This window comes from Callithrix jacchus, chromosome 1, assembly GCF_049354715.1.
Source record: "Callithrix jacchus isolate 240 chromosome 1, calJac240_pri, whole genome shotgun sequence".
Lineage (NCBI taxonomy): Eukaryota > Metazoa > Chordata > Mammalia > Primates > Cebidae > Callithrix > Callithrix jacchus.
Window position 1 is genome coordinate 87,687,212 of NC_133502.1, and position 257,769 is coordinate 87,944,980.

The 257,769-nt window shown below is 40.9% G+C and overlaps 2 protein-coding genes across 3 annotated transcripts; one reads left to right on the plus strand and one right to left on the minus strand.

Annotated features, from left to right (window-relative positions):
* The first annotated feature begins 24,272 nt into the window (after positions 1–24,272).
* TMEM252 (transmembrane protein 252) lies at positions 24,273–30,147 on the plus strand. Its single transcript, XM_002742890.6, has 2 exons — positions 24,273–24,615; positions 27,615–30,147. The coding sequence occupies exons 1-2, from the start codon at positions 24,338–24,340 to the stop codon at positions 27,847–27,849; spliced, it is 513 nt and encodes a 170-aa protein (XP_002742936.1). The 5' UTR covers positions 24,273–24,337; the 3' UTR covers positions 27,850–30,147.
* A 5,264-nt stretch (positions 30,148–35,411) lies between these two features.
* Positions 35,412–221,651, minus strand: PGM5 (phosphoglucomutase 5). 2 transcript variants are annotated; one of them, XM_035301748.3, is made up of 11 exons: positions 220,888–221,651; positions 201,893–202,055; positions 195,331–195,477; positions 192,366–192,491; positions 188,267–188,457; positions 187,513–187,667; positions 115,510–115,625; positions 93,102–93,237; positions 88,258–88,441; positions 71,871–72,005; positions 35,412–36,887 (listed from the first exon to the last, which is right to left on the minus strand). In XM_035301748.3, the coding sequence occupies exons 1-11, from the start codon at positions 221,146–221,148 to the stop codon at positions 36,798–36,800; spliced, it is 1,704 nt and encodes a 567-aa protein (XP_035157639.2). In that variant the 5' UTR covers positions 221,149–221,651; the 3' UTR covers positions 35,412–36,797. The 2 variants fall into 2 exon arrangements, with proteins under 2 accessions (XP_035157639.2, XP_035157641.2); XM_035301750.3 differs by lacking the exon at positions 35,412–36,887 and adding an exon at positions 51,966–62,857.
* Positions 221,652–257,769: the final 36,118 nt, after the last annotated feature.

Sequence of the window (257,769 nt, forward strand, 5' to 3'; positions counted from 1 at the left end):
AAAATGTTTGCAGTTTACCCATCTGACAAAGGGCTGATACCCAGAATTTACATAGAACTCAAACAGATTTACAGGAAAAAAACAAACAAGCCCATCCAAAAATGGGCAAAGGATATGAACAGACACTTTACAAAAGAAAACATACATGAGGCCAACAAACATATGAAAAAATGCTCATCATCACTGGTCATTAGAGAGATGCAAATCAAAACCACACTGAGATACCATCTCACACCAGTTAGAATGGCGATCATTAAAAAATCTGGAGACAACATATGCTGGAGAGGATGTGGAGAAATAGGAACACTTTTACACTGTTGGTGGGAGTGTAAATTAGTTCAACCATTGTGGAAGACAGTGTGGCGATTCCTCAAGGCCTTAGAAATAGAAATTCCATTTGACTCAGCAATCCCATTACTGGGTATATATCCAAAGGACTATAAATCGTTCTACTATAAGGACACATGCACACGAATGTTCATTGCAGCACTGTTTACAATAGCAAAGACCTGGAACCAACCCAAATGCCCATCGATGATAGACTGGACTGGGAAAATGTGGCACATGTACACCATGGAATATTATGCAGCCATCAAAAATGATGAGTTCATATCCTTTGTAGGGACATGGATGAATCTGGAGAACATCATTCTCAGCAAACTGACACATGAACAGAAAATGTAATACCACATATTCTCACTTATAGGTGGGTGAGGTAAAAGGAGAACACATGGACATGGGGAAGGGGATACTACACACTGGGGTCTACTGGGGGAAATAGGGGAGGGACAGTGGGGTGGGGAAGCTGGGGAGGGATAGCCTGGGGAGAAATGTCAAATGTGGGTGAAGGGGAGGAAAGCAGCAAAACACACTGCCATGTGTGTACCTATGCAACTATCTTGCACGTTCTGCACATGTACCCCAAAATCTAAAATGCAATTAAAAAAAAAAAAAGTCTGAGGAGAGAGAAAAAATAGGATCTTATCTTTTTACATAGAAAAATAAATTTCCCAGAAAAAAAAAAGTAGGCGTCTTTGTGGGATTGGGCTGTAATTTGTTTTCTTAATATATTAAGACCCAGAGGTGGGAAGGAAGAAAGCCAGGTTCATCCAATGAAGAGGTTGCAGAGCCATGAAGAGAGAGAACATGGCCAAACTGATCAGGCACCCAGCCTGGCTTCCTGAAAATAGCCTCACCAAAACAAGTGACCTCACCTGTGTCCCGGCCACCCTCTCTCTTCTCTCTCTCCTTGCTTGTCTTCCAGCTACGTCTCTTTCCCATTCTTAGTTGTCCACATTATGTGTCATGGACCACCATAGAATTACCCATCTTTACAGAGGGTACCCCTCTATGTCAGACTCCACATCTTGGGTTGCTTGACTTGAGTTGCTAAAATAAGAATCAGAATGTTCTTATTCTTTGCTCTCTGTGAGCCAAGCCCTGGCCACCAGAAAAGCCCTGGTTGCCCTAAAGAACTTGGAGTTGGCCAGACACAGTAACTCACGCCTATAATCCCAGCACTTTGGGAGGCCAAAGCAGGTGGATCACTGGAGGCCAGAGTTTAAGACCAGCCTGGCCAACATGGTGAAATCCCATCTCTACTAAAAATACAAAAAACATTAGCTGGGCATGGTGACACATGCCTGTAACTTCAACTACTCAGGAGGCTGAGGCAGGAGAATTGCCTGAACCCAGGAGGCAGAGGTTGCAGTGAGCCGAGATCGCTCCATTGCACTCCAGCCTGGGTAACAAGAGCAAAACTCCGTCTCAAAAAAAAAAAAAGAAAGAAATAGAATACGTGAAAGACTTTAAGTTCCTTATAGTAACAAACACAATTGATTACTAAAAAGCAAAGACTGCGTAATGACTATACAACACAGTAAAATTTCCCCGCAAACTCTGCAATCTTACCGAACAGTATGAAGCTAGGCATAACCTTTACCAGTAAATCTACATTAGAAGTCTGATGTCCCTGGTTGTTGCTGCTTCAACAGCCAGTCTTTCCTAGAGGCATACAAGGACTGAATTCATGCATTTGCATAAGAACAAGGCCGGTTAACGCTTGTGTAGTGCTGACTGTGTTCTAGGTACTGCTTTACGCCTTTGTGATAGGTCAACATGGTTAATCCTCACAACCACCTTGGGAGGTAAATACCATCTTTATCCAGGGGAAACTGAGGCATGGAGATGTTCAGAAATGTTATACGAGGTCATACTTTCACATTATTTGCCCAGCCAAGTACCACCTTGGCTATTCGGTACTTAGTTATTTTTTTTAGAACTTGAGTCCATTTTTTGTTTTTTGTTTGTTTTTGTTGGAGTATTACTCTGTCTTCCAGGCTGGAATGCAGTGGTACAATCGTAGCTCACTGCAAGCCTTGACCACCCAGGCTCAGGTCATTCTCCCACTTCAGCCTCTCAAGTAGGTGGGACTGCAGGTGTGTGCCACCACACCTGGATACTTTTTGTATTTTTTGTAGAGATGGGGTTTTGCCATGTTGCCTAGGCTGGTCTCAAACTATTGAGCTCGAGTGATCCACCTACTTTGGCTTCCCAAAGTGCTGGGATTACAGGCATGAGCCACTGAACCCAGCTGACTGAGTTTTTAGCTTAAGTTTATTTTAAAATGGAACATCATGTCTCTAATGTAAATGGAAAGTCAGTATCGCTGGTCATAAATAGGAGATAACTATGAAACGGATACAACTAATGAAAAACAATGATATAAATTCTAGCTTGAGGCCGGGCGTGGTGGCTCAAGCTGGTAATGTCAACACTTTGGGAGGCTGAGGCAGGAGGATCGCTGGAGCTCAGGAGTTTGAGATCAGCCTGGGTGACATAGTGAGACCTCATCTCTACAAAAAGTTAAACAGTAGCCCGATGTGACAGTACATGCCTATAGTCCTAGCTACTCAGGAGGCTGAGGCAGGAGGATTGCTGGAGCTCAGGAGGTTGAGGCTGAGATGAGCTGTGATCCTGCCACTGTCCAGAAGCCTGGGAGGCAGGAAAAGACCCTATCTTAAAAAATACACACACACACACACACACACACACGCATGCAACTTGGCTCTCTTTTTGTTAAGAGGAAGGGAGGAAGCGCAGCAGTGGAGAAGGGCTAGTGTTGTAGGGGTGTTAAAAAATATCAAAACCAAAATATACATACAAAACAAAGAAAAGAAACAAAACAAAATAAGAATATCTATTAATACCAGCGTAAGACTTTCTCCTTAATGTAATCACAACGAACGAGAGGTTTCCAAATCTGTTTTTGTCTTTTCCTTGCTCTGTGTCATCTAACTGCCCCAAACCTCATCTCAGTTTTCTATCTGAAAATGCAAACAACTTCAGAGGTTCAGCTATAACACATACCCGTAGCCCGGCATACAGTAAGTGCTCAGTAACTCATTACGATTAATGGTCATTTTGTGGGGGCAGACAAAATATATGCTGGGTATCTTAGCTCTGTGTTTTGTATCTGGGCTTTCACTTGTACTTGTTTTGTTCTAGAACACCAACAGAGGAGAAGGGGGCAGCAGTGACAATACACATTCAGCCGTGACAACAGTGACAAGGCAAAGATGCTTTTAGGGCTGTTGATGTAAGAAATCTGGTCATCTTCTGGGAGGCATTAGAGGCCTATAATCCATGTTTCCATGATCTGGACCCCAAGATCTTAATTTACAAAATGAGTACTGGCTTCAGTGTTATCTATTAATTGGCTAAAATGTTTGTAGCCTTTCTTAAAAACAAAAAACAAAAAACAAAACAGAAAAACATGACTTTCTTGCCAAGCTCTGATTACTTCCATATTCCAAGAAAAAAAATCCATACAAAGGGAAAATAATCACACTTGGAGCTTTGGTCTCTCTCAAGAGAATTTTTATTCCATGAGACAGCACTTGCTGAGCTACATGCTGTGGAAAGTGACTGGCTTCTGCAGTGCAGCGTCTCGAAAGGGGAAAGGAAGGAGGGTGGAAACAACACAGGAGGCTGAGTGATAGGTCAAAAACCCAGCACTGAGTGGTGCAACACAATGCCAAGCCCCCAAACTTCCCTCAGCAAGGAGGCTGGGTGGGGTGCCTATGGATTGCTCAAGAAGACAGGAGGAGGAGTCAGTCAGTACTGGTAGGAAAAAACACCATGAAGTTATGTTAGCTGTGATAAAAGTTTTGAGCATGAATTCCTGTGTTCATACTGATTCCTGGAACCGTTCTCAAAAGTAATTTCGGTGCTTTTTAGGGTAGCAGTTTTTTGCAATTTTTTTTTCCCAAGGGTAACTAACAAGGGCCTGGTTGGAAAGGTTGATGAGTGACAGAGCAGCCAGGTGGAGACCTAGTGAACTCAAGGACACGTGAGTGCCTTTCTCAAAAGGCAGCTCATGTGCAGCTCCTATCAGTTATTACCATGCAGGCACGTGGCTGCAGAATTGCTGACCGGCTTGGTGATGAAGCAACTGTCTACTCTCCTAACATGCTGCGGGGTGACGCTGGGGCTTTCTTGCTAGATTCTGCCAACAGGGGGCACCAGAGAGAGAGAGACCGGGTGGCAGGCGTTGTGGGAGAAGGGACTTACACCTTCCTATGTGCTTGCCGGATCCACCAGCATTGCCCCAGCACTTACTTTCTCCCTGGAAGCAACAGCTGGGAGTGTAAAGCTTTCCTTTACACTCCCAGAACCAGACTTATTGTACCACCTCGAAAGTATCAGCCACTGCCAGGGGGCGGCCTCGTTCCCCTCAAAGACCTGAATCTGAACTTCACATTTTCACTGAGAACCTCACCCCACTGAATGTAACTACCTTGTACAAGAATAAGCACCTTCTCAAGGATGAGTCAGTGGCCAACGGCTGGCTGATGCAGGGAAGGAAAGGCTGCGCCCCTCGCTTCAATTTAGGACATCTCTGGAGGACTGTCCAGCTCCAGGACTCTCTGCAGAATTGGTTAAGGCCTCTGGGCGTTAGCCCCTTTGTAGGTTAGCTTCTCCCCTTACTCAGTTCTGCCTTCTTCACTCCTTACTGACGCAGCTCCCTAAAGCACTCCCAGTCAACTCTGCATGCCATTCTCTGTCTTGGAAGCTGTTTCCAGGGAACCCGATCTAAGCCAAGGCTGCTTTAGTATGATGTACAATGCATTGCTCTCACACATGAAATATGTAAAGAAAAAGAAACACTGTCAAGTTCACCAAAACATACTCAACTGGAAAGAGGGGGGAATGGAAGTAAAGGCAACGTGAAGAGCAAGGGAGAATGCCTGGGAGAGTCTACAAGGTATATTAAATGGAGGTGACGCAAACAGCACCTAGAAGCAGAGTGGTCACTAAGAGCAGAATGACTTCCTTGGAGCTTCTCTATGAACTTCAGCATGTGTCATTCCCCAAAGCCAAGAAGACACAGCAGTCATCTCAGCCTTTTCTGGCACCCAAAGGCCTAAATGGAGACAGCAGGGGAAATACTGCCAGGGACTTTATTTGAATGCAACTTGAACTTGCTCCACCAGCTCCCCCCATGGCCTAATAGGGGAATGAGTGCCTTTTCCATCTGCATCTGGTCTCTGGCATGGGACAATACCAGCATGGTCTGTGCTCCCTTACTATTGAGTAGCTCTAGGTGACAAGGGATAAAGGTGCTTCCAGAGTGCTAGCTCATGGCAGAGAGGCCACATTTCATCTCTGACACCTACCCAGGCTAGCTAGGAAAGAGGGCCAGCTACAGCAGGAAGGAGCCTGTATTTCCATTCTCAACCACATTGGTTGGTGTAGAAGAGAAGATGAATGCAGGCTGAGGTCTGACATTTGTCATTTCTATAGGACACAGCATGTGAACCTCCACGCCTGTCCCAAGGTAACTCTTTTGGGAACATGAAATTGCTTTTTTATTAAAGTATAACATGTCCCTTTCCCTGCAACTCACCCACGCTTGTGTGCTCAGCAGGCCGGTGAACACAAGCCAGAATTACGTCAAAACGGTGGCAGTTGGGAGGCAGGGGTCAACCATACTGTAATATTTAACTATGTTACTTAAAAGCAACCAGAGAAAATGCATTTTAACTTTCAACTTCAAAGAGAAGCCAAGGCCAAGGGGATTATTGTAATATCTCTCCCTGGGGACATATTGAAGAATGATGTTTGAAGGATATGAAAAACAAGTGAGGCCTCTGTTATCAGAAACCAGCAGCCTTGTTATCTCCTACCTGTTCATGGGCCTGGCATTGGCCTGAAAGAGGAAGAGAGACACAAATAACAAAGAAGTGTAAGAACAGATCACACTATTCTAGGTGTCACTAAGTGACATCTATGAATATATATTCTGATGAACAATGATACAGTCAAGTCAGATTGAGGGTGAACTATGTTAGGGATTGGATTTGCCAGGACATGACTATCAGATGGGTGGTAAGATCAGACCCCTAGTGAACACATATGCTTCTGTTAGACACGTGAACTTCATAGTCATATGGACTGCTAAATAGGTCCAGAATATTTCAAATGGCAACAGTCCACTTTTAGGCAATCAGGTATCCTTTTAAAGATAAAAAAAATTGCAATTGGGCCGGGCGCGGTGGCTCAAGCCTGTAATCTCAGCACTTTGGGAGGCCGAGGCGGGTGGATCACGAGGTCAAGAGATCGAGACCATCCTGGTCAACATGGTGAAACCCCGTCTTTACTAAAAATACAAAAAAATTAGCTGGGCGTGGTGGCACGTGCCTGTAATCCCAGCTACTCGGGGGGCTGAGGCAGGAGAATTGCCTGAACCTAGGAGGCGGAGGTTGCGGTGAGCTGAGATTGCACCATTGCACTCCAGCTGGGGTAACAAGAGCAAAACTCCGTCTCAGGAAAAAAAAAAAAAAATTGCAATTGGTCACTGTGATTATTTAAAGAAGTATCTTTGACACAGCTTCCTTCATCTGTCTAGTCAATAAATAACAACTGTGCCATCGTTGCTAAGTACCAGATCCTGGGCGTAGAGCTGCGAGTGCCCAGCTGAAGAGAGGAGACAGAGTCCTCTCCTCAACAGGACTTGCAGTGTCATATGGAATTGAGATTTAGAACAAATAAATACTTATAACTGTTTTGTGTGTTATTCTAGGAGGACTAAATTTTATATAGGACCCAAGGAGGACCTAGTAACAGCCTTCTGAGACTTCAATGAATACGGGTGAGTTGGCTACATGGAGAGATGAGGATAGAAGAGAGTTCTAGAAAGAAAAGCACCTCTAAAGTCCCAGGCATGAGAGTGTGTGGCACATAAGAAAAGCTGAGAGCAGCCCCAGACAGGAAGCAGTGAGGGATAAGCAAGGGAGACTGTCAGGGACCTCTACAAAGGGCTTTCCATGGCAGGTTTTTCTAAATAGATTTTTTGAGACAGGATCTGGCTCCATCGCCCAGGATGAAGTGCAGTGGCGTGATCTCAGCTCACTGTAACCTCTGCCTCTGGGGCTTAAGTGATCCTTCCATCTCAGCCTCCCAAAAAGTTGAAACTACAGGCACACCACGACGCCTGGCTAATTTTTGAATTTTTGGTAGAAACAAGATTTTGCCAGTTACCTGGGCTGGTCTTGAACTCTGGACTCAAGTGATCCTCCCATCTAAGCCTCCCAAAGTGCTAGGATTGCAGGCATGAGCCACTGCGCCCAATCCCATGACAGGTTATTGTATTTAAGTAGGTAAGTGACATGGCTAATAGATCCCTCTGTCTGCAGAGGGAAGAAAGGATTGAAAAGAAAGAAGAGATGACATGGGGAGGCGAGTTAGGAAGAGAATGTCCTTGTCCAGAAGCGGGATGACAGTGGCTTGGATCAGGATGGTTTGTGTAGTGGAGAGGGGTAAAAGGTATCTCAAAATTACCTTTGGAAAGGTGAATGGGAATGAAATAAATAGCATTTCGAGATGGAGAATGTTGGGTGTAAAGAAGAGAGAAGGAACAAGAATGACTCCCAGGGTTCCAGTTTCCCTAGTTGGGTTAGATGGTAGTGTCCTTTCCTCATGCAAGAAACACAGAGGGAGGAGGAGGTTTGGAATGGGCAGTGGCGTGAGGATGGAGGCAGGCTCGAAAGGGATGATGGTGAGTCTGGTTTTGATTTTGAATTGCTCTGAGCTTTCTGAGTGGACATGTTGAGTAGGCAGTTGAGGACATGGGCTCAGAACTGACACAGATAGATATAGAAGATATACAGATATAGACAGAAGTAGAGGCAGAGAGATTTGAAAGTAGTAAAAATAACTGAGATCACAGGTACCTGTGGCTCTCCAGCTTTTTTGATGGGTATCTACAATATAAAATGTGTTTTGCATTATACATGCATACTCCATAAATGAAGGTTGGCCTAAACTAATCTTACTGTCACCATATGTGATGTTTAATCATATGCTATTCTTTCTCCTAATACTAGTGACAACCTTCCACATTGACTTAATGACCTATGAATGAGCTGCTACCCATAGTTTGAAAGGTCTAATTTAGAGACTGCAGAATAAGAAGGGGAACAAAACAGCCCTGAGGAAGTGCACTGTGTAGGGGTCAACTGAAGAAGGTGGTGCCTGAAAGTAGATAGCAGGGATCCAAGGGAGAGTTAAGCAGAAAGAATCCAGGGACCAGCAAAGTCTCTCCTTACATTTGTAAGATGAATACAGCAGCTCTGAGGTTTGCCAAGTAACTTCCAAAGAGAGGAAGCAGTAAGTCTCTACCTTGGGCTCCAGGAGACCAAGGAAGCTCTTCCTAAAAGCTCCCACCACCTTCCCTTCTGCTTCACTCACCAAGATTGGTCACACAGCTAGGTCCAAGCCAGTAACTGGCAAAGGGAGTAGAATGACCACCTGGCTCAGGCTGATTAAAGTCCTCACTCTGTGGAGCTGGGAAGGGGTGACATTTCCTGCACACAGGGCAGGGTGAATACCTGAACATTAATGCTCTCATAACAAGAAGGGGTTAGCTCCCTTGGGAAGGGGAAGCTGTTACCTGTACTCCCAGCTACTTCAAGTGTGGCCTCTTAGAGAGCAGCAGTGTCAGTATCACCTGGAAACTTGTCAAAGATGCAGAATTTCCAGTTCTACCTCCATCCTGCTGAATCAGTGTCTGCACTTTCTGACATTCCCCAAGTGATCCATGTGGCCACATGTGAGAAGTCCCCGCCTAGACAGCAGGAGGGCCCACAGTGGCTGCTGTGTTGACTCAGGTTGCCCTGCTCTTTGTGCATTCCTTAACCCACTTCTACTTCCATCACAAATCCCACAGCATCACACATGCTTTGCAAGGTTTTGCTCCATTAACAATTCCTGTTTCACGTTCCACAGGAGGCAGAACAGGGTCTTTGTGTAAAGGCAGCAACCTTCCAGCTGTGACTAGCCCAAGCTGTCAGCATTGTTCTTTCAATTACCCTGTCCCTGGGAGTCATGAAATTCTAGCCCAGGGCTGACAATGTCACTTGGCTGCTGAAAAGTTCTGTACTTAACAACTCTAGGTGGGGCTTGGGGGGTTTGTTGGCTTGTTTTTAATTTTTTTTATTTTTCAGTATAGCTCTTTTACTGAGTATTGCACACTCTAGATTAGGAATTCCGCACACAGGGACTGCGAGGCAACCCTCACCGAAAGAAAGGTCCCAGAAAATATGAGGTATTGAAGCAAGCTTGCATGCAGCCAGTTATCTCCAGTGTTTGAGGCTCTGAAGCTTTAAGAGACATGCAGAGAGCCTAGAAAATTTTCACAGAAGACCAGTATGCTTAGAGAATGGGAGGACCAAACCTAAGAGGGTATGTTAAAATAATTCATATACCTTAGGCTAAAGAAAGGAAGAAAGAGAAGTAATTAAACATGTAGAATTAGATAGCATTTTACTGAGGCATCACCCGACCAGTTCTATTTAGTGATATTTGCTGTTTCTTTAAAAAAATCAGTTGTGCATACTCAGAATTTGATAAATGATGAAACATATAATGCCTTCCTTGACTTTCTTCCTACCCATACATTCATTCATATTTATTGATTACCTGGTAGGTACCAGACACTCTGTTATGACAATCTTGTTATTTCACTCTACTTAGCATGAGAACGTATTCTTCTAAATACGTCAAGATGGAAACATTAATCAATTTGAGACAACATTCCTGATATAGTTCTAAAATGTAGCTATTTATAAAGGGCACTGTTACCTTGTGTGGCATTCAGACTTTGATTGTCTGTCCCTGATGACTTTTCAGTCTCTTATTTCATTCCTAGTCTCATTTGCCTGCCCGCTGTCCCCTCAGTCTACTCGCCTTTGCCTTTAACTCACCAGACCCTTTCATGCAGTTCCCTTAGTTTCAGTACCATTCTCCCTAAAATACCTTTTGATGCTGTAAAACCCTTCAGGCTTTAAGAGTGCATCTGTAGTGTTCTCTGCAAAGCCTTCTGGAATCTCACCATTTTAAATGAATCATTCTTTTCTCTGCCTTCCATGAATATGATGTTTCTACTACAGTTTTGCCCGTGTCTGCTTTGCATTATGGTTGCTTGTTTGCAAGGCTCATGGTAAGTTTTCAAAGGACAAAGAGTATATCTTATTCTTTGTGTTCCCTTCAGCACTTAGTTACATTCCTGGTGAGGTAGAATTAATGGTATCCACCAAATATTTCTAGCTATTTGAATCTTCTGGGCCTATAGTAGATTTACACTTCTTGGTCCCCTATGGTTGGTTGGGGACATGTGGCCAGTTACTGTTAAGGAGTTATAACAAAGTGATGTGTGAACCCTCTGGGACAAAATTTTAATTGTCAATGCAAGACCCTTCATTGTCATCTATTCTCTTGGCTATCGTGACTATTCGTGTTCAGGAAAATAGCTACTCCCTCAGCTGAGTCCTAAAGTGAAGATAAGGTCCACTTACAGCAAAGCTTCAGCTGAACCATGATGGACTCTGTGAGGAAACAAGAAAGAAATTTTTCTTATTTAAACCATGAAGATCTGAGGTTGTTTGCTAAAAGCAAATCCTAGCTGATTCTGATTGATACACTTGTAAATGACAGGTGTTTAATACTGTGAGTCTAAAATATTTTGCAAATCCATAAGCAGTAGCAATTAGTAATTTTATCATAAATTGTAAATGTATTAAGTAAAATTGCAAATGTTAAAATCAGCTGTTCAGAGAGGCATCGTGATGTAAGATGAAGAGTGTAGGACATAGAGCCAGTAGGGATGGGTTTGTAACATGGCTCTAAATGACCTTGAAGAGGGTCACTGATACTCTCAGGACTCAGCATCCTTCAGTCTTGAAGGGAACTTACCTACCTTGCAATATTGGTGTGAGAATTAAAGATAGCAAAAGTAAAATTGCCTGGTCCATGGTCGTACTTGATACATAATTATTATGATTGTTTTAGGTGTATTTTTCATATTGGACCATGTGAAAAGTGAGAAACATGAGAAACTGTACAAAGTTCAGTTTAAACCAAGATATTCCCTGCTATTGTGTCCTATAGATCAGCAGCAATTTTTTCACTCTTTCCTTCTTCTATCCATTTTTCAGGAAATAAATCAATGTGGGCCCCTACTGATTTTTAAAAATTAATGAACTACTATATATGTATATGAAGATGTAATAACAAATGTCTAAGTCTCATTCAGAGAAAGAAATACTGTAATGAATTATTCAATTTATTCTTGGGCTAGACATCAGTGACTCATATTAAATAAACAAATGCATTAAAAAAAGAAGGGAAGGGAGGGAGGAAGGAAAGAAGGAAGGGAGGGAGGGAGAAAGAGAGGGTGGGAGAAGGGAAGGGAGGAAGGATGGGAGGGAGGGAGGGAGGGAGGATTGACTCACTATTTGTTTTTAAGTTTTTGTGGCTAGAAAATGGGAATTTTCTGTTTTTGAGTCACTCAATTATATTTGTAAAAATTTTTTTAAAAATTTGAGCTTGATGATAAATCTTTAATGTTTTGCCTTCTTATTTTGATTTCCAACACTTGTTCAAGGCAGTGAACTATTTATCCCAAAACACTTAAACAAAGGTTTCTAGCCATCTAATGCCACAATCCCGTAAGAGTTTATAGTTACTGCTACGGATATTCACGACTTGATTATACTCCTGGCTGTGAGGAGTCCTTACTTCAGTCCCTCAACATAAACAGAGTATGACTCATCCTTCTGAGGCAGTAAATAGCAACTTGGGTAGATCAGCACCATCTTTATACTTCTTAGAATACCTTTAACTTAGAAATACATCCCCTAAGAAATATTTTATACACATTGTGACATGTGCTGAAAGAAACTTTGTATTCCAAAGATAGGTTCTTGCTTCTAGGGCTCTAATAAGGGGGAGGAAAATCTCAACAACCATATTTTCCAATTCAACTAAGGATTCTGCTTCTGTAATAGCAACACAAAGGGAGAGTGGAAATACAATCAAAAGACAGGAATGAGCAGATGTAGTCCTCCCCTATTTCCAGTTCAAACTTACTCCCCTTTTCCCCATCCATCCCCTCACTAAGTATCTGCTTTGGTCCACACATATTCAACTGAAAAAAAAAATCAGGTTGAATCAGGAAGACTTATAGAACTACTACATGCCACACATTTCAATGTGTCTTAAAGATCTACCATGCTGACATTTCTCTCTTCTCAAGGTCCTTATTATTTAGTGTGGAAGACATAAAAGAAAATGAGTAATTATACTCCAGTATGATAAACAGTGATGGCTCATTCAAAATGTAATCATTGAAAATAGTGTTTTCAAAAAACACATGTTGTTATAGTAAAAAAACAAAATCCAAAATTACATATACAACGTGATCCTAATTTTGTAAACAATATCCACTCATATCCTCATACACTCAGAAAAGAAATGGGGGGTCTAGTTGGCAGACTGAGCACATCGGTCTACTTTTCCTGCCTCTTCATTCCACTAAAATGCCAAACAAGAAAAGTTACAATCAAAGATCAGAAATTCCTAAGATTTCGTGGAATACGGCCCAAAGACAGAATTGACTGACAGAGAAATCAAAGCAGAAAAAAGAGCAGAAAGAGGTACTGCAAAGGTCAGGGCTGTTTTGTGCACTAATGTTCTAGAGGAATTTCAAGCTCAAGGTTAACTCGAACAGTGCAGGGAGGGGCCTTGTCAATAGTTATCTGATATGGGCCAGGCATGGTCACTCATGCCTGTAATATCAGCACTTTAGGAGGCTGAGGTGAAAGGATCACTTGAGTTCAGAAGTTCAAGACCAGCCTGGGAAACATGACGAAACCCTGTCTCTATTATAAACACACACACACTCAAAAACTAGCTGGGTGTGGTGATGTGTGCCTGTGGTCCCAGCTACTTGGGAGGCTGAGGCACAAGGATTGCTTGAGCCTGGGGAAGTCGGGGCTGCAGTAAGCTGTGATCATGCCACTGCACTCCAGCCTGGGTGACAGAGCAAGACCCTGTCTCAAGAAAAATGAAAAATAAAATTGAAAGATTGTATTATAAATTGCCTAACCTGTTATGATCTTCCCATCACTCTCACGTGCTGCATTTCTGGCAAGAGTTGTGTTTGCTCTCTGATTAAAGCCTCAGTAACTGCTTTAAACACTAACCTGGGGAGTCTCCTATCAGAAGGGCTGACTCTGGACAGAGAAACAGCAGAGTTGAGTAACTCTATGTATATAGCAAGGCGTGGCAGGAGGAGTGGTGAGAAGAAAATGAAATCATGACCTTCTTCTGATGCAAGAAGTTCCCAGACCTCTTACTTATGCTGGGGAGAGAAATGCCCCACATCAACCTGACCTACCTGCACACACGCCAGCTTCTACCACAACACTTTAGAGGATGATGGCTCCCCATCAGAACTTACATTCACTGGGAAGACTGTCACACCCACAAAATAGAAAAAGAAGTAATCAGATTTCTGGATTATTGAAAATACAATCACTGTTACTTTAGAAATCGGACTGAATATCCAAATGGATGCAAATGAGTATTAAATTAGTGAGCTGGAGTTTCCGGCCTGACTCTTCCAGGACACACTGCAAAGAGATAAAGAGAGTTCCAGAAGCCCCTACATCTACCTAAAGGGTTTGTAAAGAGGGGAACTCTGTCCAGGTTGGAATGCAGTGGAAGACTTGACCTCCCTCAGCACCTCGAGTACCTGGGACTACAAGCATACCACCAGGCCTGGCTGATTTTTGTATCTTTTTATAGAGCTGGGGTTTTGCCATGCCCCAGGCTGGTCTCAATCTCTTGGGCTCAAGTGATCTGCCGGCTTCGGCCTCCCACAATGCTAGGATTATAATACCCCATATTCTTAGTATCCATAAGACTACTGAATGCATATTAGTATTTATTTGTAGATTTTGTTTTTGTTTTGTTTTACACTAGAATCCTTCCCACTAAGTGAAAATACTACAATTTAAATTTACTTAGAATAATTTTGTTTATGGCAAACAATCAAACCGATAAGAAGTTAGGTTCATTTGTTCCCTTTTTTAAAGAAAAGTTTTAAGAATCGCTTTGCTTTTTAGTTTCAATTTAATTTGTTTTTTTATTATGTAAAACATGTATACAGTTCCAGCGTTAAAACTATATTAAAGACACATTCAGATAAGTCTGTCTTCCAACCGTATTCTTCCTGTCCTGTTCCCTCCCTCCTCTAAAGGTAACCATTTTAAAAATTAATTTTGTTTGATACCCTCATTGTTTCTTTTTGAAAATACTGACATATGTGCATACATATTTGTATCCCCTGCTTTTTTAATGCTATAAACTTTGTTATTTGCTTTATCTTTTATTTGCTTTATCTTATCAGTATACCCTAAAGATTATCTCAGTAATAGAGAGATATTACTCATTCCTTTTTACAACTGAATAGCATTCTGAGATGTGAATGTACCTTAGTTTATTTAGCTGGGCGCTTATTCATGACCATTTGAGTGTTTCCAGTCTTATGTAATTACAAACAATGCTGCTGCAATAAGTAAATCTGCACATTTAAAATTTTGTAATGTTGCCAATGTATCTTTGGAATATACTTCCAGAAATGTGATTTCTGGGTCAGAAAGAAAAATGCAAATGTAAGTTTGCTAGCTGTCATATTCCCGTCTGCAGTATATGAGTGCCTTTACCCTGCAGCCTTGCCAGCAGGGTGTGTTGTCAAACTGAGATTTTTGCTGATCCGATAGGTGAGAAATTGGATTTTAGTACTTTCCTTATTTTTTTTATTTTTTTGAGATGGAGTTTCGCTCTTGTTTACCCAGGCTGGAGTGCAATGGTGCGATCTCGGCTCACTGCAACCTCTGCCTCCTGGGTTCAGGCAATTCTCCTGCCTCAGCCTCCTGAGTAGCTGCGATTACAGGCATGTGCCACCATGCCCAGATAATTTTTTGTATTTTTAGTAGAGATGGCGTTTCACCATGTTGACCAGGATGGTCTCGATCTCTTGACCTCGTGATCCACCTGCCTGGGCTTCCCAAAGTGCTGGGATTACAGGCGTGAGCCATAGTACTTTCCTTATTATAAGTGAGGTTGAACATATTTTAATTGTTTAAGGACTATTTCCAGTTTCTTTTAAAATCACTTATACATTTACATATTTTGCTCATTTTTATGTTAAGTGAAATTACTTATTATTTGGAAATGACTGACAATGAGAGCATAGCGTATAAAAATGTGTGTGATTTGTGTCAGAAGGACACAAGTGAGTGGCCCTAATTTATTAGAAAACACATTTGGAGATAAATTAAGCATTCGACAGAAGATATTACAAAAACGATGACAAAACAGTCATTAAAAATAGACTAATGCCCTCTTACAGATTAAAGCAAAAACTGGTGAATCATAAAACTAATAGAATTGTGTAAAAAGGCCTCCTGATTTACTGAGGATACTACCCCAAAATGACAAAAAAATTGAAAGTAGACTAGAGGCATTATTGATAACATCAGAAAATTACGAAATACAAACTTATAAAACAAAATAAAGTCTTTTTAAAAAAACCTGAATAATAATAAAACCAAATCCTGGCTCTTAGATCAATACATGAACAAATAGTTTTGAAAAATCTAATGAAATAGCTTTGGCTAGTCTCTAAAAAAAAAAAAAGGAATAAAGAAACAAATAGCAATGTTAAGAATTGGAAAGGTGATATATCTAGAAAGTCAGGTGAGACTTTAAAATTATAATTGAATACTGCATATAATAACTACATATCATAAGTGAATGTCGTGTGTGTGTGTGTGTGTGTGAACAAAATTGGTAGGCATATAAGTGGAATGTTTTTTAGGAAATTGTAAATTACAAAAATTGGCTTCAGAAGAAGAGATAACCTTAAAATCTTTAGGAGAATTTGTAAAACTAATTGAAGTTTACCATAAAGAAATGATGTCAAGGACATCCCCACTTCTGTCCAGGAAGTAGAAAGCCTGAAAGAGCATTACTCTCATCTAACAACCAGAAAACTCTGATAATCTACAAAATCATAAAGTTTCTTGAATCCATCAGAGAGCTGAGGTCGCAGAGCAACTGAATAGCCTCAATCTAGGAAAGACAGGAACCTCCCATAGAAGCCGGGACACAAGCCCTGGCTCTCCTATGGCATGACCCAGGAAGAAGAGACACCAATGTTATAAGAGACAGTAAGAAGAATTCAGCTGAATTTTTAACAAATTGTTAGATGCCAAATGTGGCTAATGTCACTGGTAGCTGTTGACATGAGGAGGGTTCGCACCCACTTCTGGACTCTTCTCCAGTGGCTCTCCACCCAGCCGCTGAAGGAAAGCCCCAGCTGGAGTCTGCTAAGCTGCTAGAGTGGGGAGGCAGCAAACCCTCTTTCTCCCAGGGCACAGGTGAAAGCCATGTGGCTGGGAAAAGTGAAAAAAAAAAAGCCTTCTGTATAGGATCAGGGATCCATCCAGAGGTCAGATTGTTAGAGGATACTAATGCTGGAGAAAGCGTAGGTTTACTGAGAAAGACCCCATCCCCAACACCAGAATCTTAAGGCCTGCATAAGGCTAAGGTGGATCAAGACAACAGAGAAATCACACACCCCCACCCCACCACCCAGCTAGCAAGTACCAGGTAACAAGCATAGTCTACTGCTGAGGGAATAGGCAAGAGTGTAAAGACCACCTCCCAACAGGTGTGAGTACTCAGTGAAGGTCTAAAGTTGAGGACGGAGGAGGAACACTGAGAAAAACCTTTCAGTAAGCCATCCCTCACCCCAAGCATCAGTTAATGCCAGAGGAATCTGAAGCCAGTAATGCACTGAAAGGAACCATAATGAAACAAAACTCAAACTCAGCTCAAATCTTGACTAGATTCACTCACCTCCCTACACTGATAGGTGAGGAATGGCAGAGTGGTGCCCATGTTAAAATATGGGATATCTACTATTTATCGCAGTCTCTACTGCCCTGCACACAGTACCTAGCAGTCCACAAAAAATTACAGGAAAAAAAAAATCTAGGGGGAAAAAAGGTCTTGGACCCAGTGGTTTTATAAGTGAGATTTATAATGATTTCTACTAAATCTTTGAGCAACACATATTTTGCTAACAAGGTATTCAAGAGTATTAAAACTTGGAAGTGGAAAAAAGGGAAATGGAATATTACAGAGAATTTCATAAAGTGGGCACAGAACCTGCTTTATATTTACAAGTCCCTGCCCATCATGCCAGGCGGTGTCACTGCAGGCAGGCAGATTCTGCCCTGGCTTGAGGCTTCTGCTCTGGTTCAAAGTGGCCACAGAATTGTGGTCTTCTTTCAGTTTTCCAAAGATCCCCAAAGAAATTAAACTGGCTCTGGCTTATTTTTGGATTAAGTTGAGCTCTCTAGAACAAAATTTATCTTCCTGCTTGGCCAGTAGGACCAAATTTCCTCACCACCACTTTATTTACAGAATTACACTGCTGTCCCATGAGCATATTCTGCCAATTAGATTTTTTAAAACATTGCTGGAAAATATGATTTGTCTTGATTACTAAGTTTCTCCCTCCCCACCCCCCACAACCCTCAACAAATTTTGCACTCTAGGTGAGTGCCCCATGGCTCCTCCTAGTCCTGCTCTCCACAGAGTCCCCAGGCCGGAAGACCCACTAGGTTCCACCCAGGGTGAGTGGGGGCCTCACGTGCTGCTCTGACACAAGCTTACCTTACTGTGCCATTCACTTTTTGAGAAGCTACTCTTTGCCAATGAAAAAAAAAACACCTTCATGTAAATCTTCTCCTGAGTGGTAGAAAGGGAGAGGTGGGGGGAAGTTTCAAAAGCAAAGAAAACAAGAATGGGAAAGAAGAGGAAGTGGCCAGTGCTCAGTGAACCCGCAAGTGTGAAAGGCTAATCCAGAAATCACTCAGTAGTCACCACCATGAAATCAGGCAGGGCTAACATCTCTCGCTACTCATATGCACACCTTCCCTACCTCCCACAAAGCCTCACTTCCTAAACCAAAGTGACCTTCTGAAATCTGGTCAGTCTGCCTCAGCTCTTGGCCCCATGCCCCTCCTATGTAACAGCTTCTACACCCCATTAGTTTCCTTCCAAAGTCCCCACTGACTTCTCATTCACAGCAATGCTCTTCCTGTTTTCAAGACAAGGGTATTGGCCCAGGTGTCCGGTAAACAGAAACTAGGGTGCATAGGGCTGTGAGAAGTTCCAAGGCATTTGTGTATTACACAGGAGAGTTTGAAAGAAGGGTGAGGTTCTGGGGCCTCTGACGTGCACGGTAAGGTACTCAGTGTTCAGAACAATTCTCATGGGTCCGTCGTGTTCAAAAGAACAGTGTTGAAAGAGTGATTATGGTTTAAGATAGTTTGGCTGTCAACCAAATAACATGTTGCTTACTGCCAAGTCAGACACTTCTGCTGATTGGTGAATTTTTAAGATGAAGAATAATAAGCAAATAGACTAGTTTAAAAGCAAGGTGTCATTTTCTTGGTGGATCTCTTGAGAAGGAAATGGAAACAGTGATGGGATGGGGGACTTTCGTTTGGCCTCCACTGGGTCCCAGAACTTCCCTGTCTAGAGGTGTGAACCATACTCCTCCAGCGTATCCATTTTCCCATCAGTTCCATACTGTCTGTGAACTTTGCTGAATCTTCAATCTCTCTCTCCCACAGTGAGTCCCCAGCTTTATTATTATATTATTGAGATGGAGTCTCACTGTCTCCCAGGCTGGAGTGCAGTGGAGTGATCTCAGCTCACTGCAGCCTCTGGCCCCCTGAGCTCAAGTGATTCTCCTGCCTCAGCCTCCCAGGTACCTGGGATTACAGGCGCCCACCACTATGCCTGGCTAATTTTTATATTTTAGTAGAGATGGGCTTTCACCTTGTTGGCTGGGCTAGTTTTGAACATCTGACCTCAAATGATCCTCCCACCTCAGCCTCCCAAAGTGCTGGGATTATAGGCTTGAGCCACCATGCTCGACCTGTGTCCCCAATTTTAAATGGCCCCTTGTTCTCATAATCAGTGCTGAGTAGTGGCAAGGAGGAGAAAATGGGAAAGTTGGGATGAGAGAGAAGGCAGATCTAGAAGATAGAACACAGCTCAGGTGAAGGGCCAAAGTTCTCCTGAAATGATTCTTTAAGGCGACTTCTCCGTGTTCAACTGCCTCTTTATTACATTCTTTTTATTTTGCCCCAGCCCAGAAAATATGGCCTAATTTTCTCTTCTGTTATCACAACTGCTTTTCTGCTCAGGATTCTTCTACCCCTTCAAGATGGCTGAAGAACGAGATGCTTTCTCTCCATATCTGTACTATTTCACTGTGAGTAAAACAAGTGTACATCTACTTTCTTTTTTTTCCAAAAATGTTATTAATAATAGTGATTGTGGGGAAAGAGGGCATACTACAACATAGATAAGAGGGAAACTACAAGCAATAAGAATTGTTTAAAATAAAAAGTCATTGATTTTAGTGATTCTTGGCCATTTTTGAGTCACAAAAGGGGAATGATGCTTATACAGCAGTGATTCATGTGGTTTAGAACTGAAGCAGAAAGATGACATTCATGTGGCCAATGATCATAAGAGAAAAAGCTCAACATCACTGATCATTAGAGAAATGCAAATCAGAACCACACTAAGATACTATCTAACACCAGTCAGAATGGCTATTGTTAAAAAGTAAAAAAATAACAGATGCTGGCAAGGCTGTGGAGAAAAAGGAATGTTTATACACTGTTGGTGGGAGTATAAATTCGTTTAGCCATTGTGGAAGACACTGTGGTGATTCCTCAAAGACCTGAAGACAGAAATGCCATTCAGCCCAGCAATCCCATTACTGGATATATTCCCAAGGGAATATAAATCATTCTATCATAAAGACACATGCACAAGTATGTTCATTGCAGTACTATTCACAATAGCAAAGACATAGAATCAACCTAAATGTCCATCAATAATAGACTAGATAAAGAAAATATGGTACATATACACCATGGAATACTGTGGAGCCATAAGAAAGAACCAGATCATGTTCTTTGCACAGATATGGATGGAGCTGGAGGCCATTATCATCAAACTAACCCAAGAAGAGAAAATGTATTCACTGCGTGTTCTCACTTATAAGTGGGAGCTAAATGATCAAAACACATGGGCCCAAAGAAGGGAAGAACAGACATTGTGTCCTATTGGAGGGTAGAGGGTGGGAGGAGGGAGATGATCAGGAAAGATAACTAATGGGTACAAGGCTTAATACCTGGGTGATGAAATCACCTGTGTAACAAACCCCCGTGACACAGGTTTACTTATATAACAACTCTGCACATGTACCTCTGAACTTAAAAGTTTAAAAAGTGAGCACACACCCCTCATACAGATATATTTTAATATATAATCTTCATATATATGACTACACTCATAGCACATATTACAAAGCACACACAAAAAAGATCAAGTACTTTGAGAAAGTAAGAAAGTATGCACAGCAATGACAACCTTCATACTAACTCTTCATAATAGCACATGATAGCCTAGCATCTTTCGCTTACAGTATGATGTTGGTTTTGTATTATTACTGTAAAGGACAGTGGTGGCTCATATTTGCAGACTAGAACTGTCTCAAGATGCTATGATGCTCAATTGTGTTAACGAGAGTTCATAATCAATTAACCTAAGCTTGATGATGGTAACTGAATTTCCAGGTATACAAATCACCTTGAGAGTGAAGTGAAGTTCCCGGAAACTACACTGATCTCTGCTTGTATCTGCGGAATGGCATATTATTTGAAAATGCGAGGGAACACATCTTTTCAGCCTAATTTTTCTTATAATTAAAATTACCATTTTAGCATTGGTAATTTCTTACCAGTCAGTAGTTTTAATTACTCACAATAAAGTTTTACGAGAGGCAAAAACAGAAACTGAAGCAGAGTGACAGTTAAAAAACCATAATTATTTGGTAATGTATATTTAATAATAAACATAAACTTACAAAATAACCTCAACTTCATCAATACTTCTCTTTTGCCTTTTAAATGTTTGTTTATTTACAGGTGTACAGATGTAGGAGGTACAAGTGCAGTTTTTTACACAGATAGACTGTATGGTGTTCATTAGTAATTCTTAGTCATTTTTAAGGAGAAATATGGTTCCCTGTGATACTTCATATTTCCATATGGATTTTTTTCCTTTTCTCATCTGCTCCCACATATGCTACAAATGTTCCCAGCCCTTTCCCCTTGATGCCCAAAATAAATTCCTCAAATACCCTGAGCCCAGGAACTATTTTAAATTTCATATACATTTTATGTAAAGGAACTGCGTCCTTCCATCACTGCGCCACTTCCTGGATTTTGCTCTACCCTACCTAATTTCTCACCAAAACACACCACCACCACTACCACCAAAACACTGCTGTGCAATGACAGGAGCCTCCTCAAAGGGCACTGGAGGGAAAGGAACTGTCTGGCAAACTATAAGGCACTGGTTCTAGTGTACTTTCTTGGCATGGAGGAGAAAAATTATAAAAGCACTTATTTGCTCATATGTTCATGTGATCACAGGAATGAGGCCTGACCTGTCATAATCCCCAGCCTAATTTCTGCCTCGACTTTTGTCTAAAACAGAGAAGCCCAACTGGGCAGTTCCCACTGAGAGCACTCTTCCTCCGTAACCTGATTCTTAGCATTATCCTGGGTTTCTAGCATCTACCTGTTCTTGGGACCCAACTCCTAGTGCAGACCTTTCAGCTGGGAGTCCTGGGTCTTCCACAGCTTTTTGGAATTACAACAGCAATGATAATAATAATATTGGCAGTGTGGTTATGGATAACCTTCATAGGACACTCTCTCTGTGCCAGGTACTATCATAAATACTTAACATCAATTGTCTCCTCTGATTTCAAATTCCTGAGAGAATATTTCTAGTTATCTACTGCTGCCTAAAAAATTGCCACAAAACTTAGCATATTTTAAAAATACACTTTTTTTAAACTTTTGACCTCTTTTATTTGTTAAAAGAGGCACATCCATATTCATGAAATGATTTGATCATAATGCATTCGTTGATTATGCCTCTTGCCATCTTGTGGCATCTAGGCTCCTGGCTGAAACATTTTTATCTAACATTTCTATGGGTCAGGAATCCGAGTATGACTTACTGTGGTCTTCTACTTCAGGGTCACTCAGTCAAGGTGACTTTTGGGAGTAGAGTTATCTCAAGACTCAGCGGGATGAGGAATTTGATTCCAAGCTCATGTGGTCAGTGACAGGATGCAGTTCCTCATGGGCTGATGGACTAAGGGCCTCAGTTCTTCACTGACTGTTGGCCAGAACCTGTCCTCAATTTCTTGGCTCATGAGCCTTTCCAGCATGGCAGCTTCCTTCTTCAAAGGGTGCAAGCCGAGAGGGCAATAGAATCTGTTAAAAGATGGAAACCACAATCTTTTGTAACCTAATCATGGAAGTAACTTCCTATCTGTCACCTTTATCATATGCTATTGATTAGAATCAAGTCACTAGGTCCAGCCTACCCTCAGGGGAGAGGATTACTTACACAAGGACATGAATATCAGAGGTGGGATCCTTAGGGATCATCTTAGCAATCTTCTATCTCAAGACACGTTGGGGAAGGAGGGAATAAGAGCTGTTTTAATATTACAAAGACAATATCAAGACTAGAAGATAAGGTAGTCAAAATTGAAGCTAATAAAGGTAAGGGCTGAGGGTTGGAATGGAGAAGTACCTTACACAGTTTTTGATCTATAGTGTCTTTCTCGCTAACATCCATGTCTCCCAGCCCTAACATGAAGGTAGAGCTCAGGATATGGTGGGTATGAGACTAAAGGCTACATGAGGGATTACTAGAACATGGCACAAAAACTGCTTCTTTTCTTGGGAAAGTAAATGGAAAATAATGCTAATGGAGTAGTGGAGAGGAGCTGAAGATAAGCTATCTGAGCAAAAGCGACCCAGGGTTTCTATGGGGAGGAGAGTTTTGGCAGGGACATGCCACAGTATCAAATAAAATAGGGCAGAGCCAGGGCATAAACCAAATCTGAAATAAGCTATCCACAATCAAAGACAGTCAGGGTAAAGAAAACAAATTCCAGCCAGAAAACAGAAGGCTGGTTCTGGAAAGATTTTTTGAGGCAGTGCTACATAGAGCAGAGGTGAGGAGGAGAGGACAGGGAACATTTTTAGCAGCATCTTCTAAAACGAATTCTATTTCATATGTACTTTATGAAAGGGGAAAAGATTGCAGGAATTTCAGAGCCCAGAAATCCCCCAAATTCCCAAAGCTCTATTATAATCCTTCTCTCTGGCACTCTCCTCCCCCTCCCACTGAAGCTCTTCATCTTGTCAGCAGAGCAAGAATCACGGAGTTCACATTCTGAACTTTTGTCTTGGAAATTTTCCAGTATCATAGTGTGGGGGCAATAAGTGGGGATTCGTTGAGGGAGGCAAGACAAACAATGTGAACAACCTTGAAGAAATGCCTTTTTAGTACAGAGAAAGAGAGAAGGAATCAGGAAGGGATTCCTTACCAAACCACAAAGGAGATAGTTTCTTCAAGGAACGCTGACTTCTCCAGCTTTTAGTGAGGAATTGCTCTCTGTGGTGATTAAGAGACCAGTGCCTTTTAATCAAAGGAGAGCCATACATTCAAATAACTGGGAACAGCTGAGTATCCCACCCAACTCTGAAGAGCAAAACAAGAGCTACAAGAACCCGCTCTTTCCTGCAGTATACCATACTGTTTTTTGGCTTATGATCCAAGGATATTACAGTTACTTTCAATGGTTAATGAATAGCTTCTAAGTGCCTGCTTCATTTAATTGTCCAAAGGCCAGTGGGTTCCAGAGCGTATAAAGCTGCAAGCTGGCTAATGAGCTCATTCTCTTGGAGCAAGCCGGGAAGCAGAGGAGTGGCAGCGGGTGCTGGGTTCCTAAGGTGCAAGGATGCAGAACAGAAGTGGCCTCCTTCTCTGTGTGCTTGCCCTCCTGATGGGTTTCCTGATGGTCTGCCTGGGGGCCTTCTTCATTTCCAGGAGCTCCACATTCAGCTGTCAGGAGAGCCTGATTGTGGCCTATTTGCTCCTGCCTCTGGGGTTTGTGATCCTTCTGAGTGGAATTTTCTGGAGCAACTACCGCCAGGTGACTGAAAGCAAAGAAGTGTTCAGGCATGTGCTGGGACAACACCTGGCTCATGGGGCCCTGCCCCTGGCCACCGTGGACAGGTACGTGCTGACAGGCAGAGAGACCAAGGAGAGCTGAGTCAGGCTGATTTTTATAAGATCCGAGTAATTTCTGGTCCTAGTATGGAGTGCTTACATGTCCCCTGGGTTGTCTGTCTAGAACCAAAGCTTTATTGTCAGGGAATTACTCTGATGTTGTTATTAGGAAGAATGGCGCCATCTTGGGGGAAAACCATGATGCAGGGGCAACTCATCTCAGAGAAATCCTACCACCACCCTCAGTTCAAACCCACCTAAGCCAATTCAGAAACCCAGGCTCTTTCGTTATATCTTGGCAGCTGTCACTCATTAGTGCCAGGTGATAATTACTTCCATAACCTGGCTCTAAGGTTCTAAGGAAAGTAAGTCCCAGACAAAATTCTGTCACACAACAAATGAGCAAGCAGGCATAAATTGAGTCCTGGTACCTCTGTGAGCTCAGAGAAGTCCCAGTTTACTGTGCTTTTAGGTGTTGTGATCTCACCTTACATAAAACATTCCTTCAGGTGATAATAGTCTAGAGGTAAGATTCATTCCATCTCACCACCTCGCACATTAGGCTAGTTGTCATCAAAAACAAAAACAAAAACAAAAACAAACCAGCAAGTGTTGGTGAGGATGTCAAGAAACTGGAACCCTGTGTATTGCTGGTGGGAATGTTAAAATGGTGCAACCACTGTGGAAAACAGTGTGGAGATTCCTCTATACATTAAATATAGAATTATCATTTGATCCAGCAATTCTACATTCTGAGTTTATACACAAAAGAACTGAAAGCAGGGACTCAAGTGGATGCTTGTACACCAATGCTTGTAGCGACATTATTCACAATAGCCCAAAGGTGGAGACAGCCCGAATGTCTATCAACGGGTGAGCAGCTAAACAAAATGTGGTATATACATGCAATGGAATACTAACCTTAAAAAGAAAGGAAATCCTGGTTCATGCTACCACTTGGATGAACTTGAAAACATTATGCTACGTGAAAGAAGTCAGTCACAAAGGGCAAATCTTGTACGATTCCACTTATATGAGTACTTAGTCAAATTCATAGACACAGAAAGTAGAACAGTGGTCCCAGGGGCTGGTGGAAGGAGAGACTGGGGACTTACTGTTTAATGAGTAGAGAGTTTTAAGGTAATGGTTGTAGAGCAATATGAGTGTACTTAATGCCACTGAACTATACACTTAAAGACAGTAAATTTTAGGTTATACATATTTTATAAGAAGAAAAACAAGATTCAGTTAATCTTGTAGTCAGTTATCAGGCCATAAGAAACCTCCTAATTCTTGGCTAAACACAGGACCATTTAGGGATAAAACCCTAGGCATCATTCTTAAGATACAGGCTATAAGACTATAAATTATTTTGCCCTCTTCATGCAAGAGCAGAAAGTACCTAAAATATTTTAGCAACTCCATCTATTTTGAATATAAGTAATCTTACCCATGAGGGTCCACTTTTGACATGCTTTATGATAATCAATGAGATAAGAATTATGATAACCAAAACTTATTTCCAATGTTATTATACTAACCATCAGAGTTTCTGGATTTGATTAAAAATTAAGATAAATGAAGTGATTATAGAAGATACCTCTAGAGTGATTATTTCATTTTTGTATAAATGTTAGAGGACTACCTCAAGAGTGTGATTTCCTGATAAATGTAACTGATTGCCTTTTGGATATAGTTTAAATCGACTAACACATGCATAATGTTTGGAAGTAAATTATGGACATTATTACACCCCCATTTTACTGCCTCTTCCTACTGCATGTAACTAGATGCTCATTCCATACTAGTAAGTCAGCCTGGGAAGTCACATTTCTCCAAAGCATTTGCGCTCAAAATGGATACCCACGTTGAGATACCAAAGCCAATGGGTCTCTAGTGATGGAATTCAGGCGTCTGGGAATATGGATGGCAGTTGAAGGAGGGTGGGGCTGAGCGAGGTAGTTGGGATTTAGGGAAGGAAACAGTCGTCCTGGAGCCTTTTAAATCACAGCTCACCTTTCTGTGTAAAATGCCTTTACACATGTGCCCCATGACTCAGCCTTGGCTATTCTGAGTGAAGGCTGAGATTTATGCCTTACAGTAGACAGCTTCAGCTATTGGCTTTGGGCCTGGTAACATTTGGAATGGAGTTGTGGCTACAAATGGCAGGCCCTGTTCTGTTGTGGTTACATATCATAAACACTCCCTGTAGGTGCTGGAAGGAGTCGATCTATAAATACACAACTCAACCAAGCTCACCAGTCTCTCTTCCTCCCCTCTCCCTGTCTCCCAATCTCATTCATGATGGAGAAGCCAGAGGATTTAGCAATTAGCAATTCTGTGCAAGATGACCAATGAGTATATCAGCCCCCAAATGAATGGCTGCATTAGCCTGTTGGCATAGAAAGGGCTGCACCTGAAATCTGCATTAAGTTGTCAGTCGATATCATTGAGAAATGAGTATGCTTGTATGTTTTTTTGAAATTAGCTACTGAGTCTTGAAAGGGTGTTAGGATAGAGTCATGGCATCTGGTATAGTTCAGGGATCAGCACATAGTTGGTTTTCATTCATGATTTTGTTGGCTGTGATGATAAGAGAAAGTGAGGGCAATTGAAGGAATGATATCATGTGAGAATGGGAACAAGGATGGACTAAGTAACAGATAGAGAGAAGTTTCCAATCCAAAGCCCCATATCCTCTACTGTTGACCAGGATCTCACACTGAATGGCCCTGTTTCTATAAGTGAATGAGCAATAGAGAAGGAATAGCTTGGAATAACCGACTGGGAAAAAAACACGACTAGAAGCACACATCCTGTGGCTGATAAAAAAGCAGCACATTTTTAAAAAACTGGTGATGCCAGAAAGAAGTACATCTGTTTCTAAAATCCATGTTTCTTAACAGTTTAGCTTTGCACAATTTGAGCTGAGAGAGGCAGCCGTCTGCCTCTTTGGCATTAATGCCTAAATAACGCATGCCTGTTTGTGCTGTTTTGTTCCACAGGCCAGACTTTTACCCTCCTGCCTATGAAGAGAGCCTTGAGGGGGAAAAGCAGAGCTGTCCTGCAGAGAGAGAGGCCTCTGGCAATCCTCCACCTCCATATACAGAGACAGGCCTGGAATTCCAGGATGGAAATTACTCCTACCCAGAGGCCCCACCATCTTATAGAGAGTCCATAGCTGGCCTGGTGGTGACAGCAACTTCAGAGGATGCCCAGAGACGAGACCAAGAGTGCTGAGGCAAAGGAAGCTCTCCAGCACTCATGACGCCGCCACTGTGGGGAGCAGCTACTGATAACAAAGGCAAACCGGGGACTGTGGGAGGAAAAGCCATATCAGGAACCCCTCATGAGGGCTTGCAGAGGACATGACAGCCCTGAATTCCAGATGTAATTGGCCATGCCAGGGCAGGGCAGGCCAGGGGCCCTGGAAGGGTGTGGCCGACACCAAGCAGACATTTCAGAGGATTCACACTACTCCTAACCCCGGTAGGCCTTGGGCCCCCAAAGGTGTTACTCTGAGAGCTCTGCTTACAGAGAATCTTTCTGCTCTCACTCAATTTCCCTCCCATCACCTCAGCTCTAGACAGGGAGGAATAGATGCTGGCTGTCAGGACAGCCACATGCCTTCCTGTACTATATCACCTAATAATCTCAAAGGGAAGGTTTGTTGTTTAATTTATTGATTGTTCAGCCTTTCGTTTTGTTAGCTTGTTTCCTAGTTACCTCCAGCTGACTCCGGAGCGAGGCAGTACTTCACATCCTGGGATATACATCCTTGGAGCCCATGAATGTTATTTTGTATTATTTTATTTCCATGCTATGTATTTTTTTCTATCTAAAAGGAAAATGAATGTAATATTTGCCTTCAAGATGGTTCAAACACAAAATGTTAAATGAGTTGTTTTTTAAAAGAGGTCCTTATAAGCAGACATGATAAGATTGCTTCTAGACCCAAATGGAAATGACAGAATACTTATTCATCATGGAATTCTGGGGTGTAGGGTGGAACTTGTACTGGCCATAGATGGTATTAATATACCATTTTATATAAATCTTATAAAGTTTAAAAATATTTATATGTAATTCAAAGAATCCTCATATAAATCTCTAGAATGTAAAACATAAGAAATTCTAATGGTATTTGTTCATCATTAACAGGAAACTTCTTGTGTCTCAAGATATAGACCTTGACTTTTAGACTCGGGACATGTATTTTTAAATCCACTTGTTTCTCCTCAACTTTATTAGATTTTATTGTTTTGTTTTTTAAATACAAGAGGACAAGTCTGGTGGCAGGGTGGTAGAAAGAGATGCAGCTTTTGAACTTGGGCCAAGAATCTTCATCTCTCCAGGCCTCAGTTTTCTTCTCTGTCAACTGAGGCATTCATGCTAGCTTCATCGGTGTAGAATGCCTGTTATATGGCAGGCTGTGTGTCATGAGCTTTTCATGAGTGTTATTTAGCCCTCAATCTATCTTTAAGAGATAGGAACTATGATGATTCCCATTTTACAGATGTATAAAACTGAGATTTTGAGAAGTTAAGAAACTTTCCCAATAACACAGTGACTCCTAGGAGGATGAAGAAGGCTTCCCTACAGGGACATGGGAGGACCTACTTACTTCACACTTTTGAGCTCAGTAGCCCTGTCTTCTTTCCTTCTAGGGAACAGTTTGGATTTCTTTCTCCCTTCAGAAAATGGCCTCTAACAGGTAGTGGAGCCCCAGGATTGCTGCAATATCTTAAAGCCCTTGGAGCAACAGCAGAGTTTGCTTTAGGGTCAATTGGCTTCTTTTAAAGTGTGTAAAATGTCCACGAGGTTTTCTGCCTAGAAACTGGTCCCTCGCCTCATATGTAGTTTCCTTCTGATCGTTATATGAATGATGAAGAATAATTCCCAATGGAGACAGACCTCGGTGAATAGGAACAGGAAGGGCTTTAGACAGTTGGTGAGAAGGATGTAGATCATTCAAAGAGGAAGAGGGTAATCAAGATGGGGTGGGGCCTCCTCCCTGGCCTCCTCTTCTCCATCATTGCTGAGTACATAGATTAAGTATATCCTGACAAATGCATAAGAAGCCTCATAAAAGGAAATCTTTGTCCATGAAACATGAATTTGGGAATCTGTTATTTGAATCCTTCGTATTGAGGGCATAAAGATATGAAGGTCACTCATGGTTGTCCAATAAGGAAGTGATCATTTATTAGTAATGCAATTTATTATTCCTCTCTTGTCATCTCTTTCTGTCCCTCTACGAAGACAGTTACCATGAAATTCTCCCTGGTGGTCTGAGCACATTCATTGACTTGAACTAACACCATCATTGGTGTTTGTTTGCATTCGTAATATGTAGTTTTTCCAACTACTGATAGTCAAGTGAAACAAATGTTGATTTTGGTTTACATAAGAAATGGTTTTAATCATTTTACTGCAATAAATTTTGTACTTAAATTTCCCTTTTGTCATTTTTGTTTTGCATTAGAAAAAAATCAATAAAAGACCATAAGTCAAGTTTTATTTTCTATGTTAAACTAACACAGTGTCAGGATGAGTTGATCTTTCTGCAAACCCAAACATTACCGGACTCTGTTGATCTGGAAAACAACCTGGGTGTATCTAGTTATTTGTTGATTTTTTTTTAAGCATATGTACTCTGAATCATGTGTCAAGAACATGGGTAGAACACAAAGCAAATTCTACATTCGAGAGACCCAGCAAGGAAAATCCACTGGACCAATCAGACAAAAGTATCCTATTGTGGTTCATAATAATATATTAATCATCCCTTAGGGAAATAGAAACTGCCTCTGCTCTTCCTTCTCAAGTTTATGATAAAATTAATGGTAATGAATTGTTAACCACAATTCCATGAATGACAGGTAGAGCACTTGGAGCATGGGAAAGTGAAAAGAGAAAAATCTCCACTATAAAGAGTCTTTGCTCATTCTCTTCTCTCAGTTGTGGATGGTAAGTACACATGTCAGTGGGGAAGGGAAGTTCTCAGGGTTGAAGGCCCTCCAGTATTATAATCACATAACATCCCTCTGAGCTGAAAGAGTAGCCCTTACCATCACTCCAGAAGGTGAAAATAAGATCAGTTATCCTCAATTAGAAAATAAAGTCTACTGCATCTTTTGCATATCTGAGATGTACTGTGTTCATTTTTGACCCTCCATGTGGAACTTCACCAATGCTTTTATTGACACTCCTATCATTTAAGAGTCTATTTAAATATACTGTCTTTGCTGAGGCATTGCTCTAGCTCACCTACACTGCAGGGTACATATTAGGTGCAAATAGGCATGGAAAGATAATAAAGACATGGACTTATAATCTCTATCTTCTCCATATTCTATAAAGTTCCTTGACAACCTAGACCAACTCACATACCAAGTGGGCTATCAACTGTATGAGCTATTTCTCCTAAAAGGGACTCAGCTGGTCGGAGCAGAACAGGCATTCTGCTAAGCTCTGCTGCTTCAGATAATCTCTTGCTGTTTCTAACTGTCAAAGGGCCAAAGACTGATTTACTGGCAGTTACATTATTTCCAAAGGCACACAGTTTCTCAGACCCTTCTATACTCAGGGATGGGAAACTCCTCAAGACATGTGGAGCTCAAGACATTTCAGCATCCATGTGTTTTGAGAGTAGCCAGTGTGTGATCCAGCAATGGAATGGAGTCACACAGTTGTGTCATTATCAGCTCCTGCAGGTGCTTTTCAAATTCCCCACACCTATCTGGATGTCAAAGTAAACCCATGCCATACACTGATCCATGGAACTGTGCATCAAGCTGAGACTTCTGTGCAGAAAGCTTGCATGTCATGTGCAAGCCCTTCAGCCTATGTCATGCAGCATGATTTGTCCCACAAATACTGTGGATGTATGCTGCACTTAGATCAGTAAGAGTTGATAAATGATCACATTTTAATAATGACTGCCTATCCATTTTCAAGGACATTTAATAAACTCAAGAATCCTGGGTGATGCAAAACAAGTTTTTGTTCTGGGGGACTGGCTGACACCTGGCAGAATGTTTAGTGTTGGGATTTACTCAGGGTGGCTGGCAAAACGTTAGGCAAATATTAGGGAAAGTTATAAGATTATAGTCTCAAACCTTTTGGAAGGCTGAACAGTTTTAATGGAATGGGCTGAAGGCAGCCAGTTTATTACATTAGAATTTTAAGTCATAAGGTAAGATTAGAATAATAATAAAGCTTCCTCAGTTAAGTCTGTTTACCCCACATCCCTTTGTCTCTACTCTGTTTACTCATGTAAACTTTGTGCTGGATAGTCCTCTCAGGGGGAGGTCGAAGGGGAATTACCCATTAATGGTGTTTGCTCTAGGCCCCAGAACCAAGACCTTTTATCACTCTTAAAACCACTCCTTTTTCGTATGTTTTTATATAAAAAACTGCTCATGATCACTGGTCATTAGAGAAATGCAAATCAAAACCACATTGAGATACCATCTCACAGCAATTAGAATGGAGATCGTTAAAAAATCTGGAGACAACAGATGCTGGAGATGATGTGAAGAAATAGGCCAGGCGCGGTGGTTCACGCCTGTAATCCCAGCACTTTCGGAAGCTGAGGCGGGTGAATCACGAGGTCAAGAGATCGAGACCATCCTGGTCAATGTGGTGAAACCCCGTCTCTACTAAAAATACAAAAAATTAGCTGGGCATGGTGGCATGTGCCTGTAATCCCAGCTACTCAGGAGGCTGAGGCAGGAGAATTGCCTGAACCCAGGAGGCGGAGGTTGCAGTGAGCCGAGATCGTACCATTGCACTCCAGCCTGGGTAACAAGAGTGAAACTCTGTCTCAAAAAAAAAAAAAAGTGAAGAAATATGAACACTTTTACATTGTTGGTGGGAGCGTAAATTCATTCAACCATTGTGGAAGACAGTGTGGCAATTCCTCAAGGACCTGGAAATAGAAATACCATTTGAGCCAGCAATCCCATTACTGGGTATATACCCAAAGGATTATAAATCATTGTATTATAAAGATACATGCACACGTATGCTCATTGCAGCACTGTTTACAACAGCAAAGACTTGGAACCAACCCACATGCCCATCAGTGATAGACTGGATAAAGAAAATGTAGCACATATACACCATGGAATACTATGTAGCCATAAAAAAGGATGAGTTCATGTCCTTTGCAGGGACATGGATAATGCTGGAAACCATTATTCTCAGCAAACAGACACAAGAACAGAAAACCAAACACTGCATGTTCTCACTCATAAGTGGGTGCTGAACAACAAGAACACATGAACACAGGGAGGGGAACATCATACACCAGGGCCTGTTGGGGGTGGGGGGTGTTGGGGATTTTAGCAGGAGGTGGGAGGATTGGGGAGGGATAGCATTAGGAGAAATACCTAACGTAGATGACGGGGGAATGGATGCAGCCAACCACCACGGCATGTGTATACCTATGTAACAATTCTGTACAATCTGTACATGTACCCCAGAACTTAGAGTATAATAAAAACACTTTTTTAAACACTCTTTTAACCATGTTAATTATCCCCAAGCATGTTGACTTAGAACCGCTGTTATTAAATCTATACTGAATAAATGTGAGGAAGAACAAGGAATAGTGGTCAGTTAGCTGCAATCGCCCTCTGAGAGCAGCTGACGACCATCTCTAGCCCACTCGGATTCCCTGTATTCTAGTGTGTGTGAGTGCATTCATTCATCCAGACGTTAAGTCAGGGTCTGCAGGACAGACATCTGCAGGTGGTGATCAATGTTTCAGGTGTTGACCCCAACAAAATCAATGTCACAGTAGTGACCCCGATGTGACCAACATCTCAGGTGGTGACTCAACATGATCAAGGTCTCAGGTGGTGACCCCAATGTGACACTTGTCACAAGTTAGCATGTCTGGTTCCCTAGTACTGCCACTAAATGCCTCTCTGGAAAATACACACACATTTCCCAACATCCACCCTGGGTAGGTGGTGATCCTGCCCTGGTTGAAAACTAGCAAGTGATATATAGTGTTGCTTGCCATTTTTCTGCAGGCACATGGTGTAGTGAGGGAACCCCTCTGTAACAGCAGATCACCAGAGTTACCCTGACAGTTGCCACTCTACCCATAGTTTCCTCTAAGATTGATTCTTGTGGTTCCCATGGAATTTTGGACCTTTAAAGTCATTTACTTTATTTTTTTGAGATGGAATCTTACACTGTTACCTGGGATGGAGTGCAATGGCATGATTTCAGCTCACTGTAACCTCCGCCTCCTGGGTTCGCTCAATTCTCCCCAAGTAGCTGGGATTACAGGTGCATACCACCACAGCCGGCTAATTTTTTGTATTTTTCCTCAAACTCCTCACCTCAAGTGATCCACCCACCTCAGCCTCCTCAGCCTCCCAAAGTGCTCAGATGACAAGTGTGAGCTACTACACCTGGACTAGAGCTTCATCTTTAAGAACATAAAGAACATTGTATAAGGAAGAGTGACTTCCTGCCTCTCATGTTTCCTGAGAATTGGGCAAGAGGACATACACATGTAGTTCAGCAAGAGGAGTTTGGAATTCATGTAAGGCTAAAATAGTATCTTGGCAACGTGAATCATAGCAAGTTCCAGAGAGTAACTGTGTCCTAGAGCCACAAAGGATCTTCCCTTGACAACATAACTGAACAAAACTCTGTAAAAATAGGCAGCTATGCAGCTGCCTCTTCCAGTGGCTGGGCCCAAGGCTTTGCTCTGCCTGACATTCACAACCCTGTGCCTGCTTCAACCCCATGCGTGCAAGCCAACTCCTCAGGAGACCCCAAGCAAGTCTCCTCTCCAGCCATCCTAACCCTCACCTCCTAGTCTGTCTTCTGACTTCACTCATCCTTGATGAAATGATATAAATGCTTATAAATCCCAAGAAACTCTGCTCTTAGAGAAACCACTCTTGTGCCACCATCTCTGAGTCTATTGCCCCTCTCTGTGTATTCCCACAGCACATTATTTATGCCTCTCTTGTAACATTTTTGTCTACCTGATTATTTGTGTATGTTTGTCGTAGCCTCCTATTCCCAAATTATAAACTCATAAGATCAGGAATAATGTTTTATCCATTACCCTGCCCCATCTAAAACAGAACTCTGCCTAGATGAGTTGCTCAACCAATAGTCACTGAATGAATGAATGAATGAATGAATGAACAGAGGGATGGATGAATGGATGGGTAAATATATATTTGGGCTCCTGGACACACATAACTCCATATCAAAATAAAGAAATATAATTTTTGTGTAAGGACTAATTTACATTTGAACTTACAAGTCAGAGATAATTCTCAAGTTCAGCAATTTGAGAAAATAAATATTTTCTTCCCTAGAGCTGATACATCTAAGAATACATCTTAGTGTCCCAACCAACACATCCGTGATTAATGAACACGTGGATGGCTAGCATAGATGTCCACTCACGAGACAATAACCTGAGAACCAAAGCTATGATGCGAATTTTATTCCATTGGTGATCAATCTCGAAATGGTTTTCTTTTTTTTTTAGAATTTCAGCTCAAGTCTACCTTCCTAATATTTTGCAATGAAAACAGTTACAGTGGAAGTCTAGATGTCATTTCGGTTTCTGCTGACTCCCAAAGGTAGTTTTGAGCAACTTACCTATTCTGTTCCATTTAATACACGTCTGCAGTCATAATAGTGAAAAATAGCCCTTGAAGGTATTCCAAAAGGCAGATTTATCAGGATAGGTGACCAGTACTGGAGTTTCTCAAATGGTGAAACAAACAAAAAAGTAAAAACCCACAATCCTTGGATAAGGCTGAGATTAGGAATTTCTTTTTTATTGGCCACTAAATGTCCTAGCAAGTTTCTGACAAAAGCATAGACAGAAAATGGAAACAAATACCTTACTGGGAATGTTTCCTTGCTTGCACTAACCTTGACTACAGCAATAATGCATTGCTTAACAGTCAAAGTGCACCAGGTCATCTCTGCAAATGGCAGGATAAGTGACTGTGCCGTTCCCAAGGAAGCAAAACAGATGCAAACAGGTCCCATGCACCCGGTGTCCTGGCTGCGTAGACAGGAGGCTGCTAGAGCTGCAATACTCTTTTCCCCAGTGAGGAAAGCCAGCTGTGGCCCTCTGCCTGCCCCACCCTCCCCTCCATCATCCAGCCCATAGCTGTACCACCAATTACATTTTCTTCCGGCATCCACTTCATTTCCTACACTTACAGCATTTCATCCTCTCCTTTTGCAGCCGTTACAAATAAGATCAGAAGTGTGTCCAAACAAGTGCATTAAGATAGGCCCTTACTGGCAAAGTCAGAGAGATCTCATACATGGTGGTCTTTTTGTCTTCTCAGGAGGAACTTGTATAAACCCATGTACCAATGTACATGATGTAATCAAGGAAAGGTTTCCCCACATTCTAAGCATTTAATTACAGAGTCTTGTCAAGAAACTTCTTCCCACCTTCACAACTGAATGGCTGAATTTGAAAAAAGGCATCCAGCTTTAACAGCTAAAATAATATTATTTACAAAATAAGAAGAAAACACCTATCGATATATTTTGTTGGAAGTGTGCCATTGTGATTCGTAGAAAGCTTTAGAAGATATGTGAGAAGGTGGTTCAGGGATGTTGGGAATGGGATGGGGGAGGCAGGGCCATCAGGTGGGTGTACAGGAGTGAGGTGGGCTGTTAGGAGTTCTATAATAAAACCTTCCCCCATTGTAGACCTGACCTAGGATGAAAAGCTAAACCCTCCTCCATGCTGGGAGTGTCTCCTTCTGCCTGTTCAGGGGCACCTGGCGCTTAGAGTCAGTTTAATTCTGGCACTATTCTCTCTTATGATTTTAGAACATTTTCTCATTTGGCACCAATGATGCACAGATGTGATTAACAGCTTCCTAGCCCAGTCATTGTCAAAAGGGGAGGTTCTTTTGTGTGATAAGATGTAGATATCAAATGATAGTTCAGCTTTAACAGACAACTAAAGACCCTGTTGCATTTGGAGGAATGGGACAAAACCACAACCAAATGAATTTTTTTTTCCCACCCACCCCCTGCCCCCCAAAAGCAAAATATCTTTTCTTTTCTTGAAGTCATAAGAGGCACAAACAGGTAGCAAGAAGGCATCAGTGAAGCATCTCCCGCTGAGCACTCTCTTTGGCCCTGGTGAGTGATCTTTCTTCCATTCAGGTGATGACAGTGGGTCCCCTCCGGCCAGTTCTCTCATGAATCTGGGATATTTTCAGTGCGATGGCTATGAGAGGGCTCAGCACTGCCTGCAAAAGGAAAAAGAAAGTCCGTGAACAACTCAAGTCCGTTACAGTTTGGGGCATTAGGATGAATTTCTATCATAAGCATCTGGACTCGGATTCCAATTTGCTGTTTACAGACAGTCTTCATGGGCAGGACATCTGTCCTCTCTCGACTTTTGCTTCTTCCTTCACCAATGGAAGTTGCAATGGGCAGGACAGGAGAGTAGGGGGAGAAGGTGGATCTCCAAAAGTCTTAACCAGCAGCTAAAGAAATTTTTCAATAATAGAAAAATGTACAACCCAGCTACCAAACATGAGAGCACTGTATGAAGACAGCATTATGAATTAAGGGAGTTCAGAAAACCCCAAGCCTTCTGCGGCTACACTCTCATCTCCACCACCACACACACACACACACATACACACACACACACGCATGCACATGCACACGCACACACATCCACACAAAAATAAAAGCTCATTCTTCATCTTAGGACCATGGATTTAAAGAACCTGCAATCCTGATGTTTCTGAAATGACAGGCCAATTCATGAGCCAGTGTTGCAAAAATTATTGATCATGTCTTCCCATCACATTAACACTGGGCTTATGAGGCACCTCAGTGGGTTCTGTGGAGGGGATAGGCATGCTTTAGAAGCCTAAGGAATAGGTTCTTAGGAAGACGAAGGATGTGAAGAGGAGGAAGACTCATTTCTTTCTTATTGTTTCATGGGATTGAGGCATTGTTTTCCAAAGTGTGGAGCATGCAACACTCACCATGATTTTCAATGATGCAAGGACATGGTATTACTAATGAGACAGGGAAAAAAATCAGTCTATTTTCCATTCTTCTTCAATCCTTCTGATTTCATCAAGGAGAAACTGTTTGCTGCCAACCTTTAACACTTTAACCAAGACAGTGCATGCCTCAGGCAAGAATTACCCAGCTAGAAGGTAAGGTCACTGCATGTTTTTATTGAATTCATGTTCATGATGTGCTTATATTTATCAAGTGGTATTGTTTTTTCCATTTAGAATACTTTTTATAATAAATAAATAGATCAAAGTAAAAACAAAGTGAGTCAATTTCAACATAAATACTGGCCATGCATGGTGGCTCATACCTATAATCCTAATACTTCGGAAGGCTGAAGCAGAGGATCACTTGAGCCCAGGAGTTTGATACCAGCCTGGGCAACATAGAGAGACCCCAACTCTACAAAAAATAAAAATTAGCCGAGTTCAGTGGTGTCTGCCTATAGTCCTAGCTACTCAGTGGGCTAAGATGGGAGGATGGCTTGAGCCCAGAAGTTCAAGGTTACAGTGAACGTCTTTACCATGTGTAAATGCATTCCAACCTGGGTGACAAAGTGAGACCCTCCCTGTCTCTAAAAAGAAGAAATAAAAACACATACTAATATAGAGATACTGATAGAAAACAAGTTTGGGTAATACTAGAACAAGGGAAGAAACAAAAATTCTGTAATTCAGGAAAATAAAGCTTGCATTTTTGGGGGGTGGGGACTTCAGTTACTTGTGGGCCCTAACCTATTCCCATGCATGAAGGGAGTGCATGCATTCCAGTTCACACAACAGGAACACTAGGAAACACACAAGGTACAAGATGGCACAAATAGTCCTTTGTGTCCTGAGTGGCGTGTAGCTACGGAAGAGTCCTAAGAGATGTGAGCCAGCCTTGTTGTGAGGGACCTAAATTCTAGGATGAGGTGTAAGGATTCAATTCATTAGGCAAGCGGAGACACTGAAGTGTTTTAAGTTGAAAGGTGACTTCAGAGCTGTGCTTTGGAAAGATGGATCTGAAAGCAATTTATGGTTCCGTGTATTAAATTATCTTACTCTACGAAGATGGCTAGATGGACAAGCCCATGCAGACTCTTGGAAGCTAGAAGAAAAATAAAAATTAGAATGCAAGAAAGTGGTACTTACCTCTGGTTCCACATTGATCATTTTGATTCATAAAAACAGAAGGGTTTCTTTTCCCCTTAATAACCCAGTTGGTGCGCAGAAACATTTTATACTGCACATTTTGCCAGGACATATCCCATGTGATGCCAAGATACAGGCATCTCTATTCTTTAGGAGCAAAGTGCCCATTTTGTACAGAAATTTAATTATTAGCTTTTGCTCCTCTTCCTGTCTTCTCTTCCCTCTTCCCTGCTCCCCATTTTTGGTTATGTAATTCTTCATTAATACCTATCAAGTTAAACTTGGACAGAAAAAGAGAGTGAAGTTAAACTCAATTACTTTAGCTGAGGTTTCACAGGGTGAATAAAGATAAATGTATAATATTCTATTATTTTCAGAAAATGCGTGAAAATAAATTTGAAACTTACAGAACGAAAGGATTAAAACATATTCAGTTTTATATCATTGTAAATTTCAAGATGTTTTGACTCCATATCTTTAAATGGTGGTGCCTATTGGCAATTTCATCCTTGCGCAAACATTATAGAGTATACTTACACAGGCCAGGCGCGGTGGCTCATGCCTGTAATCCCAGCACTTTGGGAGGCCAAGTTGGGCAGATCGCAAGGTCAGGAGTTCAAGACCAGCCTGGCCAATATCTTGAAACCCCATCTCTACTAAAAATACAAAAAATTATCTGGGCATGGTGGCATGTGCCTGTAATCCCAGCTACTCAGGAGGCTGAGGCAGGAGAATCACTTGAACCTGGGAGGCGGAGGTTGCAGTGAGCCGAGATCGTGCCACTGCACTCCGGCCTCAAAAAAAAAAGAAAAGAGAGGAGTGTACTTACACAAACCTGGATGGTATGTATGTTTCTATTTATATATTATTTTTCATATGGAAACCAAATGTCCCAGCATCATTGCTAAATATCAGTCATTTCCCCTACTTGATTCACAATGTCAATATCAAGTGCCATGTATCAGGTTTCTAAGATATCAAGTCCTACAGAAGGGTGGGAAGGCAAGTTTTTTTTTTTGAGACAGAGTCTCACTTTGTCACCAAGTGCCAGGCTGGAGTGCAGTGGCACAATCTCGGCTCACTGCAAACTCCGCCTCCCAGGTTCAAGCAATTCTCCTGCCTCAGCCTCCCAAGTAGCTGGGACTACAGGCGCACACCACCACGCCCAGCTAATTTTTGTATTTTTAGTCGAGACGCGGTTTCACCATGTTGGCCAGGATGGTCTCGATCTCTTGACCTTGTGATCCACGCGTCTCGGCCTCCCAAAGTGCTGGGATTACAGGCTTGAGCCACCGCGCCCGGCCTGGGAAGGCAAGTTTTAACCAATACTGTAAACAACGGAGAAGTTCTCTTTACTGATCTCCACTTAACTCTACAAATTAACACATGCTTTCCACTTTTTCGGTAGAACATCCTGATTCCCATCCATAGGTCACTAGATGTCTGTGACCACTAGATCACTCTCTAATACGCTCACCTACTTCTACCTTCAGCTTGAATTATGTGTTTATCAGGAGTCAGTTAAGTTTGTTCCCAACATGTTAATGCCTATTATACTTATTATTGAGACTATGCAACTTAATTAAATGCTAACCAATGAAATATGAATGCAAATAAGACTTTTTTTCTATGAAAATTAAGTTGAGTGTTTTGGAAAGAATAGATAATGATGATTAGCTAATCCTGTCAAATTAGATGTGGGTGAGATACTATCACATATTGGGGAGATATTTTAAAACTAGAATAATTATTTTTTCAGATTACTTCATAACTGTCTTTAAGTTCCCACTGTAATATAAAACAATCAAAGACAGATTTTATAAATGATGAATTATGAGTGGAAGTCTTTTGAAAAAAGAATCACAATGGCAAAGAGTATGCAGATATTAAAGAAACGGCCTTGGACCAAAATCAAAATATTGTCAAACGCATGTACATTTACATATTTTATGATAAAAATGTAATAGGATATGTGGGTGTATAGTGACCCACTTAACTCTCTTTCTGGATTCATCAACCAAGCATGTGTCTCCTCTCCTGGTCATGTCAGAGAAGATGGATTCTGTGGTGCTTTATTGCAAGCTGAAGGGAAGAAAACACCACATGAGGAAACCCCTGAACACAGGGACTCCCATCCTGAGCAGAGAGCCCTGGGCAAATCCAGCACAGATGCCATGGAGTCATCTGCCTTCAGGAAATGGGAGTGTTTGGGAAGAAGCCTATCAGTGACAACCACCTCACTGATGTTCAGTCTTTGCACCCATTTTCCAGGAACCACAGAACTTCTTCAGATTTTTCATGACCCTAGGTACACCTGAAAAAAAGTACCTAAAAATACCAAAAGTTGAATTTTTTTTCTAGTTTCAAGTTAACTTCAAGTTAAGCTCCCATTTTAACACTAATAAAGAAATGTATTTTTTCTTCCCTGAGTGTATTAATTAAATAGGTGTCACCCTGAAGGAAGCACTAAACATGGAAAGGAACAACCAGTAAAAAGAAAAAAAAATAGTCATGTGTCACTTAATGATGGGAAAACATTCTGAGAAATGCATGTTTAGGCAATTTCATCTTTGTGTAAACATTATAGAGTGTACTTACACAAAGCTAGATGGTATGTATCTTTTTATTTATATCTTTTTTTCATATGAGAAACCAAATGTCCCAGCACCATTGCTAAATATCAATCATTTCCCCTACTTGATTTTCAATGTCAATATCAAGTGCCACGTATCGGGTTTCTATACATGCTCCATTCCAATCCTATGGAGCCACCATGGAATGTGTGGTCCATTGCTGACAGAGCATCACTATGCAGTGAGTGATGGTATATATGTGCTAGAATGAGTGGCCACATCATGAGGGCAGAAACTTTGTCCTATTCGGGGATAAGAAAGGTATCTATTGCTTAGAAAATAATACCTCTTTGTGGAGTACATGAATGATATATTTGATGAAAAGATGATGAAGCAGATAGAGACTCCTGCGGACATTCCTGGAGGATGTTGTGTACATGTGGGAGAGTCAGCAGTGCTGGAAGTTTACTTATGCTTTGCTTCAGAAATCACAGCTCTGATACATGTAAATCTCAGACACTTCTCTCATATTATCAACCATGCCTCATGGGAGGTGGGAATTAATTTTTCAGAGGCAATTGGAAAGGCTGCTGGAATGAGAAGCAAAAAGAGGGATTATGAACTGTGGATGTGAGTTTTCTAAGGTGGAGCTGGAAGCACATTTTCAAAAGCAGAGAGGAATGTGGATTGGTATAGTTTGATTTCTTCATGGCACAGATGAAGACACTAAAGCCCAGTGGGACACAGGATTGACCCAGGTTACATATCTGTTTGGCTGCTGAACTGGGATAAGAACATAGGGTGAACTCCTCTATTGTACTTTCCATCATACAATCCTGTACATAAGACCTGAGAGTGACAAGGACAGAGAGGAAGACAAAATGCCCTGAAGGGGAGGAGCAGAGAAATGGTGGGGTAGTCACCCCATTGGACCAGATGAGTCCTACATCAGATGAGGAGTTGGGTGGGACTGCTCAGTCATCCTCCCTGACCAAAACCAGGCAGACAGTGGGAGAAGACGTGTTCTCAGTTAAGTAGATTATGTGAATGGCCTGGAAGCTCCAAAATGACTCTTTGTGAATAAAGGAAATAAATTAATGGAGACTTCAATCAATTATGTTAGAGTACAGCATTGTTTCTCTAATTCCAGTGTTTTTTAGTGTACCTGACATATTTTTTTCTACAGTCAAGAGTAGGAAGAAGTGAACACTTATCCTGCTCCAAATCAAGTAGGTCATGCATCCTTTCAAGACGGCGTCTTCTGCCACCTTGCATGGTTTTCTGGATGTTTGCTGTCCACCAATGTGGACAGGCTACAGGGAGAATTGAATCCTCTCTCTATTTAAAGTTTTGACACTATGGTTATCATGAATTTTTTGGACATTGATTTGGATTTTTTTAAATTTCACCATAATATTTATCTTGATTACTGAGTATTTTGGCACACACGCCCACTTAAATTTTGCACCCAGTTAACCTCACATTAATCCTAGCCCACATAAATCCTAGATTAGGTTTTAACTTGTTTCATACTCCCTGGAAAAACACAGAGTTTCTCTTTTTACTTTCCCTCCCATCTTCTCTTTTGCTGTATATCATTTTTATAATCCACTTTTGTGTAAATTAGATTCATTTTTAAAAAACCCTAACAAATTGAACTTCTTACTCTGGGACAAGCAGTAGAAAGAAAGGATGTAAATGATCAGAATGTCACAAGACTCAAAGTAAATAGTTAACTGATTTTTTTGGAGGAAAACAATACCCTAACCAGAATCATAATCACTTATCAAGCAAGAGTTGTCAAATTTGTGGAGGGAAACTAGTGCTGGGCTGGACTCTATGAGGAAGGTGCATTTGTACAGTTGGGGAAGGAGTGGGGCCACGGGTGGAGAGTGAATAGATGTGGGTGATGGTAATTACCATAGTTCGTCTTTTAGGGCAGGCAATGCAACCCAGAGAATGCAGATCATCCAACAACAGAAAATACTGACATTCTGGCATCCATAAAACAGAGACTTATAACAAATACCACTTTCTCCCGATCCCTAGTCCATGTGCTGTTTTCTTAGTTTAAGGCAGTGGTTCTTGAATTTGAGCATGCACCAGTATCCCCTGGTGAGTCTGTTAAAAGTGCAGAAGGAAGCACCCCTCCTCCTGAGTGTCTGATTCAAGGGGTCTGGGGTGGGGCCCAAGAACTGACATTTCCAACAGCTTCCCAGGATGCTGTTGTACAGGATTCACATTCTGAGGACCACTTCTCTAATGCTTTGCTCCAGCCAAAGCCCAGGTTGCCTCGTTTGCATCACATGATCCCACCCACTTGCTGCAGCTGATTGGACCAGGAGTGGCTGTGTGACCTACAGGCAGCCAATCCATAGGCTGGCTAGCAATCCACAATACAGCCTGGGGCAAAACCTTCACCTAGCCTAGTAGATTCTTTCCCTCAGGGATTTGAAATGTAAGTAATGAAAGAACAGGCAGTTGGTAGTGGGAACTAAATCCCAAGGTTATAATTAATTAACCATGAGGGCATAAGACTCCATGGTAATCGAGGGTTATGAGAAAGCAGAGACTCTGAGAAAGATGACAAAATAATTATAAGAAAGCAGGATTAAACCAGGAGAAGAATTAAAGAGAGCAGAAGGAAATAATAAAGGAATTGGTAGAAAACAATGGCATGACTCCCAAGGATCTCTAAAGATCCATTACCTCCCGCTAGGAAGGCCTGAGGTAGTAACCGTACTCCAGATCAAGTCTCTGAGACTTGGCCATGTGACAGGCCCCACTCGGCTTTCTTGAGCTAACTTTAGTCTCTTCATGTATTAAAATCAAAAATTTTAAACAAATTAAAATAAAATTACAATTAATAAGATAAACACCCAAAGTGTGTTTCTCTTGGATTGTTTTGAGGTATCATCATGGTCCATCCAGTAATCTACCACCAAGGAACCAAAAAGCTTTTTTTCTTATGAAACAAAACATCTTGCAAACCAAAATTAACTTCCTCGCCATGCCAATCCATGCTGCCCCCTTCTCTTTGCTGCTATGAGCAGATTCCTCTGAGCTCTCCATCTGCTCAGGTGGAAGTACTCGTTGGTGGGTTCTTCTCCCTTTCCTGTATATCCAAGCAATTACCAAACCCTCGGATTGTATTTCTCCCCATCTACTTCTTCTTTCTCATCCCCATTGTTTCTTTCTTAACACAGTCCCCCACCATCCCCAGCTGGCATGAGTCTACGATCTGTTTCTCACCAGAGAAAGCCTCTTTACAAGAGACTTGTTCATGTGATCCCCTGGTGTAAAAGGCTTGGATGGCTTCACCAAGACTATGGTCAGCCACTCTCAGCCTGACTGTCAGGCAGAATAATGGTCCCCTAAAGATACCAAGTCCCACTTACCAAAATCTACAAATATTATGTTATTTGTGGAAAAACAGCGGTTTTGCAGATGGGGTTAAGGAACTTGCAATAAGAACATTATCTTGGATTATTCTGGTGGGCCCTACATGCAATTGAAATTATTCTTATAAGAGTCAGAGGGAGATCATATGCACCTAGAGAGAGGAGAAGGCCATGTGAGGGCACAGGTGGAGGCAGTAGTGATGTGGCCACAAGCTGCCAAATGCCTGCAGCCCCCAGAAGCTGCAAGAGGCAAGGGAGGAAATCTCTTTTAGGGCCTCCAAAGGGAGTGTAGCTCTACCCACTCCTTGGTTTCACACTCCTGGCCTCCTGAGCATGAGAGAATACCTTTCTGCTGTTTTCAACCACCTAGTCTGTAATCTGTTCAGAGACACAGGAAATGAGTACACCCTTCCCCTCCTCTCCTCCTCCCCAATCCCCTGCCTGCTCCTTCTCCCACCCACCCACTCCCATTAAGCTGTGATCTCCCTGCCTGAAGCTGCCCCCCTCATACTTTCTCTCTCTTCCACTTTTTTAATGCATTGTCCTTTGAGTTTAGAATGATTGTAAAATCCCAATCTCCCTCAACACCTCCTTCGTGAAATCTCTCTGAATACCCCTACCCCACCCAAGTAGGACTTCTCCATTCCCTGAACCCCTATTAATTCCTGTGGGTTTTTCCCCTTGAATTATAGGAATTTATTGGGGAGCTTTTCTCTTCCTCCACCATACTTCAGAAGTCTAAGCTACTGGAAGGCAAAGTTTTTCTTGAAAGTCTTTTTTTCCTTCACAATATGTATCTTGCCCATAGAAGATGCTCAAAATACTAACTGGTGGGTTTGGAATATTCCGTCAAAAGTGGGCTATTGGGTGTTTAGGGCACTGGGGTGATCTACTGAGAAACCACCTTGCACTTTGTAGCCCCTTCATCTGGAGGTTTCATCCCAATTCACAAGGAAGCGATGAAGCTAGCCACCCATCTCTCACGTGCCTCCCCATCAATCTGAGTGAGGGTCCAGGCCTTTGTTCTCCTCATAGCCTGCCTGGGAAGGCTTAAAAGACACTTGAGTGGTTCCAGCTGAGCCACTAAATGCTAATGTGAAGAAGGGCTGCAGTGGTGGCTTAATAATTCCAGAGATGAAAGAAAAAGAAAGCTGTCCAATCCAGGAATGCAGTGAAGAGGAAAAAAAAGGATTGTGTGCTGTGGAAATGGTGGGACCCTGAGCACCCCTGGATGCAGTGCTGCGGAAGAGGAAAGGAGGCAGTAGGAGGAGGATTGACTGCAGGCAATGGCAAGGACCACCAGGGAAAAGACTCCATGCCCAAAGCAGCAGATGGGGAGCTTCAACAATCAGAGGTGGCATGGCTGAGCAGCAAGGAGCCCCATTGCAATGGTAACCACAGAGACCCACTCTCTTCCCCAGGACAGCATGAGCCTCCTGTGCCTCCACCCCTCTGGACTGTCTTAGACAATCTGGAAAAGGGGAGGGAGCCCCAAATGATCACTACTGAGCTTCCTATTATTCAAATGGTGGCTGGTGACCTAGAAACTGATTTGTGCAATACAGAAATGTGACATCCCTCACATCCCAAAAGTCATGGAACAATTCCTCCCTGTTACGATGATAAACTTGGAGTCACCCTCTGGCTTCATTTCCAGTATATCTCAATGTTGGAGACAGGTTCTGATTATAGTGCCCTTCAAATCCTCAACATCTGTGAAATATAACAGAGCCAAGTACAAGGCCGCTTTATAAGAATCCTGCCCACCAGGATGCCAGGAGGGTGGGTGGGAATTCATCCCAAGCTCCTCTAGCCAAGCAGGAGTCCTGGCAAGGGTCTGCCTCTTCAGGAGGAGGGGGCCTTCGTTCTCACAAAGAGGCTGTTCACCAGCCCCTTGTCCTATGTTTGCCTATCGGCGGGGCTGCCTTTCCCTAATCTGCACAGAAGTACCCTAAACGCTATTTTACCCTAAAGGCTAAATGCTGCATGTTTACAGTAGCCCAGGTTCTAAGTAACAAAGCTGACTAGCTATTTTAAATCCATATGGAAGAGAAATTATCACTGAAAATGAAGTCAAATAAATTTTTGCTAATAAAATTAAATGAAAATGCTAAGCACTGCAGACATGTTGAGCCTTACTATAATACATACAACCCCTGTCCTCACTTCAATCCCCTTTTCATGTCATAAACCTACTTATCTCTCTTGATCCTGAATGTACCTAAAATTAGCCAAAACAGACAATATGAAAAATGACTATAGATCAATCTGGATTTAGAGCCCAACCCTGAGAGAATCAATCTTGTCAATTTCAGAAACTAGCCCTTCTCAAAAGTTCTCTTCTGAGGAGGAATAAAGCTATTCCAAGACAGAAGTAGATGAAATACTCCCAAAGAGGCTCATCAAAACGAAACTAAGCTAGCATTTTGGGAATTCAGTGGCCTGCCTGATAGAAACCAGATGGGCCAGGGAGGCTAGGCCTCCTTCTCCACCACCATCCCCATGTTCGCAATTGATTTGGGACTTTAGGAGGCAAAGGCATTTAGATTGCAAATCCAAAATAAGATAAAACAGTCATGGATCTGATATACTTTTTTTTTTTTTTTTTGAGAGTCTCACTCTGTCACCCAAACTGGAGTGCAGTGGCATGATCTTGGCTCACTGCAACCTCTGCCTCCTGGGTTCAAACAATCCTCATGCCTCAGCCTCCTGAGTAGCTGGGATTACAGGTACATACCACCATGCCCGGGTAATCTTTCCTCATTTTTGTAATTTTAGTAAAGGCAGGGTTTCTCCAGGTCGGCCAGGCTGATCTTAAATTTCTGACCTCAAGTGATCCACCGGCCTCACCCTTCCGAAGTGCTGGGATTTCACATGTGAGCCACCCACCAGGCCTGATAATCTATTCAAATGTGAGCTCTAATTGGCCCCATGCCCTGTGGGGATAGAGCACTGGCCGCTGCCTGCGAGAGCAGCTGAGAGGCCTTAGGCAGAATCTTTGAACCCTTTCACTGTGCTGCTGAATAATATCACAAACCTACCCGCAAGAATTGACAGTTTAAATTGTTAGAACTGCTTCCCTGGTCACAGTTTCCCTGTTCCTCTCTTCTTTCTTTCTATCCATCCCTCCCCTGACCTACTGCCACCAAAACATTGCAAAAGGATGGGGAATTACTAATTGGTTCAGATCCCCATCCCCCAAATGTCCCTCTCCTGTCTTCACATTTCTCTTTGTTGGGTATATCCACACTAGGCTTCAGGGTTTCTTTCACGTGGAATACACTTGCTACTTTAAAGGGAAACTAGGATCTCCTCTGCCTTTACAAAATGGTTAGCAGAAATATAACTGCAAGATTGAAACCAGAGGGTAAAAAAACAAAAGGACCATTGCCTCTCCAGTTTGTTACTGGAGGACTCTCTCCATTCTCCCTTTTCTTTCTTTTCCTCCCTTTGTTCTCCAAAACACTTCAGAAGCCATGATCTGAGTTCTTAGTCCTCACTGACATTTTATGTAACTTGTGCGTTGGGTTCTAAGTTTGGATGCTTTAGTCATTTTGTAATAGCTGGCATTGAGTACTCAAAATTTGCCAAGCACTATTCCAAATTCATGTACTGAGTTAATCTCTAAATAGTCTATGAGGCAGGCGGTATTATTCCCATTTTACAGATAGGAAACTGAGGCTGAGAGACATTACCTAACTTGCACAGTCCATGGCAAACAACTGGTAAAGTTGAGCTCTAAACCCAGTCAGTGCTGTGATTTTTCTTTTGAGTCAGTCTTGCTCTGTTGCCCAAGCTGGTGTGCAGTGGTGCAATCTCGGCTCACTGCAGCCTCTATTCCCCGGGTTCCAGCGATTCTTCTACCTCAGATTCCTGGGTAGCTGGGATTACAGGTGCATGCCACCATGCTCAGCTAATTTTTGTATTTTTAGTAGAGATGGCATTTTGCCATGTTGGCCAGGCTGGTCTTGAACTCCTGACCTCGTGATCCACCCACCTTGGCCTCCCAAAGTGCTGGGATTATAGGCATGAGCCACCATGCCTGGCCAGTACTGTGATTTTAACCTCAAAGCTAGGCTGTATCTCACTACCCAAGACTGCCCTTATACTGAGGGAAAAGTTTTCATTTTCTGAAAATTTAAAAATATATTTTTCTTAATGCCAAAAGTTTCCCTGTTTCCAGGGACACTATTTGGAAATTACCTTTTTAATGATTGTGAAATATAACAATCACAGGAAAATGCAAAAAAAATAATGTATTCCAATTACATGTAAAACTGATGCTTGTCCTTCTGAAGACAAAACCTATCTGAGTTCTAAATAAACCCATCAAGTCATTCTCCCTTGTTAGCATACTGTCAGCACATATAGCCTACATCCAGGCTTTTTCTTTAGCAATACCTTTTATGAGATTAAAGGGCTTTTCTTTGATTCCTATTCACAGAATTTTTTTTTTTTTTTTTTTGAGACGGAGTTTCACTGTTGTTACCCAGACTGGAGTGCAATGGCTTTATCTCAGCTCACCGCAACCTCCGCCTTCTGGGTTCAAGCAATTCTCTTGCCTTAGCCTCCCGAGTAGCTGGGACTACAGGTGCGCACCACCATGCCCAGCTAATTTTGTATTTTTAGTAGAGACGAGGTTTCACCATGTTGACCAGGATGGTCTCGATCTATTGACCTCGTGATTCACCCGTCTTGGCCTCCCAAAGTGCTGGGATTATAGGTGTGAGCCCATAGAATTTTTATCATGAAGAGATAACGCATTGTATCAACTGCTTTTTTGTGTCAATTTCGTTTTTACTTTCAAATTCAGTTGCCTTTATGATAATACTCTGTATTCTTTCATTCCTCAGTGTATAGGTAATTTGCATACATGTCCTATGTGGCATGAAAAGAATTTACACATTGAGTTGATGTTCGTGGTGTAGTATCTATATATGTCTATTAAGTCAGGTGTGTTAATTAAGTCACTTAAATATTCTATATTTACTCATTGTTGTCTACTTACTCTAGCAATTACTGAGAGGGGTGTTACAAAACTCCAGGGCAATTGCTGATTTATTTTCTTCTTATGTTTTCATTTCTCTCTTTCTCTTTCTCTCTCTCTCTCTCTCTCTCATATAAATTTAAAGTTGCTATGTCTTCCTGGGGGAATTACTCTTTTATCATTTTGAAGAGTCACTCTTTATCTTTAGCAATGCTTTTGACCTTAAAGTTTATTTTATCTGAAATAATGGAGCTAGTTTTTCGGTTATTATTTGTGTATATGTTTTACCATCTTTTAACTTTCAAACTTTCTGTACTTTTTATTTATAAAAGATGTGTCTTTTATAATGAGCTTATAGTAGTTTTTTTGTTTGTTTGTTTTGTTTTGTTTTGAGACAGGGTCTCACTCTGTCACTGAAACTGGAGTGTAGGTATATATTCATGGCTCACGGTAACCTCAACTTCCCAGGCTTGGGCAATCCTCTCACCTCAGCCTCCCAATTAGCTACAAGTGCACACCACCACATCTGACTAATTTTATTTATTTATTTTTTGTAAAACAAAGTCTCCTTATGTTGCCCAGGCTGGTCTCAAACTCCTGGGCTTAAGCAATCCTACCACCTTGGCCTCTGAAAGTCCTGGAATTACAGGTGTGAGCTACCATGCCTGGCCTATAGTTGTCTTTTCTTTTGAAATCCAGATGTTGTCTTTTTCCTAGAGCAGTTAGTTCATTTATATTTAAAGTAATAACCTGGGAGTGTAAATTAGTTCAACCATTGTGGAAGACAGTGTGGCGATTCCTCAAGGACCTAGAAATAGAAATTTCATTTGACCCAACAATCCCATTACTGGGTATATATCCAAAGGATTATAAATCATTCTTCTATAAGGACACATGCACACGAATGTTCATTGCAGTACTGTTTACAATAGCAAAGACCTGGAACCAACCCAAATGCCCATCAATGATAGACTGGACAGGGAAAATGTGGCACATATACACCATGGAATATTATGCAGCCATCAAAAATGATGAGTTCATGTCCTTTGTAGGGACATGGATGAACCTGGAGACCATGATTCTCAGCAAACTGACACAAGAACAGAAAATGAAATACCGCATATTCTCACTCATAGGTGAGTGTTGAACAATGAGAACACATGGACACAGGGAGGGGAGCACTACACACTGGGGTCTGTTGGGGGGAATAGGGGAGGGAGAGTGGGGGGTGGGGAGTTGGGGAGAGATAGCATGGAGAAAAATGCCAGATATAGGTGAAGGGGAGGAAGGCAGCAAATCACACTGCCACGTGTATACCTGTGCAACTATCTCGCATGTTCTTCACATGTACCCCAAAACCTAAAATGCAATAAAAATAAATAACCAATAAATTCAACTTTAAATCCACCACCTTATGTGCTTTTTACTCGACCTAGCTGTTTTTCTTTCTTGATTTTTTTAAAGTTCCTATGTTTTCCTCTCTTATAAAGTTATGTAATTTTCTTCTATTTTTTAATGGTTAACCTAGAAATTACAACATGAATCCTTGACCTGTCAAAGTCTAATATTTATCTATATCTTTACTTTCTTTCATTATATTCAAGGATCTTACCTTAACTACAATTACTCGCATGCTGTTTAGTTGTTGTGGTTGTATAATTAAACTCTCCATAATATTAATTAATACACACATTTCAGTACAAGACATTATTATTAAAGTTTTATATAGTCAATGTTCATTTATATCAACTTCTATTTTTAAGATTTCCTTACTTTTATTTCTTGCTGCATTGTATTCCAAATATCCCTCTGGAATAATTTTCTGTCTTCCTGAAGAATATCCTTGAGAATTTCTTTTTGTGTAGATAAACTGGTCTCTCAGTTTTGCTTTATCTGAAGATGTCTTTATTTTGCTTTCATTTTAGAAGGAGAGTTTCACTTAATTAAGAATTCTAGGCTGTCAGTTATTTAGTCTCCTTGTTTTCACTGCTGATGTAGAAAAATTAGTTGTCAAACTATTGCTTCTTTGCCTTTGATTTTCTGTAATTTTAGCCTGATGTGACTAGATGTGAATTTATTTTTATATATCCTGGTTGGCTTTCTATAACCAGTGGATTGACATCCTTCACTGGTTCTGAGAAATCTTTATCTATCATTTTTCCCAGTGTTGCCTATACCCAAAATTTCTTTCTCCTTTTGTAAGACTCCAACTAAATTATGTTAAAACTTCTCACTGTATCCTTTGTGTCTCTTACTCTCTATTCTGTATTTTTCTGAATATGATCTTTCACCTTCTAAAGGGATCAATCTTCATATTCTTTGTTCTGCAAATCATAAGGACTAAACTGAAAAATCAGATGCATAGTTTCTTCTGAAATATTTTAAGTTCACTTATATTCCTCAGCTGCTATTAAATCCATTTATGTTCTTAATTTCAGTTATTTTTCTCAGCTCTATAATTTCAACATCTTGATATCTTTCCATGGTTTACAGTTATTTGCTGATGTTTTTACATTCAGTGCTTTATTTTCATGAAAATAGCAAAAAATAACTGTTTTACAGTATATATTGAATAAATTCCAGTATCTATAGGTCTTTTTCTGTGGTATGTTGTTTCTGTTGATTCTGTTACATGTTGCTTTGTTTATCCAAGTGTTATAATCTTTTATTGTTTTCTGTTCATTTTGTTTGAAAAATTGCTTATAGAAATAACTGGAGATCTAGAATACTGTTAGTTTCTTTCATTTCCTTTCATGGGACTCCTGAGGGAGCCAGAAGATCAGAGTCATGGATTTATAATCCTCTGGAGTACAGTTTGTACTCCAAAGTTTTGGAATGGTCTTCTTCATGTTTACAACCTAGATCAGGGTTTGTTATGTCAGGATCTCTGCCTTTAGTATGTACTTAACTAACCATGTTTCTTTTGGCCACATGAAGATGCCACACAGGCAGGCTCTTTGCTGCCTCTTGGTTAGTCTCCTGGGCAGCAGAGGCAGATTGTAATAGACCAGATCCTCCTCCATGTGGACCTGATGCCTGTCACCTGATGCCTGTCACCCTGGGCCATTCATCAAAAGTGCCTCTTCTTTAGTACCTCTTCTAGAAAAACAAATGCCCTAGGTCGGGCTGGGCTCAGTGGCTCACGCCTATAATCCCAGCACTTTGGGAGGCTGAGGAGGGTGGATCATGAGGTCAAGAGATTGAGACCATCCTGGTCAACAAGGTGAAAACCCGTCTCAACTAAAAATACAAAAATTAGCTGGGCATGGTGGTGCGCACCTGTAGTCCCAGCTACTTGGGAGGCTAAGGCAGGAGAATTGCTTGAACCCAGAAGGCAGAGGTTGTGGTGAGCGGAGATCGTGCCACTGCATTCTAGTGTGGGTAACAACAGCAAAACTCCGTCTCAAAAAAAAAAGCCCTAAGTCAGAAAGAGCTCTGGCTCATTTCCCTGAGTTCCAACCTTTTTCCTGTTCTTGTTACTGTTTTATTAGGTCATTGGTCAACTATACTTTTCTTTTATCTCTTTTTTTTTAAGGTTCCTATCAATTACATGTGACTTTTTATCTTTTTTTAAAAAATAGGCTCCAACTATGCTTTTAATAAGATACTTTAATATATTTCTTTCAGCTCTTTTCAGAGGGAAGTTTAGTTTGAATCACCCAGTCCACCATTACAAAAAGCTAGAAGTCTTTCATATAGGATTTGTGTTGTTTTGTAATCATTTTTCTGCCAATATTTAAAAATAAAGTTTCATATGAAATCCAGATATCTTGCTTCTTTTAAAACCAGAAAACATGATAACCTTGACCTCACATATTAACAATGCAATAATTAAAGAGAGCTGAGCATCACCAGAGTGCCCACCATGCTCTATTGCCTTAAACTGGACCTAATCTAGGACTTACTGCCTGTCTTGATGGGCATCTAAATTTTCTACTACTGAGCAAGTAATAGTGGAGTAGAAGCAGTGAAATATTTCAATATTAATGAGTATAAATTTTATCTGGATAGTTACATATCCAGGAACCTGGGGCTTTTAATTTAAATTTTCTCATTTTCTGAAATAGAGATTTTTGTATTATGATGGCCTTGAAGACTACTGCAGAGGGCTGGTAGATTTGCATAAGGAGCCCAACAATCATTTGGGGAGTAAAGGTACTGCAGTCCTCCCTGTCCCCTATTACACCTATGCCCTGAGATGCAAACTCTCAGCATGGACTGAACTGCTCGTGACTGTGGCACAGAACTGTATAAAAACAAAATCCAGGAACTGTCTCTACTCAACCTAGCTCTCCTAGGAGCACACCAGAGCTGGCAAAGCAGCTGCGCGAGGGACCCCACAAAGCAAAGAGGCTGAGACCCCCGGCCCACTTTGGCACAGAGAACTCCCGGCTGAGTGGAGCCTGGAGAGTGTGTGCTCTTTTCCCTCCCACATTGAGGGACTGCCAAAGCCCAGGCAAGGTCCTTCAGTGGTCAGGTGGTAGAGGACCACCTCACCACCTCCTTTCAGGCCCACCCATGGTGAAGTTTACCCCAGGGTGGTGATGCTGCTTCTCTGGGAGAAGAGTTCACAGTCTCTCTGTACTTCCCATAACTGCCACCCCACAGCCAACTGGAGGTAACCATACAGATAGCACAGTGGCATTCTCCAACTTCCAGAGGGTGTGGTGTTTTAAGAAAGGGCTAGCCCTTGGGAAAGGATTTGATAACTTAAAAGAGAATAGGAGGACCGAAAGAGAGAGCACACTTCCTACTAGTCTAGAATCATGGGGCTTGAGGACTGCATCTGAGAACATTCTTAGAGGATGGATTGAGGTGCATTAACTATGCCAGATTGAAGATGGGCACCCTGGTTTACTCCAATTTACTTTTCATAAGTGGGTGAGCAGTCCCATAATTTTTGATGGCACATAGTAAGGACCTTAGTTAAGGTCTTGGGCTCTGGGGCCCAAATCTAGGTTCAAATACCAGTGACACTGCTTAGAAACAGTAGATTGTTCAAATTCTCAGGGCCAAAGTTTTCTTTTTTGTAAAACATGGATGGATAGCATGACCACCTATAGCATTGGATTGTGGTGAGAATTAGACACAACACACACAAAACACATAGCATTCTGCCTAGCCCCCATACAGGGCAAGCACTTGATGCATGCTGATCAACACTATTATTATTACCATTATCACCATAATTGAAGCCAGAAGCCTGGCTTGCTCTTAATAGAAAAGTAGACTATAAGTGAGTGGACTGGCATACCAGTCCCAACAAGATGACCTTTGGTAGATAGTCAACAGCCCTTCTAGTTTCAGTTTATTTGCCCATAAAATAAAGTTCATGTTATCTTTTTGATAAAGGTAAGATAAAAAGAGATTAAGAATGTTGGAGTGTTCTCAGCTCTTGGAGTTAAAAACACCCAAAGCTACTCGAATCAGAGGCAACATCTCTCTGTGTCAGTGAGAGGGTCAGTGACACACCCAGCCTGGGAAAGCTTGCCTGCATTTTTGTTTGTGTGCACCAGGCCCTATATATCCAGCCAGAGACAATACAATCAGATTGCAGTTGCATAAGATGATGCTGCCAACAGAAGGAACAGACGTCATAGCTTTTGGAACACATTCCTTAAGGGTGTATCAGATTCTAAAGAAGTTAGCAAGAACTGCCACATTGAGCCAAGCTGAGTGGCAGAGTTGAGTTGAGTAGCAGAAGCAAATTAGAAGAGAACTGCTATGAGAGCCACTTGAGTCTATGGAAGAGGCAGTAGAGTGAGAGACTCATTAACACCAGGCACTAAAAACATGGAAATAAGCCCTATAAATGAGGAGAGACTCTTCCCCGCAATATAAAGACTCTTAGTGAAATTAATGGATGGTTAATGCACACTTTATGAATGCAGTTTTGTCAGGAACATGTTCTTTTTTTTTTTTTTTTTGAGACGGAGTTTCGCTCTTGTTACCCAGGCTGGAGTGCAATGGCGCGATCTCGGCTCACCGCAATCTCCGCCTCCTGGGTTCAGGCAATTCTCCCGCCTCAGCCTCCTGAGCAGCTGGGATTACAGGCACGCGCCACCATGCCCAGCTAATTTTTTTTTGTATCTTTAGTAGAGACGGGGTTACGACATGTTGACCAAGATGGTCTCGATCTCTTGACCTCGTGATCCACCCGCCTCGGCCTCCCAAAGTGCTGGGATTACAGGCTTGAGCCACTGTGCCTGGCCAGGAACATGTTCTTTTATGGCCTTTGCCTTTAAGACTCAGCTACCATTTAACCTGACATATTTAAAGTGTTTTAAATAATTGACCTTTTCCTAGTAATTGAAGTTGTGCTAGACTGTCTACCCACAATTTTAGCAAGACTTTGTGCCTTGGCAAAATCAAATTAGAACTTTCTTTACTTCATTTATGGTTATTTTGAATCTCTCAGCTCATCTAGTATAATTGCGTGAAGAAAACAGTCTAACGCTACTGAGTTGATACTGAGGAAGGGTTTCTATGGAGATGCAAATTGAAACTGATTTTCTTGTTTCTTTTTGTGTTAATTGACCTGAGAAGCAGGAACGAGTCTTCAAGAATGTTGGCAAATTTGTCTAGGCTATTTTCTGCATGCTTTATGATTTTCCTAAATGGGGAAGAAAAAGCAGAGGCCAGGAACCCCTATAAATGCATCCCATTTGGTTTGGCATTAGAGGGTTCATCTGGACTGGAGACAATGTCAATCCTGCTAAACTAAGCAGAAGTGAAAATAAAGAACCCAAAGGTCATCAATCACAGGACACTCCAATTTTTTTTTTTTTTTGTTTAAGACAGAGTCTTGCTCTGTCACCCAAGCTGGAGTGTAGTGGTGCATTCTTGGCTCACCACAACCTCCGCCACCTCCCGGGTTCAAGTGATTCTCCTGCCTCAGCCTCCTGAGTAGCTGGGATTACAGGCATGTGCCACCATGCCTGGCTAATTTTTGTATTTTTGGTAGAGATGGGGTTTTGTCATGTTGCCAGGCTGGTCTCGAACTCCTGACCTCAGGTGATCCACCCGCCTCAGCCTTCCAAAGTGCTGGGATTACAGGTGTGAGCCGCCACAGCCAGCATCAGTTTCCTTTTTTCAGAGACAGAGTCTGCTTAAGTTGCCCATGCTGGTCAACTCTTGAGCACAAGGACTCCTCCCCACCTCAGCCTTCGGAGTAGATGACCCTATATAGGCCCATGCCACCACGCCCAGTGTAGGACTTCTCAAACTTTAATGTGCACATGAATCACCTGAGGAGCTTGTTAAAAATGCAGATTCTGATTCAGTAGATCTGGGTTGAGGTCTGAGATTCTGCATTTCTAAGTAGCAACCAGGTGATGGTCCAGGAACTACCTTTAGGATAGCAAAAGTATAAAGTGCTGTTAAAAACAGTGTTAATATACTTTCTTTTAAACTTCTATCAAATCTTACGCATTAAAAGGAAAGTGAATTCATAATGACTGCAAATTATGAAAAATATTAATATAAAATACACCATGCTGATATGAGTCAGAGCCAGTGGCTTGATTCAACAAAATAGAAACACTTACATGGTCAAAGACTGTGTAAAATGTATAACTGAGAAATCTTAGTATATCATCAAAGTATCTTAGCTTTTGTTAAACACCACACTGACTGTCCTGACTGTAATTCCCAAGAATATAACTAAAAGCAAAGAAAGAAAAAACAAAAAGCAACACAGTTGCTACTTCCTAGGGAAATGGGGTGAGGTTCCTTAGAGACTGGGTTTGAGGATCACTGTTAATGTGACTGAAGTGCACTAGTACCTTGTTATCAACTCCCGGAAGCCCCATTCACATGGGCATACAATATCACAGTGCTCCCTGGCTTGGGGTGACTGCTGAAATGGCACATGTTTGCTTCCCATTCTTTGCAAGAATTCACCGGGGCTCACATTCATTGTTTTTCATTCCATTTATCCCTGAACATTTTTCCCTTTTCTTCTCACATAGAGCTGCTCTTCTGAAAATCACATGTAAGCAATTGCTTTAAAAAGAAAAAAGAAGAACGCTCTGACAAGAAACAAAAGACCTCAAAAAGGAATTTGATTTCATGAATACAAACGTAATCTGTGACAGTTCCCTTTCATGTTGGGTTGCAATCAAAAGCTATGGAGCTCAATAAGCCCAATGCTGGAGATTTCCAGAAAGATTTGATATTTTTTTACCTAAAACTTTAAAATTCATCTATCTATACACATATACATGAACACCAATGTAATTTTAAATTTTATAGTATGTATTGTTTAGCCAAACTCATGTTGATGCATGCTTTGCTGAATGTAATCAGAAATTGTGAATAACGTGTCATAGTCCGAAACCTATAAGGTAAGGGTCAACAAATTATAGTTCTTAGGCCAACCCCAGGCCACCACCTGGTTTTGGCATAGCCCATAAAAATGGTTTTTATGTTTAGTGGTTGGGAAAAAAAAACAATATATTGTGACATATTAAAATTATCTTAAGTTTCAATTACAGTGCCTATAGTTTTACTGGGATAAAGCTTCACTGATTCATTTATGTTTTATCTGTGGCCGCGTTTGTGCAACAGTGTCAGTTGAGTTGTAACACAGACCACGTGACTAATGTTACAGGTTGACTTCGTCTTCCACAAGTGCACATATTGAGGTCCTAATTGCCAATACCTCAGAATGTGACATGATTTTAAGATGGGGCCTTTACATAGGTAATCATGTTAAAATGAGGTCATTAGGGTGGGTTCTAATCCAATATGACTGGTGTCCTTCTAAAAAGGGGATATTTGGACCCGGAGACACACAAGAAGGAAAATCATATGAAGAGATACAAGGAGAAGACAGCCATCTATAAGCCACAGAGAGGCCTGGAACAGATCAAGAGATCCTTCCCCCACAGCCCTCAGAGGGAACCAGCTCTGTGAGCATGCTCATCTCAGACTTCTCACATCCAGAATGAGAAACAAGTTCCTGTTTTGTAAGCCACCCAGTCTGTTGTACTTGTTACATCAGCCCTAGCAGACTAATACAGCTAGCAAAGCCTGAACTATTTAGTCTCTGGACCTATTCAGAAAAAACTTGACTCCTGCTCCAAGGGACCAGTTTTCTGTTTAACCCCTTGAAGCCAGAAAGCACATGCTTCCTGGCTAGTCAAAGGGGTCCTTTCTTCAATGAACCTGCCTTTCATCACACACCCACTCCAGTGTTCAAGCCCTTTCTCTCTGGTAAAAGAGCTTGGAACAACGAACAGATTGCCCATTATTTGGATGAAATGAAATCACCGAACAACCCCTACTTAGTACCTCTTACTCCATGCCAGGAGGGCAGTGAATTTGTTCCATGAATGGAGAGACAAGCTGAGAAACTCCACTTCATCCTTGAACGTTTTGACAAAGCGTGGTACATCTAAAATGCCATGTCAGGAGAGCCCTGGCAGCCCTCAGAGAAGATCTAGGCTTTTAGAAGCTGTCAGTTCTCTCAGGACAGTTCCCATTGACCCAGTTTGCTCTTCCAGACGTTAATAGAAGGGAAAAGGACAAGTCAATTGCATTACAAAACCTAAAATGCAATAATAAAAAAAAAAAAGAATTGCATTGACAAAAATAAATAAATAAAAATAAAATAAAACAAATTGCCTTATCTGGGAATCATTTATCCTCATGTGATAAAAAAACTAATCTACACCATTATTAATAAAAGTATGGCAGAAACAACATTAATGACAATCAACATTTGTTGAGCATTTATTCACATGTCAGGGGTAAACCAAAAATACAATTCTAAGCCCAAACTGACTTAATGGACATCTCCTCCCTGCCCCCCATTATTGGCCAAAAGGATACCCAAAACTAGTTCAGGCCATAACAGGAAAAGTGGGTAGGATATGCCTCAATATATCTTCTCTTAGGCATTGATATTTAGAGATTCTAAGACTGACAGAACAGATTCTTTGTAGCAATAAGAAAGCAAATTCCAACCTGACCCTGATATAGCATCAGATGACAGATAACAGGCTTTGAAGGAAATCAAAGCATTTTACCCCAAAATATAGTTCTCTGACACAATTTAGAAAGGCTCTACAAAGCCATCTCTTGTAGGAGAAATCTGCCTTCTGTAGAGAATCCCCTTCTCATGCTAGATTTTTTCTGGAGAGTCTGACACCTTTTAAGGTCTAATGAGAGTCATTTACCATCTCTTCTCTCTGAAGCCTGCTACTTACAGGCTTAATCTACATAACAAGAACCTCAGCTTCCACAACTTTCTTTATCTTAACTCATGTATTTGTTTATACTGAAGTTACCTCTTCAGACAAAGCTTAACTTTTTCAACCAATGGCCAATCAGAAAATCTTTGAATCCATCTATGACCTGAAAGCCTCCCCTCCACTGATATGTCCTGCTTTTCTGAGCCAAAACAGTATGTACTTTACATGTGTTGATTATGTCTTTGTCTATAACTTCTATCTCCCTAAAATGTATAAAACAAAGTGTAACCCAACTACTTTGGGCATGTGTTCTCAGGACCTCCTGGGGCTGTGTCACAGGCCATGACCTTTAATCCTGGCAAAATAAACCCCTGAAATGATTGAGACTCACCTTGGTCATTTTCTTTGATTTACATAGGCATTGTGCAAAACTCTTTACACATATGAATTATCTGATTTAATCATTACAACAATATAAAATAAGAAGTATATTTATCTCCATTTGACTGATAGAGAAATTAAGTTGCCCAAAGTCACAAAACTGGAAAATGGCAGAACTAGGACTCAAAACAAAGACAGCTGATTTCAAAGCCCAACCTTTGAATCAGAGGCCATCCAGCTTTGATGGTATGTGAAAAAATATCATCTTGTTGGGGTGCTCCCTAACAATTTTAGCCACCTGAGAGAGCGACAGTGGTTTTATCTTTTCCTCTGGCTGTGAAGCTGGTCTTATAATCCTAATGCTTTGACATCTTGGGACCTGGCTGGCTCTGGAAGGTTTCCTTCCTCCCAGGGTTAGCTAATTCGTAGAGACAGCAAACCACACACCCTGGAGCTTGCCTTCCAAATGCAAACCAAACACTTTCTTTCTCAGCCTCTCACAGGGCTCTCACACTTGGGCTACAATTTCTCTGCCCTAATCACTCCAAGGCTAGGTATCAGGCAATCAGATACAGTCTCTATGCCCCAGAGCCTGCTGAAATTATTCAAACAAGCCAATTCTAAACCTGCTCACCATGCTTACCTTGTCTTTCCCACAGAATGCCCAATAAAGGCTTCACCCACCTTTTCCCTTGGCTCATTCTGCCTCCTGTCCGACCCTGGCACTTCCCTGTGTGGTCCTGTGTGGCATGTTGTATTCTCTCCTCTTGGGAACTGTAACAGATTCTCTCTTCAATGGCAGTCATCTCATGATCTGTGGGCCTCCCCATACCTGAATAATAGTGAAGCCTACATTTTCAGCCATTCCCTCAGCCTCATCTACCTTCCATCACACATCATGACAGTGAGTGCACAGGCCCAGCCCATCGAAGTGTGCCTCACATGATGACTTGTACCAACAAAAATGCTCAAAAATAAAACCAAAAACAGAAACACAGCACCAGAATTGTATAAACCTCTAGCTGCCTTCCCTCCTGCCCAAGGCCTGAGCGTTCTGCCATTGAAATGCTGCTCCCTGGAGTTTGTCAGACCTGCCGGCATTTGGAGGAGTCAAATCCAAGTGATGGGAAGCTCCCTCACCTGCATCTTGAACAGGAGTTCTCATTCTGGGATTAGAACATCAAATTTACAATCAACCAAGAGTAGACAGGAGAGCAAAAACAGCCACATTCTCCCTTTGACAGCTCAGATCCTGTATTCCCCATGTGAATGAAGCATGACCATGGTGAGAAGCCCAGGCAAAGCTGTCTCCAGATGCTGGCTAATTGCACACACTGGTCCAGAGCTTCCTTCTGAAGGCCACAGCTGACCTCCAGGTTCTTTGTCAGTATTCATTTGTTAAGATATACTCTTATTTAATATATAAGCAAAGCAAATGATTTACTGTACACCAAAGAAGGACACCACTTCAAAGAAAACCTGAATCACCCCCAGTTCATGAGGCCTGGGCAGCTTTCTCCTGAAAGGCACAGAAACGTGATCGTGCTGTGCCTCTGGGCTGGAACAAAGAGGCTGCTGGGAAAGCCAGATTGTGCTGGACACAGCTTGTCAAACCCACTCATCTGGCAAGAGAAGTGACACCCAGTGGCCCTTTGGACCTGTGCGACCGCTGCAAATTCATTCATGCTCCTTTTTCAGGCTGAGTAAACAAGATCCAGCAAGATTCGGTGATTTGTGGACATAGGCATCACTGGGTTAACCAATAGAGCTGGTTCAGCATGTGCTTTAGACATAGAAAAGCCAGCACCAAAATAAAAGATATTTTGATAAGAAGTTGATATTTAATATTTTAGAAATTAGAATAGCATTATAAAGAAAAAAATCAAAAAGTTTTAGGTTTCCTTATATTTATTTTTAGGGCTATTTTTTAAAGTATATATATATATATATAAAGTCGGGGGGGGAATACAATTTTTTTTTAGGGTCAGGCTTTCTAAACTGTAATCCAAACTTGACCCAAAGTCAGGATCAAGACATGCCTTTTGGCTCTTCAAGGTTCTGTTCTTAAGACCACTGGTTCTTGGGATAAGCTAGCAATGCCAAGATACTCTTGCAAGATTTGGAATGAAGGGCCTTGTTTGTATATATTGCCATAAATGGAGATTTGAGACGGGCTCTGTCTGTGGGATTAACGTGAGTGGTTTATGGTGGCCGCCCATAGTTTCCCACAAGTCCTAGACTGTGTATAGTATGGATACATAAGGGTTCACATACTCAGTACCTTGAAAGGAGATCGGATCACAATAGTTGGCCAGGAAAAGGCTTATTGTCATCAAAACTCTAAAAAGCCCTGGTCTATGACAGACACTAGGTCCTGGGAGAATCTGCCAGATTCCAAACCAAGGGAGTTTTTCACACACTGTCAGATGACCAGCCATCCCAGGAGTATTCTCAGCTCCACGGAAAACAATATGTAGTAATGGCAGAGTATGAGTCCAGATTTCAATATCTAAGGGAGAAAAAGAAGGAGTGTTTGCCCCGGCGCTTTATTTGCCTTCCCAGGAAGTACTCATCTAAGTAGAAATAGAAAAAAACCTGTACATCTTTGCGTCTTTCCAAGTTTAATTCCTCTCCATGAGCCAGTTACGAAAACACAGCCACACTGAATTCCTTTCTACACCACTAGAGGGAAATCTAACCCACCTGACCAGAGCTTGTTTCTTGTTTCTTCTTTCTTTAAAAAAAGAAAAAATTATAATTATATAAATAAAAGTTTAAGGTTGACACATATTTTGAGTCATTATCCTACTCAATCCTTCCTACTCTTGCCCCTGTTTTAGAATTATTTGAATATAGGTAGGCAAAGAAGACTTAGAAAAGCACAAACCAGCCATCCTAACTGGGCAGGAGGCTTCACAATGGAGAAATTGTTCTAACAGTCAACCTGAATCCCTTCCAGTTCAGCTTGAGTTTATTTCCTCAAATTACATATTCATTAGTTATGGAGAACAGCTGGTCGTCTTTCCCCACCTCACATTACTCTTTAAATTCTTAAAGACCTCCAAGTCACGTCTCTCTTTAAGCAGAATGAGCCAGCTCCTTCACTTGGTCATAGAGTTTAGAGCACAACTCTTCACCAAGTGTTTCTCTTCTAAACTCTCTCTTCAACTTTGCCCTCCCCCATAGTTCCAAAGTGCAGCGATACCAACCACATTCTGAGGAGAAAAAGAAAATGAAGTATTTCCTCATGTTTTCCCTCAAATATATGGCTATTCATAGATCCTTGCTCAAGTTTTCTTCTTAAATAACAACATGTTTTGATTTAGTCTTAAATCTAAATTTGTTTTCATTTTTAACTACATATGGGAAAGTAAGGAGGGAAAATATATTTTTTTCAGGGTTTGGGGGGTTAAAAACTGTAATCCAAACTTGACCCAAAACCAGGATCAAAGCACAACTTTTAGCTCTTTCAACCATATATATCTAGTGTGATTCCAAAATTATGTTCTCATACACACATGCATGCACACATATACACATATACATAAATCTTTATCTTGTCATGAAAGTGAATGGCTAAGTGAATGCCGATTTGTGACACTTCTGAACTCAATTCTGTTTCTCTTTCACATCATAAGTATTATGTCCATTTCTACTTTATCCTCCAAGTTTTTGACCACTCACTCCAGATCCCTTATGAACTAGAAAATATAATCAATATGTATTTAGAACATTATTCTTTTCATAATGTTTTTAAGTCCTATTCATTGCAAATTTGATATTAGTACATAAAACTGGTTGTTTTTAAGGCACTGCTCACTTTTAAAACTGCTGTTAAAGGAAAAACCTTAAACAAATTAAATTTAAGAGTTTAACTGAGCAATGAACAATTATCAAATCAGGCAGCCTTCAGAACCAGATAGGTTCAGAGCAACTCGGAGCTGCCACAAGGTCAGATAACATTTATGAACAGAAAAAGAAAAGTAAAGTACAGAAAGCAGAAGTGAGGTACAGAAACAGCTGGATCGGTTACAGCTCAGTTTTTGCCTGATTTGAACACATTTTGAAAAAGTGGCTGCCTGTAATTGGCTGAGATCAGCCGCTGTGATTGGTTGGGACTTAGCTACTTGTCACAAGAGTAGGTTACATTTTGTTTAGACATCCAGTTAGGTCATAGTTTGCTATGAATGGAGAAACCTTTAGGCCAAACTTAAATGATGTAAGGAGGCAGCTTTAGGCTAACCTTCTTTTAACAGCATGGAATAACAAAAATATTTGGTGTTTGTCCTCAATTTCTGGCACAGAGCTGCTAAAACCTTTGGAACTTCCCGATAGGAGTATCTTTTACTTTTTCAGCCACACCAGACTTTATGCTAATCAGTGACTCTTGGTGGGCCCCAACATAGTTTCAGGTTGAGGGCTGGCTGCCAGAGGAACCAAACAGGTGGTTGGAGGGTTGGAACATTCTGCCCCACCCTGTGACCTACAGGGAAGGGAGCAGGGCTGGAAACCAGATTCAACCACCAAGGGCTAATGATTTAATCAACCATAATTACCTAGTGAAACCCCCATTAGAACCTGTCAACAACAAGGTTTGAAGAGCTTCCAGGCTGGTGAACACATCAAGGTGCTGGAGGTCTTACCCAGAGAGGGCATGGAAGCCGCTCACTCCTTCTCCACACCTGGCCCTATACATTTCTTCCATTTGGCTGGTCCTGGGCTCTAGCCTTTATGATAAACCAGTAATGCTAAGCAAAGCACTGTCCTGAGGTCAGGGAGTCATTCAAGTGAATTATTAAATCTGAAGGAGGGTGGTGAGGGGTTGTAGAAAACCCTAAATTTGTAGTTGGCAAGGCAAAAAATGTGGGTAGCCTGGGCACCCCATTTGCAGCTGGCATTTGTAGTAGGAGCAATCTTGTGAGACTGAGCCCTTAACCTGTGGGATCTGTGCTAAATCCAGATAATGTCAGAACTGACTTGAATCGTTGCACCCAGTTGGTGTCAGAGAATTGTAGAATTGATTGATCTGAGAAAAAAACCTCTCAATAACACTGAACTGAGGCTCCAGCAGTAGCCTTGGACTCAAGAAGAAATTATCTTCTGGGCCTTCAACATTAACATAGACAATGTGGATTTAGTTATGAGAAAGACCTAATATGAACCTCCAATCCAGAAACTACCCATTCCATGAATCTAAATTGCTCCCTGACTCAGTTTCCTTTCCTGCAAAAGTAGGATGATAATTCTGCCATGGGGCCATTGGAAAGATGAATAAGATTAAGGATGTATCTAGAATGAAGCCTGTGCACTGTAGGGACCTTAAAAATGCCATTTATTTTATTCAAAACCTCAGTCACGGGAGGAAACCCGATGATAGCACCAACATTCATTCTGAGTACAGAATATTTCAGCTTCTTGTATGATATAATTGGGCTGAAGTATTCCAAAGTAATTAATGCTCAATACTGCAATAATTTGGCAAAACTGCACTGGGTATTTACCATATACCAGGTGCACTGGGGATACAGGGAACTAATCTGACAAAGTCCCATCCTCCTGGTGCTTCCATTCTACTGGGTGGAGACAGACAATAAAATAAAATAAATAAACAAGGAAGATGAGGATCAATTCCGTGGAGAAAGCAAAGCAGGGTAGGAGGTTAAGCAGTACCTGTATGTGGCCAGGCACAGTGGCTCACACCTGTAATCCCAGCACTTTGGAAGGTCAAGATGGGTGGATTACCTGAGGTCAGGGATTTGAGACCAGCCTGGCCAACATGGTGAAACTCCATCTCTACTAAAAATACAAAAATTAGCCGGATGTGGTGGCATATGCCTGTAGTCCCAGCTTTTCGAGAGGCTGAGGCAGGGGAATGCCTTGAACCCAGGAGGTAGAGGTTGCAGTGAGCTGAGATGCCACCACTGCACTCCAGCTTGGGCAACAGAGTGAGACTCCATCTCCAAAGAAAAAAAAAATACCTGTGTGTGAGGGCTATGGCTATTTTATATCAGGTGGCCAGGGACATCCTTACTGAGAAGTAAGGAAGCAAGCCCTGATGATGTGGGAAGGGAAAGCACTGCAGGCAGAGGGATCAGCCATCATAAATACATGAGGCAGAGTGCTCTTGTCACGTTCACCCAACAGCAGTTGGAATGGAGAGAGAAGCAGGAAAAGAGATAGGAGATGAGGTCAGAGGGAGAAAGGGACCATTTCCTCTATGTCATTCAAGATCATGGTAAGGGTTTGGGCTCCCCTGAATGAGGTGGAGGGGAGGATTTTAGCAGAGCTATGAGGTGGCTTAACATGTTTTAGGAGAATCACTCTGGTTGTTATGCTGAGAACAGGGTGGGGGTGGAGAATGGGTAAGAGTGGAGAGAAGGAGACCAATTAAATGACTATGTATTGCTCTAGAGAAGAGAATAGTGCTTGGCCCTGGGTGGAAATGGTGGAGGTGGTAAGATGGGGTGAGATTCTGGATGTGTTTGATGGTCACATTATTCTTGAATTAGAAGATTAGGGCGTGAAAGAGAGGAAAGAAGTCAAGGATGAATCTTAGGGGTTTTCTTGGCTGAACCATTTGGAAGAATGGAACTGCCGTTTACTGAGATGGAGAAGAATGAAAGAAGCAGGATGCTGGAGTTTGTTTTGGAGGAGTGCACAGGAGGCTGGTGGGAGTTCAATGTCGCACATGTCAAGTTGGTGATGTCTATCAGACATTCAGGTGGAATCCAATAAGCAACGGAGACAGAAATCCAGAAGACAGAGATCGATGTGTGGAAAGGTACTAAAAACAGGTGCTGCTTATTCTAAATAAGTTTTAAAGAATTCAAGGTCCTGCTGCTAGCACTTCACAGTTCACCTAGCTCTTTGCTATTCAACAGTGGCTCCTGGACCAGCAGCACAGTATTGCCCAAGAGCTTGTTAGAAATGCAAACTCTCTAGCTGGCCTCATACCTGAGTCAGAATCCACAAGTTAATACAATCCCAAAGTGATTGGCATGTTATTAAAGTTTAAGATGTACTTGTCTAATTAATATCATCTGGGAAACTTTTTTAAAACTGCAGGTCCCACCTCAAAACAATTAAAGCAGAATCTCTAGGATTGGGGCCGAAGCATGGGTACTTTCACCAAGCTGCTGAGTGGTTCTGATGTGCAGCCTGGGCTGAGAACCAGTGAGCTGACTCCTCTCACTTCTGAATGTTTTCTCTTTCCTCCCAGGTGTCATTGCCAGTGCTCTTGGAAAGCTATCTCTAAAGAGGTGTGTTTTTCCAACAGAGGATGAAGGCCGGAAGCTAGAGTAATCATGTCTCCTGGTTTACTGGGGACAATCTAAACATAATTACAGTTATCATCTTTGACTCACAAAAGTACAGATCACAACTTTTGGTGGTTCAACTTAATGATTTTTCAACTTTATGATGGTTTGAAAGTGATACACATTCAGTAGAAAACAATACTATGAGTCCCCATACAACAATTTTTTCACTTTCAGTATTCAATACATTTCATGGGATATTCAATATTTTATTGTAAAATGGGTTTGTGTTAGATGATTTTCCCCAACCATAGGTTAATGTAAGTGTTCTGAGTTTGTTCAAGGTAGGCTAAGCTAAGCTATGATGTTCCGTAGGTTAGGTGTATTCAACGACCTTTCAACTTACGATGGGTTTATTGGGGTGTAACCCTGTTGTCAATCTAGGAGCACCTGTATTCTGGTTTAGATGACAAAGTATATGTTCTCCCTATGTAAAACAAAATGGCTCTATACTTTGTTTCTGGATTTTGAAGTCTTATTAAGAACAGATAAAACAAAATGACAGATGGCCTTTGGTTTGACAAGTGAATAAAAACGAGGGACCTGGTGCTTAGGTATGAGTCATTAAAGCCTCCCAGGTACAGCTTATCAAAAATATATACTTAAAGCTGGATGAGGTGACTCACGCCTGTAATCCCAGTACTTTGGGAGGCTGAGGTGGGTGGATCCCTTGAGGTCAGGAGTTTGGCCAATATGATGAAACAGCCTGGCCAACACGGTGAAACCCTGTCTCTACTGAAAATACAAAATATGCTGGGCATGGTGGCAGATACCTGTAATCCCCACTACTTGGGAGGCTGAGGCAGAAGAATCCCTTGAACCCAAGAGGTGGAGATTGCAGTGAGCTGAGATATTGTCCTCCAACCTGGGTGACAGAGTGAGACTCTGTCTCAAAAAAAGCAAAAACAAACAAATACTTAAATGCCTCAATTTTCAGGAAGACTGGGGAAAACCAGGCCCCTCCCAAGGGTTGGGGTGAGATGGGGTGTGACCATATTCTGCAGTGAAAGTACTAAAGCCAAGGGTTGATGCGCCACAAGCTGATTATCAGTCTGTGATTTTTCTAGCCCTTAACAAAACTCCTTCCTTTTCCTTTGGATCTTCTATTGTTCCTTAATTACTCCACCCACAGGCTGAAAGGGACAAGGGAAGAAGGTCAACGAAAATCTCATTTAGCAGCCCTGATATTAAACTGGATGGGAAAGAAGATGGAAACAATCGTACTGTTTCTGGTGTGATTTAAAACCCTTTTGGCTTATTCCTTTTTCCAAATGATTACCAGCTGGTTTGAGGGTTCCTTGAAGGCCTACTGATTGCTGGTAAAATTAAAGTAAACTTGTATTTTAGAAATTAGGTAGTCTTCAAGCAACAGGCCTTTGGAAGCTGCCTTTCCTGATTCACCAAGGACACAGAGTGGGATCGGGGCAAGCACCTGCTCATCTCATCAGGGCCCTCCCCTGTCCATTCTCTCCTTACCACCAATTCGTAGGCACATATGAATAGAATTTTAAAAAAATACTTTTGACATAGGTAAGAAATTATTTGATGTAGGTAAGAACTTAAAACAAATAGCGTGATCATTGTTCTACAAAACGATGCAAATGAAAAATCCACATGTGAGTGTATGGTCTAAATGCACGTAGATTATATCACAAGTTTTCCTAACTGCATCACTAGGATTGTATGAGTATGTCTGCAAGGAAATCAGTGTGAATGTTTAAAACATGCTCTGTTCACATGTGTTCAAAATGTCTGGAAAAGAAACTATCCATAGGTAAAGTACAATAGTCAGATGCTAATAAGCCAGCTGAAGGGAACTCTCAGTTCTCTTGGAAAATAACTTGAGTATAGATGACTATTGAGTTAGAGTGGGTAAAATGTTAAAAACTACCCGTTGAATTGGAATAAGATTAGCAATGGAATCTCTGCAGATTAGAGAAGGTGGAAGGGGCTCTTTCTGTAGCTGAGAAAGCAACACAAGCAGGTCTTTCCAGTCAGGCCCTGATCAGGAATAATGTTGGCAGCTTCGAGGAGTACATCTTACTTTGATCTCTGTTAACAGTTAATCAAAGACTTTTTGTTCCAGAGTTCTTGGAAGGCAGAAGCAGGTGGTCCTGGAAAGCAACCCTATAAGAAGCCCCAAAAATGCTCCAACTTGAAGGCTTAGGTAGAGTTGAGCAATAATTAAGACAGGTTGGCCTGCTGAGAGAATCTTCTTGCTTTCCCTAGTGGTTAGATTTCTTTGAAAATCTTACTCTATATTATATCCTGACTCAAATGTATTATGCAATAGGGCTTAAGTTGGTGAGTGAATGCAGTATGGTATTTTAATAAGGCGTTCTTTTTTAATGGAAAACTTTTAGCTAGGTTATGTGCTATATACTCGGAGGCCCATCTAGCCAGGTCTAGGAAAACTCTTACTTCTGAGGAAAAGGGAGGGGAAATCAGCCATCACAACAGCAACATCAGTGAAGGGATTTGCCAGCCCTTCAAAATGGCAAATTCTTTCCACCAACAGGATGAGAGAAATGTGCAGTCATGGGGATCAAAACGAGCATGACTTGTGTTTCTTTTACTCACATGACCTTCTAAGAGTAGGCTGATGGAGGTTTTCAGCTGCAAAGGAAACCTCAAAAAAAAAAAAAAATGCTTTTGTGGACTGCCTCAGGGAGAGACTCGTGTGTGCAGGATTGTTGTGACACTTGTCTAATGGCCTGGTCTCAGTCCAGTGTGGAAGGTAAATAAAAATAAGCAAATGTCATAACCACTTATTCTGTGCAAATAGGGAAAAGAATGTTGAGGAAAAAATAGCCTGGAGTCAGAGTGAGTCAGTGTTAGTGAGGCCAGGAATATCATTCCTCACCTTGTACGTAGCTCTGGACATTCAGGCCCCTGCTTTAATCTCCCTCCCCAGCATGAGAAGTAGAATAGTGTTTTATTCGGAAAGACAGGGTGAGCCTCAAATTTTTGCATGATTTGGTACTATCTTGGGTGAAATGTACTCACTAACAAATTATTTTGGCAGAGTATGACCCATCCCCTGCACAGGAAGGCTATGATCCTGAGAGGAAGAGCCAAGGGCTTCATGCTGGCCACGTGCTCTGCCTACTCCTGCTCCTGATAACTGTGAGAACAGCTCTCAGACCTCTCCAGCCTCTACTTTCCCATCTAGGATGATTTTATTCCAGACAGATATCCTGGCTGTAGGGTGTAAGGGTCTGTGGCACCCATTATCACCAAGTTCTTTGAAATTCTCCAAAAAAAACAGACCATGAAAAAAAAAATACTAAACTACTGAAAAGAAAGAAAACCCTCCCAGGTATCTTACTTCATCAGGGCAAATCGCAGCTGGAAATTCTGAGCCCCTCTAATATGAGTAGCAGTGAGTATTTTGCTGCTTCTCTACTTTTCCACAGAGGAAGTAGGGCAGGTAGAACCAATGTTTTCATCTCAGTCATCTCATCAAGGACCCTGCTTCAAAACCCAGATTGAAGTGAAGACCAAGAAGACAGGAGCAGCCACCTGTATAGCTTGAAGTACTCAACATTAGAGTGGGTCATTTCTGGTATGAATGAATGTTGCCTGGAGCCTTAATGAATATGGGAGTGGAGAGGCTTATGGTTGTGCGATTTCTGATTTTTGAGTTCTTAATTAGCCTTATTGTTGAAAACATGAGGAGACTTTGCCAAACACAGTCTGGCTTAGCCTTGTCAATGTCCTTCCTTAACTTAAAAGGCCACCTATATCCTCTCCTCTCAGTGGACAATATAGCAATCTCAGAGACAAATCCCATCTGTATTGGCGCCTCAAGGTCGTGGTTCAAATATCTGGAGATTCAAAATTTGCATGAGCATAGTCAAGGCTCTGAGAGTTTCACCTGTTTGACTCTAACTCAAAATTTCCTTGTCTATAAAAGGTGCCTTTTCTTCACCCCAATTAACAAACCACTGAACAGTCAAGAGAGAACTGTTGTTTGGGAAATGCTGGTCTACACTGATTACTAATAGATGCAAGCGAGCAATATTTCCATTTCCAACACTGTAATGAATGAATTAAACTTGCTTGGAGTCACACTGAGCTTGTTCTCCAGCTGAAGCTATCATGTACCTTTCCAGAAGGTAAAATAGCCCCTACTACAGGCCCATAGCACTCTAAATTTGCCAGGAACCGTGAGACACACTGCTGGGAGCACAACTGTTTCTGTACCTGTGGCTCCTGGTCGTGGCCGCTGGGGTCCCTTTCATAGCTCTCTGCGTACAGTCTGAGGGTGGCCCGCACACCACTGGAGGAACTGAGCCGGAAGATGAGCCGTGATGCATCCGAGAAAATGATCCTCAGGCCCTGAGACGGAGAACATACATCCAGAATGGAGCAGTGAGCAAATGAATACACAGGTAATAATCATTAATACTTGCCATAGAAATCAGCATGTTTTTATATCTCAACACAATCAGAATCAAGACCATTTCAATTGGCTCTGGATGCAGGGCATGTGATAAATGTGATGAACCTACTTAGAGTTACCCATTTGTCTCTTTATTCTATTTCCATTGCTTTCTGGTTAATGTGGGGAAAGAGTTAGGAACAAAAGCATGAACGAATACTCGAGTTTTCCTGGTCTGGTGATATGGGAATCAGAAAGAGGTAACAGTCACAAGGATGAAATGATATTCAATAAATACTCCAAGGGGCAAAGTGTGTCCCTTGTAAATCTGTGAATGCAATAGAAGTAGGCAATTCATCTATTACAGTAAGATGGATTTTCATTAAGGTTATCCCAGCATGAGGTTAGGCTCCACTTCCTCTGCTGGCAAGGGAACCCTACAACGAAGTGTGCAGGGCTGGAGCCTCAGCTAGGTTCTGGGGTCTTGGCTCTGTCCTTTCTTCTGTCAATCAAGAAAGATGGCAAGACAAGTCTCAATCATTTTAGGAGGTTTATTTGCCAAAGTTAAGGACATGCACCTGGGAGACAGATCTATGCCTTTCTCTGAAGATGATTTTGAGGGCTCCAAATTTAAAGGGGAAAGGGCGGGATATTGAGAAGTACATAATTTTCATGTAAGAGGATAGGGAAAAATAGTCATTCATGCCTTTGTCTGGCTCAGTGAACCTGCATTTTTTTTTTTTTTTTTTACATAATATGACACAGACAAATGTGGCGGAGGAAAAATGCAGGAAATCTGTATTTTACATAAGATAACATAGGCAAAAATGAACTAGGGGAACAATCAGATATGCATTTGCATCTGGTGACTTTACAGGTGACTGCACCTATAAAGATAAGCTATCAATTTACATTGCCATTTACTTTAAAGAAACACCTTTAAAGTAAAGATCTAGCAGCTCACCAGGAATTTCCTTATGGGCAAAATATGGGGGAGGCGTGCAGCTGCGTGACCCAGTTCCCAGCTTGAATTTTTCCCTTTGGCTTAATAAGTTTGAGGGTCCCAAGATTTAATTTCCTTTCACACTTCTTACTAGACATCTTCTTTGGCCTGACCACCAGAGAGGGGTGGGGCCAGACCTGTGGCCACACCTACCAGTGCTGCCTAGTATTGATTCCTCCTTGGCTCAGTACATCTCCATTTTCTAAGTATCTCTTCTCAGTAGAGGCAGGGATATTGTAAAATTACCACCATAAGATCATACTGTGACTTCTGTTGAAGGAAATGTGTTCTCCTAAGACAACTGATAAGGTAACTTGTAAACAAGCATATTGGCAGGGGTCAGGGGAAGGAAGAGGAGGGAACAAAATAATATATCTGGTGACTTGTAATTTTGGAAAACTTAGATATCTCAGGAGACATTGATATCAGACATTCTCCCTAAGCAATGCATCCTTGAAACTTCTCTGGCCTCAAGTCTTGTTTAAAAATGAGCCATTAGTAAAAATATCTATACCTGCTACACATATGTGACTGCAATTCTTTACCCCCACCTCCATCTGGTGATATCTGCTGGGGGACACTATGGTTCCATCTGAGTGGCTTTCTGCTTTTTTTTTTAAGGTTTGTAGGCTTTTTGTTTCAATCCCTAAACAAAAAGCTTTAGTTTTTTTTTTTTGGCGTGGTTCCATGTCTGCCACAATTTGTGTAAGCAAATGGAGCTATCACTCTTACTGGCAAGCGGTCACTGCAATACTGGCTTTGCAAACAGGATAATATCCAGGATTTAGTCACTGGGCAAACATTTTAAAGCAGCCGTTATGGATTAGGTACTGGGCTAAATTGTGGGTATATGAATATAAAGACACAGTACTTGCCTTCTATAAGCCTGGAGTAGTTCATTACAATGAACAGACACTGTCTTCTTAACCACCTTATGCTGCTGGAAAGGGATGAGGTCCTAATCCACCTGTTGCAGACTCCAAGTCACTTGGGGGAACCTCTTCTAAGCCCCCAGACTCAACCCTTTAAAGTAGCTCCCATTAAACAATTAAACTTTCAAATTCATATTTGGCCAGTGAGGGGAAATTTAAGAATTCAGGTTATAACAAACTATAAACATGTGTTATCTGCTTATAACTAAGCCTTTTAAAAATGAAATAACATTTTTTCCCCTGAGGTTACTTATATTATCTTTGACTGTATTACATGCTACACACCTAGAAGATTGTTAGAACGTATGTCTGGTAGCCTGGAATTAATTTCTCACGTGGAAAGGTGATAAAGCTGTGAATAGCAGGCATCAGCCTACTGGAAATGGTCCAGCATCTTCCCTCTTTCCTAGGAAACCAACCATGAGATCTTAATTGAGAATCCACGTTGCTTTTCAGGACCATTCGAGGTAAGGAACATCATAATTCTCCTTCTCTACATGGAATGAAAGGTTTTTTTAGAGCCAGCCTAGTTCTGTGCTGCAACGATCCCAGCTCCATGCCTGCTGAAGGCCCCTTTGAAGTGTGAATACCTGTATTGGATTGCTTTGGGATCTGCATGTTCTTTAAATGAACTTAATGAATTTGCAACCCAAACACGAGCCATGTTCTTTCCATCATGTGTCATCACCCAATAGCATTTAAACTATGAGGCCAAAGTTACCACTGACCAAGACTTGCAAAGTTTCCAATTGTTGCTGAATTTCAGTGAAAGAATACCAATAATTGCATTTATTTTTTAGGTTATACCAGGGGCTGGCACTATGTAGTCTGTAGGTAAGAAGCTGACCCGCCACCTGTTTTTATGAATCAAGTTTTATTGGGACACGGTCATGTCCATTCATTTATATATTGTCTATGGCTGCTTTTGTGCCACAGTGGCAGAGATGAATAGTTGTGGCAGGGATCATCTAGCCCTCAAGGTGTAAAATGTTTACTACCTATCCCTTTACAGAAAATGTTTGCTGACCCCTGGTATAAAGCATGACATTATTCACAAGATAGAATTCTTGCCCTTTAACCCTACACCAGAAAATAGAAAATATAACCATCTGAATTATCAAAATCTCAGTAGAGACAAATTATGTTTGTGAAGATTGTTACAAGGATATAAAATCCCTCCATTCCCTGGAGTTCCAGCTTCTAGTCATAGGTTCATCTGAACCTGTATTTGGCTCAGATCAAGTTACCTCTCACTGCCTACTCCTAACATAAATGAACATATTAAATTGCACTTTGGTTTTATGTTCTCACTTTTATTGCAGGATGCTACAAGCTATGTCTTATAAAATCCGCTTCTGTAGTCACTACAGAAATACTGCCAGAGGCTGTATGAAGCTCTGCCTGAGACATTTCTTCAAGAGCCAAGTATTAGGAACTTGTATTCTTTTTCTTTCTGACAATAAGAACTTTGTAACTAACCATATTTCCCTTTTCAATATGGCTGCCAGGACACTTAATGCCAAATTTGAGGTTCAGCCGAAGTGGATCCTTATGTATGACTTGCATGACTATAAATTTTTCTTCTTCTATTCTTGACTTTCCTCTTACTTATATAATCCCTAGTCTTGATTTATGTTTCTTATTTATATTCTAACAACTTCATTATGTGTGTTTTTGCCGCCACAAGTCTTAAAGAAACAAGGCTCAGTGAAAATGAATAAAACAAGTTTCCACCGCAGTCTTAACCCTAAACTTTTGGAATTGCTGAATTATGTCTCTGCATCCTTCGTTAGCTAACAAGCTCTGGGAGGACAGAGGCTTATATGCCTCGTTCATTACCATTTTATCCACATAGCCTATGACAATGCCTGGCACACAGCAGACCCTCCATAAACACTTGCTGAATGAATGTCACTGCATGTTGGATGACTTAAGTGAGCACCATGGCAGTCCCCCTGAGGCAGTCTCAAAAGCCTCTTTCACATTTAGCAAGGATTCATGGGCTTCATGAAAACACACACACATTCTTAATGGTGAAATAGAGCTGATGTATCCACCTTGAAGAGTAGTTGCAAAAGATAATCTAATACACAGAAAGTGCCTGGCATAGCATCATTATGGCAGGCCTCGACTATGTTTACTCTTCAGTCATTTCTCAAGATGTCCTAAGACAAAGGCCAGTTTTGGCTAAAAACAATGGAGTTGAACCATGGTGGATTCTTGTCCCCAGATGTATGATCTTAGACAAATCATTAGCCCATTAATTGCAAGGAGTCAGTGGGAGGTCTTTAAAAAATGGTGATGTCTGGCTCTCATCCCAAACATTGTGATTTAATTCTTTTGGGGTGTCACTTGGGCATTGGGATTTTTAAAAGCTGCCTGGTTGATTTTAATGTGCAGTAACTAATTGCAGTAACCTCTTTTTTCTGGGTCATCTGCCTCATCTATCAAGTGACTGGACTGGGCTACATGTAAGTTATAAGGAAGGTCCCTTTAGGATCTGAGGTTTCACGCATAGGATATTATTGGGCTGTAACACAGCGAGGCTAATAAAACAATATCATGCCCCTGAGTCCTGAACGCTTTCTTCTGGGGCCTTGTCAGTAGCAGAACCATCTCTTGAACCATCTGACATTCATTGCACGATCTTCGAAGGAATTCCTGGAGCAACTGTGAAAGAATTCATATCTCCCTAGCCACAGCAGCTAGAGTAGCCAGAATATGCAGTGTGACACACAGCCACACACTCAAAAAGGGGCAAAATATGCTCTCCTCTATTAGAAGACAATCTATGCGTTAATTATGTGGTGGGGAGGAGAGTGGGTATCAAAAAAGCACTTCAGTTCCAGCCTAGTATTTTCCTTCCTTTTCGTGCCAATATTTGTGAGCTCTAATGATGAGAGTGGAGTTCTGCTCACCTTAGGTTTGTCCCAATGAAGAATGGTTGTCAAAGGATTTCATATCCCTTGTCCACATGCAGCTATCTCCACACAAAAATCCTCCAGTCTGCTTCCAGTTATCACTGTAGTATCTCTTTATCTCTCTGGATTTGCCCCCTCTTTAATTTATTGTTTATGAAGAATCAGTTTGGAAATGGTACAGGAGTAGCCACTGGGTAAACTTAGGCCAGAATACTGGCTTGGCTACTTTTTAGCTGGTGGTCTTGAGTCACTTAAGCTCTCTAAGACTTAGTTTCCTAAAAAGCAAATGAAAAATAATACAGCCTAGCTTGCTGGGTTGTTTTGAGCGTCATATCAGAAAATGTAAGTGAGAAGTGCTTTGAAAATTATCAATATCATTATATGAATATTATTATTCTTATGCTAAACTTTTAATCAAAATGGTGCTATGCATGAAGGCTTTATTTAGTAATCATTTGCAAAATATGGAAGATTAGAAGGGCATAGCACCATTTTCATTAAAAGCTGATGGTTTGTGATGCGATGGTACATGCTTATTTTTAAATTAGGCAGAATGAAGATTAATTTTAACTTTGCTCTGCCCTCTGAAATCATTACTACACTCATGGATCTCCTGTTCTTTATCTTATCTATACCTCTTACTGAACTGGCTTACTCCTTTATAATTGGTCATTTTAGACCCTTAACATCTTGAAAAAAGGACCTTAAAGTCATTCTTGCCAATTTCTCTTATTTTTGAAAAGAAAGAAGAAGTTACAACACTTGCTCAGGGTAACATATTTAGTAAATTGTTTTTAACACAATCTTCGAAGGAATTCCTGGAGCAACTGTGAAAGAATTCATGATATCTCCCTAGCCACAGCAGCTAGAGTAGCCGGAATATCCAGGATGACACACAGCCACACACGCCAAAAAGGGAAAAGTTTACTTTTTAGTTCCATGCAGGTCTTCTGACTCAGGCTTATAATCTGAGGTTGAACCATATGCAACTCCTGATATTTACACATTGCTTCTCATGCAGAATGTCTGAACAATATCTCAGGTTTTGTATGGTTCCCAAAGCTGACACAGAGCCTTATGCAGAGTAGGTATCTGAGAAATGTTTGACAAATGAATGTTAGGGTTTTTCCTTTTTCTTTAATTTTTAAAATAAGCCCTTGTATAAATCAACACAGGGAAATCTGTGAGTTGCTAAATAACGCAGAGCTGCCAGATGTTAGTTTGGAGGCTGTAGGACATGTAGCGGCCAGGCAGGGAAGAGTGAACTGTACATTACCAGCAGTTATTTGGCAGCATGGGACCTCGTCAAATCTGACTTAGGATGAATTCTAGGGGAAGACAGCGTATGGGCCTGCAATCTGGTACAGTGTCGCATATACAGTTGGCCACACCAAGCATGTGAACTTGGAGACAGGACAGCCTCGGAAGAGAGAGAATCTGCGACCCTAACAAAGATCTTATCTCCCACAGGAAATCACAACCATTTACCTGGAAAGCATCAAGTTGAAGATACTGCTTTGTAACATCTGAACCACATTTCATAGAAACAGGCGCACAGCCTAGAAGGCAGGAGATTTGGATTGAACAGATATATCTCTCCACACACACCAAAAAAGCCCACCTAGAATTATCCGTTTTTCTTTGTTTAGTTTGTAGAGTTAGCTGTGAGCCTGTGGTTGAGCAGCACAGCAGTTAGTCCCTATGGTGCCTTTGTGTGAGTTACAAACAGGTGCCCCCCTCCCCGCAGCATGGATAAATTGCAGAAAAGCATCCTTCCTTTGGCCGTCTTGAACTTCAACTTCTCCTTCCCCATTAGACTGGGTGCCTTTGTGCAGGGTGCTGACTGCACAGCCATAGCCAGCTGCCCTGCTCTTGGGAGCAGTTCTTGCCCAGCCTTTTTATCAAACCAACCAGCCCTTTTGGGGGTTAACAATTGCAAAGATCTATCTGGGGAAGTCAAGGTCAAATGACTCCTTACATGCTCTTTTAAAGCACCCACCTAGAAAGGCCACACTAGGTGATGAGAGGGCTGCTGGAGGGTGAAGACTTGAAAGATATTTATCAGCCAAATTCCAACTCTCAAAACTGGAACAATGGAACACAGTCAAGCACGTTCTATTTTCCCATTTCTTAGGCCAAAATGACTGCTGATCCCTGTTCACACAATATACACCCCAGTTCTGGGATACTTTGGATTCAGACACATTTTCCCCAGACAACAGCATAGCTTCCTCCCTTAGTTCCTGTGATAGTTTGCGGCTTTTCCCTTTTATATTTATTTTTCCTGGTGAAGGTCACCCACCGACAACACAGAGAGATTAGTATTCCAATAGAAAGTAACTGTGTTGCCATTCTAGAATCTTACACACTTGCTAAACATTTTAAGACAGTTTTACTACTGACACTTTAGACAATAGTTCTAAAGCAACCAACTTATGCCAAAAGAAGGTAATTCATTATAACAAAACTCCAGTTAACCAGAAACTGAGGAATGAGAACTTTCTGACTAACCAGAAACAGTGTCTCCCTCATTCTATTTTCTTTCTTTCTTTTTTTAAAATTTGAGATGGGGGGTCTCACTGTGTTGCCCAGGCTGGTCTTGAACTCCTGGACTCAAGCAATCCTCCTGCCTCAGCTCCCAAGTAGCTGGGATTACAGGCATGAGCCAGCATACCCAGCTTCTCATTCCATTTTCAAATCAGCTGACAGGTCATTATAAAGCACTGAATATGTGTTTAGCCTTCAGAGGATGAATAGGAAAATCACAAGAAAAGTGGCTATTAGAAATTATTTTTTTTAATACATGGTTTTCAAAATGTCCCAGTACAAGGCATAGTTAGTGCAATCCAGAGCCTGAAAGTCTTTATTTTCCACAACTACAGTGTTGTTGAATGAGCACTGAAGTTGAGAATCCTAATCACAGTTACTGTAGCATCCCATTGAGAATGGCTGTAGGAAACCCTAGGTCTTGATCTGGAGAGCTAAACAGCCCTATAACAACCACATGAGACTGAAGAAAAGCACACAGTCTGAAGAAATGGTTTCACCTGAGTCTCCTTCTACCCATTGTTCAGGGCACAGCATCGATATCACCTCCCCACGGAGAGCTTTCTAGAGCCCCAGTCTAGCTCTCCCTGCTATGCACACCAAACAAGTTCTTCCTCTGTAATACCATTCAACAAACTCTATAGTAATTATAAGTTTAATATCAATTTGTCTTCCCTGCTACATTGTAACCAGCAGACAGGAATCTCAACTGTCCTGGATACTGTTGTATCCTCAGTACCAGAGAGCTGACTGGTGTCTAGTAGGTATTTGGTAAACACTCATTGAATAGATGAAGATGTAAATGAATCAGATTTCAACAACCTTCACCATATTGTACTAAGTTGGAAAGCGAATGTATGTTTATTGCAGAGATTCTTTTCAACATCACAATTTTCAAAGAAAAGGGGATTTTTAAACCCACATCCAATCACAATATGCTAAATGTGATAATAGTCCACTCACTTAAACATTTCTGTGACTCAGTGTAGAAGGGCTATTTGTGGGTAGGCTAACTTTCAGATTTAACTACATTCTGTAAGTAGGTTAATCAGTGTGACTGAAATGATTTCTGACGTGCAAACCACACTCCAGCAAATGGCACTCCAGCAAAAGGGGCAATGATAAATTGCTACTATTACAGTCTCTCAATTAGTTCATTGATTAGAATGTGACCAAAGTTGAAGTTGAGGCTGGGCGCGGTGGCTCACACCTATATCCCAGCACTTTGGGAGGCTGAGGCAGGTGAATCACCTGAGGCCAGGAGTTGGAGACCAGCCTGACTAACATGGTGAAACCCTATCTCTCCTAAAAATACAAAAATTAGCTGCACATGTGATCCTAGCTACTCAGCAGGCTGAGGCAGAAGAATTGCTTGAACCTGGGAGGCAGAGGCTGCAGTGTTGCAGTGAGCCAAAATCATGCCACTTTACTCCAGCCTGGGCGACAGAGTGAGACTCTGTCCCAAAAAACATACAAACAAACAAACAAAAAACCCCAATGTTGAAGTTGAAAGTTGGCCAGCTAACTCTGAAGCGAGAAGAACTCAGTCTTAAAGCTTCAGATTCTTCAGTTGATACAATTGAGTTGCTTTTATACAGTGCTGGGGACAACACCTTGGTGAGCTTCTTCATATCTGCTGACCAGGGGTGGGTAGCATCAAGGTACATATTAAAACATCACATGCTTTATGGAAATAAAATGTGACTTCAAGATTGCCAATTTACTATTTCTAAATACTGAAATTAAAAAGTGCAGATACCATCTTGCAAATTAAAATAACAACTCTAAAAGAAAACTGACTTCAGTATTGGTCTTCAAAGTATGCTTTTTCTCTGAACTAAATTCAAATGGTTTTTTTTTCCAGGTTAAGGACAACATCAAAATGTTTCCACACAGCCTGCACAACTTGAAGAGGTATTAATCAGCTCAGAGTTAGCTTGCCATAATCAGATTGGATTTGATTTTCCACATCAGCTAACTGGTATGCATTTGTTTACATCAGCTTTTTAACCATCAGCTGAACTGTTACTTGCAAATGACTTTAGCACTGGAAGAATTTCATAATTTTTGAGCTCGTTAGATAGAAAGATAGGAGTTGGTTTGGGATGACAAGATGGGCAGATCACTTGAGGTCAGGAGTTTGAGATCAGCCTGGCCAACATGGTGAAATCTCATCTCTACTAAAGACACAGAAAAATTAGCTGGGTGTGGTGGTGAACGCCTGTAGTCCCAGCTACTCAGAAGGCTGAGGCACAAGAATCGCTTGAACCCAGGATGCAGAGGTTGCAGTGTGCCAAGATCACGCCACTACTCCAGCCTGGGTGAGAGAGTCATACTCTGTCTCAAAATAAATAAATAAATAAATAACAAAACACAGAAGAAAAGAAACATGGGATTTGGATGAGTCATAGAGACTCATTTGCTTAAATTTTGCTCCTGAAGTGTCAAGGTTTCTCATTTCAAACCAATTTTCAAAATATAGTTCATGGTTCTGGATTGATACCCACCATAGTGGCAATATGCAGTCTCTCAGTGTGGAGCCATTTCTGTCACACTGTCCTTCACTCACAATACCAAGATTAAAGTATCCCTTCTATCAGAGCTGGGGGAGCCCCACAACGGTGGCACTGAGTGGAGATTCCAGGACTTCGGCCACAAGTTAGAGACGGAGAAGAGATCATAGTAAGAGACAGTCTTGATAATGTTCTCTGGGATATCTACGGTGGAAGGAAGAAAGAGCTCACCTAGCACAATGGATGGAAACCCTCGATGTTTGCATGATGAAGTCACCCCTCAACGTTTGCACGATGAAGAAACCGTGGCTCACCCTGAAACCCACATGAATCCCACAACTCCCATCTGTCCTCTGTTGATAAGGCATAAACTGGGAACTTCTTTAACTACTTAGCAATATGATTAAAGTGCTCCCCTATTCTCATTGTAGCTATTGGCTTATTTTTTCTAGTCATACTTGAATAGCATCAGTCAGTCATTCAAGTAACTAGATTTCACTTGAAAATGGTGACATATCCTCATGGGAAGATAGAAGGAAGAACTGCAGTCGTTGAACCATGCCTCATGAAAATGCTTTCTAAATCAAACAGAGTTTCTCTTGGGCACTGTTTAATGGAAGGTACACATCAAATTTTCTCTTGGCATCCAAGGTCACAAAAGACATCACACACTTGGAGGTAGCCACAGTAAATCCCATGAAACCAAACCCACCACACTGAGGCCAGGGAGGTCCCTGAAAATTCATGTCAGGGGTTTCCTTCTTGCTCCTTGAATAGTCCCACAGAGTCAGGCAGGATAGACGTCATCGAACATTTCCACAGTAGCAGGGTTGGCAGGAGTGGGGTGGTTATCACCAGAACAGGATTTTAGTTTAGTTTTGGTTGGAGAAGCATTTCTACTTTATCTCTAGAAATATATGTGAAACAGCATTTTTTCCATGTTTTATTTCCTGACTCTGACCTCAAGTCAAGGACATAAAGGAGACCAAGCTGCTTTAATAAGCCTTTTGCTTTCTGAAGCACAGTATGTGTGTTAGGGAATTGGGGATGCAGAAAAATGTGAGTTTAAGTCAATTCCCAGATGCTTAGAAACTGAAGGAGCCTTCTCAAATCTTTATCTGACACTGCAAAATTGTGTCATTTTCTTCCTTGCTTTTCTTATCATATGTCATTGATTAAATGCTACAATCTTTCCCAAGGATGCTTTTTTTTAACATAAATAATTTTATTTAACCAATTGCTATCATTTGTTATGTGCCAGGATTTTACAAGTATCATCTCACTTAATTCTCCCAAAGGCTTATATGAGATAGCCATAATTATTATTCCTATTTCACAGATTTTAAAAAGGCAGGCACAAGGAGGATGAACAGCTTGCCTAAGATAACCCAGCAAGGAGGTGGCAGAGTTAAGACTCAAACTCAAAACTTTCTGACTTCAAGCCTGCACACCCAAACATTTCTCACACGATTTGCAGTGGTACCAAGGGGACTTTGGGTGCTCTGGAGCAGAAAGTAGTGCTTGAAGAAATTTTCTAGATAAAACAGGAACAGCACAAATTTTATTTAACAACTCATTGTTGAAAATTATTTCTGTTAACTACCTTTTTAAAAAAAATTAAGTAGAATTTAACCCAAACAAGAGATAACTGGAAATCTCCCACTACCTCAGGATCATCAATCTGAACCTTACATTTTACTGCAAAGTACTTTTAAAACAGAAGAGTTGGGTGAGTGTTTTCTAACCCTAGGACACACTGGGGTGTGTGTGTGTGTGTGTGTGTGTGTGTGTGTGTCAGAGAGAGAGAGAGAGAATAGTTATATAGTTATATCCTTTTCTTGAACTGATATTCAATCAAATTAAATATTCTGGTCAAAGGGAAGGAACTTTTCTTGAGCTTCGATTAGGTACTGGCCACTGTGCCTGGGGCTACATATGACTTTCTCTTCAAACCCTCCCAACGATGCATGTGTGATAACTATCACCAGCTCCTCCCCTCAAGTTGAGGTTCAAAGAAATTAAATAATATGCCCAAAGTCACAAATCTAGGCAGTGACAAAGCCAGCCTTTAACCCTGTGTCTATCTTACCAGCACAAGAGAATACTGAAGAGGACCACAACAACCTGCCTCCTGCAGGAAATGGACACTTGGCAGTATTATGGCTTTTCTGGGCTTTGCTAACAGAGAGATATACTTCTGTTTCTCCGTGTAGAAGTCAAATCTCCTTCTATGTTAATTTAAAGATAATCCATAATATAGTAGGTTGTTTTAAAATAACAGTATTTTTAAATCACAAAGACATAATAACAAGGATTAGCAAAGGTGTGGAGAAACTGGAATCCTCATATAGCTTTGGCAGGAATGTCAAATCATGCAATTGCTTTTGAAGACCATATGGCAGTTCCTTTAACTGTTAAACATAGAGTTACCATTTGATCCAGCAATTGCACTCCTAAGTGTGTACCCAGGAGGACTGAAAACCTAGCTCTGCACAAAAACTTGTAGATGGGTGTCCACAGCAACATTATAGTCAAAAAGTGGAAATACCTCACATGTCCCACAACTGATGGATGGATAAACAAAATGGTATACTCATGTGATAGAATATTACTTGGTTAAAAAAAGGAATGAAATACTGATATATGGTACAATGTGAATGAACCCTGAAAACATTACAGTAAGTGAAAGATGCTAGTCATAAAGGACCATGTATTATATGATTCCATTTATATAGAATGTCCCAAATAGGCAAATCCATAGAGACAGAAAGATCAGGGATTGACAGGGGCTGGGGGTTGGAGGGATGTTAGAAGAAAGATGGCAGCTAAAAATGACAACATTTCTTCTCTGGGGCAATGAAAGTGTTCTGAATTGTTTGTGGTGGTAACTGCACAACTCTGTAAATATACTAGAAACCGTTGAAGTGTGCACTTTAAATGAGTGAATGAACTGTATGGTACATGAATTATATGTCAAGGTGTTATATATTTATATTTAGAACTGTACCATGAAAAACATCAAAGCATACATTTGGTTGGCTCTCAATAAATAACCATTGAAAGAATGCACCAAAGTACTTAATGGCTATTTTAGAATACTAGTTTATTTAAATTCAAATGTCTTTCAGATGTCTATAGTTTGAAAAGTATGCTTAATTTACTCTATGTTACCAAAAGTGTGACCCAGATTCAACTATCCCTAAGGCTGAATGCTGATGCCTGTTGATTTCCTGAGAGGACCTTAATAGCACTGCTATGCAGGGATTCTACCTCTACCCAACAGGACCAACTGTGGCAAAGGAACATCTGTGACTTGCCAATAATGGGGATGCCGCTAAGTCTTAACTAACTGGTCTCTCATCACCCCACTGAGCCAAACCCAAACCTGCAGAGAAGCTCTAGTGTGTCTCAGGGACACCAGCCAATGAAGATATCATCTGGTCCTAGAATCTGGGAAAAGGAACAGAAAACTTCTTTCTTTACCAGAAAATTTCCCAAGAGCAGATCCTGGTAGCATGTGTTGAGTATAGCTACACTGGAGCTCAGACAGAAGAACATAGAAGAGTCTGGGGGAAATCAATACTGTATTAGTCCATTTTCATACTGCTATGAAGAAATACCCAAGACTGGGTTATTTATAGAGAAAAAGAGGTTTAATGGATTCACAGTTATGGTGGAAGGTGAAGGAGAAGCAAAAACACGTCTTACATGGCAGCAGGCAAGAAAGCATGTGTAGGGGAAGTGTCCTTTATAAAAACATCAGATCTAGTGAGACTTATTCACTACCACAAAAATCACACAGGAAAAATCCATCCCCATGATTCAATTACCTTCCACCTGGTCCCTCTCATGACACGTGGAGATTATGGGAGCTACAATTTATAGAGAAAAAGAAGTTTTCTTCTAGTTTGTAAAATAGGAGTGGGAATGTGGTCCAAAACTGGAAAAGAGAAAAAGAGGTTTTTTTCCCAACTGCTATTTTCTACCAGAACATGAGATTGGAGTGGGGGCACAGCCAAACCCTATCAAATACATTCCAGTTTAAAAATAAAAACCAGTAGCGTTATGGAGGGGGAAGGGAAATGAAATAAATAGATGAACTATTGGCCTGATGTGAATAGTTAAAGAAAATCCAAGGAAAAGGTCTCCAAGCACTGACTGAGTACAGTGAGGAAGATATAAGGTAGAGGAATGCTGGATTAGCAACAAAATTAACAAGCTTAACAGACAAGCTTCTTGTAAGTAGATAAAATCTAGAACTGAGTGCTGATTAGACCACTCCCTCGAAGAAATGGTTTCCAAGCCTTCCTCATCAGGGAGAAAAATATCCCAAAGATACTTTAGAAAGCATATTATTTTATATCTCTTGAATTGTACATCAAAATAAGACTTGGAGCTAAGAAAAGTTTGTAAAATGAAAGTGGGAATGTGGTCCAAAACTGGAAAAGACCTATCCAGGGCACAGGGGCTCAAAGATGCCAGCTGAGCTCCTGAATTCACATATCCAAGGACTGATTCATTGGTCTTACCTCAGTGAATTCAGTTCAGTCTGCAAGCAATGTTCCTTGAGTGAAACAAAATACAACAAAAGATACTTGTGCATCCACTACATAAAGAATAGCTAGGAGCTTTTGTGTAATTTATTTCACTTTATTTCTAAAGCAATTCTGTGAAATAGGCATTTTGCAAATAAGGAAGAAACTATGGCTCAAATCAAGCAACTTTCCCAAAGCCACACACTAGTAAGCAATAGGGGTAGAATTTTATTCTGAGTTTTCTAAATTCTTATGCACTATTTTCTCTACTGCCCTGTGTATTTCCGAAGTAGGGATGTAATCAATCTGGTTGGGTCACGGAAGGGCTTCTAGAATAAAAAACTGGTATTTCAATGATAGAAATGAAAGATCATCTCAGCTAACCAGAGAGAGAACTAAGCCCATCAGAGAGAGAACACCAAGAGATTAGCAGGAGGCATTTGGCTTTGGAGTGTCTGCAAGTCAAGCGGCCCTAGGACAAGGAGGACATAGGAAATACTAATCAAATTACAATAGCAGTAATTAGCATTGTATGTAGTCCCAAAATATGTGCAGCTTTGATTTAACATTCTGTACTTATGAAGAATATATAAAAAGTCAAGAATTTGAAAATTTTAGAATGGAACTTCTCTTAACCTTGCTCAAGGGATGTTATTAGACTGTAAACGTTAACATGTGCTTCCAGAAGGGTCAGTATTTACCATGGCCAGTAAAGAAACCAAACTGAGAAGAGAAATAATCATAGCAGCTATCAACTTTTCTTACACAATTCATAAAGAAAAGACCTTAGTAGAAGTTGCAGTTGATTTACCTACTTATATCTATGATACTCATTCCAAACCACATGTCTTCCTTTTGGGTTTTCTGGTCAAATTTTCCAACTGTTTCTTTCTACCAGGGCACCAAGCCCACCCAGCTAAATTCCTGTGACTTTTTTAGGTGACATAAAGTAATAGAAGGTGAAATATCCCTGCACCTAGGGGCCCCAAGGACAGGGATCTTTAGTTCTTGGTAACTTTTCTGAATCTGTCACCAATTATGGTTACCACATAGGAGTACCTACAGGCTACAAACATTTCAAAAGGAAATGTTGGGTCTGTGTTTATTTGACATATTGGTCCATCCATTACCAAGTAGAAAGAATACTGGACATAGATCACCCATGTCCTTTTGTTTTTTGGTGTGTGTGTGTGTGTGTGTGTGTGTGTGTGTGTGTGAGAGAGAGAGAGAGACAGAAAGAGAGACATGGTCTGACTCTGTCTCCCATGCTGAAGTGCAGTGGTGTGATCATGGCTCACTGCAGACTCGACCTCTTGGGCTCAAGTGATCCTCCCACCTCAGCCTCCCAAGTAGCTGAGAATACAAGTGTATGCCACCATGCCCAGCTTTTTTTTTTTTTTTTTTTTTTTGTAGAGATGGGATCTCACTTTGTTGACTAGGCTGGTCTTGAACTCCTGAGCTCAAAAGTGACAAAAGTGATCCTCCCATCTTGGCCTCCCAAAATGCTGGGATAACAGGTATAAACCACTCTGGTGCCTGGCCAGAGAAGGCCCATGTTCTAATCTATGCTATGCCACTAACTCGTTAGGTATCCTTCATCAAGGGCTTTTCTCTTCGCTGGCTGCAGAATTCTCATCTATAAAATGAGGGGCTCAACATAGATCAGAATAGATCATCCCTAAGGACCTCTCCAGTTCTAGGACATTTTTGCCACCAGTTCTGCCTGATAACCCATCTTAGTGATTTTCTAGCCAGTACCTGTTTCTTGGTCACAGTGCCATCCACAGGGTCCACGTACTCAAAGCTATCCGTCTTCGCCACACTGTAGACATGGCTCCCCACAGCAAACTGCTGGCCAATGAAAGATTTGTCTGTGACCAGGGCCTCCAGGTCCCTCATGATATAATATGTCGTCTTGGGATCCAACCCCTCATAGTCAAACCTGGTGGGGACACAGGAGGAATAGAAACCTAATCAGAGAACCAGCAACTTCATGGCCTGCTTACAGTCATCTAATCATTGGTTCTGTTTTCAGGAAAGGACAGCACAAAAATGCACTTTCACTTGTCTCCCCTCTTCCATATGACTTTTACAATCCATTCCCCATACAGCAGCCATAGTAATCTTCTAAAAATCAAATCATGCCACTTCCTTCTTTTACATCCCTTTATAGTGGCCATCACATTGAGAACAAACTCAACCCCTTCAGTCTATCAGGCACTGTGGGATCTGCCCTTGCCTACCTCTTTCACTTGACTTTGTTCTGCCTTTTTGCCCTTGTTCACTGGCTCCAGCCACACTGACCTCCAGTGCTGATTGACATTGCACCCTTTCCTGCCTCTGGGTCCTTGTGCTTGCTGTGTGATCCCTCTATCTTGTCCATTCTTCTGCCAGCTCCTCAAATACCAGACTCATTCTCTCCTTTCATTTTCAAATCCATTATCACCGTTAGAATGTAACCTTCTCTGATCATCTAAGGCAACTTCCACCCTCTGTTTTCTTCTCTTATCACCCTTTATATTTTCTTTTGGTAGTTATCCTAAACTGTGTGTATCTTGTTTGTACATTTGTTTACCTATTCATTGTCTGTCTTTGCCCACCAGAATGTGAGCTCCAGGAGGATAGAGACCTTAGCTGTCTTGTTCTCGGCTACTTCTGGTACATACTAAGTTCTATGTAAGTAGAATGGAATAAAAATGGGAGAAAGGAAAGAGAGAAAAAAGAGGAGGAAAAAAGAAAGGGAGAAAGGGAACTGAGCATGCTGTAGAACTCTTGGAAACTTGGAAGAAATGTCACGATTGTTCCATTCAAAAAAGTCCTCCTAGGCCGGGCGTGGTGGCTCAAGCGTGTAATCCCAGCACTTTGGGAGGCCCAGGCAGGCGGATCACAAAGTCAAGAGATGGAGACCATACTGGCCAACATGGTGAAATTCCATCTGTATTAAAAATACAAAAAAATTAGCTGGGCGTGGTGGCCTACGCCTGTAGTCCCAGCTACCCCGGAGGCTGAGGTGGGAGAATTGCTTGAACCTGGGAGGCAGAGGTTGCAGTGAGCTGAGCTAGCACCACTGCACTCCAGCTTGGCACCTGGTGACAGAGCAAGACTCTGTCTCCAAAAAAAGAAAAAGTCCTCCTAGCCAAGAATATCAAATGTAACAATGGGTCTGGAAGTCAATTAGAAAAAAAAATAAAAGACCAAAAATAATACCGACTGCATTTGTCATGGTGGGGTTTAAAATGTGTTGAGGTATACCAAGAGTTGGCACAGTGCCAGGCATTTGTGCTTAAAAACAGCTAACTGCTCTTATTTGCCATTACTACCATAAAGAAATTATCTTTTACAGTATCAGATGGTCTTGGCTGAGACCGAATGGCACACCTAGGAATGTCTGTTTAAGAAGAAAGCCATAGGAGGAGCAGCTGCACCGAAGTCACTGTGGAGGATCTTATATTTGGGCTTCCTGTAGCATAGAGAAAGGATGTGAGTTCTCAGAATGAACTGGAAGAAGGAAGCTCTGGATAGTTGTTACTACCTTTTTTCCATCTAAGAACTTTCAAGACATTCAGTAAACACCAGGGTATTGGCCAAGATGCAAAATATGGAATAATACTATGTCTAGCAATGCGTCCGCTGCATCTATACCCCTTTCTTTTATTCTCTTCCTCCTATAAGGTGCTTTTTTCTCAGCTTCAGAGGAAAAGAAATAAACTCCCTCAGAACATTCCTTTTCAGCAGTGCATGTATTCTGATACTGCAGTCACTTTAAAGGTAGATATTTGGGAAAGGTAGAGACTCGACCAAGGCGAAAGGGGCAGGAAGATAAAAGAGAGTCTAGCAGGAGACAGAGAGGCATTAAAAGAGATTTGGGAGTTGAAAAAAATCCACTAATATGATAGATCACGTTCAGTCTGTGGTTGAGATCATCAGATCTGTTTGCCTGAACATTCATCTTCCTACACAAGCAGGATCTAGCCCCACCTTCCACCCCCAAATCCCTTTCTGACCACTGCTGATAACAACACACTTTCAAAGAAGAAACCTTTAAATGGAGAATTCCTTCTGGATTCTACTCATACCAGGAAAACAATCTGGAAGATTTTCTCAGATGTAACTTCAGGCTCAGTATAAGTTAAAGTGAAATTGTTTTATTATTTTCTCCCTGCCAAGAAAATTGTCAAGCTAGGAATAATTATATTTCACAAGCACCTTTTAATATGCCATTTGCTGGGGGTTGAAGGAAATGTTTACATTTCATTCTATGTATTTTCTCCTCCTTTTTTCTTTATCCCTGCAATCTGTTTGGACAGAAATCTGAGACATAACTCAATGTCCTACAAGAAATTAAGTCTCCATCGTGTATTATTCTCTAATATGGCATTTGTTATGAAAAAGCAATTATCATGTAAGCTCTTGGCCAGAAAAAATAAACTATATTATAAATACACTCATCATGACACTGATTATTCAAGATACCAGCAGAAACCTAGATAATCACTCCATAAATTCTGAGGAACACATCTCTGACTCAAAGCGATCTCACTATGCCAGAGGTTGCCAATCATAATATATTTTGTCAGGTTGGACTTTTTGGAACAGCTTCATGCAATAGAAAAATTTTGTGTGCCAATTACCTCTTGGTATGCCAAGGGAAAAAAAGACACACGAATCAGGGGGTTTTGGTACTTGTTAGAAATAATGATAAGTAAACCAAGTTTCTACCTGTCCTGAGAATTCATTTTTATGATATAGTGAATAATTTGAGGTGTTTCGTAAGCTGTCACATCCATTAGGGGTGGGGGTCTGTCTCACTTTGTCTCACGCATCCAGAACACTCTTACTTTCATTTACTTCAAGAAAGTTTAGTCAAGCTTTCTTGACTAAACAGGATCTAAGAATATGATGCTGTTGTTGTCTACCTTTCCCAGAAGGTTGCAAGCTCTTTGCTTTTAACGAGTATGATCATGGGCTTCCTTATTCTCTGATACATATCTAAGTAACAGGCTTCTTAACAGAAGAAATAATCACCTTATAAGGGAAGTCTAAAGCTGTCTTTCTGTCCCTTGAGCTCTTGAAACACAATCAAACATTCAAAGTAGTTAACTATTCATAAACAAAGCAAAGTGAGTCACAATCTTTCTGTTTTTAATACAGTCTCTGAGACTACCCAAGGATTCCCTTGCCCCACCACCAAGTTCTTTACAGTTAACATCCTTTCCTACTCCTTCCTCCTAGCCCGTGGCTTGGTCCTTGTTATGCGCAAATATCTAACATACCTCGGTTCACACTTCTAGCAAGTAACCATGCATCCAGAATACTCTTACTTTCATTTACTTCAACAACAGGAAAGTGATACAGACCCCCAACCCTAAGTGCCTACCCAGTGATCTTTCCTTTTCTTCCTTCAAAAGAATAGTTTCCTTTTCTGTACTTTTATTTTTTTGAAATGGAGTCTCGCTCTGTCACCCAGGCTGGAGCACAGTGGCGTGATCTCAGCTCACTGCAGCCTCTGCCTCCCAGGTTCAAGGGATTCTCCTGCCTCAGCCTCCTGAGTAGCTACAGGCACACACCACCACACCCAGCTAATTTTTGTATTTTTTGTAAAGACAGGGTTTCACCATGTTGGTCAGGCTGGTCTAGAACTTCTTACCTCAGGTGATCCACCCACCTCTGCCTCCCAAAGTACTGGGATTACAGGCATGAGCCACTGTACCCAGCCTGTACCTTTTTTCATGAGGACAAAACTTTAGCAAAATCTGGGACTCTTGAACCATGTGGCTCCTTCAAAGGCTGGCACCTCAGGCATCTTGGATATTGAATCCAATTATTGGTGGGAAGGTAAGAAAAAAGTAGAGAGAGGATTACAAAAGCACTCCAACCTGTCACAGCTTCTGTGTCTGCCTACCTTCCTTGATAAATATGGATGAAAAACCAACAAGAAATGCCTCTGAGGCTGGGCGCGGTGGCTCACGCCTGTAATCCCAGCACTTTGGGAGGCCGAGGTGGGTGGGTCACAAGGTCAAGAGATGGAGACCATCCTGGCCAACATGGTGAAACCCCGTCTCTACTAAAAATACAAAAATTAGCTGGGGATGGTGGCACGCACCTGTAGTCCCAGCTACTTGGGAGGCTGAGGCAGAAGAATTGCTTGAACCCGGGAGGCAGAGGTTATAATGAGCTGAAATTGCACCACTGCACTCCAGCCTAGTGCCTGGCAACGGAGCCAGACTCTGCCTCAAAAAAAAAAAAAGAAAGAAAGAAACGCCTCTGGTTTGACTGCACAAGTCTTACAGCCACGATAGTTACCAAATAACTTTTCAAAGCTCTGAAGTTCAGAGTTCCTCTTAAAATGACCACCTTTATAGGCATTGATGAAAAGATTACAGAGTGATGTCACCAGGGAGGGGAAATTGGTGCCTTCCAGCTTGGGAGCCTTCGATACCACCCCCAACCATCTATAAGGGGTGATTCAGCTCCAGCCTTTGTGTCCCTCAGATCTTCCAGGAAGATGCCTCATTTTTAAGGCTTTAGCCCATCAGTTTTAGAAACTCGCTCTAGGAGTAGTTCTTCAGGGTTCATACAGAGACCCTTTCTCTTATTCTCACCTGCAATAGTAGTGGCGGCCAAATTTGGCCCAATGATCTCGGACAATTTCCTCCACGCTCTGCTTCCGGGCAGCAATAATGGAGAGCCAGACCAAGACAGCCCAAAGGCCATCCTTCTCTCGGAGATGGTCAGAGCCTAAGGGTGAAAGAAAGATTCTGCTGAGGATTCATCTCTGGGAGCAAAGCAAAAGCTAAATGAACTAAGAAAACCAGTTAGCAACCAAGTGTTACATGGAAATGATTGAATCTATTTACCTATTATATTAAATATACGTCTCTTAATACATTTGAGTTTCTGAAAAATATGCAACTGAAATTCAAGGAAAATAATAACAAAAAATAAAACATGGAAATTTCTGAAGAAATCAAAGAGCCAAGGTGACATCTCATTAGCCCAATGAGATTATTCATTTATTCAGTAAATATTTGGTGATCCCTACAGTACATCAAGCATTGTTCTATGTCTTGTGGTATAGCAGTGAACAAGATAGCTCTTTACTCATAAAGTTTGAATCCAAGTAGGTGGAGTTAGGTGGAGTCAGGCAAAGAAAAGCAGGTAAGAGAACAAGATGCATCAAATAAGGACAAGTGCTTTGAAGAAAATAAAGAAGTGATGATGTCACAGAGCATAACAGCACAAAGGTTGCTTGACGTAAGACTGGATGGTGGTCCCGCACTGGAGAGCTATGTCCACGTGGAACCTGTGAATGTAACCTTATTTGGGGAAATGGTCTTTGCAGATAAAATTAAGTTAGTTATCTTGAGGTGAGATTATCACAATCTCATCGGGATTATCTAGGTGGTACCTAAATCCAATCATAAACGTTCTTATAAGAAAAGACAGAAGAGGAGAAATACAGAGGAGTAAGCTATATGCAGTTAGAGGCAGAGATTGCAGTTATGCTGCCACAAATCACAGAATGCGTGGAGCCACCAGAATCTGAAAGAGGCAAGGGGGATCCTCCTCTAGAGCCTTCCAAGGAAGCATGGTCCTGCCAACAGCTTGGTTTTAGACTTCTGGCCTCCAGAACTATAAGAGAACACATTTCTATTGCTTTAAGCCACCCAGTCGGTGGTGATTTGTTATGGCAGCCATAGGAGATTAATACAGGTAATTAGGGTCTGCCGCCACTGAGACAATGGCATCTGAGCTGACACCTGAGAAGGAGTCAGCCACGCCAAGATCTGGGGATGACGCATTCCAAGCTAGGGTACAGAAAAAAAGCAAAGTCCCTGAGGCAGCCATGAATGGAGAAGCTGAATCCCACAGTGATTCATATAGAAAGATTTAGAGGCTAAATCCCACAGCTATTCATATAGAAAGAGTTAGAGGCAGTTCTTATTGCATCATGCACACAGATGAAGACTGCAGTCTAAATAACCAGCTTCTCGTACAACGAGAACCCAGAAGAATGTGTCACAGGGCTATATAAGTTATCTGTCTGCTAGCAAATTACAAGTGCTCTCTGAAGTGAAAAAGCCCTGAATGTAAAGAAATGTGTTGTAGTGCGAGACACGTGGTGTCATGGGAAAGGCTTTAGAATTAGCTCTTAAACCAAACTGCAACTTCACAGACATCTGGAAAGTTATTACAAAGTCATCAGTTTCCCTGAGCCTCAGCTTCTCATTTGTAAAATGGGGACTCCATCACCCATTTTACGGCATTGTTGTATCAACTTAATCAAGTTAAGAGGACAGGCCTAGAGTTAGATTTCTTGTGTTCTAATCCTGCCTCCGCCATTTGCCTTTGTTTGCTCTACTCATCTGTAACCTATGGATGATAACAGGCCATAACCCATGTGGTTACTGTCAGCATTAAACAACTAAATATGCCTAAATGTTTAGAACAGTGACTGGGATATCACACATTTTTGCTGTTGATCTTGTTGTTGGTAATTTTAATGAGGCTGTGCAAATTACCGCACAGTGCTCATTCCTCGATACACGCTTTTAGAAATTGTTCTTGGCTATTTGTGTAATTTTGTCTTTTAACTCTAGCAATAGTAATGTCTTAAGAAAAAGGACTGGGTCCACAAGGTGGACCTTCTTGCAGCAGGGCAATGAGAACGGACAACAGTTGTCCTGGGTTTTGGAACTATGAAACATGCATAGAAAACCAGCCAGGGAAACCCAACCAGGGAGAGCTGTTTAACCTCTGAAAAAAGTAATAAAATGGGATTAAACAGTACTTAAGTCAAACATATTTGACAACTTCTAACTAAAGCTATAGCCCATTTACCATTCTTATGACATTTATAAATGTTAAGTGTTTTTTTTTTCCTCAATAAGGAAAACATTCAACCCTAAGGAGGGCTGTGAAGGCACTAAAATCAATAAGAAAAAGGGTCAGGTTTTTAATTCTCCCTACACACTGATCGAGGGTCTGCTAATGGCATGTTGGATGGTTGTGTTTGCTTATGGGCAAACAGGACCCTGGGCACTAATCATCACACCAAGAAGTGTCTCTAGTCTCATCTAGTGAATTCTTTACCCTGCTACAAAAATGGAAGAAGTTTGGAAGACTGAGTTAGCTCCATGGCCAACTGCCAAAAAACAAGTCTAGGAAACCCTGCCCAGTGGGATCATTTCAAAACCTTTTGTCCTTTTATAGCTGAAAAAAAAAAATCACTTTTATTTACTGGCTAGAGAAAAATACCGTTTTGTTCTAAAACATGGGCTTTGCATACCTTCAAACTCCAGCTGGATTACATTACTTAGAGGTAGAACCATTAGATGCTGCTAAATCTGTGAGATAAGATATCATAATTTAGTGCTAGAGAAACATAAAATTCTTTTAGTTGGAGAAACCAAAAAACCCACCTCAACATTTGTAGCCAATTGCATTGTAAATTGTGAGTTGGCTTGGATATCCTTGCCTACAAGTTAAACATTTGCCAAGATTAATAAGGGGCTGATGATGAAATAAAATTAACAATGCCCTTTATAGTTCTTTGAGTTCGGGACAGAGACATTAATGATGCTTCAGTTACACAGATGTTTCCACTGGATGATTATCGTCTGCTTTGGAGGGGGCTTGGGGGTTATAACTCTTCTTTTAAAAAGCCTTTCAGGCAAGTGAATGTTAATGCTGTATCAGTGATAGGCAGATTAAACAAGAAATGTCAGAAAGTACAAAGGTATCAAATGGTTTTCTGAAACCCCACTAGAAACAGAGTAAAAATGGGAGTAGAAATGTTTTTGCTATATATATATGGCAGGGCTAACAGGCTGGATATTAAAAGTTTTCGTAAATCAGTAGGAAAAAGAGAAACCTCAATGGACAATAGCATGAAAGGGCATAAGCATGCAATTTTCAGAGGAAAATACTACAGTCAACATCGGAACAAATGTTCATCCTCATTGTAGTCAAAGAAAAGTGTGTAAAATAGGATACCACTTGGGGCCTATCGGGCCCCAAAGATTGGACAGGAGAAGAATTAACTTGGCAATTATGATCAATAGTCTTTAAAAATATCATTCTGCTTTCAACCTAGCTATTATATTTCTTAACCCTAAGTTATAGGACATTTAATAAAGTATATAACAGAATAAAGAAAAATTGAAAAAATATCATTTTGTTTTGTTTTTCTGAAATAGCATCTCGCTCCGTCACTCGGGCTAGAGTGGAAGGGTGTGATAATGGCTCACTGCAGCCTCGACCTCCTAGGCTCAAGTGATCCTCCCACTTCAGCCTCTCAAGTAGCTGGAACTCTAGGTGCATACCACACTCCCAGCTAATTTATTTATTTACTTTTTATAGAGATGGGGTCTCACTATGTTGCCCAGGCTTGATTGTTGAACAATAGGATCATTGTAGAAAATTCATTCAAAAGTTTGTGTGTAGGCAAAGTAAATCAAATAAGAATCTTTAGTAACACAGAAAATCATGTTAATTCAATCCTTTCCTTTTTTACTGTATTTTTATAGTTTCAGGAGCTATAAGTCCAGTTTTGTTACATGGATATATTGCCTAGTGGCTTTTAGGGTACTCATCACTTAAATAGCAAACACTGTATCCAATAGGTAATTATTCATTCAATTTTAATAAATGGAAAATCAGTTTACTAAAAAAGAATATTCAGGATATTTGTATTAAAAATATAGATATGTGTATATGTATGTACACAGGTAAACAGAAGAATATACACCAAACTGTTAACATAGTTATCTCTGATGTGGTGGAACTGCAGATGTTTTTCCTCTCTTTCCTTTTAAATATTTTCACAATAACAATATATTATTTCATAAGAAAAAAATAAATTTTTAAAGTGTTGACTGGCCACGGTGGCTTACATCTGTAATCCCAGCACTTTATGGGGCCAAGGTGGGTGGATCACCTGCAGTTGGGATTTTGAGACAAGCTGGGCCAACATGGTGGAACCCTTCCTCTACTAAAAATATGAAAAAAAAATATTAGCTGGGCCTGGTGCCAGACACCTGTAATCCTTGTTACTTGGGAGGCTGAGGCAGGAGAATCATTTGAACCTGGGAGGCAGAGGTTGCAGTGAGCTGAGATCACATCACTGCACTCCAGCCTGGGCAACAAGAGTAAAACTCCACCTCAAATAAATTAATTAATTAAATTAAATTAAGAAAGTTCTCAATGGTGCATAGAAATTCACATTTAAAGCGTGCCTTTTCTAGAGTCATATAGTTGGGCTCATCTAGTATGCATTTTTTTTTCTGATTGTCTTCTTTCACTTAGTTATCTGCATTTATGGTTCCTTCACATCTTTTTATGGCTTGAGAATGCATGTCTTTTTAGCACTGAGTAACACCAGCACAATTTTTGAAGCTTGGTTCTTCTGGATTTCTGGCTGGTGACGCAATCAGAGCTTGCTGCCTGGTTCAGGACATTGCAGGAAGAATGTACCCATATTTCCAAAGCTGTAAGTACCTTGCCTTTCTTCTCCAGCCCAGTGGAGCCCAGCCCACACAACCTTACTCTGAGCAGCCCTGGGAACAGTCATCTCGACTCACAAACCAGAAGAAGGGCACTCAGCTCTTCTCTGCCATGACTCCAGCAAAAACTGGTCCAGAAAAGAAAGCCCCCTTTTTTTTCTAGAGAAATATCACTGTCCCCCCTCTACCCAAATTAAACTTTGAATTTTGTCAATCTTCAAAACCATGCTACTTGAACTAGACAGGATACTAATAAGTATATAGCCCTCACAAAAGAAAAGGGAAAAATAAAGAGAATACTCAATCATCTCAAAGGCATTTTCTTGACATGGAAATACCAGTATGGACACATCAGCTCAAGGAAGCATCACACGCATTACTAATGGATCAAGCCATTACACCTGAAACTCAGATAAGGAAATTCTAAATTTTTCAATTAGGAAAATATAAGTCAATTTGCACCTATTGCCAACTCCAAGTTGTAACATAGGTTAGCAGTTTTCAACCCTGGACTGCACATTAGAATCACATAAGGAACTTTTAAAGAATACCAATGCTCAGGTCTCACCCTGGGGCCAATAAAATAAAAAGCTTTGAATGATGGGGCCCAGGCATTGGTATTCTTTTTTAAAAAAACTCCTTGGGTGATTTTCACAGGCAGCCAGGCTGGAGAGTCACTTGCTTCAGCAGAAAGGCACTGCATGCAGCCTCATGTTTAGGGCAGAATGCCTAGGGTAGTGAGTTAGGTCTCTTCCTCTTTTTGCTTGAATGTGGTGCTAAGGGAAAGTGGCCATTGATCTCTCATTTAATGCATGGCCCCGGCCTTGCTCACATGGGGTTTCTCACTGGAGTCAGCTTCAGTATCAAGGTTTCTCCTTGCCATTTTCATCTGGAAAACTGAGGACTTTGCCAGCTTTAGAGTGACGAACTCATCCTGGTTTGCATGGAATTTTCTCACTTTTAGCATGGAAAGACCCATATCCCATGAAACTTCTTAGTCCTGGACAAACCAGGATTGTTGGTCATACAATAAGAAAGACCACTCACTCAAAGAGGTTCCTGATGATGTTTAGGAGATGTGCACATTCAGCACATGCCTTAGCACACACGTTTCCTGGAACCAGAAACGGCAGGTGGCATATATATATGATTACTTCTGAAGTGCAATTACAGTGAGGATAAATTCCCATTCTAAGAAGAAAGCAGCAAGGCACCAGGCACTGCACTTGAGGATTTTATGCATCTATTATTTAATTTCCACAATTTGATAGACCCCTTGTACAAATAAGAGATTGAGCTTAGGTCATTTGTATGAGGTCACACAGCTACTAAGTGGTAAAAAGAGGGTTCCAAGCGGGGCAATTTGGCTCCAAAGCCTATGGACTTAACTGCTGCTGGATGATCCCAGCAATGCTGCGACCCTCAGGAGTTGCAAGACAGTAGGTAAAGCATCCTGTATGGTGAGAGCTGGGGCAGGCTTTCTAAGGGACAAGCTGCAAAATTTCCCTTTATTTCTCCAGTTTACCTTTTTCATTCAGAAATGGTTTTCATTAATTTGCAGTTAAATTCTACTCATCCTCTTTTCAGCTACTCAGGACAAGGATTTGTCTTCAAAAAATAGTGGACTTAAGAGGTTAAAATGGGGTCACCCCTTTTGGGTAAATCTAAGATTTGAGAACATGCTACAGAATTGTGATGGAAATAGATCAATTGATCAATAGATTGATAGATTGATTTTCATTTCTCAAACCACTTATATTCAGGTCTTTAACATCAAGCAAAAAAGCAACACTCACTGAAAAAAATCACCTTTCTATTCTTAAAAAATGTTCTTAAATGTACCAAATGTTCATCAATTAGAGAACAAAGCTCTCCTACAACGTAAGTCAATCAGAGCCAGGTGTGAGCTCGGAAGAGTCAGATAGCAACAAAGGACACATCCTGTGCTGTGGGTAGTTTGGCTCCTAATGAATAATTCTATGTCACAACACATTTAATAAGTAAAATAATAATAAATAGTACTTTACACAAGGCTGATATCCTGACCATAGCAACACCCTATACGCTCCCTGAGAAAAGGGCCTGTGTCTGAAATTACTCCTCACTCTACCCTGAGCTGGCTCATAGAAGGTGTGCAGTAAACATTCATTGAATGACTAAATGAATGCCTGTCTAGTATGTAGTGCATATAATTCATCAGATTTGCTCCTCACTAAAGGTAGCCAGCTAGAAGCAACATGAAGTATAATGATGGAAGAAACCTAGGGACCATCCCCTCAAACCGAGTTGTCTTGAAGTGAGGAAATTGAGTCACAAAGAAGTTAAGCTATTTGTCTAAGAGACAGGGAGTCAAGATGGAAGCTGGATCCCTTAACTTCTCATTCTGTGCTGTTTACATGACACCATCCTTCCAAATCCCCGGCATTCCTTCTTCCTTCATCCAAAAGAATAACCAGAAGGGGTTTGGGGAGGGTGGGAAATGACTCATCAGCATGACCTGAGACATTCACCCCTTTTGGGTAAATCTGAGATTTGAGAACATGCTACAGAATTGTGATGGAAATAGATACTGTGAAGCCGGCAATGCTGGGTTTGAATTGTGGCTCAGCCAGTGCGACCTTGGCCAGTGGCTTGACATTCTTCCCTAAACCTCAATGACTTCATCAATAAAATGGGGTCATTAGGGTCCCTACCTCATTGCCTTGTGAAGAAGACTCTAAAATAAAGTATAGGAGGGCTAGGCATTGTTTCTTTCACTTAGGAGGCAATCAAGCCATCAATCCCAGAGCAGGGAGAACATTAACCATATCATGGCCAGCCAGCTGACACACTTCCTTCACTGAGTTTATCAGTATGCTCCTACCTTATACATCCCAACCCATTTTTTTTTTGTCACCAAGGCAGATAGGAACAATAGGATTATTATTATTATTATTATTATTTTTTGAGACAGAGTCTCACTGTCATCCAGGCTGGAGTGCAGTGGTGCAATCTCAGCCCACTGCAACCTCTGCCTTCCGGGTTCAAGTGATACTGCTGCCTCAGCCTTCTGAATAGCTAGATTTCAGCCAGCCACCACGCCTGGCTAATTTTGTATTTTTAGTAGAGATAAGCTTCCACCATGTTGGCCAGGCTGGTCTTGAACTCCTGACCTCAGGTGATCCACCCACCTCAGCCTCCCAAAGTGCTGAGATTACAGGTGTGAGCCATTGTGCTCAGCCTCTTTTTTTTTTTTTAAGAGACAGGGTCTTGCTTTGTTTCCCAGGCTGGCCTTGAACTCCTGGCCTCAGGCAATCCTTCTGCCTTAGCCTCCACATAGCTAGGATTACAGGCACAAATCACCATATCTGGTTTAGGAATTGTTCCTTGACTGGTCATATACTGAACCAAAAAATCTCTCCAGTGGCTTTAAAGCTGAAGACTGTCACTTCTACAGTCATTGTACTCTGTTCTCAGTGGGGCCACCTAGTAACTGGTAGTCTCTTAGAGTGCAGATTGACAAGCCTCAAGGCACAACTTTAGGGATTGGATCTCAATCCCAAGGGACAGTTCTCCCTGTTAAAAGTCCCTTACTAGACACTGGGAAAAGAAACCCTTAGTCTGTTTGGAAGTCTTCAGTCTCTGACCAAGAGTCATGATGTCCCAGGACTCCAAGTCGGTTCCAGGATACTCTGATCAGTACGATGTGGTCTTAGAAGCCCATTCCCTTGTTACTGCTCCACACTTAGGTGTCACACAACACTCCCTCTTACCACTTTTCATCAGCTTGGAGGATAAATAGAAGGGTCAAGGGAACTGGGACCACTGAGAATCCAAGAAAAGGATCTTAGGTGATGGAGACATTCCTCCAGCACTAAGTGAGAGTTCTGTTTCCTGGCACAGGGGTTGATCATTCACAGAGAATCCAAAAGGGAGTTTCAATTTTCTGGCTTCATAAGAAGAGTCAGGGGATGTCAATCATAGCACCTTTGTGCTCTGGTTTGGAACCCTCTTTTTACCACTTAGTAGCTGTGTGACTTCATACAGATGACCTAAGCTCAATTTCTTATTTGTAAAAAAGGGGGCTATCAACTTGAGGAAATTAAATAATAGATGCATAAAATTAAATAATATATGCATGAAATCCCTGTGTGCAGTGCCTGGTGCCTTGCTGCTTTCTTCTTAGAATGGAATTTATTCTCATTTTAATTGTGCTTCAAAAGTATGTATATATATGCCACCTGCCATTTCTGGCTCAGTCTAGACTGAACTGCACACATGCACTCAGCCTCTTTCAAACAGCCCCACAGAGAAACTGCTCATCTAGCACTAATAATGCTGTCATTATGGCTCCTTACCCCACATCTGCAACCCAGCCAAATTTACATACACTGGCCACAAATAAGAAAATGAAGTGCAGTAGGATCTCAGTCATCTGAAATGCATGGATATATGGCTCTTTCTGTCTCCTAGAGACCACAGTAGGCAGATTCAAAAACAGACAAATGTAGAGGGAATTACCATCCAGATAGGGCATGAGCTAAAGTTTTCCTCTATTTTACCTTTCGAAGAATATAAAGTAGTAAAAGTAATAATTGTATAAATAAGATACACTTAAACTTACTCAGTATATGTGCAACAGCACTACCATAAACCCAATCTTCAGTTAGGATATACATCATTCATATGTGAAATATAAATGAAGAAAGAGGCATAGCCCTAAACGTGTTACAAACTCTGCAACTCTCCGGGGAAATCAAATGTTCATTCACAAAGTAACTAGAGAATAACATAAACCATAAGACAATAGAACACAAAATGATCACGCCAAAGGCATTAAGAATTTGGAACACACAAAAGATCACTAAAGCTGGAACCTAGACCACTGCTGAACACGGCTGTTTCTGTTACTGTCAACAACCACAGGCACAAGAAATGAACAAATTAATACAACAAATTATAAGTATTTTAGAATCCGTTTATTAACACTAGTTTCAGGAAGGGAGATCTTTATGGAAGCATGTTGTTGCTTATTAATTTGTGCTGGTAATTATAATTGAAAACATTTTAAATTATATTTTATATAATTCTGATTTTATTATCATTTATAACATCTCTCTTCATCCCTTTCTAAATGGTCTATATTTGTGTGATATTGTTTTATAAATCTTCCCAAATCGGGATACCTAGATCTTCAGAAATACATTTATTTAAGAAGGACAAAAAGATAGCTACTAATAATATGAGAAAGAAATATCAAAATGAACATTCTTTTTTCCTTCCTTCTGCCGACCTACCTTCCATTTGTCTTTCCAGCCTTCCTTTCCTTCTCCCATTCATCCTTTTATCTTTCCACCCATTCTACAAACATTTACTTAGGGCCTACCACTTGTCAAAGAAATAGAGCTGGACATGATAGACACAGGCCCTGTCCTAGGGCATTTATAATATTGGCATGGAGTCCATGCATGGAAGCATCCAGCAAATCTCAAAAGACTGAAAAGATACTCAAGAGTCCTTGTGACACAGAATACACACATACTCAGGGCCTCTTCTTGGGTTAGAAATTGGGCATATATGAAAACAGCCAACTGCAAGAGTACCAGGCTGTACTCTAGAGTTCACAGTGGAAAAATTTGGTGTGACAATTATGGACAACTCATGTTAATGCCAGGAGATCTGGATTCAATTCCAAATTTCTAGAAAGAGATAAATACATACAAGAGGTACATACTAAGTGCTCATTTTTAAAAAGCACTATTATGTTTGTGAAAGACTCAACAAAATGCTTTCTTGGAAAGAATAAACATTGTTTCATTCCTTGATTTTAGTTGGAAAATTTGTGTGACTGTTGACATTAGTTTTTAAAGAATACAAAGTAAAAAAGAAGAGTGCCAGCATGGTGGTTTATGCCTGCAATTTCAGCACTTTGGGAGGCCATGGTGGGTGGATCACTTGAGGTCAGGAGTTTTAGAGCAGCCTGGCCAAAATGGCCAAAATGGCAAAACGCTGTCTCTACTAAAAATACAAAAATTAGCCAGGGGGTGGTGGTGCACATCTGTGGTCCAGCTACTTTGGAGGCTGAGGCATGACAATCACTTGAACCCAGGAGGCAGAGGTTTCAGTGAGCCGAGGTCACACCCCTGCACTCCATCCTGAGTGACAGAGCAAGACCCCATCTCCAAAATAATAATAATAATTATTATTATTATAGTACTACTGAAGATGGTAGCCAAGCTTGGAGATCTTCCAGGCATTCACAAAGAGATCGATTCTTCAGTGTTACCTGTGAGTACTCATACAACTCTGGGCTGTAACAATTTATATATTCCCAAAATGCTATGACTTCTTAGAAAACTAATGACAATGATGGAAACCAATGGAACATTTTCAACAAATGCCCCCCAAAACTTCAAAGTTTTTGTTTTTTCAGATCTTAGTGTTACTGTTTTAACACATCCTTTTTGTATATGGGAAGAAGCCCAGATTCCTTTAAGTTTGGAATTTAGGGGAGTAGCCAGAAAGCCATTTAGGTGAACAATCTTCTTTTATTTAAGTCTGAGGATTGACAAGACATTCTCCTTTCTTCTTGCAAAACAGTTTTCTGAGATCCTTCCCAGGAAGTGGGTGAATACCTAGTCCCATAACAAAAGATGGTTTCTTAAATGACCTTGGTTCTTTGATAGAGCAAGAAATGCAGCTTTCCTATTTTCTAGGACTTGGAACTTTCCAAGGAAGGCAAGTCCCAGCACTGACCTATCACCAGCTCATGACCTTGGTAAGTTCTGGGAGCTCAAGGCTGGCAAGGGAAATTTTCACTCATGATATATCTTTCTTCTTTTGGATCTATCCCTGGGCAAAGGTTTGGCATTCTTCCGCCTGAGGCAGATCCATATTTTAAAACTTTCTTGGCATTAAACTATGCATTCCTTGTTACACAGCTCCATGGCCCAGGGTTGCTGGAAAAGGCCTTCAGCTGAGAAAGCTTGGATCAATTTTAGAAGTTTCTCCCCTGTACTGAGGCTAGAATCTTCCATCTCTTCCCCTATAGTTAGCTAATTCTGAAAACCATATCCTAAGATAATTAGAGAGCTCCCATGAGGGTCAAAGAGGCCACATGGCTTGTCTAAGTAGCAGGAATGTGGGTCGTCAGCCTTACATTCCTGTACCTTTGTACTGCCAGGTCCAAACCTGGTGTGGCATCTAGGCACATTCTTGCCACTAATTCTCATGAAAAGCAAAACTACTGGTTTTCTCTGAAGCAATGTTTTCTATTCCTGGCTGCACATGGGAATTACTTGCTGATCTGCATTTAAAATGCAGGTTCTCAGGCTCCATATTGCCAGGGATTCAAAGTGGGGGTGGGGTGGAAAGTCTGCATTTTAACAAGCTTCCCTTGTGATCCTGCCACAGCCAGCTCAGTGCAGTGAGGAAGCTCAGTGCAAGAGCAGGAAAAAAGCCACGTTTTCCTTCCAGGACTGAGTGGCCCACCTTCTTTAGACTTTCTCTGGGTCATTTACTGCCGAGTGCTTGAGAGATGTAATTAGTCACTGTTTTCATTGGAAACACTGATTAGCATAGTGGAAAGTGGCATACACTTTAGGGCAAGGGATTTGTCTTTTAGTTCCATTGTAATTTTCCCTTTTTTTTTTTTTTGAGCCAGAGTCTTGTTCTGTCACCCAGGCTGGAGTACAGTGATCTCAGCTCACTGCAACTGCACCTTTCAGGTTCAAGCACTTCTCTTGCTTCAGCCTCCTGAGTAGCTGGGATTACAGGCACACACCAGCATGCCCAGCTAATTTTTGCATTTTTAATAGAGACGGGGTTTCATCATATGGGCCGAGTTGGTCTCTAATTCCTGACCTCAAGTGATCTGCGCACCTCGGCCTCCCAAAGTGTTGGGATTACAGGCATGAGTCACTGCACTTGGCCTGTTCCATTGTAATTTAATTCAAGTGGAGAACTTTTCCAAGCTCTATGGGCACTTAATGAGTCACTTAACTATGTCCTGGGCTTGGGGGCTTTATCTTATCTGTCAAACCAACCTTGTCACTTTAACCTGCAGAATAGCAGAGAAGGCAGTATTTTAAAGTCTTATACACTGAAAATGCTTCTTTAAAGGAAAATTACAGATAACTATAAAGTGAGAGACTTTAAAAATTCCCTTCCAGTCCAGCCTACATGCCGCAATCAGCAGAGCTGTCTAAAAACAAAGCTTGCTGCAGTGTCTGTAAGCTGACCTCCCACCATGCAGAATGTGGCATCCTATTTCCGGTAGACTCAAGTCCAATATCCAAGACGCACTGGCAAAGGGCTTCAAGAATTGGCCCCTCGTGTGTATTCCCAATACTGCTTTTCAAAACTTCCTCTTCTACCCTACCCTATGCATCAAAGGTCAGCAAACCACAGCCCATGGGCCAAATCTGGACTTAATATTTTTGTAATTAACATTTTACCCAAACACAGCCTTGCTCATTTGCTTATGTATTGCCTATAATTGCTTTTGTGCTACAATGGCAGATTTGAGTAATTGTGGCAGAGACCTTGGTGCCTCTTGGCCCCCAAAGCCTAAAATATTTACTATCTGGCCCTTTATGGCAAAAGGTTGCTGACCACTGCTATAGAACCAGTCTGTTTTAGACTTTTTTGACTATAACCTGTTTGGAAAACTCTGCCCCTACCGCAAAAGCTCTCTCTCTCTCTCTCTCTTTCCCTCCCCCACAAAGAGGCTCCCTTATCTCTCACTTTACATACCGGCCCTAGCCCTCCCGCTGCCCAGCTTCCCACCGCCCAGCTTCCCGCCCAGCAGTTCAAACTGACCAACAGTTGCCCACCACCTCGGCTTTTGGCTTCCCCACCCCCCAGCCCTTCAGCCCCCTATAAAACAACCCTGCCCCTCTGAGCGGCGCGGCCATTTTTCCTTTTCGTCCCGGCTGGTCCGCCCGGAGGCTCTTTCCTCTCAATAAAGCCTGAACTTAAGGAATTTCCTCTAGCCTGCGGTCCGGTTTCTTTCCCAATGAGCCCAGTCTTCCCCTCAGAGGGTAGGTCGGACAAATGGTGCTGGAAACCCGGGACGGGAGCTGAGGCCGTTGGCCCGGCCACGGCCCCCCTCCCCAACCTACCCAACACTGGCCCTGCCACCTCCACGTTCCGATTAAGGTAAGCCAAGTTTTTCTTGCTTTGCCTTCCCCCGCTTCCCGTCTCCTCTTCCTACAGCATGGTGCAGTTGCTCCCTCTCCGGCGTTCCGCACGGACTCCTTGCCTAGTCTCGGCCGAGCCAAGGTAGTCTTCCATTCCGGCTCTAGGAGCCTTCCGAGGGACAGCCGCCAGACGGGGGACGCCCCTCTGACCGCTTCCCTTTCTGTACTTAATTGTACTCCGGGGAATTTGCAACGAACGGGGATGCCTTTTCGTTGCATCTGCCCATCCACGCCGGAGAGTCTGTAGCTGCGCCTGCCATGGGAAATTCGGAGTCCAAAATACCTCTGAGCACCCCCCTTGGGTGCTTGCTGCGAAATTTTACCAAATTGGGATATTCCCAAACCCTCAGAAAGAAAAAGCTTATTTTCCTGTCCCAGGTGGCTTGGCCCCAATACAAACTCAGTAACCAGTCACATTGGCCCCCGACTGGCACTTTTGATTTCAACACCCTCCGAGATCTCGACGATTTTTGTCGCCGCGCAGGCAAGGACAATGAAATTCCTTACGTCCAGGCTTTTTGGGACCTCCGTACCCACCCCGACCTATGTTCTTCCTGCTCCACCTACCAAATCCTCTTATCTCGAACCCCCCGTAAATCTTCCTCCACTATCTCTCCCCCTCCCTACTCCTCACCGGAGGATCTGCCTGAACATGTGTCCTCTCCTGCCAATCTCAGCAACCAGTCGCCATCAACGGCACGCCCTTCCCCCACTCCCTCTGCACCTCCTACCTCAGAGGCCATGCCTCGCTCTTCCTCTACTCCCTCCGAGCCCCCTACTCCCTCCGAGCCCCCTCCCTCAGAGGCTGCACTTCCTCTTGCCTCTCCAGTGGCGGCCCACACCCGCTCCCACCAGCCAGCTATCCTGGCCCCACTCCGAGAAGTAGCAGGCGCAGAAGGTTTAATCAGGGTCCATGTTCCTTTCTCACTCCAAGACCTGTCCCAAATTGAGAAACGTTTAGGATCCTTCTCAGCCAACCCGTCCACCTATATTAAAGAATTCCAATACCTCACTCAAACATAAGAAGCCCTAGTCTGGTACACTCGACTAGATCCAGCCTCCCAAAACGGGGCCACTGTATTAGCCTCCCATTTTATCTCCCAATCAGCACCCGACATAAGAAAGAAACTAAAGAAAGCAGAAGAGGGGCCAGAGACTCCCATCCAAGACCTGGTAAAAATGGCCTTTAAAGTATTCAATGCCAGGGAAGATGCGGCTGAGGCTGCCCGCCAAACTCGTATGAAGCAGAAGGCTGCCCTCCAGACCCAAGCCCTAGTCTAAGGCCGGCAGGGAACCAGAAGCCCAAGGCCGAAACCCATGCCCCTCCAGGGGCATGTTTCAAATGTGGAAAGGAAGGACACTGGTCCCGAGCCTGTCCACAACCACGGCCACCAACTAAGCCTTGCCCTATCTGTCGGCTCCCGGGACACTGGAAGTCAGACTGCCCCAGCTTCCCCAGGGTGCCGGTTCCTCAAAACAGACACACTGGCGTTACGCAGCCGGCGGTCACCCTCAGTAGGGAGGAGCCTGCTTGCCAGGAGCCGACCTCTGAGGGAGCTCCGTTCCCCAGTCTACTAGGGCTGCTAGATGACTAGCGGGGCCCTGGCTTTCCGACTCCAGTTACCCTCGCCGAGCCTAGGGTCACAAGACATGGGGGCTACCTACTCCGCACTTCCTTCTTATTCTGGCCATCTCACCCCTTCCCAGGTCTTAGTCATGGGAATCGATGGGACCCCGAGTATCCCTTACCAAACCCCACATTCCCTAGGCCGAAACTTCCCTAGCTGTAACAGAACTATGCGGGTAACCACTAATATAACAGCCCCACGAGGAACGTTTTTCGGGTGTAACAAGACCTTAACAAAAACTCTCTACATTGGCCTTTCCTCATCTCTTTTATGCCTCCCGGTAACCCTAGTCCCTCGACTCACTATATATTCCCCAGCCGAATTCCAGATGCTGCAAACTCCCCATCGCCGCACCTGATGAGCTGCCTTCCTACCCATTGCCGTTGGAGTCTCCCTTGCTGGTTCAGCACTTGCAGCAGGATTAGGAGGAGGGGCACTAGTCCACTCTCACCTGGCCATAGCCCGACTGACCTCACAACTCCAAGCGGCTATTGATGACTCTACTGAGTCTTTAGCATCACTCCAACGACAGATCACCTCAGTTGCCCAAGTTGCCTTGCAGAACCGAAGAGCCCTGGACCTGCTCACTGCTGAACGAGGAGGGACCTGTATCTTCCTACAAGAAGAGTGCTGTTACTACATCAATGAATCCGGCCTAGTAGAAACCCGAATCGAGAGCCTCCAGAAACTCAAAACTAACCTGCAGAGTCAGAAGTTCTCGGCTGAAGCCACGGCGTGGTGGTCTTCCTCTATGTATACCCTCTTGTCCCCATTGCTTGGGCCCCTAGTAGCTGTTTGCCTAATCTTACTTATTGCTCCTTGCTTTCTACAGTTCCTACAGCGGCGCTTTCAAGAACTGACTCGAGTCACCATCCACCAGATGCTGCTCCAACCCTACCCTGAACGAGTGCAAGAAACAGACCTCTCCCCGAACATCCAGGTTCCTTAAGAAAAGAGACCTCTTCAGAACCCCCCGTCGACCCTTGTCAGCAGGAAGTAGCCAGAGAGACAACCGACGCCCCTGACCCCCTCTTTTTCTTTTCTTTAAGGAGTCGGGAATGTTTGGAAAACTCTGCCCCTACCGCAAAAGCTCTCTCTCTCTCTCTCTTTCCCTCCCCCACAAAGAGGCTCCCTTATCTCTCACTTTACATACCGGCCCTAGCCCTCCCGCTGCCCAGCTTCCCACCGCCCAGCTTCCCACCCAGCAGTTCAAACTGACCAACAGTTGCCCACCACCTCGGCTTTTGGCTTCCCCACCCCCCAGCCCTTCAGCCCCCTATAAAACAACCCTGCCCCTCTGAGCGGCACGGCCATTTTTCCTTTTCGTCCCGGCTGGTCCGCCCGGAGGCTCTTTCCTCTCAATAAAGCCTGAACTTAAGGAATTTCCTCTAGCCTGCGGTCCGGTTTCTTTCCCAATGAGCCCAGTCTTCCCGCAGAGGGTAGGTCGGACATAACCTACAATAAATACATTTTTCCATGTGACCTGCTTTACCTATACATGCATGTATGCATATTTATGTGCACACATGATCATTTCAAAAACAGTATCTTTACTACATGAAATGCACTCTGATAGTTTCTATGCTATTTTTAAAGCTGTTCATGATATTATATTACTCTCATGACCCCAAATGAGTGTTTATCCATATTTGGAAAAAGACTGCTTTAGAAAAACAATATTATTGGCTACTTAGAACATGTTCCCCCATTCCCTGCTCTCCCACCTCCATTCCTTTTTTGACATCACTCCCTCCACCTGGCAAAACCTTGCTCTTTCCTCTCCGTGTATACATCCTCTGTCCCAGTCCTTCTCTAAGCACTTATTTAATTTCCATCTCTTTCATAAAGTCTGCTTTAAACCTCCAGCCCAAAAGCACTTTCTCCTTTTATCATCTCCCATAGCACATTTTCTGTTCCTCAACTGTGTGCTTCAAAGTTTCTGCTTCATAGAACAGCCATCTATGAATCTCTTTTTCATTTGTTCTTCCTTTTCTTTAAGACAGGGTCTTGCTGTGTCACCCACACTGGAGTGCCGTGGCCCATCATAGCTCACTGCAGCCTGGAACTCCTGGGTTTGAGAGATCCTTCTGCCTCAGCCTCCCACGTACCTGGGACTACATGGCACATGCCACCACCTGGCTACTTTTTAAAATTTTCTGCAGAGATGGGATCTCACTTCATTGCCCAGACTAGTCCTAAACTCCTGGGCTCAAACGATCCTCCGTCCTTGGCCTCCCAAGTGCATCTTTTTTATGTGCCCTAAAGTGCTCAGAAATTCTGAAGGGTGTGTTATTAAGCATTTTGTATTTTACACACAGTCCAACACAATGCCTGGTACTCTGTAAGCCCTGAATAAATGTTTATTGAATTGAAATAGGCAAATATTTATTACTAAGAATGTAACATGGCTTACACATGGAATGTTTATCCCTTTAATTGGAAACTAAAAGTCTAAAATATATTGTAAGTGCTCAGTAAATGCTTATAAAGACAGAGAAAATGGATAACCCTGTACTTACCAGTTTTCATTCCAGTTGCTAGAGTAGTTTAAGCACACTAGTTTAAGTACACCGAAGAGGAAGGAAATCATTCTATTTGTTAGGGCCCCAGCAGAAAAGGGGTATACTAGTTTTGGCAGTCCTAAGCAGAGCTACCATCTATATATCCTGAGCTGAAATAGTAGTACTTGAGAAAGCTTGATATGGTCTCTTTTTGTCCATCAAACAAAGATGCGTGACATCCCCCTTGTACTATTAATTGTAGTGTTGGTAGGGTCCAACTGAGTCATGTAAGAAGAGAAAATAACCCAGGAAAAATTCCTTCATGAACCCCAACATGACCTGAAATACTCATGGTCATTTAGAGTGAATTTGCTATAATCTGTTTAAGTATGACCCATAGGACTTATTCTCAGAAATTCAAGTATGACTTAGTACCAAGAAATCAATTATAATATTCCATTATATTCACATAACAAAAAAGAAAAAATATATTAATATATCACTAGATTCTGACAAGGTACTCGATAAATCCAGCAGTCATTTCTTTTCTTTTTTTTTTTTTGAGAGAGAGTCTCACTCTGTCACCAAGGCTGGAGTGCAGTGGCACGATCTTGGCTCACTGCAACCTCTGCCTTCTGGGTTCAAGCGATTCTCCTGCCTCAGCCTCCTGAGTAGCTGAGACTACAGGCCTGTGCCACCATGTCCAGCTAATTTCTTGTATTTTTAGTAGAGATGGGGTTTCGCTGTGTTAGTCAGGATGATCTTGATCTCCTGACCTTGTGATCCTCCCTCCTTGGCCACCCAAAGTGCTGGGATTACAGGCGTGAAGCACCATGCCCAGCCCCAGCAGTCATTTCTAATAAGACTCTAAGTAAAATAGGAATGGGAACAATAATCTATATAAGCATGATAAAGATTTTACCAATATTGAAAAGTAATCATCAAAAAAATGGTAAAATATTAATGCTAAATCCATTTCCACTAAAATTATTAACTTTTTATTTAATATTATTTTGAAGATGATAGCTAGTGAAACAAGGATATGAAATAAAGAGTGCACACATGTTCTCACTTATAAGTGGGAACTAAATGAGGAGAACTTATGAACACAAAGAAGGAAACAACAGACACTGGGATCTACTTGAGGGTGGAAGGTGGGATGAGGAAGAGGAGCGGAAAAGATAACTATTGAGTTGTTAGTTAATTAATTAATTAATTCCTTGGTGATGAAATAATCTGTACAACAAACCCCTGTGACATGAGTTTTTGTAACAAACATTCACAGGTACCCCTGTACCAAAGAAAAGAAGAGAAAAAGGGAGGGAGAAAGAAAAGAAGCAAGGGAAGGGGAAGGGGAAGGAGGAGGAGAAGGGAAAGGGAAACGGGAAGGGGAAGGGGAAGGAAAGGGAGGTTGTAGATATTATTAAAAAAACACAAAAAAAGATTTTATTCATAGACTATATGACTGTATATTTAAAAACCCCAAGACAATATAGAGTTTTTGGAAAAAATCCACTATAATTAACATGATATATTAATAATTACTATAATTGCAACTAAGGGAGTTGTAAACCAGAGAAAAAGCATGTGAATCAACAGCTTCTCTTCCTATAAACTTAAAGCAAATTAGAAAGGAAAATGAGGACAGCAGCATCAAAATCAAAGCAATTTTAAGGCTCTATAGGAAATATGACCCAGTATCTTCAACTAATAAATATAAGGGTAAAATATGAAGGGGAGAAACATAGATTAAGAGAAACTTAAGAGACATATCAGCTAATTGCAATGTAAGATTTTTTAGCTACAATTAGAACAAACTGATAATGGGGGAAATTAGGATAGAGGAAATTATTAAGAAATCACTTTTGGAGTTCTATTTGTGTACTTTTCCTTAGGATATGGAAATCAGCAAGAGAAAGCCATTCTCATCCTAGCAATGATGAAAGGCCAGGAAATCTCAAACACGGTATGTTTCCTTGAACTCAGAGATCTGAGATGACAAGACAGTAAAGTGAATTCCAAAGAGAAGCCACTCCAAGGAGAGACAGGCCCTGAAAACTCTCTCAGCTTTGGTAAAGCACAGGAGAAAGAGGAGGCTGCCATAAAAAACAGATAATAACAAATCATGTAAGAGTTTAAAAACATTCTTAAATGCTTGGTATAGGCTATCATGCTACTCTAAAATCACTTGGAGTACCAGGTACAAAGGGCACATTTTCAAGTTCTTTCCCACAGATGTCCCCTGGGTCCCAACAAGAAATTAGGAACAAGGAGGGAAACTTGGTGGTGCAGGAATGGAGGAGATGATCAGCTGCCGCTGGGAAACAAGCACGAAGCCCTTCTGCTTCCCAAACTCTTCTCTCATGAAACATACTCCTAGGTGCAGCAGCCTGCACCCTTCTCATCCCCAGGTCCAGAAAACGATCTATTGTCTCTGAGAGATGGGCAAAAGTAGAAACCCTCCTGTCTCTGGGGAGAGGGTAGGAAAACTTCTGCTCAGAATCCTGCACCAATACTAGTCAGAGGTCATTGCTTCCAGGGAAGGTTTAAGAGCCTGGAAATAGAACTCTATTTTGTGTCACAGATTTGTAGTCACTACTGAAAACTGAGGGTGAAACAGGAACACTTAAAAAACTCTCCAGTACCCTTCTTCCCCAGTTTCGGTACCTAGTAAAAATATGCCACTGCAGTGGGAATTTGAAGTCTGTGGTACACAGACGGTTAAAACAGAAACAGTAAAACCCAAACCCAGTTCACCACTTGACCAGATTAACTTAACCTTCTATACTAACTGCCCCAAAAAAGAGCTGTACCTATTTCTAAGCATAAATACAATTTACCTGAATGTCTACTGTTCTAATCCACATATTGTTCAGCATTCAAGAAAAATTTATGAGACCTACCAAAGCAAGAAAAACCAAACCATTGTCAAGAGATAAAGCAATCAGCTGAAGCACAGTCAGAGATGAATCAGAGATTGGAGCTATCGGGCAGCGTATTTAAAATAACCATGTCTAATATGTTAAATGAGCTAATGGAAAGGATAATTACACAAACAGATGGGGAATTTCAGAGAGCTGAAAACTATTTTAAAAGAATCAAAAAGAAATGCCAAAACAAAAACAAAACAAAACAAAACAAAACCAGTATCAGACCCGAAGAATTCCTTCAACAGGCTCATCACCAGATTGGACACAGCTAAGGAAAGAATCAGTGAACTTAAAGATGTTCCAATAGCGATGATCTAAACTGAAACACAAGCAGAAAAAAGGGGTGAAATAAAAGAGAACAATGAATGTTGGAGCTCATTTATCATCACAAATTATCTGACACATGTGTGATTGGAGCCTCAGAAGGACAAGAGACAAAGTATGGGGAAGGAGAAATATTTGAAAAAATGATAGCTGAGCATTTTCTAAAATTAATGAACAACAACAAATCACAGACCCAAGAATTCAAGAGAACCCCAAGTGGGGTTAAACACACACACGCATACACACTTAGACATATTGTTAATATAATTCAACTTTTGAAAATCAGAGATTCAAAAAATATTGAAGTCAGTCAAAGGCAGGAGATGGTGGGGGGGTACTTTACATACAGAGGAATAAACATAAAAATTAAATCTGACTTCTTGGAAACGATGTAAGCCAGAAAACAATTGGATGACGTATTTAAAGTCTTTAAAAAAAGAAAATGTTTTTAACTTTTTAGGTGTGATGATAGTACTGTGGTTATGTGGTTTCTCTGAACAAGAGCCCTTATATTTAAAGATTCATCTTGAAATAGTTATGGATAAAACAATAAGTTACAGAGGATTGCTTCACAATAATCAGAGAGGAGGGTTCCCCTGTGAATGAGGGTAGAGATGAAGGAATATTAACCACAAGTTTATGGCAGTTGAAACAGCAGTGACAGGAACATGGGGATTCAATATGATATTCTCTCTACTCTTTTACATTTTAAAGATTTCCATAACAGAAATGATTTTTAAAGAAAGAGAAATTTTTAAAAAGAAGAAACAAAATGGATAAAAAAAGGTAAGCATATCACAGCACATACTCTACTAGGTTTTTCTGATTTTTTGGCTCTATTTAACTGTTCCTCTCTAATTCATAGAAAGTTCACAGGTCTCCAAACTGAGATCACAAAAGGCTGCCCCCACCCTCCCCAGTAATATCAACCCAAGAAAGCCTACCAGTGCCAAAGCTTTCTTCCCCACACAGATTGCACCGTCCTGAGTCCATCAGATTTGAGAAGAATCTCCATCCAGCTGGGGTCTCATATACAGGAACCTTCATTGATTTGGCCACTCTGAAAAGTGAAATTTGGAAAACTCAATTTATATACGTCATTTCTTCCCCCACCCCCAGCACAGCAGGAAGTCTTTAGGATTTGCTAATTCCATAGCTAGATTTCAGAAAAACTTGGGTAGTGTTGACAGATTTCAGGATATCAAGCCATAAGTTAGAAAATAATAAATAACCCATTTCAATGGTTCTCAATTTTGCTTTTCCATCATATAGAAAATATTAAGTTAATATATAAAATATTTTTTACATTTGTTTCACTCCAGTACATTTTTCTTTATCTTTTTGGAAAGAGTCCATGTGGGGATATCAGAATCTAAATTAAGAGGGTATTTGGATACAAACACTTTGGAATATTGTTTAACAGTGTCTACTAAAGCTGAACTTACCCATAATCTATGAACCAGAAATTCAACTCCTAGAAATTACTAATGGCATGTAACAGATACTGTAATGCATTGCTCAGATTTACCCGGACCATACCCATCCACCCACCCGCCCCGCCATACACACATGCATGCACACACACCACACACACACACACACACACACACACACACACACACACACACACATATTTTAGACATTTTAGGATTAAAATATGCAGCTACTAGGAATGCTGATTGCTGACAGCTCACAGATGTGGCCTCTATTCTCCGCCAAAGAGATGTCTTACCCCAAGTCATGTTCCCATCCCTGGGCTAATCCACATACAACAACTGGTATAAAGATCTGGCCTCCTTGCCCCAATTTAGCGCAACTCTAGAGGGCCATTTCAGCTCCAGAGCTCCCCACAGGTTAACTTAACTCACAGGTCAACTTAACAAAGGCGGAGGCCTTTGTTGTGACTGCATTTTAGTCCAACTTCTCTGTGTTCAATCCTCCTTTCTCGCTCCCCCGCAAGTTTTGATCTTGAATGCAACTTTGATCTTGAAGGCAGAAAGGAATAAACTTCCTGAAAGCAAATATCTCTCAGAGCTGCTTCCTGGGGAACCCAGTGTACAATGTTGCTCAACAGGGTGTATATGTAAGATTTTACAAGAACGATCATAGAATCATAATTTGTAATAACTGACAATCCAAATGCCCACCAAAATAGAATGGACAAATAATTTGTGATATATAATGTAATACCATAAATCCTATTGTGCAAACTATGGCTGCACGCAACAATTTCAATGAATCTCACAAATATAAGCCAGATGGGATCTAGCTTATGATGGTTTGACTTACAATTTTTCCCCTTTATGATGGGTTTATCCAGATACAACCCCACTGTTAAGTTGAGCTCCTATGATTTATGGTGGGGTTATGGTTTCTACTGAATACCTATTGCTTTTGTACCACCATAAAGCCAAAAATTCATAAGTTGAACCATCATACATCAGAGACTGTCTGCGGTGTTGCCGGCATTAAATGCGTTTTTGACTTAACAATATTTTTGACTTAAGATGGGTTTATCAGGATGCAATCCCATTTTAAGTCAAAGAGCATCTGTATTGAGTAAAAGAAGTCAATAACAAAGGCATATATACTGTATTGTTCCACTTAGATAAAATTCAAAAACAGCCAAAACTTATCAATGCTGTCAAGTTTCTGGCTCAGAGGCTCAGAGAAGTCAAGTTTTTGTTCAAAGTCTCACAGAGGTAAGAGGCAGTGCTAGAATTGGGACTAGATCTGCTTAATTTCTCATACTTCATTTCATTACATCATGCTGTCTTTCCAAATGTCTTAGTGCTTCATGAGGGATGTAGATCTCAAAGCATGCTAGGGAATGAGCTGGTACAACAGAGATTGCCCTGAAGAGTTTCATCTTCTTCATATGCTAGCAACTGAAAGAGAAAAATACCAAATGCCTACCAACAGCAAGATTTAGTTATTTGAAGGCTGTGAGTGCAGAGGGTGACCATAGAGTGGAATCACTCAGGGTCTTGAGAAAGAAGAGGAAGAAAGACAAACACAGGATAAAATATACCACATAGTAACGATTCCTTTAGGCTGGCTTTCTGTCCAGCTAAAGGAAAAAACATCTATACTCCTGTCATGGAAATGTGAAGACCTTCCTTTTCACAAACCCTAAATACAATGAATGTATTCAGGAATGAAAAATTGTGTGCTGCCTCTTCCAGTTTGCACTGAAAAGCACTTTTTGAGTAGTCAGCTGTCATTTCAAATATTCCGTCTTCTTTCTTTTGCAACAATTTAAGAAAGATATAGAATCATGCTTACATCCTGGCAGGAACAATGAGAGAAATCAACTCCAACCTGTACAGCAAAGGTAAATGATTCATTTACCTTTATAATAACATTATTTTCAAGGTCAGAAGACTATGGAAGGTAAGAATAAGATTAATTTTATGGTCAGAAGCTCAAGGAAGAGAGAATAAGTCACACAGAATCCTTCCAGGGGCAATACATAGTCAAGCCCGGGTCAAAGTTAACTCAACAAAGATGAATGCATATGGATAGCAAATAAAACATGCAACATGGGGCAGAGGTGAGGGTGAGAGTGAGGGTACAGGGTGTGGAGATGTATATTTTCTGACCAAAACATTCTTGTGGGTCCAAAGCCAAGTTGGCAGGTCTGAAGGGAGGGGAAAGGATTTCCCTAGCTCCCACCCTTTCCAGTTAATCACTGTCAGGAGGTCATCAAGCTGAAGGCTGTGGCTGGATTTTAAAGGACCAGATACTTTTATAACTGTGAGCCACAGTTGCAGCTATGCAAGCCAAGATAACAATATGGGTAATCAAATTCCAGGATCCTGGGTATGAGTTAATTGTGTCCTAGTGTCCAAAAGGAATTTCCCTCCCTCCTCCCTCTCCAGAACTTGGGATTCATCCCAAACACAGCATTCAGCAGATACCATGCGTTAGACGGGTTTTTGGCAGGAGGCCCCTGGAATCTCTGAAATCCTCTAGTACAAAAGCTAAAAATGAATCTGCCCATGCTGAGGGTCTGAACCCTTCTCCTTAACTGCCTGTCATTGTGTGGGGGAGATAAAAATGAGAACTCACTTCCTAGGAAAGGTCAGAGTAGGAAGGGAAAAAAAGAAAAGTAACCTGGGCCACTATTTTCTTGCAAGTGAGAATGAGCTTGAAAATTATGCTGGATATAACTCTTTAGTTTGAATTTTAAAACCTCCTAAAACGTGACTTAGGTTGGAAATTATCTCAACCTAGCTTTCCAACAGTTCCTCATACACTACTACCTATGTGGTTTTTTTTTTTTTTTTTGAGACGGAGTTTCACTGTTGTTACCCAGGCTGGAGTGCAATGGCACGATCTCCGCTCACTGCAACCTCTGCCTCCTGGGTTCAGGCAATTCTCCTGCCTCAACCTCCTGAGTAGCTGGGATTACAAGCACGTGCCACCAGGCCCAGCTAATTTTTTGTATTTTTTTAGTAGAGATGGGGTTTCACCATGTTGACCAGGATGGTTTCGATCTCTTGACCTCGTGATTCACCCGCCTCAGCCTCCCAAAGTGCTGGGATTACAGGCTTGAGCCACCGCGCCTGGCCAGGATTACATTTTATATGTCTTCATGGCTCCCTCAATATCTAAAATTAAACAATACCTTGCCAGACTTGCCCTCAATAAAAGCTATATGGTTTCAGTTGACTAATAAATATTATTTAAGGGGCTGTTAAAAGGGTTGTTAAATAGCATAGGACCTAGTAAATCTATTTTATGGCCTTTGCTCCTTGTAGCTTTCTTTAAATTATAATTAAGTCATTTCTGCATGTTTTATTTACATTCATCATTTTGAGAAAGGAGAATTTCTTCAGGTATTAATTAGTGGAGCTACTAGGATGTGACAAAGGCATATCTTAGAAAGGCAGATCTTACAGAATGAAGGCAGTGACTAAATGATCATCAAAGGTTTGAGGAGCAAAAGGACACATTATTATTATTATATTATCATTATTTTGAGACAGAGTATCGCTCTGTCACCAGGCTGGAGTGCAGTGGCATGATCTTGGCTCACTGCAACCTCCACCTCCCAGGTTCAAGCAATTCTCCTGTCCCAGCCTTCCAAACAGCTGGGATTACAAGTGCGTGCCACTACATCCAGCTAATTTTTTGTATTTTTAGTAGAAATGGGGTTTCACCATGTTGGCCAGATGGTCTCGATCTCTTGACCTCATGATCCGCCTACCTTGGCCTCCCAAAGTGCTGGGATTACAGGTGTGAGCTACTGCACCTGGCAGGACACATTATTATTATTTTTTTTTTTTTGAGATGGAGTTTCACTCTTGTTACCCAGGCTGGAGTGCAATGGCGTGATCTCGGCTCACCACAACCTCCATCTCCTGAGTTCAGGCAATTCTCCTGCCTCAGCCTCCTAAGAACCTGAGATCACAGGCCCATGCCACCATGCCCAGCTAATTTTTTGTATTTTGAGTAGAGACGGGGTTTTACCATGTTGACCAGGATGGTCTTGATCTCTTGACCTCGTGATCCACCTGCCTTGGCCTCCCAAAGTGCTGGGATTACACGCTTGAGCCACTGAGGACACATTATTTTTATCTTACCAGTCTGATGGTCACCCTACCCTTATGTGATCAAACAGGATAGTAGATATAAAAGTAACTGAAAAGTGCCCTGAAAGCTCACTAAGCATAGGGGTGCTAACATGTCCACCTTGGTGCCTCCAGTGTCCTGGCCATTGCTTGCCCATAGCAGGTATTCAAATATTGATTAACCCAAAGCACTATATGATTATGTATGATAAGAGTGTACTGGAATATCACATATTGATGACCATTTTTATCTTGCAAACACAGACTGATCATATCAAGTGCATGAGGCATATCCAGCTGTTCTTGGAATCCTACTTCAAGAAAGTGGTGACAGATTTAAAGAGCACAAGATCCAGGTGTCTCTTCCTTTCCTCTGTCTACAAATGTCCACTTGCTTGAGAGCCAAGAAGGGCCCATGGTACTATTTTCTACACACTGAACTCTCAACCCCTTTTTGAAACCCTCAAATACATAGATTAGAAAAAGATATTTGCATCATATATATCTAACAAAGGACTTACATGCAGTTTATATTTTAAAAACTCTTATAAATCAGTTTTTTTAAAGGCAGATAACCTTAAAAATGGGCAAAAGTCTTGAACAGGAACTTTATGAAAAGGGGATATTCAAATAACAATTAGCATATGAAAACATTCTCAACATCACTAGAGATCAGGGATATGCAAATTAAAACCACAATGAAACATTACTATGTATCCACAAGACTAGCTGGAAAGAGTGGTATTGCCAAGTGCTGGTAAAGAAGTGGAGCCCTAATGTATGGTTAAACGGATGCAAATTAGTACCAACTGTGGTGTACTTATTCAATGTGGTGTATTCACACAAAGGAATACCATAGGACAACAAAAATGAACTGCCTGCCACTATATGAAACAATAAGAATGAAAGTCATCATCATAACATTGAGTGAAAGAAGCCAGACCCAGAGGAATATACACTGTATGATTTCATTTACATAACATTCAAAAATAGACAAAACTCATCATTGATGGGAAAAGTCAGAATAGTGGTTGCCTCTCAGGAGAAGAGAGGAAAGTGATCAGCATGGGGAACAAGGAGGCTCCAAGTGCTATTTTGTTTCTTGATCCAGATAGTAGTTACATGGGTGTGTTCGTTTTGCAAAAAATTCCTTGAGGTAAACATTTACAAGTTGTCCTTTTCCGTATGTCCATTATACTTCAATTAAAAGTTTATTTGAAAGAAAAAGCCCTCTGCAGTGTTTATGACTAACTGCATGCTTGAATTAGCGATGTTTACATAATCCCAAGAAACAAACTACTGAGGATAGGGTTTAACAGCATCCTGGATATGCTGGTCACTGTCTAACAGACATTTAACAAAACAGCCCTCAAGTTAGCGCTTCAGTATTTTCACATCGGTGAGTTCACTCCCAGATCCTGTCTTTGGTGTCTAGCACTGCTGGCTGGGCTGCTTTATCGTAAAAGGCTTATATGACTTTGTACTTTAAAAGCCTTCTTAAGAAAATCTACCTGGTTCATATACGAATGAGGCTGAGTTCAGCTAAACTTGGTTTCCTGATAACAATCTTAAAATTTACCCTTAAATCCATTTTTTGGACAGAAAAAATCACACTTTCAGATGTTAATAAAATAAACATAAAACATGAGGCTGTCATAATAAAATAACTACAAAAGTTTTTCAACTATATATATAAATTTTAGCAGAGTGCTATTCAATCCTGCGGCCTCCATTATTTCAGCCTGGTCTAAACCTCAAAAATCCACATATTAACTCCTTCTGTGCCTGTCTTAACCTTAGAAAGATTGTAAGGCTCAAATGGGATAGTATATAATTTTGCAAAATGGCCTACAGAGTTGCAGCATTATCACTGTTCTTAGTACCAGACCTTTCACTTAACCCAAAGGGAACTAAATATATCACTTTAAAAAAAAAAAAAAGCAAAAGATAATTGTATGTCTCATGGTATCTCTAAACTTCTAGAGTTTGACAAATTATAAAACAAATAAAGGTGGACCCCGACCTGATGGGATTTTGCCGCTTTACCTAGACACTTATCTACTTTCATTTTAGGTAGGTGTCATGGGGAAAAGTAGAGGACTCTTGCCAATTAGATCTTAAATTTTGTTAGGCAACATAGGCAGGCAGATTTCTGGAAATCCTGACTTTACTTGAAAGAAAAGAAACTTAGCTTTAGGAAATTGACCAAAAATCCAAAAGAACAATATGTAAAATTGTAACTACCACAGTTCACTCTCTTCAACTATTAAATAATCTGGACCTCTGTGTCTGGGGAATTACAAGTGTCTGTGTTTACAGCCTTGATGCTTGAGCACTTTAATGTAAGCTGTTCCCGGTTCTGGTTATTTTCAAAGAAAATAAATTGTTGAGGGTCTAGGGCTGGGGAATTTTAAGTCTCAAGTGCTCCAGCTAAGGTGAGGGATAGTCAAGAGACAATTTTCAGCCATCCTTCAGGCTTCCATGGGATTCACCCCAGACCAGCAAGAAATGAATCATCTTCTTATCTTTTTGTTTTGTTTTGCTTTGTATTTTCCAGGATATGCAGACTCTTATTGAAGTTTTATTTAAAGAAAAACAACCTATATAATACTCTTGGAAGATTTAAAATCAGTTCATTTACACCTATAAACTAAAACTGGTAGTAACCGACATGACAGCTCCAAGATAAAGTATTTCTGTAAACAAAGCTTCTTATGTTTCTTAAACTATTTTTGTTTTTTCCTTTCTATATCCAATTAGCATGTTTTCTTAGTATTATAGAAATCTTGTTAAATCTATGCTATAAGACAAGAGGGAAAGGATACATCTAGGTGCTGGACATTAAATGAATACACAGCAACTATAAATGGATACTCGCTCTAAAAGGAGAAAACAGAGAAGACTGGCATGTGTATAATGCTGCTTCACTACTCTATGAATAACAGCATAATTCTATGAGGCATGAGTATCCATTGAAATACAATGGCATTATCAGTGCTCCTAAAACAAACACCTGTTCCTGGCTCTGGTGTTTCATATTGGATTCTGTTTCCCAGAGACCTCACTGTCTGTCCCCAGCCTTCTATGAGGGAGGAAAAAAGAATGGGCAGAATATTCTATAAGTTGGGTCTAAATATAAGGAAAAGATGGATAAATGTAATCACATTAAAAACTATAAAATTTCCATTTGTCAAAGACACTAAAAAAATGAAGTAAGCCATAGATTGAAAGAAGATAGTTGCAATGCATAAAATTGAAGGATTAATGGCTAATTTAAATGAGGAAGTCCTATAAACTGATAAGAAAAACTCAGATGACCTAAGCAAGTTACAGGGGAGGAAGAGTGATTGGCCAATATGAAACTATATAGTAAATCAGGGAAATGAAAATTAAAGTAACAGCCAGGTACCATGTCACATGCATCACATTAGCCAAATAAGAAAAAGGAGGCCAGGAAAGGTGGCTCATGCCTGTAATTGCAGCAGTTTGGGAGGCCAAGGTGAGTGGATCACCTGAGGTCAAGAGTTCAAAACCAACCTGGCCAACATGGTGAAACTGTTTCTATTAAAAATACAAAAAAATTAACCAGGCATGGTGGTGGACACCTGTAATCCCAGCTACTTGGGAGGCTGAGGCAGGAAAATTGCTTGAACCTAGGAGGCAGAGGTTGCAGCGAGCTGAGATTATGCCACTGTACTCCAGCCTGGGTGACAGAGTGAGATTCTGTCTCAAAAAATATAAAAGAAACAAAGAAAGAAAGAAAAATCTAATAATACCAGGTATTGGTGAAGTGTCACAGGAAAATAGAAAAGAAATAAAAAAGACAGAAGGATTATAAATTGGTACACTCAGTTATTTGAGAATTCCTAGCAGACTTGATCATGCCTTGTAATCCAGCTAGCCCACTTCTGGTATTTTTCCCTAGAGAAACTTGAATACACGAACACAAGAAGATGAGGTTCAAGGATGTTTATTACTGCACTATAGTTGAGAGAGAAATAGAGCTAAATCAGAAGCAACCTATTATTCATCAGAAAGGTACTAGACAAGCTGTAGTTTATTTCTACAGTGACAAACAGCCATAGTACATGAGCACCAAATTATAGAATGCAAAAGAGTCGCAAAAAAGAAATTGAATGTACTTTTTTCTTACAATATCATCTCAGATTCCTGCTATGCCAATTACTGTTCCTTCATCAATAGTCCATATTGAAAATCTAGTGGGATATCATTCCAACTCTTTAATAACAGGTTTCAGATATTTGCAACACTGAAGAATTAATGGAACTAAATGAAGAGACACAACACTATCTGGCTCAGAGAAGCAACTAGAACCCACTGATGCCACCAGGGCTGTGGAGGATTTCGGAAGAGCTACCCGGCCCCATAACTATGCCTCTGACGGCAGAAGGCAAGTCTGTGCACACTAGCTGCAGCTAGCTGCAATTAATTAGCCTGGGCATTTCCCAAGGTACTTTTTGCCTTTCATTGATGTGAATAGAATGCAAAACCTTTCCTGTTTTGTTTTTTAAATTAAGAGATGGTGTTGGCCAGGTGCAGTGGCTCACATCTGTAATCCCAGCACTTTGGGAGGCCAAGGCAGGCGAATCATGAGGTCAGGAGTTCAAGACCAGCCTGGCTAACATGGTAAAACCCCATCTCTACTAAAAATACAAAAATTAGCGGGCTTGGTGGCGCACGTCTGTAAATCCAGCTACTCGGGAGGCTGAGATAGGAAAATCACTTGAACCTGGGAGGCAGAGTTTGCAGTGAGCCAAGATCATGACACTGCACTCCAGCCTGAATGACAGAGTGAGACTCTATCTCGAAAAAAAAAAAGGTGTTTATATTCTGCGTACTACAAACATTTTCCCCTTCCTTTTCTCCTGCTAACCTGTCCACCAATATCACAGAGAAGAATTCATCAGTCCGGTTATGGTTCTTAAGTGAGACTGCCATTTTTGGCTCTCTTTAGGGAGTTCCTGGTTTTTTGAAAATAGATTAAATATCTCTCAGGGGCAAAATTCTCCAAATTCCAGTTGGAGATGCCCTGAGTAGAGCCTTTGGGTTCCCCGGGGGTTCCCTTTGGGAATGTGAATGGCAGCTGTCCATGGTGGGTTCGGAATACCATGGACTGAACACCACATTCCACCTGTTTCATTTCATCATGTAACCCTGATCTGTGACCCAATGGATGAAGCAGGTTGCTGTTTCCTGTGAAGCCAAATCAGGTCACAGGCAGCTCTCTCTGCATGATTCTGAGAAAACGGGCATATATCAAGGGATGCAGAGGCAGCCACCCCACCTGAAAGGTACCACCTTCAAGACTGTGCTTACCTTCCCAGGGTTTCTTTTGGTCACTCAGGTTTGGGTTTAATTTTATCAGCAAGCATAAACAAAGGTCGTGCCATACTAATACTGCTCTAATGTTACCTTTAAAAGAAATGACTGTAATCCCAACACTTTGGGAGGCTGCGGAGGGGGATATTTTGAGCCCAGGGGTTTGAGGCCATCCTGGGCAAAACTCCTGGCTCAAAAATAAGAAAAACTACAAAAATTAGCCAGGTGCAGTGGTGTGTACCCGTAGTCTTATCTACTCGGGAGGCTGAAATGGAAGGATGGCTTGAGTCCAGGAGTTCAAGGCTGCAGTTAGCTATAATATGCCACTGTACTCCAGCCTGAATAGCAGAAATACCCTGGCTGAAAAAAAAAACAAAACAGAAAGTTTAAGATAAAATTAAGTGATGGTGGATGAATTTCTAAATGGAATTATATACAAAGGGTTTGCTGGAAAGGATAATAACCTTATATGTTAATTCACCAAGTCCAGTGCCGTAAATTTATTGTGAAAGGTACTACTATGGTAAAAGTAGCCTCTCTACCTTGGCAGGATTTTTCAAACCAAATGCTCATTTCATTGTAAAACTTCACAAAGAGGGTAGAGCATACATTTTTCACATCTACACAGAGCATCTCGTGGAGTTGGTGGTTTCATTCAGCACACATGGGAAAATATTGCTAAGATTTACCAAGCAATATTTTCTCTATATGAATATGATAGAGGCATTCAAGGGCATTTACTACCACTGAACACTTCTGAAGAGCAAGGGAGAAGAAGGACTATATCAAATGCTCTTAACTTACATCAAGGATTCCCAGCAAGATGCCTTTTCCAAAGAGCCTTGAGAAAAAAGACATTGGAAGGGGATGCCCTGAAAGCAGAGATACTCCTCCTTCAGGTCCTGACTTGCACTAAGCTCTGAACTCAGCAGGGAGGGGCAGCCCTGCCTTAGCGTCCATTCTGGGACTCGCCTAGTGGGGACAGCTGGAGGCAAGACTAGTGAATGTGGCTGACAGCAAGTCTGTTAGGTATCTGAGTAACTTGTGCTCTGTTCCTCTGAGCAGTCTGGTTCTAGGGTTCAGACCCAGGGGAGGTAGTGGGGGAAGAGGAAGGAGATGGGAACAGCAGCTATTTGCATTCAGGGTCACCCGCACAGTGCCACCTGCGCTGAGACTGATCCTCTCTGAGGACCTAGTCATCTTTGGGAGACAGAGACCAAAATAGGTTGGCGAGAACAGGCAGTTCCTGAGGTCAACTGGAGAAGCAGAGACACCCCAGGGAGATGAGAAGGCCACTTAACTGACCCCTCTGCCTTCTCTGGAGACTGAGGCAAGGACCATGTTGGTTGCGTGGTTCCATTCCATGTAGGGGCTCTCGGGTGCTTAGGAGAAACTTCCTAATAAGAGAAGGGCAGGGAGATTTTACTTCAAGAACTAACTGCCAGAAAACAAGCAAGCCTGCTGGCGATAGAAGGGCAAAGGGCTAGTAGAAAAGTGAATGGAAGATTCCAGGGCCTCTAAGCCTAGAACTGCTTCAGGGGCACAGTCTTGAGGTGGGGGTCGAAGTGGTGAGCAGTCCCTTTAGGTCAAGATCCCACAGCCTACAGAGGAGGGAGATCAAGATGAATGAAGCAGGGGGTATACCTTTCTCTCTGTCAGGCCAGGGCTGAAGCCCACACTGTGCCTTTTGTGCTAAAGGTATCCCTTCTTCGAGACCCAATAATTTCTGGCTACTAAAAAGTATTATAACACACTGAGTTTCTCAGAACAGAACACTTTAATGCCATCTGCTGAAGCGTTGTCATAATAAAGATTCAAACATAGGGTGTTTGCGATGGGAATAATTCCCCCTTGGTATGTGGTGCCCTTACACAGTGCTCGTCCTGTGCAACTGGATGTAGCAGCTCACCATTGGCCTCACCTGAATTCAGGCAGAGTAGAACCTACTGTCCTCAAGTCCCCTAAGGACACTTCTGGTGTAACAGGAAATGAACTATACTCTTCACAGACTGTCACATGACTGAGAGTGGCCCTAAAAGGCTTTCACCATCTTTGAGCTGTTGAAGACACAACTTCGAATAGAACATTTTATTTTTTTCCAATTGTGTGCCCTGTGCAAAAGCATTCAATGGTGATAAGCTCTGTGAATGTGTGTGTGTGAAGCCCCATCCCATGTCACACCAAACATTAAAATACATCAGCATCTCAAATAAAACTCTACTTTTTACTCCAAAAGAAATTGGAATAATTTTTATAATTTTGCTTTCAAAATGATGAGGCTACAAGTCACTCATTTCATTAACTCTTGGCAATGATAATGCACATTCCAGAATCCTTTGAAAAGAAGAAAATATATCCTACAAATTATTTTCAAATGTTATGGTGATTTCTTGAAAATTAAATTTAAGAATAAAGTGACAACATGTTGCATTTTATACATATTCAGTTAGGTAGTTAATCATGTTGGTGTTGTGGATGTCTTCATCTGGGAGCTGATAATTGCTTTCAGGCCTTTAAGTGGTTCATGAATATCAACAGTCCTAGGCGAGGCGCTGAGAGTGCCAGTGAGGGATGAAATGCACGTGTGCACATGTGGTGTGCTTCTGCATGTTTGTCCGTGGATGTTTGTGTGGTAGGTGGCTGTGTATTTTGGGGACACAGAAGGATAGTTTAACTCATCAGGACTTTAGGTTGTTTCTTATACAATAAAGTTTCAGGAAGAGTCCTCCACCGTTCCTACAACATTCTGCATATCTTGTTTTTATTTTCATAAGGTTCTACAAATTCATTTCTGAACATTCCATCCCAGAATTCTGTTAGCCAACTCACATTTTCTCTGTCAATTTCCAGTGCAGTGAATTATGCAGATTTGGAGTATGATATACAGACACATGCAATCCCAGCACACTAACCCAGCACTAAGCTATTGACTGCATTTCTCTGAAAATCTTGAAACAATGTTCCAAAAGCAAGAAAAAGTGATCCTTCACTTATAACATATTTTCTAGCTGGATGAAATATGAGAGTGGATTTTTTTACCCTCATGAAACCAAAAGTGCATATCCAATCCAAATAAAAGTAGCAAATTGACTTCATATGATGCAAACTTTTATTAAACTTACAGTAAGATTACACATATGAAATTCCCAGATAGTGTCCTTAAAGGTCTAACCTAGCAAACAAGCTTGGACATGGTTCCCCCCTCTTTTTGTCAAGCTGTAAAACATTCTGAGACAGGGGAGCTGGTGGTGCTTAGTTATTCACTTTCTCAGAAGAGGTTAATGTTTTTCATACTTTCTTGATAATAGGAACCACCTGGTGTGCTAATTAAAAATGCAAATTCCTAGGCCTCTCTGCTAGAATATTCACCGTTACAGGTCTTGGTTAGGGTCCAAGTGTCAGTACTTAAAAGTAGTTTTTGTTTGTTTGTTTTTAATTTTTGGAGATTCTTGTTTTTAGGAGAGTTTATAAAACACTTGGTTAAGACAAACTGTACGCAAGTGACAACTGTATATATCTATTGTATATATCTATTCACAATTTTAATAGCTGCAAGTATTATACAGTGTTTAAAAGGTCCTCAAAGGGTATTATCTGATTGGGGGTCTAGAGCTGAACTGACATTGAACATTGGTGCTGGTTTGAGAGTCTATTTTGTGAAATGATGGCTATGCCAGTCAAACCCCAGCAAGCTGAGGTCCAGCCCTCACCTCCTCTTGACATCTCCCTTAAGTGTGAGAAAAGCAACTGTCCCCATCCCATCCCCATAGCTACTGTAAGCATCTTGCTGGATTTAAAATCTGACAGACTGGGTTTTGAAGTTCCACTCTGATACTATTAATTCTGTGACACTTGTAAGCTAGTCATTTATCGTCTCTTATCCTCAGTTCCTGCATCTAATATTAAAGAGGCTGTGCAGTAGAGTGAAACAAGCTTGGGCTTCTTGGATAGACAAACCTGGGTTCAAATCCTGACCCTCACCTTTCACTGGCTTTGGGGACTTGGGTAAGTCACTGGTTTTCTACAAGCCTTCATGTCCTCATAGGCAGAGATGGTAATAGTTGCACGATAAACACTCCATAAATGCAGCTATCACTTAACAGGCAAAAATCCTTACACTGGGTAGGGGAAGGTGCTTGTATGAGTTGAAAGTGCTCTGACCATGAGGTCCCCAACAGAGGGTACCCATAGCTGAAGCTGGCCTTGAGGAAAAGAATCTGTCCTCCCTTGAGGAAATACTCCTCAGTTTTACTTTCCAGGGACTCCAAAGGCTTGCAATTCCTGGACAAGCCTGCTTTTTGCCCGCCAGGACTTGGTGATACTGTTTTTCTCTCTTCAGCTAGCTGAGCCTTAACTGTCCTTTCAGTCTCAGCTTCTGGGAAGCACCACTAGAGCCCCAGGCCTATAAACTAAAGGTCTGTGTCCACTGCAACTTCATATGTTAAATCTTAACCGCCAACATGGTATTATTACGAGGTGAGGCCTTTGGGAGGTTATTAGTTCATAAGGGTGAAGCCCTTATAAAGGAGATTAGTGCCCTTATATTGGAGACTCCAGAGAGCTCCCTCAACCCTTCTGCCACATGAGGATACAGCAAAAAGACAGCCATCTATGAATGACGAAGCAGGCCCTTGCAATACACTGAATCTGCTGGGTCCTTGATCTTGGACTTCCCAGCCCCCAGAACTGTGAGAAATGCATTTCTGTTGTTTATAAGCCACCCAGTGTATGGTACTTTGCTACAGTAGCCCAAGTGGACTAAGAAGTCTAGAATGAGAGGTCCCTCCTGGGGTTCCCCGGAGAGACACAATCAGCCCACCATCTGCTGTCCCATAGCACCTCGAGCATTTCTGCCCTAACACCTTTCACACTTTGCTGTCCCCTGCATGCACCTCCAGCAGCTTCAAGAGAACAAGGGCTGTGTCCTCCTCTGAATATCAACTCAGTTCAGGGTCTGGCAATGAATAGGACTTGAGGGTGTAACTAGTGATTGAACAATAATCTCTGGACTACATTCCAATGGGCATAAGAAGGATGGATTATCAAAAACTCAGGGGTGAGGGGATTTAACATGCAGAGCCCCAGCTGCTTTGAAACTCACTGCAGGTAGTAAGTGGTGGTCCTGCTGCACGTGGACTATGGCCACACACAAAACAAGAGTTTGAGGACCCCTGAGCTAACTGAGAAGAGAAGGGAGGTCCTGGCTAGCGCAGGCTTGTTCATGAAATTAACACGACTCTTGGGTGCTGGGTGGAAGCTTCTGGGTGGGAATAGGCCTGTACATGAAGGTGCAGGGGTCTCAAGAGAGGCCGCCGCAGCCTTCCCTGAGTGTCTCCCAAACAACCCCTGGCTACCCGGGTGCCCTGGGAACAATGTTGCTGGTGGTGGACCTGTCCCAGAACAGAGGGGTCAGACCTTTGGAGGACACATACTGCCACATTTCTGTGATTTTGGTCTCTCCTGCAGCCTTTTATTTACTGGGGAATATAGTTCAAAAAGGTGGATTTCAAAGAAGAAGGTGAGTCTAGGATTAGAAGCAGCTGGAGAAGACAACCTGTTTGCCTACAAGTAGAAGCACCTCCTCCCCTCAAAGCCCCTTTCCCTCTTCCCTGTCTTGTAAAATAAACCATAGTTTATTTCAGTGAAATCTCTATAGGTTTGCAATAAACCCTTTCTTTTTCTTTGCTCCCATTTAATTTCTTTCTGCCCCTTGCAACGCAAATGCCTGTATTTAAACAACCAGTATCCTCAGACTCCTAACTGGAAAACGGAGGTACCAAGAGATTAAACAGTTTGCCCAAAGCTACAAACTGGCAAGTGTCCGGGCAGGGAGTCAGGCCCTGACCTGCCTAATTCCAGAACCCACTCTCTGCACACTGAATCATGCCAAGACATTCTTCAGGACCTCTAAGGGTATTTCTGGATATGTGTTGCCTATAAAAACATTGTATAAAACGTGTGCTGGATAGAAATAGTGGAACTGTAAGAAATACTTGCTGCAGAGACCAAAACTATAAGCTTCTTCTAGCAGTAATAGTGATGATAATAACAGCGAACGTCTTAGCATTTACTATGTGTCAGGCACTGTGCTAAACACTGTAAAAGCATGTTATAACCTTTCCTCTCCATTCTTAATAGAGGACACTGAGACTCAGAGAGGTTATATGACTTGTCCAAGGTCTCAGAGATAGGACAGAAAAGCCCTGTGGTTCAAAGCCAGCTCTCACTCTCTCCAAACTCGAGCCCTTGCTATACAGAAATGAAAAGTAGGACAAACCCAAATCTTAAAGAGGCAGGAGATACTTCTCTGCAGCCATCAGTATAATTCACACTAGGGAGGCATACCCAAGTAATGTCAGGGTGTGCAAGTTGTGAAATTTTCACTAAAAGTCAGAAGGCCAGTGGTGAGATGGGGTTTTAGTGAAAACTAAGATGTCAGCTGCATTTGGCAGTGAGCATGGTCCTCAGACGTTTCCCTCCCTCCGGGTTGGTACCAGCAACCCCCTGTGATTTATGCTTCAGAGTCACATAGAGCTTGCAGGCACCAACTCTGCAGTAGCAAAGAAAACGAATGGGCTGCCTTGGGATGTTTTCCCTGCACACACCACATTTCCTTAAAAGGCCTCCATATGCAGTTCTGACAGGCAGGCAGAGCTGAAGAATGGCTGGGCTGCTCTTCCCCCTTATATGGTCAAGTATTACGATGGCATCCTCCCTTCTAATTTATGAAGCAAAGGAGTGGAGGAATGCCGATCAGGAGATGAGCAGGGGATGTTTTACCAGAGAGACAATATAAAGCTCATCTTGCTGGCAAATGACTTACAAGACCAAGTGGAACAGAACACACGCTTGGTGAGTTGAGTTTCTTTTAAACTCTAGAGAATAAACACTTTTGTTCCTCTTTCAAATATCAGCATTTCATGAAGCCAAAGAACATGCAGAGCTCCTCCATCTCGGTATTAGCGAAGGTGAAAAGTAAAGCGAGAATAAAAAGCTGTAGACTCCATCATTCATAAACTTATCTTCCTCCTTTCCTAGCCTTCGTTTCCCCATTAAACAAATATACACACAGAGATACACACAGCACATACGCAATCAATCAGGCATCTGAACAGAGACAGCAATTTCATTTTAAACAGAACACAGAAATAAGATAGGGGATCAGTCGTCTACAAAGAGTTCTTCTGCCTAATGGGCCCAGGCCTTGTAGTTAGAGGCTATAGATCAAGTTTCCCCATTCACTTTCCTAAGGCTGGACCCAACGAAGACAAGAGGGTGTATGAAATGAGAATGTACGGGAAAACGTGTTGCATACTGTAAACCATAGTTATTTCAAACATTGTGGTAATGTCCTCCTAGGATTATGACTTTTTAAATTACTATTTACTGGTTTTGTTCAACACACAAATGATTTTCTTGGATGTAACCGAGTATAAGTTATGACATTATTTAAATGACTTTCAGCCTTGTTATAATTCATTTTCATTTGGTCAGGACTCTGGATTTATTTGGAAGATCATACTGGGCTAAAGGACCAAACTCTTCCATCCTGCCTCAAAAAGCCAAGGAACACTTGGCATCCATGCTACATTTTAATGAAGCATCATACAAGGTAGTGGACAGAGAAAGACTCGGGCATTTTAGACACATAAAACATATTTCTTCACCATTTGTCAACCACATGCATGTAAGGAACACTTTGATGTGACTGATTACTATTAAAAGGCACTTGTAGATCCCCAGATATGTGGTAGAGCACAAATAACTACACTTAAGCAAACAATGTACAACACTCCCTTCAATGTAACTCCCCAAATGAGAGGTGATTAATGGAAACGTTTAACTTGGAGGTTAAACTTCTTAAAAGCAGAAATTTACTAAAGCGGACACTGCTGAACCAAAATACATAGACCTTGAAAAAGTTCTATTTAAGATCTTCATATGATTGGAACAACAAGGACAACTTACAAGGTACTCATGGCAGACTCTCTACCCTTCAGGTTTATTGAATGGCTACACTTGAGTCAGAAAGAGTGAGCAGGTGTAAGGAGAGAATACAAGATCTCCAGGTTGTGTCCCAGTATGCAGGCAGTGGAGCTCCTGACTACCCTGGTGTCCACTGTGTTCCAAGCTTCCTCACACTATCTAGGGGTCTAGGAAGGAGCTTTCAAAGGGTATGTCCAATTGTTTAACTTTAAACATTTTCGAAGTGATTGCAGCTCCAACTGTGAGGGGATTTCCTTCTAGGGACTAGGAATCAAACACGGTGAGCAGGTCTTTAGCTTTGATCACCTGCATCAGAATTCTCTGACAATCTTGTTTAATATGCAGATTCTTGGGTTCTGAATGGATCAGAATCTCTAGGGATGGGGCCCTGCAATCTGCATTTTACAAGGGCTTTTCCACTTATCTAATCCTGACAAGATTCTTATGCACTCTAACATTTGAAGACCACTACTATAAGCACTAAAAGAAAATCCTATTGAGTTTAATACAATTTTATACTCAGCTAAGAATTATGTCATGGCCCTAGACCCAAGTATACATTTCTTAAAATTCGTAAAAAAAAAAAAAAAAAGGGGGGGATGTTAGGGGACAGCTAGTTCAGCCTCTTCAATCTTTAGATGAAGAAAGCAAAGCTCCAGGCAGAGTAATTGACTTGCTCCGGGGTCTTAATGCCAGCTGAAGGCCAATGCCCATGGGAGTTCTGGTCCAGGTCTAGTTCCGAAACTATTGCTCTTTCTGCCATAATACCCACCACTCCTCCTGTATCCCTTCTATGCCCATCTGCATACTCTCCAGGAATGCTTAGTTTAAAATGTAGAATACCCCACCATGGTCATCTGGAAGCTGTTGTTTCTGTCTTTCAAATGCCCAGCCCCTGCTGCCGAAGACAAGAGACCATCAGCTTACTTTTGTAGAACTGTTCTCTTCCCCAGTGCCTGTCACTCAAGGTGATCTCCTCTTACCTGGCCAAAGAGTGGGCATGTAACTCAATCATACTAAGAAAATCCTGAATCTTAAGTGAAATGAGAATGGGAGAAATCTATGTAGTTTCTTCCTTGATCTGGAAGACGATTCTCTGAAGTGATTGCCTGTGTATAAATCCCTGCCACCCAGGTTCCTATTATTTTTTAGACCAGCTTTTTCATCAATTCTGTTACTCCTTATCCTTCCATTGCATTCCTTTTAAGTAATCTAAAATTGATCTTGTACTAGTACCCAAGAATTTTACTTAACCCATTTCCTTATATCATAACCATAATGTACTAGCATTTGACTCAGTCCTATGGAAAAAGAAGGTAAGGTTAAACATCTCCCTTTTGGAAGCAGAGAGGATGTGAGACTTGAAGTTGGATAGGTGGGGATGAGGCAGTACTGAAAACCCCAGTCTCCCTCAATGCCCACCACTCTACTTTTTCCAACTAGCTCAGTATTTCTGTCTTTGATCCCAAAATACCCCATATCCAAACTAAAAGGCCTAAGATACTATCTGTGCAGCTGAAAGTAGAAAATCATGAACCCACAACTACAAAGTGATTCAAACAAAAAAGAGAGACTCTTCTAAGTAGTGCATGTAATCTCTTCAAGATCCAGTGCCAAAAAGCAAATGGGCTCCATCATATCTGCACAAGTAGACAGATTGTCCTCCTTGTCACTCTGGGTTTTACCTTTAATGTTGTCTCCCTGTGACAGCGCCACAATCCCTGACATACACTACATCTGCATGCAATTTCCACATAATAGGAGCAGGGCTCTGTTATTTCAAAGCCATAAATGCCATTAAGAGGTCCTTCTGCCAAAACCCATATTGCTCTTTTGTTACAAAGCTACACAAATATTTATGTTTTCTGTTTGACTTGGCAGTGCGGAGAACTCTCAGACTCTCTACTGCTCTTGCTTTGAAATGGCCGCCTATCTTCTGCTGCAAGTTACTTGCTATTTACTGTGATTCTCCAAAACTAGTTCTAATTTTTGGAGGAGAGTTGATAAAGAGGTCTAGCACTGGTAGTTGCTCCAGAGAAGTGGTACGCAAGCTACACAGTGCATTAGGATTACGACAGAAGCTTTAAAATGTATTTTAATGTTTTAAATTAACCTACAGTGAAACTGACTTTTTGCTATGTTGTTTTATAAATTTTGACATGTGTAAATTTATGGAACTAGCACCACAATCAGGAAACATAACATTTCCACCATCCACTGAAACTCCTTCACGCAGTCACACATCTGTCTCCACCCACAGTCCCTGGCAGCTACTGCTTGTTTTTGTCTCCATAATTTTGTCTTTCTGAGCATAATATAAAGGGGGTCATACAGTATGTGACATTTTGAGTCGGACTCCTTTCATTCAGCAAAATCATTTGAGATGCATCCAAATTGTGTGTATCAGTACTTCTGTTTAATTGTTGAGTAGTATTCCATGTTATAGATATATCAGAGTTTATTATTCACCTGTTGAAGGACTTTGTTTTCATTTTGGGGGCTATGATGAATAGAACTGCTATAAATATTTGTGTATAACTTAATTCTGTAGATACAGAATAAGAGCAGAGTATAGGGTCATATGGTAAGCATCTGTTTAGTTTTATAGGCAGTTGACAAACTGTTTTCCAGAGTGGCCTTATGTCCCATTTGGCATTTCTCCCAGTACTATATGACAGCTCTAGGTGATGTGCATCCTCATCAATACTGGAGTGTTAACAGTAATTTTTATTTTGGCAATTCTAATTGTTTTGTAGCAGTATTTCATCACAGTTTTATTTGCATCTTCTAATGGTTAATGGTGTTGAACACATTTTCATGTGCTTATTTGACATCCATATATCCTCTTTGGTGAAATATCTGTTCAAATATTTTACATAATTTTAATTGGGTTAACTGTTTTAACTCTTTAAATATGTTGAAAAGAGTATACCTTCTACAAATTGCTTTAGCACCATTGTCAAAAATCAGTCACCCACATTTATTTAGGTGTATTTCTGGACCCTCTGTTCTGCTTCATTGTTCCTGCCTTTCCTAATAACACATTGTTTTCTGTTAATCTGAAAATGTGATTCCTCTCAGCACTTTGAGAGGCTGAGGTTGGCAGATCGCCCAATATCAGGAGTTCAAGACCAGCCTGGGTAACATAGTGAAACCCTGTCCCTATTAAAAACACAAAAATTAGCTTGGCGTGGTGGCGGACGCCTGTAATCCCAGCTACTTGGGAGGCTGGGGCAGGGGTATCACTTGAACCTGGGAGGTGGAGGTTGCAGTGAGCCAAGATGCACCACTGCACTCCAGCCTGGGCAAAAAAAGCAAAACTCTATCTCACCAAAAAAAAAAAAAAAAAAAAAGTGTGATTCCTATAGCTTTCTTCTTTTTCAGAATTGTTTTGCTTCTTCTAGTTCCTTTGCCTTTCAATATAAATTTAGAATCAGTTTGTTTATATCTACCAAAATCCTGTGGAAATTTTTATTGGAATTGCATTAAATTTACAAATCAGTTTAAAGATAAATGACATCTTTACTATGTCAATCATGAACACTGTATATCTCTGTAGGTATTCTTATTTTCATTAATGTTTTGTAGTTTTCAGCATATAGATCATGTATGTGTTTTAATATATTTACAGCTAAGTATTTAATTTTTGAGCAATGTATATAGTATTGCTTATTTCAATTCAGTTTCCAATGGAACATTGATAGCATATAAAAATACAGTTGACTTCTGAGTATTGACTTTGTATCCTCTGACCTTTCTTTATTAGTTCTAGGAGCTTTTGTGTGTGTGTGTGTGTGTGTGTGTGTGTGTGTGTGTGTGTATTACTTTGGATTTTCTATGTAGACAATTATTTTATTTGCAAATAAAAACCATTTTATTTCTTCCTTTTCACTCCATATGCCTCTTAATTCCTTTTCCTGCCTTACTGCACTGGCTGGGTCTGCCAGTACAATATTGAATAATAATGGTGAGAGTGGATATTCTTGTCTTGTTTCTGATCTTAGGGGAAAGGTGTTCAGTCTTTTACTATTAAATATGATTTTAGCTTTAGGGTTATTGTAGATGCTCTTTATTTGTTTGAAGAAGTTGCCTTTTATTCCTAGTTTGAATGGATGTTGAAATTTTGTCAAATGATTTTGTCATGTGATTATATCAAATGATTATAGCAATTTGATCAATTGATATAATCATGTGGTCTTTCTCCTTAAACTGCCAGTAAAGTACATTGTACTGATTGATTTTGAAACATTAAATCAGCCTCGCTTTCCTAAGTAAACCCCACAGATTTTTCTTTTTATATATTTCTAGGTATACTGTATTAATATTTTGTTAGTGATTTTTATATCTATATTTATGGTATATCAGTCTATATTTTCCTTTTTTAAAAGTGCTATCTTTGTCTAGTTTTAGTGTTGTAATGTTAGCCTCATAAAACGTGCTGGAAATTTTCCATCTTCTTCCTCTTTCTGGAAGAGATTAGAATTTTTTTAATGTTTGGAATAATTCACCAATACATTTATTTGCACTTGAATTTTTTTGGAAGGTTTTGAACTATGAAGTCAATTTTTTAATAGTCATGGAATATTCAAATTATTTCATGTTGATATAATTTGACATGAAATGAGTGTTGATAATTTGTATTTTTCAAGGAATTTTCCCATTTTACCTAATTAATTGAATTTATTTATGAAGAGTTGCTTGTCGTATCCTCTTAGTATTCTTTTAAAGTCTAAAGGGTCTGTAGTGGTATTTTTATTCCTAGAATTTAGAATTTGTGTGTTCTCTTTTTGTCTTTGTTGATCTTGCTAAAGGTTTACCAATATTATTTACTTTTCCAAAGAATCAACTTTGTTTCTATTCTTGTTTTAAATTGTTTTCCTGTTTTCATTATCATTGATTTCTACTTTTATCTTTATCCATTTTTTCTAGGGTTTATTTATTCTCTTTTCTCTACTTTATTAAAGTAGAATCATAGTTTATTGATGTGAAACCTTTCTTTTATAAATGTAAGTTCTTAATGCTTATGTTAAAGAATTACACTTCTAAGCAATGTTTTATCTGCATCCCTACAAATTTTGATGTATTTTCACTGTAATTTAGTTCAAAATATCTTAATTTAGTCCAAAGTATGATTTGACAAAATTTCAACATCCATTCGAGCTAGGAATAAAAGGTTACTTCTTCAACCAAATGAAGAACATCTGCAATAACCCTTGAAACTTCTTCTTTGATGGATTACTTAGAAGCATATTGTTCACCTTCCAAGCATTTAGAGATGTCTTGTTATCTTTCTGTTATTAATTTTCAGTCTAATTCTATTATGGTCAGAGAACATACTTTACATAGTTTCAATTCTTTTACATTTAGTTTGTTTGTTTGCTTTAATGACCCAGGATGTGGTCTACCTGGGTGAATGCTCCATGCATTTGAAGAGTATATATTCTGCTGTTGGTTGGGGTGTTCTATAAATGTAAATTAAATCTAATTGATTGACGGTGTTCACTACTTCCATATCTTGCTGATTTTCCATCAGATCTATCTGTTTGTGTCTGTTCTGTCAGTTTCTCACAGAAGACTGCTGATGTCTCCAGCTATAATTATGGATTTGTCTATTTCTCTTTTATGTTCTGTCCATTTTTGCTTATGCACTTTGAAGTTACCTTAATAGGAGCATATACCCTTAGGATTGTTACATAATTTCAGTTTTCAAAGACTTTACAGTACAGTCCAGTTCTCAAGTTTTATGTATACTGTTTAAGGTCAGATCCATGCATGCTCAGCTCAGAGGTGAGCCCAGGAGTTTCTATAAAAGTTTAAGTCATTTTCCCTAACTTAACCCTTTTTCTTGATAGCCCTGATAATTTTCAGCTTCCCTGGGACTCTTTTCGGTAACCTAACCAGAAAGGTGGAGCTTTATTTACTCTGTTCTGCCATATTCTATGTCTAATATTTTATATGTGTGTGTGTGTGTGTGTGTGCATGTGTGTATTATATATATACATGTGTATATATATTTAATGTCTAATATTACATATATATAAAATACTAGAATGAACTGGGGTAGAATCTGAGTGGTTGTAGGTAATCTGTAGCTCTTTGACCATATTCTGGGAAATGGCTGTCATATGTGTGTACACACACACACACACACACACACAGCCAGACATGGAGTGTATACGGCAGAACAGAATACATATATACGTGTGTGTGTGTGTGTGTGTGTGTGTGTGTGTGTAGGCAGACATGGAAAAAAAAATAAATATATATAAACAGCATCTTGCCCTGTTACCCACGTTGGAGTGCAGTGGCATGAACACAGCTCACTGCAGCCTCAATCGTACTGTGTTTGAGCAATCCTCCCTATAGTTATGTGATCTCAGCCTCCCAAGTAGCTGGGATCACAGGTGTATCCCACCATGCCTGGATAATTTTTAAATTTTGTTGCCTAGGCTGATCTCAAACCCTAGGCTCAAGGGATCCTCCCACGTCAACCTCCCAAAGCCTTGGGATTTCAAACTTGAGCCACCATGCTTAGCCTACCCATGTTTTGAAAGAAGTGGGGTTAATCAGTAGGAAAACATAGAAAAATAAAGTAATGGCCTTTTCCCTAGTCTCTTGGGACCACCACTTCTCCAAGGGGCAATGAAGGCTTTCCTCCCTCCACATTTTAGGCTTTTTTGGCCACCTTGCATTGTTTGGGAGCTATGGCACAGAGAGTGAAAAAGAGAAAGGGAAAAAAAAATGAAAAATGAGAAATCTTCCCCCTTGTCCCCACACACATCCCCCCTACACACACACACACAGAGACTCTCTCCGACAGTTAAGTTCCTCAAAACAGAACTAGAGGACTTGCCTGGAGTTCTCCCTGTCTGCACTCAGGCCTGCTTCCAGGTTGCAAGCTGTGCTGGATTCAAGTGGAAGAACACTGAACACAGACAAAAGAGAAACTCATCATCACTTCACTGGTGTTTTAAATTCTGGTCTTCTCCTCTAATCTGTCTACTGTTATTTACTTTTTAAAATTTATCATTATTTTCTTGAGACAGAGTCTCACTCTGTCGCCAGGTTGGAGTGCAGTGGCCCAATCTCAGCTCACTGCAACCTCCACCTCCCAGGGTCAAGTGATTCTCCTGCCTTAGCCTCCCAAGTAGCTGGATCACAGGCATGTGCCACCACCGCCTGGCTATTTTTTATATTTTTAGTAGAGATGGGGTTTTACCATGTTGGCCAGGATGGTCTCGATCTCTTGACTTCGTGATCTCGGCCTCCCAAAGTGCTGAGATTACAGATGTGAGCCACTGCACCCAGCCTATTATTTACCTTTCAGAGTCGTCAAATAGCTTGTTTCTGACATCTTGTCTAGACTTTATAGCCAGCCACATACATTGGGGAAGATCGTGGATAAAGTGTGCTTACTCCATCTTACTCAAAATCAGAACTAAATGGGAAGCTTTTTCAACATTTAAATTCCCTGACTCCACTGTAGACCTACTGAATCTGAAAGGGGAACTGGGAAATAGGGGGCAAAAGATAGATTTTTGGAAAGCTCCACAGGAAATGATACATATCTGAGGTTGACAGCCATGTCTCAGAATATGGTCAAACAGCTACAGATTACCTTCACCTGCTCAGATTCTACCCTAGCTCATTCTAATAAAGGCTAATTTTAGGAACTCTGGGTTCTTAAATGTCTCCATGGGCCAAGCACGTAACGTGTGATAAAGCGGCCAGCTGGATATATGACAACAGAGAATAATGGAGACAATGATGGACTATAGAGCCTGTGTGGCTGTTAGAAGCAACCTCCACTCAGCTTCAGACAAATATTGCTATAGGGAAATGGAGGCCCAGTACTGCCAGAACTGTAATGTCTTAGTAATACCACAACAACTTGGATATTTATATGAAATCTCCCCATTTTTAAAGGTTAGCAAAATAATTTGAAAATAAAATGCAGAGAATGTTTGCTACTTTTAGTCTAGAGAGATACTGGCAGTATTTCTACAAAGTATTGTGGGTGTGTACATACTGTGCGTGTGTGGGTAAAATGTGTGTGTGTGTGTGTGTGTGTGTATGTGTGCGTGTGTGTGTGCGTGTCCCTTTGAAAAATTTGATTCCTCTCTTTGAGAGGCCTAAAGATCACCTATTTGTAGAAAAACCATTTGTTGTCAGCACCTTCGTAGTGCAGTATCATGTAAAGCACAACAACAATCCAAAAGAGATATTCGCTGACTTGTAGACTGTTGCCCAAGCACTGGGCTCCCTGAGGCATTACTGTAAATTCCTTCCTCTTTAAGGCACATCATTTCCATGGAAGTTGCCAAGCTTCCTTTGCTCCACTAACAATATCCTCTATCAGAATCGCTTCCTTCAGTAAGAACCCAGATATAATAAAACAAGAGGAGAAAATTAGTAAAAGAGAGAAAAATCTCAAAAATGATCATTAGTTTATGTTGCCAAGAATTTTTAATTTGCATGTCACTGACAGGTATGTGTCATGATCTCATTTGATTTTAAATTTGAAGTGATGTGAACTGATGGGGATAATGAGGCCAAACATATACCACAAACACATTTTCGTATACAAACCAGTCCTCAATTATTGTCAATAATGGAAACTCAGGAGTTAGCGATGTATAAATACAAAGGCACTTTCTTTTTGAAACGGAGTTTCGCTCTTGTTACCCAGGCTGGAGTGCAATGACGCGATCTCGGCTCACCGCAACTTCCGCCTCCTGGGTTCAGGCAATTCTCCTGCCTCAGCCTCCTGAGTAGCTGGGATTACAGGCATGCGCCACCGTGCCCAGCTAATTTTTTGTATTTTTAGTAGAGACGGGGTTTCACCATGTTGAACAGGATGGTCTTGATCTGTTGACATCGTCCTCCACCCGCCTCGGCCTCTCAAAGTGCTGGGACTACAGGCTTGAGCAGCACTTTTTAATTTTAGTGAAGAATTCATTAATACACTAATTTCCAAGTTGGTTCACTCAGCTAATGTGAGCAAGTTGCTTATGGCTTAATAATATTTCACAATATGGTTATCCTGTGTTTTGTTTAAACTCCTGAATGGGTCAGGAAATACATCTGGGTGCATGGTAGAGGGTAAAAACCTTGGGCTTTGAAGTCAGGTAAATCTGGATCTGAATTTTACAACCTTCACTTTGCTAAAACATGACCTTGAGCTCTGGTTTCATCTTCAGAAAAATGTGGTTAATACTGAAAGTTTTAAAATCAGCTTTTCTGGCTACAGGGAACAAAGTCGCAACTCAAGTAACCTCAAATAACAGAGTAGGATTTTGTGAGATGAGTGGTACAAATACACTTGGCAATGAGGACAGAGAAGTTTCTATCATGAGGCCAAGTCTTCAAAAACATACAGGAAATGCTAAGCAACCAGGCCTCAAAAAGAGAGAAAGCTTCGTGTTGTTCAGAACCTAAGGAGTGTATACAGTTTGTCATTGGCTTGTCAGCACCTTGACCAGATACTCCTGCTCCCTGGCTGCTCTTCTTCATTCTGTAAGTACACGTTTTTTCTTCTGGGTCCTGCTTTCTCATCATCCTAGTTGTATATAACTTCCATGATCATCATGATCTACCAGCTTCCCTCCACCTGATGACCTGTCAACTACTCCCACTAAGTCTTACCTACTTCTTATATATTCAAATTACTAAGTTCAGAATTATTAAAAACAAGATATGATAGGCTTGGTCATTCTCTGTTTGGGTAGAGCTTTTGGCTCTACCTCAAAGGACACTGACGGGTTGCTAAAGGCTACATTTGTGCTGGTTGCCCACTTTCGGGCTGATCTGTTAAGGCTCAATGCTGAAGTTTTGCTATGGGAGCTAAGTTATGTGGTATGAAATAAGCAGGGGTGAGGCAGGGCTACTTCCCTTAGGAAGTGTGAGGATGTTGGTGCTGGGGCTGACATGTCTGCACAGTGCCTCCTTCAGGCCATTACCTAATATAGACATCCAGCACCATGTCAGATGCCTGGTAGGAGCAATCCATGTTAGTTTAGCCAAAAATTCACCAAGTTGCTATTTTGTAAGGCAGAACGCTAGGTACTGTGGCAATAAGAGTGACCAGGCGGATGTGGTTCCTGCTCTTGTGGAGTTTCTACTCTAGTAGAGGAGCCATCCAAAAATATCTCCTTTATATAAGCAACCAAGCAAAACCCACTTTTAGATATATGATACAGATAAAAGAAAACACATGTTCACATAAAAACTTGTGATCTCTCTGTGATATGGGGTCCTGACTAGGGTGACTGCACATCACAAATAAATTATTCCTACTTATAGTTAAGGTGCCAAAGAGTGGCATTAATTGGATTTTTAAATAAAATCAAATTCTTACAGCAGCATTATTCATAATAGACAAGAAGTATGAACAACCCAAATGTCCATCAATGGACAAGTGGATAAAAAACATAGTATAACCATATGGTGAAATATTATTAAGCCATAAAAAGGGAGAAAGTACTGATACATGCTACGACATGGATGAACATTAAAAACATGAGGCTAAGTTAAAGAAGCCGGACATAAAAGATCTCATGGTATATGATTTTACTCATATAAAAGTCTGGATAGGGAAATATAGAGACAGAAAGTAGACTTGTGGCTGCTTAGGGCTGGGGAGGTGATGAGGGTAAAATAGAGGTGATAGCTAAAGGGCATAGGGTTTCTTTTTGACCAGATGAAAATTGCCTACCATTATGAGGATGGTTGCATGGATCTGTGAACACACTAAAAACCATTAAATTGTATACTTTAAATGTGCAAACTGCATGGTTTGTGAATTATTACTCAATAAAGCTGTTAAAATTCTAAAACTTAAAATACATGCAGAAAATTAATAAAAATAAATGGGCATGAGCTATAAAGGAAACAAGAGACTGAGATAAAGAATGAAAGGAAGGGTCTGTCCTTAGGTGGTACACTCCAGGAAGGCCTCTCTAAGTGGGTGTCATAGAATCTGAGAACTGAAGGAAGCATAGGAACCAGCTGTGGGAATAGCACTCCCAGTAGAGGAATCAGCTTGTGCAAAGGCCTGGAGGCAGGTAGGACTTAGGAGGAGAAAGGCCATCCCTTTCTCTCCCACTTAGGAGGCAAGTGATTCAGAGTGACGATAAGATCGTTTTTAACTAATTTCAATTTATTTAAAAATCAAATTAATGCCACTCTTTGGCACCTTAACTATAAGTAGAAATAATTTATTTGCGAAGTGCAAATTCCACCCTAGTCAGGACCCCATATCACAAAAGACAACAATTTTTTTTTTTTTTTTTTTTTGAGATGGATTCTGGCTATCTCTTGGTCTGAAGTGCAGTGGCATGATCTCGGTTCACTGCAACCTCCAACTCCCAGGTTCAGGTGATTCTCTTGCCTCAGCCTCCTGAGTAACTGGGATGTGCCACCACACCCAGCTAGTTTTTGTATTTGTAGTAAAGACAGGATTTCGCTGTATTGGCCAGGCTGATCTCAATCTCCTACCTCAGGTTATCTGCTTGCCTTGGCCTCCCAAAGTGCTGGGATTACAGGCATAAGTCACCGCGCCCAGCCAAGATCACGATTTTAACACCAGGTTTCACACCTTTGGCTAACTAGCAAACAAAATTATTGGCAGATAATACTTGGCATAGTGGACCTTAAAGTACTCTATCAATGCAAAATTTTCAACCATTTCTATATCACTGAACAGATTTTAAATCTTTATTTTGATATTTTCTTTTTCCTTCTTTTTGTTTGTTTTTGAGATGGAGTCTCACTCTGTTGCCAAGGCTGGAGTGCAGTGGCACAATCTTGGCTCACTGCAACTTCTGCATCCTGGGTTCAAGCAATTTTCCCTGCCTCAGCCTCCTGAGTAGCTGGGATTACAGGTGCCCACCACCATGCCCGGCTAATTTTTTTATTTTTAGTACAGACAGGGTTTCACCATGTTGGCCAGGCTGGTCTCGAACTCCTGACCTCAAGTGATCTGTCCGCCTCTGCCTCCCAAAGTGCTGGGATTATAGGCGTGAGCCACCACACCCGGCCCACTTTGATATTTTATGTTTCCTTGAGGGTCTCTTAGGAATTGGTGAATAGGATGTTTTATGCAAGATAGTTCCAGACATCTGCAGACTTATTCAGTTAAGCATAGTAAAGAACAAAATCGCTACCATTCTACCTTCCTTTTCTTTGGCCCTGAGCCCTCAATAAGCAGTAGGTTGAAAGAAACAAAACTATCTTTCCCAGCCTCTTCATTTTATTTATGTATTTGATTTTTACAAGGTACAGTGAACAAAACATGGCCTTTAATTGAAAGATCATCATCACATGAGTGCTGTATCTGACTTGGAATGTGATTAAAACCCAATCTGTACATTGGCCAACAGGTCAAATGTGCCCTGTCCCAGTACTGGGGAACATTTAAGAGCATGCATAAATGCAAAGCCATCAAGAGGATTTGAATTGGACAAAATAAAACAAAACTTGGCCTAAATGGGAGTTTGCTCAGTGGTGGCTCTCAGCTTTCAAAAACTGTGAAGGAAAAAGTCATAGCTTGAATATCTGAAAAGAATCTTTTAGGAGGTTAATTAATCAAAGTTTAATCAGAAAAAAAAATTGGCTCCACTCTCAACAATCTTTTAAAGAGCAGATTTTCATATTGGCTTGAAACAGCGCTAAATAATTCCCTGAAATTGGGCAACATCAATGTGTAAAGGTAAAGACTCGTGGGACATTGGAACACAGAGGTGATCTGTTCCACTTTCCTCATTTCACAGAGATATACATGAAGAAGCAGCTTGTGCAACATGTACAACTAAATAGCAACAAAATCCAGATTAGACCCCATGCCTTTTGGGACAGAGTTTTTAATTTCGAGGAAGGGGTGTTGTAGCATCAGCATTTAAAAATTTGAAAACAGACTCTTTGACCTAGAAACTACAATTTCAGAAATCAACAGTACAGAAAGAGTAAGGCAAGTATGTCAAAAATATTCACTGCACTATAAGTATATACACTGCAAAATTGGAAGCAACCTATATATTCAACAATAAGGGAATTATTGTGTACAAGATTCCATCATTGTATAGTGGAATAAAATAACTGTTAAAATATATATGGTACATTTAGGCCAGGCATGGTGTCTCATGCCTGTAATCCCAGCATTTTGGGAGGCCAAGGTGAGCAGATCACCTTAAGTGAGGAGTTCGACACCAGCCTGGCCAACATGGAGAAACCCCATCTCTACTAAAAATACGAAAAATTAGCCAGGTGTGCTGGTAGGCACCTGTAATCCCAGCTACTTGGAAGGATGAGGTAGGAGAATTGCTTGAATCCGGGTTGTGGAGGTTGTACCACTGCACTCCAGCATGGGTGACAGAGTGAGACACCATTAAAAAAAAAAAAAAAAAGATACATTTAATTATTCTGACATGGATATTCATGACAAACTATAAATTGAAAAAGCAAATTTCAGATTAAAGTGTAAATATAACCTCAATTTCTTTTGTTTAAAAACATGGTCAGGCAAAGTGGCTCACAGCTGTAATCCCAGCACTTTGGGAGGCTGAGGTGGACAAATCACTTGAGGCCAGGAGTTCAAGATCAGCCTGACCAACAGGGCAAACAGTAGTGACAGTAGTGACCCTGTCACTACTAAAAATACAAAAATTGGCCAGGTGTGGTGATGCATGCCTGTAATCCCAGCTACTCAGGAGGCCGAGGCAGGAGAATCACTTCAACCCAGGAAGTGGAGGTTGCAGTGAGCTGAGATTGCTCGACTGCACTCCAGCCTGGGTAACAGAGCAAGACTTTGTCTCAAGAATGAATAAAAATGGCCAGGCGCGGTGGCTCAAGCCTGTAATCCCAGCACTTTGGGAGGCCGAGGTGGGTGGATCACGACGTCAACAGATCGAGACCATACTGGCCAACATGGTGAAACCCCGCCCCTACTAAAAATACAAAAAATTTAGCTGGGCATGGTGGCGCGTGCCTGTAATCCCAGCTACTCAGGAGGCTGAGGCAGGAGAATTGCCTGAACCCAGGAGGCAGAGGTTGCAGTGAGCCAAGATCGTGCCATTGCACTCCAGCCTGGGTAACAAGAGTGAAACTCCATCTCAAAAATAAAAATAAATAAAAAACAAGGTAAAGCTCTATGTGTGGATATGTGCACATACAATATCTGAAAAGCCACACACCACTGTTAATAGTGATTCTGTATAGGAAGAGGAACTTTTTAAAAACAAAAAACAAAACAATGAAAAGAACCCCACAAGAATGATAAAACAACTACAACCTGTTTCTTGAGGCATACTGCATGTAAGAAAGCTCCTGGTCTGCAACAACTCACACATGAGCAGTGGGAGCTTCCAGGAGTAGATTGGAGGACTGAGGTTTTGGCACTGCACTGATCTTGATCACCCACCCCCATCCCTACCCCATCCCGAATACTTCACTGTGAGAAATTATGTTCTCTCCATCTTACATAAAGCGCTATTCAAACCCAAGTTTCATTCTCCCCAGCAATCCCCTTCCAGCCAGCTCCCTCCTTTAGCTACTCCTAGAGAGAAATTCTGGAAAATCTTGGCACAGATTCCTGGGAAATCCTTATCCTTATAAGATGGAATAGACTCTGACTCTTAAAAGTGTATTTTGCCCCTCTAGCTGTTAAAGATTATTCTAGAAGAAGATTGTGGATTTTGTCTCTTGAGGTTTCTCTGAGGGCACACTCCATTGCCACAGCCTTCGCAACTGTGGACAGGTTGCCTTTTTTGAAAAGTTCAACAAAGTAAACCAAGAACTTTAATAGCTGCATTAAATCCTGGTGTTCTTTGTAAAATGCTTTGGTGACAGAGACAGAATTTATTACTACTTGAGTATCTGCAGCCCCACTCTGAACCCTCAAGGCCTCCACTTCCTAGTAAAGATAATTTTGTCTTTGCTTGATCAGCTTCTCTTCTTTACCTACTCCAATTTGACTCTTGGAGTCTGTTCCTGTCATACAGAAACAGGAGAAAGGGAAGAAAGAAGTAGGACTAGAAAAACAGAATCCAAGAGGCAAAGAAAAGTGGAGAGTGTTGGTGAGTAGTAGGAAGGAGGCAGAGGAGAATACGGGCTCTGGATGGGCTGTGGCAGTGAGGACATGGAGCCACAAGAACCTTAGGCAAAGTGGTCAGGATCTATAAATTGGATCTCTTTTAATGTGTTCTGAGGACTGCAAGTAAAACTTAGAGTTTCATTTGCTTTTGGTTGTTTCTTTGAATGTCACACTGCCCTGAAACTTGGTCACATAATGCCCAGGATTTATTCAGGTTATAATATATTCTAGGGGAAAAGGTAGATATGATACCCATATCACTGCCTTTAAAAGAGAGACCAAGGTGGCCAGACACGGTGGCTCATTTCTGTAATCCCCGTACTTTGGGAGACTCAGAAGGGTGGATCACCTGAGGTCAGGTGTTGAAGACCAGCCTGGCCAACATAGTGAAACCCCATCTCTACTGAAAACACAAAAATTAGCTGGGTGTGGTGATAGATGCCTGTAATCCCAGCTACTTGGGAGGCTGAGGCAGGAGAATTGCTTGAACATGGGAGTCTGAGGTTGCAGTGAACAGAGATCGCGCCACTGTACTCCAGCCTGGGCGACACAGTGAGACTCTGTCTCAAAAAAAAAAGAGAGAGAGAGAGATCAAGGTATAAAATTAATTGCCGAGGACCATTTATTGAGAAAATATAAATAGTTGATGCATATTATGATGACTAATTACAAAAGACAACTGAGATTCAAAGAAAGAACCATGTAAGAAAATAATCTTCTGATTAGAAAATAACAATCAAAGTTTTCAAATTCTGTTCTTTTTTATCATAACAGTGACAAGACATGGAAAATTAAAATGCATATACTTAGGGGTATGGAAGAGGAAATCTGAGATTTCCCTTACTATGGAAAGTTGAAGCAATTTTTACACTTGGAAAAAAATGGCTACAAGCCTCCAAATTAGAAATGATATCTAGAGAAACTGATTCCAGAAAAGTTAATGGATGAGTTTAATGTCCTTGGGTCTGGAGAAAATTAGAATGAAATTAGGAAAAAGGAAAATTTGAAAGTCAGTGAGGAGAGTACAAAGATTTACAAAATGCCATTCTAATTTTGCTTGAAATTATTTTCCTTTTATGTGAATGCCATAATTACAACCAATGATACATCCATAAGTTGAGTTTACTTTAATAGAATAAACATTCTGGAAAGGGAAAGCATGAAATGCACTCATTTAGCTCTCCATGAGACCCAGAGCTATTTAGATCCCAAGGCCATAGCTCATGCACATCAACCACAGTCATAAAAATTGAGAAATAAAATAAAAACAGAAAGTCACTCTATGCTGAACTGAAAAGCTCAACCTGCAGAATTAGGACAAATATCCCATGGTTAAATTTTAAAACCATAGAGAAGGCAAAGGAAACCATGTAATTTAAAAATTATTAATTGTTGAAAGCTATTTCAATTATGTTTCTTTTTTCAGAGTTTTCTACATTTCATTTCTACATTTTCATCACTTTTTACATTTCAAATGATATATCCAACAGCAGAATTTTTTAAATTAGGTTTTGCATTTCAAACAAAGCTCAAAGGTGTTGAGAAATATAAAGGAAACAAAACCAACCTCAGATACCCAGACTTTCTTCCTTCCAGCAACACAAAAACTGAGTCTTATTCAAGATCACAGGCATTCTTCCCTATGCGACAGAGGACTGTGAGGTTCAAGTCCATACATGGCTGTGGTTCAAAGGATGAGCATAGAAGAGCGACTAAAGAAACTGTTTTAAATTGTCACAGTGGAGATCGTCTCTAAGAAAGATTTCCGTACAGTGATAGCTGTTAAACTCTGGGATGGAGACCTGAGAAAAACTGCGGCCTGTTCTCCAGATGTCAGGACAAATAGAAGGAATGCTTCTTAATTCAAGATGGTGCAATTGGTAGGAATCAATGAAAAATTGCAGAGGGGGAAACTTGTCACCATATATATCATTCTAAAACATACTTATTTCATTTAGCATCCAAAAACACTGACAAAGACCATGTTCAGGTAGGAAGTTTCTGTCTTTTGAAGGCTATGAGAGTAATGAGCACTTGCTGAAGGAAGTGTATTAAATTGGAAGTTCAGATCGACTCTTTGATATAAGTTTGTGTTTTGTGAAATTTGTTCTAGAGGTGAATATGATTGTCAGTCTCCTGCTTTAAAATCTAGATTGGTTTTTTGTTGATTGGTTGGGTGGTTAGTTGGCTGATTGATGATTCTTTAACATTTGATTGTATTTATTGTTCTAGCAAAGCAGGAAAAATGTAAGCTTCCCACAGTAGGTATACATCAGATTTCATTTGAGCTCTGTTCAATATTGGAAGCAGATAATTAATATTTTCTTGAGATTTTTTATGGTAATAGTAGTAACTAACACATACCAAAGCTTATTATGTGCTAGCACTGTTCTAAGTGCTTCAGCATTTAACTTCATATGACTTTTTTTTTTTTTTTTTTTGGTGGGGGGAAGGAAGGCAGGAAGGGAGGGAAGAAGGACGGTAGGGAAGAAGGAAGGGATGAAGGAAGGAAGGAAGGAAGGGAGGAAGCGGGGAGGGAGGGAGGGAGGGAGGGAAGGGAAGGAAGGAAATCAAGCAATGAGAGAGACATTGCCGACCTGGATCTAGAGGTTTACAAGTTGATTTCTTTTTTTTTGAGAGAAGGAAAGAAAAAAAAAATAAGTAAAGGAGAGGAAGAAAGAGGAAGAGAAAGAGGGAGAGTAAATGGAAATATTGCTTTATTTTGAAAAAAATTGAGTATTAATAATGGCCAATCAATGTTTCATTTAAACTTATGGGTAGGTGTGATGTGGTATTGACAAGAATGTATATTTTGTGTATTTGAAGTGGAGAGCTCTATAAATATTTATTAAGTTTACTTGTTCCGGATCTGAGTTCGAGTCCTTGATAGCCTTATTAATTTTCTGTCTCATTGAATCTAAGTCTCCTATCTGGGTGTTAGGATCGTTAGCTCTTGTTGTTGCATTGATCCTTTTACCACTATATCTTTGTTGCTTTAAAATCTATTTTCTCCGATACGAGAATTGCAACTCCTGCTTTTTATTTATTTATTATTTATTTTTGCTCTCCATTTGGTTGGTAAATCTTTCTCCATCCCTTTGTTTTGAGTCTTTGTGTATCCTTGCATGTGAAACAGGTCTGGATGTAACATGCCGTTGGGTTTTGGCTGTGTCTTTTGATTGGGGGATTTAGTCAATTTAAATTTAGGGTTACTGCCATTTGATGTTGACTGGCTGTTTTATCCATTCGTTGGTGTAAATTCTTCTTTATGCTGGTGCTCTTTACTTTTTGGTGTATTTTTAGAAAGGCTAATACTGGTTGTTTCTTTCTGTGTGTAATGCTTCTTTCAGAAGCTCTTGTAAAGCAGGCCTGGTGGTAATAAAATCTCTGAGTTCTTGCTTGTTCATAAAAGATTTTATTTTTCCTTCAGTTGTGAAGCTTAGTTTGGCTGGATATGAAATTCTGGGCTGAAGGTTCTGTTCTTTGAGAATGTTGAATATTGGCCCCCACTCTCTTCTGGCCTGTAGAGTTTCTGCTGAGAGATCTGCTGTAAGTCTGATAAGCTTGCCTTTGTGGGTAACATGACCTTTCTCTCTGGCTGCCCTTAGAATTTTCTCCTTCGTTTCAACCCTGGTGAATCTAACGATTATGTGCCTTGGGGTTGCTCTTCTTGAGGAATATCTTTGTGGTGTTCTCTGTATTTCCTGGGGTTGAATTTTGACCTGCTTTGCTAGTTTAGGAAATTTTTCCTGAATAATATCCTGAAGGGTATTTTCCAGCTTGGATTCATTCTCTCCGTCACATTCAGGTACACCTATCAAACGTAAATTTGGTCTTTTCACATAGTCCCACATTTCTTGGAGATTTTGCTCATTCCTTTTTATCCTTTTTTCTCTAATCTTTTCTTCACGTTTTATTTCATTAAGTTGGACTTTGACCTCTGATATCCCTTCTTCTGCTTGAACAATTCGAGTGTTTAAACTTGTGCATACTTCTCGGAGTTCCTGTATTGTATTCTTTAGTTCCATTAATTCACTCATACTCCGCTCTAAGTTGTCTATTCTCAATAGGATTTCATCAAACCTTTTTTCAAAGTTCCTAGTTTCTTTACATTGGGCTACAACATGGTCTTTTAACTCACCGAAGTTTCTTATTATCCATTCCTTGAAGAGTGATTCTGTCATTGGGATGCGCTCGTTCTCCATCAAGCCTTGTTCCATTGTTGATGTGGAACTGTGATCATCTTTAGAGGGAGAGGCGTTCTGATTTTGAGTATTCTCAGCTTTTTTACGCTGGTTTCTTCCCGTCATTGTAAATTTATCCTCCTGTCTCTTTGAAATTACCAACTTTCAGATTAGGTCTCTTGAGTGGGCGTCCAGGTTGTTAGTTCCCAGGGCCAGAGCCATATGACTTTTAAAACAAAACTGGTACAATCCTTATAACCTGGTACTAGGATTGGAGCCGACCCTGAAAGTTTCTCATCCATATACTGTAACCACTGGAAGACTCTAAACCAAGATCATTTTCATCTCAATTTTTCAGATCAAGAAAGCAAAGGACAGAAAGGTTAAGAGATTTGTCCAAGCTCACCCAACTAGTAAGTAACAGAGTTGATGTTTGAATCCAGTACTGCACAGTTGATACCACCTCCCCAGTTATGTGGCAGTCATTTTTTGCATGAAATCAGAGTTATGAGGAGCATTTTCCAAAATACAAATACTTGTAGAAATTTTGTAAGTTTCATAGAATGTATGTGTATATCAAACTGCAGAATGTGAAAGATAGAGACAGCAACTTCTAGGAACAACGGGTTTCCCACAGCTGCTTTGAATTAACGTTAAGAACCAATATTAAGACATGAGAAGCACAGAGCAGAGTGTTCTCCAACAGGCACTCCTGGAAATCCTGATTCCAGGCAGAATCACAAACCCCAGATATATATTTTCATACTCCTGACAGGCTATTAGCTTACAGCTGAAACACAAGATGTGATCTTGGCTCAGGGGAAACAGGCATTAGGATGCCTGCCTCAGAACAAGTTAACAGAGGCAAAGAGTAAAATAGACACAGGCGCTTTGGAAATAGGGACTGAAATGAAAAAGTTTGAATTTGCTCATCAATACAAATTTAGGATAATGAAACCATCTACAGGTAGCCAAAAAATAAATCAAACACCTCCCAAACCTCTAACTATATGTGCACATATGAAATTGCCTTCAATATCCCATGCAACACAACGGTGCTAGAGCCATCTCCCAGGGGCATTTAAAACTTACAAATCATTAATGTTTCTAACTGAAACATACAAGCAGTGCTCAGTCCTAGAGATGACCATTGACTAAGTGACAGGCTTTGGCAGATAATATTTTTCTGGTCAAATTAAAACAAATTATAAACATTAGCAAACTGAGTTTCATGTGTTTATAAGTTCAAGTGTGTTGATTTGTTCTAAATTGAATATATGGTTATACCACAATGAATCAAAAAGTATATAATTTTTTAGCCAAATTTGGAGAGCTCTTTACAGAGCATTGTAATAGGAAAGCCACAACATTCTAACTCATAAAGAGAACTCCAAGTCTTTACACGGAGTGTAAGTGTAGTGTTCAACATAAAACAACCTGGGGTCTCAGAAACTTGTCAGAGTTCTCTGTGAATTTCCACAGAGAACAATAACAAGAAGTATAGAGCAGAGCTGCCCTCTTTGAAAATCTCTGCCCACAGTGTTCAAGCTAAGCCAACATTACCAGAGGCATCATGGAAAACCTAGGACTGGTTTTCATCCAGCCTTTAATAAATTACACAGACTCCCAAGGAACTGGTTGAAAAACAGCCCAGAGTCTGAGGCCAAGGAAAACTTTCTACACCCCTTTGCAGAACTATTTGCTCAATTTCTGCACCCTTTATCAAATTTTCCAGCAATAGGCAAATGGGAAGCATATAATGTTTAGACACATTTATTTATACACAAGTCAAAAGCTCAGAATCCAGATCTTTCCTGAGCTGGCCAGAGACCCCACCCTCCCCAACATTCATGCCCACAGCAGGTGGCCTCATGATGCTCATTAGATCAAACAGGGATTTTCTGCTCCAGAGGGGATTTGGAAACCCTCCCTAACCCTGCTGTGTCAAGGAACTCTGTTCTCACATCCTGGCTCAGACAACAGAGCTTGAGGTTCTTTGACACAGCATATGGTTGTCAAATAATATTGCAGAGTCCCCTGCTGTCATCTCCATCTCTGTAATAAGATCTGTGTTACAGCATGACTGATATTAAGGGGTAGATGATTAAAATATCTGGGCAGTGCAAGGGCCTTCCCTGAAATTACATTAGATGGGTCAAGGTCAAATCCACCCTTGGACCCCATTTCAAGGAATTCACAGATTCAAGACTAAGCTCTTCCACTGCCAGGGGGGCTCTGCTTGCTAGGCTGACGAGGCCATCTGTGTCACATTCGCCTCTCTGTCTCCAGTTTCTAGCACCAGTGCCTGGCACTGTTAATAACTCTTTGATGAATGAGTGCTCTGGCAAGTCAGGTGACCGTAGGAGCCTATCATGTATTAGCCATCTGCTCAGTCTATTTCCATTGAACAATCACTCACTGAATTCTTGTGACAAGCCAGGCCATGCTAGGATGCAAAGATGATTAAGGCACAGTCTTGCCCTGAAGGACCTTGCAGTCTAGGGGAGGCCTCAGAGTCAAGTGGTTCTGAGAGAGCCTGAAAATGGAAATATTCCTACCAAATGTAGATTTTGAATCTTTCTGGCTGCCTTCGAGAAGAAATTTGAGTGCTCTGTGACATTCTAAGAAAGTTACTAAAGGGAAAGATATTTGGATGAAGTAAAAAGCCCAAAAGACAGGTTAGTTAAAAAAATGGTCATTCACTTTGACTCCATAATCTCCTTTCTGGAACTAGTCCCAGAGAAATCAGTCCAAAAAAAAAAAAAAAAAAAAAAGACAGAGAAAGAAAAAAACCTAAATGTACAAAGATGTTTATTACTACACTATTTTAACAGGGAACAACTGTAAACCATTTAAATGTCCATCAATAGGAAAAAAGCTAGTAAATTATGGCACAACTATAACATTAAATATGAAAAGTGGAACACAAATGTGTATAAGGCCCTGTGATTGAAACAATATATACATACGAACAAAGACCAGAAAGGCGCTAAAAACAATTACATGTATGTATAAGGACCCTGAAGGTTATAAAAGTCTTTTATGTATTTTTCTCACTGGATATTCACAATAACCCTGGGAAATAGGCAGTATGATTGCAACATCCTCTTTTTTTTTTTTTTTTTCAGTACATGAGGAATTGAGATTCTGGAAGACAAGTGAATAGTCCAAGTTCAGAACAGAAAATTTAAACACAAGAAAGACATCTTACCTCAAATTCCTCCTTTCCATTACATTCTCTGCCTCTGGGGAATGAAAATAGTTGCTGGGCAACTATTCTGCAAGTTTTTAATCATGAATATACTTTTTAAATTTCAAGTGCTTTTAATGGTAAAGTCAGTTTTAAAATATATAGCCAAAGCAGCATAAAGAGGTTTTGCACACCAGATTCAACAAGCACCACCACCTCAACAAAAAACTTAGCTGAGAAGGCAGAAAGTATCTCTCTCTTTTTTTAAAATCTAAAACTAAAAGGAAAATGTGAATTCTAGTGTATTTTCAATAAAAATTTATTTTGATTTAAATAAAGAAAACCACTTTGCACATCCACTGGTGCTTTTTGTGTCCTGGGTTTACTTATAGTGAAAGTCAAGACTTTGCATTAATTTATTAATCAGTAAAACTTAAAAAAATTGTTATCGGCCGGGCGCAGTGGCTCAAGCCTGTAATCCCGGCACTTTGGGAGGCCGAGGCGGGTGGATTACCAGGTCAAGAGATCGAGACCATCCTGGACAACATGGTGAAACCCTGTCTCTACTAAAAATACAAAAATTAGCTGGGTGTGCTGGCATGTGCCTGTAATCCCAGCTACTCAGGAGGCTGAGGCAAGAGAATTGCTTGAACCCGGTAGGTGGAGGTTGCAGTGAGCTGAGATTGTGCCACTGTACTCCAGCCTGGCACCTGGCAGCAGAGCAAGACTCTGTCTCAAAAAAAAAAAAAAATTGTTATCATACTGTTTGGTCAATGAACACAATTGGTTCAAGATGATTTTTCTCCCATATGCCAAGAAAAAAAACAATGAACAAATACACACCACTTACCCAGAATTTTTAGCATGTGACCTATTCTGGATTTAAAATATTTCTAAAATTTAGGTATCTCAACTCCAAAACAGGACAACGGTTAGGACAGGATTTGATCTGAACCCAACTCCTCTTGGAGTACTCCCTTGGGTTTTTTTTTTCTCCATTTTGTACATCAAGGAATATAAGATATCTATTTGTGAAATTTCAAGTGAACCTTCTGCAAGGTACACATACAACGGAAAGTCTCTACATCCCTCCATTACCTGCAATAGCTCCTGGGAATCTCCTCTGCTCTAACCCTTACCACTCTCAACCCCTTTCATGGTGGATTGGACAACCAGATGGGATGCTTTCACCGTGGGCCCTGCATGCCATCTTTTGAAAACAATTCAGTGCCTTGGATGCTTCTACCATGTCATCAAGGGAGTTGCCTCTCCTGCCTTCCTCTCATTCTCTTTTTGTTCTCACTCCTGCAGAAGTTCTGATAACTCTGGCTTGTTCCTGAACTTGACTTTTTGCTTGCCAAGGAACAGTAAAAGAGAAAAGGGTGACTTATACTAGAAAGAGAACACAGAAAAACCCTCGAAAAAGATTTCCTATTAAAATTATCTAATTAATTACTTATTTCAAATAAGAAACGTTTAGAACAGTAAATAGCAAATGAAAAGCTAGAGGATTACACCAACTTTGCCTTAGTAGAAATTTGTTTAATCACGTAATTATATGAATTTCAGAGAAAGGAAGAAGACCAATTTTGGACCTCAGAAGACAGGTCTAACCAATAAGAGCAACTTGAAATTACAGTGTCAGGCTTTGCAAGGGTTCCTTAAAATCCAACTGCACAATCTCTCACTAGTGCCCTAAGAGGTGTTAATAAGTGCACCTAGGTTGGTATCTCATTGCTCAGATATGTTTGGGAAATGCTGCATTCTGTAGTCCATACTGGAGAATCACAACAACCTGTCAAAGGCTGTGAAAAGGGAACAAGGTAAGAAACTTGTTCTATCTTCATTTATTTCATTCCTTGCCAAATTTATTTTGTCCATGAAAACCTTCTGCCTTGTTTAAGAACACCCATTAATATTGCTTGTGAGTAGTGCTATAGCTTTTGTTGACCCAAAATTCATATGTGGACACCTAATCACCAATAATACGATTTTAGGAGGTGGGACCTTTGGGAGGTGATTAGATCATGAGGGTAGATTCCTCATGAATGAGGTTAGAGTCTTTATAAAAGAAGCCCCTGAGAGCTGCCTTACCCCTTCCACCATAGGAGCACCCAAGAAGAGAACCACCTATAAACCAGGAAGCAGGCCCTCACCAGACACCCAATACACTAGCTCATTGATTTGGGACTTCTCAGTCTTCAGTACCATAAGAAATAAATTTCTGTTGTTTATAAGCCACCCTGTCTGTGGTATTTTTTGACAGCAGCCAGAACAGACTAAGACAAGTCGTGCTCCATGAAACACTTTGTGGGAAAGGCAAAGTTGAGTCTTCTCTACACTAAAAACATCTTGGGCTGTTTCCACAGCTCTTCGTAGGAAACATTTCCAGATGCTTTATCTTCCTTGTTCATCATGAGCTCTGAGGCTTCTGAAGGACAGGTATGCATAAAGAGGAGAGAGAAGTTTTGAAATGAAGTTAAAAGAAAATCGACCACAGACTGTCTACTTATTTTGTCAAGAGATACAGCACTAGTGAATCAGGGTAGGTTTGAAAGTAAGACTCATCTTCCTCAAATTCAGCCCAGTCTTCCCCATCTAGGTGCATTCTGTTGCTCTAATACTGTCCTGTTTGCCTGCCCACTTCCTGCTCCTTCCATGGCAAGGAGGAAAGAAGGGAAGGGAATGGAGTTAGGTGTATACACAACCACACTTTTCCCACACTGAGTAAAATGGTGTAGCATTTGTGGGATGGCACTGATTCTGTATGAAATTGCAAAGGGTCTTCAAGAGCCTCAGCCCCTAAAAGAAAGAGAGAAAGAGGGAAGCAGAAAGAGAGAGAGAGAGAGAGAGAGAGAAAGACGTGGTGCTTTCAGGGTTATGTCCCAAAGGCTGCCATTCCAGGGAAAGAGAAACAACCTGATTGAATCTAATGTCATCTCTGAAGGTCATTCTCAACACAGAGCTCTTCAGTCCTGCTCCTCAGAGCACTCTTCCTTCAAGGAGCCCCACCACCATTTATTCTTTCAAATTCAGGTTCTTGTGTATTCTTTTAAATTTTTGTTTTTTCAGAATGGCCATAATAAAAAAAATATAAAAATAGTAGATGTTGGTGTGGATGTGGTGAACATGGAACACTCCTACACTGCTGGTGGGAATGTAAACTAGTACAACCACTATGGAAAACCGTGTGGAGATTCCTTAAAGAACTGAAAGTAGAACCAGCATTTAATCCAACAGTCCCACTACTGGGTATCTACCCAGAGGAAAAGAAGTCATGATATGAAAAAGATATTCACACATGCATGTTTATAGCAGCATGATTCACAATTGCAAAAACATGGAACCAACCCAATGAGTTGCCCATCAACCAACGAGTGGATAAAGAAACTGTGGTGTATATATACAATGGAATACTACTCAGCCATAAAAAGTAATTAATGGCATTTGGAGACTATTATTCTAAGTGAAGTAACTCAGGAATGGAAAACCAGACATGATATGTTCTTTCTCATAAGTGGGAGCTAAGCTATGAGGATACAAGTGCATAAGAATGACACAGTGGACTTTGGGGACTCAGGGGGAAAGGGTGGGAAGGGGATGAGAGATAAAAGACTACAAATAAGATGTATCGTATACTGTTCAGGTGATGGGTGCACCAAAATCTCACAAATCACCACTAAAAAACTTACTCATGTGACCAAACACCACCTGTTCACCACAATAACCTCTGGAAAAAATTTTTCAAATTATGCCCTTGCAGACTGCTTTTATCATATTACTTATTTTCTTATTATTGTGCTAATTAATTTCTTTTGATTCATCAACAATATGCATTCTTACTTCTCTAAATGAATGGAGAAAAAGGTGCACTGGGCCAGGCTAGGTGGCTGACACCTATTATCTCAGCATTTTGGGAGGCTGAGGCAGGAGGATCACTTGAGCCTAGGAGTTTGAGACTATCCTGGGCAACATAGTGAAACCCCTCTCTAAAAAAAAGAAAGCACCACACAAGGAATGACTCATGAGGGTCAGTTTTGTTAGCCCCAACAGTAACCTTCACTTCCTCCCGATAACAGAACCCAGCTGAATAAAAACTGTGTTTGCTATGCAAATGGAGTTCCCAGGCAAACCCCCTATATAGATATTTTTGAGCCAATCAATACTACTAAATGGTTGTTTTTTTTCAGGTCAATAACGCATTATTTTATTGTTGAGATTTTTTCCTCCTACTTGGTCTATCAAAACTTAGGAAAATTGCAGTAAGATCTCTTACTATACAGCTTCTAAAAATTGTTTTACATTTTAAAATCATCTATTTACATATTTTGATGTCATTCATTACAGAAATATTTATGATAGTTGTTTAAGATAAACAAAAGTGATCTTCATTGCTGTACTTAACATTTTATTACCTTGATTTTTGCTTTATTTTTCTTCAATTTCTATATATATTTGCCTAATTTTTAACCATTTTGAATCATATTTTTAGACCGATCTCTTATAAACAGTATAAAGTTAAATTTTATGTTATCTTTCTTCTCTACAAATTGTTCTATGCATGTCTTAAGCTAGTATCCATCTACAAATCAGTCAGGGCTTTCAGGAAAGCAGAAACAGCTCTAAGTATTTCTGTTTTGTTTCATTTTTGAGATGGAGTCTCACTCTATCACCCAGGCTGGAGGGCAGTGGCATGATCTCCGCTCACTGCAACCTCTACCTCCCAGGTTCAAGTGCCTCAGCCTCCCAAGTAGCTGGAATTACAGGCATGTGCCACCATGCCTGGCTAATTTTTGTATTTTTAGTAGAGACAGGGTTTCCCCATATTGGCCAGGCTGGTCTTGAACTCCTGACCTCAGGTGATTTGCCCTTCTCAGCCTCCCAAATTGCTGGGATTATAGGCATGAGCCACCACACCCAGCCAGCTCTAAGTATTTCCAACAGAAGTAATTAAATATGGAGAATCAGTTACCCAGATGATGGAAGAGCTAAGACACCAAATAAGAAAGTGAGACCACCCAGAGATAAACAACATTGGGAAAGTGCTGCAGCCTCTGAGACTGAAGCCACCCAACAGGACCTAGCCCTCTACCGGGGGTGAGAGAAGAAGTTGACTACAGGCAGAGGCTTAGGCAATGGAATTCCTGGAGACACAGGGCAGATTAGGGATGATCAATGAGTGGGTCAGAGTGCAAATGTGAACATGATCAGCACACATCTCATTTCCTCTTTGTTACACTACGTACTCTGACATGGACATGTGCACCTGCATGTCCAAGTGTGCATAGACACACATATACTCATCACACATTATTCATTGACTTAGGTTTCATCAGCTTTTCCTTTCAGATAAGAAGCCATCCATGGACAAAGCATACATCCCAAGTCACTCCTATGATCATCATAACACCTTACACTTCTGCAACACTTCACCGTCCCAGAACATTCAAAACCATCCATACATTTTTATTTAGCTCTCATAACCACCACATGAGGCAGTTCAGGTATTTCTATCTTTATTTTATAAGCAAGGAAATTTGGAGAGATTAAGGTATCCAAACAATGCATTGAAGAGTCAGGTCTGACATCACAGATTCAAGGCTGGACTTGAATAGACCAAGGCTGGACTATGTTATGTTCCCAATGAATGCCTGATGGTCACAGGTGTGCACATCCATGACCAGGCTCTGAGGTACCACATCTATCCATAGACTAATAAACAAGGGTATACTAAGCTAATTACTGGTAACAGTCAGCCTCTCAATTCTTTATACTTCACATTACCCATTTTAAGAAAATGTCATGGCAATGATCATTTGTACAGTACATGACAGCATACAGTGTGCTGTAAGGGACATTATAATGGGGGAGGTATTTCCCCATTTGATCTAATACTCCTAAAATATAGCATGATAAATACCCATATCTAACTGGCATGCATTGTGAGTGAATAAGCTCAAGGTCAGTGGAGCCATTTTTATAGTCCTTATAGATAATATGAACCTTGCATCCTAATTCATGAATTCAAAGGGGTCAGTTTCCTTCATTTGTACTCAAGATCACAAGTACACGATTTTCCTTCAGATGTGACCTATTTCTTTTTCTCCAACACACAAAATCATAGACAACAAAGCAGCTCTGACTGTCTTTGACCGCACCAAGTCTCAGAGGTTTGCTGCTGTGAAGAATGTAACTCTAGGGTCTTCAGAGCCCCCAGAGGGGGCACTGGGCTGAGACTGCCATCAATACAGCAGGAATGGCTGAGCCCATTAAATAACAGGAATTCCTCTAGGTGTACATTTTCAGATAGTGCTTGATAATACCTTGATTTGGTTTGCAAGCAGTGACAGCTCCAAACACTGGGGTCAAGTCACTCTGCATGCACTTGAAAAGCCCCCTTAAGTGAGACTACAGATCAAAGGCAGCTACGCCATTTGGGAGGAAGAATTTGCAGCCTGCTGGGAATCTGATTTTAACAGACAGTTTTCCAGCAGCATTCACGCTCTGCAGAACGGAGAGGAGGAAGATATCTCAATAATGTAAGGCCCTAACAGAATTCTCTCAAGAGGAGAAAAGGCCATCCACTGCAAAAGAGATACAAGCCCTGCCCTAGATGTTCCACTGAAAATACTTTCATTTCTACCACAAAATTGTTCTGTCTTGGCTCTGAGATAACTGACATTGCCAGACTGGGGGCGTTTAAATGCTAAGTAAAGACAGCAATAGATACGGGTTACGAGGGAATGCTTCTAAGCAAAGCTAAGTCTCTGAGAGGATCAGCAGAGGAGTTGTGGAGCCATCCTAGTCCTACTTTCTTCCCCCGGACCCCTTAAGTATGGCTTCTTCTGCCTCAGCTTTAAAATGCCCCAGCTCAGTCAAATGCAGTGCCTACTCTGATCATGGCCAAATCCTCCCCACAACCAATTCCTCCCAACGAGGATGCCCTTCTTTTCAAGACACCCGACTGGCAGAAATGGAGGCGGAGAAGCAAAGCTAAGGGCTGGGAGTTCAGCATTAAACCTATTTGTGTTTTGCTGTTTTGCCCATAAAATGGTCACTGATGGAGACCCCGTATATGTGTTGAAAACTGCCAGCAATCTTAGTGCTTTAAAACTTGGGGAAAATTTAAAAAAAACTTAAAACATATTATCTTCTATTTATCTTCTTTCTCAGACAACCAAATCTATACATCCTGGTGCCTGTATCTCATTCCTAATTAAAAATTAATAATCAGCTATGGAATTGAGATCAGTTGTGTGTTACATTTAATCAAAGGTATTCACCAGATTTCATTGATCTGATTTTTCTGTTGAAATTTTAAAGCAGAGATTTATTTGTATGTTGGGGCAGGGGTGCACTTGGTAAAGCATTAAGTAAAAGTTCCAGCGGTTGTGAAACGGGCCACCTGATCCTTACCACATTCTCTTTTTCAGCCAACTATAAAGCTCATATAAGCCTGGTTCCTCCCCTGGTATTATTTTACCTTCTGAACTTCATCTTCCAACACCTCCTTACTCCCTCTAACTCTGACACCCCAAGCAAGAAGCCACAGGGTGATAGAGAGGGTTTAGGCTGGTGACCTGGCAGGGGTTCCTAGGAGAAGGAGAAGCGGGGCTTGACAAGAGAGCTGTTCACCTCCCACTGGTACCACAGCCAGCTGATAAGACCCCCAGGGCTCAGAGGGCATTCAGAAAGAGTCACTGCAGATACAGAAACCACAGCACAGCCAGTCCAGCGTGGTAGCAAGTCATCCTGCCAAACAGCAGGCTGCGGCAAAGTGAGAAACACAGGGGAAGCCTGCAGCAGCAACTGCAGCATTGAGATTTCTTCTGTCTTGAACACAAAGCGTCCTTTCTCCTATGGCCTTTTCCGTTTAGAACAAGCTATCAGTAACACAGTCTTATTTCCAACGCTCTTCTCTCTCACACCCTCAATGCAGCAGGATGTTAACTAAAAGGTCTGAGGGCTAAAAATAATACCACTTGTCTGTAAAGCTGAGCACAGGAACGGAGTCAGGTTCTGAACTCAAATGCCTTGTCTAAGCCAAAGCAGAATGGGAGGTGACAGAAACCCCATGGGGCTAATTCCCAGAGAATCCCTTCCTGAGTTCACAGAGTAAATACAACGCATTCTAGTTGATTTGCCCAGTGAAATGGGAAACTCAGTGAGCAGGCAGATATGACCCCTGTAGTTCAAATAAGCTTGAGACACCTTTAGTCAAATTTAGCAAACAAAATGGAATCACATCAGCAGGTGACTATAGGAAGACATATGGGGATGTGATAGAGAGAAGAACAAAGTGGAGAGAAAGGCCCGTGGGGGCCCCAAAAACAGCTCTGCCTCTTGTCAGAGGAGAAACAGCAAAAAAAAGAGATCAAAGACAAAAGAATTAAGTTCCCTGCTCCCTGGTGGTATCAGAGAGGGCTTTGGCAACTGTGCATCTCAAGTAAAGCATAAGGCACACAGGGAGCAGTTACTGCCAAAGGTTTCCGTGACATAGAAAGTGAAATCTAAATAACCCAAAAAACCCAGAGACAGGAGAGAGACATGATCCAACTGAGGCAGAGTGAAAAAGCTTTTCCTGACTTCCTCCAAGGTCTAGCATCAAATCCCAAGAAGTCTGGGTGGCAGCATAGAACAATCTTTCAAGAGAGGCAGGAAAAGGAGTAAGGCCTCAGTGGCTATAGCTGAAGCAAACAGGTTTTGAAGACAGGAGTTGCCCCAGAATTGACACGTATTTATAAGCTTTCTTGCCTCTTCGTGCTTGATGAGGGGTGCAATGTACTTATCTCTAGCATTAATTTTACTTCTCAATATACTTTGCAGTTAAAAATGCCTATCCTATATTTTGAATATTACCCAGAATGATGGAAATGAGAGGATATGCAGCTCAGTGTTTCATGACATGGATTGTCCAGGGTAATTCATCAAAAATTTCCCCTAATGAAGATACAACACAAGCATTTCACACGTCCCCTGGGCCCAGGAGAAGTACAGCCTCTTGTTCTCTGACTCTCAGTGTTTCTTCCCCAAGATCTCCTGGATTTGACAGGGATCTATGGGGAAGTAAAGAGCTTCTTGGGGTTAATCACATGTGCTTCTCAGCAGGATCAGGCTGAAAACCGAAGGCGTAACCTGTTGTCAATGAAGAAACCTCTGAATATGGCTCTGTCACTATGTCTTACTGTAGTTTGACAAGGAAACCCTGTTTCACGGGACCTTCTATAAAACCTAACTTAAAAATTGTGCATACTTTATCTAGCCATGCTGTAGATGGGCCTAAAGATACCACTAGGCCTGTATATGATTCAGAGAGTGTTTATCTGAACAGTGTGGAGAACTTAGCAGCTGGGTGGTGAACTCACTGAACCTGGGCCGGCCAGTCTTCGCACCTCCCATTGGTATTTGATCTTGGCTTTTCAGCTAACCTACTGGACCCCATTAGGAAATAAATAATCTGTCAACATTCAGAGCTGAAGAGGAAATTGCATTTTTGAGATAAGATTTTCTTTGTGGCAGATGTATATTTTATTGGCTTTATCAAGTGTCTTTTCTCCACAGAGTTCCACAGCAGTAGGTTGTAAAATAACAAAATCACATATTATCACGAAAGCTAGAAACACCCCTGTGAGTTTGCCTGCTTAAAGAGACCAAACAGAAAGCCCTAGAATTGGGCACATTTCTGGGATATTCTGCTGCATTTGTGTAAGATCTCCCTGCAGGTTTTAATTTTCTCATTACCTACTTTTTATAAGCCAGGCGCAAATAATTGGAACTGCTTATATAGTAAAAATTGTTGAGGTTTTAAAGTGTCTCAACACCAAATGAGAAGAAAGAGAATAAATGTCCTTTAGTCTTAATGTGGGTTCCCCAGGAGCAAACTTGAATCCTGAAACAAGAATTTAAATGCACATAGTTTATTTTGTGGGGAGGAAGGGAGTGAAGAGAACATAGGTAGAGAAGAGAAATAAGACAAGGAAGAGAAGAAAACCAATAAAGACAGGCTTCTGAAGCCAATGACCATAGTAGGCAACTGAAACTTAATCCTGCATGAGCATGCCAGGGGCCCATGAAAAACACATGCTTCAGGGTCCTCCTGAGGGGTAAAGAAGCTGACGTGTTTATACACCAACATCAACATGCACTAGTCCCAGAATCCCAACACAGCCATCCATCACTTCTTATATGGATTCCCTTTGGCTCAAAGCTCTTCACCTAATATTTACTTTTCTCTTACTATTTCATTTTTTTCTTGTGGATAACAGGAAATCACTGGCTAACCAATAATCAGATAAGCAGAACATTTATGGAAGGAATTCCTCATACTCTACATCTTCTCAAGAGTATGGCTAATGTATTTGAGATCTGATAGAAATTCTACTCACTCAGAATTTGGATGTCATTCAATACACACCAGGCCACAACTGAACTGGACAGTCCCTTTTAAATGTCAACAATACTGACGTCTCACAATAGTTTCTGGCTCCCAGAAAACATAATTTCTATTCTGAAAGAGGACGGGATTAATTCAATTAATTTCAATTCAATGAAAATGTACCTATTATTTATATATGCTATAGCTAAAATACCATTAGTGTGGATAGATAGATAGATAGATAGATATTCCCTGCCTTATCAAATTTATAATCAAGAGTTGAAGCAGAAATATATAAAAATACTATAAAACAAGGCGTATTATAATTACTCAAAGCATAAATAAACAAGGTTCTATGTTCCATTAAGAGAGAGCAATAAATTCTACCCAGGTGAAAATGAAGGAAATTTTACAGAGTAATGAATTTGAGTTATGTCTAAGTAGAGTTGGCTCCTGTCCCTAACTGCAAAGTCTCTACCTGTGGTCAAGGTCATGGCTTCAGCTTTCCACATTCCTGTGTCCACATTCCAGGGGATTCCTCCAGGTTCCAGACCGTGCTTTGAATCCCCTTGACTGTGGTCTGGTATCCCCAGTCCCAGACCTGAGGCTCTTCTCTGAATTCCCCTGCTGGCCTCTTCCCTGCTGGATTCTGCCAGCCTTTGGCTTTGGGGTTCTCCCTGTTTACTGTCTTTCAGAACATCTACCTCAGTTCCTCTCTCTGAGAGCGTGGGCAGATCCCACACTGCCCAGAGCTCTGCCCAAGTCTCTAGGTCTTCAGACTTTGACCTGGCTCAGGTTGTCCACCTGCATGTGAGGAGCAACTGGACACTAGACAGTGCTAGGCCTTGCATGACCAGTGAGTAAATGGACAGGAAGCCAGACAGACTTTGCATTGGATGTGAAAAGGTCCAGAGAAGAATTGGCTCCTTATAACATGAAGAATGAATGAGGTCCCAGGACAAAACGTGGTGCCGTTTTTTCTCCAGTCCGCTGGCTACTCTTCCAGCAGCATTACCATTGTTATACTTACGTGTTCTTCTGTGACCCTTCGATGAATGCTTCATAATGATCACGATTGTCACTCTCCTCATGTGCCTCACACCCTTCTACTGATGGCTGTCCACTGTCTGGCATGTCCTTTCAATTTTTCTTTCTGTCCACTAGACAAATTCCGATTCTCCAAACCTTCTATTTAACCTTCAACACACTCTCCCAACACCTCCTCTTCCTCTGAAATCCTTCCTGCTCAGCATCCTCCAATCTTAGGCAAAGATTGTGTAAGATCTGTCTGCGGGCCTCATTACCTACTTTTTATAAGCCACGCACAAGTAATTGGAACTGCTTATATAGTAAAAATTGTTGAGGTTTTAAAGTGTCTCAACACCAAATGAGAAGAAAGAGAATAAATATCCTTTAGTCTTAATGTGGGTTCCCGGAGCAAACTTGAATCCTGAAACAAGAATTCAAATGCACATAGTTTATTTTGTACCACCAGTGTACCTTAACCGTTGTTTCTATAATTGATTTACTTGTCTATATCTCTTCTTGGGCTATGAGATTCTCCAAAGTAGAGATGTTCCTCATCATTGCCTTGTGCATCTCCTCTCTGTACTGGGCACACTATTTGGCCCAGAGCAGTGTGGACACCAGCCTGACCAGGGCAGAAGAGGTTGGTAAAGAGAAAGGAAATGAATTTGTTCACACTGGGGAGACTGACATCTGGAGCACATGTACATTCAGGTCATTAGGTAGGAAGCAGGAAGATGAGATAAAAAAGTACCCAATAGCATATCCTTTCATTGTCTTTTATTTGGACCCATTGCCAGAATTGAGAACAAAGAATCTGGAAGCTCCTGGATTTATCACACCTGGTAATCTGAGTGGACTCCAATGACGGGGTGTCTTAGTCTATTTTGTGTGGCTACAAAGGAATATAAGGCTGGGTAATTTATTAAGAAAAGAGGTCTATTTAGCTCATGGTTCTGCAGCCCACAAAGGAAGTCTGTTGCCAGCATCTGCTCAGTTTCTGGTGAGGCCCTCAGGCTGCTTCCACTCATAGTAGAAGGTGAAGAGGAGCTGGCATGTGCAGAGATCACATGGAGAGAAAGGAAGCAAGAAGGCTGGGGAGATACCAGGCTCTTTGTGACAACCAGCTTTTGTGGGAACTGAGTAAGAACTCACCTCTTAGAAAGGGCATTAATCTATTCATGAGCGATCCATCCTCAGGACCCAGATACCTCTCATAAGGCTCCACCTTCAACACTGTCCATTAGACAAATTCTAATTCGTATGTCAACATGAAACATATTTCAACATGAGATTTGGAGAGGACAAACATCCAAACCATAGCGTATATCTTTTACAATTTATTTTCATTGATCAATCTATCTACGCCAGAATGGGTGAAAAAGGACTTTTTATTTTTTCTGTATATGGTTATGTTATTTTGTTAGGAGGTGAGTTCCTGGATCTCTTTATTGGTGCTCACAATGTCTGGGACATGATGGGCAATAGCATTTCAAAAATAATAGTGGAGGTAATAATCTAAGCTCAGTGGCATGAATGTACACTTCACATTTTATTAGCAGTGTTATAATTTTCTAAAAGATTAGTATCACAGATGCACTGATATAAGAATCTTTGAATTCTTTGAGTTTTCCAAAGGCAAATTTTAAGGGTCAGATACAAATTTACTTTTCTAAATAATGAAAACTGAGGCAGTTTTCCCAAAGGTAAGAGCATCTTTAATTAATTCTGAAGGTAAGTGATTCTGAAGGTTAATCAGAAGAGGCAGGTATACCTTAGGTGTAGTGGACAATCTCTAAAGTTTTGCAAGTGCTAACACAGGTGGGTCAGTGTGTTTGCACAGTTGCTTCCCAAAATATTTGGAAAATCCCTGGGGAAAATCCCCCTCCACTGAGAGTTGCCACCATAGGTGTCTTTCTTACCCATGAGAGGGGTTATGGAGAAAGAATTTAAGTTGAAAACTGTTACACTTATAATTGAGGCCCAGAATGGAAATGTGTTGAGAAAGAAAATCATAAAGGGAAAGAAATAGAAAGGAATGAAGATACCCAGACAGGTATAGAAGGAACATGACTCCCTTTAAATGGAGAAACAGCCACAGGATATCTCAAGTAATGCTGCTTTGTTACATCCATATTTTGACCCATTGTGGTGCCTGTCCAAGTAGCCCTGATTTCAGGCCAAGCCCTGGCTTGAGAAATGAAACCCACACAGTAACAGCAGGTTTCCTACCACATCGATCTTGTTGATGTTGGAGCAAATTAAAGCAGATGTTTCCTGTCCACTGTGAATCTCTCTTCCCAAAGAACATATCAGCATCCTCAACCTCTTCAAGCTACACAAAAGACCAGGGACCTCCATGCAACTGGATTTCTCCTTAACTGCACCATTGTATTTGTTAGGTCTGTTATCCCTAAACAGTTAACATGCTCTGGAATACTGTTTTCTCATAAACAGAATACGGCACATAGTCCTATAAAAGAAACAAACTACTAAGAAAATGGTCCCTGCAGTCAATTAGAGGAAATATAATTTCTGACACGGGGTCGCCATGGCCAGCTGGATACTGATGCATAAAGACACCCAACCCTTTGTAGCAGAGCAGGAGGTGGGACCCAGAGGGTGAGCCCTGAGATGGTCTAGAAATTCCTGTCCAAATGGGTCTGTCAGGGAAGGGTGATTTCATCCATTAAGGAAAACCGAGCCACTTGTAGAGAAAATTTGGCAACTCTTCGACAGTGCCTTTTCCTCCTTTAGGAAGCAGGGAATACTGAGTAAAGGGAATGTAGGAAACACTAGCATGTGATATTTATCAGAATCAGATCAGAAATGTCTCTGTAAACTCCATGACTCTCAGATACCATGAAGCATAATGTGTAAGCTTCACTTCCAGTTGCTGGTAATGTTATGTTTAGAGACAGCATTTTCTTCAGTAAGCAATTCAATAAAGTTGAAGATAAAGGAAGAAAAATAATGCAGACTACATTATAAAGTAATACTAGTAGGTAATAGTTATTGAGTCTTCTTCTATGCTAATTACTTTATGTTTATTATCCCATTCAAGTTGCATGACGATCAGACAAGGTTAAGTACTCTAATTTTCATTTGACATGTGAAAAAAAAACAGGCATAGAGAGATTTGGTAGCTTCCCTACATTACAGCTAGTAATGGTGGACACTGGACTTCAGCAGGTCTCTGTAAATTTAAAGCCCAGGTTCTCTAACACCATGCATAGCACTTTGTTACACACTATGGATGGTTTGCTACAGAATGCTTTCCCTTTTCTTATCTGATTCATTCCTGTTCACAACATTGATCAACCACTAGAGTCAAGGCACTATATTCATACTAAAAAACAAAAACAAAGAAGTTGTGGTCCCTGTTCTGAGAGCACTCATTTAAGCACTTCCCATGAGTAACTTTCATAATCTAAGAGAAGAAAGTTTTATTACAGTCACAAGTTCCAAATCCTCAGGCCAACATAAGTGGTTTCCTCTAAACATCCTCATCGCTTCTGTTTGTAAGTGTTGCTGAGGATAGCTGACTCTGCCACCAAATCATAAATATTTTTGACAGTATGCAATAATTTTATTATTCATACAGTATCTGACCCAGAGAAGGTATTCAATATATGTTTACTGATAAGCAAATGAATAAGTTGTAATAAGTAAGTGACATCCGAAAGTAATGGCATTTTTAGGGAAATATCCACAATTCTAGATTCTCCTTAAATAATGGATGGAAAAATCATATATATATATATAGATAGATAGATAGATAGATATAGATATAGATATAGATATGTACATACACAATGTATATACATATACACACTATATATCTATGTATATGTGTATATATCTATATATACATATATATGCATGTATATATATATGTGTGTGTGTACGTATATATATATATATATATATACGTACACACACACATATATATATATTTTTTAAAGAGATAGGGTCTTTGTATGTCTCTATGTTGCCCAGGCTGGTCTCGAACTCCTGAACTCAAGCAATCCTCCAGCCTCAGCCTCAGCCTCTGAGGTAGTTGAGACAACAGGCATACCCAGCTAATGGACAAATAACCTATGAATGAATTAGAGGTGCTTACAGTTTCCCACCTAAAATTATTCCCACTGCTTTTCATATTAGGAGAATCATGACTTTCTTCAGGTACCTAGTACCAACAAATATGGCACAGAAGGGCTTCTGGAAAAGTTTCCTTGACTTTAAAAAGACACATTAACAGTAGGTAGTCTCTTTTCTTCCAAAAGGCCACATCATATGTGAGGGTGATAGCTCGCACTGCTGGGGCCCTTCCATGAGGAACTCTCATCGAGGTCAAGACCACATCCTGGGAACGATAGAACCTAGTTCCTTGAAGACGTTGCTGAAGCAATGAATTACCCACTTCTGCAGCTGCCCCTTTCTAGACATTTTGATATGTGAGATGTCACTTTTTCCTTATTGTTTATGCCATTTGGAACTCAGGTTTTGTTACTTGCAACTGAGAGCCACGTTGCTTTCCAAAAACCTTGTTTCCAATCTTTGTGGCTACATCATGACTCCATAGCCAAGATGTGGTTTGGCCTCAGAGGTTTTCCACTCTGAGCATCACTTTACTTATTTGTAAAATGGGAAAAATAAAAAACTTTTCTCATTGGGTTGTAAATTGTTATATCCTACAGGTTGGAATATTTTCTCTGGTAGATATTCCTGTGGAATATCCACAGGTTGGAATATTTTCTCTGGTAGATATTCCTCCTCTCCTCCTCATCATCATCGTCCTCATCACCATCATTAAAAATATCATCATGATCATAGTTTATGTCCACATCCTAAATTTTTTAGTCTAAGGAAAAGAAAAAAAAAGCAATCAAATATCAGAGATACTTTGTATCTTCAAAGACTACAACATTCTACATTGAATTTTTAGGGCATCATCTAAACCTATAGTAGAGATAACCAGTTTTCCCTCTATAACTCTCTCCCCCTCTATCTTAATAAGAAAACCCCTGGCTTTTGGCTATGCTCATGGCCATTTAGAATGAAGACTCTATTGTTCAACTGTCCTTGGAGCTATGTGCGGTCACATCACTAAGTCCTGGACAATAGGATATATGCAAAAGTGTAAACTATCCACTTCCATGAATCTTCTTAAAAGATAGTGTGGTCCTTTGCCCTTCTTCTTCATCCCCTCTCTAGTTGCTAACTAAAATATAGGCATGGTGGCTGGAGCTCCCACTGTCTGGAACCCTGAGGACACAGGCTGTATTCTAAGGAGGCAGAGCTATGAGCTAGAAGCAATGAGGCCCCTGGGGGCTCTGGGCAGAACAGCCACTATCCCAGCCCTTCTAGATGGGGAAAGCAGGGCTCTGAGAAGTGATGAGAATCAGTGGCAAAGTCAGATGTACCACTATGCTCACACACTCACTTTAGAGTAAATAAAACAGAGGTTTGCTTTGCATTTGTGTAAGCTCTTCCTCAAGTCAGCCCACCTTGACTGAATGGCATGCCTACCCACAGCCACAGCCCCCCGTACTCTCTTATCTGCTCTAGGAGTTGGCCCTCGATGGAAACTTCCTATTTAAATCCAAACAACCTTGTCCAAATCTCACATTTCATATTTCTTCACTCTCACATTTATCATGCTCCTAACAACCACCTGATGTGATAAGATTCACGTAAAGAAACCCCATGTGGGGGGAAATGTCCACCCTTAACCTTCCAAGTCTCTCCCTAATGTACCAGAGAAATTGACTAATGGCTTTTCAGATAAAGGGACTCCAGAGGATGTTATGAATTTTTCTAAAGTCATTATGAAAGCCAAAAGATCCATTATTATGATAAATTGGGGTTGAGAAGCTAATTGTTAAAGAAAGTAGCCAGTGTTCTATTAGTAACAAAGAAGTCCGCTTTCACTAATCTTTCCTCTGTCTTCTCATGCCAGTACACGGGTATATCAAAGAGCAATTCTTTTGGTCAGGATGTTTCTTTTTTTTCACTTGTATAGCTTTTGGCTAAACTATTAAACAGATTATAAAATGAACAAATGTTAATATATGCACACAAATCACATGATATGTTTTAATGGGATATGTGGGCAATACAAAATCAAATCCCTATCATCAGAATTAGTGGTAGGGATAAACACTTCAGGTCTGTTTGGGGGTTTGAAGCTTTTGGCCAGCATACAGAGACACAGATGTGTTTTAAAAGAAACTCTGTATTTTCCCAGAAAGATAATTTTTCTAATGAGACAGGAGTTCTAGGGTTCTATATGTGTTCTATGAAGCACTTAACAGAGGGAACAATGAATTTTCATTAGTTTTAGAGGGTATTAACAAAAAGGTATGGATCAAAAGGCAATAGAGGCTATGCATGCTGGCTCATGCCTATAATCCCAGCACTTTGAGAGGCCGAGGCAGGGGAATTGCTTGAGTTCAGGAGTTTGAGACCAGCCTGGACAGTGTAATGAGAACTTGTCTCTACAAAAAATAAAAGGCCAAGCACAGTGGCTCACACCTGTAATCCCAACACTTTGGGAGGCTGAGGTGGGTGGATCACGAGGTCAGGAGTTTAAGACCAGCCTGGCCAAGATGGTGAAACCCCCTCTCTACTAAAAATACAAAAAAAAAAATTAGCCAGGTGTGGTGGTGGGTGCCTGTAATCCTAGCTACTGGGGAGGTTGAGGCAAAGAATTGCTTGATCCTGGAGGCAGAGGTTGCAGTGAGCCGAGATCCCACCACTGCATTCCAGCCTAGGTGACAGGGCAAGACGGTGTCTCAAAAATAAAATAAATAAAAATTAAAAATGAGTCAGGTGGGGTGGTTCATGTCTGTGCTCCCAGCTACTTGGGAGGCTGAGGGGGGAATTCACTTGAGCCTGGAAGTTCACCGTAGTGAACTGTGGTTGTGCCACTGCCTTTCAGCCTAGGCAACAGACAGACCCCCTCCCCAACCCCAAAAAACATACAGCTATTCCTAGGTCACTAACTGAAAGACTCAATATATTAATACATATTTTTTAAAAGCTAAAGAAATTAACAATAATTATTTTCAAAGTAATCTAAAAAACTATAAAATATAGATATGTGAGGTTCACACGACAGTCCTCCAGAAGCTCTGATGTGCTCTGAAATGTGAATATACACAGCAAGGAGCACCTCATCTCACTAGCATCTACATGTGGGAGACAGAGTCTGAGCATAGCCACTGGCTAATATTTAGTCCCTGATGTGGAAGCACAGGAGACTACTGATGAGAATCCACTGCCTATGCTTCAGTCTATTATCTATAAAGTGCCATTGCCGTGACAATAATAGCTAACTTCATTGACTGCATACTGTGGACTGGCACTGCTCTAAGCACTATACATATATTACCTAATTTAATCCTCAGTACGAGAACCTGTGCTATGGTTTGAATGATTATCCCCTCCAAAATTTCTGTTGAAACTTCATCCCCACTGTGGCAGTATCAAGAAGTGGGGGCTTTAAGGGGATTCTGGGCCAGGCGCGGTGGCTCATGCCTGTAATCCCAGCACTTTGGAAGGCCGAGATGAATGGATCACAAGGTCAGGAGATCAAGACCACCCCGGCCAACATTGTGAAACCCCATCTCTACTAAAATACAAAAATTAGCCACGTGTGGTGGTGTGCGCCTGTAGTCCCAGCTACTCAGGAGGCAGAGTAGCTGAGCCAAGCTCACAGCTTGAACCAGGAAGGCAGAGGTTGCAGTGAGCCAAGATTGCACCACTGCACTCCAGCCTGGCAACAAGCGCAAGACTTCATCTCAAAAAAAAAAGAAACAAAGAAGAGGGGATTCCGTCATGAGGACTCTGCCCTCATGAATGGATCAACTCATTCATGGATTAGTGGGTTAATGAGTAACCATGGGAATGGGACTGGCGGCTTTATAAGAGGAGTATGCTCAGCCCCTCACCATGTGATTCCCTGTGCCACCTGGGACTCTGCAAACGGTCCTTATCAGCAAGAAGGCTCTCACCTGGTATGCCCCTGGACCTCGGAATTCTCAGCCTCCATAACTGTAAGAAATGAATTCCTTTTCTTCGTAAATTACCCAGTTTCGGGTATTCTGTTATAAGAAACCAAAAATAGACTAAGACACCCTGAGAAGTTAGGTAAACAGTCCAAGTTCATAAAGTCAGAAGGCAGAGGAGTTAGAATTCAACCCCAGGTAGTTTGAATGCAGAGGCCAATAAAAGTCAGAGAGTTCCATGTCCCAGTTCATACATAAGCTCATTTGAGTATACTGGCAGACGTAAACACTTGCTTTTCTTAAACTACATTCCCTCTCTCTCTCTTCCACCCCAAAATATAGGTAGTAAAATCTGTGTAAGACAATCTGAATGAACAATGTCATTATGATTTAAAAATACTCCCAGCTCTATCCTTGAGATTCACATTGAAGCCATGGACATCCCTGAATCTAACAGAACACCTTACACAAAGAATATGAACACGTTTTGTTGACAGTGAAGTTTGCTGAAGGAAAAGGGAATGTGGAAGGGAAGATGAGCTCCATCGGGAATATCCAGCACCATGCAGTGTGCTTGGCACACAAAAGGGGCTAAAAAATGTTTTTTGGAAAATGAAAATGTGAGAGGTAGGCAAGGTGGGAAGGGAAGGAAGGGAAGACGAAGGAAGGAAGGAAGGAAGGAAGGAAGGAAGGAAGGAAGGAAGGAAGGAAGGAAGGAAGGAAGGAAGGAAGGGAGGGAGGGAGGGAGGGAGGGAGGGAGGGAAGGAGGGAGAAGAGGGAAGGAGGATAATTTGAAGTAGTATAATTTGAGGGAGGGAGGGAGATGTAGAGAGCGAGATGGAGGGAAAGGGTGGGGAAAAGGAAGAAAGGAATAAAGAGGAGAGGATGAGGAAGAAGGACAAATGACTACTTGAGCACATGCAAAAGTCAGAGTCAAGAACCACTGTTTCAGTTTGAATACCACTGTCAGTTACTGGTGAGTAGCAGAGGACGTGCAGGGGTAGGAGGAGGGATTTCAGAAGGCCCTGAATTCCCCCTCCAGAACTGCACCCAAATGGACTCACCTAGCTCATACCCCTTTGCCATCAATTGGGTCCTAAATTACTGCAGTTACTGTTTCTGGAGGACAAAAAGAAAGATCTTGCTTTGGAGGACAAATGCATCCATTTTCAGTCATTTGGTTTGGGAAGGAATGACCCTCCTCCTAGCCCTACCTAATGAAGGGAAGGAGGCTTATGACTGTCACTCTATCACATTCTCTGTAGCCCCAGAGAATCATGAGTCAGAGATAGTACAAATCCCAACCAACGTCAAAACTTGTGATGTTTCCAGTTTCTTCTTGGAAAGAAAAGCTTTGTCTTCTGTCTTCATAGACAAGCTGGAGTAAGAGTACGGGGTCTAGAAATCCTGAAGACACTTGCTACCTGGACCAGACAGTCAGAAACAGAGAGCCTAAAGAGGAAAGTGATACCATCAAAGGCAGAGCAGACAAGAGAGAATACCAGGTTAAATGGTAGTATAATTTGAGTGGCTGGATCACGGTTCACCTGAGGCCAATCTACTTCAGTTATGTGGGCCAACACATTCCTTTTACTATTTAGGCCCCATTGCAGCTAGTTTTCTCTCATTTGCTGCACAAAGATCACCAGTGATATGATCTCTCTCTGGGTCCTGATGGATTTTGCATTCTTTAATACCGGCATCAACTCACAAGGAGTTTTCCTTCATGCCAGAATGTAAACCCCCAATGCAATAAGGGACCCTAAAAGAACTTGGAACTCCAAATGACAAATTTAATCCTCAGGCAGAAACCTGATCAGAGATGAGATGACTGGATTCCCAGGTCTGGATTCCACCCTCACCTGTGTAGGGCATTTAGCTAGGGGCTGACAAGATTTGTTTTTATTTTTTCCTAGGCTCAGCATCTTACATCCAACTGCTAAAATAATATTTACTAGAGGATTTCATTGTAGTTCATTGACATCTTTTATGCTTCTGGTTATTGGTGTTGTCTACTACAGATTTAAAAGTTAGGCTGGGCCTGGTAGCTCCCACCTCTAATCCCAGCACTTTAGTAGGCCAAAGGAGTGGATCACTTGAAGCCGGGAGTTGGAGACCAACCTCGCCAACGTGGCGAAACCTCATCTCTAGTAAAAATACAAAAGAATCAGCCAGGCACGGTGTCACACGGTTGTAATCTCAGCTACTCAGGAGCCTGAGACATGAGAATTGTTTGAACCCAGAAGGTAGAGACTACAGTGAGCTGAGATTGCACCACTGCACTCCAGCCTGGGTGACAGAGCAAGATTTTGTCCCAAAAAGAAAAACAAAAAACCAAAAAAATCTCTAGAAGGAATCATATCTGCTTAACCCACTTCACATAGAATATAAAGGAGAAAACCTGCTGAAGCCTGATACTTTTTAATGCAGCTGCTGCTGATGATCTTACAGCTTCAAGCAGATCCTGAGGCAGAGATGTCAGATTCCAACTTACCTTGAACTACAGTCAACATTTTCCTGGAAGTCTTAAGTTAAAGCCAGGACTGCTTCTTTCAAAGTTTTATTGAACAGTAGTGATGTTCAATGTCAAAACTACAGACCTCTTGTGTTGAAATTAATTCTGCCTATCTGATGTCATCTACCACACCTTGGGGGTAATATAGGTCTCTCTCCCCACTCCCACCCCTACCGCCATGCCAACCCACACAAATGACTTTCACTTGGAGTCCAATTAGAACTCCTACTCTCACAAATAAGAAATAGTGAAGAGATTATGGAGTTTGAGCCTGAAAATATGGTACCAATATTGACTAATTTATTCTGTGTGACCTTGGGCAATTAACCTCTCAACATCATCCTTTTCTGTAAATATAATGTCTATAATAGTGCCTGTCTCAAATACTTCTGAAACTTTGTATGATAATCAAACAAGATGCTATAACACAATGGTCCCCAACCATTTTGGCACCAGGGACTGATTTCATGGAAGACAATTTTTCCACAGACTGGGAGAGGGGGATGACTTGGATATGATTCAAGAGCATTCCATTTGTTGTCCACTTTCTTTCTATTATTATAACATTGAAATATATAATGAAATAATTATACAACTCACTGTAATGTAGAATCAGTGGGAGCCCTGAGCTTGTTTTCCTGCAACTAGACAGTCCCATCTGGAGATGATGGGAGATAGTGACAGATCACCAGACATTAGATTCTCATAAGGAGCATGCAACCTGGTCCCTCACATGCCCGTCTCACCGTAGGGTTTGCTCTCCTCTGAGAATCTAATGCTGCCACTAATCTGACAAGAAGTGGCACTCATTCAGTAATGCTCACTCACCTCCTGCTATGTGGCCCAGGGTTGGGGACCTCTGCTGTAATAGAGTTCACTCGTAAATAAAAATGCCTAACTGAGCACACAAAACTTTCAGGCAGCATCTTGATTCATCTTGTACATCTATCTTAGATACTATTTTTCCCTCAGGATGACAGATAAAGTGGAATAAGTGATATTTAGCAAGCATTTAAGCAGTGTTTCAACAGACCCAGCTCAATATTACCCTAGAAGGTTGGAGCTGATAGCCACTGTAAAACTTTTTTGGGTGGGAGAGCTACAAAATACATTTTGAAATATAAAGCACACATGAAAACTGCAATGTGCTTTCACTCCAGGAGTACCTTTGGGCCTAAGATGACTTGGCATTAACCTCCTTCATTTTAAAACATTGTCAAGCACCAAGCTTCTCTGGTGGTTTGACAAAGCATATGGTTCAGAGTTAAGCTGGGCTAAACTACCTTTCTTAGATCTTTTATATCACCAATAAATTTGACTAATGCCTCTGATATCTGAGAACCTCCAACTCTGTAAGGTATGTCTTTTCTGAAGACAAGATTGCAGGCCATATATTTATGTCCTGGTTCATCACAAAAGGAAAAGCAGTAGACAGTGATTCCAGAGACAACTTAACTCACCTGAACCTAACCAATGTTTATTGGTGGCCTGGTAAATGCAAACCTCTATGCTGGGAACTAGAGTCAGTCAAAGAGAGCAATGATTCCTGCCCCTTGTCAGAAAAGAAGTTCCAAGAGAGATGTTTTATTTTATTTTTAAATAAATAGAGTTTGATTATTTTTATCACCTTTATCAAGGTATAGTTATAGAAAATAAAATTCATCACTTTTTTTTTTTTTTTTTTTTTGAGAAGGAGTCTCACTCTGTTGCCCAGGCTAGAGTGCAGTGGCAGGATCTCAGCTCACTGCAACCTCTGCCTCTCGGGTTTAAGCGATTCTCCTGCCTTAGCCTTCTGAGTAGCTGGGATTACAGGCCTGCGCCAGCAAACCCAGCTAATTTTTGCATTTTTAGTAGAGACAGGGTTTCACCATATTTGCCAGGCTGGTCTTGAACTCCTGACCTCAAGTGATCTGCCTGCCTCAGCCTCCCAAAGTGCTGGGATTACCGGCGTGAGCCACTATTTCTGGCCAGAATTCATTACTTATAAGTGTACAGTTTCATGAGTCTTGACAAATACGTATACGTGTGTGTGTGTGTGTGTGTGTGTGTGTGTATTTGTATAACTACCACCATAATCAATATATGAAACATTTTTATTAGCTCAAAACATATACCTTATGCCTCTTTGCAGTAACCAATGGGATTTTTGAATTGAATATTTTAAGTCACAAGGAATAAAAGAGCAAGGTTATTTAACCAAATGGAGCCTCCGAAAACCGAAATTGAGATTAGAGAGGCAGGCCATGAAGTTGATGTTCCCACCAGATAACAACTGCATGCCACATAGTCGAGACTGGGTGGCACTGAGACTCAGTGGCATTGAAACCCTAGCTTAAAACGCCTTGAATCCCTAATCACACAGGGTGATGTTAAGGAGCTTCCTTCAGTACTAGATCCATCCACCACTGGTCAAAGTGACTTGTTTAGACCAAGAAAGGCCACATCAGTGGAAGGGCTGAAAATAGGCTGCTGGACACCCTAAACAATGACAATGCCCTTCCAGAGACAGAATCTGAGTGTCAAAGAGTCCCTAAAAATACAGAAGATAAAAGAGAGCTGACTTCCTAAAAATGTTCATCTTTCGGTTCTCATGGAAGGGTGATGATGACTATATATTTTAGCACTTGGGTTATTAATGCTCATCTAAGTGTTTTTCTGACCAACTCAGATAGCAGAAACCCAAGCTGGCTCAGAAAACTTGAACAAAAGATGATTTATCCAGCATTTCCAAGAGGATTTATCCAGTATCTCCAAATTTCCTGTGGTTTATAGCCTTAAGTGTTAACAAGTTATTCCTCTCACTCTACAGTTAATATGTGAATAATCTTTACTAACTATAGACATGAGATCACTTTCCCATTAGACACCAACTCTTAGAAACACACAGTAACAAACTTAAACCAGTCTCAGCATCCTTTCCAACAGGTCAACACACAAACCATAAAGGAAGGCCACATTATGCATCTTGTAAATGTCTTGGTAATAAATCCAGTCCTCATTCTATTTGCCAGGGCAAGGAATAAACAACCTTGACCTTAAGTTCAGGCTGTGGAGAGTTTTTAATTCTCAACAAGGAAATAACTACCATGCAGTTGCTTCCTTTCATTTCACCTTGATTAAGTTGTATTTGCTAAGAGCATCAGTACCCACATATCATTACTAAAAATCCAACTCATTACAAACTCACCTAAAGGTAAATGAAAACCAAAAATCAGGCATAGTTTTATTACTTCCAAAGGAAATTGGGTCATTATGCATCATTCATTTTTTTCTTATTATGTGGGTATGTTTTCTTTTGCAACCAAGTAATAGCATCACCAAATTTCTCTTTGTACAAAAGTCAAAAGAAGCATGTTGATAGCTCATAGTAGTTAACTTTTTGAAATATCTGTTTGGATGGAAGGAACATGCTAACAAAGGACTTACTGACAAGGGGATGCTTGACTCAAGCCATAAAAGATAAGGAAGAACAAAGTGGGATGAGGTGGGGCAAAGGGGAGACATTTCAGGGACATAAATGTGTGCAAAGGCACAGAAATGTGAGGGTATTGAATTTGGGGAGCTGTAAGCAGCATAACATGCTTAGAGGGCAGGATAAGAATGTCACAGGAGTAGGCCGGGTGCGGTGGCTCAAGCCTGTAATTCCAGCACTTTGGGAGGCCGAGACAGGTGGATCACGAGGTCAAGAAATCGAGACTATCCTGGACAACATGGTGAAACCCCGTCTCTACTAAAAATACAAAAAATTAGCTGGGCATGGTGGTGCGTGCCTGTAATCCCAGCTACTCGGGAGGCTGAGGCAGGAGAATTGCCTGAACCCAGGAGGCGGAGGTTGCGGTGAGCCGAGATCGCGCCATTGCACTCCAGCCTGGGTGACAAGAGCGAAACTTCGTCTCAAAAAAAAAAGAATGTCACAGGAGTGAAGTGTTTATAATCAGGAGATTATGCATGTCAGTATAATCAGGAGATGGAATCTTCTGCAGGCATTCAAAGCCCACCAACCAATTTTAAACAAGGGAAGAAAATGCGTGACTTTCTGCTTTAGAGCAACTGCCCTTGGGATAGTACAGAAGGTGAAATGAAGAAGTCTAGAGGAAGTGGGAACAGTTTGACCATTACAATAGTCCAAGCAAAAGATCATGAGAACCTAAAGGAGAAGTGAGAATGGAGAAGAAATAATGATTTTAAAACATTTAAGGGATCTCTGTAACAAAACCCAGGGATTAGTGATACATCTAGAATGAGGGAGAATTAGAAGTCCAGGATTATTCCTAGGTTTATTATTTAGATAATAGGTGACTCAGAGACTAAACACAGGAAAAACAATTTTCAGGAAAAATTAGAAAAGTTTCTTATTTATACATGTTAAATTTGAGTTGTCTATAACAGATATGTCTACTGATATCAACTTGAATATCAAAATCAGAGTAAAATTGTGTATAAAGATTAAAGATGAAAATTAGAAGTGCCTAAAACTGACATGGGTCTAATATCCTAGGATATCCAAGGAACTTCTGCAAATGCATCAGACTAAAAAGAAGAACCCTAAATCGAAAAAAAAAAAAATGGTCAAAGACAGGAATAGGCAATTAATAAAAAAGGAAACTCCCAAATTTCTCAAGCGTATGAAGAGATGTTCAAGCTCATTAGTAATGTGAGAAATGAAAAACTAAAAGTGCAATATGTTACTCTGTATCTCATCTACTGGATTAAAATTAGAAAGCTAGACAACATAGAGTGTTGGCCTGGATTTGAAGATACAGAAACTTAAAGACTGTTTGGAAAATCAGGTGAGAGATGGGCATTCTGGAGTGCAATCTGACAATGTTTAGTCAAAATTGACCAAATTAAGTATAGACAACCCCTCTGGCCCAACAATCATCCTTCTGAATATACATGTTAAAGAGACTCTCACACACATCCACAGGGTGCCTGTTCAGCATTATTCACTGCAATAGGAAGTGAGAAGCAGTCTGAGTGATCACTGCTGAGGGAATCAAGAGGCAAAATATCACGAGGCTCTCATGGAGCAGCAGCAGAAGCAACACCCTCAATGGACATACAGCCATTGAGAGGATCTTCCTATGTGGTCTTTAGTGGAAAAAAGATAAGAAATTAAATACTATCTTTTAAATAGTACTAGTTACATTAAGTAAAAACATATACAAAAATATATATACACAAACAAAAGGCTACCCAAGAAACACATTTATGTGTGGTTGTCTATGGTGGGGCAGTCAAACAGAGAGAATAGAAATGCATTATCTTTTTTAAAGTAATCAGAAATGAGCCTTACATCAGACCAATTATGAAAGAATTGTTCAATGATGAGTATGATGAACTCAACTCTCTATGCCTGAGGTCCAAAAAAAGAGAAAAGATGAGAAGACTAGGACATAAGCAAGTAGAAATTAGCAAAAAAATGAGCCATTGTGCCAGTTATGCTGGTGGCACTTTGTCACCTTCTACCCCAAAATCTCCACTTCATTAAATGGCCTGTTCTCTTCCCTAGGAGATGGAACTCCATAGGCTGCCGTCTGGCTTCCAGCATAATTTGCTTATAGGAGGCACCAGCAGGAGGTTGGAGGGTGAGAATAGAGACAAGTTGGGGTATTTCTCTTTCCCTGCTAAGTTCAGTTCCTGACAGCCCACCTTTCACAACTCTAGACCTCACTAGGCTATGGTTACCCTGATCCCTCCCCTGGACCCTTCTTAGTTTTAGGGGTATTAACAGCTTTCTGCTATTGCTGGTGCTAAGGTACCTCCCCATTCCTTCTTGGTTTTTTGTTTTGTTGTTGTTGTTGCTGTTGCTGTTGTTTGTTTGGTTTTTGTGGGTTTTTTGTTTTTGTTTCCTTAACTTCACCCATATCTTAGACCAGGTAATTAAGTTACTATTACTAAATTCTCTTTAGTAAGCCCTCTTTGAGGATGCCGTCTCTCTCCCACCTTGATCCTAACTGAATCAGCTATACAGAGTTTCAGGGCAATAACTTATATGATAAAGGACTTTCTTCTTTTTTTCTTTTATTTTAATATAGGTTACATTTGAACATGTTTATCTGCTAAAGCAAAATAATTCCCATCATTCTGTAGCAGAAGCAATGCATGGGAGACTGAGTAATTAGATATTAGCTCACATCACTATCTCTCCCACCACTGTCATCCATCATGAACAATCTGGGAGATGAAACAGCACAGATCTAAAGGATGCGGTAAGAATCGAGGTCACGGCAGATCAGTAGATACTTGCATACTTGCAGGATTAACACTGTCTGGATTCCAATGATGAGCTGAGTATGTTCAAGATAAAGTTATAGTACATGTTGTAGATTGGGGATTGGCAACAAATAGCTATAGACTACATTCTGAGGAATAAGTGTTTTCACATGTATGGGTATCATTCCTAATCCCAGCATCACAGTCAGGTCCAGATGCCTGTTTCTGATCTTTGGTCCTTTCCCTAATCTCCTCCAAGAGTCCTTCCCTGGGTCTCCCATCTAAGCAAGATGCTCCATACCCACTGATGAGTATTGTACCAAGTTCATTTCCCCTAGCCTATGTTACAATCTGTGTTTCTGTTTTCCTTACATGTTATTCTTTGTCTTCCCACTTGGATGTAAGCACCACCATGGGTGGTGTCTAGGACATAGGAGGTCCTTAATAAATATTTCTTGAGTGGATACATGGTGAACCATAAGTGTAGAAAAAGAGCAAATAGAGGGTAGATGAGCACTAATCCTTTCATCACCATATTTATGGGTGGTGGACCTTGGATGGCCTTCCTCATAGTCAAAACATACTTCTTAGATGTGGCTTCTTGGGATATATTCAAGGATGCTAGCCTTGTTTGAAACTGTAAATATGTCTAGTGAGTAGGGCTTGAGTCTATGTGTTTGCCTTGTTTTGCACAGTATTCGGCACTGCCCCAAGCACAGATGGGTGCTTCATAAATATTATTAAAGGATGATGACATGAAGGATTATTTAATAGCTCCACATGGGGTGGAGATGGACCTCAGGCCACAAACATACTTTAAATGTGTTTTACTTCTGAAATCATTTGAACCAAAATATTTCAGCAACACAGATTCATCTGTGACCACAAATCAGACACATTTAGAGTGACAAAGCCCCAAAAGAATGCCATTTTCAAGGCTGAAACTGTATTATTCTGGGGTAAATGGAATCCTTCTTTTAGTGGCACTGTAAGAGTAGAAATTAAAGACTCTGAAACTCTTCCCTTGGGTAACCACAGTTATCTGTGAACAATGAAAATTTGTCTGAATAATTCATCAGCCTCAAGGGTACAGGCCTACCCTTATTCTGGAATCCCAGGAGTTTAGGCAAGTGTGTCATTTAATGGGTCTCAACTCTGTCCTCAGTTATTATTCTTCCAGGGCCTGACATTTATGGGCACATTCCTATAATTTTACTAATTTAAACAAAATAAGCTATATGGGAAACCACTGTCAAGGTCAAAATTTTGAAGCTGCATTAATTTTACCTAGGAAGAAAGAAGCGTATAAAGTGTCCATCATGAGAATCCACCTGGGACCTACACAGCAGATCAAATACCCAGAACAAATGACCATGTCAGAGCCCCACAGAATTCTGAATCCCAACCAGCAAGCATGAATAATCCTTTTAAATGGTCACTTCTGTATCAGAACAGGTCCTTTGCGAAATTTCTAAGCAAGGCCTTTGGTTTCTGACTGAAACAGAGATTTATGAGGAAGGGGGTGGGTAAAGTGAAATCAAGAACTACTGGGAAATTTCCACATGAAACAAGGACAAATGGTTTTTGTTGTCAGAATACAACTAGCCACCCCTAGCCATGGTTAGGAAGGTTACTGGCTAGCCCCTGGGGGAGTTGGACAATATTCTCAACTTGTTTATCAGGGACCCTTTTGCTCCAATTATAGCTACTGGGCAGACACAGTAATACCCTATTATCGGAAGACCTACTTTCAAATCCTGCGTGAATTTCTAATTCACTGTGTGACCTTGTACAAGTCACTTAAACTCTCTGATCATTGGTTCAACATCTTTACTATGGGAAGGGTAATGCCTATCCCACTTACCTCAAGAAATTATTACAAAGATCAAGTGAGATGATAGGTGTACAAATTCTTTCTAAATTATAAGATTCTATATAAATGGAAGGGTTAAATATACTCCCGTATTATTAAATAGCCTACAGAGCTCTCAGGATCCCATATGACCCTGAGTTCTCAATTTCTAAAAATGGTCCCATTTTTCTTTGTTCCCTATGGAGTCTTTTTTTTTCTTTTTAAAGGAAGGGTGTAAGCAAAAGTAAATGGGAGAAAACATGGAATCACATACCACTCTGGTGCTGCTAGGCAAGAATTTTAAACTGAGTTTAGTTCATCTTCATGGACTTGATGTCCATATCATCTCAGGGAGACAAGTAGAGTGGGAGGCATCTAAAATGTAGGTGATTCTTCTCCCCTCTACTGAAGAATACAAGGTCTATTTGCAAAAAATATACCAGCAAATAATTGGAAAATTAAATGTATAAAACATTTACAATAGCATCAAAATAAAGAAAATACCCCCCCAAAATTAACAAAAATTGTGTAAGATCTCTACATTAAAAGTAATAAAATACATGTAAGAGAAATTAATGAAAACCTAAATAGAGATATACCACATTCATGTATTAGAAGACTCAATATTATTAAAATACAATTCTCCCCAAATGGCTCTATAGATTCATCATAATCCCAATCAAAATCCCAATAGGTTCTGGTAGAAATTGAGATGTTGGTTTTAAAATGAAATAAAATGCGGAGGACCTAGAATATATAATTTTCCTTTAGTTTGACAAAGAAGGAAAACATGCTGGAAACTATTTTCAGTGTAATATTTACATAAGAATCAACAGATAGATCAGTGATACAGAACAGAGAATCCTGAAATAAATCCACATATATATGGTCAACAGATTTTTAATAAAGGTAAATAGCCTTGGCTATTCAGGGGAAAGAAAATTCTTTTTTTAAAATAGTATTAGAACAACTGGATATGGGACATAAGTGATCCTAATAGGGTTAGTTAGAGCCCTACTGAGTGACTCCTTCTTGGGTACTTTCCATGTACTGTCTCATTTCATTCTTACAACAAACCTATGAAGTATTATTTTTCTATTTGTACAGAGCTAATAAGGCTATAAGCCAGCATTTGAACATAATATAATCTGACCTCAAAACCTATGCTTTTTCCCCTCACTTATACATACATACTTTCAAATGAATACGTTTTGTTGCTAAACATTTATGTCATATTTAATATGTACCAGGCACCATGTTAAATGTTCTACATGAAACACCTCATTTGGACTTTGTAACAATCCATATGAAGATACTATTATTATTATCCACATTTTACAGATAAGAAAACTGAGGCACAGAGATTAAATAAGGCTCCTAAATTCCCATGGCTAGTAAGTGGCAGAACAAAGAATTATGCTCAGGCCACCTGATTTTCCAGCTTCTACCCAGTACACTATACCATGTTTTCATGCTTTCAGCACATTCCCAGATGGAGCAGGGGAGAATGAGTCCCAGCAACCAACAAAGGAAACATTGATGTCACAAGTGTACCATAAAGTTTTTCACAGTGACATCCTTGCTTACCTGTCCAGGGCTGTGCTGGTTGGCATACTCCTCCCAAATCCACGGATCCCCATCTGACGAAAATACGGAATGCAAGACAGGTTGGCAGCAATGATGGCCAGGGAGTCAGAAGGGCTCACAAAGAAGCCATTTTGGCCTAGGATCATATAACGGTCCTGTAGGAAGGAATGTGTGAAAATGATCAGACAGAAGCATCTGCTGCTAGCAGCCCATTCCCATAATCATCAGAATCCACTTTACTGCCATCTTACATTTAACAACCTAACAACTTGAATGAGGCCGAAGAGAGCATGGGAAACATTCTTCTAAATCCCTGAGTATCAAGGGCCCAGAATCTTGACACATCAGGAATATGTTGCACCTGTTGAAATGTGGATGACTACCTCAAGGTTTAGAAGCCCCCAATACTTAATTCTTTCTTTCTCCTAAATGTAATAAAGAACAATGGTTCTTGCAGAAATAGCTAATTTCTTAACATGGTGCTTTACACAACACCAGCCATAAATAAAGATTTATTGAATAATATATATTTTAAATAAACAACCTTTTTATGCCTTAAAGTAAATCTGGAACTAAAAAAAGTAATCACTATTTAATTGCAATACTTAGCCATTAAACAGAAGAGCAGATGCAAAGCCAGTTAGGGCACCCATGTCCCATACATGTTAGCTCCAGATGTGTTCATTCTCTGCTTTCTAGTGTACGGCTCATTATATAGTCAAAAGGTCAGCAGAAAGAGAGCTTTCCCACTTACCCCATCAGCATCAAATGCAGCTCCAAATCCATATTCTCCTCCTTTCATGGCTTCCAGAAGAGTCGTTGCATATGTCAGGTTTGGGTCAGGATGCTGCCCTCCAAAGTCTTCCAGAGGAACACAGTTTATTGCAGAATTGGCTGGGGCCCCCAGCTCATCACACAGAACTTTTCTCACATAAGGTCCCATAACTAAAAACAGATACACAGCAATATGAAATATTTGCAGAACCTTCTTCTCAGAGTATTTTGTTCTGAATAGTATAGGAAACACCATTTAAAAACCCAGAAGAAAAAGATAAATTTACAGGCTTTTTGAAGACACAATATAGAACCATATTTGCTTTAATTATTTATTGAGCACCTACTACGTGCCAGTTACTGTGTTGGGAATACTCAAGATGTATTCAATCATCTCATTACAGAAATTTTTTCTCCTATAACTTCTCTAAAATGTTGCCAGAAAGAAATCAGCTACATAATAATGATTCATTGTTGCTTTTCATGTTTGAAAACCTTTAGCTAAATATACTCAAAAGCATTAAAGGGCTCTAGCAATGTTCTTTGTCTCTGCAATCATCTGGACTCTGCCAAGTATATAATTAAACACTGTAAGCCACTGAAGCATATAAAAACAAGCACATTTCACCAAAATAAATGCCAAGGAATAGTATTTTCCAGTTCAATGAACATTATGAAGTGCCTAACATGGAACTGCTCTGCTAGGAAATGAAGGCATCATATTGAAGGGATGCAAAGCATATAGTTTCTACATTCCTGGACTTGTAATCTAGTAGTGGGATGAATCAAAGCTGCAGATCAATGACTGCCGTGGTAAGACCAAACAATGCACGTTGATGAAATAATCATATCCAATGGCTTAAGAGAAGCAATAACCACACATAAGACTTCAAGGAAGAAGCAGCATTTCTGGCAGAACTTGAAGGAATAATATAAAGTTGACAAGCATTTGGGTTTGAAGTGGGAAGCCCATCTAAACAGAAGGCACATTATGAGCAAGGGAACAGAGCCTGAGGTACAACACAAGGCACATTTGGGGAACAGCACATAATCCTCCTAGCTGAAATGTCTGAGAGATATTGCTTTCCACTCATTTTCCACCAATACAAAACACAATCATCTAATTGATTGTGCCTGCCCAGCACACATTTCCCCTTCCTCTGGATACAGCATTTGGGATTTCTGTTGGAGAAATACTATCTTCCCTATCTCAGTTCATGGGGTTGCGTATGGCTAAATCCCACTTCCCCAAGGCTAAGGAGGTGACCTAGGTCTGCCCAATCAGTGTCCTCCATCTCCTAGACAGAGTAATTGATCCAAAGGTGGATATACAATTTAAGCCAGGCAATGAGGCTGAAGCCCAGAAACATTGCTCATACTATTTGGAAAAAGAAGCAAAGCTGTCTTTCCTGTAGGCCAGATAATGCTAAGGCAAGAACCAGAAAGTTTTTTTCCTGAGGAGTTTGATCAGCCCAATAAGAAAGAACAGAACAGCCTAGCCAGAAGCCTTTGGAGTAAAGCCCATGGAGGAGAAGACCTCAGCAGGCTCAGAGCCCCCAGCAGGTTTTTAGTGCCTCATTCTTAAATATGCCAGAAAGCCAAGAATCATCAAAATTTTGAGGAATGTATTTAAAATGAGGTAAACATAAACAAAAAGTAAAGAGAAATCTGGAAGAAACAGAAATGATACAGGGAGAAGAAAACTTTTTAAAATATATTAGTAATAACCTAATAGAGATTAACAAGATAGAGTAGAGTGGCTAAAATGGAAAAGACTGACAGTACCAAGTACTGGTGCAGATACAGATAAACTGGAGCCCTCATACACTGCCAGTGGTGCAAATGGTACAGGTATTTTGGAAAATGGTTTGGCCATTTCTTATAAAGGTAAATATACCTGTATCATATGACTCAGCAATCCCATTCCTAGATGTTTACCCAAGACAAATGGAAACATATAGACTTGTTCATGAATGTTCACAGTATCTTTCTTTGTAATAGTCAACAACTAGAAGAAAAAGAAACCTAATTTTCATCAACCAGTGCATGGATAAACAAATTGTGGTATATCAACAACGTAATGAAATCATACTCAGCAGTAACAAGCAACAACTACTGAGACATGCAACACCAAGAACGTATCTCAGAATCCTTATGCTGAGTGAGGGAAGCTTGAAACAAAAGGCAACATGTTGTATGCTTCCATTTATATAACTTTCTGGAAAATGAAAAACTATGGGGTCAGAAAGCAGATGAGTGGTTGCCAGGGGCTGAGGATAAGGGGAGAGGTTTGACTACAAAGGGCTGCAAAAAGCTACCTGGGGTGATGGGAATATTCTATCTTGATTGTGATAGTGGTTACATGACTGTATATGTAACCACTGCATATGTATATGTATATAGTTTGATAAGGTTTGACCAACCAGGAGTGAGTTTTACCATATATAAATTATACCTCAGTATACCTAAGTTTAAAAAGATATAGTATCCATGAAACATAACTAGGATGCTATTTTTAAAAAAGAGAATCTTTGGAACATACAAACAAAAGTTTTGGAAAATTAAAAATATAATGGTAGAACTGAAAATCCTAATGGAAGGACTGGAAGATAAAGTCAAGGAAATTTCCAGAAAGTAGAACAAAATAAAGATATAAAAAATTGGGAAGGAGAAGGGGAAATAGAATAATTAAAGGATCAGTTCAGCAGGAACAATAACCAGAATAGTTACTCAATAGTAATTCAAAAACTTTTCCAGAATTAAAGGGCACAAGTGTTCAGTCTGCAAGGGTCCATCAGGTGTTCAACATCATAGAGATAGAGTCCCACACTGAGATCCATTATTGTAAAACAGGAACACTGAAGGCACGTCAAAGCTCCTAAAAGCTTCCAGAGAAGAAAACGGAAACACAATGGATAAAATCAGAACAGCATTGGATTTCTCAAGTTCAATATAATATCTATAACACAGTGGAGCAGTGTCCTCAAACTTCTGAAGGAAAATCATATCCAACTTAGATTTCCATATCAGACAAATATTAATCAAGAGTGCGTACAGAATAAAAGACCTTTTCAGATACACAATGACGCAAAATATTTACCTACTATGAGCTTTCTCTCACTGAGTTCTTGGAGAATGTGTTCCTCCAAATTGTAAGAATAAATCAAGGTGGCAGACAAAGAAACCAGTAAATAGGACATTTAACATAAGACATGTGTAAAAACAATTGCTACCATGATGATAAAGGGAGATTCCATGATGACAGCATGCTCAGAGAGCAACCAGTGCAGAGTGGGGCAGACCAAAGCCTCCAGGAAAATGAAGTGAAGGAAGATTTAGACACTGGGGGAGAGCTTGAGGATTAAGAGTGGTAAATACACTTGATTAAAACCAAGCAATGAGAAAACAAGGCAATTGCTATTTCCAAGGAAATCAAAAAGTTGTACTATAAAGGAAATATAATTCTAGCATATTGCATGGCTCAGCAGTGTTTTGGTAATGTAAACACTAGATACTGATCTTGCCAAACTGATGATCTAATTAAGGAAGCATGCTTGGATTTGGCAGGTGGAGAGGGTGAAAAAGAGCTACAGCTCCAGTTTTTATAGTATGAATTCAGTAATGCTCAAAACTGAAAAATCAACAAGGGTCTGTATATTCATAATATTTAATGATAGGGAGATAATACAAAAAAGAAAGGGCTGAAAAAAAATGAAAAAGTTTAATTCTGGAAGGTAAGAAATGGGGGAAAGACAGGAGTTGGGTAAGATTCTTTTCATAATAAATCTTGACTATTTACTTGACTGTTTATGCCATGCATACGATCAAATAAATAGCACTTTTACTGTACTCCACACTCATACATGCATAGCCTCAAACTCATGTGTTCAACTTTTGTTTTCATTTACATCAAAAGACAGAAATGAGCCCTGAAGTTTTCCAGAGCATTCCAAATATCTGAACACACACATGTTGTATGACTATCTATGAATCCAACTTTCCTCTTAACCTCCAAAACCCAACATGTGTAGAGGTCTCAGTATTTCTTGCCTCCTGATTTGGAGAAAAGATGAACTTACCTCCATGCATCGCATCAACTCGAATCTTCAATTGGCTGGGCCCAGTCAGCAAGCTCTTGATGGCATGAAAGTCCAAGACAGTCCGAAGGAGGTTGAGATAGATATCCACTGGGTCCACTATCTCCACTAAAGATAGAAAAACCAAGGAAAATATCATCGACTGTACCCATGAAAGATACTTGGAAGCATAAAAAGAAGCACTACCTTAGCAGTATGAAATTTTGATCATAACCCCATCATCTCCCCACACATGATGTGGGAAGTAAAGTGCCCATTTGTTGACAAAAATTACAGATCAAGGCACAATCAAGATACTACAAACTTTTCAGATGCTCAATGAGTGTAAATGATACAAGCTATAAATTCTTCTTTGCAAGGAAAAAATCAACTACAAGAATATATTAAGATAAAAATGTACCCCGTTACTCCTGCCCTCACTTTCCCTCCCCTCAAAAATGCTCATAGCACACATCTGAATGCTTAGAGGCATTTTGGCATATCCAGTTGCCTTTCCTGTGGGGGTTGGCCAAAGACTGACTCAGCTGGTATGAAGCAAATCAGCAAGTGACCTCAGTAGTGACCCCTATTTTCCAAATGCCATTGTTCCTACTAGATTCAATGCAGAATTGGTGATGAATACATTCCTGAGTTTGCATGAAATCTCTTTCATGCCCAAACTGGCACCCAATTTACAAGTGAATGGCAAATATCTAGAAATTCTCATTAAACACAAATGTCCTCCATTCTCTAGTACTATCCGGTAACCAGGAATCCAAAAAGTTTTATTCATTTCTTTGACATACCAAAAAGCCCAGAATACATTACATTTTTCATACTTGTCAATCAGTATATAATTAATGCTCAGAAAGTACTTTCCTAAGAAGTAGTAAATATTCAATTATTTAGGTGCTAAAATTTGTTCAGGAGCCCTGCTTTTTAAATTCATAGCTAAATTTTGAAACTTATGTATATTGCTTTCAAATTTTTCAAATACATACTACTTTGGAACCCTGAAATATTTCAAACTTGCACTGAAGATATTACCAAAAATGGTACACTTTCAGTAATTTTTAGCAAATCCAGCTGTGATATTTAATGGATGACACCTTAATATGCCATATAATATCATCCCTTCTCTGGTCAAATACATATCTAAAAATATTTTTTCTTGCACTTAAGTCAATGTAATCTATGTGTCCATTCAAATGTAATTATATTTTTAACATGGATACTTTTAAATTATCTTTTCACATGAGCATAATAATCTATAAAGTAATTAAAGTGTACACCTAACAGTGGTTAAAACAGTAAATTTTGTTAGGTATATTTTGCCACCATAAAAAATTAATCTGTAGGCTAAAACGTTATGCTCTGAGTACTTGGGAAGTTTTACTCACTCTACATTATAGGATAATATTTTTTGACAATTTCTGGTTCTTCAGTTCTTGAACCAATTGCCTAAATACATTTGGTATTTACAGTAGATAATATACAGTACCAAACAAATACAAAAAAGGAGGGAGCAAGAAGTCAGCAAAAACTGAAAATTCACATCTAATAGTTCTTGCACGTGACACTTTAAAGTGAAATGCAAAGGACTTACTTGTTTTCAATTAACGCAAGCTTTACTTAACACTTGAACCAGTGAGACTATAGCACATAAATTATCGATTATCTCCATATTCTTGGAAGCCAGGGAATCCCTCCACCCATGTCCTGGAATTGCTAACATTTTAGAAACCTCATGCAAATAGCAATGTGGCTGCCACAATGAGCCTGAATGAGAGCTCATGGAGATTCGAGTCTCTTGGACAACTATAAAAATTGTGAAGATACCAAAAATAAGCCCAGTCCTTCTAAGCATATGTAATCAGCATATTGAAATAATTTTGCTTAATATAATGTATCCCTTGCCTTCAATTGTCCAGCCATCCCATGTGTGTGCATGTATATGCCTGAGCATTCTCCCAGCTAGATTAACAAAAGCAGGCACTGTTGCTTCCAGTAAGCATCATGGCTCTCTATAAATTTCTGCTCACTACCTAAGCAAACAACTGACTCAAAACTTCCCAAGAAAGATTTGGTACATTGGGCCAATACTGTGACCCCCACACAATCCATCTTAAGCTTTTCTCTGTCTCCAAAATATCACATGGACATGAACCAGGTATTTCATCGTTTTGACTAAGTTAAATACTTCTAAAATGAGGATACTATTTTAACACAAACTGTATTCAAGCTTATAGGAACACTAAAAAAGAAGAGATGTTAGATCTATTGCTATTAGATGCCTTCTAGGAAAGAGCAACAGGATAAAATATGAGAGGAAAAATGATGTGCACATACATGGTATTAATATTGTCATTATATGGTTTAAAATTAACCTACAAAATAAAAAGCTATTTTCTGAGTACTGTAGAAGTTGTATTTCCTTTACAATATAAGATAATATTTTTGACAATATCATTTGGTTCTTTAATTTTTGTATCATTTGCCTAAATATATTTGGTAGTTACTGACTTCCTTTGTAAAATCTCCTAACACAGTTCTTGGTATAGGGCAGGTGATCGATAATTGTGCATTCAATAAGCTGATACATGACCCCACTGACTTGCTATGTTTCTTCTTAACTAGCTAAGGCATTCCAGCATCTTCACCTTAACTGCTTAGACAAGTTTTGGCAATTTACAGCCTATTCTCAGAATGCTATAATGGAGTCAACCATAAAACTTCTCCTATGTTGAAAATGATATTAAGTTTGGTAAGTGGTTTTTGACAGTTTCCAGTTCTGAATATCTTGGCTGCTCTCATGTCTTCTCTCTATACCATGTTCAATTTACACATATTTATCAAGAGCCACCCATGAGGTTGACAATGCAATAATTTTTATGGGTGTACTTCCCTACAGAAACCAGTCAGCCCCATCCACATGGTTACTCTGACTTGTTCAAATAAAATCTGTTACCTCTGAATGGTTTGAATTTATTCTCTAGGTCAAATTCTTGTCTTCCTAGTCGAGATAGGTCAATTCGGAGATCAGGACATATAGCATATTCCTCAATTGTTTTGCTGATCTGGTAGATTTTGTCTGAGACAACATCTGGTGCAGGACCTAAAATTTGAACACCAAATATACATGTTTTTAAAAGTCTCATGAATTGCAAACAGAGAAATGTTACCATCCTCCTCCACCAGGCAGAGCAAGATTCATTTGTTCTCTTAACAACAATCAATGGTTTATAGTTCAATTAGCCTTGATATTTTTTACACTGTACTCATCCACTATGGGGGAAATTTGGTCAGCCTCACCTGTCCTGTGTAGACTAACAACTCACATGTTTGTTTGTTTGCTTTAATCCACTTCTAAGCAATGACACATCTTTCCTAAAAATAGTTTCACACCTGCCAGGGAGACCCAGTTATGTAATCAGCTTTATTCAGGCTATGAGACACAAACAGGATATGCATTTGACAGAAGTGAGGGATTCCAGATTTACACTGCAGTTTCGTTTCCCCAGTGCACCTTGAGGAAACCATGCTTTCTATTCCTAGCTCTGCTGCCTAATTGATGGGTGAGCTTAGCAGGGTAAGTTAATTATTTTCCCCAAGTCAAAATCTCTAGCTACTTCCCAGTTTCTAAAATGAAGCTCAACTAAAAATACATGAGGCATTTCCTCAGAAGGTCAAATTGACAAGTAGTGTTAGACTTCAAATAAATTAAACATGAAATCAATACTTGTTCACCTTTTGGGGTTTTGCTCTTTTTTACTTTGTATATCTTAATGCAAGCCATTTTAGGTGTTTTTGTTTGTTTTTGGGGGTTGTTTGGGAAACAAGTAAGTAGATCGAAAGATCTAAGGTATAAATGACAGATAGCTTTCTGTATGAATCTTACTTGTCAACTATACTATAACTTTCTACTAAACAAAGATTGTTTCTTGATTTTTTAAATAATCTTAATCTGTAGAACTGCACTGTCCAATACAATAGTTACTAGCTATATTTTGTTGTTGAGCACTTTAAATGTGGCTAGTCAAGTTGAGATGTGCTGCAATTGTAAATGCACACCAAATTTTGAAGAGTTTGTAGAAAAGTGTAGTAGATTGAATTAATATTTTTTATATCAATGACGTGGTATAATAACATTGTAGATATAGTAGGTTAAATAAAATACATTGTGAATTTCACTTGTTTCAGATCTCTTTTTTTTTTCTTCTGGAGATGGAGTCTTGCTCTGTCTTTCAGGTTGGAGTGCAACGGCACAGTCTTGGCTCACTGCAAACTCTGCCTCCCAACTTCAAGCCATTCTCCGGCCTCTGCCTCCCAAGTAGCTAGGATTACAGACACCCGCCACCATGCCCAGCTAATTTTTGTATTTTTTAGTAGAGATGGAGGTTTCACCATGTTGGCCAGGCTGGTCTCGAACTCCTGACCTCGTGATCTGTCTGCCTCAGCCTCCCAAAGTGCTGGGATTACAGGTGTGAGCCACTGCACCTGGCCGAATTTCACTTTTTTTAACGTGGCTACTAAAAAATTTAAAATATGTACGTGACTCACAATATTTTCCTGTTGGACAGCACTGTCTTAGAGTGTAGCACCATCACCATATCCCAATAAATGCTCATAAAAAAGAATAGCAAGAGTCCTATTGTTTTAAGTGGGAAAGAAGACAGCTCAGAAGAGTTTACCAACAACTTTCTTGTTGTGTAGGAAAAGTGAAGACCTCAAAGAAATAAACATAGCCCTTTGTTTCACTCCTTACCATATTTTACCCTTCACAAAACTTAAAGAATAGGTCGTCTTGTTTAGTTTTTGCATTATTTTGTGCTTGCTAGATTACAATGCATGAATATCTCACTACACCCCAGGCACCACACTATGTTCTTTGGCTGTGTCCATCATTTTCAAGTCCCTGAATTTTAATACCAAAGCACACTGGTTTCCAAAAGTAAAATAAGTACTGTCTCTCTAGATAATTGTCTATGATGCCATTCAGCCATCCATGTTGATAACTTCGGAGTTCACCAACAACTTCCGAATTCCTTGTCAATTTCCAAGTTCCTTGATATCTTCCACTTGACTTTCATCATATGCACCCCAAAACTATGTACAATTATATATTAAAATAAATGTTTTTTAAAGGACATGGCATCTATAGGCACTCATATGAAAACAAATTTTAAAATGCTAAAAAAGAATATCCAAACAGAGATTTTAAAGTGCATAAAATAAATAAATGAAAAATGGAAAAGCTAAAAAGCTTTTTAACTTGCTGTAGTCTCATTTATTTGTTTTTGCTTTTGTAGCCTGAGCTTTTGATGTGATATCCAAGAAATCACTGCCAAGGCCAATGTCAAATAACTTTTTCCCTATGTTCTCTTCTAGGAGTTTTATGGTTTCAGATCTTACATTTAGATCTTTTATTAATTTTTAGTTTATTTCTGTGTATAGTGTAAGATAAGGGTCCAATTTCATTCTTTTGCATTTTCATTTTCCCAGCCATCATTTACTGAAGAGGTTTTGGTTTTTTTCTTTCTCCCGTATGTCCTCTTGGTTCCCTGGTTCAAAATTAGTTGACTATGTATGCTTTGATTTATTTCTGGGCTCTTTATTCTGTTCCAGTGGTCTATGTTTCTGTTTTTATGCCAGTACCATAGTGTTTTAGATTAGTAATGATTATTAATAGATTACTTTAGCTTTGTAATGTAATTTTAAATTAGCAAGTGTCATACCTCCAACTTTTTTTTTTCCCCTCAGCATTACTTAGTTTTTTTTGTGGCTCCATACAAATTTTAGTATTGTTTGTGCATTTCCATGAAGGATGTTATTGGAATTTTGATAGGAGTTGTGTCAAATCTGTATATTGTTTTGGGTAGTGTGAATGTTCTTATAATATTAGTGCTTTTGATCCATGATCCATGAGCACAGGATATCTTTCCATTTATTTGCGTCTTGTACAATCTCTTTCATCAATCTTTTGTAGTTTTCAATCTACAAATCTTTCACCTCCTTGAATAAATTTGTTTCTAAGTAGTTTCTGATGTTATTATAAATGGCATTCTTTTCTCCATTCTTTTCAGCTGGGTCATTGTTTCTGTATAGAAATGCTACTGATGGTTGTATGTTGATTTTATATCTTGCAACTTACTGAATTCATTTATTAGTTCTAAAAGAGAGAGAGAGAGAGAGAGAGAGAGAGAGAGAGAGAGAGAGAGTGTGTGTGTGTGTATGTGTGATCTTTGGGATTTTCTATATATAGAAATCCCAAATCCCTACATATGACATGATCATGTCATCTGTAAATAGAGGTAATTTTACTTCTTCCTTTCCAATTTGGATGATTTTATTTATTTTTCATGTCTGGTTGCTCTTGCTAGTACTTCCAATACTATGTTGAATAGAAATAGCAAGAGTGGGCATCCCTGCCATGTACTAGATTGTGGAAAAGTTTTCAGTTGTTCCCAATTGATTATTATGTGAGCTGTTGGTTTCTCATAAAAGGCCTTTATTATGCAGAGAAACTTTCCTTCTATACCTAAAATGTTAAGAGTCTTTGTCAAGAAAGAATGCTGAACTTTGTCAAAAACCTTTCCTGTACCAATTGAGATGATCATGTGGTTTTTATCTTTCACTCTGTTGAGTAAGGTTTTGCACGTCAGGGATAAATCCCACTTGGTCATGATGCATAATTTCTTTGATGTGTTGTTGAATTTGGCTTTCATCAATATTTATCAGAGATATTGGCCTGAGGTTTTATTTTCTTACCATATGCTGTCTGGCTTAGGTATCAAGGTGAAGCTGGCCTCATAAAATGTGTTTGGAAGTATTCCCCGTAGCTCTAATTTTTGGAAGAGTCTAACAAGTATTGATAATAATTATTCTTTGAATGTTTGATAAAATTCAGCCATGAAGCCATCTGGTCCTAGGCTTTTCTATTTTGGAAAGTTTTTCATCACTTCTTTAACTTCTTTATTTGTTGTTGGAGAGTTTACACTTTCTGTTTCTTCCCAATTCAATCTTGATAGGTTATTTTTTCTAGAAATTTATCCATTTCTTCTAGGCTCTCCAATTTGTTAGCATAAAATTGTTCATCATAATCCCTTATGATCATTTTTATTTCTGAGGTATCTATTGCCATGTCTCAGCTTTTATTTCTGATTTTATTTATTTGAGTCTGCTTTTTTTAGTCAGTCTAGCTAGGAGTTTGTAGATTTAGTTTATTTTTTTCAAAGAACGAACTTTTGATTTTATTTATATTTTCTGTAGTTTATACTACATTTTATTTACTTCTGTTATAATCTTCATTATTTCCTTCCTTTTGCTCACTTTGGGTTTAGTTTGTTCTTTCTTTAGCTCCTTGGGGTATAATCTTAGTCTATTTATTTAGATTTTTTTCCTTTTTTTAATGTAGGCATTTCTTGCTATAAACTTCTTTCTTAGAACTGACTTTGCTGCATACTGTAGGTTTTGATACATTGTATTTCCATTGTCATTAATCTCAAAATATTTTTTAATTTCCCTCTTGATTTCTTCTTTGACCCATCTTTGACGCATTAGTTCTTCATAAGCATGTTGTTTAATTTCCACATATTTGCAAATTTTCCAAGATTCCTCCTGTTACTGATTTTAGCTTCATATTATTGTTGTTAGAAATAATACTAGACATGATTTTAATCTTTTTGAATTTGTTAAGATTTATTTTGTGGCCTAACATATAGTCTATCCTGGAGAACGTTACATGTATGCTAAAGAAGAATGTATATTCTGCTGCTGTTGGATGAAAAGATCTATATAGGTCTAGTAAGTCCATTTGGTCTAAAGTGTAGTTCAAATTTAGTGTTGTCTTGTTAATTTTTTTGGCTGGTTGATCTCTCCATTGTTGCAAGTGAGGTACTGAAGTCCCCAACTATTGTTATATTGCTGTATTTCTTCCTTCATGTCCATTAATATTTGCTTTACATATTTAGGTGCTTCCAGGTTGGATGCATATATATTTACAATTGTTATGTCCTCTTGCTAAGTTGACCACTTTATCATTAAATCATGACCTTCTTTGTCTCTTGGAACAGCTTTTTACTGAAGTCTGTTTTATCTGATATAAGTACAGATCCCTGCTCTCTTTTGGTAACTCTTTTCATGGAATATCTCTTTCTATCCCTTTACTTTCAGTATATGCCTATTCCTAAAGTTAAAATGGATCTCTTGTAGGCAGCATCTAGTTGGATCTTGTTTTTAATGCACTCAGTCATGCTATATCTTTTGATTGGAGAGTTTAATCCATGTATAAGCATGGTTATTATTGATAGGTAAAGACTTACTCCTGCCATTTTGCTAATTGTTTTCTGGTTATTTTATAGATAATTTGTTCCCATCTTCCTCCATTGTTGTCTAACTTTGTGGTTTGGTGGTTTAGTTTTCTTCTTTGTGGTTACAATGTTGTGTTTTTAAATATTCAACATGAATACACTTCTTCATTTGGATAATGTGTAAAATGCCTGCAAGGAGGGAGAGATAATAAGTTTTCCCTTCAGAATGCACTGTTTTGCCTGGGATCAGGAATAATTTATAATGATAACTGTTGCTGGTTAAAATTTGGCTCGTACCCATATTCATGCAAACTCAGTGTTCTAGATTAAAAGAGATTTAAGAGACTTGCCAAGCAAATGCATTGTCCTTAGATGTATCCTGGTTTGAATAAAACAGCTATAAATAAAAACATTTTGGGGATTATTGAAAATTCTGACTATAGTTTTCAGGTGGTATCGGAGAATGAGTGTTATTATTGTTAGGTATGTTAATATGGTCATGCAGCAATATGTCTTTCTTTTTCAGAGATGCATACAAAAATATTTAGGTGTGAAATGTCCTCATGCTATAATTTGCTTTAAAATTCTTCAGAAAAAAAAGATAAGCAAAATAGAAAAACAAGATAGTGAGTACATGGTATCTATTTATTATTCTTCCTATTTTTTTGTGTATTCAATTTTTAAAAGAAATTTACCCCAAAATATATATACCCCACCCCTTCCACTAAGAACTCCAAAGCTGTAAATTGCTGTAAATATAAAAAAAAGTAAAATAATTCTACGATTTTGAGAGAAAGTCAACACTGTAGGAAAAAGCCCAGGATTCGGGCTAAAAATCATTAGTCTGACCCTGGTCAACCCTGTGGCCTTCAGCAGTAACTCAGCCTCTCAGGGCTTTGATTTGTTCTTCTGTAAAATGAGGGAAATTGTCTAACCTTCAGGGGGTGTTTTAATTTTAAAATTCTGAGTCCTTCCACATCAGATAAGCATCAACTATTCAGTTGTTTGTGCTGAGGAGTCCAGGGGACCAGGAGACCACCCAAATGGGTTCATAAGCCCATTATGCCACTTCCTTTTTGGATTACCTTGGGCTTCTCACTAAATTTTTCTGAGCCAGATCCTCTCCACCTTGCTTGTCTATCATCAAAGCTTCACTGTAAGACTATAGTAATGTAAGAGGAATGAAATCATGATTCTTAAGGCATATTCTGAACCACATACCTCCATTGGCAACATTAAACTTCACTCCAAACTCTCCCCCTGGTCCTCCAGGGCAGTGGCTGGCTGTTAGGATGATTCCACCAGCTGCCTTGATCTTCCTGATAATGCAGGAGACCGCAGGTGTCGACAAGATGCCATTCTGTCCAATAATCAGTCGTCCAATCTAAACCATCGAAAACAAAATCAATCCAGTTGTATAGGATTAAAGGAAAGTGCTCCAGGCTCTCTTAACATATGGTCAATCACTTGATAAAAGAAACAGAGTGGGCTTTAGATTAGGGGAGGCAGTGGAGGAGTAATTATGACATTGTCTCTTATCTAATGTCTCTAAAACCATTTGAAGCACCCACATGTAGTAGTCTATTATTAATCTGTAAATAGGATATGGCTTATTGATCTTCAGTAGTTTGAAACATCTGCTTTTGATAACTGAGGGGTTAGCCTGAATCACACAAGAAGTTCTTAGTTTCGTACTGACTCAGTAACTATGCATGTGAGTGTGCTAGAGATTACAAGAAAAAAATAAATGGTTCTTCTCTGCTTCTTCTGCTTCCTCTAACTTAGAACAAGCTCAGATTAGAACAAGTGCAAGGAGCCTGATTTACTACAACCTCATCCTCTGAAGGCATATTTTAAGTGTCCTCTTCAGGAATGACTGTTCTGCTGAAGGTAGAAATTCTTTCTGCTGTTAAGTGACAGCATGTTCTGTGACATTGGAGAAATTACCCAGTCATGCTAAGCTGAGATCTGGAGGTCATCCATGGATGCAGCCAGATTCTTTCTATAGCTACAAAACTGAATTTTTTAAAAGGTAGCTACACAGCCCTGAAGAACATTTATTGCCACACTTTGTTTCAAAATTGGATTCAATATCATCCAACCTAGTAGTTCTCAATCTTTCTACAAAATAGAATCACTTATGAAGCTTTTTAAAATCCCAGTACTCAGACTGCATTCCAGACAGATTATATTGCAATCTCTGGGGTAAAGCCAAGCATTAGTAGTTTTAAAGCTCCACAGGTGATGCCAATGTTCAGCCAAGCTTGTTACTCAAGCCCCCTTATTACTCAAAGGCCTGGAAGCATGGGCATCACCTGAAAGCTTGATGGAAATGCAGAACCTCAACTGGGCATGGTGGCTCACACCTGAAATCCCAGCACTTTGGGAGGCTGAGGCAGGCAGATCACCGGAGATCCAGAGTTCAAGACCATCCTGGCCAACATGGTGAAACCCTATCTCTACTAAAAATACAAAAATTAGTCAAGCATGCCTGTAGTCCCAGATACTCAGGAGGCTGAAGTGGGAGAATTGCTTGAACCTGGGAGGCAGAGGTTGCAGTGAGCCAAGATCGTGCCACTGCACTCCAGCCTCTGTGGCAGAGCAAGACTCTGTCTCAAAAGAAAAAAATAAAGAAAGAAAGAAAAGAAAAAGAAATGCAGAATCTCAAGGCCCACCCAAGGCCTACTGAATGAGAATTTGTATTTTAACAAGATCTTCTCCTCTCTTCTCAGATAATTCATTCAATAAGTACTGATATAACCCACAAGCCAAGACAAACTTTGACATACAGTCTAACAGCAAAGTTGCCCTGGCACCATCATTGCTAGATGTCAGTCACTGACCAAATATAACAATCAGGGAGATCAGGGGAAAAAGAGATACAAGAGATTAAGAAACACATGCACACCCAGACACAAGCTCAAAAACAAAGCAGCCTTGGGATGGTTTAGTATGGAAATCTACAAGATCCTCAGGGTAAATATTTTCAAGTAGAGGAGACAGATTATAAACAAGCAATAGTAAATAGTTACTACTGTGGTACATATTAGGAAGGAATTAGACTGCTGTAATAGAAAATAAAGGAGTGTCAATTTTAATAACATAATGACAGCTAAGGGAGCTTAGATTTTATTCTAAGTACAATCGGAATCCATTGAAAGGTTTAAACAGTGGAAGTGACCTGATTACATTGTTAAACATCATGGACTGAGCAGCCCAAATGGTCCTATTAAAAACTAAGTCACATCAAGTCACTAAAACATTCTAATACCTTTTCCTGTCCCCCACCAACCTAAAACAAAGCCAAAGTCTTCATCATAGTCGAAAGGCCCCACATAATCTGACCCCTTCACCTACCATTCTCCACTGCCCTCCCTCTTCTGTTCCAGCCACAAGGGAACAAAACAGCTATTCCTCAAAGAAGCCAAACATGATCCTGCCTCAGGGCCTTTGCATTTTCTTGTTCCTCTGCTTAGAATACTTGCTCAGATATTAATCTGTCCTCTAATGTCCTTTGGGTTTCTGTTTCAATGAAAGCTAATCAGAGATAGCACCCTTGATAGTCCTATATAATACAATAGCCAGAAGTCCCTAACTTCTCTATTGCTTCCTAGTTCCTTCGCCGTGCTAATTTTCTGTATCACACATATTACCATCTCATCTATTTCATATTATTGGTTTATTGTCCCACTGTATGTAAGACCAAGGACTGGTTCCTTTTTTTTTTTTTCACTGCTATATCCCAAGATCTTAAAACAAATCTGGCATGTGTTAAGTGTACAATAAATATTTGTTGAATTGATTAATGGAGAAAAATGAAAGAATGATGAATAGCTTCTCTGGGAGAAATACAGAAAGAGGAAGATCAGATGGGAGAGTAATCAAGTCTAGTGTTATAGTATCTTAGACTAGGCTAGAGCCAACAGGAATTAAAATAAGTCATTTTATTTGAGATGTATTTTTGGAAGGAGGATGAACAGAATATGCAGGTGGACTTGAATATGGAAGAGGGGAGCTGTGGCAAACAGCCTCCAAAATGGCTCCAGTGTCCTTGCCTTTTGGTATTTGTGCCTTTGTGCAGTCCCCTCCCACACTGAATGGTGCAGATCTGGGTAATCAGTATATATTGCGGAAGTGATTGTGTGTGACCACAGTGAGGCCATAAATGGCATGGACACTTGTGCCCTGCTCTCTTGGTCTGCTCGTTCTGTGAGAGGCCAGCCTTCATGTCATGAGGACACTCAAGAAGCCCCATGAAGATGAAGGAAGACCTGCCAACAACAGCCAGCTCCACCTTGCCAGCCAAGGAACTGAGCATCTCACAATGGATCCTCCAGCACCCACCAAGCCTTCATATGACCAAAGCAATACCAACATGTAACCATGCCCTCATGTGAGTTCCCAAGCCAGAATACCCATCGCCTGTCTCACAGAAACTGAGAGAGATACTAAATATATGTGCTCACAAACATTACCATCTAATTTTCTATATTATATGTTTATTCCCCCACTGTATATAAGACCCAAGTACTGTGTTGTTGTTTTTTTTTCACTGCTATATCCAAAGAACGTAGAACAAATCTGGCATGTGGTAATTATATAATAAATATCTATTGAATTAATTAATGGGAAAAAAGAATGAATGATGAATGGCTGCTCTGGGAAAAATACCTTGAAGAGTGGCAGGAGCAAAAGGAGGAGGATGAGATGGGAGACTAACAGCCAGCACCGCCTTGCCAACCAAGTGACTGAGCCATCTTGCAGTGGATCCTCTAGCCCCCATTGAGCCCTGACTAAGTCACTAAGTTTCATGGCAATTTCTTACACTGCAATAAGTAACTAATATAGAAGCAGTGAGAAAAGGAATCAATAATCATCTCAGCTTTCAACCTGTAATAACTTAATGGATAGCAGTGCTATTAATCAAGTCAGGAAAGAGAAAGGACAATAATTACACCCATATTATTATCCAAAGCCATGATAAATTATTTTCCATATGCTCTTGCTAAAATTTATGTAGTTATTCAACTCACTTTATTCAGTATCTACCACGAAACAGGCAATATGGAAGAAACTTCTGATATAGAACTGAATATAATTTAGTCACTGCCCTCAAGTAGCAAGTCTGGAGAATCAAGCATCTGAAAAATATTTGTAAATTTGTTTCCAAACTTTCTCTCTATTGAGCCATTTAAAGGGAAAACTATGAAGATTGTAGAGCAGTGACATACTGGGTTAGCAGTTCGTAAAAACTTACAGTGTCCTTCCATTGCACAGAGTCAATGCTGAGGAGCAGCTGCCCAGCCAGGGGCTACATTTTCCAAACCACCCTTACATCTAGGCGTGGCCACATGATACATTTGGATCATGGGCGATAAACTAGTATGAGAATGAGAACAGAAGTAATGTGTGAGGATATCAGAAAGCAGAGATGTCATCTCTACACTGCTTATTTCTCTTCCTACAGATTCAATGCAGGCAATCATGTGGCTCCAGGAAATGCCAGAGTTACAAGAGGAAAGAAACCTGGGTGCCTATCCCATTTGGTAGACAAGAGTCTTTGCCCCCAAGGGACATACTCATTAAACTATTGTGTGAGTGAGAAATAACATTCTATTGTTTTTAAGGCAATAAAAATTGCCTACATTTCAGGTTTATTTGTTACAACCACCCATATTTTCTCAAGTGGTAGCGAAAGAAACATAAACGATACTTTCATGCTAAATCAAAAATGTCAAATACAAAATTATTTTACACTATTACAATATAAAATTATGTACACTTTGGGGAAAGGACTTAGAAAAATACAGAAATAAACCTTCAAAGTTTGTTAAGTAGAAGAGATTAGAGATAAATTTTTATCTTATTAAATTTCTGTTATTTTTAAAAAGGTAATTTATATTCTGTTTAAGAAGGTTAAAGTGAGTAATTACAATTGAATAAAATTTCAACCTGAAATATTTTAGTTATAATTGAAAAATTAACAGAAGATAGAATTCTAGATATCTGGAAATTTTCCCTATGTGAGATGCTCATTAACCCATCGATACCAGAGAGAAGACGTATTGCTGGACATTGTCCTATCATCTGAGGGATAAGTACTGGAGGAGATGTGAGAGAGTGGGTGATGGGGCTTCCAAGGTAAGACCTGGAAAATTGTGAAGATATGTGTGTCCCATATGGACACTCACCAAGGTGACCTGGGCAGAGGAGGATTTTAATAATAGGATGACCAGTCCTGCAGTTGTCTATGAGTGTCTTTCCCCAGCCACTCCTGTCACTGTCCAGTGGGTTCATGAGCAAAGTGGCTGATACGGTTTAGATGTTTGTATCTTCCAAATCTCATGTTGAAATGTAATCCCTAGTGTTGGAGGTGGGGCCCAGTGGGAGGTGTTTAGATCATGGGGTGAATCTCTCTTGAATGGTTTAGTACCATGCCCTTGGTGCTAAGTGTGTTCTTACTCTGAATTCACACGAGATCTGCTTGTTTAAAAGTATGTGGCACCTTCTCCCTTGTTCTCTTGTTCCCAATCTTGCTGTGTGGTGTGCCTGCTCCCACTTTCTTGTCTGCCATGAGTGAAAGCTTCAGAGGCCTCGCCAGAAGCCAAGCAGATGCTGGCACCAGGCTTGTGCAGTCTTCAGGACCATGAGCTAACTAAACCTCTTTTATTTGTAAATTACCCAGCCTCAGGTAGTTCTTTATAGCAATGCAAGAATGGTCTAATACCAATGCCATGATGGTTATGCATGGGCTCGACAACATGGACTGTCACCCCCCAAGGTTGACCTGGCTATGGCTACTGCCAATACTGAGTCTCCTTATGGTACCATTCCCCACGTGATCAGCCAGCTACCTGGTGGCAGATTGGGTGATTTGGGCCACTTCCATCATGGAAGGTGCCACACTTTGTACTCTACCAGAATAGACACAAAGAAGAAGAGAGATGAAGACAAATGCAAAGACTGGAGTGAGGCAGTCACAAGCCTGGGAAGCCAGGGAATGCATTCTGCCACCAGAAGCTGGAAGAGGCAGGGAACCGACTCTCCCTGGAGCATCTATGAAGTATGTCTGTGCCAACATCTTGATTTTGATTTCTGGCCTCCAGACCTGTGAAAGAATAAGTTTCTGTGGTTTTAAGCCACCAGATATGTGGTAATTGGTTACTGGAGTCTTGGAAATGAATACAACATTTGTAACCTAATACAAAGTTTGCGTTAGCTTCATAAGGCTGCTATAACAAATTGCCATAAACTTGGTGGCTAAAAGCAACTAAAATGTATTCCCTCCTAGTACTGGAAGCCAGAAGTCCAAAAGCAAGGTGTCAGCAGGGGCCTGCCTCATTGGATCGCTCTAGGGGAGAATCCTCCCTTGCCTCTTCCAGTCTCTGGTGGCTCCACATATTTCTGAGCTTGTGTCACATCTCTCCAATCTCTGCCTCTGTCTGCACATCACTTTCTTTGTGTGTCTATGTCTTCTCTTCTGCTCACCCTTTCTCTTCCAATTAGCGCAGGATAAATGTCATCAGAAAAGGTATGCTTTCAAAATCTAGTCATTGGTAAAAAATAAATGTATAACTTTTGGAAGCCCATATATATATATATATATATATAGCATTCAACTTGAAGTTAAAAGGCACAGGCATGGCTGGGTGTGGCGGCTTGCACGTGTAACCCCAGCACTTTGGGAGTCCAACGCAGGCAGGTTACAAGGTCAGGAGTTTTGAGACCAGCCTGAACAACATGGTGAAAATCCATCTCTACTAAAAATACAAAAATTAGCCAGGTGTGGCGGTATGTGCCTGTAGTCCCAAATACTCAGAAGTCTAAGGCAGGAGAATCACTTGAACCCAGGAGGTGGAGGTTATAGTGAGCCAAGATCATGCCACTGCACTCCAGCCTGGGCAACACAGCAAGACTCCATCTCAAACAAAAAGGCCTAGGTATGAGTCTTGGCTCTACCACCTGACATAAAGTCAAACATTTTACTTCTGAGGCTCCATGTCTTTATCTGAAAAGCCAAGAAAGAGGAGGTTGTTAAAATCCACCAAAGATCAGATTCTACCAACAAAAACTCTTTATTAAATTAACCATGACACAAATTATTCTATTGTCCTCCCCAAATCCCACAACCCCCTACAACATTTAAAATTCACAGCAGATTACTCTCTGAAAAAGTCCTGTCAATGCAGCAGACCGCTACCTTGCAAGGAAAAGATGGTCTACTTACACAATTAGCCTTAATTTTGTGTACAGCATTGAAGCTCGCAACATCTGACTTTCATTCCTGAGTGAAATCCAGACCACAGCCCAGGGAGGACCAGGCCATGGCATTCTGCTGCTCCCTCACTAAACATCCCACACCATAGGGTCTAGCTTTGGCTGGAAGAAGGGCAATCTCACCAGTCCTCCAGAAGTGCACTCACCCATATGAATGTTACTGCCACTAAGGAGCATTTCCTTCAACTCCCACATGGGAAAGGGGATTAAGTGGACCCGAGTCCACTGTCACTCACACACACGCACATAGGAGGCATGCAGATACAGATGCGAGGTTCCACATCTATCACATATATGAACATTATCACACAGACCCCTGCAGACACATATGTGAGGCATACGCATTCCCAATCACACAGACAGACGGACTCAGGATAAATCTGTTCCTACCCAGCCGTGACTTGTAAATGCTTGAGGAAATGAAGACATGGTAGAAAGGAGTGTGCAATTATCATTCCCCACAATACCGTTATTTAAGATCTCTCCATGTCTGTCCTTCTAATGGCACCAATGCCTTCCATCAAGCCTTAAACCTCACCTAGATTATGTCATTGGGCTTTTTCACCTGCATAGCAGGTGCCAAGGGAATCAATATGCCCTTTCATATGCCTTAGACCAGTGTCCCAAGAAAGATAAAATGTTATGCTATAAAAGCTTTCTCCCAGCACTTGATTCCTTTACATCTTGTGCCATGTACAGCTATGGTTTTTTAATGATCTTATTTCTGACAGCTCTTTTTTTTTCAGATTATCAACAATTTCTCTTCTGAATTAGATTTAGTATGAGTTCAGTTTCTAATTAGCTCAAATTAAAGTCCTAGAGAGCAGCAAGGTAATATTTAAACCCTCAGGCTAAAATCTCAGGGTAGGTGCAGAATTTGGACTCCAAATCAGTTTTCCCTGTGACATACCACTAATGAAATCATGATTGCTTTCATATGTGAACTCCCTTAAATCAGACTTATCCTTTGTGATTCTCTTTTAGCTTTAAATGCCATTTAAGAAAACAAGAGAAAAATTAAGCATGACATTCCCTAATACCCTCTGCTCACTGTGTTATGACCCTATCAGTCCCAAAGTGAATTGAGAGAGTGGAGGGACAATGAACAGAAACTTCCTTGATGCTTCACAGAGGAAGTGTTCTCCAGGACCACATAGCCTCCACGATGTCCATCTACGAAGTGCTGTAGCAAGCCATATACACAAAGATGCCTGTTTTCTGTCTTCTCGGTTTAAAACAAAAACAAGACACTGGAAGGAACCCCAAAGCCAAGCTGCAATGGGTTGCAGAGTGCCAGCCCTTAAGGAGCATTGTGCATGGGTAAATAGGAGGTGGGCACGTGCAATTTCAAGAAATAACAAACTCAAGGCATGAATGTGGTTATCCAAACATCAAGGGACTTCTTCATTTGCATTTGGATAATTGTGCAGTTATGTGATTTGTTACATGGAGACCAGATGGGAGCAAGAGAGCTCATCCTCAACTTCCTGTACCTCTGCAAGTCTTTACACACATGCTCAGGGGCTGGAGGGAGAGATGAGTGCTCATTAGCACCAACCCAACATGGATTTCACATTCAATTCCTAATATCTGAACAAGTGCAGAAAAGTCACAGGCATCTAGAAGTGTGGCCCAAGTTCAGTTCTTCAATTGGACCCATTTCTCAAGACTTCATTGAGAAGATCAAGAAATCTAATCTTCCTCGGATACAAAATGGAGGTAGTGAAAACTGAAAGTATGTCCTTCCTGGTAATTAGGTAACTTCGGTGCATAGGAAGTGCTCTGAAATCTTTAAGGTATAAAGTTTGGCCCACTTGTTGCCATTTTATGAAGAGACCACCCCAACTGGATCCCAGGATAAGAACTACCAGTGTCCAGTGGGTCTGCCTGGGTCTGGGTCAAGAAAGCGGAGTTGAGTACCCTGAGGTCAGCTGAGATTTTGGTGTCCAATGGGAGAGAATGTAAGAATTGACTTTGTCACCTACTGCCTGTGTGACTTTCGGCAAGATCCCAAATCCCTATGTATCTCGGTTTTGTTATCTAAAAGACCACATGATGGAGGATAAAAGGAAGTGACACCCAAGCTCCCATTTATAGTGTCTAGTACCCAACAGACTCTCGACACATTTCACTTGCCCTGGAGTCAGTCTTTCCATGTCACTGAATATTCTTCCACAACATGATTTTAATGGATATAGTCTTCCATTATTTAAACGTGCCATTGTTCATTGACCAACATATAAGTGTTCTTTCACCTCAAATTCTTATATGTAAAACAAAAACATGTTTGAAGACTAACCCCACAATGTGGTATAAATTAAACTGGATGTAGGCCAGGCATGGCAACTCACACCTATAATCCCAGCGCTTTGAGAGGCCAAGACAGGAGGACGGCTTGAAGCCAGAAGCTCAAGAGCAGCCTGGGCAACACAACAAGATTTTGTCTCTACAAAAAATAGGAGAAATTAGCCAGCCATGATGGTGTGCACCTGTCGTCCCAGCTTCTTGGGAGGCTGAGGTATGAGGTTCCATTGAGTCTAGGAGTTTAAGGCTACAGTGAGCTGGGATAACCACTGCACTCCAGCCTGGATGACAGAACGAGACTCCGTTTCAAAAACAAACAAACAAAACCTAACCAAAAACTAAAAACTGGATACAGTTTGCCAATAACTAAGCAGCAAATTAATTGTAACATTTTTACATTTCAATGATGTCTTTCTTCTTTAATCATAAACTTGTTCACTAAGAAGCTGCTGAAGTCCATGGTAGTGAGTGACAGGTACATGTCTGCACCCTTGTCCTGACCTGCATCTTCTTCGATTGTCCCCATCAGTGCCCCGGACTGGCACCGCTCACTTCTATTACCGAGCTGTCCTGCTAACTGATCCATGTTGTTGAGCTTGCTGCACAAAGCTGTTCTTACAAGGTAGACTTCTGCCTGGAATACTCACACTTACTTACACCGCTTATCCATCCAACTAAACACAAGTTCTCTTTATTGTCATAGAAACATTGGTCATTTGGAAACACCTCCTTCATTTCGATGGAATGTTCAAACATTTCTGACATTTTGGCTCTGTTGTAGCCTCTTGTTAAATGCAGAAAAGAGACAAAGTTTTATGGGGAAGCCATGTGCACACATATGCTACAGAATAAACTATCTAAATGCTTAAAAATACTTTCCATCTGGCACCACACCTTAATAGGTAGACAGAAATTATGTATGTGTATATCTGTCTATATAGATGTGTATAAATATATATCTCCAAAACAAGAACTCATTGTCTTATTTACATATAGGTAGAATACATGTGAATGTACATATATATTTATAGGTAGAACAAAAAAACCTCAGTCTCTTTAGGGCCATGTGTTTTCCCTGAGTAATTGTCACAATTAATTAAAATAGATTTGTACTCATTTTTAGATAAATTCCATCAGACCAGTTTTCACCTGGTTGGAAAATAAATGCCTATTTGCTAAGTGCCCCTGCCCCCATACTATGTTCCAGTGAACTAAAGACCTCTGGCAATCATAGATTTACAACTCAGCAAGATTAAACAATTTACTGTTATTTATGACAGCCAAGCTGGATCTTCTGTACTATATTCCACATTAGCATCTATCACTTTACATTTGGGAGATCCTGTCCAAAAAAAGATTATGCCTCCTAACCAAACATTCAGCAGGGCTGCAGGAACAGTCCCTCTGACAAACATCCTGCCAAAGTACTTTAAAGCATTGTGAGCTCCCACAGCTGTGCATTTTCAGATTAGCATGGAGTCTCTTCGCCTCTGCTTGGTCTGTTCCTTTCAGTAATCTCTCACATGGCCCAGTCCATTTGGTTTGAAAATCCTCATGAAATGAGCAGATTAAGACCTGGATTCAGTAAAGGGCCGTGGGGAGGGCATGGGCAGAGAGGGTTTGTTTGCTCTTAACACAGCCTGAGCCTCAACAAGGTTTCAGATGAAAAAGTATGGCACTGACTCAGCTCATGCTCAACAGGAAATAATGCACAGACCACACCAGAAAAGTCCTTTATGCTGTATGAATGTCTACACTGGAGCAGCTGCTGCCACCTCATGTACTGGGATAGAGTGTGCACCTGTGTGTTTGTGTGTGCATGAGTGTCAGTGTGTGCTGAGAGGGGGAGGAGATCACACCTTCAGCAGTCGCCACCTCAGCCTTGGCTAGCAGCATGCAGCAATGCCAAAAGTCAAGAGGAAGCTGTACCAAAGCAACAGTGGTCACCACATCAGCAGGCACCTTCTAATTAGTAAAGCTACTAGGACTAAAAGACACACATGAACTTGTACTTCTTTTATTTTAATCAGAGAAAAATATTTTGGTAATTGTGTTGAATGAATAAATAAAATAATTCACAATGCTATGACCTATTAACACGTTCAATCCTCCCCACAACCCTGGAAGATATGTAGACAAGTATTGTTACTTTCCTTATTTTTATAAATGAGGAAACAGACCCTAGGAGGCCAGGTGACTTTCCCACAGCAAATAAGTTGCAAGTGGTAGTATCATAATTCAAATCCAGAGCGTCTCCTTTTGTCTTCATTATTGTTTTAATGTTGAAGGTAATGCATATGCATGTATGATCTTTTAAATCCAGAGATGTATGTGGAATAGAAAGGAAAAGGGACTCTCCTTTCCCATTTCAAACCCTCTGCCCCCAAGATCTATCCACTGTTCACTGGAGTATGTTCTTTCTGTCTTATGTTCTATGACTACATTAGACACAAAAAACACAATACTCCAGTCATTGCTTTTTCTTCACCCACACCCTATCATTCACATCTTTTTCTTGCTACATATAAATGTACATCCTTTATTTTAATGGTGTATATTGTGTTGTTGTGTCATAAATTATGTACCTGTTCTCTAGTGTTGATCATATAGATTTTTTTTTCTGAGTTTTTCCTTAGCAAAATGCTGCAGTGAGTACCCTTGTACACAGAAGTTTGTATGTTTGTTTTAGAAAATCTACAGGATAGATTCTTAGATTAAGAGATTCCTGGGTTATTAGACAACTACTCTATTAATTTAGATATACACTTCCAAATTGCCTCACTGAAAAGTTGTGTCAATTTCACTTCTATGAACAGTATACAAACATGACAATTTTCCAACACCTACACCAGCTCTGGGTAATTTCATCTTTTTTACAAGTTGATGGATTGTTTTAATTTCTATTTCTCTGGTTACCAATAAGTTTGGCCACCTGTTCATGTGTTGTTATTATTGATGATATTTGTATTGAATTGTTTGAATTTTTCTTATTGATTTGGAAAATCTTTTTACATATCATAGATATTAAATATTTGTTATAAAACTGTCCTTCCAGTATGCGGTACATGTTTTGTCAAGTAGAATAAACTCTTGTCCTCTGATTTCAGATTCCTTTCTCTTTCCATTAGAAATCCCTAAATGTAAAACTAGATATTGATAGCTAAAACCAGGATGCTTACTAGAGAAAAACAATAATTAAATATTACGTTTATACAAAATACCTACTAGTACAAACTTTAAAAGAGAAAATAAAAGTAAAATGCTTCCATGACTTCAGACTAAGAAAAATAACTTTGGAGGTGGAATGCTCCTGAAATTTTTTCTTTTCATACAACTATGGACATGACTCCAAAAGTTGATGTCATTAAAAACATAAGAGGTGACAGATATGTAAAGACACAGAGAAGGTGAATTTTCATTTTAACAAGTCATATATATATTCTAGATATCCTCTTATTCATAACTAAGAGAGTCAAATCAGATGAAAGAATCTAAAAATTCCCCCTTGACTGTATAAGTAGAAGTAGAGGCACATTGGCCAAATCTTGAGTGCTTGTTTGCATATTAACTCTTAAGACTATAGGCTGACAGGCCATTAAAGCCCTAGGTTTTTATGTTTAATTTAAAATTCCCTGAACAATTTATACCAATTTGTCCTGTCCATTATTCTCAAACAATCTTGTTCAAATGTTATTACAGTGCTTGTTCATGCTACTGTTGTCTAACAGAAGAGTACCTGGGAACTGAAAATGGAAAGAGTTAGCGTTAATGACTCCAATACCTACACTTGGACTTCTCCAAAAGTGGGTTCCAACTTCTTGTCCTCAAGGCTGTATAGAAACTAGCAAACTTCCAGAGTTCACAAAAAGCTCAAAGAGAACAGATGTTTTATACAAAACTCTTAGAGCAAGTTTCACGCATAATGTTGCTGATGTGTTTCTGCCTTTTCAATAAACATCACTATGTTTTATCACAAGATTTAATAAAGCAGCTTAGTTAAAAATGCCATCTGGGTCTCTGGACACATTAAACAAAGCTTAAAATAACCACCCCAGCAACTGGGAGGGCCCAGCTGTTCTCATAACCTCTCCCACTCCTTTTGCTTCCCCATAAAAAGAGTGAATGAAGACCACAGGCTAAAAGTATCCAGAATGAACTGACACAAACAGGGGGATAGATGGAGCCAAGGGCTATCATAAGCTTGCTCTTGCTCACATAATAGATTTGGTAATTCCACAACTTGAGGATGGGGATTCAGAAAGGGAAGCAGAGAGAGGGAAGAGAGAATTATGGAAGGGCTCATTCAAGTTTTTTAATGTATCACAAACCTGGTCTCCCTCGTGTTGATCATACCAGCCCATTCCATTCACCTATTCTGTAGTGAACTCCAGTAGTAAATACAGAGCAATCACCACCCAGTTCTTTCTCCCTTCTAGAGATGAGATCTTAGCCACCCAGTCCCAGATTCTCAGATCCATTCCAGGAAAGAAGACCTAGGTACTGAAGCACTGGTTTCCCTCTCCCTTCCTTCCTCTGCCCTTCCTACTTCTCTCCCTTCCCCAACCACCACCACCTCCCACCTCACTCCACTTCCAAATCTATGTTGCTCAGTTTGGGGGCCACCCCAAGATTTGTTCCCCAGATAGTTCTAATAAATGCTAAACTAAGTATATTCTCATTCTTTAGAGCAACCAGCTTTTCATGACCAACCAGAACCAAATACAACCTACACATGCATCTATCTGGAGGACACTCCCAAGGCCCTGGCTGAGCTCAGCCTTCTGCATACCAATGCATTTCAGCTTCCCACTTTGAAAGAGTTCACAAGGCACTGAGAAATTATTGAATTCTGTAAGGGGCACTGTGTGTCAATATCATTGCCATTCATCATGTGGCCAATATAGGGCATGACTAGCCAAAAATAAGTTTTCTCTTGGCTAAAAACTTGCAACAAAACTGTTAAGTTGTTTACCAAGGGGCCCACTACAGGCTATATTCAATCCAGTGTTTCACTGGATATGAAATCATTTCATAATGATTTTTAGATGAGAAAACAAGTGGTTTCTAGGTATTTCAAGAGGGTAAAACTTCTGCCCTCCAACTTGCATGCATACACCAAAAACAAAATTCCAAGGCCCTTCAACCATGTGAATGGACTTTGACTCTTTTGGTCAATATGTGGCAGAGCTAGGAAAAGAAGGTGGGTCTTCCAGCTGCCGATACAGGGTTTTTTCTGCCATACTTCAATATCTCCAAGGATAAAGTCAAAAGAGGGTATGGTTATCAGATGAAAATATCTAGTTTGGATTTCCCAAATGTATATTTGTAGTATTTGGTGATTTACCTTAATTTAATCTATCATTCCTTTGGGTTGTAACAGTTCAACTTCATTTTTGGAAACAAAAGAAAATAGATATTGGTGCCTATGTTTCTTTTTTTTTTTTTTTGAGACGGAGTTTCGCTCTAGTTACCCAGGCTGGAGTGCAATGCCGATCTCGACTCACTGCAACCTCCGCCTCCTGGGTTCAGGCAATTCTTCTGCCTCAGCCTCCTGAGTAGCTGGGATTACAGGCATGCACCACCATGCCCAGCTAATTTTTTGTATTTTTAGTAGAAACGGGGTTTCACCATGTTGACCAGGATGGTCTCGACCTCTTGACCTCATGATCCACCCGCCTCGGCCTCCCAAAGTGCTGGGATTACAGGCTTGAGCCACCACACCCAGCCCAAAATAGATTTTAAAAGCTAAATTATAGATCTTTGCTGTCCAGTATGGTAGATACTAACCACTTGTGGCTATTTGCATTTCTATTTTAATTAATTAAAATTAAGTAAAATGCAAAATTCAGTTCGTCAGTTGCTCTAGCCACATTTCAAGTATTCAATAGTCACATCTGGCTAGTGGCTGGGACAATGCAGATTATAGAACAGTTCCATCATCAGAGAAACCTTTATTGAACAGTACTATTATATAATGTCATCTCCAGAGAAAGAAGACTTTAGAAAAAGTCAGAAACGACCAGGCATGGTGGTGCATGCCTGTAATCCCAGCTACTCAGGAGGTTGAGGTGGGAGAATTGCTGGAACCCGGGAGGTGGAGGTTGCAGAGAGCCGAGATTGTGCAACTGCGCTCCAGCCTGGGTGACAGAGCAAGACTCTGTCTCAAAAAGAAAAAAGAAAAAGTCAGAAACATCTTGAGACAGGCACAGTGCTGTCATCTGTCCAATACTGAAGTCGTTTAGGAATAAGAAAGATCAGAACAAAGACGAGAAAAAGAGGTTGCCTTACGTGCACCAACCCAGAAAAGGGCAAAGGCATTCCTACAGTCATTGTGTTGCATTTTGGCTCTTAAACTTTTTAAGAGATGTGAATAATTTGATACATCGAAGATACAAAAAGTTGAGGCTCTGAAGCAGATGGAAATAGAAAGAGAGCTAATTTGTTACAAACTAAGCTTAACCATAATTTATTTAAATGATACTATTTGCTCTTTTCACATGATCAGTTTTTCTGCTCTATAGTATGACATAGTTTATATCTTTAAAAGGGAGTTAAAATATTTCTTGGAATTTTTAAATGTAAGTTCTCATAGCCACATAAAAACTATCTCTTATTTATTCCCTAATCCATTCTAATTAAATATAAAAATCCAAGCATCCAGAGTGATACTCAAAAAAGTGAAAGTGAGAAACAAAAATTCCTTTGTCACCTGTGGAGGTAGTTAACTCACCAAATCCTCACTCCAAACACCAGTAATTTTTAAAAGACATAAACACATGCTCTGCTTTTCCGGAAGGAACTATATTTCAGGGTAACCAATGACCTAGTTGCAAAGAAAATGGCCTGCTTATAGAAAAATGCCAGCTAAAACATGTAGAAAGAATTAGAAAGTCACCATTTGAAACCCCTAATGAAATAATCAACTCAAGTAAGGATCATCCATAAATGCTAAAACAATTAGGTAAATGTTGATACAGATCTAAATATACACATGGTGTAAAGTTTACATCACAGACTACTGGCCTGACCCAATGGTGAATATAATGGAGGAGATAGGCAGTAACCACCCTAATCTTGCGATCTTCTCAGCATCACTAACGATGGGATGTGAATATATGAAATATTCTAAAAAATATATGAAATTTAAAAAAAAAAAGAAGAAGAAGAAGTGGGCCAGGCTTGGTGGCTCACACCTATAATCCAAGCACTTTGGAGGCCAGGCAGGGGTTGGGGGGTGGATCACCTGAGGTCGGGAGTTCAAGACCAGCCTGACCAACATGGTGAAACCCTGTATTTAAAAAAAAAAAAAAAAAAAGTTTAGCCTGAATTTAATTAAACCTTGCAACGGGCTAAACGTGTATGTCCTCCCAAAATTCATATGTTGAAATCCTAACCCCAAAGGTGCTGGTATTTGGGGGTCATTAGGTTATAAGGACAGAGCCCTCATGATTGGAATTAGTGCCCTTATAAAAGAAACCTCCATTTCTTATTTTTTAGAAATCTGTACTAAAGAATTTAGGGATAAAATGTCACTTTAGCATAAGCCCCAAAAAGGTGAAGAAAATGAGGAAAAGATTGGCTAAAACTGGTTGTTTGAAATTCTGCAACATGTCTACCATTCCCATACCCATACCCACCCCTCTTAGAAGTAGTACTTTCAGATAACTTAAGAATTGATGCTTCTATGTGGATTTTAATTGTAATCTGTCCTTTATAACAACTAGTAGACTAAATTTAACTCTATTTTAAGCATATATTAACCTATGCTAATTATCTGCTTAAAAAAATTCCACTCTTAGAGTTAGTAAAGTGTGCTTGCCATAGAAAATCCTATGAAGTAAGAAGCTGAGGAACCCCTATGGTAAAGTGGGCCAAGAAATAATAAGACATAATAATTTCCCCATGCAAATCAACAACTGTAGCTTCAAAAATATCCTGACCCACAACAAGTATTGGACAGGCTACGTTTCTCTCACTCCCTAAAAGTATTGGCCCAAGAAGGAGTATGAGAGCTGCCATAGCTCTCTCAAGGCTCATTATTCTCCATCGCTCCATAGGAACAGCCTTGTCAGACAAAAGTGAAGGACCATTTGTCAACCTCTCTTTAGCTCCCTGATTCTAGCCAACTTTCATCAATCCCAAGTGAGGAGCCAGAGAGAAATACAAACCCCCATATCTCCAGCATCATTTTTGACTCTACTGGAGTCAAAAATCACAATTCCATCACCCACCCCAACACCACTGGCCTGTTTCTCCCAATTGCTTTTTATTATGTTTTTAAAATCCTCTTCCTTATCACTGAAACACTGAGAAGGAGGAATTATAGTAGATAAATATGAAGCATGGAGAATCCTTTAAAAATATTTTTAATAGTAAGTGAGAAAATGAAAAGGAGAGGGTTGGGAAGGAAGGAAAGAATCCAAATGCCAGGGAATTGTTAAAATTAGCTTTTAAAGATGTTAGCACTCATTTATACATCTGCAAGAGACTCCCTTTAAAGAAAAGTTCTATTTGTTTGGGTCTGGTTGCATTAACAAGGATGAAATTACTTTTTTAGATGATGTTTCCCACAGATAATTCAGAGACCTCTGAAATTAAGTATCCCTTTTGTAAATGTCCTTGAGATGCTGCCAGACTTGGGAAACAGAAAATTGGGATATGAGGCTATGCCAAAAAGTGTTTCAAGTTATAGGACAGAGAGGAAAGGTGCAGAGGGAGGAAAAACCTGAAGTCTGAGAATCCAGATTGCAAAAGAAGACTACCAAGGTCGTGGGAGAAGGGAGAGGAAATGAGGGTGAAAACTGAAAGGGGAAGAGGCATGAAATGTTGTCAAATGCCAAAAAGCATTTGGAGAGAAGCTGGAAATTGCATTAAGAGAGCCACTGCAAATCTCGTGGTGCCTCCTGGGAACTGTGAACCGAAGCTGTTTATCATCAAATTGATCCACTCCATCCCTATCCTAATCAAATAAATCATTCAGTAATTCCACTGGGTTACACTGACTTAAAGAACCGAAGTATTAAAAACCTTCAAAATATTAAAAACCCAAAATATTAAAGTATTAAAAACCTTAAGGGCTCACTCTTGCCAAATATGTCAGGGAGTGTGTGTGTGTGTTATGAGACATCACTACAGTTAAATTGGCAGAGCTAAGACTTAGGGGATTGGGGGATTATTGCAAAAAGGCCACAGGGCGGGGGGAGAACCTGCGAAAGAAGTTTGTGTGGGGACGGTGGATACTGGACCTGTTGGGAAAAATATGGAAAACTGGGAGCTGCCTTGAAATCGACAAGACTAGGCAAGAGAAAGCCGGAAAGAAAAATGAACAGGTGCAGGATGTGGGCAGAGTCAGAGAAGAGTCCGGGGCGCCCGGAGTGGCTCCAGGAATGAGGGAGACCCCTCAAGGCTTTGGGGGCGGTGGGTGCTAATAGAACCCGGTGTCGGGGGCGCGCCCGGGAGCTGCGAGCGCGGCGGGGGTGGGGCACTGGAGGGTGAGGATGCAGGAGGGAGGTAGCAGAGCCGGAGCGGGGAGGGGGGTCTTCCAACTAGGCCTGGAGGCAGTGGGGGGACCAGGACGTGGAGAGGGCCTGGCGGCAGAGCGGCAGGAAGTATGGGGCATCCGGTCACTCACTCACCCCGTTGGCTGCAGCCATCTGCACCACGATCTCGGTGGCGGTCTTGCTAAAGTACCTGCCGTCGCTGCCCACCACCATGGTGCAGCCCTGGCGGTCGCGCAGGTCGATGGACGACAGCACGCTCTGGATGAAGTTGGGCAGGTAGTTGCGCTGGCCCTCGAAGAGGCTGGTGGGCCGCCTCAGCCCCCCACCGCCAGCCGGCCGCTGGTCCTCGTAGGGCGCGGTGGGCACCGTCAGCACCGGGATGGGGCTCCCCTCCATGTCGCCTCCTGGCTGGTCCTGCTGCGGGTCCTAGAGCCCAAGGAAATCTGCGGCCCGCTGGGGCGGGGTGGGGGCCACCAGCCTGGCAGCACTCCGGGACTCCGCCTCGCGCCCGGGCCCCCTCCCCAGCCAGCCGGAGCCCTGCGCCCGCCCTGCGCCTGCCCTGGGGACCGCCCGCTCCTCCTCTCCACTCCGCTGCTCGCTGCCTCCCTCGGCAGAGTTTGCCTCCACCTTCCTATAAAGTTTTCTCCCGCCCACCTTCTCTGCTGCCTTCCCAAGTTGGACTCGCTTTTTGGGTGTCCCAAAAGCCCGATTCCAGGGCCTGCTAGCCCGACCCAGGTGACGCTTCCACCAGCCCCCGGCACCAGCCTTTCCCTGCGCTCGCTCGCGGCTCTCCCGGGCACACCCTCCGGCAGAAAACAGCCGGCAGCCAGCGAGACTTTGGGCAGAGCCCTGGTTCCTCTCCCGCACCCCGGCCCCTCTCCCGGTCTCCCTGAGAGTGCGCAGCCTACAAGCACCAGTTTCTCTTTTGAACAAGGACAGGGAGGGAGTTGGGAGGGGGCTGAAACCTTTTGCCATCAGCGAACAGCCCCAGCCAAAAATAACCCTGGAAAGGCGAGCTGAGAATGGTTATCTCCTGCCAGCGCTGAAATCGGAGTCTGGGCGCTGTGTGTGTGTGTGTGTGTGTGTGTGTGTGTGTGTGTCTGTGTCGCTGTGTGTGGGGTGTGTGTGTACCCTCCCACCGCGACCATTTGTTGAAGGGAATCACCACTGTCAACCTTCAATTCAGCAAGACCCCTTGAGCCGTCCACATTTTCCCCAGCCTCTTCCAAGGCAGCACACTTTCCGGTATGAACAATTCCTTTGTTGTTGTTGTTGTTGTTTATTTGTTTGTTGTGGTGGTTGCAACAGCAGCAACAGAGCCAACACATATTTCCCTGTTCTTCTCATCCTTCTCACCCTCCCTACCCAGCTCCTGCCCTAGAAATAGGCTTGTCCTACAGCGTGTTAGTCCACACCATCTGAACTCTGCACTGAGTTAGTTGTTTTCAATAGGAGGGGCGAAAGCCCTTGTTAATGTCCTACCAGGAGTGAATGAACAAAGCCAAGTTAGAGGAGAACTGGGTACCAGGTACTGTGCTAGGTCCCTTTGCGTGTATCCTTTCATTCTGCTGGAGCTAAAGATTTTCTACCTGCTCCCCATACAACCCACCTAAAATCCAAAACCAGGAAATTCTCCATAGAAAATAGGAGTGACAAGAGAAAAGACTAACAGGATAAAACCCAAAGCAGAAAGAAAGTTCTATCTCCCATCTCTCTCAAGGAATTTTTGGACCCACCAAGGCTACTGTCCTGAAATACCCTGCGACTTCTCCCTTCCCAAATATTGTCCACTTCCTGAGAGTAAGGCCGACTTGCCACAGGGTTATAAAGTGTTTGATCACAGTAAGACAACTGTGAGTAATAACATACATTGTATACTGTTTTGCAATTGATAAAAGGCTTTGCATCTGTTTTTTCTTTGAAGGCTGAAGGAAAGAAGAATGGTATTCATGCGTTCCCATTTTACAGATGAAAACAAGAGGACTTTCTTTGTGAACTCGAGAAAGTGGTTAAGATGGGACTTTCAGCCTGTCCAAATTACATATTGCTCCTCCCCTTTTTATTAATAATATTGAAGTGTGATGGGGAAACCCCTGAAGCCATCAACTGAAACCTGCCAGGACTTTTCAGCCATTCTCTTCAACATAAAGAATGGGGGTTCTTACAGGCAGTGAGAGGAAGGGGGAAATGTGGTCAAAGAGTACAGTGTTTTAGTTGAGACAGGAAGAATATATTTTGTTGAGATCTACAGCACAGCATGGTGACTGTAATTGAAGTATTGTATATTTCAAAATTGCTAAGACAGTACATTTCAAATGTTCTCACCATGAAAAATGATAGTTTTTTGAGGTGATGGACGTATTAATTCTCCAGATTTAATTATTCCACAATGTATGCATGTATTATAACATCACATTATACCCCAGATACATACAATTTTAATTTGTCAATTAACAATTTTTAAAAGAATAGTGTGACAAGTTGGGGAAGTTTGTTTTTGGTTTTTATTTACCCCTCTAGTCTCTACTCAGTCTTCAAGAGGCCATTCTCTATAAAGTTTCTGTCACCCAGCTAGAGTGCTGTGGCACAATCATGGCTCACTCTACCCTCTCCCTCCTGGGCTCAAGCGATCCTCCCACCTCAGGCCCTCAAGTATCTAGGACTACAGGTACACACCATCACACCCAGTTAATTTTCATAGTTTTTGTTGGAATGGAGCTTCACCATGTTGCTCAGGCTGGTCTTGAACTTCTTAGCTCAAGCGATCTACCAGCTTTGGCCTCCCAAAATGCTGGGATTACAGGTGTGAGCCACCAAGCCCAGTCCGTGAAGTTTCTAACCTTTTATTGGTATATTTGAGAGTCTTGGCTTAGCACCCAACAGACAGAACCTTAGCACTTCTAGGGACCTTTGCATATCTATACCCTGTGGGTTTTTAAGATCTCTTTCTAATGACATTTTGTTTTGCAAAGAAGGACAGTTTCATTCCCAGAAGAGCAGGTATGGTAAGTCTTTTGTCCCAGTAAGGAAGACAGTGATGCAACTCCTAAGGCTCAGAGATGCCCAGAAGCCCCCAGGCCTCCATCTCTCTGCTGCTAGCATCTCTCTCTCTTTTGACATCAACATCATTCTCTTCTCTCACAGCCCAGCTCCTTCCACAGACTCAGGGACTAGGCACTGGCATCTCAGACTAGATATTAGAGAATTACCATTCAAGAGGAAATCTTATTCCCTGGTTCCAATTTCAAGGTTCTCAAAAACTGTAACAGGTCTAGTTTGAGGCAATGTATCCCATGAAATAGCCAGAAAGAACCCCACAGTGAAAGGAAAACAATTCTTCCAAAGTAAGAGAGGAGAGATGGGCAACCAAGCAGTAACTGGGCCACCACATACTTCACACTCACTGATCAAGGCTTTCTAAAACTATTTTTCTTTTCTCTGAATTTATATAGTACTTTGTATCACTCATAAAGGAAAGTCTTATAGGCTGATAACACCTATCTATTCATGCTTATTCCTAACATTTAAGTTAGGATAATTTTCTAACCTCAGTGTCCTCACTATAAAATGGGAATTATTATAATCCCTACCTCATAAATTGTTGGGAGGATTAAAATACTTAGTAAAGTGCCTAACAGAAAGGCATTCAGTAAATGTTAGCTATTCATAGTGTCATCATCATTATATTTAGCAATAGTACTAATCTCCTGTATTGCAAGAATTACCGTTTATATTTTTGTAGACCATCACTCTAGCTAAAGCATCTTTGGGCATAGGTGATATTCCATAAATGTTGCTTGAATTGATCTGTGGCTTTTGACTATGGAAACTCAAAATATATGGAGTAAGTTTATCTTGAAATGTACAAAAGAGGTTTGCCTGCTAAATAAATCTCTCCAAAGCTGGCCCCAAGTTTAACTGAATTAATTCCAATGAATTTGTCATAATGATGAAGAAAGGAAACTGAGAGGGCCCCACAGTTGTTTGCTGGTAAGATGAGAACTTTGGATTAGATCGGTGTTTCCCAGTGGATTTTCCTCAGAACATCAGTGCCTCTCAAATCCTGCACAAAGCAAGAGTCTCATGACCAAGTAACCTGTAAAACTACTGTGTACTCTACTCCCATTCCTCACAATGCACATTTTCATGTTAAAAGTTCAGAGAGTTCCTCCATAGAAGACCTAAATTAATTATTATTTTTTTTTTTTTGAAATGGAGTCTTGCTCTGTAGCCCAGGCTGGAGTGCAATGGCACAATCTCGGCTCACTGCAACCTTTGCCTTCCAGGTTCAAGCAATTCTCCTGCCTCAGCCTCCCAAGTAGCTGGGATTACAAGTGCATGCCACTATGCCCAGCTAAGTTTTTGTATTTTTAGTAGAGACGGAGTTTCACTATGTTGGTCAGGCTGGTCTTGAACTCCTGACCTTGTGATCCACCTGGCTCAGCCTCCAAAAGTGCTAGGATTACAGGTGTGAACCACCTCACCTGGCAATTTTTTTTTTTTTTTTTTTTTTTTTTTGAGACAGACTCTCACTCTGTCATCACCCAGGCTGGAGTGCAGTATCCACTACTCCCAGACTAAAATATTTTAACCGGGTGCTTCCCAATCTAAACTCACAGGGACCAGTTTTCTTAGTGAAAGAGAATCAGACTAACTTGTAACAGTTGGTGACACTCCCATGTCCCACTCCTTGTATGTCTTCAGTGGACTAAGTCAGAAATAAATAAATTTTCCTGATTCTCAAGGGCTGGTCACTTCTTTGCACTGAGCTCAGAGCTGCTCTGTAGCATGGGTCACAATGAATGGCAGCCCTGATGGCCTAGTGTAGCCTTTCAGCCTTCTCTGAGCCTCTAGAGAAAGACTGAGGATTCTTGGCATGAAACAGGAGCAACTGATATATCCTTGCTTCCCCTGGAGACTCTCTTGCTCTCACAAAGGTATCAGCCATCATCTCCATGTAGAGAATATACTAGCTGACTCACCTTGACCAGCCTATCCCAAAATGAGAATCTGGGTAAAATAAGTGTTGAAACACTTCATTCCTTATCAATGTCTTGTAGATTCACAAAACATATTACCATATTAAAGACTGTGAAGTTCTGCAGGGAAGAAAATCAAACTATTTAACATTAATCCAACATTTCCAAGGCTTATTTGCCCATGGAGTATTTTTCCAAAACACTTACAAACAGATCAAGGACATTTATATTTCATGAAACACTTTAGATCCCCAGGGTCCTCTCCAGCTACATCATTCTGTGATTTACTTTTTTATTTATGAAGCATTAAAAGATTAATCTCTGTCAGACTTCCATTTAGAAAGTCACCAGAATGTGCAAAAGCAGCAGGTAAAATTGCCAGAGGGTATTATAAAAATACCCTTTGGTGATTTTTGAGACTTAAACTGCAATATTTATGTAACTATATATTTCAGTTTATATAAGTATATACACACATATGTATATGTGTATATATCTATATCTACTTCTATGGCATTATATCCATTTTACAGATGCAGAAACTGAGCTTTAGGGAGGGAAAGCAATTGGACCAAGGCCACACAGCACACAGGTGATCATTGATAAAGGTGAGAAACAAAGTCAGAGCCTGAGGTGTAAGGACACAGAGACAAGTACACAAACATTTACAAGACACACCTATGACATGTGCCTTCAACATGAATTTCTTGAACATTCATTTAAAGGCCTTACAATGAGAAATCAGAGTGGCAGCAAGTTCTGTTGGAATAAGGGGAGCGTCTTCTTCCATACTCCCCTGGCTGACAGGAAAGTTTATCTGTTTGGCCCATGGTAGTCATATACTCCCATTGAGTCAGGGGTCATGTCTATGCACACAGGAGGTGCTAAAAATATGCTGTTGACTCACTGTCTCTAAGAGCAGAAGAAATGCCAAAAGTATAGGACAAGAGGCAGAATAGCACGGGGAACAATGTCACAGGGCAGTCCTCCAAGGAAGTGCTAGATCCCTCTGAAATCTGTCCCAAACACTTTCTGGTGCTAGGGAAAGTCAATTATATATTTCAAGCAACCCCACATGTCATATGAGTATCTCATAAATATCTGTGTATTTGTCTCTGTGAACTTACATCTCAGGCTTCAACTTCTTGTTTCCCACCCAATCAATGGCTGCATGGCCTTGGACAACTTGTTTCCCTCTTCAAGCTCAGCTTCTGCATCTATAAAGTGGACATAATGCTACCTCATGGGGTTTATGATCACATTTAAAGAGCTAATATGTGGAAATTGCTTGCACAGTGCCTGGCACCTAAAAAGGGCTTAATAAGTGTTTGATGTAATTGTTATGATGATTACTACTATTACTATAAAAATAATCATTACAATAATAATAATGATCCTTAGTCTCTGTGTTAGTATTGTCTTTGAGAGTGGGCATGGATTATGTCTATGTAATCCTTCTGGCAAAATATCTAGCATTATATCACATACAAATTAGAGAATCCATGTTATTAAAGATGAAAACATATTTTTACTGACCCTTAAATGCTTTGTAACTAACTGCAAAAGAAGCCCAACACATGAAACACATGAAACACACACAAAAAATTCAGTTTTGCTGGAGTTTGTTTTTGGAGGTAGCCATGGGATACCTAAATTTTTTTTTTCTTTTCACAGAGACCGGGGGGTTCACTATGTTGGCCAGGCTTGGCCTCAAATGCTGGCCTCAAACCATCTTCCTGCCTCAGCCTCCCAAAGTGTTGGAATTATAGGCATGAGCCACCACATCCAGCCTATCTAAAATATTGAATGCTGTTAATGAATCTCCTATGCTAAGTGAGATGCTAGTAGAAAAAGAAAAAGAAAAAGAAAAAACAATCTCTTGAGGCCAGCATAAGAAGCTGATGGGCAAAACTCATCAGGCATGTTTTCCTGCCTACTTCATTTATTGGGCCCAACTTTAAAAAGCACTTACATTAATGCCATCTTGCAAATTTTGTGATTTATTAAAAGCAGATTTTATTTTAATTGCCCTACCTAAAAATAATAGGCTCTGATCTGCCAAAGATGAAGATTTAATTTCCAGGTGTTTCCCACAGTACTTAGAAACATCAATGTAATCAATTATAAAAAACTTTAGAAATATTCTCATCAAAGCTCTTTATTTTATAATACAGCAAAAGAAAAGTTTATTTTCTAAAGACATCTCTATAGTTTTTTAAATAGTTGAATTTTGTCTCTGAAGCCTCCTAAAAAGAATACAATTTAGATGTTTATCATAGAGGAAATGTATTTTCCATGTTTAGTTTAAATTACATTCCATCAGTCATTTGCAATCTTAACCTACATGGAATTTTTTGGGTAGTTTTTATGTTTGGGCTTTAGGAGGGGAATCTCCAATAATCTCTATATAAATATTTCTAATCTCTATATAAATATTTTAACATTCCAATGTAAAATTTTTAAAGCTATTTTATCCATAAAAATAATGAATTTGCATGACCAAGAGTGAAATAATGTGTTATCAGGACCTCTCGGTTTTGGGGATTGTACCATCCTCATGTTCCTCCAGCCCAGCACAAGCCTAACTCAGGTCCTCCTCCTCCATCCCCAGGGATTCTAGGGGCCCTGCCTGATCAGTGTTCTCCATCAGATTTTACCAGTCTTTTGTTCATTCCCTCAGAGCACAGCTAAGCGAGAGTACACTAATTTGAAAATTAACTGAAGCAAATAGGGAAACAATATCCCCAACACATTGCATTTTAACATAGGGTTTTCTGGACACACTGTTTTAACCCAAGAGTTGTGCCAATGGTAGGAGTTCTATCTGCTAAAATATGACTATCAGCTTCGGAGGGAAATTCATTAACCTCTTCATTGTTTTTATGTTTCACGTTGCACTGTTTCTAAAATTTCCTGGGAAGCCAAAAAGTAAAAGTTCTTTCCTAGCACGAGGGTCACTTTTCATTTATGATTGATTTTTCTAACTTTCACTTGGAGCTGAAATCGACCAGGTGGTTCTTATCCCACAGACAGCAGCAAAACTCTTGATGTATCTGCGTTCCTCTCAACAAATGTGACTTCCTCGATGGCATCATTCTTAAGAGTAACACTGAGCTCAGCAGTAACATGTCTTCACTAAGCTACCGGGTATCCAACATAGGATGCTCCTTCCTTTCACTGTTTTCTGACTCCTGGCAGATATTAACCATTGGGATTTGGGAATAAGGAAATGGAATTTCTGAGAATTCTTGGGAATTCCCAAATTCATATGTCATTCTGTAATCTTCATGACACTTTATTTACAAGTTTTTGAAAAATAATATGTGACTACAATAACAAGCAGATACTTCTTTCTGTAACAGGATTATATGCAAAGTTTTAATAGTCTTCTGTTTCAAAAAGATATAACAAATGATGATTTGTTTATCATTATTATGAGCCAACATATTGTGACAAGATTATAAAATCCAATAGCATTAAGATAATACAGAAAATGAGGCCAGGCATGGTGGCTCACACCTGTAATCCCAGCATTTTGGGAGGCCAAGGTGAGCAGATCATGAGGTCAGAGATCAAGACCATCCTGGCCAACATGGTGAAACTCCATCTCTACTAAAATATAAAAAATTAGCTAGGCTTAGTGGCACACACCTGTAGTCCCAACTACTCGGGAGGCTGATGAAGGGGAACCACTTGAACATGGGAGGTGGAGGTTGCAGTGAGCCGAGATCATGCCTCTGCACTCCAGCCTAGCGACAGAGTGAGACTCCATCCCCCCAAAAAACCAAAAAGATAACAGAGAAAATGTTAAAAAGAAATGAACATTATCACAAAACAAATGCTAAAGAAAAGTCATTTAAAGATTGAAAGGTAACACCACAAAAAATCATTCTTGGGGTCCAAAGTGGCTCCCGCCGGAGGTCACAGCGCTCGCGAAGGCGAGGTCATCGGTTCAAGGCTAACCTGAGCAACCTCATAAGCTCAAACTGATTGGAAAAAAAAAAAAAAAAAAATCATTCTTTACATGAAAATTTTAAACTAATAAGGCATCAATTGTCCCCTCCAATAGAGCTTGAATAACATATACTCTGATCTCCTGGCTAGGTGAACAGCACTAGAAACAATTGTCAAAACTGCCCATTTAAGAGCATATTTTATTTCCAAAATTTGGCATTTTCTAGAACACCTCTCATAGGATTTGTAAAACGTATTCTATACCTATGAACACGTTAGTGTTGATTTTCAGAAATGATTCACTATTAGCAGTGGACAAGGCCATGAATACACATTTATAACACAGCAACAGATGCAAGAAAGTCTGACTGAGGACCCTTTACTGCTTCTGTCCAGTGCACCTTGATTTCCATCTCCACACATCAGCACTTCCTCATCTTGCTTGACTTGAAGTCAGCACATTTCTTCAAGCCAGTAAGATCTCTATTCTCTATGCTGACTATAGAGCTGTAATTCTTGCAGGAAAATTAGAATGTTCCTTCCCCTTTTTTTAATTTCTCAACTAATTTTTCTCAGAATTCAGAATTCAGGAATCCATCAATATTGAAATACCAGGAGAGAATTTCCAAATGGAAATGCTATTCCCTTAGTCCATTTCCAGAAGAAATTGTGCACTGTGTTATCCTTCTCATCTTCAATTTTTTTTTTCTGCAAACTTATAGTTATCACCTCTTTAAGTGCGCAGCTCACCATTTCCCCTCCTTTGCAAATGGCCCCAATACCATGAAATGGGCCCTCAGTTGCTGTGTCTTTACTACATAATCCTGCATTTCTGACCATATACAGGGAGGGGACCCAGGCAAGGATGCCTTACTCAATGGGATTTCTCTTTCTGTCTCTAGAATTTGAACACTGGAACCCAGACATACAGAGTCTGGGAGCCATTGTGGTTTGCCATACCGATGATGGCAGCAGTGGGCGGTTAATCGACAGCTGCCTGTTGCTGATATCCAGGAGCTGCCTGAACCTGCTCTTTCCCAGTCATAAGATACCTAAGATACAGCAGTATTCTTCATTAAATCCTTCCATGGTTTAAGCTAGTCAGAATTAGGTTCTGTTGCTTTCAATCAACAGAACCTTAGCTAATACCTTCTTATTTCCTGGTCCTTATTCCTTTAATTTTCCAGAAAAAGAAGAGAAAATGGCTTACTGTTTTAAAAAAGGGAGCAACGTAATATTTATGCAAAATTTAGAAGCACCCAAAGGAATCTTTGTATAGTTCCTGAGACACACATAGGTAGGATCAGCATAAAACTTGAACCGTGTATGTAGATCATGGTTGCCATGATTGCCTTGGTACAGTGGACATCTGTATCAGGATCATTATTTCCTTGCTGGGGCAGAGAGAACGTGGGCCAGGAAGAAGCACAAGGTGAGACTCACATTTACAGTAATGCTTGGTTTCCAGGAACCGTATAACCCAGTTTGTCTGGAGCTGTTCATCTTAAGTTTGTTATTCCACCACACTTATCAATAGAACCTCCTTTTTCTCTCAAGAGTATCCCACTTTGGATGATAAATTCTAAGACTACCCATTAAGAACACTTAATAATTATAGAAAACTTCCCCTCTATTTTTTTGTATGTTTGAAACATTTAATAACAAAAACATCTTTAAAGTTTTCACCTACAGAGAATGTAGCTGCCAAATGCTCCTACTCTGCTGCTCTAACCGTGAATCCTCTGGGGCCACTTCCTCCTACAGCGCTTGCAGGGATGAAATGAAATAAGCTCCATGAAGTGCCCAACAGTGACCAGCACTGAATAAAATACAGTCACCATGCGGTGGCCTTTCTTTATGTTTACCAAACTCCTGATAAGTTATTCAGGGTTTTTTTTTATCTTAATATTTTATATAGATTATACATTCATCTGCTTCAAAATTCAAAAGGTACAAAAAGATATACAGTTAAAAGTTTCTCAACCCACCCCCATTTATCCCCCTGGAGCAACTGTTTCCAGATTTTTTAATTTCCTTAAAGAATATCCTAGGTATGGAAAAGAAAGATTATATATTTATATGCATCTGTGTATGTATTTTCCCATGAGAGGCTCACAAAGTCCCCTTGAAGAGACTGTATTTGTGTCTTTTGAAGAGGGGTATTTGTAACAATGATTATAAATATTTGTAATCAATTTACAATGGGGGTATATTCCAATAAACTTATGAAGATATTGTAAGCTGAAAATGCATTTAACTAAACATCACTAATTAAACTACTAACCATCATAGCTTAGCTGGGCCTATCTTAAACACACTCAGAGCCCTCATATTAACCTACAGTTAGGCAAAATCATCTAACACAAAGCCCATTTTATAATCAAATAAGCTTTGAATATCTCTTGTAACATACTGAATACTATACTGAAAGTGGAAAACAGAATGGTTGTGTGGGTACTCCAAGAACAGCTTCTGCTGAATGTCTATCACTTTCAAACTACCTTAAAGTCGAAAATCGTGTCAAAATATTGTAAGTCAGGGATTGTTTGTACTTCCACTTTACATGATGAAATTGAGTCTTGAAAAGATTAAGTGATTCACCCAAGGTAGTTAAATAGTGAAACTTGGATTCAAATTCTTCAGTCACTACATGTATTGTCCTGAATTTTGAAAAAGAGGAAGAGGAATTAACCTACTAAATTGAAGGCATATTTTAGGCACAGAAGAACCAGTCACCTGCACATCCCAGCGATTGTGAATAGCCTATTTGCCCCAAAATATGTCTCCTGGTCATACGAAATTCCACCATTTCAGATTTTTACCTGGGGATGTAGAGTAATCTGCTGTTTTCCTAGAGCTCTCCCAAATAGAAATCTTGGAAGAACTAAATGCATGCTAACATTGGATAACTTGTTTTACCCTCTTGTAAGGCAAGGTGCTGAAGGAGGGGGGCCCTATGGCTGTGCAGGGGCATCCTGGAGGTGGGGGGAGAAGAAACTGAAAGGCAAGCTTGGATGGAACAAAGAATACCGGTCTCAGGATTCTCCCTCAAACCTGCTCTAACTTTGTTCTACTAGATTCATCCACTGACCTCTGTCAAAAGACCACAGCCAACCTGACTTATTTTCAACATAATAATGAATATTGATTTGATCCCTTCATCCAACATTCTGAGCTGGCTCTTTTGTTGACCAATGATATACATTACCAGGAGAGTGTGGGCAGTTAATTCTTCCACACAGGACTTCAGGGTTTCTTAGTTAACCAGAATCACCTACCTTAACATCTGCCAGTTTGCATCCCGAGTCCTGAGCAGCACTAGCTTCTCGCAATGCCTCACCTTTTCAATATAGCATAAAATCAGAAATGAAAGATGAAACATCATAGCCAATATCACAGATATATGAAGGATCATAAGAAACTGCTAGGTATAATTACACACTAGCCAACTGGATCATCTAGAAGAAATAGATAAATTCCTGGACACATAAAACCTACCAAGACTGACGCATGAGGAAATTTAAAAATCTGAACAGACTAATAGCAAGCAAGGAGATTGATTCAGTAAGAAAATGTCTCCTATCAATAAAAAACCCAGAACCAGATGGCTTCCCAGATTAATTCTACCAAAAATTTCAAGAACTCATTTCAGTCCTCTCAAACTCTTGCAAAAAGTTAAAGTGGAGGGAATACTTCCATACTCATTTTACGAGGCCAGCATTACCCTGATTCCAAAGCCAGACAAGAATACTACAAGAAAGGAAAATTACAGGCCAATATCCTTGATCAACATAGATGCAAAAATCCTGAACAAAATCTTAGCAAACCAAATTCAACAGCACATTGAAAGAATCATTTCCATGACTGAGTCATGGTTCAACAAAAGCAAATCAATACATATAATACACCATGTTAGAAAAACAAAGCATAGAAACTATATGGCCAGATATAGAAAAAGCTTTTGACAAAGTTTAAACCCCTTTTATGGAAAAAAAAAAAATGCTCAATGGATTATGTATTGAGGGACTGTATCTCAACAAAATAAAGGCCATATATGACAAACTCATAGCTAACACCATAGTCAGTGGTGAAAAGATAAGACTTTTCCTCTAACATCAGGAACAAGGCAAGGATGCCCACTGACACCACCTCTCAGGGTAATTAGGCAAAAGAAAGAAATAAAAGGCATCCTAAGAGGAAAGAAAGACGTGAAATTGTCTCTGCTGACAACATGATCTTCTTATACATAGAAAACCCTATAAACTTCACTTTAAAAAAAGGTTAGAACTCAACACAAAGATGGGAACAATAGATCCCGGGGACTCCAAAGTGGGCAGGGAAGACTGCTGGGAGCCAAGGTTGAAAACCTGCCTATCGTGTACTGTGCTGACTACTTGGGCGATGGGATCATTACAAGCCCAAACTTCAGCACCATGCAATATACCCGGGTAAGAAACTGCGTATCTACCTCCTGACTCTAAATGAAACACACAACATTTACAAACAAACACAAATAAATAAAATTTGAAAAGTGTTAGAACTGAACTGATAGTGAAATCAGTAAAGTTGCAGGATACAAAATCATCATATGGAGCCTTGAATACAGCAACATCCAGCTGTCTGACTTGAAAGTCTCAGAGGCAAGAAAACCGGTGTATGAACTCAGAAACAACGAGCGAAGTTGTGTTTATGTCTGAAAGGATATTAAGAGCTTCGTTCATGTTACATCAGAGCCAACAGAAAGAACCCACAGGAATCCTATACCCAACAAACAGAAATGACAAGATGAAGGGAAAGCAGAGGTAAGGGCTTACCTCAGAAAAGGGAAGTGATTAGCTCAGTGTGCAATGCAAGGTTTGTTCCGGGGCCAAAAATCTGGATAATCATTTGGATATTACTTGCACAACCAGAAAAATCACTCTTTAGAAAAATGTGTTTCTGTATAAGTCTTAGGACTCAGCTATCTATGATAATATGAAAAGACAGCATTTTCATCCAAAATGAGTATTTTTGTTTGTCTTGGCTTGTTATTCTAATGTCAACCGCTTCTAAATAAAGTGTTGAAGTACACGATATAACCACCTCTTTCTCCATCTTTCCTATTGCTCCCATAGGGCTTCAATTGTGAAATTTGACCATTAGCAATGCTTTTTGCTGAAATCTGGCTTTTCAAAGAGAGAGTATCCAGAAACAGAAGACATGGATCTGGGAGGTTCTTCCTATTAGAACTGCTGCTTCACTTTAACTTGAAAAAGCCCACATCCCATTCCTAATGACAAACATCTGAACCACTGGGTCTTCCCACAAGCAAGACCAGGCTATGCCTCCTGATTGCTCCGTTCTGTAAGCAAACCACAGATCGCTCCCTGTGAAAAGGAGCCTGCCAGGAGACCAATATTCCACCAGACCCTGATTTAGCAAGACATTTCCATATCATTCCTCCAACCAGCTGGAAGTCCTCCACTGCTCTTGTGTAAAAATCTAACTCATCTCGCTGAATTTCCTAATTTAAAAGTCTAATTCATTTCACCAAGTGTGGCATAAGGAAACCAAGTCAACCAGCACTCACTTAACAGAATGCTCCAGACCAAAGCTATTGCATGTGCATTCTGGCGGGGGGGGGGGAGGGAGTGGTCCAAATATGTCATTAAGGGGGTGCCAGTCCAGTGTCATCCTATCACTATTGTCATAGGACCTTGGCTGATGGCATCAGAGGAAAAATAAGTTTATCGATTACATTCAGCTATTAAGCTCACTCCTCCATGAAAAGTCATAGTCACCATCCCAATGATTCTTATTCAAATAAGTACTGCAAAATATAAAGGAGTCCCAGTTTTAAAATGGGACACATGTTCTCTAAGCGGTGAGCCATGTTAGAGATGCACTGTTTACATTGCATGAAGTCCCCCGGAGCCAGGGTAAGGAAATGTTCTTTGGTGTTCTGGGATAAAGGAGAAAGTAAAAAAGGTTGCAGAAGTGAGTGAGAAGGAACCCATGAGATACAGGAGGTAAATCCATTTGTTGATTGCAATAATAATGATAATACACGGAGCTATACATACATACATGCAAACTTTCACATTTATAAGGGCTTTCACACATGTGATCAGCCCTTATAGACTCTCTTGATTAACTGCAAAGCAAATCTTCCTTTCTCCTTTTTTTCTTCACCATCCTAGGCTCCCTTTTTTGACCTTTTTTTTATGTATAAACGATCAGCTCATATTCCAAAGTTTGTAGTCCCCTCCCGCCTCCGCTCTCTGTACACCGTCCATTTACATCGGCAGCTGTCACGCTGCTGGGCATCCTCAAACTCACCAGTTTCCCTTTTATGTTTCAGCAGACAAACATGATGCACTAGGCACCACTGTGAGATTCAAAATGCTTTATTTGGTATTTTTTATTGCCTCTGAGAGAAATCTGAGGGTTGCAAACCTGAAGGAGTCAGAGTTGTCTCCATGTGTTTCAGTGGGAAGAGTATCGTGTAGAGAAAAAAGCTGATTCTACTAATCAAAAGGAACAATTTTTTTTGATATCAGATCATCCTCCGAATGCATTTGTATTACCTAGTGAAGGTTCATATGAGGAAAATGGTCAAATAGCACCACCTACAGGAGGAGCTGAAAAATGCAGCGGAGCCGGACTGAGGAAAGAAAAGCAAGTTCAAGCCTGGCTCAAGCGGGCTCTGCTCTCCTCCTCTGTCTCCACGGAGAGATTAGGATGACAGTGGCAATGCACCTAGTATGTCATTACTTGAAGGGAACGCAGATGCCAGCAAATCGTGGGAAGGAATGTTAATATCATGCTCTGCTTAACAATAGGAAATGACTCCTAGTTGAGACAGTGACTTTCATCAGAGGTTCCTGATACCTGAAAAGGTAGCCAGGGGATCCTGCATTACACTTGGTGTAGGTAAATTAAACAGTTTTTTTCCGGTGTAATCAAGGCCCAAACACAAACAAAATCACACTTTAGAAACAGCCTCGTTCAGCTTGTAACTACCTTGCTTTCAGGGTCTCCAGGGCAAAAAGAAATACAACACAAAGACACTTTCCTTAGGGATCATACACAAATTCACTCCATCCATTTCATTTCCACATGGACCTCTCCATCCTCCCATTGGGTCGTTCCTGGTTAAAGCGAGATAAATCTCAGCCCTCTCTCTCCAGATGGCAAGTGACAAGAGGGGGTATGCTTGCCTCAGGAAGTCTTCCCCATGTCTGCACTCATGCCGGCCTGAGCAGAGAGATGCAAGAAATTATGAATGCATTTGAATTCCCCAGACCCTACAATTAAACATGGAAATATTTTGGGCAGGCATGGTGGTTCACACCTGTAATCCCAGCACTTTGGGAGCCTGAGATGGGCGGATCACCTGGGGTCAGGAGTTCGAAACCAGCCTGACCAACATGGCAAAATCCCATCTCTACTAAAAATACACAAATTAGCTGGGTGTGGTGTTGCACACGTGTAGTCCCAGCTACTCAGCAGGCTGAGGCAGGAGAATCTCTTGAACCTGGGAGGCAAAGGTTGCAGTGAGCTGAGATTGCCCCACTGCACTCCAGCCTGGGTGACAGAGCAAGACTTCATCTCAAAAAATAAAAATAAATAAAAATAGAAAGTGTTTTGTTCATTCATTTGTAAATGTGTGTTGGTAAAAGAGGGGCGGTTTAAGCAACCCTTTTTATTGTCTACATTGTTTAAATTCATCAGACATGAGCTCTTGTCTCCATTTTGCCTGGAAAGATCCAGTTCAAGCATTTACAACAGCTATAATCTCCTCAAATCAAGAAGAGGAATCAGCATTATTGCTAAGTTCAAATAAAGTATTGTTTTATTTCATTTCTTTTTAATGCAGCCTTTCCTCTGGGTGCTATCATCAGGTAAGATTATCAGTCTTCATTAGGTAAAGGTATTATTACCAAATGCAATTCTTAAAAAGTCAGTGTCTAACTACACTTTTAATAAGCCTTTCTGCCTCCCCTATGTATTCTCCCTTAAACACCCCTTCTCAAATTTAAAATCACAAAAACAAAAATGTGATGCTTAAAGAGAACCTAGCAACTGCCCAATCCTGTAATTTGATGACTGGGAGTACTGAAGCCCAGAGGAGATCAAGTAATTTGTTCCCAATATCTTAGATAAGAAGGAAGTCCCACTCATGTCAAGGCAGAGGTACAGGGCACAAACTATGGTTGAATTGTCCCACACTCCTACATCCTTCTTTAAGAATCACAGAACATTCTTAAATTGAGTCAGAGTCACTGACTTCTTTATCAGGCTCATTGAATTCTGTCCTTATGGGCTACAACAACATATTTTGGTATCATGTTATACCAAGACCATTTATCTAGTTCAAGAAATGAGCACAGGGCCAGACGTTGTGGCTCACACCTGTAACCCCAGCACTTTGGGAGGCTGAAGTGAGCAGATCACCTGAGGTCAGAAGGTCAAGATCAGCCTGACCAACATGGAGAAACCCTGTCTCTACTAAAAATACAAAATTATCTGGGCATGATGGGGCATGCCTGTAATCCCAGCTACTCAGGAGGCTGAGGCAGAAGAATCGCTTCAAGCCAGGAGGCAGAGGTTGAGGTGAGCCAAGATCACGCCATCGCACTCTAGCCTGGGCAGCAAGAGCGAAAGTGTCTCAAAACAAAGAAAGGAAAGGGGAGAGAAAGAGACAGAGAGAGAGAGAGAGAGAGAGAGAGAGAGAGAGAGAGAGAGAGAAAGCCATTAGAGCCCAGCAACTTTCCCCATGTCCAGTAATTTAGCTTCTCCATTAGAAGCTGTCAGAATGGAGCCTTCTAGCCCCTCTTGATTTTGATTTGCGCATGAATGAATGATTGTGCCATGAGAGCTTTCCTAGCTGATAGTGAGCAAAACCTTTTTTCATAATCTATAGAAAAATATTAAATTAGAAGCACAGAGTTATTTCATGACTTTTATCTTCCTGCAATTTTCTTGCGGGCATAAATGATTTGGTTTTGCCCTGCCTACCCCCATCCCTCTCCCAAGTCACTAAGAGGATGCAAAGTAGGTTCTCAAATATTTTTTAATAAATAGTGATCCAAGCCACCCAGTGCATGTTGCTAAATGCCAACCCCATAAATAACGGAACACATCGTCTCATTCAGCCAATCAAAATCCAGCACTACCTATTATTCTAAGCTTTCAGAGCCCTTGGGCATCTGCTTTCTCAGCATTTCTCAAACTTTACTCATTCTCATCCTGCCTTCATAATTTTGCTCTGCCAACTACCTCTACTATCATTTATTTCACATATTTTTAAATAGCCCCATTTCTAAACTTAAATTCATGACTTTTAAAAGGAAGCTTTATTACTACTATGTATTAAAAGCCAATATTACTTGTTCTAAGTCCTCATAACAACATATTCACAACTGTTAGAATTTAGTAATGTGCATCCACATAATCTTCAAATTCACACTTTGAGAAATAATTCTGCATGACTCACTCAATTCTCTTGACATTCCCATGAGGTAGGGCAAATCTTGGGCCCAAAGAATTGAGGTAGGAGTCCAAGCAAGGTGCCAGCCAAGTAAAGGCACTCCTTGGCTGGGAAGTCAAGACTACCAGCCCCTGAGTTAAAGCCTAATGCTCCTTGCTCTGCTCTCCAGAACCTCTGATCTCCAAGTGTGGTCAGCAACCCAGATGCAGCAGCATCCCCTAGAAACTTGCTAAAGAGGCAGAATCTCAGGCCCAACCCCAGGCCTATGCAAACTGAATCTGCATTTTAACAAGGTCCAGGTAATTCACGTGCACATTAACATTTGAAAAGCCCCGGTCTAGCTCAGCTGTTCTCTAACTTGTCAGCACATTAGAACCATCTGGAGAGACTTTAACAATACCAATGCCTGGACTTCACTTCCCAGAGAATCTGATTTAAGTGTCTGGGATTTGCCCTGTGCCTAGGTATTTTTTTTAAAAACTCCTCAGCTTATAAAAAGCTGATAAAGCCGGGCCCAGTGGCTCATGCCTATAATCCCAGCACCTTGTGAGGCTGAGGTGGGCATATTGCTTGAGCCCAGGAGTTTGAGACTAGACTGTGCTAAAACCCCGTCTTTATAAAAAAATACAAAAAGTAGTTGGGCATGGTGGTGGTGCCTGCCTGTAGTCCCCCGCTACTCGGGAGGCTGAAGTGGGGGATCGCTTGAACCCAGGAGGTCACAGTCTGGTCAACAGAGCAAGATCTTGTCTCCACGGGAAAAAACTGCTTGCAGCTTACAAGCTAGGGAGGCTTACAAGTTTTTTAAATGGGGTTAGATTAGTAGTTCCAGAACTTTAGCTCATCAAAACCACCTGGATGGTTTGTTCAACTACAAAGGTCTGGCCCCGCCCCTGGAGTTTCTGGCTGGCTCAGGGTCTGGAATGAGGCCCGATGATTTGCATTTCTAACAACCACCAGGTGATGCTGATGCTGCGTTCCAGGGACCACATTTTAAGAATCTCTGCTAGATGAGCCAGACAAGATCAAAGCTCAAACTTACTCCGAGAACTTTTCTAGGCCCACCTGCAAGTTGTAGCGGCAGTAAGCAACTAAGGGTGAAAAAGGTTTAACTATAAACTATGTAAGGCTTTTAAACCTGTGATCTCATAGGTCCACATTTCTCTCATCAACCTAAATAACAAACGGAGAGACTCTCCACAATAAGATAATTTGTTTGGAAGCAGCCTTGCCATGGAAAGAGGCGTGGTGGAGTAAACAATTTGCATATTCACGGGGTAAAGGAAAACAATGCAGAAGATTATATGATCATTTTGAAAGGATTATCCTTGGCTACAAAGATCAATAACGAGGGTGATACCAGTCCCAGGCTGTACAGACAGTTGTTGGGCAAATATCCTTCAGAAGCATTTTTGTGTGTAAAGTTGCAACGTGCTTTGTGCAAGATTGTTTTTGCAGTCATCTGTGATAATTTTTGTTATCAGGCATACAAGCCTGAGAATCCTATTTTTGCATGGCCTTCACTGGATCTATTTGTCAGGGTTTTGCTGGGGGTAGGCGGTTAACACTCTCGGTGTAAGAACTGCCATAAGGTAGGTACCCCACTTTCTTGTTTTGTCTTCATAAAACAACTTTTTCACCAAGACAACGTCTACACATAAATTGTAAAAATACTCCGGGATGCAGCCCCTGGAAAAGTTTGGAGTCATCCTCAGGGTTCCCGCCCAGGCGGGCAAGCATAGCCACCATGGGTAAACACAAAGTGGGGGTGCCTGCTGGGGTCGGTGGCAGGCAGTGGCCCTGGTTCTGATATTTGGCTGAAAACACAGCTCCTCCGTGTCACCCTCAGGCAGCCACCCCAAGCTGCTCGAGAAGTCCTTGAAGCCGATGTTACCATTAGACGGCAAGTCTGCCTGAAAGGTATTTGCTTTTGCAGCAGATTCATTAAACCAGAACAAGGAGAAGACCAGTGACTAAAAGATTCCTCTCCTTTTAAATATCATACTCTTTAACTCATAGCACATTTTCATTGTCCATCTGGGCAAAGCTGCACTCTCATTTTGCTTTTTCCCTCTTCTGTGATGCTCACACTCGTACTCCCTATCCCAGCAGCAACCTCTCTGGTATGTTTCATATGTGTCCTTAAACATTATATCTTGGCCGGGCATGGTGGCTCGCGCCTGTAATCCCAGCACTTTGGAAGACGGAGGTGGGCAGATCACTTGAGCCCAGGAGTTTGAGACCAGCCCGGGCAACATAGTAAGATATCATCTTTACTAAAAATAGAAAACAAAACAAAAAAAATTAGCTGGGTATGGTGGCCTGTGCCTGTAGTCCCAGCTACTTAGGAGGCTAGGTGGGAGGATCACTTGGGCCTGGAAGGTCAAGACTGCAGTGAGCTAAGATGGCGGCCTGCACTCCAGGCTGGGCAAGAGAGTTAGATGTTGTCTAAAAACAAACAAACAAACAAATAAAAAACTATCTCTGTAGATATAGGCAAGGCTGTTTTGTATGCAAATGTGGCTTTAAATTACATAATGACATTATATCAGTAAGCTCCTTTTTTTCTTATAGTTGCACTCAGCATCATGATTTTAAGACCTAGGCATGTTGCTTTATATTTCCTCATGAGAAGTCACCTTTACACGTCTGTTTCTCACACTGAAATCAACATGTTTTTGAGTCAGGGTTTAGGACTGAGCGAGGCTGTTCCTTGCAGTTAATCTGTCACCAGATGCATTTATCCCTCTTTAGGACTGTAAGGAATTCCTTTCCGCTCTGTTCGCCCAGACTCACTAGCAGGCATCGCAGGTGTCTAGATTTCATCCCTTGGTGTCCTGATAGCCACCAGCACCCTTTGGCTCTTTTTCATGGAATTTGCACCAAACAGCACAGAGATGGACTCCTCCAAGGCAAATGTCTCTCTAACATCTATGATTTATCCTTACTTATACAAGATCATTCCAGCCTATAAAAAAGTACTCTTAAAAAAATATGAAATGTTACCTCAATCTTGGATTACAGAGTTTCAGATCAAAATGAAAACATAGTAAAACTGCTTATCGGAGAGTTTCCTGTTCTTACTAACCCTTACTCCCTTTGCAGATGTGACTCATAAATTTAAAACCAAATCCTCTCTCCCAAAAGGTCAACTCCCACTAAGACCCATGAGGAGGGAATTTGGCTCACATAATAACACTTAATTAAAATGTGTAATGTCCACATGTATATAAGAAATAAAAAGAATGTTTCTTTGGGCATGATTCCAAGCTAATCTTTCAAAATATGTGAAGTGTTTCTTAATCTGCTATGCCCCATAAATAATAAATATAAGATACTAAGATTTAAAATACTTTCAATAACACTTTCCTAGTCCTTGAGATGAGTACTACACAAGTTTGTAATAATAGAATATTTAAAGTAGGTACCATGTATTATGTATTTATAATATGCCAGGCACTGGACTATGTCATTCATATGTTTTCACATTTTAATCCTCATAAGCCAACCACATAGATGTTTATCCTTGTTTTAAAGATAAAAGACCTAAGGCTCAGATATAAATCTTTTTAAAAAAAATCTTTAATCCCTTTATACAAGATTAGCTCATTCTCACAAGCCAAAAAATAAAACCCCAGACTCCCATATCTCCCCATATAAAGAAAGACACTTTAACTTATTTCTCCCTCCAGAACCCCTCCTCCCTCTTCTTTCCATCTTCAGCCAATATCTGGAAGGTTCTGTCTATGTTCACTCCTTGGTGTTCCCACCTTCTTCCTCCCCTCCATTCCTTGCACCCTGGTTGCCTCTCATAGCAGTGAAACAGCCATTTCCTCAGCCCATAACCAACTCGAACTTTGAATCACTGTGCACCCTTAGCCGCTGCCTCCTCCTCTTCCATTAACTCCCTGCCTTGATTTGCCATCTCTGGCACCCTCTGCCTTCATTCTCTCCCATCTCTTCATATCTTTCTGGGCTGCTTCGCCAACGCTTCTTCCTCTGCTGCACTCACACATCCAGGCAGAGGAGTAGAGCTTCTGCCTTGGCCTCCTCTCTTAGTTCTAACTGGTGTCCCCAGACCATCTGGAGCCCCCAGACTGGAGCCTGGGTGGGGTTAATTCCCTTTCCCACCTGTGGAGGCTTAGCTCCTGCCCACCAGTGGGGTTCTCACAAGTGCCTGCCTTTTCCTCAAACTCTGCCTCTTACAGGGTTTCTATAGGCTGGCCATTTATGAGTTGTATGACCCTGGACCTCAGTGTCCTCCCATAGAAAACAAGGAGCATGAACTAGCTTTATCTCTAGTGTCCTTTCTAAGTGTCGATTTTCTTTCTTTCTTTTTAAACAAGGTCTCACTCTGTCACCCAGGCTGGAGTGCAGTGGCACGATCACGGCTCACTGCAGGCTCAACCTCCTGGGCTCAAGTGACCCTCCTGCTTCAGCTTCCCAATAGCTGGGACCACAAGCATGTACCACCACTCCTAGCTAACTTTTTTATTTTTTGTAGAGATGGGGTTACAATCTTTCCCAGGCTAGTCTTGAACTCCTGGGCTCCTAAGAATTTTAACATTTGAGTTTTCTTCCAACAAAAAGGTGATTTCTACATGGAGGAAAATATAACTTTATATAAACATATATAATCCCTGCTTCCCACTTCAATTAAGCCATAAATTCCTGCGGCAGCTAGGGATGTGAAGAGGCAAGTGAGAAGAGGAAATGTGCATGACACTCTCAGCAGCTTGGAAATAAACAGGGAGGACTGGACTGACCCTGTGACTCTGAAGGTGGCTGTTCTTTAGCCTCCTCCTGCCCTGAGACCCAGCACGCACTGGCTGCCAGGTTGCAGGGGATGCCGGCAGCTCCAGCTTGTCTGATTGAAGGAGCCCATGTGGCTTTCCCTGGACTTCCTGCTTGGACAGGGAATCCCCGCAAGGCCTGGATCCATTGCCCTCTCCTCCCACCCCACCCAGCATTCTTCTTCATGAATTTACTTTCTTCTATCTTTTTTCCTCCACTTTTCATTCAAAACTTGTTGATTAAGCCCCTTTTATGGGCCAGACATTTTCTAGAGTCTGGGGATACCTCAATGAGCAGACAGGTTCTTATTCTCATAGATCTTCCATTCTAGAGAGAAAGCTGAATGATAGACAAATAATACAGCAGGATGTATAATAAAGAAGGATGAGCAGGATAAGCAGGTGGGAAAATGTGCCACTGTGTCCCTTATAGACCAGGGAAGGCCCCTCTGTTAGGGTGATATTTAACAGAGATTTGAAGACACTGAAGGAGTGAGCCATGAGGATGTCTAGCCAAAGAGCATTCTTGCCCAGGCAGAGCACACCAAGAGCAAAGGCCATGATGAAGACGTGGGCTTAGCCAGAGTGAGGGACACACAGGGTTGTCTACAGTCCATCAAAGTCTTAACAGATGAGCTTCCCACTGCCCTTGGACTGCTGCAGAGACCCTGTGCCTCCAACACACAGCCCCAGTCTTCTTAAACTAATTATGTCATGGCAATTTGTCCCAAAATTTTCTTTCATCTTGATTTACCTTCTGATATCCCACCCCAAAAGTAGAAATTTCTGAGGGGGGCTGAGGCACAAGAATCACTTGAACCTGGGAGGTAAAGTTTGCAGTGAGCCAAGATAGGACCACTGCACTCTAGCCTGGGCGACAGGGTGAGACTCCATCTCAAAAAATGTACATGTATATATATATATATATGAGTGAGTTTCTGAGGTCCTCAATTTGGCTATGGTCTTCTGGCTCTTGAGCCCTTCAGCCTCAGCTCTCCTCCGGCATTTGCTCCTGACCTGTCCCTGAGCCTTTTCAGTGCCTCCTGTCTACGTTTTTTGGCTCCCCATGCCTGATGGGATTTGAATGCTTCTTTTCCTACAATGCGCACTCATCCTCAGAACATGTTCTCTTCCAGCCACTCCAGGTAACAAATGCAGTAAAATCTACCCTAAAGTCAGGAACACTCCCCACCAGCAGGCTCATGAGATGGGCATTTCTGCTGAGGAAGAAAAATACACAAATATCCAGGTATAGAAGAGGACCACGAAAGATGCCCAAACCCCTATGGAGAAATGCGGCATTGTCTCAACTTCCTTCCAGACCCACTAAGAGCAGCTTTTCAAAGGACATAATCCCATAAAGACAAAGAAAACTGGAGAAGTATGAGCAGAGGAGAAAAGTCAACAACATCTTAGAAGCTGAAAGTGGATGAGCAGTGACTGTCCTGGTTAGCCGGAGAATATGAGCTAAAAGAGAACTTCAGTACACGGTCCCTGTAACAGGAGACTTACAAACACCGTGGAAAATGTCTCCAAATGTATGTTCTCAAAAATTGTAGAACCTTTGTTCAGATACTTATCAAAATAACTTCCCTTTCAACTCAAACATCTTGATGTCACCATCACTGACTACAATCTCCTTCTGACTCCATATCTCACATGGTGGTGCCCTGGGGTAACTGGAGTGCCTTAAACCCCTTTAAAGGCCAGTGGCCCACTACCAAAGTCACCCAAATAAATACATGATGGAGGTGAAAATGGTGTGCTGGGTATGCAAGCACTGCCCAAGATAGCTCTCCAGCTCTCCAACCCTCTACCCCAATCATCTTCCTAAGCCCCTCACTCTTCCATACAAACTCTGGAGTGACCATTGGGGTCTCAGCCACTGGTTCTTCTTAATATTCCTCCTCAAGTTAGTGTCATGGCCACCTTCAAAAGTCATTCCCGTGCCTACCCTGAGCAATCATTTCATCTGGGCCGGAGGTCTGACTCTTCATAGAAGTGGAGAGTATACCAGCAATATTTATTTCTATGAAGGCTTTTTAGGAGTTATAGCTAAGATAGTGTGGTCAGAGAGATCCCTGCGAGGATTTGCCTTAGTACGAACAGAGTTTAGGAAGGCTAGCGGCCCGGAAAGTTAAAACATCCATTAGACAGTCTTCCTGCTGAGTGCTTGGATGCCAGTTAGAGACCCTGAAATGGTCCCGAGGGCACTGCTGAGTAGCAGGAAGCCATGCACATCTTGCTCCAGATATCTAGAAGTCAGAAGTTATATTTATAGGGGTAAAGTCTTGACTCCAACTTGTCCTGAGTTGCCCTGAGTTTATATTGCATAATGTAATAAAAAGATCCAGAGCTTTGAATTTATGGCTATGAGTTTGTAGCCCAAATCTAACAATTTGCCTGTGTGATCTTGCTTAATCATTCTGGACCTTGATTTCCTCAGCTGCAAAACACAGGCAATAATAATACTGACCTTGCATGACTCTGTCTAGAATTTTAAGTAATATATGTCAAAATTTTTCAGTGCAATGCTAATTACACAGGAGCCCCTGCGGAAGTGATGGGCATTCTTTTTTTCTCACTTAGGTGAAGACTCATTTCACTTCCACATCGAAGTGAGACTCAACAATACTCAAGGTAGGATAAGGATTTTTGTTTTAAAATACCTTAAAATTATCTGACATCTTTGATTACATTTTTTATTTAATTGGGGCCCCACAGTGCTGTGTTCTACAATGGGAAAAAAGAAAAAGAAAAACTTTTAAGAGCAGGAGTTACCAATTAACTGCCTTCTCAAAACAGAGTCTACGGTCTCTAAGGAGATGAATTCTTCATGGGACAAACCAGGACGAATTGCATGCAAAATGTACTCCAACTGATGGGATAAACCTGCAATTCTCGGGCTTCATATAAAAAGCTCAAACAATTAATTCAGAATTGCTTGAAATAGGGGATATTTTTAAGAGCTCTCCAGTGACTCTAGGGTACAGCCAAGATGAAGAGACACCAACTTCTTTTTAAACAATGACCTATTGGATGGAGTATAATGATTATACTCATTTAAATATTTGAAATCTCTTCCAAACACAATCACCTAACTCTCAGCATAGTTGCTGCTAAATCACTTTCTGAGAAGTGGACAGTCTAACGCAAGAGCCTGTAGGTCAAAGCCATGAAGTCCTGACGTGCAGTCGTGCTGCCTAAGCAGAGCTGCCTCAGGTTATCTGAGTGTGTTGAGGCCAAAAGAAGATAGCATCAAGCCCCAAAGAAAAGGCAGGCAATCTAAAGTTCCAAAAAGAGATAAGGCAGAAGCAGAAAGAAAATTTGGAAGTCAGGCAAAAGCCAGCTGGACCACAAGACGTGAAGATGCAGAATGAGGTCACCACGGAATGACTCTTGTGGGCAGCACACACATGCCACATGAAACGCAGCCTGGCTGGGTGCGGTGGCTCAGATCTGTAATTGCAGCACTTTGGGAGGCTGAGACAAGTGGATCACTTGCACCCCAGAGTTTGAGACCAGCCAAGGCAGCATGGTGAAACCCCATTTCCAAAAAAAAAAAAAATATATATACAAAAAAATTAGCCAGACATGGTGGCACAGGCCTGTAGTCTCAGCTACTCAGAAGACTGAGGTGAGAGGATTGCTTGCGCTAGGGAGATCAAGGCTGCAATGAGCTGTGATCACTCCACTATACTCCAGCCTGGGTAACAGTGAGGCTGGAGTGCAGTCTCAAAAAAACAAAAATGCAGCCTGCACCACTCGTACTGGTAGGCTTGCTCTGATGTCAGCGCTTCGAGCAGGTGGTAACACCATGAAGTTTATTTTCAATTGCTAGTTGTGGTGGTTGTCCTTCTTCAGAATAAAAACACCTTCCTTACTCCCTTTGAAGTGTGGTGTGGATCTGTGATTTTGGCCAAGAAAATGTGGCCGAAAATGACCTGGACACTTCGAATGGGAGCTTTAAGAGCCAGTGCACAATTTATCACTAATCCTTTTTCTGCTTCAGTCATCATGGAAGCCCAAGTCATACGGAACTTCAACCAGCCTGGATTGCTGATTAAGAATGTTCCATGTTAGAGCAAAAAAATGAGTAGTTGTATTAAACCACAGAAATTTGGAGGCATTTTCTTATGCAACATAATTAGTCTTTATTGACTGATACTCCATGGCTTGAGATTACTAATGGGATTTGTCTAGCTTCACAATTTTGGTAGGAGTGACATTTGATGTCAATGATGTTGAATGACCTCCCTAGCCTCTACACGCTAGACACCAGAGCACCCCACCCCAAGTTGGGACCATCAAAAATTCCTCGACAGTATGATTCCACTTATGTGACATACCTAGAGTAGTCAATATCATGGAGACAGAAAGTCGAATAATGGTTTTCAGGGGCTAGGAGAAGAGGGAAATAAGGAGTTAGTGTTTAATGGGTACAGAGTGTCCGTTTTGTAAAATAAAAAGAGTTGTATGGATGGATGGTGGTGCTGGTTGCACAGCAATGTGAATGTACTTGGTGCCACTGAACTGTACACATGAAAATGATTCCAATGGCTAATTTTATGTTATGTGCTTTGCCACAATTTTTGAAAATGAAAAAAAAAAATGTCCCCAGACATTGCCAAACATCTCCTGGAATGCAACCCGCCCCTGGTTGGAGAACTAGTGTTCTAGCTGTAACAGCAACACGATCAATTGTATAATATGGATAAAAACATGGGCTTAGGGCTCAGCCCTGATTTTTGCCATTAAGGGTTAGACGCTCATCTCTCCGAAAATGTTTTTAATCTACTCGGATTTTAGGCCAGGATGCACAGGACAATTGCACAATTTGATCCAGAAAAAGCCCCTATCTATAGACCAATACTGGTGTGATATAAATACACCCTGCAAAAACTCTTATACTCTGTTAAGCTTTCCATTTGATAAACAGAGTACAGTAAGGATTCCACTTGGGATAATTTTTCCTGAAACCTACTTGTTTTTTCATGCTGACTCTACTGTTATGGGGCCTGGTCTTAAAATGTGTTGAAGCAAAAGAATGGGAAGAGCTGAGGAAGACATCAGAGAATTTCCAGATGACAGAATTTCAAACCTGCTGGGCAGTCCTCCCCTGAAGAAGAGACAGCTTATACTTTGAATGCATCTTGAGGAGTATTCTCCTCGCCTGAGGAATAAATTAAGGCTAACACAGGGGCCTAAATGGTGATTGGCTCCGCTCTTGAGGAACTGACTTCCATGATGGCATGGAGACAGCAGAGGGCTTCTTACACCCACTTCTGCCACCACCATTCTGCCCAAGTCTCTTGGAGAATCCTTTCTATCTCAGTACTGGGCCTACATTCTTATGCTTCAGCCCTTTTCCATGATGACCCCTCCAGATTGCTACCCTCTAGAGGTGTCTACACAGCAGTAATGCCACTACATAGAGGGTGGTGTTACTGCTCTGTGGACACTTCATCTCAGAGTGAGGGGTTGGCTCACATGATTGAAGGGCTCCTCCTTCTGGCCTTCTAGAACATTGTCCAGGTTGAGGCCAAAACTGCTCCCCCGAAGTCCCATAATAGGCATTGAACAGATTATCCTCCTCCTCTTGGTTCCCATGGCTAGAATCCTTAACTAATCCTCTCCCCACAAAGTAGGGCTGATTTCACAAGCTGTTATTTCAGCTGCTCGCTCCGCCATCTGCTCTTGCTTTGCTTGGTGAACATCTCGGAGCTGTGCTGTCACGCTTCGCCCCACTGAGCTTCTGGCCCCCCACCCTCAAACACATCTGCATCTGCACACCCTTCCCACGCCCCAGTTCTGCCCACAGTTGATCCATCCATCTGCGCCCCAGGCCCCAGCCCCCTGGAGCTTGTGCTATCAATTACTTGCGCTATTTCAGAATCTTTAGCCTCTCCATGTCCATGGCTCTTTCATTTATTCGATGTAGTAACATGTTTAAACTTCTCCCATCTTGGAAAAAAATGTCCTACCTTTAACCCTATGTCCCTCTCTAGCTTAAATCAAACTAATCTGTTATCTTCCTTGCCATATATTTACTCCATGTTCCAGGTTGAACAGTATCCACACAGCCCCAAAAATTCATGTTCTTCCTTGCAGTCTTAGAAGGTGACTTTCTTTGGAAATCAGGTTGTTGCAGATGTAATTAGTTAGGAGTGGGCCCTTAATCTACTATGACTGTTGTCCTTTGAAAAAGAGGAGAAGGAACACAGACAGGTACCCAGGGAGAAGGCCATATGATGATGGGGGTGGAAACTGGGGTGATGCATCTATAAGCCAAGGAATGTCAGGGCTTGCAGGCAACCCCAGAAGCTACTGGAAAGGCATCTTCAGAGATAGTGTGGTGCTGCCAACACCGGCTTTTGAACTTGTAGCCTCCAAAACTATGAGAGAGTAAGTTTCTGTTGTTCTGAGACATCTAGTTTCTGGTATTTTGTGACAGCAGACCTAGAAACTGGATATACCCCTTAAATCATCATGATTTTCCTTTTGGTTTCAAGGTTCTTTCATGTATGACCTGTGAGAGCCAAATCCAGTCTTTATGGGCCTCTCTGGAGCACATGCTGCTCATTTACTCCTTGATGCTCCTCTCACACATCCCTCTCTGCCTCCTTCATTGCTTCCTAATCGCACAGTTATCTACTGAATGGTGGAGTCCCTGGGTTCATCACCACCTCTTCCCACTCTGTACATGCTCCACTGCAATCTTATCCAGTTACCAGCTCTCCTCCCACCCCTATGCTGATGATTCCCCAAGCCCTCTGGCCCAAGCCTCTCTCCTGAGATCGAGTTTTGAGTTTCCCACAGCCTCCTGGAAATTTCCACCTAGAACTTGTACAAGCACCTCAAAAACTACATGGCTAAAATGGAAGTCATGGTCTAGAAGCCTCCTTCCCAAATAAGCCTGCTTTTCCTCCTGTAACCTGCATGTCTATGAGAGGCTTCATGTTCAGCCAGAGCACCTGGCATCTTATTGGGCTTCTCCTCTGCACCCTTCACCACGGTCACTGAGGCGAAAGGACCGTGCCCATAAGGGTTTGGGAATGCATCCTCTGCATCCCTGCTGCTGCTGCTTTAGCTCAGCCTCTCACCACCTCTTGTGACTAGTGGAGACCTCCACTGCACCCCACTTTCATGCTGCTCTGGGAGCACTTTCTTACACCACTTTGTTTTAAGTCACTCCCCTGCTTCAAACGCTTCAGGGCTCCTGGTCGCCTGCAGGATGATGTCCTTAGGATTCCTTCACTTGGAATAACAATGCCTTTGTAGCATCTGGCTTTCAGGAGTTTAGAGTGAAGGGACTCTGCATTCAACTCCAAGACCTACCACACACTTGCTGTGTGGCCCTGGACAATGTATTTACTCTCTCTGTGCCTCAGATTCCTCACCTGAATGGGGATAATAATAGTTCCTACCTCATAGGGTTGTTGTAATGATTAAATGAGCTAATATGTTCTGAGGATCTGGAACTGTGCCCAGCATGTGATAAGTGGCACTAAATATTAACTGCTGTTGCTGTAAGTACTACCTTTCCCCCGTCATGTCATCCCAGCTTCCCATGTACATTGTTTTCCAGCCAATCAGAATGCTCTCCCATCTTGGAAAAAAAGAAGAACAAGTCCCATGTCTGTTCTCCTGGCTCTTGGCCTTGACACACACTGTCTGGAATACCTTTCCCACCACTTCTCATCCCACGCTCCCTATGAACATCCTTTGACTCATCTTCTCTACTATAAGTGCCCTCCCCTGCCATCAGACATGCTCTTTATTGAGCCTTCGTAAGTCCCATGTGCTCACCTCTGTTGGAGCACAGATCACACTGCATTATAAAGGACTGTCTCCTGTCTCTACCCATCTTTCAGAGTTTGCCTTATTGATCTTAGTGATGTCAGCATGTGGCACTCAGCTGGACAAAAAAAAAAAAAGCAGGCTCAATAAAGGCTGGTAGCAGTAAGTAAAGAATTGTATAAGGCGTAAAATAGAGATGGGGTACAAATACATCCCAGGCTGCCTGGGCTAGTGCTGGTTTAGTCCATGGTCCTGATATAATTACTAGCAACATCCTCTTTCACTGTCAAAAATATCTCGTTTGGGGACAATACATTATAGGGTCACTCTAGGTATTAGAGCTGTGATTTTCACCCTATCAGGCCCAATTTTCTCTTTGTTTAATAGCTATTTTAGAACACCCTATGCACTATCTTTAAGTGTAATTGATAGGCAATTGAAACTGCCAATAGCAGAATTTCTAAAAAATCAATATAATATCCTAAATAGAATTCTAAATGGAAGATGAAGGAGATTTTTTTAAAGTAGTTTAAACTAAAATTATTTGTGCAGTATTTTGATGTAGAAATGCTTAGGTAAGTGACTTACACTTCTGGCCAAGATTCAGTAATAGAGACCAAAATTACCTTCCCACCTAAAACAACAAAAACACTGGACAAAATATTTGAAACTATGCCCCTCAAACAACAAAGGGAATCAATCCCTGGAACCAAGCAACAAAGGGCAGTGATCCTCGAGAGGTGGGAAACAAAGGAATTGACCTCCCCATCACCTATACAAGTTTCCAGGCCACAGCACAGGAAGGAAGAATCCAGATGGAGCTCAGAGATCTCCCTGAGATGAGAAGACAGGACTGTGAGTCTGGGACCAATGTGGCTAGAATTCATAGGGCAGAATACTGAGGAGGAGAGGGCTGTACAGAGACAGAGCTCTGGAAATCTGAAGAGAATACTTACCCTCCTTGACTATTTAACAGAGTAGTGATCAGAGTATGCAGGTAGGAAAACTGCCTGAGACTAGAAAAAGAATCATCCACAAAGATGAAAGGGATTAGAAGGCTTCCAATGCTCACAGGGGGCCAGAAACAGTCCCTGTTAACATCAGTCAGAATAAAAAAATTTCGTAATTCATGAAGATAGAGTACTTACAAGGGTTCTGCCTCACTAGTGAGCAAAACACCCTAGACCAAATACTATTCTTATCACCTATCAAAGCTTCAGGGCAAGATCTGGAAGGCTCAAACTTTTTTGAGTAGCTTAACTGTGTGACAGAACAAAGCTCAGGAATATTTATAGAAATATAAAAACTGCAAGCAGCCAATGAGGTCAAATTGGTAATCTCTGTAATCTAATAAAAAACCATCAGGGATGTGAAGAGGCAAAAAATATGACACATAATGAGGATAAAAATCAATAATAGGATTAGTAGATAGGATAATACAATTAGCAGATCAGAACACTTGAAGCGTTAATGTAACTGTATTTCATATGTTCCTAAGCCAAAGATTGGGCCTTTAAACTATGGAAGATATAGGGGGAAACCCAAACTGATTTTCTAGAAATGAACATTACAATGTGTGAGATGAAACATATATTTTGTGTGAGATGAAACATATATTGAGGCCAGGCGCGGTGGCTCACGCCTATAATCCCAGCACTTTGGGAGGCCGAGGCAGGTGGATCACGAGGTCAAGAGATCGAGACCATCCTGGTAAACAAGATGAAACCCCGTCTCTACTAAAAATACAAAAATTAGCTGAGCATAGTGGTGCACACCTATAGTCCCAGCTACTCAGGAGGCTGAGGCAGGAGAATTGCTTGAACCCAGGAGGCGGAGGTTGCGGTGAGCCGAGATCGTGCCATTGCACTCCAGTCTGGGTAACAAGAGCGAAACTCCGTCTCAAGAAAAGAAAGAAAAGAAAAAGAAAGAAAGAAAGAAAGAAAGAAAGAAAGAAAGAAAGAAAGAAAGAAAGAAAGAAAGGAAGGAAGGAAGGAAGGAAGGAAGGAAGGAAGGAAGGAAGGAAGGAAGGAAGGAAAGAAAGAAACATATATTGGATGGAATTAACAGCAGATTAGACATTGCAGAATAAAATACAAGTGAATTTTAAAACATAGCAATAGAAATTATTCAAAATAAAACACAGAGATAAAATACTAAAAAAAAAAAAAGATAGAGCATCATCAAAGTGTGGGACACCTCTAAGCCGCTTAATGTAAGTGTATTTGGAATTCCTGGGAGAAGGAGGGACAGAAAAAATATTTAAAGAAACAAAGGTTGAAAACTGTTCAAATGCCCGGGCAAAACTAACCTATAAGGAGAATAAGCAGTCAGATGTTTGCATTTAAACACATAAATCACTATGGAATTGATCGCTACAGATGCAGACCACTGCAGGAGGAGTTATTTCAGTGACTCAAATTTGAATACTATAGGTGCTTTGCTTTCTTGGGTGGGACTGCCTGGTATATTCCAGGATGTTCACCATCCCTAGACCTTACCTAATAAACGTATTCAGAGCTCCCAATCACTGTGCCTGCCCCCTTCCCAAAAACTACTCTCTAGAGTGCAGTGCCACTTGTTTGAGAATGATTGGTCTAGAACAGACCAAGGATCCAAAAACTATGCACTGCTTTTGTATGGCCTGTGAGCTAAAAAGAGTTTTACATTTTTTAAAACTTGTAAAGGAGGAAGAAAAAGGGGAAGAAGAAAAGGAGGAGAAAAAAAGCAAGAAGAGGAGAAGGAGACGTGGAAGTAGAGAAGAGGAAATAGTAGTACTAGAAGAAGGAAGCAGGGAGGGGAAGGGGTGGGAGAGGCGGAGAGAAGCAACAGAGACTTTATATGGTCCGTAAAGTCTAAAATAAGATTGTGATGACCACTGATTCCAGGGGGAAAATGGACATCATTTGGCCCTTTTCTTTCTTTTTTTTCTTTGACAGAGAGAGAGGGTCTCACTCTTTTCCCCAGGTTGGAATGCAGTGGTGTGATGATAGTTTACTGTAGCCTCAAACTCTTGGGCTCAAGCGATCCTCCTGCCTCAGTCTCCCGAGTGGCTAAGACTATAGGTGTATGCCAGAGCACCCAGTTAACTTTTTTGCTTTCTTTGTAGAAATGGGGTCTCACCCCAGGCTGGTCTCAAACTCCTGGGCTCAAGCAATCCTCCAGCCTTGGCCTCCCAAGATGCGGGGATTATAGGCATAAGCCACTGGCCCCTTTCGTCAAGATGTCTATAACCTAAGGGGGTATTCAATCAGAGAAGCAGAACCACTATGCATGATATGCAGTAAGGACTTTATTATATCAATTAGACTTTAAGCAATCGTGGGAGCTGCTGAAGAAGTCTATGGAAGGCTGATGACTTTGTGTTTGGTGGCCAGAAGTCACTGCAGGTCAACAGGGCCTTCAGTCAGGAAGGAAAGCTGAATATAACGTGGGAGAAAGGAAGGGAAAAACCAGAACCCATGACAACCCACTAGAATCCACAAAGACAAACTAAAACCCGTGTCCGTCTGGCACTGCCTCCAATTTCTTTGGTGTTAAGGATCAGAATAAGATCCTGTACAGGTGCCTGCCTGGGACTCTGGGAGCTGAAAGATGGGATCAGGTAGGGCTATAGGAGCAAGGGTTCTGGCTGTGGACCCACATCTGCAAGACGGGACGCGGTTCTGCAGTGACCTGTGCCAGGTGGTCAACATGGACCTTTGGAGCATCACGGTTGCTGCTTTGCTTCTGTCTTCTGATTCTTGAGCAAATTTCTCCTTTGGCCAACCTTAATCCAGAGCCATACAGGGAAAGAGATTCTAAAAACCTGGTTCTGGCTTAACTAAATTCAGATAATACAAAGCCACTGCAGGGTGAAAAGCTAGCAATTGTAAAATAATAGGAAATAATACAAAATGAAACAATATTATACAATGAGTCACATAGGAGAGAGTTCTGAATTTAAATGCTACAGAAATGTGCAGGAAAGTGTGATCAGTGAGATGGCAAGGACCAGGGTAGCTGTCTTAGGGCCAGTGGGATGTGAATGGGGCCAGGAAGGGAGCATAGGATCTTGCCAGAGATGGAGTAGGGTAGGTACCGGAGGTTGATGAACAACTCGGAGAGGCCAGGGCTGGCAAGACTTGGGCTGCGACAGTAAGGAGATTGGCTGGACCAGAGAGCAAGGCTGGAGACACAATTTCAAAGACTGTGCTGTGAAAAACGTCGTTGCCCCTGTTATTTCTGGGCCCATTGTGAAAGGGACACTTGGAGAGGATGAATTGCTCATACGAGCATGGATTGCTCGTAGGCCAGCAGCTTGGAGTCTGTGCTCTGAGAAGCCAAAGGTAGAAATGAATATATATTGAATGCCTACAATTAATCGGGCTGTGCTGGCATTTTATGGGTTTTGTTTTTTAAATCTCCTGAGGAAATGGAAAATGAAAGAAGTCTCCCCTTTAGGTGCCGGGCCCCCACGGCTCAGGGAACTGGATGAACAGAGAGGGGAAAAGCAGAGCATGTCCATGCTAGAGCTGAGAAGGGTCAGAGAGGAGGGCTTTCCCTGGTGGCAGTGCAGTGGAGAGCCAGCTACATGGCCAGGAAGGCTGTGCACGGTGCCAGCAGCTGCATGGCCAAAGGTTTGCCACACACAGAAATGGGGTTATTCCAGGTTAAGGAAGGGCACTGGCAGGGGCATTCACAGCAGGCCAAGTGAGTAACTGGGAGACACAGAGTGTGTAAGCAGGAGCACTGAGGCTAGAGCAGCAAGGAAGGACATCTCTCCTCCTTAGTGAAGGAGAGAAACAGGAAAGCAACAAGTGGCAGGAATACGTCACCCTATTCCACTTTCTCTCATTGTTTTCACTCTCTCCCAAATTCCTCCTGTCAGGGTCCATTGACTACAGGTTATACTGACTCCAACTATTCTATCTCCTGGAACCTTTAATGAAAATTAAGGCAAACATACATTTTACTAAACAACAACAGTTGCATAAAATGCATCCATTCATTCACAGAACTCTGTTGAATACCTACTAGGTGGCAGGCTCCATACTGGGCACTGAGGTTAGGACAACTAAGACAAAACTCTGCCCAGCGGTGGACACAGATCTGTAACTAAGTTTAACCATTAGGGGAAACAGACAACTCTATTGTCTGTCACCGTCCTTAACTCTACTCTCTGGGGATCTTACTCCATCATCACCCAAAACTCACGCAGGACACACACACACCCACCCACTCTGTCCCCACCCATGCCTTTCTGGTCACTGTCAGGAAATAAAAAAAGTTATTTGCCTGTAGAATGGTGATTACTAGGAACTAGGGGGTTGGCTGGGAGGGTGGAAAGCAGAAAGGAGTTTTTTTGGTGGTGGTTGTTTTTAAATACTTTAAGTTCTGGGATACATGTGCAGAACGTGCAGGTTTGTTACATGGGTATACATATGCCACGGTGGTTTGCTGCACCCATCAACCTGTCATCTACATTAGGTATTTCTCCTAATGCCATCCCTTGTTTTGCCCCCACCCCACAACAGGCGTGTGATGTTCCCTTCCCTGTGTCCATGTGTTCTCATTGTTCAGAGGGGTTTTTTTTTGTTTGTTTTTGTTTTTGTTTTAATGGGTGTAGAGTTTCAATTTTGCAAGATGAAAAGTTCTGGAGCTCTATTGCAAAACAATATGAATGTACTTAACACTATTGAACTATATGCTTAAAAAACTATTACGATGGTAAATTTTATCTTAGGTGCATTTTACCACACATAGAAATTAAGTTATTTAGTTATTTCATGTGATAAAATATACTCTCAATTTAGTAAAATTAAACATCAGTTTTAAGTAATAGTCAAGACTTCAATTTTGTGTAAGTGTTTAGATTTCTTCCCCTGGGACTGGGGCCAGTGGCAGTTCAGAATCTACCTTTGGCAAAGGAGTGTATGAGGGCATCTCTCCTCCGCTCACCTAGTTCTCCTCCTCCGTCTTGCTAATGAGGTTTCTGATCCCCTTCAAAGATAGGGTGTAGGAAAGAGATGGTTCATAGGGTGAC

Excerpts from the sequence above, each read along its gene's own strand:
- TMEM252 (XM_002742890.6), top strand. The coding sequence starts at position 24,338 with ATGCAGAACAGAAGTGGCCTCCTTCTCTGTGTGCTTGCCCTCCTGATG. Across the intron at positions 24,616-27,614 it reads CCCCTGGCCACCGTGGACAG|GCCAGACTTTTACCCTCCTG; the intron begins GTACGTGCTGAC and ends TTTGTTCCACAG.
- PGM5 (XM_035301748.3), bottom strand. The coding sequence starts at position 221,148 with ATGGAGGGGAGCCCCATCCCGGTGCTGACGGTGCCCACCGCGCCCTAC. Across the intron at positions 187,668-188,266 it reads CTGCATTTGATGCTGATGGG|GACCGTTATATGATCCTAGG; the intron begins GTAAGTGGGAAA and ends TCCTTCCTACAG. Across the intron at positions 72,006-88,257 it reads GCACTGTGACCAAGAAACAG|GGCCTGAGGATCATTTTCTC; the intron begins GTACTGGCTAGA and ends TCTCCGTCTCAG.